Source organism: Myotis nattereri (genome assembly GCF_964212035.1).
Source record: "Myotis nattereri genome assembly, chromosome: 5".
Taxonomy (NCBI): domain Eukaryota; kingdom Metazoa; phylum Chordata; class Mammalia; order Chiroptera; family Vespertilionidae; genus Myotis; species Myotis nattereri.
Genome location: NC_138080.1, coordinates 25,098,900 through 25,358,144, shown reverse-complemented (window position 1 = coordinate 25,358,144; position 259,245 = coordinate 25,098,900). Strand labels below are relative to the sequence as shown.

The window sequence follows — 259,245 nt, the reverse complement described above, 5'->3', positions numbered from 1 at the left end:
CCGTGTCTGTCTCCTTGTCTGCTTCATGAGGGCTCAGGGCAGACACAGCAGGAGGCGTGGACTTGGGAACACCGCACGCCAGGCCATGTGGGGGCTGATTCCACACCAGAGCCAGTGGGAGCTGTAAGCCCAGAGACTCCAGGGCCTGTCTTGGTGGAAACATGGCTGCAATGATCCTTCCAAGTAAAGGCCCTGCCCAGCCGCCTGGAACCCAGTACCTGCCCTGGTGCCTGCCAGACCTGATTGGCGAGGCAGTTCCTCTCCAGGCTACGCACAGGTCTGACTCAGCTGGGCGGGGCTGGGGTGACCTCGACAGCTGCTCAAACAGAGGCCAAGCTCGGTGGGGACTTTGGCCTCCTTTGGCTGCTGTGGGAGGACAGATTGTGTGTGAGAGTGGGAACCTGCAGACCCAGGAGGAGGGGCTGCACTGGTCCAGGTGGGGGGCGCCTGGGCTCGGAGGGAGTGGGCCAAGAAGGTGGCCAGAAGTGGGTGGGTTTTGGAAGATCAACTTGCTGGTAAGTTGAACGTCTGTGTGGTCAATGGAGTGGAGCTGAAGACCATCTCCCTTCACACCAATGTTGTCCAACGCTGTTCCCTCCACCTAGAATGTTGTTCCACCCACTCCTCATCTGACGCCTTCTCCATCCATTAAGTCTCACCTTGGGTATCCCTGCCTCCCACAGCTGCCTGTGCATCCCCCATCACAGCCCCATCACACTGGGTTCAGGTGGCTAGGCAGAGCTCCCAGCACCTGGTACATAATTGGTGTCCATAATATCTATTTCTGGCCCCTCCTGTTTTCCTCATCTGTTACACAGTGCTTGCTCCAGGAACTCACAATTTCAATCAATGTAGCATTAAAATGTGCTTTTTCATCTTTCTGGGCGCGCACACACGCTGAGGGTAAGGGGGGTTGCAGCTACTTCCAGAACTTTGCACAGGCCGCGTGCCCTCTGCCTGGAGCACAGTTTCCCCTACTCTGCACCTGAAAGAACTTCTATTCATTCCTCAGGTTTCACGCCTCTCAGAAGCCTTCCTCAACGACCTCTCTCCCCTGCCCAAGCTGAGTCAGGGGCTCCCCTGGCCCCTCCCCCAAGCCCCTGGCTTTCCCGATCACAGCCCTGACCACCCTCAGTGGTCACCTCCTGCTCCTGAGGTGGTATCGTTATCCCACTCAAATGTCAACTCCATCAGGGCAAGGATTTTCTGTCTTATTCAATGCTGTGTCCCCAGCACTTAGCAGAGGGCTGTGCATACAGCAGGTACTCAATAATAGGACAAATGAGGCAGAGTGGGGCAGAAGTCCAATGGCCAGAGGACCCTGATGCCTTCCTCTCCCAGGGTGCCTCCCATTTCCACCTTCGGTGTGGTGGGAGGAGCCAGCCTGGTGGCAGAGGGACCAATTCCTCAGCTTCCCAAACTGAGGGGCACTGGTGGTAGGTGGCCAGGAAGATGGGGAGTGGGGGCGGAATAGGGGTGCTCCCTGCCACTTGGTGCCCACAGTGGGGATAGCAGGACCAGTCAACCCAGGGCACTTGTCCTGCCCCCAGCTCTCCTGCCCATGGGCACGGAACCCTCTAACCACAAGGTGAGGGGAGTGAGGAGAGTAAGAAGATAAGGTGGGGTGGGGGCAAAGGCTGCAAGACATCCATTCAACAAGCGTCTCGTGAGCCCCTGCTGTGGGCAGGCTCCGACTGGCCTCGGAGGTGGGCCATCACCCAGGCCCTCAACTTACAGACTCAGGAAACTGAGGCTAAGAGAGGAGCAGCCGCTGGCCCAAGATCACACATTGGAGTCACAGGACTTGAACTGGGTCTGCTGTGTTCAGGGCAACCTCTCTCCTGGTTCTTCAGATGCATTTTGACAACTTGGTGAATCACTTGATGAATGAATGAGTGAGTGAGTGAATGAGTGAGTGAATGAATGAGTGAGTGAATGAATGAGTGAGTGAGTGAGTGAATGAGTGAGTGAGTGAGTGAATGAGTGAGTGAGTGAGTGAATGAGTGAGTGAGTGAGTGAGTGAGTGAATGAGTGAGTGAATGAATGAGTGAGTGAATGAATGAGTGAGTGAGTGAATGAGTGAGTGAGTGAGTGAATGAGTGAGTGAATGAGTGAGTGAATGAATGAGTGAGTGAATGAGTGAGTGAGTGAATGAATGAGTGAGTGAGTGAATGAGTGAGTGAGTGAGTGAGTGAGTGAATGAGTGAGTGAGTGAATGAGTGAGTGAGTGAGTGAGTGAATGAGTGAGTGAGTGAATGAGTGAGTGAGTGAGTGAGTGAGTGAATGAATGAGTGAGTGAGTGAGTGAATGAGTGAGTGAGTGAATGAGTGAGTGAATGAATGAGTGAGTGAGTGAGTGAATGAGTGAGTGAGTGAGTGAATGAGTGAGTGAATGAATGAGTGAGTGAGTGAGTGAGTGAGTGAATGAGTGAGTGAGTGAGTGAGTGAATGAGTGAGTGAGTGAATGAGTGAGTGAGTGAGTGAGTGAGTGAATGAGTGAGTGAGTGAGTGAGTGAGTGAGTGAATGAGTGAGTGAGTGAGTGAGTGAGTGAATGAGTGAGTGAGTGAGTGAGTGAGTGAGTGAATGAGTGAGTGAGTGAATGAATGAGTGAGTGAATGAGTGAGTGAGTGAATGAGTGAGTGAGTGAGTGAGTGAGTGAGTGAGTGAATGAGTGAGTGAGTGAATGAGTGAGTGAGTGAGTGAGTGAGTGAATGAGTGAGTGAGTGAGTGAGTGAGTGAATGAGTGAGTGAGTGAATGAGTGAGTGAGTGAGTGAGTGAATGAGTGAGTGAGTGAATGAATGAGTGAGTGAATGAGTGAGTGAGTGAGTGAGTGAGTGAGTGAATGAGTGAGTGAGTGTCTCGCCCTCAGGGGTGAACTCAGAGTAGGAACAGTCATAAGCAGGACTTAGAGCTCAAAGAGTCCTCGATTGCAGGCTGGGTGACCTGGGGCCGTGTTGGGCCTCTGCTTCCTGCTCTGTGACGTTCGTGTGGTCCTCTCGGAGCTGGCCCTACGGGACGGTGATGGGGGCCCATGAGGTGCTGTCGGGAGAGCACAGAACCCAGGAGACACTGAGCACAGGAGGTGGGGAGATGCTGCCTGTCAGATTGTTTTTCCTGTGGCTTCCGGAGCCAGCTGGAGCCGGGGAAGGAAGCTGGAAGCAGCTGGGGGTGTCCTGCCTTTGGGAGTTTAAAGCACAAAGGCTGGGCCCAGACAGGCCAGAGGGGCAGGCCGCAGGCTTCCTGTTTGTCTTTGGACAGATGGCCGGCTGCCTGTCCCGTCTCTTGTCTGGATGCTCATGCGTTATCCCTGGAAATCATTCCTCTCCCTCTTGGTGACACCTCTGTCTGGTCTGCTCATTTTCCGGGTGTTCTCACCACATCCCAGCATTTGGAGAGTTTTCATCAAGGTCCCCAGATACCCAAGAGTCTGCAAATAGAATTCAGGGGGGCCATGAACTTGGAGGAGAAAAGCTAGCATCGCTCACGCTCACCCACCGGGCTTCTAATCACAGCAGTCATTAGACTTGCCGCTTTGCCTCACTATTTAGTGTGCTTAGAAAGATGCACACATTTCATCACAATTAAAACGCATTTCGATAACTGTATCCCAAGGTAATGGGCTTCTAATAGGTTTCCGTTACCATCGAGGTGCTGTATTTTATGTGATTACAAACTTTCACTGTTGAGGGCCCATGGCACCAAAAGGTGCCCCTGTAAATAAGAGGAATTTTCCCAACATCCTCTCCCCTGCTTAAGCCTGCTATGGGCCCTGACCGGTTTGGCTCAGTGGATAGAGCGTGGGCCTGCGGACTGAAGGGTCCCAGGTTCGATTCTGGTCAAGGGCATGTACCTTGGTTGCGGGCACATCCCTAGTAGGGGGTGTGTAGGAGGCAGCTGATCCCTCTCCCTTCCTCTCTGTAAAAAAAAAAAAAAAAAAAAGTCAATAAAATATATATATTAAAAAAAAAAGCCTGCTATGATTCCACATTGCCCCAAGAGGGAGACATGCCCTCCCTGTGGCCTACAGAACCCTCATCCGCCCCATAAGCCTGTCCCTTCCCCGTTCCCATTCATTCATTCATTCTACCAGCATTTATTGAGCACCTGCTGTATGCCAGGCATAGGGGCTTCTGGAAGGAGATGAGGCCTAAATTCAAGTGGGTGTCAACCAGGCAGAATCAAAAAGGGAGGAGTGTCCGATAGAGGGACCAACAAGGCAAAAATCGAGAGGAGAAGTCACCCACGTGGGGGTGGGGGTGGGGGGACAGGGAGGAGAGGGTGGGACTCAAGGGGGTGGGTTTTCAGGCCCAGGTCCCGCAAGGCCTCCCAGTAGGGGCCTGGGCATAGCCCTGCGAATAGTGGGGAGCAATGGAGGGGTGGTGGGCAAGGGCACCTTCTGGTTTGTTTCAGGAAGATACAGTTCTCACGTCCATCACGGGCAGAGCTGTCCTTAAGTAAATGTCAAATGGAGGACAAAGCAGCTGGATGTTTCAAAATTGCAAACTTACAAACCCTTGGTCCTAGCTGGTTTAGCTCAGTAGGTAGAGCGTCAGCCCTCGGGCTGAAGTGTCCCGGGTTCGATTCCAGTCAAGAGCACATACCTGGGTTGCAGGCTCGATCCCTGGCCCCAATCAGGGCACATGCAGGAAGCAGCCAATCGATGTGTCTCTCTCACATCAGGTAGGATTAACCAAAAAACAAACACACGAAAACCTATAAACCCTTGGACAGAGAATGTCCACTTCTAGAATTCTAGTCTTTTATAGAGCAAATGATGGGGACATTTGTGTTGGTGTTGACTAAACAGCTAAGAGGGGTAGTGACTATCCACGTGGGGCTGGCTGCACACTCTCTGCACCGTGGAATACTATGCAGCTGTGAAAAAGAACGAGAATTGTGTTTCTATAAAAGAAACAGCCCGGCCAGTATGGCTCAATGGTTGAGCATCCACCTATGAACCAGGAAGTCATGGTTCAACTCCCAGTCAGGGCACATGCCTGGGTTGCGGGCTCGATCCCCAGTGTGTGTGTGTGGGGGGGGGGGGGGGCGAGGGGGGAGGTGCAGGAGGCAGCCGATCAATTTGATGTTTCTATCTCTCTCTCCCTCTCCCTTCCTTTCTGAAATCAATTAAAAAATATGTTTTTTAAAAAACAATGAGAACGACCCTACCTGGTTTGGCTCAATGGATTGAGTGTCGGCCTGCAGACTGAAGAGTCCCGGGTTCGATTCCTGTCAAGGGCACATGCCTGGGTTGCAGGCTTGATCCCCAATGTGGGACGTGCAGGAGGCAGCCGATCAATGATTCTCTCTCATCATTGATGTTCCTATCTCTCTTTCCCTCTCCCTTCCTCTCTGAAACCAATAAACATATTTTAAAAAATGAGAATGATATCTATGCATGCAGTGCATGGAATGGGTAGGAATGAGAAAAACAGGGTGCAAAACAGGGTGTATAGAAAACTGTTTTTTGTGTATTTGGGAATTATGTATCTACCCATATTTACTTGATTTTCTAGGAATCCTCTTCAAAGAATTCCAAGAAAATAATGAGGTTGGGGTAAAGGGCAGGAAAGACGCTTTTCTTTCTTTTCTTTTTTAATGAATAGATGTGTTTTTAGAGATGTTTCCGTTCACAGAAAATTGAGCAGATAATACAGAAAGTTCCCATATGTTCCCTCACCCCCCCACCCACCCACATACAGTTTCCTCTATTATTAACATCTTGCTTGAGTGAGGTACATTTGTTACAACTGACGAAGCGAAATTGATATATTACTCATTAACATTGGCAGTCCGCATTAAGCTTCACCCTTGGTGTTGTACATTCCGTGGGTTTGGACAAATGTATAATGACATCTATCCACAGTGTCACAGAATACTTCCACCGCCCTAAAACTCCTCTGTGCTCCCCCACCAACGCCCCCAAGCCCTGGGACCACTGCCCCCCACAGTTGTGCCTTCTCCAGATGTGACATGGTTGGAATCGTACGATGTGCAGCCTTTTCAGACCGGCTTCTTTCACCCGGCAGCCTGCATGTAAGGTTCCCGCGTATCTTCTCCTCTCTTTTTCCAGGAAGGGACACTAATGCATCATCTCCGTCCTCACTCAGGCCGCAGTGTGGGTGCACAGTGTCCGTCCCTTTTGGTGGCTGGACGATCTGAGGCCACGGAGCTGCCCCCAGCCCCCAGAGTCCTCAGCCTCTCTGGCTCCCCCCGGACTGACCCCTACCATGACTGTGTCTCCGTCGGAGTTTCCCAGGCCAGCGGTCGCCTGGGGGTCCGGGGGGTCCGGGAGGTCCGGGAGGTTGGCAACCGCTGTCCCAGGCCACCTGTTCCACCACCGGAGCACAGTGCGAGTCGACTGCGAGGAGCTGAGGCGAACGTTACAGGAACTTTCTCACCGACTGGCCAGGGCTCCAGGGAACACCTTGACCTCACCTCTGGGCCGTGGGACTTCTGAGACCTGTTCACCTGCTGGGTCCCAGGGGACTCGAGCCACCCAGCTGGGGAGCAGCGGAGTTTGGGTTTGAACCAGAGCCACCTCTTGCACCAAAACCTTGCCCTCCTGCCCGTGGTGTTGCCGTTTTTTTTTTTTTAAACTAAATCTTTATTGTTGAAAGAGTTACCTAGGTTTCCCTCTTTCACCCAATGACCCCTTCTAGCCCCCCCAACCCCGCCCCAGGCCTTCGCCACCCTATTGTCTGTGTCCATGGGTTATGCATATATGCATACAAGTTCTTCCATTGATCACTTTCCACCCACCCACCCTCCCCCGCCTTCCCTCTGAGATTCCGCAGTCTGTTCCATGCGTCCCGTCTCTGGGTCTATTCTATTCATCAGCTTATTTTGTTCATTAGACTCCACATGTGAGTGAGATCATGTGACAGTTTTCTTGTTCTGACTCTGCCTGTGGCGTTTTCTCCTTAGCACAACCCTTTGGAGCAGGCAGCACCGATTTCAACAAAACTCCGCCTTCTGTGGACTGCATTTTCTCAGCTCAGCTACTTCCTTTTTTTTTCTCAAGGAAATTTTTATTCTGATTGCTGGCTATGAGCTGATTTTGAGATTTGTTTTTTGTTGTTGTTGTTGTTTTTTTTCAGTCCCAACATGGCTTCTTCTTTATTTTCTTAGTTATAGGACTTCTGTTTGTCTAGTTTTCAGATGGTTCTCCAGGTTGATTGTTCTATAATTTAGTTGTAATTTTGAAGTGATTGTAGGAGGAGGTGGGCAAAGCATACACCTACTCTGCCATCTTTTTTTTAAATATATTTTTATTGATCTCAGAGAGGAAGGGCGAGGGAAGAGAGATAGAAACATCAATGATGAGAGAGAGGATCATTGATTGGCTACCTCCTGCACGCCCAGACTGGGGATCGAACCCACAACCCGGGCATGTGCTCTTGACTGGAATCGAACCTGGGACCCTGCAGTCCGCAGGCTGACACTCTATCCACTGAGCCAACCAGCTAGGCCTTCTCTGCCATTTTGACCGGAACTCCGGTTACTGCCTTTGTTTCTAGAAGATGGCTCTGCCAAGACATAGAGGCAGCACCACGCAGTGGATAGACGCTCAGATGCTGGGGTTTGAATCCTGCCTTCAGCTCACAATGCCAGCCTTAAAGCACTTTCCTTTCACACCTGTCAGAATGGCTAAACTAAAAGTACTGACAACCTCAAGTGCTGGTGAGTCTGCAAAGAAACAGGACCCCTCCGATGCAACCACCATGTGACCCAGCAAGCCCACTGCGGTGGAGTTAGAAATGAAGATTTACAGTCTCATAAAAGCTGTGCATGGATGCTTATAGCAGCTTGATTCACAATCACCAATAACTGGAAACAACCCATTGTCCTTCACTGGGTGAATGCAAAACAAATTAGGGCCCTGACCGGTGTAGCTCAGTTGGTTGAGCGTCATCGCACGCCCCAAAGGTGGCGGGTTCGATTCCCAGGCAGGGCACATGCTCGGGTGACAGGCTCGATCCCTACCAGGGGGTGTGCGAGAGAAGCCAACCGATGTTTGTTTCCCTCTCTCCCTCTCCCTTCTTCTCTCCCTAAAATCAATAAAAACATAAAAAATTAGAGTCCATCTGCACAATAGGATATTCGTCAGTAACAAAATGGAACAAACTACTGATACAGGCAAGAAAGCTTTGTGCTCAAATGCTTTATGCTGCAGTGAAAGAAGCCAGGCTCCAAAGGCTACATTTTGTACGATGCCATTTAGATAACATTTTCAGGAGGACGGAGCTGGGGGGTGGGAGGGATCGGTGCTTGCTGGGATGGGGGAGGGGCTGACTCCATAGGGGCAGCATGGAGAGATTGGGAGTGTTTTACTTTTTTTTTTTTTAATTTCAGAGAGGATGGGAGAGGGAGAGAGAGTTAGAAACATCAATGATGAAAGAGAATCATTGATTGGCTGCCTCCTGCACGCCCCAACTGGGGATTGAGCCTGCAACCTGGGCATGTGCCCTGACTGGGAATCAAACTGTGACCTCCTGGTTCATAGGTCGATGCTCAACCACTGAACCGCACCGGCCGGGCCGAGAATGTTTTGGAGTTTTGGAGCTGACTGGCAGGACAGCAGATGGACGATAATCAGGGCTGTCATGGAGGAGCCCTGAGGCAATGGCTGACCCAGCCGAGGGCTTCTCAGAGGAGGCGCCATCTAAGCTAAGACCTGGAGGCTGCGCTGGATGGAGTCAGGGGATGCAGGACCTTCCAGGCAGAGGGAACAGCATGAGCGGAGGTCCGGAGGAGATGCATTCAGGAAAGCAGATGACCTTTATTTGACTGGAGTACATAGAGGCAGTGTGCATGCATGTGTACGTGTGTGCCTGTTTAATCCATTTTGGGGGTGAAAACTGGAGAGAAAGAAAACTGGAGAAGTTGGTGGGATCTAAGCAGACTTTAAGGGCACTGGGGAGGCTTGGGAGGATTTGGAACAGGCAAGGAAGGCAGCCAGACTTTAAATCTTGTTTTAGAAAGATTGGCTGGACCTACAGTGGGGAGTGATTTGAAACAGGACAGACTGGAGGTGAGAAGGACGAGATGGTGGCAGCCTGAAGGAACAAAGCCAGGGGCTGGCGGTGGAGAGAAGTGGGCAGAGGTGAGAGAGACTCAGAGGAAGAAAGGGGGGTGGGGGGCTTTGTTTAATCTAAAGTGCCCGCCAGCCCTGGCCGGTGTGGCTCAGTGGATAGAGCGGCTGCCTGCGAACTGAAAGGTCCCAGGTTCGATTCCTGCCAAGGGCACATGCCCGGGTTGTGGGCTCCATCCCCAGTGGGGGACTTGCAGGAGGCAGCCAATCTATGATTCTCTCTCATTATAGATGTTTTTATATCTTTCTCCCTCTCCTTTCCTCTCTGAAATCAATAAAAATATATATTTTTTAAACGTGCCCTCCAGTTGCCTGTTTCATGGGAGATAACATTTGCAAGGTCTGACACCAACCAAGGCGTGAGGGACTTCTGCAGATCAACAAGAACAAGACAGCCCCCACCTGAGACAGAAAATGTGTCAAGAACAGGAACAGGTAACTCCCAAAGGAGGATCCCACCAAACTCCTCTTACTGTATCCCTTGTACAGCTTTTTGTGTGTCAGCCGTACCTCAATGACGGGGGTTTAAAAAAAAAAAAGGAAGGCCAGAAGGTGCACCAACTTGCAAACAGATGCCCACATCACGATGATCAGAGACAGATTTTTTAAAAACATATTTTTTATTGATTTCAGAGAGGAAGAGAGAGAGAGAGATAGAAACATCCATGATGAGAGAGAATCATTGATCGGCTGCCTTCTGCACCCCCCACACTGGGGATCGAGCCCACAACCCACGTAGGTGCCCCGAAGGGGAATCGAACCGTGACTTCCTGGCTCACAGGTTGAGGCTCAGCCACCGAGCCACGCCGGCCGGGTGAGACAAGCAGATTTAACAAGAGGTCACGTTACAGCTACCAGGTTGGCCAAAATTAGCAGGATGAGGCCCTGCCTTGCCCTGCTCATGTGCTGGGAGAAAGCAAATGTTTGTGATAGTGTGCCGGAAAGCTCCCTTAGCCGGGAGGGGCGTGGGAAAGGGAAGCATAATTGATCATGTATGAGATACAGGCGGTGCCCCTGCCTCCCCACAGACAGCCCAGCGCTGAGCCTGTGGGCTCTGCCTTTGGAATCTAGCCAGAATCTAAACACTTCCCTCCTCCTCCTCAGCCTCCCACCCTCTCCGGTCCTTCCCTTGGACTTGTGGTCCCCTCTGCCCTGTCCCCTGGCTCCCCCAGCTCTCACCTCCCACACGCTATCCACCCTGCAGCAGCCAGAGGGCGCCGTGAGCACCTGAGTCAGAGCGCATCCCTCCTCTGCTAAGGCCCAAGTCCTCCCCATGGCCCACAAGGCCCTGTACCACCTGCCCTGCCACCTCCCTGCCCTCCCCGCCTCCCGCTCTCCCCTTGGCCCTTCAGCTCCAGCCACACCAGCCTCCTTGTTCCAAACACCATTCAGCCCAGGGCCTTTGCACGTGCTGTTCCCGCTGCCTGGAATGCTCTTCCCCAGGCACGCACAGGGCTCCTCCCTCACTTCTCTCTCGGGCTCTATTCAAAGGCCACGTCCCCAGAGGCACCTTCCCTGAGCCCCCAGGAGAACACGGCGCCCCTCTGCCCGGCTTCGTTTTTCTTCCCGGTGCATCTCTCCACTTGACATTTCACGTTTCACACATCTGTTTATCGTTGCCGCCCGCCCATCTCCCCCTCTCCACTCACCACCACAGCCATGAGGATGTCGGAAGGTGTGCTGTCTGCCTTGCTTACGTCTGTGTCCTGGAAGAGAGCTTCCACATAATAGCTGCTCAGTAAATCAATGTGGGGGTCAGAGAGGCGAGGTCACCTTTTCAAGACCACATAGCAGGTAAACGGCAGAGCTTGGATGGGAACCCAGCCCTGGGAACCCAGCCCGTGCGCGCCCAGCCCTGTGCTCATAACCATCCGGTTTGTGCCCCCCCCCCGCCCCCACTGGACCCCAAGGCAGAGAAGAGACCCTGCCCTGGGTGGAGGGGTCACCTGGGATCCCCCCCAGCTTTATTCTCTCCTTGGTCCCTGACTCCCATTTCACAGAGGAGAAGCCAAGACGCAGAGAAGTGGCCATTTATCCCCTGATGTGACCTTGGGGTAAATGTGGCTCAGGACTAAGTGCTCAGATGCAGGGACCAGACGGGCCTGGGTTTGATGAAGGAGAATAAAAAGGGTGGGGAAATCCAGGAAGGCTACCTGTGGAGGTGGCGCTGAAAGCTGAGGGATGAATAGAAGTTTGGCAGACCCAGACCTTGCCACGGAGGCCCTCACAGGCTCTACTCCAACATCCAGCCGCCTTTGTCAGATAGCTTTCTCTGGAGGCTGCTTGGGGGTGGTGGTGGGGGGGGGGGACGCTGAAAAATTAACGCCTCCTGGGAGCAGCCCTCAGTCGGTGGCTGATGGGCATGGGTGGTGGCTGTAGAATGGATCCCCAGCTCCCTACAGGCGCATTCCTGCAGGCTACCTCCCAGAGGTCCCAATGGCCCCAAAACTCCTTTCCTAGCTGCCTTTCCTTCCTGGGCTCACTTCCTTTTACTGACTGAATTGGAACCGCCCCCCCCCCCCCCCCCAATTCATATGGTAAAGCCCTACCCACCGGACCTCAGCCTGGGACTGTATTTGGAGACGGGGCCTTTAAAGAGGAAATTAAATAAAAATGAATCAAGTGAAGGCAAAGCCACTCGGGCACAGAAGGTGCATGAGCTGAAGCGGAGGGTCGCAGGGGACCGGGGTCCACAGGCCAGAGCCAGGGACGCAGGACAGACCTCAGGGCAGCAGAAACCACCGCTGGCTCCAAACCCTGGAGGGAAAACTTCCGATGCCACAGGAGAGCCCACAAAGGGAGCCTCCTCCCTGGCTTCGGGCCACAAAGTCGGGGCACAGCTCATTTCTTTAAGGCCACAAGGGAAATGGTTACTTGTTTGGGCTGAGTGACCTGACCTCAGCCTTCCGGGCTGGGCCTCTCCTCCCTCCTCCCCTCCTCCCTCCCCCCCTCCTCCCCTCCCCTCTCCTCCCTCCTCTTCCCTCCTCTCACCTCCCTCCTCCCTCCTCCCTCCTCCCTCCTCCCATCTCCCTCCCCCTCCTCCCCCTCCCTCCCTCCCCCCTCTTCCCCCCTCTCACCTCCCTCTTCCCTCCCCTCTCCTCCCTCCTCTTCCCTCCTCTCACCTCCCTCTTCCCTCCTCCCTCCTCCCTCCTCCCATCTCCCTCCCCCTCCTCCCCTCCTCCCTCCCCCCTCTTCCCTCCTCTCACCTCCCTCCTCCCTCCCCTCTCCTCCCTCCTCTTCCCTCCTCCCTCCTCCCCTCCTCCTCCCTCCTCCCCTCCTCCTCCCTCCTCCCCTCCTCCTCCCTCCTCCCCTCCTCCTCCCCTCCTCCCCTTCTCCCCTCCCCTCTCCTCCCCTCCTCCCACCTCCCTCCCCCCTCTTCCCTCCTCCTCCCCTTCTCCCCTCCCCTCTCCTCCCCTCCTCCCTCCTCCCTCCCCCCTTCCCTCCTCCTCTCCCCTATCCTCCCTCCTCCCCTACTTCTCCCTCCTCCCCTCCTTCTCCCCTCCTCCCCTCCTCCTCCCCTCCTCCCTCCCCCTCTCCTCCCTCCTCCTCTCCCCTACTCCTCCCTCCTCCCCTCCTCCCTCCCCCTCTCCTCCCTCCTCCTCTCCTCCCTCCTCCTCTCCCCTACTCCTCCCTCCTCCCCTCCTCCCCTCCCCTCTCCTCCCTCCTCTTCCCTCCTCTCACCTCCCTCCTCCCTCCTCCCTCCTCCCATCTCCCTCCCCCTCCTCCCCTCCTCCCTCCCCCCTCTTCCCTCCTCTCACCTCCCTCCTCCCTCCCCTCTCCTCCCTCCTCTTCCCTCCTCCCTCCTCCCCTCCTCCTCCCTCCTCCCCTCCTCCTCCCTCCTCCCCTCCTCCTCCCCTCCTCCCCTTCTCCCCTCCCCTCTCCTCCCCTCCTCCCACCTCCCTCCCCCCTCTTCCCTCCTCCTCCCCTTCTCCCCTCCCCTCTCCTCCCCTCCTCCCTCCTCCCTCCCCCCTCTTCCCTCCTCCTCTCCCCTATCCTCCCTCCTCCCCTACTCCTCCCTCCTCCCCTCCTTCTCCCCTCCTCCCCTCATCCTCCCCTCCTCCCTCCTCCCCTCCTCCTCCCCTCCTCCCTCCTCCCTCCTCCCTCCTCCCTCCTCCCTCCTCCGTCTTTCTCCTTTACTCCCAGGGACCTTGGGCCTCCCTCGGCCCGCAGCTTCTCCCCAACCCAGCTCAGATATAATTCATATACCATGCAATGCCCCATTTAAAGTGGACAAATCAATGGTTTTCAGTATATTCACAGACACATGCAGCCTTCAGCATTTTCATCATCTCAAAAAAACAAATAAAAAACCAACAGCAACCCTGCAGGCTTCCGCGCTCACTCTCCTGCCTCCTGTGCCTTGTGCCCGAGCCCTACGCAGCCAAGAACTCACTCTTCTGGGCTTTCCTGTGGCTGATGTAATTCAGTATGTGTGTCCTTTGCATCTGGCTCCTTCCACTGGGGAAACATGCTCAGGGCTCACCCCCGTGGTAACCTGCGTCAGAACGTCATTCCTGGTTGTGGCTGAATAACATTCCCTGTGTGGATAGGCCACACCTGATGGATCGGTTCTTCTGTAACGGGACTGGACGTGGGGCTGTTTCCACCTTTTGGCGGTTGTGACTGGTACCCTGAATAATCAAGTGCAAGGATTCGCAAGGATTCCCGGGGATGTGTGTTTTCATTCCTCCTGGGCGCAGGCCTCGAGGGCCATATGGTAATTCTATGCTTAACCTTCTGAGGGACTGCCAGACTGCTTTCCAAAGGGGCTGTCCCATTGTCCCGTCCCACCAGCAGCGAAGGCGGGTATCAGTTTCTCCACAGGTTTTTCATTTCATTGAAGCCTGAATAAAGAGTCCATGGGTCTTAATGAGCTCCTACTGTGTACCAGGTACTGTAGACACCCAGTGAACAGAGCAGACAGAAAGCCTTGAAATTGTGTGATATAATGAAGAAGGACGCGGATTGTTTAAAATAATAAGATAACCCTGGCCAGTGTGGCTCAGTTGGTTGGAGTGTCATCCCATACACCGAAGAGTCTCAGGTTTGATTCCGGTCAGGGCATATGCCCAGGTTGTGGGTTCGATACTAGTTGGGGTGCATGCTGAAGGCAGGTGGTCTCTCTCTCTCTCTCTCTCTCTCTCTCTCTCAAAACCCCTTCCTCTCTCTCCACAATCAATTAAAACTTTAAAAATAAATAAAATTAAAATGGTCAATTTTTTTAAAAAATAAAAGAGACCTTCCCTTTCCAGGTTGCTATCATTTTTATAATGCTTGGATGTTTTAAGACTTTTTGTGCTTTTAAAAATTGTGGTATCTATATATATAAAAGCCTCAGCAACCGTTTGACCTGTAGCTATGACATGCACTGGCCAACAGGGGATAGACGCTCAATGCAGGGGCAAGGAAACGTGAAACAGACTGATGAATCTCAGGAGGGGTGGGGGAGGGCGGGAAGAGATTAACTAAAGATTTTATATGCATACTAGAGGCGTGCACCAGTGGGGTCTCTCGGCCTGCCTGCAGGGATCAGGCCGAAACCGGCAATCTGACATCCCCCGAGGGATCCCGGATTATGAGAGGGAGCAGGCCAGGCCAAGGGACCCCACTGGTGCATGAATCCATGCACTGGGCCTCTAGTAATATATATAACATAAAAGTTGCCATTTTCACTGTTTTAAGTGTACAATTCAGGGGCATTAGTTAAAGTCACCATGCCTTGTGACCATCACCACTATCTATTTCCAAAAGTTTTCATCACCCCAAGCAGAAATTCTGTACTCATTTAGCAAGAATAACTTTCTCCCGCCACCCCCTGGTAACCTTTAGTTTACCTCTGTCTCTATGAGCTTACCTATTCTAGATATCTCATATAAGTGGAATCATAGCACAGGGTACTTTTATTATGAAAAATGGCCAGACTTCACTTTGTTTTTAAATAATGGAAGCTAGACCTTGATGCCAGCTGCTCCGTTTGTCCATATTAAACACATAAAAAGGGTCTGGGGATGCCTCGAGGGTCTCGGGTGCTCAAAGGGCCAAAGGTGAAGGGTCAGAGGCTACTGCCGGCCCAGGAAGGCTACTATATCTGTATGGCTGTCTCCGGAAGCCAGGCCCAGGAAGAGGAGACAGAGATACAGATCTAAGGCTGGACTTCCAAACGGGACAGCTGTGGGTGTGAAGTCCCCCTGGTCTCCCCGAGGCCTGAGCACTTCTAGCCCAAGAATGAACCACATGGCTTTTCAGGTAGTGAGATCCCTGTCCCCCAATGTTCTTAAAAAGAAGCTGGCCCCTAATGGAGGGGATGAGGACACATTTGTAATACCTTAACTAATAAAGAATTTTAAAAAAAAAATTTTAAAAAAAGAAGAAGCTGGCCCCAATAATTGCATTGTCTGCTCTCACATCTGGATGCAAACACTGTCTCTCTCATGTTTGGCACAGTGGTTGGCACACACTGGGCACTCAATGGATGCTCCCTGAATGAATTAGTGAATGGACAGACAACACCCACCAGGAAAAAGCCCTGACTTTGGACTCAGGAGACCAGGCTTCAAGTCTCAGCAGTGTGACTTGGGGCATGAGGTTCTCCTACTGTGCCTCTGGTTTTCCATCTGTAAATTGGGTGCAACCACCATACCTACCTCCAAGGATGGGAGGGGAGATTCCAGACTGTTTGTTAAGCGGCGTGGAGTAAAGGCTTCAAGAAATGTGTACACCATGACGCGAACCTTTTGAGCTCGACGTGTCAACATTTTGAAAAACCCTAACTTAACTCTGGTGCCGTGTCACATGTAGAAACTTTTTGATATTTGCAACCATAGTAAAACAAAGACTTATATTTTTGATATTTATTTTATATACTTAAATGCCATTTAACAAAGAAAAATCAACCAAAAAAATGAGTTTGCACGTCACCTCTGACACGCATGTCATAGGTTTGCCATCACTGGTGTACACCAACTCTTTCGGATCTTTTTTTTTATATATATAATATATTTTTTATTGATTTCAGAGAGGAAAGGAGAGACGGAGAGAGATAGAAACATCAATGATGAAAGGGAATCATTGACGGGCTGCCTCCTGCCGATCCCACAACCCAGGCATGTGCCCTGACTGGGAGTCGAACCATGACCTCCCGGTTCATAGGTTGACGCTCAGCCACTGAGCCACACCAGCCGGGCCCTGTCAGATCCTTTGAGAGAGAACCACAGAACAGTCTGCACGCGGCCTGCAGAGGAAATTCCTGTGCTGGGCGGATTGTTTTCCCTGACCCCCAAGGTCCTGGCTAAGTTTTGCGTCACAGTTGCTTTTGTTTCTGAAAATTCTTTCACTTGAGGTCCCGGCTTCTCGTATCCCGTATCCCGTGTCCCGCCAGGCTCAGCAAGGAGCATCCCCCGAGGTGGTGAGAAAACCCTGCCAAGGACGCAGAGGCCTTGGCGGAAGGCGGTCACTCAGCATCCTGGCTCCTCCAATCTCTGGTCTCCTTTTACAGAGTCATAACATCCCTCCCTGTTCTTAACAATCTTTCTTTTCTGTATGCCAAAGGAATTCATGTCATTGTAGAAGCTCCGTGACCATTTGCAGAAAGAATACATAAGAAAAGACAACGTTGCCCTAATGCCTCCAGTGCTGGTATTTTTGTAGATTCCTGCCGGGAGCCGGTCCATGCTTGCTGTTTCAAGGGACCTGGCATATATGGCATACTGTTCTTAATATGTTTGCTCACCTTCTTGGCACTATGTGTTTTAACCAAGGTCACCTCTCTGAGAAAGGTTGTTTCCCCAGGTAGGGATTTTCCCCTGAAGTTAGGGAGGGAATAAAAACCCCTTAACTAAGTGCCAGGCGGGTAATTAATCACTTTAACTACGAACAATCACGCTTAAGCTACATAATCTTTACTCCCTGGAATGGAGATAAGAAACGCCCTAACCTTTGGAATAGAGATTGATAGGATTGGAATCAACTGGTATAAATACAGATGTAACAAGACAACAGGACACAGAACCTAGACACAGAACCTACACAGAACCTAGAGACAGAAGAACTTCGCAGGAGAGAACATGGCAAAAGATCCTGGGCAGAAACTGGCAACAGAGCCTAGAGGCAGAACCTAGCGAGAGAACCTAGCTGAAGAACCTAGAGACAGAACCTGGCTACAGAACCTGGATAGAACATGGCAAGAGAACCTGACTAGAACCTGGTGACTGAACCTGGCTGGAGAACCTAGCAAGAGAACATGGACACAGAACCTGGCTGGAGATCCTAACCAGAACTTGGCTAGAGATCCTGGCTAGGCTGCTGATCAACTGAACGCTGTCTCCATGTCATTCCTTCTTCGCCAACTCCGTCCACACCTTTGGGGACCTCTGGACCTGCTGGGGTTGGACCCCAGCAGATTCCCTTCTGGTCATTTTTGTTTACAAAACAGGTATCAGGGCTAATTTTTCAAACTTGGGATTGTTCTGAATGCACAGCGTCGGAGCTGCAGCAATCTCTTAGCAACACCTTGGGATCATTTTTTCACACCATTGAACCGCCAAGGCCCGTTGGATTTAGGGCCCAAACCCACCCTAAATACAGATTAATTTCATCTCAAGATCCCTAATTGCATCCTCAATGATCCCATTTCCAAAAAAGGTCACATTCTGAGGCTCCTGAAGGACATGAATTTGGAGCTTGGGAGAGCACTGCAGCCCGAGGTGGTGGGCACTGGAGGTGACATTCCCCCGTAGCTGCAGGCATGGAGCTGTGCGCTCCACCCGCCCATCTCCCCCTCCCCCACTGGGAGGCCTCTATTCCTGGTGCACATAGAATTTACTACTTTTTAAATTAAAATATACAGGGTCCCCCCCCCCCAATGTATACACACACTGAATAATTATAGAGGCAAGTGTTTATTAAATACATTTCATTTTCAAAATTGAGCTATCAGCTGCTAAAGTGTATAACATTTTGGGGGGACACCCTTTAGTTAAGGTACAATATTGTATTAGTTTCAGGCATACAACATCATTATTCAACATTTATATACCCAATGAAGTGATCACCATGACAGATCTAGTAACCATCTGTTACTGGACATAGGTATCATGACATTATTAACTGTGTGGTACATTACATCCCCATGACCTATTTTACTTATTTTATTTTTTTATTTTAGAGAGAGGAAGAGATAGAAACACTGATTTGCTGTTCCCATTATTTATGCATTTATTGGCAATATGTGACTGAAAAGTCACAGTCACCACTACATCACATTTTAAAAATATATATATTTTTTTTATTGATTTCAGAGAGGAAGGGAGAGAGAGGGAGAGGCAGAAACATCAATGATGAGAGAGAATCATCGATCAGCCATCGCCTGCACGCCCCCTACTGGGGATCGAGCCCGCAACCCAGGCATGTGCCCTTGACGGAATCGAACCCAGGACCCTTCAGTCCACAGGCCGACACTCTATCCACTGAGCCAAACCAGCTAGGGCTGGCTGGCTCTTTTATGTGCCCTGACTGGGGGTAGAACCTATGACGTTGGTGTATCAGAACGACACTCTAACCAACTGAGCTTTGCTGCCAGGACCAGACTTATTAGTTTTATAAGTGGCAGATTGTATTTCTTAATCCCATCACTTTTTCCGCCCTTGCCATTTATTATCACCTTCTGGCAGGTAAGAAAATTGAGTGCCATGGCTTACGTTTCTTAGGAACTGAACAAACCAGTGTTGAGGCCCAACCCCCTGACAACATGGCTTCCGTCAGGCATCCACAACAAGCTCCGGTGTCTAAGGTTGTTTGGGAAACATCAAAATGCTTCTGCTTTTATGGGGGAGGTCAGGGTCAGATTTTTTTTTTTTATGAAGGTGAAAGTCACATACATGAAGTTAACCATTTTAAACCGTACAATTCAGTGGCATTTACTACAGTCATGATGTTGTGCAACTCCACCACTATCTAGTTCCAAAACATTTTTTTTAAATATATTTTTTTATTGATTTTTTACAGAGAGGAAGGGAGAGAGATAGAGAGCCAGAAACATTGATCAGCTGCCTCCTGCACATCTCCCACCGGGGATATGCCCGCAATCCAGGTACACGCCCTTGACCGGAATCGAACCTGGGACCTTTCAGTCCTCAGGCCGACGCTCTATCCACTGAGCCAAACCGGTTTCGGCTAGTTCTAAAACATTTTTAAAAAATATCTTTTATTGATTTCAGGGAGGAAGGGAGAGGGAGAGAGATAGAAACATCAGTGATGAGAGAATCATTGATTGGCTGCCCCCTGCATACCACACACTGGGGATGGAGCCCACGACCCGGGCATGTGCCCTGACCGGAATGGAACTGTGATCTCCTGGTTCATAGGTCGATGCTCAACCACTGAGCCACACCAGCCGGGCCCAAAACATCTCCATCGCTCCAAGAGCAAACTGTCCTTTTGAAGCAGTCAGTCCCCTGTCCCCCTCCCCAGCCGCTGGCAACAAAAATCTACTTTCTGCCTCTACCAATTTGCCAATTCTGGACATTTCATAGAAGTAGAATCACACAACATGTTGCGTTTCGAGTCCGGCTTCTTTCGGTCAGCATGAGTTCATCCACATCGTAGTGTGTGTCAGAGCTTCATTGCTTTCACAGCCGAATAATATTCCATCGTGTGGATGGCATCACAATTTGTTTATTCATTCATGTTTTCCATGCGTGTTTCCTGCACTTTCTTTCTTCTTTTGTTAATCCTCACCCAAGGATATTTTTCTATTGATTTTTTAGAGAGAGTGGAAGGGAGGGGGAGAGACAGAGAGAGAAACATCGATGTGAGAGAGACACATGGATTGGCTGCCTCTCCGACCAGGGCCAGAGCCAGCAACTGAGGTACGAGCCCTTGACCAGAACAGAACCTTCCAGTCCGAGGGCCGGGGTGTTATCCACTAAGCTAAACCGGCTAGAGCTACACCTTATTTCTTCACCTAAGACACTTACTGGGAAATCTTCCCACGCCGGTACCTAAGTACTTTTGGGACTCAGCACTCAGTTTCTCAGCTACAGAAATCCCTCGGGTCTGAATCAGCTTGGACCATTGGAACAAAACACCTCAGGCTGCCGGGTTAAACAGCAGACATTTATTTTCTGGTGGTTTTGGAAGCTGGGCTCCAAGACGAATGTGCCAGAGCTGATTTCCGCTGAGAGTCCTCCTCCCGGCCGGAGCCGCTGCCTTCTTGCCGTGTCCTCCCTCAGCACTTCCTCTGGCTTCTCTTCCTCTTTGTATGAGGACGCCAATCCTATTGGGTCAGGGGCCCACCCTTAGGACCTCATTTACTCTTAGTGAGCTCCCTAAAGGCCCTCCTCCGGGTATGGTCACTTGGGGCCCATTTGACTACATGAGTTTGTGGGGGGACACGGGTTAGTCCACAGCCCCTGCCTGTGGTGGGAGCCTGTCGTATTAACCAGTCCCCTCGTGAAGGGCATTCAGGTTGTTGGCATTCATTCACCAACTCAGACTAAACTTTAGCGGAGGTGTTGACAGAACCACATCCTGCCACCTGCTTTTGTAAACAACACTCTCTCTGTTGTTTACATCACGACACGGCCACGCCCATCTGTCTGCATTTATTTGCATGGCATTTATTTACATACTGTCTGTGCTCCAAGAGCAGAGTAGCAACAAAGATGGTGTGGTCTGCAAAGCCAAAAATATTTACCCTCTGGGTTTGCCAGCTCCTGGTTTATGTGCTTGAGTAAAAATCTACAGGAGAAATTTCTAGAAGGGGAAACACTCCTCACATGCTTCAGTGTTTTATTTTTTTGTTAGTCCTCACCTGAGGATATTGATTTTTAAAGAGAGTGGAAGGGAGGGGGAGAGACATAGAGAGAAACACTGATGTGAGAGAGACACATAGATTGGTTGCCTCCCACATGCGCCCTGACCAGGGCCAGGGATCTATCCTGCAACTTAGGTATGCAACTCAGGTACACGCCCTAAGCCAGCTGGGGCTCCTCACATACTTTAAGAGGTCCTGTTTGCAGTTGTTATGGGTCCCTTTGAGGCATTAGAGGTGCAGAATCTCTGAAAACTACTTAGGAACTTTTCAGTGGGATGGGGACAGTTTTGACTCCACAGGGACCAGCCACTGGGTTGGCTCAGTGGGTAGAGTGTCTGCCAACAGACTGAAGGATCCCGGGTTAGATTCTGGTCAAGGGCATATACCTCAGTTATGGGCTCCATCCATCCCCTGTCCTGGTCAGGGCGCATGCAGGAGGCAACCAATTGATCTCACTTCGATGTTTGCCACTCTCTCTGTGTGTCTCTTCCCCTCTCTTCGACTCTCTCTAAAAACTAATGGGAAAATATCTTTGGATGAGGATTAAAACAAAAACAAAACTGGAGCCCCCTTGAGGAATGTCACCTGCAGCCAGTGGTCTAGTAGCCACTCTGTCCGAACTCTCATTAGGACTCTCACCAGGCCCTCCCAGGCCTCCTGGTCCCACAGACCGAGACCTTTGCTCTGCCTGGCTCATTGCTGCCTGGGCAGTACTTTGTGGCTGAGTTTTTGTGTTTTGTTTTGTTTTTAATATTTCAAGAAAAACTATTTTAAGCATAATAATGCTACATGCAATAAAAATTAATATTTCAAGAAAAACTATTTTAAATATAATAATATTACCAAAACTGTACTAACATAGTATAATAATACAAAAGTTGTGGGAAATATTAAAAATCTGCAAATAACAGATCAAAATCTACTTCTATTATATTCTAAAATATTTTTTTCCTCTGGCTCTATTTTGGTTCATCAGTTTATGTTGCTCATTATATTCCACACATGAGTGAGATCATGTGGTATTTATCTTTCTCTGACTGGCTTATTGCACTTAGCATAATGCTCTCCAGGTCCATCCATGCTGTGGCAAATGGTAAGAATTCCTTCTTTTTTTTTACAGCAGGGTAGTATTCCATTGTGTAGAAGTGCCACAGTTTTTTAATTCACTCATCTGCTGATGGGCACTTAGGTTGTTTCCAGATCTTAGCTATGGGGAATTGTGCTGCTATGAACATAGGAGTGCATATATCCTTTCTGATTGGTGTTTCTGGTTTCTTGGGATATAGTCCTAGAAGTGAGATCACAGGGTCAAATGGGAGTTCCATTTTTAGTTTTTTGAGGAAACTTCATACTGTTTTCCACAGTGGCTGCACCAGTCTGCATTCCCACCAGCAGTGCACGAGGGTTCCTTTTTCTCCACATCCTCTCCAACACTTGTCGTTTGTTGATTTGTTGATGGTAGCCAGTCTGACAGGTGTGAGGTGGTACCTCATTGTCATTTTGATTTGCATCTCTCAGGTGATTGGTGACTTTGAGCATGTTTGCATATGTCTCTTGGCCTTCTGTAGGTCCTCTTTTGAAAACTGTCATTCAAGGTCCTTTGGCCATTTTTTGATTGGATTGTTGATCTTCCTTTTGCTAAGTTGTATGAGTTCCCTGTAAATTTTGGAGATTAAACCCTTATCAGAGATGACATTGGCAAATATGTTCTCCCATGCAGTGGACGTTCTTGTTGTTTGGTTGATGGTTTCTTTTGCTGTGCAGAAGCTTTTTATTTTGATGTAGTCCCATTTGCTTATTCTCTCCTTAGTTCTTGCTAAGATATTGCTATGACATATGTCTGATATTTTGCTGCCTATGGATTCTTCTTAGATTTTTATGATTTCACGTCTTACATTTAAGACTTTTATCCATTTTGAGTTTATTCTTGTGTATGGTGTAAGTTGGCGGTCTCGTTTCATTTTTTGTGTGTATCTGTCCAATTTTCCCAACACCATTTATTGAAGAGACTGTCTTGACTCCATTGTATGCTTTTGCCTCCTTGAGTTTTTGGGGTTTTTTAATCCTCACCAAAGGATATTTTTTTTCCTTTTTTTTAAGAGAGAGAGTAGAAAGGAGGGAGGGGGGTGAGAAAGAGAGAAACATCGATGCAAGAAAGACACATGGGCCTCGACGAGGGCTGGGGAATGAACCGCAACCCACGTACGTGCCCTTGACCAGGAACCGAACCCTCAGTGCAGGGGCCAGTGCTCTACTGCTGAGCCACAGCAGCCAGGGCTGTGGCTGAGTATTTTGAATATCATCCAAAATCTGTTGGTGTTCCTTAATTTACTCCCCTCTTTTCCTGAAGTTGAGTCTCTGCTGAGCTGAAGGGGTAGAAATTCCAGATTTATATGCAGACAGAAAGAGGAGAGGAGCGACTATCCCTACCAGACAGGGGCCTTCCTGTTGCCCCCTCCCCACCCCATCCAAGGCCCTCAGCACTCAGAGTACAAAGGCTCAAAAATAAGTCAGAAGCCCTGGTCGGTGGCTTAGTGGTTAGAGCTCTGGCCTGAGGATTGAAGGGTCTTGGGTTTGATTCCGGTCAAGGGCATATACCTTGGTTGCGGGCACATCCCCAGTAGGAGGTGTGCAGGAGGCAGCTGATCGATGTTTCTCTCTCATCAATGTTTCTAACTCTATCCCTCTCCCTTCCTCTCTGTAAAAATATCAATAAAACATATTTAAAAATTAACCAAACAACAACAAAAGGTCCCTCATGGTGGAAATGCTCTGCTTCTTGTTCAAGCGGCAGCCATGATGGTGACGAAGATTTCAGCCCACAATGTCACAACATCCCTGGCCCAGGCTGAGGTCTGTGGCCTGGGAACCCAGAGTGAGGGAATGACCAGCCTCAGCACGGACAGACACCTGCTGCCCTGAGCTCACTTTCCTGTTGGCTGGTAGATTGTGATTTGTCACCTCCTCCGCCACTGAGTGCTACTAAAATATCTTAAACCATAAAATGCCTTTTGTCAGGGGTGGATCCAGGTTGTGTGGGCCCTGAACACACAACTATATCAATGCTGCAAATTTTACATGTACAGTCGGCCGGGTGAACCTAACTCCTGAGAACTCTGTTGTTGGTGTTGATGACAAATCTATGAATGTAAGGATCGTTCATAGACTAACAAGGGCTATTGACATAAAATAGTGTGTGTGTGTGTGTGTGTGTGTGTGTGTGTGTGTTTATATTTAATAGACTCCCTTTTATTGGAAATGGTTCATTTAAGAAAAATATCCTGCCTGGCCAGCATGGCTCAGTGCTTGAGCATCGACCTATGACCCAGGAGGTCAGGGTTCCATCCCTGTGTGGGGCGTGCAGGAGGCAGTTGATTGATGATTCTCTCATCGTTGATGTTTTTGTTTTGTTTTGTTTTGTTTTAATATATTTTATTGATTTTTCACAGAGAGGAAGGGAGAGAGATAGAGAGTTAGAAACATCGATGAGCGAGAAACATCGATCAGCTGCCTCCCGCACATCTCCCACTGGGGATGTGCCCGCAACCCAGGTACATGCCCTTGACCGGAATCGAACCTGGGACCCTTCAGTCCGCAGGCCGACGCTCTATCCACTGAGCCAAACCAGTTTCGGCTCATCGTTGATGTTTATACCTCTCTCTCTCTCCCTCTCCCTTCCTCTCTGAAATAAAAATATACTGGAGAGAGAGAGAGAGAGAGAGAGAGAGAGAGAGAGAGAGAGAGAGAGAGAGAGAGAAACATCTCCTAATTATAAGGAAGGAGACCACGCATGTGGAGAAATAAACCAGGATTATGTCAATACAGTAAGCCCTGCTATTTAGGAACTATTGAAGTGGCTCTTGTGTTATTTCTACAGTGGTATTTGCATGTCCTCCTAATGGCTCTGTAGCACCACTTCACGAGGAGCTTTTCACTGTTTCTAGAACCTTTTAACCGTCACTGATAAATTTGTACTGGTTTCCTGCTTGCTTTTCTGTTTTAACCACGTGGCTTGCATTTGTAATTTGCCGGATGCCTGCACAATTCTGCCTATTCCCATCAATTCAATGGGCTTGTGATGGGGGAGCTTGGGGGTGGGAATTGTAGCTTCATTTTCTCACAAATGACACTCCTGGGACTTCATGGCACCCATGACACTCGCGGGCAGAGCGGCTGTTCTGGGGGACCCATCCGAGTCCGGACACACGCCGGGCCGCGCGTCCACGGACGGCCGACAGAGGGCGCGCCAGACCGGGGCCGGCCGCGGCCCTGCGGTGAGGCTGGGGGCGGGGCGCGGAGGGGTCCTGCCGCAGCGCACAGGGTCCTCCTTTCCCTCGGCCTGTCCCACCCCGGCTGCTCCCCTTCGACGGCAGGCGCCCCAACCTGCCCTTCCACCCACCCCAACCTCTGTCTCCCACCCACCCCGCCCTTATCCGCCCCTCATTTTCCCGCGCTTCTTGCGTCGCTGTTTGCACCCCCACCCTCTGATCCCCCTTTCTCCACCTTCCTTTGCACCTTCTATTTCCCCATGCCCCCTTCCACCCCCACGTTCTCGCCCGCCTTTGTGCCCCCGTTTTCGTGTCCTTAGCCCCTGGCTCTGAGGCTCCTTGTTTTTTTTTAAAAAAAAAAAACAACATTTAGGCCCTGGTCAGGTAGTTCAGTGGGTTAGAGGGTCCTGGGGATATGCCAAGGTTGCAGGTTCGATCCCTACTAAGGACACATACAAGAATCAACCAGTGAATGCATAACTACGTGGAATAATAAATCGACGCTTCTCTGTCTTCTTTCCTCTCTCTCAAATCAATTACATAATTTTTGTAAAAAGACCATTTAGAGACAGACGCGGAAGGACGTTCTCCTCGCTGTGAACATGGCCTGTGGGAGGAGACAGTTCCACTTCCATGCATATCGGCTTAGCTCTACCTGTTCTGAGAAGCAGGAAATTTGACGGACATTCGCTAGATTAATTCAAGTGTAAAGTATTTTCTTCCCTGGGGTCACAGAAGATTCTGAAAGTCCCGAGCCCTCCAGGACTGGACGCAGACAACTGCAGCCCAGGGCTGGACAGAGGGGGCACAGGGTTGGTGTGGCATGGACTTGGGGTCCGGGAGACAATGGGGGTGAGGGGCTGCAGGAGCGGGGCCTGTGGGCTCTTTGCCCACGTGCACATTTTTTTGCCCTGAAATGCCCTCTCGGCCTCTGTTATCAAGAAAGTCCCAGTGATCAGTGACTCATGGGCTCAAGGACAGCCGCTCCACCAGCTTTGGCTGACAAGCCTCAGATGGAGAAAGGCCGGGTTCCTGGGGAGGGGCCGCAGGTTCCCACCTTCATGGCACTCTTGGAGCTTCAAAGCCCAGCCTTGATCCTGCTTCCTGTGTGGCCTCAGGCAGTGATCTTGGCCTCTCTGAGCCCTGGGAGAAGGATGGTCCAAATTCGCTAATGTGTGGGCAGGAGCTTGGGACCCAGTGGCTTGTCGTTAGATTCCTGGGTCATAGTGCCTTTTTGTTGTTGTTAATCCTCACCCGAGGATATTTTTTTCCGTTGATTCTTAGGGAAAGTGGAAGAGAAAGGGAAAGACAGAAACATCGATGTGAGAGAAACACATGGTTTGGTTGTCTCCTGCACGAGCCCTGACCAGGGCCCGGGCCAGGGAGGAGCCTGCAACCGAGGTATGTGCCCTTGACTGAAATCGAATCCGGGGCCCTTTGGTCCTTGGGCCGACACCCTATCCACTGAGCCAAACCGGCCAGGGATAGTGCCTTTTGAATCATCCATTCCACACTGGTGTCTTGGAGCACCTGCTGTGTAGCAGGCTTTGGGAATGCAGCCATGAATGGGATAGTGGAACTTGCCCCCTTGGCCCCCCAGTCTAGCATCAACCACATAAGTGGTCAGTGCTGAGCACCCTACCCATGGCATCTGGGGGTACCAGGGTGGCACACCATTCCTTTTTTCCACGCCTCACGTGGCCTGGTTAGAAGAGCCGGCAGGAAGGACGTTTGGAGCACCTGTTCCAATTGTGATGTGATAAAGGCTGATGACTCAACCCCTCCCCTGCAGATGCTCAGGCAGTCAGGAGAGAGAGGAATAGAGCACGTCAGCTGTAGTGACCCCCGCCCCCCTCCCCCCAGCCCTCTACCATCTCAGGAAACAGTAGCCCAGAGGTGTAGGAAGGTGCTGACTTAATGTCCAGGGCGCCCAGCCTGCCAGCATGGCTGAAACGCACGCCCCCTATCATTCCTTGAAGAGACGGTTACTTTTCCTCAATGGTTTCATGGCTGTAAGTATGTCACAACCCAGGCCCCAGGCTTCGCGGCCCTTCCTCCACGGCTAACTCCCTCGAAGACAGAAATAAGTTGATCCAAATTCATTGGCATCCAGCTCTGTGGTCCCCAGGGAAGCGGGAGGAATGTAGGGCAGGCTGACGAGCGGCAGGACGTGCTGGGAACAGGGGTAGCCTCCACTGACCCAGAGCAGGTGGAAATCACAGACGGGTGTGATCTGGGAGCCCAGAGGCAGCGGAGGACCTCTTGGCTCTAAGTCAAATCGGGCAGAAAGCGAAGGTGTGTTGGGAGGGCGGGAGGGAGTGGTCATTTTCTGGTCCTTTAAATTTTTCAAAACACTGTTTTCTTACTATAAAAATAACTCAGCATGTGCATTATTCAAGAAGTGATTGTTCTTATAGTAGAGCAGGATAAGGACAGGCTGCCCAGAAAGAGAAAGATATTCAATATCACTCCTCCTCGTTACCTGTGCTGTGACATTTTGATGGGAATGAAAGGAGACACCACGTCGACCTATGAACCAGGAGGTTACAGTTCAATTCCTGGTCAGGGCACGTGCCCGGGTTATGGGCTCGATCCCCAGTGTGGGGTGTGCAGGAGGCAGCTGATCCATGATTCTCATCATTGATGATTCTATCTCTCCCTCTCCCGTCCTCTCTGAGATCAATAAAAATATATTTTAAAAAATGAAAAAATAAAAATAAAAAAAAGAAAAAGAAAAAGAAAGGAGACAGCCCATTAAAGGGGCTCATGCCTATCGTGGGAACATTGCTCAATAAAAACCATCAGCCCTGACCGGTGTGGCTCAGTGGATAGAGCGTCGGCCTGCGGACTGGAGGGTCCCAGGTTCGATTCCCGCCAGGGGCATGTGCCTTGGTTGCGGGCGCATCCCCGGTGGGGAGTGTGCAGGAGGCAACTGATTGATGTTTCTCTCTCATCGATGTTTCTAGCTCTCTATCCCTCTCCCTTCCTCTCTGTAAAAAACCAATAAAATATTTAAAAACAAAACAAAACAAACAAAAAAACCCATCACTCAGCTGGTTTGATTCCGGTCAGGGCCCATGCCCAGGTTGTGGGCTCGATTCCCCAGTGGGGGTTGTGCAGGATGATTCTCTCTCATCATTGATGTTTCTATCTCTCTCTTCCTTTCTGAAATTAATATAAGTTAAAATAAAAAAAATAAATAAAATAAAAACTTCCTAAGGCATTGAAAACATCTTTTTGTACTAATAAACGCTTTCCTACAATAGGGATCAGCACAGTACACCCAGATAGATGGATGGATGTATGGATGGATAGATAGATACATAAAAAATATTTGTAAATTTAAAAAATTGTTTACAAGTTAAATATGGCTGCTTTTGATGTACACCACCATAGCTGAGTGCTTTGCAAAGAGAATTTACAGCCCTGGCTGGCTGGCTGGCTCAGTTGGTTGGAGCATCCTCCCCATACACCAAAAGGTTGCAGGTTTGATTTCCGGTCAGGATACATACCTGGGTTGGTTTGATCCCTGGGCCAGACACATACAGGAGGCTTCCAGTCAATGCTTTCTCTCTCATGTTGATGTTTCTCTCTCTCTCTCCCATCCTGTCTCTCTAAAAATCTATATAAATATATCCTCAGGTAAGGATTAGATAAAAGTGAACTTATAGTCTACAGAGCTCATAATATCTGGGTATTTTCAGAAAAAAAAATTGCCACCCCCTGTCCTACAGTATCATTTAAAGTAACGGTGTGTGGTGCCACTGCATTGCCATGATTTACCTATCCGCTCTCTTATTGGTTGCTTCAGTGATTTTTTTAAAAATATATTTTATTGATTTTTTTACAGAGAGGAAGGGAAAAGGATAGAGAGTTAGAAACATCGATGAGAGAGAAACATCGATCAGCTGCCTCCTGCACATCTCCTACTGGGGATGTGCCCGCAACCCAGGTACATGCCCTTGACCGGAATCGAACCTGGGACCCTTCAGTCCACAGGCCGACGCTCTGTCCACTGAGCCAAACCGGTTTCGGCAGAGAGTTCCTTTTGTAAACAACGAACAGGCTGCCTTTCCATTTCTGATTCATGTTCTAAAGGTGTCTGGCGTGATCCTCATTGTCCTGGGCATCTACGTCAAGTTCAAAGGGGCCGTCCTCACAAAAGTCCTCGGGCTGTCGTCCGTGTACCTGTTCCACGTTAGCTACCTGTGTCTGGTGATGGGCTGCCTCACAGTGCTGCTGGGCTTCCCCGTGTGGTACGGCACAACCAAAGAAAGCAGAGAGATTCTCTTGTTTGTAAGTTGGGTCTGCAGGCAAACCCCAAAACTCTCCCTGCACGTACAAATCCTTTACTGTACACACTGCAAATCCCTCCTGCCCATTTGCAGTGTTCATGGTGTCTCATTTGATGGCATCAATGCATACATCTCTTCCTTTATGATGTGTCTCACTTACTAGTAGAACTCCTTTTCTACCCAAGGTCATGAATTATACTCTCCTAGCTTTTCTCCCCATGGCCTTCTGGAGTTTAACCATGTGTGTGGTGTGAGGTAGGGATCTGATTTATACTGCCCCCCTTACTGAGTGGCCCCTCTGGTCCTCCTCTGTCTACATGAGTTTCCATTGTGTTTGAGTCTGTTCTAGGCATGCTGTTCTTTCCATCCCACTAACACAATACTGTGAATCGTCATACATGAACAAGTACATGCTCAAGTACATGGGGTATGAACGTTTTGAGCATGACCATGCAGATAGCATGTCCCAGATTTTACATGCTTTATTTTCACACACAGCCTTGGCTAACCATCTCTTTAAAATCCAGCTCCCAGCATCCCCTTTCTCATTTCCCTTAGAATCTTGTTGGAGCGGATTATCCCACTTCATGTTTAATCTGTCTCCAGTGTGTTTGTTTTCCTTCCTCTACTGTGTTGCTACCAGTCTCTGGTTATTTCAATTTGGGGGTTTCAGGGAAATTCTTACTCTAGTTACCTCCTAGAGCACCCTGCCCCCACCCTCCTCCTCCCTGAAGTTCCATCATCTCAATTTCTTTTCTTAATTAGGTTCAGCAAACACTTCTTTTTAAAAAAATATATTTTATTAATTTTTTACAGAGAGGAAGGGAGAGGGATAGAGAGTTAGAAACATCGATCAGTTGCCTCCTGCACACCCTCTACTGGGGATATGCCTGCAACCAAGGTAGATGCCCTTATCCGGAATCAAACCTGGGACCCTTGAGTCTGCAGGTTGATGCTCTATCTACTGAGCCAAACCGGTTAGAGCTCAGCAAATATTTCTTAGCCACATCCTATGCCTACAATATTTCATTTTATCTTTAATGTGATATGGACACTATTTTAACCATAGTTTAACTTGGAGGAATCAGAGTCCTCCCTCTCACAACCCCTCTCACAACCTGTCTGCAAATCCGACCTGCTTTACCACCAGTCTCTGTCCCCCCAAAGCCTCTGAGACCTCACTCACAAAAGCAAAGTCTTTTTGATGGATTTGGGAGCCACACAAGGTTCTGAGCAGAGGAGGGACTTTGGGACGCAGGTACTCACAGGTGCTGGTGCTCATGGGCGCCCTCTGGTGTCCATGGGGGGGAGCAGTAGGGGGGCCCCACAGCAGAGGCACTGTGCTGGGCCAGGTGGGAATGGTGGAGGCTAGACCTGGTGGAGTTGTGGGAGGGGTGAGAAAGGGCAGGTTGGGGATAGATTCTGAAGATAGAGCTACTGGGACTTGCTGACGTCTGGTTATCTTAGTCACCCAGAGGCAGGGAGGGAGTGACATTGATATTAATATTAATTCTCATAATCTGTTACATGAGCCACTCATCTGGGGTCCTACACCTGCTAAGCCCTGCACCCACGTTTACCCCTGTGGGCTGTGGGGACCCCGGGGGTGTATCCACTGCACTTTCCTTCCTCTCTGTGTGAGGGCCAGATAAGCTAGGTGACTCAGCCTAAATCATCAAACAGGTCTTTAATAATCTATACTAATAAAAGGGTAATACGCTAATTAGATCAGACATCTTCTGGACGTCCTTCTGGACAAAGCTACAGTGGCAGGGGCCAAGGCAGAGGTGGTTAGGGGCGATCAGGCCGGCAGGGGAGAGCAGTTGGGGCGTGATCAGGCTAGCAGGGTAGAGCAGTTAGGGGGCAATCAGGCAGGCAGAGGCGGTTAGGGGCAATCAGGCAGGCAGGCAGGCAGGCATGCAAACGGTTAGAAGCCAGCAGTCCCAGATTGTGAGAGGGATGTCCAACTGTCGGTTTAGGCACGATCCGAGGGGTCCTGGATTGGAGAGGGTGCAGGCCAGGCTGAGGGACACCGCCCCACCATGCACGAATTTCATGCACTGGGCCTCTAGTAATAATAATAATAATAATAATAGGTACAAATGGAAATGTATGAAAGGAAAGCCAGGAGCTGACCTAACTTCGCTCCCATCTGGCCTCAAGCTCCACAGAATCCATTGAGACCCCTAGAGCTGGTCCCACCGCCATATTGTGCAGACGGGGAAACTGAGACACCGGCGGGAGGCGGCTTCTCCTTGATGGGTAACTTGAAGACCGCGCCTCTGCCTGCCAAATTTCCCATCGTTTCCCACTGTGCAAGTGAACTTATTGGAAACGTTAGGCAGCGAATGTTGATATTTTCTTCCTACACCCACCGACCTGTCCCCTGCCCCTCCCCTTCAGTTGTCAGCCTCTTCATGCATTAGCGGGTCTGAGGCTTCTCCCCTCCTCCTGCTTCTGTTCTGTCCTCCCCATCCCACCCCACTCACCCCACCCCGGTCCCTGCTATCTGCGACCTACAGCCTTTCCGACACCTGCCACATAAGCCCGTACAGTGCGGGGTGTGAAGTGAGGGTCCAGCTAGTTGGCTCCTAAGTCTACCCTGCAACCTGGACAAATAGGAAAGTGACACATGAAAGAAATAAAGGCCCCTACCCCGCTGGATGTCCGTTCTTTCAAGCCCGGGGCAGCCACGTGGCCAGGGGGTGGGCAGGGACACCCAGCAGCGCCCAGCTCCTGTCGCCCCTGCCGTGTCTTCCAGAGCCTCCTGTGGATGGTTGTCATCCTCACTGTGGAAATCACGGTCGCCACCTTGGTCCTTGCCTTCCTCCCAACTGTGAGTACAGCGCTGCTTCTCCCCTTCAGCGTTAGGAATAAACAGACCGGTTTGCCTCAGTGGATAGAGCGTCGGTCTGTGGACTGAAGGGTCCCAGGTTCGATTCCGGTCAGGGGCATGTACCTGGGTTGCGGGCTCGATCCCCAGTGGGGGGCGTGCAGGAGGCAGCCGACCAATGATTCTCTCTCATCATTGATGTTTCTATCTCTCTCTCCCTCTCCCTTCCTCTCTGAAATCAATAAAAAAAAATTTTTTTTTAAAGAAAGAAACAGACTCAACTGAAGCCCCCGACCCCACCCCACCCCACCCCAGGAGGGAGGCATGGAGGTCCCGAGGAGGGAGACTGAGCCTTAAAGATGCCTTGAGAAGCCGAAAACCTCAGGCCTCCCCCTCGAAGGCCCCAAGAAACTGGCCTAGTTCATCTGACCCCCTGTCCTGCTCTGGGTGGTGGGTGGTAAGGAGCAATGGGAAATGCCATACACATTGTTGGGCTTTGGAATATGTTGAAAACAGGGGGCTATTTGGCAAAATCCATCCAAATGACAAACAGATGCTTTGACCCCACCATCCCATTTTTACCCAAGGGCCTGTGTGTCCGTGGGCTGAACGACATGCATGTGGGGATGGCAAAACCCCCGGCCTAGGGAGCGTCACTGGAGGGGGCAGTTTATAACATCACAAGGCAGTCTGATGCCGGGGGAGGAAGGAAGGAGAAGGCCGTCCGTGAACAAGATGGTACTTGCTTCAGGAGACAGTGACGTCCTCATTTGTGTCCCCCCAGAGGCCAACTCGGAGACAAGAATGTGAAGGCTCCTGGTTTATTTGAGACGTGACCCCAAGAAGCACCTGTAGGGACAGGGAAGGGAGGCAGGGAAGGGCACGCAGTTGGTAAAAGGTGACATTGTGGGCAGCTGGGTTCAGCCCTGCCGGGGGCCCCGGGGACCCGGTGCAGGACACACAGCTGCTTCTCCACGCGAGGGCCCAGGAAGCTGCAGTACTGACCCCCACACCTCCCATCAGCCGCGTGCGTGCTGCTCCCTGGATGCCTGTGGCTGAGAGGCCACAGGCAGCCCTTGGTCGCAGGCACAGCGAGCACAGAAATGACAAAGGCCACCGGGACACAAGCGGGGGACCAAGAGCCACGGCCTCCCTGGTTAACGACCAGCCAGGTGCAGCCCGAGAGTCCTGTGAAGCCAGGAGGAAAGCCATCGGATGCACTTGCTCTGACACACATAGGATGTCTCTTCTGGGGACACAGGAAGCAGTGACAGTCTCTGTGGAGTGGGAGGAACTTGTTGGCTGGGAGAAAAAGGTGGGAGGAGACTTTTCATGGTCTACCCGTCTGTGCTTTGCGAATTTTGAACCATGTGGCTATGTCACCTCTTCAGGGGAAACGTTTAAAATTTAGACCTTTATTTAAACAGTAGAAAATTAAATGTGTTTCTTTTCTTGTGCACAGAGAGATGCAGTTGCGAGAGAGAGAGAGAGAGAGAGAGAGATTGATTCAGTAGCTAACGATGATATTCAAGTCTTTAATAGACTTTCAGCCAAATGGGGTGGGAGGGGGCAGATGTGTGGGCGATTGGAAAGAGCAGATGATTCAAACTGGTTTGTGATGGAGACGACCAGATGCGCTCCCCGGGCTGATGGGAGCCTGAAGGTGCCATCCGCCAGCGCAGACCCACGGCTAAGGGGAGGGACTGTGAAGGAAGCAGAAGGGAAGCCCCCACCCCCTGGCTCTGTCCCCAAGAAACCTCACCAAATGGGGCGCCTTGCTGTTTTGTGTATTCATGGCTCCCGTTTCCCCTTTGAGGCTCCGGAAGAATCCCTGGAATACAGCTTTGTGACCCTGAAGAAGAATTACAGGGGCTACAATGAGCCCGACGACTTCTCCATGGAATGGAACTTGGTCATGGAGAAGGTGAGAGTCCCATCTTTTTTTTAATGTGATAAAATATCTCTACATATAAAAGCCTAAGCTACCGTTAAGACTGGTCAACCGAATGACTGGTCGTTATGATGATGCACTGACCACTAGGGGGCAGATACTCAACGCCCCCTCCCCCCCCCCCCCCCCCCCCCGGTGGTCAGGATGCTCCCACAGCCAACCTCCCTCAGCTGGCCAATCTCCTGAGGTCCCTCCTCCTGGCTGGCTGGCCCCGATTGGCCCCAATCAGCCTCGATCGCCAGCCAGGCCAAGTGTCCCACTCCCCCCACCATGCACAAATTCGTGCACTGGGCCTCTAGTACATAACATAAAATTTACCATCTTAACCATTTTTAAGTGGCATTAAGCACACTCACATTGTTGTGCAGCCATCACCACCATCCAGCTCCAGAACTTTCTCATCTTCCCAAACTGAAACTCTGTCCCCATTAAACACTCACTTCCCATTCTCCCCTTCCCCAGCCCGGGCACCCACCATCTACTTTCTGTCTCTATTAATCTGACTCCTCATATAAGTGGAATCACACATGTTGTAGCAAGGGTCAGAATTTCCTTCCTTTTTAAGGCTGAAAAAGATTTCGTCGTATGGATACAGTACCTTTTGTTTACCCATCATCCATCAGTGGACACTTGAGCTGTCCCCACCTTTGGGGTGTTGTGAAAAATGCCACTATGAACATGGGTGCGCAAATCCTTCTTTGGTGTTTGAAAACCTCTTTCCATTATTTTTTAAAATATATGTTTATTTATTTTCCTCCTCAAAAGCTAGTGCTGTAGCCTGGCCGGCATGGCTCAGTGGTTAAGCATCAACCCATGAACTAGGTACAGTGGTCGGCAAACTGCGGCTCGCGAGCCACATGCGGCTCTTTGGCTCCTTGAGTGTGGCTCTTCCACAAAATACCACATGCGGGCGCGCACATACAGTGCAATTAAAACTTTGTGGCCCTTGCACAGGAGTCGGTTTTCGGCCTGAGCGAGTCTATTTTGAAGAAGCACTGTTGATATTTGGCTCCGTTGACTAATGAGTTTGCCGACCACTGGGATAGACGAAACAAGTATACGAGTGTGGATGGGAGAGTTGGAAGGAGGCGACCTCAGCGAACGTACCTCAATCAGATTGAGGACGTTTTTAGCCAAGGCCAGTTTAGGAGTACCCTAATTAAGTTAATAACAATGTACCGCCCCATATAGTTTAAGTTTAAAAAATTTGGCTCTCAAAAGACATTTCAATCGTCGTACTGCTGATATTTGGCTCTGTTGACCAATGAGTTTGCCGACCACTGAACTAGGAAATCACGGTTTGATTCTGTCAGGCACATGCCCGGCTTGCAACCTGGATCCCCAGGAGAGGGCGTGCAGGAGGCAGCCAATCAATGTTTCTCTCTCATCATTGATATTTCTCTCTCTCTCTCCTTCCTTCCTCTCTGAAATCAATAAAAAAATTAAAAAAAAGGAAAGAAAAACAGAAAAACAGTGTATTTAATTTTTTTTTTTTTTTAAAGGGAACAGCCTATCTAAAGGCCCCAAGGCTGGCACTTGCCAGGTGCGTTTGAGAAACATCAAGGAGACAGGGAGGCTAAAGCTGAGAACGTGAAAGGGAGGGTGGGCGGAGATGAGGGCCTGGGGGGGACAGGGCAGGTCTTGCAGGGCCTTGCGGGCCATGATGAGGACTTCAGCTTTTACCCCCAGTCAGATGAGAACCGTGAGTGCTCTGAGCCGTGATGGGGGTGGGGGTAAGGGAGGCACTAGGCTCTGGAATACTGTGACTGCTGTCTAGTAGCCATGGTGACTGTGACTTCTATTGTTTTCGTTATTTTAATATGTGAAAGGAAGTCTTCAAGTGTTTATTCTCCTCTCTGCAGCTGAAGTGCTGTGGCGTGAAGAACTACACAGATTTTTCTGGTTCCTCCTTTGAGAAGACGACTGGCTACACCTACCCCAGGAGCTGCTGCAAATCCATCGGGACTGCGGCCTGTACCGGGCACAACGTGTCCTCTGAAGTCATCCACCAGGCGGTAACTCCCGATTTTGTTGGCCACCACCATGGTAGATCCCGAGGGCTGGGGACTTTTATAAAAATTGCACATTTGCCCTGGCTGGTGTGACTCGGTTGGAGCGTTGTCCTATACCCAAAAGGTGGTGGGTTCGATTTCCGGTCAAGGCACGTTCCCAGGTTGCGGGTTTGATTCCCGGTGATTGGTGTTTCTCTCTCAGGTTGATGTTTCTCTCTCTGTCTCTCTATCTCTCTGCATGCCCCCTACCCAGGATCGAGCCCACAACCGGGACATGTGCCCTGACTGGGAATTGAAGCAGCAACCTTTTGGTGCCAGGATGATGCCCAATGAACTGAGCCACACTGGCCAGGGCTGGGCATTCACTTTAACTCAATCCCCATCACATCCCTCTAGGCCAGCCGTGGGCAAACTATGGCCCGCGGGCCGGATCCGACCCGTTTGAAATGAATAAAACTATTGAAAAAAAAAGACCGTACCCTTTTATGTAATGATGTTTACTTTGAATTTATATTAGTTCACACAAACACTCTATCCATGCTTTTGTTCCGGCCCTCCGGTCCAGTTTAAGAACCCATTGTGGCCCTCGAGTCAAAAAGTTTGCCCAACCCTGCTCTAGGCTCTTCTCCCACTTTACAGATGAGGAAACTGAGGCACAGAGAGCTTCCCATGGCCAGGGAGTAGTTGGCCTGGGCTTTAAACTCCACGGCCCAGCTTCCTCTTGACTTCTGTCATGAGTAAAGTAACACAGATCTTCTCTGAGGGAAGAAACAGGAATCATTCATTAATTCATTCATCACCCTGAACGGCTCCTGCTGGGAGCCGGACCCTGGGACTCAGAGATGAACACACTGGCCCCTTGGGCCCTGCACAACCACTTCTCCTCCGACTCACACGCTCACTCATCCTGCTGCAGCCACACCAGCCTCCTCGATGCAGCACAAACACATCAGGCGCCTGCCAGCCTCAGGGGCTTTGCAAAGGCTGTTCCTTCTGCCTGGAATTCTCTTCCCCTAAATGTCTTCCTACCTCACTTCCTTCTAGTCTGTGCTCCATTGGTGAGATATTCCTGACCCCTTCTCTATAATAGGATCTCCCCACAAATCACCATTACACTTCATCTCCTTATTCTACTTTAGTGTCTGCCTGGTGCTTAACCAGTACCTACTACAGAGGGGCCTTGACTTACGAGTTTAATTCGTTCGGAGACCGAGCTCGTTAAGGAGCTCATTAACTCAAATTACTCTCTCAACTCAATGCAAAAAATCAGCTGCGAGACAGCTGGTATCTCAAAAAACTCGTTAGTCGGGACACTCGTAAGTCAAGGCCCCACTGTACCTGTTTTCCCCACGCAAATGTCGGCTCCACCAAGGCAAGAATTTTGTCTGTTTTCACATTGCTGGGTTCCGGCGCCCACTGCCTGGCATACAATAGGCACTGAGTAAATACTCATTACGTGAAGGGGCTACTGAACTGCCAACAGTGAGCAACGAGGCAGCCCCAGCTTCCAAACACAGGAAGTGCTGGGGGCCCAGAAGGTGAGGGGCATCTCCGTGGCCACAGCAAGGGGAGTGGAGCCTGCTCTGCTCACCCACGGTGTCTGATCTCTTCACCTGTCTGAGCCCCAGTTTCTTCATTTATAAAACAAAGAGCCCAGCTGGTGTGACTCAATGGTTGAGCATCAACCTACCAACCAGGAGGTCACGGTTCGATTCCTGGTCAGGGCACATGCCCGAATTGTGGGCTCGATCCTCAGTGTGGGGCATGCAGGAGGCAGCTGATCAAAGATTCTCTCTTACCTTGGATGTTTCTATCCCTCTCTCCCTCACCCTTCCTCTCTGAAATCAATAAAAATATATTGGGGCGGGGGAAGAGAAAATAAAAACCTACCTTATGGGGTTGTTGTAGGAAATGAGTGAGAAGGTGCTAGAAACACGTACGTCCTTCTGTTCATATATAAAGAACACTCAGAAATAATGAATAGTTCCTGAACGCTGGCTCTGTGTCAGGCCACTGCTATGTACTTCCTGTAGAGTCTTTCTCTTAATCCAGTGGTTCTCAACTTTCTGGCCCTTTATTTTATTTATTTATTTTTTAATATATATTTTATTGATTTTTTTTACAGAGAGGAAGGGAGAGGGATAGAGAGCCAGGAACATCGACGAGAGAGAAACATCGATCAGCTGCCTCCTGCACACCCCCTACTGGGTATGTGCCTGCAACCAAGGTACATGCCCTTGTCCAGAATCGAACCCGGGACCCTTCAGTCCGAAGGCCGACGCTCCATCCACTGAACCAAACCGGTCAGGGCTCAACCTTCTGGCCCTTTAAATGCAGTTCCTCATGTTGTGACCCAACCAAAAAATTATTTTCGTGGCTACTTCATAACTGTAATGTCGCTACTGTTATGAATCGTCATGTAAATATCTGATAGGCAGGATGGTCTTAGGCGACCCCTGTGAAAGGGTCGTTCGACCGCCAAAGGGGTCGCGACCCACAGGCTGAGAACCGCTGTCTTAATCCACTCAAAAATCTTGTGAGGGGGACCCAGTTGGTCACATTTACAGCTGGGAAACTGAGGCGCAGAAAGGGGGTCCCACAGTTAGTGATGACTTGCCCACGTGGACACTGGGGGGTTCTCTGGGGGGGTGTGTGGAAGGAGGAGGAGGCTAGGGCAATGCTGGCATGTTGGGGGGCAGTCAAGTGAGAAGGAGCTGAGGTCCTGGCGCCCTGTCCCTTTCTCCTCCCTGAATCTGAGGGCAGTTTGAATGGCCGCAAAAGGGGTGGGTGGTGACAGGGCCTCAGAGTCTCCGAGCCCCTAACCAGGTCCCGCCTGCTTTGACATTTGTACCTGCAGGGCTGTTTTCCCAAGTTCCAGAAAATAGTCACGACTCAGAGCGTCAACCTGAGTATAGGCTCACTGGGGGCAGCCGTGATGCAGGTAAGCCTCGCTCCTCTGGGACGCACTACACTCTTTTATGGAGCACCAACTGTGTGCCAAGCACTGTCGGGGCACTGAGGACACAACAGTGATGAAAAAAGACAAAAATCCCTGCCAATGTGGCACTGACATTCAAGTGGGGGAGGCAGTAAAACATGGTGATGGAAAAAGGAGATTAGGGAGGGACTGTCTGAGGAGGTGACGGCTGACCAGTGACCTGAGGAAAAGCCGTGTGTGTATATGGGGGGAGGGCAGAGGGAACAGTTGGTGCAAAGGCCCTGAGGCTGGGAGAAGCTTGGCTTATTCAAGGACCAGCAGGGAGGCCCCTGTGGCGGAGCAGGATGGACAAGAAGGGTGAGATGAGGGCAGGTTGATGCGGGCAAGGTAATATAAGGCCTTGTGGGATACGGAGAGGGGTTGGCTTGATTCTGAGAATAACAGAAAGGCAGTAGAAAGGTTTAAAAAAATGCTTATTTTTAAAAAATATTTTTATTGAGTTTATTTCAGACAGGAAGGGAGAGGGAGAGAGAGAGAAACATCAATGATGAGAGAGAATCATTGATCAGCTGCCTCCTGCACACCCCACACTGGGGATAGAGCCCGAAACCTGGGCATATGCCCTGACTGGGAATCGAACCCGTGACCTCCAGGTTCATAGGTCGACGCTCAACCACTGAGCCACGCGGGCCAGGCAGTAGAAAGGTTTTTCACATCTTTTTTACTCCACGAACTTTATTGAGCACCTCCTAGGTCCAGTCAATATTATAGACACTAAGGATACAACTTAGAATTAAACACACAAAAACCTCTTCTGTCATGGAGCTGGCCTTCGAACCAGCGGGGATAGGTGAGAAACATGATTTTTAAACTGGAAAATGTGGCCCTGGCCAGGTAGCTCCGTTGGTTGGAGTTTTGTCCTGATATGCCAAGGTTACGGGTTTGATCCCCAGTCAGGGCACATACAAGAATCAACCAATGGACCTAGCTGGTTTGGCTCTGTGGATAGAGCGTTGGCCTGCAGACTGAAGTGTCCCGGGTTCGATTCTGGTCAAGGCATGTACCTCAGTTGCAGGCTTGAACCCCAGCCCCGGTCGGGGCACATGCAGGAGGCAACCAATCCATATGTCTCCCTCACATCGAAGTTTCTCACTCTCTCTAAAAATCAATGGAAAAATATTCTCAAGTGAGGATTAACAAAAGAAGGAGGAGGATGAGGATGAGGATGAGGATGAGGATGAGGAGGAGAGGAGGAGGAGGAGGAGAAGAAGAAAAGGAAAGAGAAGAAAAGAAGGGGTGAGGAAGGCATGTGGGTGATGCGGGATTCAAGTGAGAAACAACTTACCCTGGAGATGTGCCCTCTTCATCCAGCTAGTGAGTCTGGCCTACACTTCTCTGGTGGAAGGCCTGAGGGGCAAGGCCTGGGGCTCCAAACTCTGGTCCTAGTCGTGTCACTCACTGGCTGTCTGTGAGTTAGGACGACAGCCTCCCTCATTTGTAAAATGGGCTGCGCCATTGTTTGCTGTTAAGCACTGATGAGGTGGAGTGAGTCAGAGGCTTTGCACGATGCCCTATGACGCTAGGAAGTTATTGTCATCAGCCCGAGGGAGGTCTTATCCGAGGCAGGGATCACAGGGAGGCAGAGGCAGCGAGATGATGAGTTCTTCATGCACCACGAGAGATGCTCGAAGGCCACTCACCATGGAAACAGTGTGCACAGGAGCTATTCTCATCCCTGAGCCTGTCCAAGGAGCGGCTCTTTCCTCAGGGCCAAGTTCAGATAAGCCCCAGGGAGAGAAAAATATTTTTTGTTAAAACTTTTCTTCTCCTATCTCATATAAAGATAATTGCATAAAGCAATAACTATAAAACTGTGTTGATAGACTTTTGTTAAAATGTAATATACATGACAATAATAGCATGAACAAGGTTGGAGAAAACAGCTATACAGGAGCAAAGTTTTTGTAGGCTACTGAAGTTAACTTACTCTTAATCCAAGCAAGACTGTAAAAAGTAAAGATGTTCATTGTAATCCCCAGTTGATTGGGCCTCGTCCTGTGCACTGAAAGGCATCAGTCCCATTCCTGGTCAGGTCACACCTGGGTTTCAGGCTTGATCCCCACTAGGGAGCATGCTAGAGGCAGCCAATCAATGTTTTGCTCTCACATATATGTTTCTTTCTCTCTCCCTTCCTCTCTTTAAAAAAAATCAATGAAAAGATTTTTTGAAAATTAAAAATAGAACTGCTTTATGACCCAGTGACTCCACCTCTGGGATATATCTGAAGAAACCCAAAACACTAATTGGAAAGAATATATGTACCTTTTGTTCATTGCAGCATTATTTACAACTAGAGGCCCAGTGCACAAAATTCATGCATGGGGAGGGGGTCCCTCAGCCCAGCCTGCAATGACGCCAGTGTTCCTCGCCCTGGCCTCTGGCCCGAGGTCCCTCCCTCCCGATGCGCAGCCAGGGCGGGGACGCTGGGCTCGTGTTGCCAGGGCAATGCCACCAGCATCCTGCCCCAACCACTATGGGTGCCGCCATCTTTGCCGCAAAGTGATGGTTAATTTGCATATTACTCTTTTATTAGATAGGATAGCCAAGATATGGACACAACCCAAATGGCCATCAATAGATGAACAGATAAAAAATATGATGTTTCTATTTTTTTAATACAAATTAAAAGATTTTTTAAATTTATATTTTTATTGATTTCAAAGAGGAAGGGAGAGGGAGAGAGTGATAGAAACATCAAAGATGAGAGAGAATCATTGACCAGTTGCCTTCTGCACATCCCCTACTGGGGATAGAGCCCACAACCTGGGCATATGCCCTGACCCAGAATTGAACCACAACCACCTGGTTCATACAGGTCAGGCTCTCAGTGATGTTTCTATCTCTCTCTCTCCTCTCCCTTCCTTTCTCTGAAATCAATAACAACTTATTTTTTTAAAAAATATATGTATATTTTATTGATTTTTTACAGAGAGGAAGGGAGAGGGATAGAGAGTTAGAAACATCAATCAGCTGCCTCTTGCACACCCCCTACTGGGGATGTGCCCGCAACTAAGGTACATGCCCTTGACCGGAATCAAACCTGGGACCCTTCAGTCTGCAGGCCGACGCTCTATCCACTGAGCCAAACCGGCTAGGGCAATAACAACTTATTTTTTTAAAAAGAGATAATAAAATCATTTAAAAACAAAGAAGAAGTACAAATTGGTACAAATTGTTAGCCACAAAATAGTCATGGAGATGTAAAGTACAGCATAGGGAATATAGGCAATAATATTGTAAGGACTATATACAGTGCCAGGTGGGCCCCTGAAATATTGGGAGGACAACTTTGTAAAGTATATGATTATCTAACATTATGTTGTGCACTGGAAACTAATCTATACTAATAATAGAGGAATATGCAAATTGTCCGGCACACAGTCACAGTAACAGTAACGACCAAACATCAGGCTGCATGGGGTGACAAGGCTGGCAGGGGTGTTAGTGAGGGACGACCAAATGACTGAACAGCAGACTGTGTGGGGCGACCAGGCTGGCAGGCTGGGGCAGTTGGGGGTTACCAGACTGGTAGGGGGGCAGTTGGGGACAACCAGGCTGGTAGGGGTGGGCAGTTAGGGGTAATCAGGCTGGCAGGCAGAGGCGTTTAGGGGTGATCAAGCTGCAGGGAAGGGGGGGGGCGGGGCTCATTTAGGGGCAATCAGGCAGGCATGCAGGTGAACAGTTAGGAGCCAGCAGTCCTGGGTTGTGAGAGGGATGTCCCACTGCCGGTTTAGGCCTGATAAACTGGCAGTCGGACATTCCCCGAGGGGTCCAGGATTGGAGAGGGTGCAGGCTGGGCTGAGGGAACCCCCTCCCATGCATGAATTTCATGCACTGGGCCTCTAGTGCAAAATAATATTGTATGTAAACTGTCATTGAAAAAAAAAAAGATCAGAAAAGTAGCTTCCGGGGCCTCTGCAGAGGTGTGGGCAGAGTTCAGGAAAACGAGGGCTGTTGAGGCACTCAGGGGCTAGCAGCTCGGGGAGCTTTTACTTCTCCTAGTCCTGAAGCGCCGGGGCGAGCAGGCTTGGAGCGTTCAGGATGAGCAGAAGAGAGGAGGGAGTGGGAATACTTCAAACTTTCCCCCATTCTCCCATCTCTCATTGGTGCTTCCTATTGGCCAAATCTAACAGGAAGGAAGAAGGCAGGGGTTTCTGGGAAATGTAGTTTTCAGGACCCAGGGGAGAGCAGAGGGTGGAGATAAGACCTGGGGGAAGCAAAGGGAGAATGACTGCTGTGCATCCTGAAAGGCCTCCACCTTCTACCCTCCACCGAAACGATGTGAACAGGTCCAAATGACCTCCAACGTGGCCTGAGGACCCTGAGGCCATGTGTAAACCCTGCCCCTGCCGTTTCCGGAACACGATGCTACCCGTCTCTGGGTATCCAATTTGATTCCCGTTCCAGAAGCCCCTCAAAGTTGGTTCTATGTTTGTTTCTTCCATTTCAGCTGCCAGGAATTCTTACCACTTTGTTGCTGTTTGTGAAGCTGGGCTGACAGGACACCTGGGCACACCTGACTGTTGGAGATGTGTTCTCGTTTTACCTGGCTGTTGGAGATGTGGTCTCATTTTTGTTTCTCTGTGGAACTCACTGTTTTTTTGAAGGGAGATTGATAATAAAAGATTGGGGAAACTTCTGTCATCCCGACTCCTTTCTCCTTCGCTTTATTTAGTTATTTTTCTTTTGTTTTGTTTTTTCCTTCGCTTTATTTTTCATACTAGCTGGCAATGATTTTAGTTCACATGCAACTGTCTTGTTTGGTAAATTATTATGTGAAAAAAAATCAAAAATATTCACAAAAGCCCTGGCTGGTTTGGCTCAGTGGATAGAGCGTCGGCCTGCGGACTGAAGGGTCCCAGGTTCGATTCCGGTCAAGGGCATGTACCTTGGTTGCGGGCACATCCCCAGTGGGGGGTGTGCAGGAGGCAGCTGATCGATGTTTCTAACTCTCTATCCCTCTCCTTTCCTCTCTGTAAAAAATCAATAAAATATATTTTTTAAAAAACATTCACAAAAGATAACTTGTCCAAAGAAACCCCCATGTACTCCTAACCCAGACTCAGCAATCACCAAGAATTTGATATTATTTGTTTCATTATCCCTTTTTCTCTCTCTCTTTTTTTAAAATATGTTTTTGAGGAGAACCAAGCTGGCAGCACAGGTAAACACAGGTACTTGCCACCTTGCACAACCACATCAAAATGACAATACAATACAGAACAACCATCATTGAGAACTGCCTGAAAACTGGCTGAACAGAAGTCCTACAACTAGAGAAGTAACGAAGAAAGTACATCGGGACTAGTATGAGGGGCGGTGAGGAGGGAACCAGGTGAAGGGAGGCAATGGGGGAGAGAGGGGGGACATCTGTAATACTCTCAACAATAAAGGTTAAAATAAAATTTAAAAATGTATATATTTGTGTTCACAACCCTAATGCCATTATAACATCAGACTGAATACGGGAGTCTTCCCAAAATTTGTATGTTGAAACCTAATCTCCAAGGTGATGGTATTAGGAGGTGATTAGGTCATGAGTGTGGGGCCCTCATGAATGGGATTAGTGCCCTTGTAATAGAGACTCCAAAGAGCTCACTCACCCCTCCCTCCATGTGAGGACACAGTAATCTGCTGGCACCGTGTTCTTGAACTTCCCAGCCTCTAGAACTGTGAGAAATAAATGTTGCTTATAACCCACCAAGTCTGATATTCTGTTATAGCAGCTTGAATGGACTAAGACAACAGCTAAGACAATTAGCAGCCATTCTTTGGCATCACCAAACACACAGGCCATCATCGAATTCCTCTAATTGGCTACAAATGTCACTGTGCATTTGTTTTCTTTGAATTGGGATCCAAACAAGCTCCACATGTTATGTATGTCATGTCTTCTACGTCCCTTTTATTTGAACCCAGTAACCCTGAAATCAGAGCGCGCATTGCAAGCCTCTAGATCAGTGGTTCTCAACCTGTGGGTTGCGACCCCTTTGGGGGTCGACGACCCTTTCACAGGGGTCGCCTAAGACCATCGAAAAACACATATATAATTACATATTGTTTTTGTGATGAATCACTATGCTTTAATTATGTTCAATTTGTAACAATGAAAATACATCCTGCATATCAGATATTTACATTACGATTCATAACAGTAGCAAAATTGCAGTTATGAAGTAGCAACGAAAATAATTTAATGGTACATCTACACGGTGGAATACTATGCTGCTGTAAAAAAGAAGGAACTCTTACCATTTGCAACGGCATGGATGGAACTGGAAAGCATTATGCTAAGTGCAATAAGCCAGTCAATGAAGGAAAAATACCACATGATCTCACTCATTCATGGATAATAAAGACCATTATAAACTTATGAACAATAATAGATACAGAGGCAGAGCTGCCTCAAACAGATTGTCAAACTGCAGCGGGAAGGCGGGGGAGGGTTGGGGGAAAGGAGGGAGGGGGGGGTAAGAGATCAACCGAAGGACTTGTATGCATGCATATAAGCATAACCAATGGACATAAGACACTGGGGGGTAGGGGAGGCCAGGGGATTGTCAAGGGCGGGGGGGGGGGGCGGGAAAGGACACATATGTAATACCCTTTGTAATACTTTAAGCAATAATAATAATAAAAATTAGCTTTATTGTTAAAAAAAAAAGAAAAAGAAAATAATGTTATGGTTGGGGGTCACCACCACATGAGGAACTGTATTAAAGGGTCGCAGCATTGGGAAGGCTGAGAACCACTGCTCTAGAGGTTTTGTTAAAGTCCCAATCCCTCTGCCAGAGCTTCTGACTCAGGAGACCTTGAGGGCCCAGGGGTCTGCATTCCTAACACATTACCAGACAACGTTGTGGACACAGGAAACACACTTTGAGAAACCGCTGCCCTAGATTTCCTTCTTTTCCCCAACCCCACCTACCTTGGCTTTGTTGCAGGAAGAGTGTGGAATGCTGGGAATTCCACACCTCCTGGTTTTGCTACGTCTGCTCTGTGGTGCCTTTACCTTGTTCCTCTCTCCCCTGTATTTCCTATAAATCGCTTGTTCTCAGCCCTGGCTGTACACTGGAACCCCCTGGGAATTTAACAAAATACTCAAGCTTGGATCCCAGGATTACCAAGCAAGGCTTAATGGACACAGAAGCCAATACTATGGCACTAGATTCTTCTTTTTTCTTTTTAAAATATATTTGTATTGATTACAGGGAGAGAGATAGAAATATCAATGATGACAGAGAATCACTGATCAGCTGCCTCCTGCACGCTCCAGACTGGGGATGGAGCCTGCAACCCGGACATGTGACCTGGAATCAAACTGCGACCTCCTGGTTCATAGGTCAATGCTCAACCACTGAGCCATGCCGACCGGGGTATGGCACTAGCTTTTGAGGAGGAAAAAAAAAGCTTTTATCGTGAGGTCAACCTGCAAAGAGACAGGAGGCAAGGCTCAAGCCTGTCTTCTCCTTCCAGGGCTTGGGGCCAGGTAGCTTAGTTGGTTAGAGTGTCGTCCTGAGATACCAAGGTTATGGGTTCAATCAGGGCACATACAAGAATCAACCAATGAGTGCATAAATAAGTGGAACAACAAACTGGTGTTTCCCTCACTCTCTCTCCCTCTCTTTCTCTCCCTCTCTCTCTCTCTCTCTCTCTCTCTCTAAAAATCAATAAATAAAAACTAATAAATAATGCAAGGGGTTTCAACACCCGATCTTCCTGGACAACAGGCCCTTTGCTTCTGAAAGGGTTTCATCAGGTTCCGATCTTGTCCTGGTCCGTTGTTTCTGCGGGGGGAGCAGCGAAGGGTTCACAAGTACTACTCACAGGGGAATATCGAAGTTTAAACTTTGGTTCTGGGTCCTGTTGGTGCGAACCCTGAGAACAAAGATACCTACTGACAAGGGTTCCTGGTGGCTAACTGGGCTCAAGTTTTTATTTTATTTTATTTATTTATTTATTTATTTTTTTAATATATTTTATTGATTTTTCACAGAGAGGAAGAGAGAGAGATAGAGAGTTAGAAACATCGATGAGAGAGAAACATCGACCAGCTGCCTCTTGCACATCTCCCACTGGGGATGTGCCCGCAACCAAGGTACATGCCCTTGACCGGAATCGAACCCGGGACCTTTCAGTCCGCAGGCCGACGCTCTATCCACTGAGCCAAACCGGTTTTGGCACAAGTTTTTAAAAACAGAGCCTGGCAGCCATTTCTACACAGGGGCCTCACACAAACTGCACTCCAGGGAGACGTCTGCACTGAACTGCTTGCCTCTGCACTGACTCGCCTGCCTGTACTGCTCCTGCCACCTGAGCCAGCCCTGATGAAGGAGTGCCTGAAATCCTATTTCAACCCATAGGACTGAGGCTTTCCCCATCCAACCGGAGCTGCAAAGGTCCGGTCAACTGGAGCAGTTCTATTCTGACCAATTAGGACAGTGCCTTTTGGACCAATCAAACTGCCGAGGATGTGGAGCCCTCATTTGCATGAGGACACACCAATCAGGGACCAGGGGTGGGGACTTGTGTCTATATAAGCCAGCTCTCCTGCGGCTCTGGGAGCACTCTTCTTTCCACCTAAGGCTGAAAGGAGCAGAACAGGCCAGAAGGCAGTGAGCAGGTCACTGCAGCACAGAGGTGAGGACACAGCGGACCAGTGCAGACCAGCCAGGGGCGGAGCCGCCTAGTTGGAGGGTGGCCTGGCCCCAGGGCTGCCTCACAGCTGTGCTGTATCACAATCGAGGTGCTTTGCACTGTGTCATTTCATTCTTCACCACACCCCGACTGGGGATTCCTACTGTTGTTGAATCGACACCAACATCCATCAGTTGACATTAGAAACAGGATAGGACCCGTTTGAGCTGGTTCTGTGGTTACACCATCTCTCCATCTTCTGATTTAATTGGACTGGGCTGTGGCCTGGGTATGGGACTTATTACATTTACCCAATTAAGGGGTGGCCATGGACACTGCTGAGAATCAATAAAACCAGGGTTTCATCCAGTGACCATAGCAGACTGAATGGATTCTTCCACTAGGGGTTGCAAATGGTAATTTATCTAATGTTACCATCTTTCTTTTGGGGAAGATGATAAAATGGGCACAGTCCTATTTGCTATTGCTGCAATCAACTGCCACTCTCTAAAACACACCTAGCTTTCTTTGGAACCAGCCCACCTCTCAGATTTCTGTCCCTAAGTTAGGGGCGGGCAAATACTCCCAGCCAGCCAATCAGCACGTTTCATCTGTCTCGACCTCAGTCATTGGTTCAGGCATGGACTGGGACCCAGGTGGCCAAGAGACCTGGTTTGGGGAAGTTAACTAGGTTATCAGGAAAGAGCAGCTTCCACCATCCCCACAGCCCCCCACAACTCACATGGTTCAGAGGGGGCCACCTCACGGGGGCGAGGCTACAGAGAGAAGGCACAGAGAGCAGGGATGAGAATCCTGGTACCATATGCAAGGCTTTGGACCTAGCTCACTCCACTCTGCAGTTCATCCATTCACTGAACAAACATCTGTACGGTGCCTGCTGAATGTCAGAAACAAATTGCTTTTACTCACACTTCTGACACCAAATATGTGGGGATTTTCCATATGAAGCAAATCTGCAGGCATCAACCGGGTGTCCTACAGTTCAACTCAATTCTGAAACTAACTACCCAGAGCCCACATCAGAAGCCACAGGTTTAAGGGCTCAGTCCCACAGGGCTGCCGCCATCTCAGATGCCAGTGGCAAGAATCATGTCCCCAGGTGAGACACATTTCTGAGTTGATTACAGTCAGAGGTTTCCCGCCATCTTCCTTCCATTTCAGGTTTGATAACTAGAATGACTCACAAAACTCAGGAAAGCATTTGACCCGTTATTACATTTATTACAAAAGCTACAACTCGCCCTGACTGGTTTGGCTCAGTGGGTAGAGCGTCGGCCTGCGGACTGCAGGGTCCCAGGTTCGATTCCAGTCAAGGGCATGTGCCTTGGTTGCAGGCACATCCCTGGGGGGGTGGGGGGGGGCGGGGGCGGGGGCGGGGGCGGCGGGGTGTGCAGGAGGCGGCTGATCGGTGTTTCTCTCTCATCGATGTTTCTAGCTCTCTATCCCTCTCCCTTCCTCTCTGTAAAAAATCAATAAAATATATTTTTTTAAAAAGCTACAACTCAGAATAAAAACATATTTAAAAATATAAATAAAAGCTACAACTCAGGAACGGTGAGACAGAGGAGATGCACAGGATAAGGTATGGGGGAGGGGTGTGGGATTTCCATGCCTTCTCCGGGCGTACCACCCTCCCAGCATGGCCATGTGTTCTCCAACCCGGAAGCTCGTCCATAGTTTAGGGCAGTGGTTGGCAAACTCATTAATCAACAGAGCCAAATATCAACGGTACTTCTTCAAAATAGACTCGCCCAGGCCGGAAACCGACTTCTGCGCATGGGCCATGAAGTTTCAATCGCACTGTACATGCGCGCCCGCACGTGGTATTTTGTGGAAGAGCCACACTCAAGGGGCCAAAGAGCCGCATGTGGCTTGTGCGCGAGCCGCAGTTTGCCGACCACCGGTTTAGGGTTTTCATGGTGGTTTCCTTACAAAGACATGATTGATTAAATCGTTGGCCATTGGCAACTCACTCTATCTCCAGCCCCACTTCTCCCAGGTCAGGGGGCAGGACTGACCGTGCCAACACTCTAATCATGGCTTGGTCTTTCTGGAGACCAACTCCCATCCTGAAGCTACCAACCCCCTCCCCCAGTCCTCTGGGTAACATACAAAAGACACTTAGCCGTCCCTCGGGAGATAACGGTTTTAAGAGATGCGTGCTAGGAACCAGGGACAAAGACCAAGTATTTCTTTTTTATTGTAGCAGACAGGAACAGAGCTGGGGGTGGCAGTGAAATATTTTTAAATCCCTATGTTTAGCTGACACTATTGAAGGAGATACTTATTGAAGTTAAATGAGAAAATGAAATAGTATTTTATATTCTAGGGGCCATGGGAAGGAGGGGTTGCAGTACTAAAGTACTAAATTGTGAGGGAAGTAGGGGGAGGGGTGCAGAATGAGAAGGTGAAATTTGTGGAAAGACCTGAAAGAGGAAGTGAGAGAGGGGAGCTTTGTGACTACCTGGGGTAGGAGAGTTCCAGGCAGAGGGACAGCTAATGCAAGGGGCCTGAGGCAGGGGCCTGGTGTGTTCAAATAGCAGCTCGGAGGTCAATATGACCAGAGCAAAGCAAGTGTAGGGGGCAAGTGGGAAAAGTTGAGAGCAAGGAGGTGGCTGATGAGGTCAGGCAGTACCTTGTAGGACACAGGGAGACTTTGGCATTTACTCCCAGGCAGGTGGGAGCCATGGAGGGTTCAGAGGAGAGGGATGTGTGTGCTCACAGGCGCCCCTGGCGGCTGTGGTGGAGGACAGACCTTCCTAAATTAGTTGGAGCAACATTATCCTCTCTGCCCTCCAGGCAGAGGCAGTTTCCAGGGCCAAAGCGCTGGCCAGGAATTCCCGCTAGACAGCCCCAGGCCCGAGCCTCCCTGCACTCACACGGCATCTGCTACAACCCGCATGGCCCTCAACCCTCTGCTTGGCTGTGAGTCAACTGCCCTCTTCCTGGAAGTCGCATTTCACTAATGGAAATAAAAAAAACAACTGCATCTGGGCACAATGGCTTTAATTGTTTTTTCGTGTGGAGAAAAGTGCCACGTCTTTCCAATGGTCATCAAAGACTCGCTTGCGCAGGAGAGCCACATCCAGGGCAGAAATGAGCAGGCCGAGGGCTCTCTCCGTAGTGTTTTGGGATTATGGGGGAGAAGAAGCCAGTTAGCAGAATTAGCGCTTCCACACGGAGACCAAATTTCACCCTTTGCTTGTTTTTCTTAGTTGGAGAGAATGACACAAGAATATGACCCCCAGAGAAGCCAGGAAAAAGAAAGAAAGCAGAACCCTAAACCACAGCAATCATGGCAGTTTCCCACCGAACTGCCTGTGGAAAGGCAAGTAAAAGCAAATGGTAAGAAGGCACAGCACCCAGGCAGGACCCAGCCTCAGGCGAGGGCTCCAGGCCCGGCTCCCTGCAGCTGGGAGGTGGTTTTCCCACAGCCTTTGGTTTATTTTTGTTTTTAAACTCAACAAGCCTCCCTCCCCTAAGTGACCCGGGGGGACGTCAATTTCTGCTCCCCAGAGACTATCTTGAGCGAACCCTCCCCCCCAAACGTCATGAAATAAAAACTTGCATTATTTTTAGCAGAAACAAAAATACATATTCTGCTCCTACATGCGTCCCAGTCTTGAGAGAACCCAGCGGCAGCTGTCTCGGCTGTTACCTGAAGCTGAACGGTTGAAGAACTCTGTGCACACAGAAAGCTTAGACCGAGTCAGATGCACGATGCGGCCATCACTGCATCACACGGGCTGTGGCCATAGGCTGGTCCCTCTTGACCCACCGTTTTTTTCTGGCAGCAGCTCAGCGAGAATGGACTGGCCAGTGACATCTTGTCAACCCGTGGTGCAACTTAAGAAGACTTCTAACTAATTTAATGTCACTTTTATGTTAAAGCAATGAACATTTCTGGTTTCAGATCTTCTTTGTGTGTCCCCCAAAACTTGGTCCTTTCACCAGTCATTTAACTTGTTGTGTACAAAGATATCCTCACTCTGAAAGTCTCAGGGCAGACCCTGATACGGGGCACGTAGGGCCCTCTAGAAACGGGTTCTATCTAGAGTTTCCAGAAAGGCGGGAGCTAATCTTAAACTTGAACTAGGCCTTCCCCATACCACAGCGGAGGAGGTGGAGACCTTTAAGGCTATAGGCTGTCCTCACAGTGTCTATCAAGTTATGGGGTGTCGGTTGGTGTTCCAGGGCAGAAAGGGCCACTGAGCTGTACGGGGTGCATGTGAAGAGGGTAGATCCCCAAATTGCACATAACCTCCCACAGCAGGAGCCCGGGGCAGCTGGGAACCCAAGCCTCAAGCAGGGAGACTGACCCCAGCCCATCCCCCATCGGCCTGCCACTCCCAAGCTATATCATGAAGTGCAAGAGGCAGTAGCAGTTACACAACCCTACCCTCTCCCTCTTCCAGCCCAAACCCCAAACATTCCTGAGAGTGACTCCTCCATTAGCAAAAACAGGTCCCATCTCTGGGCCCCACCGATGACATGGCTCAGGACACGGACCCTGGGTCTTCCACCGTGCTCAGGTGAAAGACGCCCAAGTCCTAACAGCAGAAAGTCACCAGCAAGGGAGGGCCACGGGGACGTTGCTCAATTTCCTTCTCTAGCCGGATGTGAGATGTGGAAAGACTTTGCTTAAAACATCACCAAATGGGCCCAGGGAGGCAGGTTTGGGCAGGAGGGCCGGGGCTCCTGGCTCTGAGGTTAACTCCTGGCAAAAAGCCCCAAACGGTAAGGCCAGGGGGTTGGCGATTCTCTGCCTGGCCTAACACGGTGCCTCATTCCAGAATCCAATCCCGGATCAGGGGCACCATGGATCAGCCAAAAACAGTGGCAGGGTCGTGGTGATGCGGAATTCTGGGGAAACTCAGAAGGCACTTCGGGGTCCTCGAAGCCAGGGGGTTCTGACCCCCTATCCCTTCCCAACAGGTAAAGCTGCTTTAATACTGTTCTCACAGAGGATCTGCAGGCCAGACGGGAAGGGTCTACCAGGGCCAAAGTCACCTCCCCACCTTGGAGCCTTGAGATCAGAGACCGATGGGCAGGCTCGGGATCAGAGGAGGGGACCCTGAGCAAGAAGCCTCCTTCCCCATCTCCAAGGATGAACTCGGAGAAGCCGCATGGCGGGAGGAAGAAGGCTAACCCCCTTCAGCCAGCTCGTGAACTCCAGACAAGGCCCAGCACAGAACAGATGTGGACAATGGCTCGAACCAGAAGGCACTGTAGAAGCCCCACAGGCTGCCCATGTGCGCCCACTGAAACACCGGGAGGCAGCAAGCGCGTGCATGTCAACAGCCCCAGACCCTGCCTCTCAAGCAGAGTCCTGGGGTCTGGAGCTTGTGACAGGGGCTGCTTGGGCAGCTGGCGGCTATAGTGAGGAAATGAGCCATGCGGGCAGTGAGGGGCAGCTGACAGCTGACAGGAGGGAAGGGGGGGCCCTGAGCTTGAAAATAGCCCTTGTGGCTCACGCCTCAGTCACATTCCCTGCCTAGGCAGGAGGGGGTGGGAGGGGGTTGGGTACCCTCTCTAGCAGCTACAGCTGCTAGGCTGGGGGGGTGGGGCATCCCCCAAGGCGGGGCCTTTCCCATTGCTGCCCGGGCTGGAGCTGGGATCCAGGGACTCATTCATTTTCTCACAGATGACATCCACCAGGCGCTCGAAGACCTGCTTCACATTGATATTCTCCTTGGCACTGGCCTCAAAGAACTCGAAACCTGGATGAACATAAGTGGGGACACCTGTGAGACCCTGGGAGGCTCAGGCTGGGCTGTGGCATCATCCAAACCTGGGTTCCACGCCTACTTCTGTCTGTTATGCAGCTATGGGACCCTGGCTGAGTGCCTTAGTCTCTCTGAGCCTCAGTGGGCTTGTCTATAAAATGGGAACCATGTTAATAAAAACCTGTGATAGTCCTGGCTGGTTTGGCTCAGTGGGTAGAGTGTAGGCCTGTGGATTGAAGGGTCCCGGGTTCGATTCCCATCAGGGGCGCCTGCTCAGATTATAGGCTCAATCCCTAGTCGGGGGCATGCAGGAGGCAGCCGATCAATGATTCTCTCTCCCTCTCCCTTCCTCTCTGAAATAAAAAACAAACAAACAAAAAACCTGTGACAGAAGCCCTGCTCTGAACTACCCTAAGAATGAATCTCTTTGTCCCAGGGCAGTGGCTGCAAGAGTCCAGGTAGTAACATCTTGGTGCCTAGAGGGATGGGTACCCACGGGTGGCTTCGACTGACCTTCCATGCAAGTGTACTGCACAGGAAGGTACCGCAAGGCTGCCCACAAAAGTAGGCATTGATATGGACTTTGGAAATGTTCTGGGAAATGTGCTTCAGACCAAGGAAAACAGCTGAAGACGGGCTTCAGCCTGGGGGGCTACCAGTCTGCAGTCTCTGTCGGGTTCCCCACTGTTGGTGGAGAGTGTGTGATAAGTAGTTCCTGGCCTATAGAATGCACTAAAAATGGTAATGGTGATAATAATAATTAATAATAATAATAAGTGCTTATATCATGTTTACTATGTGTCAGGCACTTTTTTAAGCGCTTTACATAAATAAACATCTTTAATGATGCTCTGAGGTTCATCCTATTATAACCCATTTTATAGATGAGGAAACTGAGGCACAGAGAGGGAAAGTCACTCATTGAAAATTCACACAGGTAACACGTGGCAGGGCCAGGGTTCACACCCAGGCTGCCTTGCTTAACAACAGTTAATATTAAATAAATATTTTTTTCTCTGGCCCAATGAGTGGAGTTTGATAGTAATTCTTGCTACAAGTGAAAAATAAATAAATAAAATATTTTTAATATAAAGAAAGCCCTAACCGGTTTGGCTCAAAAAAGAAAGAATAATAAATATTCCTATTGTACCACCTTGGGTCTTGGCTGGCTGACTCCTGGGGTGGGAGGATGTGAGGTAGCTTTGAGTATATTCTTAGTGACCATCATAACTTGTTTGCCCTCCCAAAGGTGGGAGGTGAAACGAATGCTTTGCTTAAGGTCCCTCAGCTACAAAAAGTACCAGTCAACCTGAAAATAAGGGTGTACAAGACGATCCTTCCTGCACCCCTAAAAGTTTGGTTAACAATCTGCCTGCAGGGAACTATCCCTGAAAGGTCCCCGATGTGTCCCCACCTGCCCAGGTGGGCCAGGAATCCAAGCAAACACCCACCGCATTACACACAGCGCAGGGTAAGTGGGCCTCCGCCCTGGCACTTGTCATGCTGCTCTATAAAAATGTAATTGTAATTAAATAGTCAGGTGTGTGACTACAGGTTTCCTATCCGTCTCCACTACTAGACCACCAGCTCCAAGAGGGCAGGACTTCTGTCTGCCTTGTCCACTCCGCAGCCAGAGCCTGGCACAGAGCAGGCATTAGGGGAACTACTTGCTCAATGACTGGATGAATGGATGAATGATGAATGAATGCTAAAGGCAGGATATGAACTCAGACCTTCTACTCTGAACCTAGTGACCATCAATGGCACCCCACTGTCTTCCTGGGCAAACCTGGCATTTCCTTCAAATATGTGTGGCTTCTCTCAATCTGAGTTCTTTTTTTTATATATATCTTTTTTTCATCATAAATATTTGCTAGAAACTGCTGAAAAGTATCAAGACAAATATGAAAGCCATTTGTAGTTTCATCACCCAGAGACAATTACTATTGGTGTTTGATATGTAGCTTTCTACTTTTAAAAATACAAGTATAGCCCTAGCCGGTTTGGCTCAATGGATAGAGCATCAGACTGCAGACTCAAAGGGCCCAGGTCCAATTCCGGTCAAGGGCACATGCCTGGGTTGCAGGCTCGATCCCCAGTAGGAGTCCTGAAGGAGGCAGCCAATCAGTGATTCTCTCTCATCACTGATGTTTCTGTTTCTCTCTTCCTCTCGCGTCCTCTTTGAAGTCAATAAAAAAAATTGATTTAAAAAATACTAATTCATAATTGTTGGGTTTGGGTTTGTAGGTGGTAGGGGTGGGTTGTTTTTTTTTGCTGTTTTTTTTACAAAATTGAGATGAAATTCCATCTTCTGCTTTGTACTCTGGTATTTCAAACCTAATGACAGGGTGGGAAGTCTCCCCTCAGCCCTGTCACTAGATGTCTCTGCAAGAAGGGGTGGGCAATACCCACAAGTGCCCTAGCCCACGATGGGACTCCCCAGGGAGTGAGCCCCGGCTAGAGTTCCCAGAAAACACGAGGGACAGAGGAGCAGGTTAAGCGACACCACGAGGGAGCAAAGAGCCAGACCTCAAATGGAAGATGTTCCATAGAACAAACACCCGGTTTCTCCAACAAATTGATGGCAAGAAAAAAAGAGAAAGGGGACCATTACAGTCCAGGGGTCCTAGGACTTTTTCTGTAAAGGGCCAGAGAGTAAACATTTCCGACTTCGTGGGCCATCAGGTGCCTAGAGTTTTCTATGCAAGCATCAACAGTCGTTCACGCCACGCCAGCTAACACTCAGATGTGCCTATAACTGCTTCACATGGTGTAACTCACTGAGTCCTCACGATACCTCAGTGGGGTGGGACTGTTACTGTCTCCATTTGACACACAGGGAAGTGCAGACCCAGAGGGCTGGAGTCACCGGTACCAGATCACAAAGCGACTGAGAAATAATACAAGTTAATGTTCAACCGAGGCCAGCGTTTGCCTATTTAATCCTTCGAATAGCCTATGAAGTAGACACGGCTTCACCTGTTTCCTAGGTGAGCTGGGGAAGCACCGCGGGGAGGCCCTGTGCCCTCGGTCACACCGCAGTGGGTTGCAGACTGGGATTCTAGCTTGACTCTGGGTCCTTAACACGCCCTACCCTACAGTAGTTACACCATGTCCCTGTAAGCAAAGTCCTGGGAGAGTCTAGAATACTAGAATATTCCAGGACAAGGTTTTCATTGAGCTTAAGTTTTGAATAGATAACTCATTCATCACCTGCTCCAAAGAGATAAACTGAAGAGTCCCCCTCCCACCCTGGTTTCCAGCCACCCAGTGTTCAGACACAAAAGTCACGTCTGTGACTAGATCCTTCCGTATCCTCCCAGACTTCCTTTAGGCCAGTGGTTCTCAACCTTCTGGCCCTTTAAGTACAGTTCCTCATGTTGGGACTCAACCATAAAATTATTTTCATTGCTACTTCATAACTGTCATGTTGCTACTGTAATGAATCGTCATGTAAATATCTGATATGCAGGATGGTCTTTGGTGACCCCTGTGAAATGGTCGTTCGACTGCCCAAGGAGTCACGACCCACAGGTGGAGAACCGCTGCTTTAGGCAAACTGAAGTATACGTTCTTATTCTCATCCTTTTTATACACGAATGCCGGTGTTGGCCAACTTCAGAATGCAGGCCAAATCTGGCCCGTGGCCTGTTTTGTAAATAACGTTTTCCTGGCCGACATACTCATTCCTTGATGTATTGTCTACGGCTGCTTTCAGGCAGAATTGAATAGTTGTGAGAGGCCCGACGACCAAAAACATTTCCTCTCTGGCCCTTTAAGCAAATGTCTGCTGACCGCTGCCTGAACTGAAGGAAGCAGCCACAGCCACTGTTCTGCAGTTTGCTTTTACCTCTTAGCCACATAACCAGAAACCTTGCCATGTTCACGGCCGCACAGCATTTTGCCACGTGAATATGCTTTAGGTGCTGCTGCTTCCTCCACTGCGAGACGCCTGGGCGGCTGCCAAGGTGCCCCTGCCACTAGCAGAACTGCAAGCTGACACACGTGGGTGAGGATGTTTGTGGGATAAATGTCCAGAAACAGTTTTCTGAGTCTGGGTTTCTAGGGGGGCAGCGGTCAGGGAGAGGGATCAATGGGTGAACCCCCTGGAATTAAGTGGAGAAGGTGGCATACATGTGGGCATTTTTCTGGCCAGATCCTCAAAGAGCAAAGGGTTGGAGACTGCGGTTGGACCTGGGATCTGAGCGTGAGGACGGGGGCTTGTTCTGGGAAGTCCAGGGCCTATACAGCCCCGGCTGGGCACTAACCAAGGTCATCGGCGAGCCTCTGGCCATCCTCCGCAAGCACGACACGCTCATCCTCCAGGTCACACTTGTTCCCCACGAGGATGACCTGAGCGTTGTCCCAGGAGTAGGTCTTGATCTGGGTGGCCCTGTGGAGTTTGAGGGCTGTGAGGCCAGAGATTTGGGGTTAGGGGAGAGGGCAAAGGTCAGGGGATCAGTAGGCAGCAAGCACTCACCAGTCCTGCACGGCGGTAAAGGACTCCTGGTTGGCAACATCATACATGAGCAGGAAGCCCATGGCTCCCCGGTAGTAGGCTGTGGTGATCGTCCGGTAGCGTTCCTGCCCTGCCGTGTCCTGGGGAAACAGTGGGGTCAGCCGACTAGGGAAGGGTCACGGCACCCCTGCGGGCCCTGCCCCCACAGCCCCAGTCTGATGAGAGAAGCATGGGCCTGAGCTTGAGGAATTCCCAGTCGGAGGGGTCAGTGCCTCTCACAGACTTATAAGCCCCTTGGACCTCATCTCCAAGAACCCACGTAATGACCACAAACAGGAGCCACCTGGGCTAGAGGGGAACCCTCTTGATGCACACACCTGGTGCTCGTTACCCTGACATTGTTACCAACGGCTGCACCCGGGGAGGTGGAGTGGGGGGTGAGGATGGCTCTGACACCTGGCAGGCTCAGTGGGCTCACACCTGAGCCGTACCTAAATCCCTTTCCCATTAGTCACTAGGACTTCTAACTGCCTTGGGTTACTGCTGACTCCCCCTCAGACCTCACAGGGCAGGGCGCATCCTCTCGTCCTGATGAATTTGTCTCACAGATAATACCCCCTACTCTTCACACCTACTCCACGCCCCCTCCCCGACTCTGGGCTCCTCTCTCACTCGGGACCCCTTCCCACAGCCCTACACCTTCCCGTGGGCGTCCCACAGACCCAGGAACAGCGGCAGGGCCCACCCAGATCTGCAGCTTGATCCTCTTGTCGTGGCGGTAGACGGTCTTGACCTTGAAGTCAATGCCCACGGTGCTGACGAAGGCGGGGGTGAAGGAGTCGTCCGCGTAGCGGAACAGGAAGGACGTCTTGCCCACGCTGCTGTTGCCAATGAGCAGGAGCTTGAACATGTAGTCGAAGTTCTGGTCTGCGGCATCACGAGGGCTGGTGGGGGGGTCTCCAGCGGATGCCATCCTGGGGGGAAGCCTCCTGCAGAGAAACAAAAGACAAGTAGCCTGGGTTCAAATCCCGCTTCTGCCGCTTGGAGGCCAGGCGACTCAGGATGCATCAGTTGCTCTCTGCAGGACTCAGAAAAGGGGGATGTTTGGCAAATGCAAGGGCCCAGGTTGGGGGGCGCATGGGGGCCTCCTCTGGCGGCTGAGGAACCAGACCCTGCGAAGGTGCAGGTGTGGACTTTGCCCCCGGTGAGCAGCCAGTGTGGCCCAGGTGTGAGCTGGGGGAGGGGGCCTGCCAGCTGGATAGAGCCCCCCTCCCCCTGCAGGCTGGGTGTTGACTTTGGCAGGTGTCAGCCACCACCAGGGTGCCTGCCCTGCCCCCATCCAAGCTGAGCTTAACCCCTTCCCTGATCCCCAGGGGAGGGGATTTCAGTAGGTTCAGCCCAGCGATAAGCTGAGCTCCGCCCTGGCAGCGGGTACTGCTACCTCCTGTTTGTCAAAGGGGCCGGGCCCATTTCGTTCTGGATAGAGCTGACTCAGTCCAGCCCCAGCCCAGGGAGGCTGGGGTGATGGTCCTCAAATAGAAGGAAACCACCCCAGCCACCTAATAATCAGGAACCCTACTGCCAGGACCGCCACTCCTGGTCCTGTCTTCCCGGGCATTGTGTCCCCACAGCGGGGCGGCCTCACCTGGGCCCTGGACATCCCCTCAGCCCTCGGGGCCTCCCTAGATCTCAGCTGCCCCAGCTGTCTACCGCCGCCCCCTGAGCCACGCAGGGAGGTTCCAGAAGACCTGGGTGAGCGGGGGACACACCTCGCAAAGCTCTTTCTCAACTGCCTGTGGGGCTTCTTTCCATTTTAAAGGAGGACACAGCCGGCCCCCCTTTCTGCCCAGCCCTCAGCCCCACCCCATGTTCCGGGAGAACGAGTTTGAGGGGAAGACAAGAGACAGGAAGCCTTTCCCCAAGCTGGGCAGGGCTGCCAGGCTGGGGCCCCGTCCCCGCGCCACCCCCAGCCCACCTGTCAGCCGGCCCCATCCTCCCTCGCCCCGCACTGGGTAAGGGTCCCGGGAGCTGGCCCCTTCCCTCTCCGCGGGGTTTGGGGGGCCCCAGCCGGTGCAGGGTAGCTCGGGAGCGTCCTCCCATCACCATATGGTCCCATCTCTCGTCCCCAGCGGGGCTCTCGGAGCCGCCCGCGTCCCATTCGCGTCCTCGGAGGAGCCCAGCTGGGTGGGGGCGAGGGAAGAGGCGTCCCCCGCTGCCCGCCTCTGTTCCCCCGGGGCCTCCCCCAACCCCCTGGTCCCCCCAGACCTGACGGGACGCGGAGGTGCGGGGCGGGGTGCGCTCCCTCCGAGGGGGTCACCTCGAGTGGGTCGTTGCCCGCGGGGTTTCCGCCTCCGAACTCGCTGCGGCCTCGACCGCGACCGCGACCGCGACCCCGACCCCGCCGCCTCTGCCGCCGCCGCCGCAGCCCGCAGCCACCGGATCCCGCGCCGGCTCCGCCCAGGCGGGGAGGGAGGGCCGCTCCCGGGGGAGGGCGGGGCGGGGCGGGGCCGAGTCCGGGGCGGGACTTGTGGAAAGCGGGGATCGCGGCTGGAAGCGGCCCCGCGCGTGCAGAGGGCTGGAGCTCACCCCCCAACAATAAACTACTTACAGAACTCCTACTATGTGCAGAGCGATTGAGCGCGCGGATTCTGGCGCCAGGTTCGAATCCCAGCTCCTCCGCTTTCTATCCCTGTGACTTTGGAGAAGTTACTTAACCTCTCTGGGCCTCAGTTTCCCCAACAGTCAACTGGTTGATGACAAGAGGCTCCCCCTCACAGGGTTTTTTTGTATGGATTCTGGTCTGAATTAGTGTTTGTAATTGCAGCACGCCTGACCCTAAACTGGGCTCAATCCCTTGGCCAAATACTCTTAAGGGCCCTTGGAATTAATTTCCACTTTATGGATAAGGAAACTGAGTCTCAGAAAGGATCAGCTCCTTGGCGGAGGCCACACAGTATGGAAATGTGGCACATCCAGCCCTAACTGAGGTCCTAGAGTTTTCTTTATGCCAGCAGGCGAGGATCTGCGGATATAATAGTTTAAAAAGGCTTTACTGGTGTTCAACTTCCAACAACTCCACCTGAAGCCACTTGTTGAACATCTCTGAGTACCACTGCTTCATGAGAACAGCAGGTGCCTCAAAGGACTGCTAGGAGAATGAACAAAAATGACATGCATCAGTCAGGAAGGAGTGGCGTATGCTCAGTAACAAACAGCCCCGAAACTTCAATGGCACCCAACATTTGAGGTTTTCTTCTCACACTGGTCATTGTGGAGAAGGGAAAATGTGGCAAACCATGCACTGGCTTGTATAGTAGTCCTCCCTTACCCAGAGCTTCCTTTCTGTGGGTTCAGTTACCCACAGTCAACCACTGTTTGAAAATATCAAAAGGAAAATTCTGGGCTAAACAATTTCTAAGTTTAAAATTGTGTACCATTCTGAATAGCATGATAAAATCTTGCACTATCTTGTTCCATCCAACCTGGACGTGAATCAGCCATGTCCACCATATCCACGCTGTGAACACTCCCCACCCATTAGTCACTTAGGAGCCATCTCAGGTATTAGATCAAATGTCATGGTATCACAGTGCTTGTGTTCAAGTCACCCTTATTTTACTTAATAGTAACCCAGCCCCGCCACTGTTGTCCAGTGGTTGAGTGTCAACCCATGCACCAAGAGGTTGCCAGTTCAATTCCCGGTCAGGGCACATGCCCAGGCTGCAGGCTTGATCCCCAGTGGATGGCGTGCAGGAGGCAGCCAGTCCATGTTGATGTTTCTCTCTCATGAATGTTTCTATCTCCCTCTCCCTTCCTTTCTCTCTAAAAAAAAAAGAAATTAAAAAAAAAATTTAGCCCTAACTGGTTTGGCTCAGTGGATAGAGCATCAGCCTGCAGACTGAAGGGTCCCAGGTTTGATTCCAGTCAAGGGCATGTACCTTGGTTGCAGCCACATCCCCAGTGGGAGGTGTGCAGGAGGCAGCTGATCAATGTTTCTCTTTCATCAATGTTTCTCTTTCATCAATGTTTCTCTTTCATCAATGTTTCTAACTCTCTATCCCTCTCCCTTCCTCTCTGTAAAAAAATCAATAAAATATATATTTTTAAAAAATTTTAAAAACTAATAATGACCCAAAAGCACAAGAGTAGAGAAGCCATAAAATGCTTTAATTGAAAGTATGTGTGTACAGGAAAAAAACATAATATATATAGGATTTGGTACTATCGATAGTTTCAGGCAATCATGGGGTCTTGGAATGTATCCCCCATGGATAAGGAGGGGACCACTGTACCCTTCTCCCTCTTTTTTTTTTTTTTAATCCTCATCCGGGAATATTTTTCCATTGATGTTAAAAGAGAGTGGAAGGAAAGGAGGAGGGGAGAGAAAGAAACATCGACACATTAATTGGTTGCCTCCTGCATGCGTGCCCTGACCAGGGCTGGGGATCAAACCTGTAACCGAGGTACATGCCATTGACCAGGAATCGAACCCAAGATCCTTTGGTCCAAGGGCTGACGCTCTCCACACTGAGAAAAACGGGCTAGGGTGTACCCTGCTCTTTGGAAATGACTATTGGGGTCTGTTTACATTTCATTGGCCAAAGCAAGACACATGGCCACCCCCAATTCAATGGGGTTGGAAATATGCTTGTCCCCTAGGGATCAGAACCAGCTATTGTTACAATAATATATGGCACCAGTATGTGCAATGGTTAGCTCCATGCTTGGCACACAGTGGGTGCTCAATAAATGGGCACTGTTATAGGAAGAGCTTAGGGGCTGCAATAGCTGACACTGCAAATCATCACAGGGAGTATGAACGGAGAAACAGAGGCCCTCGCTTCCATTCTTGCCCACTTTTCCCCCTGCCTCCCAGTTGGAGAAAAAGCACAGCAGCCATTTCCAAAGATGGGTTTATTGAGATTTGGGGGCCAGCAGAGACAAAGAAGCAGTGGGTGCTACAGGCTCCTGAGATTCAGGGCAAGGCCAGCAAGACAAAGCCCGTTGCTCAGGAGGCAGCCCAGGTTGCAAATGGAGGACAGGCCATGGTAGCGGAAGAAGATCTGGCGGAGGGCACTGTACTTGGGATCCTGCTCCCGCAGCTGGCGGTAGAGGTCAGGGCCCTGGTGGCGGCCTGGTACCTCCCCACCCAAGCCCTGCTTCTTCTCCACGGTCTGCAGGGCCCACATGGCAGCTGTGGTGCGAGGCTCCAGCCAACGGGCATTGATGGTGGCAAGTGTGAGACTCAGGAACAACAGGCAGAGCTGTTGGAAGTAGTGGGAGGTGAGCCGTGCCGGGCAGGCAGGAGGGGCCCTGCAGAGGGTCCTTCTGCACCCTCAAAGTCCCGAGGGGCTGGGGGACAGCAGAGCGTCAAAGCCAGGCCTCCCCCTCCTCCCACAACCCAGATTAGGGCCCCCAACCAGAGCTCCAGCTCTAATAACCTGAAGCCGGCAGGAAAAGCTCCATATCAGCACCTGCTTTATCCCCCCCAAAACCTTCTGAGTCTCCTCTTCTCTGATATTCAGACTGGAAGTTTCCAGAACACAGCCTTTTCCCACAAACTGACCGAATCTCAGAGCAGAACCTCTCTTCCCCAAATTGGAACAGCACAATAACTGTCCCCTCGTTCCCCCAAAAGAGAGAGAGAGCCTAGCCTAAGACAGGGTCCATCTCCTCTGTGGCCCCAGCCCAGATCCCAGAAGCTGACACTGGGCCCACAGGGAGTGAATAAAAAGCCCTTAAAGTTCCAGTTACCCATAATACTCTCTGGTCTCTATGGGATTATTCTTGAAATCCCTGTCAGGCTTTACCTGCCCACATATGAGGGACACAATGAGGGCAGTGGGAGGGCGGGATAGAGAAATACGAGATGCAGAGATGGTCGCTTGCCTGGTAGTTGGGAAAATGTGTGGATGGGGGTGGGGGACTTTAAATTCCCAGTCTGGCTCGTTTTCTAAACAATGACCCGAGGTCAGTGCCCCAGCCCAGCTGAGTCACCACAGCTTGGCAGCAGGCCCAACCAGGAGGAGGAGAGGGAGCAGCAGCCAGCAGACAGACAGGGGGAATAGGGTAGACAGGGCTGCTGGGGATGGCTGTGCAGGCTGGGTACTGCGCAAGGGTATCCAGAGCCCAGCTTTGTATCCACCAGGAAGAAGGCACAGTTTTGTTGTTGTTCAATTCTCACAACGGAGGACCCCTAGGTGCTCAGTGGGGTACTGGGAATAAGTCTCCAGAGGGTAGTGAGGCCCAAGTCTGCATACCTGGCTGGTCTCCCAGAAGGTGAGCTGAGACCAGGGGTGTTGTGGAAACAAGATGCAGAAGTTGACGAAGGCACAGCCCATGGAGATGTGAAAGTAGAATGGGAAGAGTTTGCTCTGCACGAGGCCGAAGGTATGTCGCGGAAGGCCTCGGAAGAGCAGGAAGCCTGTGGAGTGCAGGGGACCACACATCCGTGAGGATACTCCAGGTCCCGCTCTCATTCCTGTCCCCACCCTGGGTATCCATGACGTCCAGAACGAGGGTCCCTACCTGAGACGAAGGTCACCCATATTTGCATGCCCCAGGCCCCGGACAAGACCAGCAGATGGACCACCTTAGTCAGGCTTGCTGGGTTCCCGCCTTCCTCCATCTTGCAGGCCTGGGAAGGAGGTACCGGGGGGCTCAGAGCTTTACCTTTGGCCTTCAGCCCCTGGGAGCCTGCGCAAGGCCGGGGTCACCGCCAATCCAGCAGATATGCAGGGATGGCAGCCCAGGAATAGGGGTCGGCCCTGCGACAACCCGACCCCATCTCTCTCAATGTCAGCCCTCAAGCTCTCAGACTCTCTGGACCCCAACATCCATGCCACCTGCGACACCCCCAAGTTTCAGCCCCACCAGCTCAAGTTCGTAGTCCAAGAGCTTCTGAGATCACCTCCGTGACTCTCAAATATCACCTCGGGGTTCCAGTTCTAACAGCAAAGACTCCTGCTCCCATAACAAGATCCAGATATCTATATGAAGGTCCCCAAAGCACCCCGGCTCCATCTAATGCTGGGAAACCCCCAAATCTCATCCCGAAGACACCATCCCGCCAGGAGGAATCGGACTTCAACCCGCAATACCCAGGCGTCCGAGACCAGAGGCGCCGAGGCCGATCTTGGGGGCCAGCGGGCTGGGCTCGGTACTGCACTCCCGGGATCCCCACCACCTCTCCTCGTGGGACCGAGAACTCGTCCCGCCTCCCAGCTGAACCCGAAGCCAATCTAATCGTAATCTGCTGCCTCCTGTACCGCCCCATTGGCTATGGACTAATCGATTAGCAGAAACCTGCCTGAAGCCCCGCCCCCTCTCCGGGATTTTACCCAATTACGCGGCGGCTCCCAAGATCTGCGGAAGCTGGAAGGCGCCAATGAGGCCTTGGGTTGCAACGGAGGGGGCGAGGCTAACGTGCCAGCCACGCCCCTCTCTGTGACTCCGCGTTTAGGCTCCGCGCGTTTTAAAGTGATGGTGTCCCCACAGGATCAAATTTCAGCGTCACAGCTGGGGACTGGCTTCGCGGTTCCTGATGGGAGAGCATGAGCAGGTGCTATGTGGTAGGTGTGGGTGGGAAGGGGTCGGAAGCCTGTGGGGCGCAGGATTCAAGGCCCGGGGGGCGGGGCCCAGGTTAATGACACCCCGCCCTCTCCCCAAGAATTCTCCCTGGAGGAACTTCGGGAGGAACGACTGATGTGGGAGGGGAAGGGGGTTCTGCTTGCAGGTGGCACTCAGAAACGGGTCTTCCCTCTCCCCCATCCTCTCAGGGCTCCTATATGATTCCCAGGTCCCAAGTTCTCAGTGTGGCATTCAAGGACATACACTGAGTTTCCCACTACTGTGTGCTCAGCACTGGCATGGATTAATCTACTAATCACAGCAACTCCATGATGTGGTAGTGATATCCCGTTTTTAGAGTTGGGGACACTAAGGCATGGGGAGGTTCAGTAACTCTTCCAACACCACACAGCTAGGAAGGGGCAGGGCTAGGACTTGAGCCCACACCATCCAGCCAGAGGGTGTTTACTGCCTCTTGTGTGAAGACCGAATGAGTGCTGATGGTGGTGCCCCGCGCTCAGTGAGGTACTGAGAAAATAGGAGCTTAAAAATGGATCAAGGGCCCTGGCCGGTGTGGCTCAGTTGGGCGGGCATCCTCCCGTGCACTGAAAGGTTGTGGCGTTTTCCCTGTCAGGCCACAGGCCCAGGTGGCAGGTTTTATCCCCAGTAGGGGTCATGCAGGAGGCAGCCGATCCATGTTCCTCTTTAACATCAGTGTTTCTCTCTCTCTCCCTTTTCCTTCCTCTCTCTCTAAAAATCGATTAAAAAGGATTAAGGGTCCTGGTCGGTGTGGCTCAGTGGGTTGAGCACATCCCATGCACTAGAAAGTCAGTGGTCCCCGTCAGGGCATGTGCGGGGTTGTGGGCTGGATCCCCACTAGGGGTCATGCAGGAGGCAGCTGGTCGATGCTTCTCTTTAACATTGGTGTTTCTCTCTCTCGCTCACCCTTCCTCTCTCTCTCAAATCAGTAAAGACATTTTTTTAAAAAAAACGGATTAAGGAAACTTTACAGAACAGATGCAAAATAGGGTTTTGAAAGGTGCACAGCAGTCTTCTAGGACTGGGCAGAGGAAGGACACTAGAGGACTCAGAAAGGCCTCTAGAGCATGGCCTTTCTGTCTGAGTGTGACCCAAGGCAAGATCCCCTGCACCTGGAAGTTTTTCCAGACAGCTCTGTCCCACATGACTCCATCCGTTCCCAGCCCCACTTAGCATGGGCCCGGGCCCCCATTCAGCTAATACTTACTAAATAGATGTGCCTTGCCTCTCCTGTTCACACACTATGGCTCCTATTTATCTGGGGAACCAAGTCCAAACTTCTCTGCTTGGCTTTCAATTCCTTGCTTGAGCTGCCCTGCTAATCTCCTACTGTTTCCTCTTGGACTCTGCCTCCAACCGGCCTGAATTTATCATCACAGAGCACATGGTTCCACACCTCCAAGCTTTGGTACATGCTCTTCCTTTTTCTTTTTTTTTAAAGAATAGTTTATTGATTTTTAAAAAATATTTTATAAATCTACTTTTTATTGATTTTTAGAGAGGGAGATGGAGAGGGAGAGAGAGATAAAAACATCCTTTATAATAAAGTGGTAATATGCAAATTGACCCTCACTCCATCATGCCATCACAAGATGGCTGCGCCCACAGTAGAGGCGGGGTTCCCATAACGAGCCATAATGAGTGATCAGCAGGGACCTGAGGCTGTGTGGCACCAGGCCGGGGCATGGGACCTGAGGCTGCGCCCCCCCACCTGGTGGGGCTTGACAGGGACCTCAGGCTGTGCCCCCTTGCCCAGTGGGGCTTGATGGGGGACCACAGGCTACACCCCCTGCCCGGCAGGGCTTGACCGGGGACCTCAGACCGCGCCCCTGGCTCCAGAGGGGCTTGAAGGGAAACCTCAGGCTGCGTCCCCCACCCAGCGGGGCTTGACAGGGACCTCAGGCTGCACCCCCTGTCCTGGCGCCAGGTCGGGGGATCTGAGGGAGAACTAGGGGATCTGAGGCTGCACCCCCCACCTGGCACCAGGCTGGGGGACCTGAGGCTGCACCCCTCACCCAGCGGGGCTTGACAGGGGACCTGAGGCTGTGCCCCCCATCTGGCAGGGCTTGACGGAGCCCTGAGGCTGCACCCCCTACCCGGCGGGGCTTGACAGGGGACCTGAGGCTGTGCCTCCCCATCTGGCAGGGCTTGACGGTGCCCTGAGGCTGCACCCCCTACCCGGCGGGGCTTGACAGGGGAACTGAGGCTGCATCCCCTGCCTGGCGGGGCTGGCCAGGTCTGGATCTCTTGCAATTTCAAGGTGCACACAGGTGGGCGGGGACTTGACTCTGGGTCCTGTGGTATGCCCCAGACTCTGACAGGAGTAAGGTTTTCATATACATTTTACTAATTTTCTTTCATCTCTGACACTTCTATTATAGAGAAAGGGCAAATAGCAATATTAAAATATTTCCTCTAATAATTCCCTTTAATGTGCACGAATTTTGTGCACCAAGCCACTAGTCAATGATAAGAGAGAATTGTTGATTGGCTGCCTCCTACATGCCCCAAACTGGGGATCTAGCCTGCAACCGGGGCATCTGCCCTGACCAGGAATCTAACCAGAAACCTTTTGGTGCAGGGACAATGCCCAACCAACTAAGCCACACGGGCTAGGGTTGCACATGCTGTTTCCTACCAGGACCCAATGTTAAGATTTTTTTTTTCTTTTAGACTCTTCTGAGACCTCACTTTCTCCTGTGGGGTCTTCTGGGTCCTTCTCACTGCCCATCCCAATCCCTGGGGCTGGGATCATCTTTTATCCTGTTCCTACCATAGTTGGAGGCCCTGTGTTCAGGGATGAGGCCTCTGGGAGGTGTCAGGGAGGGTCTGGCAGTGTCGGGACATGGGGGCTGGTCTCAGTGCAGCCCCCTGACCTGTCCTTCCTACTCGAAGCGACCCTGTTCTGGCCGGCCTGTCCCGGGACTCTGACTACTCTCTGCCCTGCTACTGCTCATCTCCGTCGCCCTCCAACTTGTGTTCGCTTGATCACAGCAAGTGTGACAAGTACTGGGGTTTGTTGAGGGGCTGCTCCAGAGCTGGGGAGCTGGGAGGGGCTGAGTGCTCGGGGCTGGCCCTCAGGAACCCCGCATTCACCCACCACCCCCAGGTACTTCCTCAGACAAGAACTTGGACTATACGACTCACTGGTCCAGCACTCCAGAACCAGAGACCTCGGGGCCAGCTGCTTCAGAGAACACAGTGACAATTACAGACTGGAAGCCAGGGAGGGACTCAGGGCCTCAGTCGCATGGGTCTCCCCACTCCCCCAGCTCAGACTCACAGGAATGCTGTAATGACCAGGAACTTGTGAAGAAGCATCCGAGTATCACTAAGGTTACCCACACCCTGGAACCCCCTCCCTGCTGCCCCACAATCTATTGCTGCAGGGCTTGGTGGGGGGAACAGGGAGGTCCTCAGCACCCAGAACACCTCCCAGTGCTCAGCAGGCCTGCAATGAATATGTCTTAATGGGCGAGGGAATGAATGGAATGGATGAGGGATTGTGTGTTTTAGTGGAGTCTTTCCTGTAATTGTCTCTGGGTATGACTGCCGGTGTGTCTGTGTCTGGTTATGTATCTGAGATGAGTGTGCATGGATGCCCTGCGTCTTATGACTTCGCGTGCGTGACTGTGTTTGAGTTTATGTAGCTGTGATTGTTCTGGGATTACGCATGGCTGTGTGTCTGTGCTATTGGTGCTTGCTGCCTGCAGACACTGTCAATGTCGTTTGCCCCTGAAGAGGAGGGCCATTTTCTGAGCCCAGTCCAGAGAGAGGACTTTGCAGGTGCATGCTGTCAGGGGCAGCCCAGAGGCCCACCCATGTAGGGTACAAGCCACAGAAGTGCACTTCTGAGCATGTGCGGATATGCCTGCACTCAGGGTCTGGGACACCCAGAACTCAGCAGATTCAACTCATGTCCAAACACTGGGTTGGGGGGAGCAAGGAGGCAGCCCAGGGATGAATTTCTACTGCCCTCATATTCCCCCATCCTAGAAACCATTGGAGACCAGCTCTTCCAAAATCAAAGGTGAGAGCCCTCCCTCCTAACAAGACTGTGTGTGCAAGACCTGCTGCTTCCTTCTTCCCCCCTCTGCCCCAGCCTCTGTGGAACCCTGCCATTGCTGCCGCTCAACCCTGCTCCAGCACAGCTGCCTCTTGCCCCTGACCTTGCCCTCTATCCCAGTCCCTGATCTTGACCCCTACTCCAGCCTCTACCTCAGGCTCTGTGATCCCTGCTCCCGACCTTGCCCCTGCCCCCACCCTTCCTAGCTTGGCTGACCCACACTTCTGCTCATAGGTAAGTCCCCCATGATGATTCCTGACACCCAGAAGCTCCTGCGATGCGAACTGGAGTCACTCAAGAACCAGCTACAGGCCCAGACTAAGGTGAGCCTCCTCAGCCAGCCCTGGGCCCAGCAACCTCTGTCCCTTTCTCTTCCCCACCCTGCCTCCAGGCATGACCTCTTCCCCGACAGGCTTTTGAGTTCCTCAATCACTCAGTGACCATGTTGGAGAAAGAGAGCTGCCTGCAGCAAATCAAGATCCAACAGCTTGAAGGTGAGGACTGGCCTGAGGTCAAGGTCAGGCCGGAGGCTGTCAGGGTCAGCTGGGTCAGAGTGAGAGAAGTGGGTGAGTCTGGATTCAGGCTTGGGATCCAGCCAGGCTAGGGCGAGTGGGTTCAAAGCTGCGCGTGGTGTGATTGGGCCTCAATCAAGCTCCCGCTGTTTCTGAAGAAGTCCTGAACCCCACGAGCCAGCAGACAGAGGGGAAAAAATGGGACATGGATCAGGGACAGCGGGAGCTGTATGGGGCCCTGGCGCAAGGCCTGAAGGGGCTCCAGAAGACTGTGCGAGAGAGTGAGGAGGTGCAGAAAACCCGCACTATCCGCTACCTGCAGCTGCTGGCCCAGGAGATCCGAGACAGGTGAGTGTGCCAAGGGGGGAGGCCTGGAGGCTGTGGGAGGGAAGGAAGCCCAAGATGGGGAGAATAGGGGAGGCCTGAGTAAGGATGATGGGGGGCCATGGAAGGCTTAGAGGACAAGAGGAGCGGATGATAGGGGCGAAGACAGGTGGCAGTGTTTGTGTGTGGGGAGACTGGGAGGCCAGAAGGCAGGGAAGACAGGAAGCTGGAGGTAGGATGGGAAGGAGGTCGGAGGATCAGGGAACTGGGGGGTGGAGAGGTTGATGGGGGCTGAGGCTGGGAAGATGGGAGGTCAGGGGTGAGGAAGGTAGAGAGATGGAGGCCAGGCAATAGGAAGCTGAGGGAATGGGAGGCTGGAGGTCAGGAGGAGAGGACAGGGACTGGGGGAGGAGAGGAGGGGTAGTTGGAGGGTAAAGGTGGGTGGGCAACTTGGGGAGGGGTGGAGCCTGGGGGAAATGGGTGGTTGAACAGATGGGAACATGGGAGGTGGCGGAGGTTTGGAGAGGCAGGTGGGCAAATTGTGAGACCAGGAGGCCAGGGACTGGGCACGGGCTGTGGGCCTAGGCTGCACTATCCCCTCAGCAAGAAATTCCTGTGGGAGGAGCTGGAGCTGGTTCGGGAGGAGGTGACCTTCATCTACCAGAAGCTCCGTGAGTGCCTGGAGCCCACGGGGGTGGGGGGAAGGGTGGGGGTGTCCTTCTGCTGCCTGGCCTCCCTGAGCCCCCTCCCCTCACAGAGGCACAGGAGGAAGAGATCACTGAGAACCTGGTGAACATCCAGAAGGTGCAGAAGACCCAGGCGAAGTGCCGTAAGGTGAGAGGGGAGGACAGGGACCCCACATGGGTTGGGGACATGGGGATTTCGGCCTCCACCATTGGACTGGAGCCAGAAGGCCTGGACATAAATCTCAGCTCTGCTACTTACTGCTGTGTGACTGTGGGCAAGTTTCTTCCCCTCTCTGGGCCTCATTTTGCTCTTCTGTGTAATGGATAAAACACACACGTCCCTACCTGAAGGGGTAGCTGCAGGAACGGAGGACAGCCTAGCATGTAATGGTCACCTTGCACCGTCGTTTTATTACTACTGCTCTTCTCTTTTCCCCCCTACCCCTGCCGGAGCCCCAGGTCTTGACCAAGATGAAACAACAGGGGTGTGAGACAACCAACTGGCTGGAGACAGAGGAGATGCCATCAGGAGGCAATGGCTCTTGGAGGAGTGACCTCCAGAAGGAGCTGAGTGACATATGGTGATGCCCAGCCCCCACTCTGACCTCTGACCCCTGACCCTCATCTGCCCTGCCCTGCCCCCAATCTGATCAAACAGTGACCACCAGAACCTAGAAGCCATCTGAGTCCAGACCTCCATCTCCAAGCAGGACTCCCTTCCTCCTCTGCCCCCCTACCAACCCTTGCCCCAGCCTCAGGCAGTCCAGAGTCACCTGGGGGCCCCAGCTCCCCATCTTCCTGCAGGTCCGCCGTGCATACGCTGCAGAACTCCTTTGATGGCCTCACCATGTCCTCGGGAATCCGTCCCAAGACTGGGAGCCTCCGGGGTGAGAGGGACTGAGCCATGCTCCAGGGTGGGTGGGGTCATTCTCCAGCTTCACACATGGAGGTCATGTTCAGAGGCCATATTTGGAGGTCACATCTGTTGGGTTTCATTATATATATATTTTATTGCTTTCAGAGGAAAGGAGAGGAAGAGAGAGATAGAAACATCAGTGATGAGAGAGAATCATTGATTGGCTGCCTCCCTCATGCCCCCTACTGGGGATTGAGCCAGCAACCCAGGAGAAACTGCCACCCTCCTGGTTCATAGGTTGACGCTCAACCACTGAGCCACACTAGCCGGGCCACATCTGTTGGATTTTAATCTGGGGTCACGTTAAGGAGTCCCTGGAGGTTTCATCTAGGGGTCACTCAGAGTCACCTGGATGTTTTTCAAGGATCATTGGTGTAAAATTTAAGTGTCACATTGGGTCACATTCAAGGGACATGATCAAGGGACCCTGGTTCAAGGATCACATTCAGGGTTCATGCATGGAGAGCCAGAATGGCACCTGTCCCTGCAGGCTACAAGGGGCACAGATGCCTGAGTCCTCCGCTTCACTCTTGGGACTCGGACTCGGACTCGGACCAGAACCCTTCCCAGCCACCCTTCAACAAAAGCCGCTCTTTCCCACCAGGTGTGGCTCCACCCCTGCTCCGCCCACCTTGCCCCTCCTGACCAGCCCTGGAATCCCACAGGATGGACCCTCCCAGCTCCCAACCTGGGCTCCTGCACCCTGACTGCCACCCCTGGGTCCCCTGGACCAGACCTGGCCCTTACCCATCCTGTCTCCCCACAGCTTGAGCAGCCGGGTTGCTCTCCACGAAGACCCCTCCAGAGAGAAAATAAACTAGCCGAGACCCTCCTCCACCTGTGGACTGTTGCTCCTGCTGCTTCCGTGCCTGAGAACGAGCCACCCCCATTTACTCGCCAGTGTTGGGGCGGCATGGAGATCCCAGGGGCTGTTGGGGATGTATGAACTTAGGGTCAGAGTACAGTGCGAGGCCAGATTAGTATATGACAAGTCCTGGGTTGCTCTGTCCAGATATGAGTGGCTAGGCAGGCGGTTTCACACTAGTCACCAGCCTTCCTTTCCAGGGGGCTTTGGCGATCTGGCCCTACTGCCCAAATGGGGAAACCGAGGCCCAGAGAGGGAGCGTGGTGGCCCAGGCCATGCTCTGACACTCCGCCCTCCTCTTCCGCTCAGCGCCTACCCTCACCCAGAGTCCTCCCTCTTTTTTTTCTTTTGTTTCCTGTACACTACAATTAAGGTACTTGTTCTTTTAAAAAAAATTTTTTTTTATTGATTTCAGAGAGGAAGGGAGAGGGAGAGAGAATCAGTGATCGGCTGCCTCCTGCCTGCCCTCACTGGGGACCGAGCCCGCAACCCGGGCATGTGCCCTTGACTTGAATCAAACCTGAGACCCTTCAGTCCGCAGGCAGATGCTCTATCCACTGAGCCAAACCGGCCAGGGCCAGGGTCCTCCCTCTTAACCTCCATCCTTCTTTCCCCCTCAATCTACTCTAACACGCCCCGCCCCGCCCCAAAGAACTACCGAGGCTCCGCCCAGATCATGCTAATAAGACGTCTCGATACCCCGCCCACTGTGTTATGCAAATAAGGCGCCCCGAGGCCACGCCCCTCGCTCCTTCGCGGAGTCTGCGCGGCGCAGAGCCGGGGCCGACAGCATCTCCATTTGTGCGTCCACCCGCCCGCCCGCCAGGCCAGCAATCGGTCCGTCCGGCCGCGCTGGTGACGTCTAGGCGGACCCCGAGCTCAGGTGGCAGAGCCTCTACCGGTGAGGGGGAGGGGCCTGAAGTGTCCCTTGTAGCCCTTCTTTCGGGCTTCGACCCTCGGTCTCTGTCTGGTCCGGGTTCGGATCCTGTGGGTCCGGTCCCCTGCGGGTCCAGCGTGGGAAGGGGGAGGGGAAGCGAGGAGCTTGGGGACCGGGCTGGGAGGGGGCATGGGAAGGGATCTGGGCTTGAGAAGCCAAGAGGTGGTGGTGAGGGTGACTGGGATTGTATGGCTGTAATGATTGTCAGTGTGTGGTTGTATAACTGTCATTTTGTGTCTGCATAGCTGTGATTGTGTGGCTTCTGAAGTGTGTGTGGTGTGTGTGTGACTGTCTCCTGCGGCTGTCATTGTGTGCTCTCATCGTGGCTATCACTGATGGTGTGTGTGTGGCTTTGTTGTGATGGCTGTCACTGTGATTGTGAGTCCGTGTGGTTGTGTGTATGTGACTGTCATTGTGTGTTCCTTTTAATGGAGTGGGGGGCATTTTTGCATTCTAATGTGTGGCTGTGATCGTGCATCTTTCTTGTGTGGCTGTGGCTCTGTGTGAGTCTGTCATGGTCCATGTATGTGCCCTGGTGTGGCCATGTGGCTGTGGCTGTGGATAGCACGGTATCTCCCATGACAGTCGACGTGGATGAGAAGTGTTCATGTGTGTGGTTGTCACTGAATTCCATGTAACTGGGGGTGTGACACTGACCGGTTCAGTGACCCCCCATTGTGTATGGTGACTCTCTTTTTGATGTTGCTCCTAAGTGTGTTGGCAACCCTGAGCCCACATCCCTGAGGGGCGAGTGCTCACGTGGGGCTGTGAGGGGCTGTGAGGCGTGTGGAGCCTCCTGTTGTGTCCCTGTGCCTGTGCTGGGGGGGAGTTGTTTGATCTGTGTGGGTGTCCGTGACAGGCTGTGTGCACATTGTGCCGTGTGCGTGTGTGGAGTGTGTGCATGAGTATGCAGTTATGTGTGTGGTGGGTTGTGGTGGGTGTTGGGCACCTGTCTGAATGAGTGGGCCTGTCTTGTTCACCACAAGGCTGGCACTCAGTACAGTGCCTGGAACGCAGCAGGCACTTGGTCCATGTTGGTGAGATGGGCGAATGCTGGGCCATGGTGTGTGGGGGTGCGGGGTGGGATGGAGGCTGTAGCTGAGTTGTGTACTCTGGGGGTGCGATGTGGTTGATTATGTCACTGGGAGGGTGAGGGGGCTGTGGCCAGAGAGACATCTGGGACCTCTAGCAACCTTCATCCCACATGTTACACTGAAGAGCAAGCCTTGTGGATGGAGCACTGGACCCAGAGTGCCTCCCCTCACCTGCCTGCGCCTCAGTTTCCACATCTGTGCAATGGGGGTGACCATCACTGCCCTGCTGGCTGCCAGGAACGGCTGTGAGTCCACGGACGTGGCAGCCACCTGTGGGAAGTCATAGGGCTCTTTCACAGGTGAGGCCTGCCTGGGAGAATGGGTCAAGCAGGTGTGACCCTGTTAGTGCTTCACTGCTCGGGGTAGTGGGAGCATGTGGTGGGAGATGGCGCCCTAATGATACAGGGAGGTAATGAGCTGGAAGAAAGTAGAGAGGGAGAGGCAACTGGGAGAGAAGTAGGGCCTGGCCATCAGCCACGAACCACAGGGACATGGGAGACGGGGCTCAGGAGAAGGGTCTGGCAGGAGTGAGGGACATGGAGCATGGGGTCCCCTGTAAAGCATGTGGGGAAAGAGGATGGGGTTCCCTAAAAACTGGTGGGTGTGAGAACCCTTCTAAATGGATCCTTCTCCATCGTGGAGGTATCCCTGTTAAGTTGGAGAATTCTCTTCTAAAGGCCAGGGGGTGGGGAGGTGTCCTGCTTAGTGAGGAGAGTCCCTCCTCAAAGGTATGGGGTCAGAATCTCCTATGTAGGTTATAGGGAGTGAGGACCACTAGAGGATCTCTGGGGTTCCCCTGCCAGCTGGCTGAGCTGAGCAGGTTATCAGAGGAGGCTAGTGTCTCCAATGGCAGGAGCAGGGCTGAGCCCTGGATATGCAGAGGCATGGCCAGGGGGCTCCAGGGCCTGTGACCTGAGCGTCCCCCTAGGCCCCACCCTGGCCACCCCATTTCCTCCCACCTCCACAGGCCCAGGCCTTCACCATGGCGGGAGGGAGACCTCAGCTCAAGAGGAGTTTCTCCATCATTCCCTGCTTTGTCTTCGTGGAGGTGAGGCGTCCAGTACCTCCTTCCTTCCCTCCGTGGGGAGGGGTTGTACCTGTCTTTCTGTCCCATCTCCTTGTCCCTCATCCTGGCCAGGTCCCTACCTGGCCCTGATTTTCCATCTACCTGGTTCCAGGCGGGGGACGGGAGTGGGGGCAGGGGGGGGGGGTGTTGAGAATACTATTCCCTTTCTCTTGAGAAGTGTTTATGGGCTTGGACTCAGAAGTAGCACTTCCAGGGTTCCAATCGCACTCTTCACATCCTTACTTTTGGACTCTGGGCATCTCGCATATCCTCCTGAGCCTCAATTTCCTCTTCTGTCAAATGGGCATATTTAGAAGGTAAAATGCATTCACTGACAGAAGAGTTATACCTGTGGTAGTTGCTAGTCCTACCCGTAGTACTAATTCTTCCCTGGTGATCTGTCTGTCACTCCCCACCCAGTCTCTGTATCTCTCTGGTCAGATTTTAGCCGTGTCCTCACTCTCTCTCCCAAATCCCATTCCCTCTTTTCTTCTCTCTCTAGTCTACTGTTCTAGTCCCTTCTCTTTTTCTTCTTTGCCTTCTCTCTTTCTCTTTCTCCTTCTCTTCCCTCTTCTCTCCTCTCCCCTCCATTTCTGACTTCTCTCTCTTTCTTTCTGTTTCCATCTCCATCTCTTTTCTCTGTCTCCCAAACCCTGACACTTCTCTGGCCCCATTCCCCACCTCTCTCTCTTTCACTCTTTCCATCTCCCTCATCTTGGTCACTCTCTGTCTCTCTCCCCCTTTTCTCGCTCTGTGTGTGTGTGTGTGTGTGTGTGTGTGTCTCCATGTCCCCAGTTCAGGCCTCACCTTCTCTCTTTTTCTCTCTGTCTCTCTCCGTCTCTCTCTCCGCTCTGGCTGGGTGGCAGTCTGTGCTGCTGGGCGTGGTGGTCCTGCTTGCGTACCGCCTGGAGTTCACGGACACCTTCCCTGTGCACACCCAGGGCTTCTTCTGCTATGACAGTACTTATGCCAAGCCCTACCCGGGGCCCGAGGCTGCCAGCCGGGCACCTCCTGCACTTATCTATGCTCTGGTCACCGCTGGGCCCACCCTCACGGTGAGACTGGGGGGGTAGCCTTGGTAGACTGTGGGAGGCCCTCCCAGGAGGCAGGAGGGTCAGGGGGAGGTGGCTTGGGCTGGGCTTGAAGGCCAGGAAGACCCTGTTTTGGTCTCACCCACAGATCTTGCTGGGGGAGCTGGCTCGTGCCTTTTTCCCCGCACCACCCTCAGCCGTCCCCATCATCGGGGAGAGCACCATCGTGTCTGGGGCCTGCTGCCGCTTCAGCCCCCCCCTGAGGAGGCTGGTCCGCTTCCTGGGTGAGTGACAGGGCCAGGGCCCAACCAGGCAAAGGGATATGGGCCAGGCTCAGCCATCATCAGGATTCCAGCGGGAAAGGGGCCTAGAACTGTCATGATGGTCAGAGGCAAAAGGCACTTGGGCCCAGGCCAGACATGATGGAGGTTTTAGGGACATGGATGGGGCCTAAGCCAATGGCGGCAACTGTAAGAGGGGGCCCCAAATTGCCACAGGGAGATTCTCAGTCAGAAAAGGGGGACACCATGGGGCCCCAGGGAGATGAGATCTCAGCTGTGCTGTAAATGTAGTCCCAGCCACAGTGGGTGGTTGTGGGGAGAGAGGCGGCATAGCTCGTCCATGACGGTGGTCCCCGTGGCAGAGGGCCGGGGGTTCAGCTCTGGCTCATTAAAGTGAGCAACTCGGTCACAGCGAGTCCAGGGCAGATATAAAGAGGCCCAGAAATGCCATCAGGAGGCTTCCAGGGGTCCCAGGCATGGGCCCAATGCTGATGTAATGCTGTTGAGGAAACCCAGGTCTAATGGGGTCCCAGGGGAGGCCCCCTGCTGCCATAGCGATAGTCCCAGAGGGACAGAGGCAGGAGGCCCGGAGTGCCATCGTGGTGGCCGGCTCTAATGGGGTATGCTATTAAGGGGATTAAATGGTGGTCACAGGAACAAGGAGCTAGGGGCCCAGATGAGTCCCAAGGAGGCTCACAGGGGAGCCTTAACAGTGCGGCATCAGGACCCTAACATTGAACCCTTTCCCACCCCATCCCCAGGGGTCTACTCCTTTGGCCTCTTCACCACGACCATCTTCGCCAACGCGGGGCAGGTGGTGACTGGCAACCCCACGCCGCACTTCCTGTCCGTGTGCCGCCCCAACTACACGGCCCTGGGCTGCCAGCCGCCCTCGCCGGACCGGCCAGGGCCCGACCGCTTTGTCACCGACCTGGGTGCCTGCGCTGGCAGCCCCAACCTGGTGGCCGCTGCACGCCGCGCGTTCCCCTGCAAGGATGCCGCCCTTTGCGCCTATGCCGTCACCTACACAGCGGTGAGCCCCGAAATGGGAGCTCGGCAGTGGAGGGCGGGGGGCGCCCAGCGGGCAGGGCCACCTGGGTTGGATCCTCTAATTCTCACCCAGGGGAAGCCACGCCCTGGCCCTGTTACCCCGCCCATAAGGCAGGGTCTACCCCGTGGAAGCTCTGACTGCTCCCCTTGGGCCCTAGTCTCGCCCCAATCTGCTGTTGTTGACTGGCTGCCTTTTGGTGCCTGGCCCTGCCTCCTGACCCGGTAATGCCACACCCGCTGGAAGCTGTTGGCTCCGCCCCGAGGGAGCAGGACACTGTGCCTGGAGCCCAGCCATGTCCCCAGGGTGCGGCAGGTCCTGGATATTGGCTGGGAGACCGGGCCTTCACCCCCTGGGGCCCTCGGTCCCTCCCCCTTTATTGCCTTGGTCTCTGCTAGGACTTGCTGACGCTCCCTTGCTTTTCCCTGGTCACACCCCATGTTGCTTTGACTCCTTTTCCTGGAGTTTGGGTCTCAGCTTCGACTCCGGTCAGTGATCCTCTGGCGTTTGGGGATTCCACCTCCTGGAGCTCCTGGACCTGCCCCTTAGGTCCTGATTCCGCGCTCTGGTTCTGTAGCCACGCCCTCGCCCAGCAAGGGCCTGTCTCCACCTGAGACTGGTCCGGGGAGACCCTGCCCCTGAGAGCGCGCCATCGCTCTTTGGTGGTCTGGCCACGCCCCACCCCAGCAAGGGCCCCCTGGGGTGCACGCCTCCCCCCCCTGCGCTCCTGTCTTCTGGCTCCTCCCTGCAGCCCCTGACCACCTCCCCCAGCCCCAGTGGGATTCTGGCCGTGCCCCCAGCCCCAAACGCAGCGGCCACTTGGGTTTGGCAGCCGCATTACCGGTGTCCCCTGACCGGTCGGGTTACCTTTCCGCAGATGTACGTCACACTGGTGTTCCGCGTAAAGGGCTCCCGCCTGGTCAAACCCTCGCTCTGCCTGGCCCTGCTGTGCCCCGCCTTCTTGGTGGGCGTGGTCCGCGTGGCGGAGTACCGCAACCACTGGTCAGACGTGCTGGCCGGCTTCCTGACCGGAGCGGCCATCGCCACCTTTCTGGTGAGCCCCCTGGGCACCCATTCTGGTATGGGAGACCCTCCATCGGCTCCTTGACCCGAAAGGGAGGGCTGCATGATTGTGAAGGGGATGGACTTGGAGGCCTGGGACCTGATCTTTGACCTCACCTTGCCGGGATGTGCATCTGTGAAATGGGATGGCAGGACCTGGATCAGGATGATGTGAGTGAGGTACTTGTTTTGAGTGCAAAATTTGAAGGGTGTTAAAACACTCAGTGATTCAGATAAATCAAATTTTAATGAAATATTTTTTAAAATAAAAAAATTAGTGCAAAAACGAAACGGAGCCTTACTTGCCTCCTCCTAGTCCCAGCCCTGTGGAGTTAATTATAATAGGTAGCAGCCTCTTAGTAAGGTGGCAAAGAACATAGTAAGCACCATAAAAATGTTAGCTGTCTTTGAAAACCTGACCCTCAGTTTCCTTATCTGAAAAACGGGGATGGCATTTACACCACTTTTAACTTATTAGCCTCAATACGCCTCTGTCCCAGGTCACCTGTGTCGTGCACAACTTCCAGAGCCGGCCACCCTCCGGCCGAAGGCTCTCCCCCTGGGAGAGCCTGGGCCAAGCCCCCACCATGGACAGTCCCCTCGAAAAGTTAAGTGTGGCCCAGGTAAGGGGGGCCGGGGACTGCTCCCGGCTGGAGAGGGTGGTGAGTGGAAGGGGGACCAAGGGTGCAAGGAGTCAGGCAACAGATCGGGGAGGGGGGTCCTCAGGGCCATGGGGATGTGGGGGGACGACTCATCTCTGTGAACATAAGACCTGGGGGGGACAGTCCCACAGAATAGAAGGGTGAGACCCTCTCTCCCTGCCAAGGGGACATGGTTAATCCTGATAACCTGGTTGTCTTTTCCACTGGGCTCTCTGCCCAATGAGGCCCTCATGCTGTGGCCCGCGGGGCTCAGGGGACCGCTAGCCCATCCCTCTGCCTCTTTGTCTCAGGAACCCGAGGCCTGCAGGCCGCATTCGACACCGGCACGGCTCACCCCATCCAGTGAGTGTCCGGGGGAACGGGGGGATAAATGAGGGGACTTCCAGATGGTGGTGACTGCCACAGAGGTCTTACCTCCTCCCAAGCTTTCTAACTCCATGACCTCTGACCCCCAGAGCCGCAGAACTGCGCCCGCCGTGGCCACCTGATCCCAAGCTGCGCGTCCTCCAGGGCTCCAGCCATGTGTTCATCACCCCGTGTGCCCCGCCCTCGATTGAGATCTGAGCCAACGCCCCTGCCTCTGCCCCTGCCCCTGCCAGCACCAACCCCCAGCCAGGGCCCCTCACCCTCCTCTCCTGGGCCTGGGGGGCCAGGAGGGGGCGGTGGACGTGGCCGGAAGCTGTTGTTGCCCACACCCCTGCTGCGGGACCTGTACACCCTTAGTGGACTCTATCCCTCCCCCTTCCATCGGGACAACTTCAGCCCTTACCTGTTTGCTAGCCGTGACCACCTGCTGTGAGGCCCAATCACTCACCCAGAATCTGCCAGTCCTCATTTCTTCCCTGCCACACGTGTGCGTGCGTGCGCCGTGTGAGTGCCAAAGCCCCCGGTCCCCAAACCAGCCAGGTCCAGACAGCAGAGGATGGCTGGAAGGACATTTGGGGGGCCCCCCTGCCTCTCTTGCCCTCTGGGACATCCAAGTGGGCATAACTGGGAGGTGGGCCCTTGCCCCCTAGGATTGCCCTTTTGAGGGCCAAATCCTGACCCCATTGGCTATTGCCAGCCAATGGGAGCCTCCAGTTATTTGAATTGTAACCAAAAGGAGTTTACTCCAGCCAATGGGAGCCTCCTCCTCACTTAGAATCCTCAGGCAAGAGGGCAACTCCAGCCAGTGTTCAGCAAATGAACCACCAATAGGAGCCCTTGTTTTCCAGAATTTCTAGGGTGGGTATGATTCCAGCCAATGGGGGACCGCCCATGTCTAAGTATGTGCAACATTGAGGAGGGAGATGGGACCATCCTTTGTAACTGGGTTCTCTCTCCTCAGGATCAGAATCCAACCCGAGGGTGGGGGCAGGTTCCCCCATGGCAGGGTCCTCGATTCACCCCTTCCCCGTTCAGACCCTCCACCATGTGCACCCTCCCGCCCAGACCCTCCTAACTCCCTACTTATGCAGGGCTTGTCCAGTTCAAAAGTTTTGTGGTTCAGGGTGCTGTCTCCCTTTGCCTGTGCCCAGGTCACCCCAAACCCTTCTGTTATTAGGGCTGTGGGAAAGGGCCTTTATTTTCCTTGGAACCCACTGTTCCCTGTTTTTCACACTGCCCCCATGCCTCAGCCTCATGAGGATGTGCCATCATGGGGGCATGGGTGGAGCAGAGAGGGCTCCCCATCCAGGAGGGCAGCCAAAGGCAGTGGGCAGAGGAGACACTGACTCCCTTTCCTGCCCCTCCCTCATCTTTAATAAAGACCTGTTTGTAACAGAAGTTTGGCCACATGCCTTCCTTCCCTGAGTATTGGAGTGTGGAGGACTTTTATTGTGGGTCTAGGTGTCAGTGAGGCTGGGTGTGGGTGTATTGTTAGTGTTTCTGAGGGCAATTGTGGAAAGACAGTGTGGGGCTGTGGGCCAGCAACTTGGGTTTAAATCTTGGCTCAGTGCTTCTTGGCCTCAGGAAAGTTAATTAACCTCTCTGTGCCCTTGTGTCTTCGTGTGAAATGCAGACCCGCAAACCCACAGTGAGGGGCCTCACATGCCTGTCTTCCCCGGGCAGCTGGCCTGTTTGTGTTTTGTTTTTACCATGGCCAGGGTATAGAAGGCACAGGAAATAGGGTGAGTGGATTCAGGGTCCTGATAGTGAAAGGGGATGCTGAGGACAGTAGGAACCTCAAAGCCAAACCCCTGGATGCACGGATGAAAGCAGGAGTTCTGATTGTGAGGTTGTGCTGAAGACCCAATGGAGACCAGGAAGTGTAGGAGGGGCAGGGAAACACACACACACACACACACACACACACACACACACACCGGCTCTGCAGGGCTTCAGACAGGCCATTCAGGGCATGGAGTCATCCAGGGACTAGGAAAAGGGAAGCTGCTTTCCCCTAACTCATCCTTTCATTCATTCATCAAACACTAGGGAGCACCTACTGCATGCCAAGTACTGTGTGATTAGACACAGGGGCTGTCACCGTTGACAGAACAGACACGAATTTCTGCCCTCATGGGGCTCACATTCTCAGACTTAAGAGACAATAAACAAGATGTATAAGCTATATACAGAACTACAATTGCAAATTTCAAAAATATCTGAAAACCAAAAAAAAATTTTTTTTCTTAATTCATCTGTGGCAAAAACCTGACCTGAACTGACATGAGGTTACTATAGCTTTCATTTATTTAACTTGGTGTGAATATTCTTATGTTTCATTGATGATAAAGTGTTTGATTTTGAGATGTTATCCCAGACTCCACCGGGGGTGTTATGCAACACACAGTATTTACACCAGAGTTATTTTCAAAAATCTGAAAAATTCTGAATTCCAAACTCTAGGACCACAGACTTAGGTCAGGGAGTGAGGCCTCTGATATGTTAGATATTAACAAGTGATCAGGAGAAAACTCAAACTAGGGAAGACAATAGGACAACTGTGGGATGGAGACACCGTTTGCAATTTCAAGTGGGTGGTCAGGAAACTTCTTTCTGAGGAGATGATGCTGGAGACGAGGTGCGAAGGAGAGGGGCGAGGGGTCCATTAACATACCAGGGCTGGTGGGAGGAGCACTCCAGGCAGAGGGAAGAGCAAGCACAAAGGCCCTGAGGTTGGAGGGTGCCCGTTACGTTCAGGGAACAATGTGGAGACCTGTGTGGCTGGAGCGGAATAAGTGAGGGGGAGGGGGTGGGCCTGTTGGGGACCACAGGGAATGAGATGGGAGCATGAAAGGGCTGAAATCAGAGGAGGTACAGAACCATGGACACCCCTGCTTCTCCGACCAGAGCTCCGGTCTCCAGGGCTCACACCTGTTGTTGCACAGCTGCCTTCACGCAGGACAGGAAGGAAGCAAGTTTTCAGCACGGTGGACAGCACCCCTACCAACCCAGTTGGTGCTGTCCACGGTTCTGATGTTGAGCACAACACAAGAAAGGTTAAAATGGGGCTGCAGGATACAAAGAAGTGTCTGGGCCGGCCAGAGAGGGTGGTGGCAGTAGCCTGAGCCTTGCCCACGTCCCCATCCCATGATGGATAGTCTTAGGTAAAGAACCCATACTGAGATGTACCCGCTTATTGAAGAGCTTTCTCGACGTCCTCCCGTGGGTCTCACAGCATCTCAAACTCAGCTCAACAAAAGGCAGAGCTGTGGTTTGGAATGTAAATGAGATCATATCCCTCCCCTGCCCAAACCCTCTTGTGGATCCCCATGGCACTCGATGTGAAAGCCAAAGTTCTTCCGATGCCTCAGAGCCTTTGCAGGTGCAGGTGCCTCCACCTGGAATGTCCTCTCCCCTTCCCCCCCATATTTGCATGATTCACCCCATTACCTCTTTCAAGCCTTTTCTCTACTGTCAACTTCTCATTGAGATCTTCCCCTACCACTCTATTGAGAACTGCAAAAACAGCCAAATAATCGGTCCTCCAAACTTTCCTTCCCTATGCAAACTTTTTTTGCATGAATTTAACATCTGCTCGTAGACTATTTAAATTCCTCAGCCTCCCTCACAAGGGATGTCAGCTCAGACAAAGATTTTGTCAACTGTTCACTACTGAGTTCCCAGTGCCCAAAACAGGGTCTGGCACACAGCAGGTGCTCAATAAATAGTTGTTACATAAATTAACTTGAGGGTGTTGATAAGTGAGGGAGAAACACAGACTGTCCACGTCCTCATCCCCTCACCCATCAGTCCTCCAGGTAGCTCCTCTATGTTAATTGTTCGTCTGTCAGAACAGGAAGATGGGATTCTAAGCAGTGAGAGAAAGAAGTACTGTGTGCATGAGAGGTATGCCAAACGTCTGCATCTCTACCAATGTACTCAGCCTACATTTATGAGCACCTACTGTGTGCTGACTGCTCACTAGTAGCTCTTCTAGATCCCCAGCAGTGAACAAAAAGAAAGACCCTACCTTGGTGGAGCTGAGCTTCTAGTGGGGAGAGAGGCAATAAAATAAGTACGTAATATTGGAAGTTATATGTTATTTGAAGATATATAAAGACGGATACGCAGTTAAAAAGTGAAGCATGGCCTGGCTAGTGTGGCTCAGTGCTTGAGCGGCAACCCATGAACCAAGAGGTCACTGGTTCGATTCCTGCTCAGGGCACATGCCTGGGTTGCGGGCTTGATCCCCAGTAGAGGGCATGCAGGAGGCAGCCAATCAATGATTCTCTCTCATCACTGATGTTTCTATCTCTCTCTCCCTCTCCCTTCTTCTCTCTCTAAAAAAATCAATAAAAACATATTTTAAAAAGAAAAACAATGAAGTGTGTGCAATCTTTCCCTGGTCATGGAAAGCCTGAGTGATATTTGAGCAGAGACCTGAATGGAGTAGAAAAATGAGTCACCGGGCTATCTGGAAGCTGGCTGCTCTAGGCAGGGGAACAGCAAATGCAAAAGACCTGAGGTGGGCTGTGTTCAGCATGCTTCCATGTATGCAGCTGTGTGATACAGTCGTCACTACTGGGTGCTTGTGCATTTGTAGTGTTGCAAAGTGAGGTGAATCATGGTTTGTTGTTGGGAGGGGCTGAGGTGGTGCTTTCGACAAGGCAGTGTAACAGTGTACCTCATCTCTGTGTGTGTATAGACAGAGCTGCAGGTACATCAGCTAAAAGGAAACGTGTCTGTGTGTGTGGTGGCAATGGTATGGTTGTATCAGTGTGTTCTGGTGTGTGTGCAAGGGAAGGGTGTGGGAGTGTGAAGGTAGGAGAGAGTGTGGATAGGATGCTTTGTGTCAGGATAGGGTAGGTCTGTGAGCATGTGGATGATGGGGATTCTGGAAGTGGAACATATGCAGAGATGCCATGGTGTGTGTTGGGGAGGTTTGGGGGTACCCGACTGTGTGAGTGGGTATATTGGGGGATGCTGTGGAACTGTGTTCTGGTCCCAGAGGGAGAGAGAAAGCCCCGGAAATCTCAGTTCCGCCCTACCCCTGGGTCTCCTGGCAACGGCACTACTTTGAAGTTACCAGGAGACAGAGTTGCTAGGGCAACAGGGCTGTGAGTGGCAGCTCTGGGGCAAAGTCTGGGTGAGGAGTCCCAGCCTGCGATCACTTGATCACTCACCTTGTTCCTCCTTCTCTCCCAGTTTCTCGTCAATCCTACCTTCCTTTTTTCATTCATTTATTTAACGAGCACACAGGGTGGGGCAAGAGTAGGTTTACAGTTGTCCGTATGGGAAATAATACAATAATTAATAAATGATAATACAAGTATAAACTGTCTCCTGTACTCACAAATGTAAGCCTACTTTTGCCCCATCCTATATACTGAGAATCTGCAATAAGCGAGTCACTGTTCTGGGCGCTGGAGTTACCGAGTGAACAAAGCTGCCTGCCCCCTACCCCCCTGCCTCTAGCAGGACCCAGGATCCCCCAGGCCGATGGGGAAGCAGTTGGAACTCCTCGCAGACCCTCGGGGACAGAGTCTGCGGTTTTGCACACAAATGTCCCTGAGTGTGCAGCCCCTGACAGACACTGGTGCCAGTACTCAGACCCAGAAAAAGAAGTACACAGCCTCTCCATCTCTCTGCTTCTCAACTGTCATCGGGTGACATCAGCAAAACCACAGACACATGCCCATAGCAATATTCCTCTGCGACACCATGGGTTCCATTTTACAGGTGAGCAAACAGACTAGGAGACCAGTGTGTCACCGATTCCGTAGGGTCTGCTCCCTTCAACTCTCAACCTTACATCTGTCTCTTTCGCTGATGGGCTCACAATAATAGTATTCGTGCTGCTCTCCTCAGCAGACTCAACCAAGGGAAGGGCCTTTCCCCCGCTCAAATGCCCCTAATTCCTCCCTCAACTAGGTTAATCATCCCTTCACCAGTGCTGGAGCTAGCAAAGGCGGCTCTAACCTTGATGGACAGATCCATAGACCAATGGGGAAGCGAAGTGCCCTGTAACCAAAGAGACCTCGGACTGGGCGGGACTAAGGGCAGGAAGGGGCCGCCGATTGGACAGAGAGGCACTTGTGGATGGCGGAGACGCTGAAGCGGGTGCTAAGCCCCGGTAGGGCGGCCGGGCCCCGGGAGGATATGGCCGCGGAGGTTGGGCCACCTTTGCTGTTGCTCGGCGGTCCAGGGTCCGGAAAGACAGCGCTGCTATTCGCGGCGGCCCTGGAGGCGGCAGGGGAGGGCCGAGGCCCCGTGCTCTTCCTGACGCGGAGGCCTCTGCAAAGCCTACCCCGCCGGACGCCGGCGGCGCTCGACCCCCTGCGGCTACAGGTACCAGGGAGACGGGACTTGAGACGGGCCAGCCAGTGGCAAGGCGGATCGAGGATTGAGTGACAACTAGACAGACCAATGAAGGGGACAAAGGAAGGACGAGCCAGAACGGCGGTTCTAGGGCGGAGTCACGAATGAGTCGGGGGCGGAGGGGGGAGGGACTTGTGAGGTTTGTTAAAATTGAGTGAGGGACTGTCCAATGAGGAGGCGGAGTTAGCGAAAGGCGGGGCCCAAAGGGTGGGATCAGGGCTGGTTAGGAGCGGGACTAACCCTGGTTGTTGTTAGGACACGAGTTGGTTCCCGGGAAGCCAGAGGCAAGGCTGGGGGTGGGTTTTGCGCAGAAAGATTGACCTCGAGATTTGGCAGGAAGACAATACCTTGCATTGAGGGCGTACGATCTCTTTTCACTGTGAGCTTGCCACTATCGCTCAAAAAAAAAAAAAAAAAAAAAAAAGATACACCCTGTTCTGAACTAATACCGAATGGTAACGAGTGATAAATAATTTTTTAAAAAGGCGGGGGGGGGGGGGCAATAGAAGAATATATTCGACCACTCTAAGCTGCGTCACTTTGGAATCAGCTGTCTTGGGAGTGGAGGGCCTCCTCCAGGAAAGGGTGCAGGGAAGCAGGCTGTGGAAGCGGAGCCTGGTGCTGTGCTGAATCTGGCCCTTGCCTTGTTTCCTTCCTCTAGAAGATCCGTTTCCAGTACCCGCCCTCAACCCATGACCTTCTTCAGCTCCTGTGCTCTGCCCATGAGGCCCGGGGGCCAGCCCCCTTCCTTCTGCTGCTTGATGGTCTGGAGGAGTACCTCGCTGAAGACCCGGAGCCCCAGGAAGCTGCCTACCTGGCTGCCCTGCTTCTGGACACAGCTGCCCACTTCAGCCACCAGGTTGGGCCTGGCCGAGGCTGCGGGCTCCTTGTGGCCCTGCAGACCCAGGAGGAAGGAGACAGTGGTGATCCCCTGCAGCTGTCGCTTCTCCAGAGGTATTTCCCTGCCCAGTGCTGGCTGCAGCCAGTGGCACCAGGCTCAGGACAGCGCTGCTTCAGAGCCTGCCTGGAGCCCGGCGGGCTGGGACCCAGGGCAGAGTGGCATGTGGCTTTCCAACCTGATGGAGAGATGACCGTCACCCCATGGCCTACCCAGGCCGGTGACCCCAGCTCAAACCAGGGTCCAAGCTCTGGAGGCCAGCCTTAAGCTTTGGTGTGTGACCACCTCTCTCTGCCTGTTTCACGGACACGTACAGATTTAAAAACCTAAAGAATGTAAAGTGCCTTTTCTCTTTTCAAAATAGCATTATCGTGGATGTATTGTACCCTGTCAACATATTGTTTAGTTTTGCTGTTTTTAACTTTATAAAAAGAGTTTTTTTAGAAATACAGTCTTTGAGACTTCTTCTCCCCCTCAACATTGTTGCTATGAATTGGCCACATTTTTAGTCCATTTCTTTTTTTTTTTTTTTAATTTTCACCCGATGATATTTTTCCCATTGATTTTCAGAGAGTGGGAGGGAGGGAGGGGGAGAGAGGGAGGAAGAGAGAAACATCTGTGTGAGAGAAACATATCGATTGGTCGCCTCCTACATGCACCCTGACCAGGGCCAGCCAGGGATTGAACCTGTAACCCAGGTACGTGCCCTTGATCAGAATCAAACTCGGGACTCCCTCAGTGGGCGGATTAACACTCTAACCACTGAACACACCGGCCAGGGCTTTAGTTAATTTCTTTTTCCCTACTGTATATAATTCCAATGTATCGATCAGATTGACTTATTCACTGCTATGAGCATTCTTGCACACAGGTCCTGGTGTATGTGTGAGGGTTTTTAGGCTCTATACCTAGAAATTGAATTGCTGCAGCAGAAGGTATGCATATGTCCAGCTTTCGTAAGTTATGCCAAACTTTTAAAAAATGGTTAAACTTGCCCTGGCCAGTGAGGCCCAGCTGGCTAGAGTATTTTCCTGTGCACCAAAGGGTCACAGTCAGGTTCAATTCTAGGTCAGGACAAATATCCAGGTTGTGGGTTTGATCCCTGGTCAGGGTGGGTACAGGAGGCAACTGATCAATGTTTCTCTCTCACATCAATGTAGCTCTTTCCCACTCCCCTCCTCTCTAAAATCGATGAAAAACATATCCTCGGGTGAGGATTAAAAATAATAATAATAATAATAATAAGTGTTTAAACTTGAACTCCCATTGAGCCCACTTCATAACATTTGTTGTCATCAGAATGCTTCCTTAGAATGGGGCCTGATATAGAATAAAGCCCTGTGAATTAATGTTGTTACTGTTACTGGTAGAGACAAGCTAGAGGCCCATTAAACAGCTTTCCTCTCTGTGGGTGCACAGCTAAATTACATTTTCCAGCCATCCATGGCTCTAGCTGAGGTCACGTGACCATTTCTGGCCACTGGAGCCCACTTCTAGGCTAGATCCTTAAAATGGCCCACAGAATCCTTTCTCTCCCTTTACTTGCTGGCTGGTTGGATGCTGAGGATCTATCTAAACACCCCAGGGTGACCCTGGATGGTGAAGCTAGAGATCAGAAGAGTCTCAGCTTCTGACTCATCCCAGGGATGGCTGCCCACCTGTTTGAATTGAAGTATGAGAGAAACTGTGTTAAGCCACTCAGATTTAGAAGTTGTTTGTTATGGCAGCTAGTGTAACTTACAGTGGTTAGTTCATTTTATTATGATTATTATTCAGACTTCCAAGTCCTGAATTTCAGACGGAGCTCACAGCCTTTTATACTGTTCCCCCTATAGCCCAAGCCATAAGAGCAGCAATATATCTATCTATATCTACATATCTATACATATATTTATAGATATAGATATATAAAACAAAAAAATACACCTGTACATTTAGAAATACTGCAAGGCTGTGCCTTCCTGAGGATGGATTAGGCTCAGAGCCAGGTCAGAAATGCCCCTGGTCCTGAGAGAGGCCTCACCAACCCTGCCAGATAGGCCTTGGCCCTAGACTAGCACTGAGGTCGTGCTGGGTCCCCCAGCATCTGAGGCCCAGAGTCCTAGGAGCAGGCCACATAGCTGGGAGGTGAAGGCTCGGGGGCTGGGACAAGGTTATTCTCATAAGGGTTGGAATAGGGGCCATTGGATGAGTCCCCCTTGACGCCCTGGGAGCCCCCTGAGCTGTAGTCAGTTGAGATGCCAGAGTCCGACACCACGAGGTACAGGTACTTTAGGTGGGGTGGGGTGGGGGGCAGCTCAGGGGGCAATGCCCTTGGGCGCAAGAGCTGGGAGCTGGGGTCCAGGATGGTGTACTCAAAGCTGGCCGGCGAGGCCCCCTCTGGTTTCAGGGCCAAAACCGATGAGCAGGAGGATGCTTCTGAGCCTTCATCCATAGCTGCTATGTCCAAACTGCCCCCAGACTGTGGGGGGTCCTCGCTGGGCGGGCTCCTGGGCAGCAGCCACTTGTCCAGCACCAGGTAGGTGTCCTGGGCATGCTCACGGCCCACTGGCTCCAGCAGGGGCCCCTCATCATCTGTCCCTGGCTCCACTGCTTGTGTCACCCCCCAGCAGCGTTCAGAAAGGACTTCCAGTGGGGTAGGTGGGTCCTCTGCGAAGGGGGTACAGGGGCTCCACCACAGACAGCCGTCATTCTGATACAGCCACAGCTGGGGAAGCAGTACCAGCCAGCTCAGAAACCTGGAGTTTGGCCACAGGAGCAGGGACGCCACAGGCGCTGAGGGGACAACCAGACCACCTACCTGGAAGTTACCCTTGTGGGTGGTGAAAAGGCCCTCAAATTCACTCTCGGGGCTTGGGATGCCAGGCCAGATCTTCTGCTTCAGAGCCCTGGTGAGACCAAAAGAAACAAGTACATGGGCATGTGTCGTTGAACACACCTATATCCCCTCCGTATCCAGTCGCAGGGGCACAGACACTCCTCGCTCCTGGTGATCCTGATGAAGGCAGAGGAGAGCACAGGGGTGGGGAGCAGGGGCTTTGGCTGAAGCATCTAGAGACAGGCAGACAGGAAGGCAACTGAAACAGAGTTTTGAAGGATGTGTAGGAGTTCAATACACAGTGCCCCATGCCCCTCTAAACCTGGCCCAGGCTTGCCTGGAGGTCCATCGTGTCACCGCTCTCACTCCTCCCCCTGGTTCCCCAATGCATTCAATCTCCTCCCTACAGCCCTGCAGGCAACCCTGCCTACTGTCACCCCTATTACTTCATTCCCCTCATCACCCACCACTCCCTCCTCACTCACTCCGTTCTAGCCATAGAGCTCTTGAAGGTGCTTCATTGTGCCAAGCTCATTCCCACCTCAGGGCCTTTGCACAAATGTTTCTTCTCCCTGCTTTTCATGGCTGCTTCCTTCCAACCTTCAGATTTCTACTCTAAGGTCACCTCCCAGAGGTCTTCCCTATCCATGCTGTCATGTCCCCATATCCCATTTCTGTGATATCACTCATCATAACTTATAATCAAATATCTGTTGGTTCCCTTGTTTGTTGTCTGACTCAACTATGAGATCCACCGGGTCAGGGACATGTCTGGCTTGGTCTCCACTCCTCTTCCCTGTGCCTAATACATAGTTGACACTCAGTATGTATTTTCTAACCAAATAAATGAACAGAGCCTTAAAAGACAACGAGGAGATTGCCAAGCAGACAAGGCAGGACTCGCATGTGCCAGAGCTTGGTGGTGTGAAACCACATGGTATGTGCTTAGAATTACAACAGCCCTCAGAGGAATGGTCATATCATAAAGCGTCTGGAGAGCTTAACGGAAGAGAAGAAACACAGGGCTTACCTCTTTCCCTTAAGCCCATCTCGTTGACTTTACAAAAGTAAAGGAATTTGCAAAGGAATCTAAAAGGGGAAAACCAGATGGCTGTCCCCCAGCATATTTTAACTAAAAGTCCGAGCCTGGTCTGGCTTGCATCCCAGCCCTGCCACTGACTCCTTACCGTTGACCTCGGGCAGGTGCCTGCCTCTCTGAGCCTAGGTTTCCACAAGGAAAGGGGGGACCTCGTGGGGAGGGGCCTGGATCAGGTGCCCGAACGGGGTGCTCACCGGCGGTGGGAGAGGAGGGCGAACACGACCAGCAGCAGCAGGATGAGCACGAGGATGAGGGAGAGCGTCAGGATGAGCGGGTCCAGGTCTGGAGAGCCAGGAATAGGTCAGGGCAGTGGGTTGGCCCCAAGCTCAGCCCCAACCCCCCTACACCCCTACCTGGGGCCTCACCACTAGCTGTCAGCAGCGACGCAGGCTCCGACCAAGCGCTCCAGAAGCCGTCGAAGCTCGGCTCCGCCATACGCGCGCGCACCGTGAAGGTGTACCGCGTTCCGCGCCGCAGGTTGCTCAGCACGCACTCGGTGCGGCCGTCCAGGATCTCCACCTGGCCGCGCGAACGGACACAGGCAGGTGGGGCGGACCAATCAGAGGAAGGAAGGACGGCGCCCGAGGAGCAATGAGAGTAGGAGGCGGGGCTCCAGGAGGGCTCGGGGCCAATCAGGATGGGGGCCGGTAAACAGGGGCCCAGAGCATGGAGGGGGCGGGCCCTGAAAGTGATCTAGGGTTTGGGACAGGGTTTAGGTGGGCTGGGGAGGCCTGGAGAAAGGGGTCTTGTGGGTGGGCGTGGAGCTGTCTGGGGCCCCAGGGCCATGAGATGTCGGGCGTCAGGGGCGGACCTGGAGGGGCGAGGCCGTGGTGACCGTCTGGGCGGGACTTAGAGGGGCTGGACCGTTGGGAGAGCTGGGGGTGGGCAGTAGGGGCGAGTCTCACTTTCTGCGCGCTCCCTGCGGCGCCGCCTGCGGAGATGTTCACCTCGTAGCGGATGAGGCTCGCCATGGGGGCCCCAGGAGGCGGGAGCCAGCGTAGTACCACGTGGCCGCCCTCGTCCGCCCGCCGCGCTTCTAGCTCCGCTGGGGGGTCCAGGAGCACTGCCGAGAAGGGCGGCTCCAGTGGGCGGAGACAGAGGCCTCCCTCCCTCCACTCGCCCATTGCCGGCGAACTTACCCACTTCGTTGATCTGGATGACCCGGCGGTAGCGTGGAGCACCGGACGAGGCCGCTGTGACGCGCAGCTCTAAGGGCACGAAGCTCGACGTGTCGGCCGTGGGCAGCGAGCACCAGAAGCGCACCGCTCCGCGCGCCGCGGGCGCCTGGTGCAGGCGGCACGGCTTCCACGGCTCACCCCTGAGCGAGGCGGGACCCGGGAGGGAAGGGAGCAAGTTGGGGGGTGTTGACCGGGCCGGGTTTATTCTGGTCACTACCACGAGGGGGCGTCCCAGACCCAGGTACGCGACACCTTGGACCTGGTGAGAGGCCGCTGTCCCAGCCCTGAGGTTTGGAGCCGCGCTCCACCGGTGATCACCGGAGTGTTCCAGCCCCGGCCACTAGGGGAGGTGTCCGTGCTGATACCCCGGGCTTCCCACCGGCAGGGGAGGTGCCAGCCCCGCCCGCCCCGCCACCCTTGGAGGCGTTCCGCCTGCCCGTCGGACTTACTCGAGCTGGTAGGAGAAGCTGTAGTTGTCGGGGCTGATCCCCGCGCTTGCCGCCTCCTCCCAGAAACACACCAAGTCTTCCAACCGCTCGGTGAAGCACAGGAGCTCTTTGTGCCCGTGGGCCACCAGCAGGGCCGCTGGGGGGGGGGGGGAGGGGTGTTGGGGGCAAGGGGAAGGGTCAGGCGAGCCGAGCCCAGTTTTCGGACCACAGCGCCCTCCCCCTCTTTCCCGTCGCCTGTGCGGACCGATAAGACAAAAGCCCCACCCAGCTCTCCACCCCAGCAGGGCCCTGGAGGGGGACGCAGAGGTGGTGCCTCCCGAACTCCCGGGCCCAGGATACTTGCCTTATTGTTGCCCCCACACATACCCATCCATCCCGCCACCCGCTGAACTGAGCGCAGCGTTCAAGGCCTCGGTCTCCCGCAGCCCACCCGCCGCCCCGGCCCAGGACCAGCCAGCCGGTGGGTGGGTACGGAGGAGGCGGGGCCCCCTATCGGACCCGGCAGGCTCCCGGCCTCCCGATAGCGCCAACCGTGCCCCCCGCCCCCTCCCTCAACCCAGCGTCGCAGGGGATCTGGTGCCCGCACGCAAGCCGTGTTTACAGTCGCCTGCGGCCCGGCCCCTGTGCCTCGGACCCGGGTTTTCCTCCCTCCCTCGCCGGAGGTCCGCTAGGTCCTCTCCCCCCAGGGACTCCAGACCGCGGAGCCCAGACCCATTAGGATGGAGCATGTCCCAGCTCCCTGAAAAGATAAAACAGGAGCCTTGCGTTTCTCTCCAGCGGTGCCCCCGAGAACCCAGCCCGGGGACTCAGACCCCGCAGGTCCCCGCAGAACCGCCCTGGGGCTTCAGACACCAGCTCGGTCCTCAGGACCGAGGCTGACAGTTCCGGCCCCTGCATTGCCCTCCAGGACCGTGTCGGGGCCCGTCCACAGCTCCATCCTTCCTTACCTTTGCTTTCAAACTTGGGGCCCGGGGAGTTAGGAGGGGGAGCCAAGGCGGCTCCAGTGAGCAGGAGCCAGAGGGAGCCGACTCCAGGCCAGAGGGGCGCCCCGAGGTGATCCATGTTGCAGCCCCCGCCGCGGGGGGCCCAGAGCTCCTTCTCCAAACTTCCTCCACCTCTGGCACAGTCCACAGCTGGGTCAGCAGTTGCCTCCACCGGACACAGCTGACCAGGCCCTTCCCGGCCAGACGCCTCCAAGTGGCAGCTTCCCCGAGGGGGCGGGACCAGCAGGCAGCCTGGACTGAGATAAGGGGAGGCGGCAGCCCCGCCAGGCCCCGCGGGAGGAGGCAGGGGCCCCCTCGCCCCGCTGCCGCTTGGGGGCAGGGGCGGGAACCCCTCGGGGTTTCTGTATCGGAAACACTTTCTTGCTGTGTGACCTTGGGCAGGTGCCGACCTTATCTGAGCGTCAGCATTTTCATCTGTAAGAATTGGCTTGGCGTATAGCAAACATTCCAAAACTGCAAGCTATTGATATTATCGCGTGAATTAACACATCCCGGTCTGGGTAGGAGTAAGTAATAAAATCGTCATAATGACTCGCTCTTGAGTGTTTGCACAATGCGAGGCAGTGCCGCCAGACAGTATGTATGAAATGACTCTGTACTGGTCAAATGGCGTATATTCTGGAGTGTGAGGTTTTGTGATTTTGCTTTTTGTAAAAAATGTACTGTTTACATCTGTATATTTGGCATTTTATAAGGAGTGTGCAGTTCTTTTAATAATGTGGCAAGTAATTCTAGAACAAACCATAAAAGCTATTTGCTTGGGCTGAGCTTAAACGGGGGTAAACACCCCACAAAGGCACATGCCTGGGGAGGGGTGATACCTACCTGATTGCTCCTGCCAGCCCCAGATTAGCCCATTAAACGCTCCCTTCCCCGGAGCACGGTGATTGGTTCAGGGCAGGCACGTGATCCAAATGCAATCGCTGAGCTCCCATCCTAGGACTTGACCGGGCCTTACTGGGAAAGGGGGTGCGGCTTTTTATTGGGCAACAAGGTGGTCAGATGGAGTAGCCAGGAACACCTTTGCCTGGAGGGAAGAAGTGGGCAGATGGTGAAGATAACATGGGCATTTGCACCAGCTGTTCCCTCTGCCTTGAAGGTTCTTCCTCTAAATATCAGGGATCACTCCTTCACTTTATCCAGGCCTCTGCCCACATGTCACCTTCTCAATGAAGTCCTCTCTGATCACCCTATTTAAAACAGCAGCCCTATCATCCCACACTCCCCATTGCCCTTAAGTGGCTTATTATTATTATTACTAGAGTCCCGGTGAACAAAATTCATGCATGGGTAGGGTCCCTAGGCCTGGCAGGTGATCAGGAACGATCGGGCCCTTCCTTCAGGCTGTCCCAGGGCCTTCTTTCATTCCGTGCTGCCCCTGGTGGTCAGTGCATGTCATAGCAAGCAATCAAACTCCTGGTCTCCTGGTCGAACTCCTGAGGGAACACTTTGCATATTAGCCTTTTATATATATGCTAGTGGCCCGGTGCACAAAATTCATGCATGGGGTGGGGTGTCCCTCAGCCCGGCCTGCACCCTCTCACAATCTGGGACTGCTGGCTCCTAACTGCTCACCTGCCTGCCTGCCTGATTGCCCCTAACCATTCTTCCTGCCAGCCTTCTCACCCCCAACTGCCCCCCCTTGCTGGCCTGATCGCCCCCAACTGCCCCCCCACTGACTTGATTGCCCCCAACGGTCCCCCCGGCCCCCCCACCAGCCTGCTCACCCCCCAACTGCCCTCCCCACTGGCCTGCTCACCCCAACTGCCCCCCCCACGCCAGCCTGATTGCCCCCAACGGTCCCCCACCAGCCCCCCCTACCAGCCTGCTCACCCCCAACTGCCCCCCCACCAGCCTGCTCGCCCCCAACTGCCCTCCCCTCCTGGCCTGATTGCCCCTAACTGCCTCGGCCTCACCACCATGGCTTTGTCTGGAAGGTCTCCTGGAAGGTCTCCCAGTCTAATTAGCACATTACCCTTTTATTAGTGTAGATTTTGCATCCTCTGTGGGTAATATCATCTAATGTGTAGGATGTTTTGTTATTGATTCACTGCCCTCAGTAGTCTGTTTTGTTCATTTTTGTGTTCCCAGCACATAGAACAAAGACTGGTACACAGAAGCTCAAGAAATATTTGTTGGGGGAGGGGCGGAATATTTGTGAAGCAAAGATTAGAGAAAAGCCCCACTAAGAGATGTAAAGATACAGATCTTGTTAGTTATGGGGTAGAGCTATGCCTGAGTACCCTGCACTTTTATTTTTTAATGTTTTTATTGATTTTAGAGAGAAAGGGCCAGAGGGAGATAGGGAGGGAGGGAGGGAGGGAGGAACATCAATGTGGTGATCAGTTGCCTCCCATACACACCTGGACTGCAGGACCAAGCCTGCAACCTGGGCATGTGCTCTGACCTGGGATCGAACTGGCACCCTTTTGGTGCAAGGGAAGACACTCAACCAACTGAGCCACACCGGCCAGGGCTACCTGTGCACTTTCAAAAAACAAAGTGATTCAGAGAATCTCTTCCTCAGGAAATTGGATTTGGACTGTGTGTGTAAGAAAGACAGAAACTGTAAACTGTGATTCTGAGAGGCTAACCAGCCAGTTGCTAAGTGCACATGTTCTAGCACATCGCACCCCAGCCTTGCCACCTACCCTGTCACCTTGGATAGTTTAACCCTCCCTAGTCCCAGTTGTTCATGTATACAATGGGTGAAATAATAGTGCCTACTCCACAGTGTTATTATGAGGATTAAATGAGATAGATTATTAGAACAGAGCCTGGTACATAGTAAGCACTCCATAAGAATAACAATTATTTTATTTTTATTGAGATAAAATGGACATATTACATTATATAGCAACTAGAGGCCAAGTGCATGAAATTCATGCACAGGTAGAATCCCTAGGCCTGGCTGGCAATCAGGGCTAATCAGGGCCTTCCTTCCGGCTGCCAGCTGGGGCCTTCCTTCATTCTGCGCTTCCCCCTGGTGGTCAGTGCACGTCATAGCGAGCAAACTCCCGGTCTCCCTGTCAAACTCCCGTGGGGACACTTTGCATGTTAGCCTTTTATATATATAGATTATTATTTGCTTAAGCTAGTTCAAGATATTGTTATTTACACCCAATTAGTACTAAGGTCTTAATACTCATAGTAACCCTTCCCCCTTAAAAAGCCTGTAGAGTAGCATGTTGTGTACTGTATTGATTTCAGGGAGGAAGGGAGAGCGAGATATAGAAATATCAATGATGAGAATCATTGATCGGCTGCCTCCTGCATGCCTTCTACTGGGGATTGAGCCCACAACCCGGGCATGTGCCTTGACCGAAACATGGATGATATGAGACACCAACCGAGGTACATGCCCTTAACCTAAATGGAACTCGGGACCCTTCTGTCTGAGGACTGATGCTCTATCCACTGAGCCAAACCGGCCAAAGCTGTAATCTTTTTTTTTTTTTTTTAGGAAGGTTGAGAACCACTGCTCTAATGGGACTTTTTTTTTTTTTAATATATTTTTATTGATTTTTTACAGAGAGGAAGGGAGAGAGATAGAGAGTTAGAAACATCGATGAGAGAGAAACATCGATCAGCTGCCTCCTGCACATCTCCCACTGGGGATATGCCCGCAGCCCAGGTACATGCCCTTGACCGGAATCGAACCTGGGACCCTTCAGTCCGCAGGCCGACGCTCTATCCACTGAGCCAAACCGGTTTCGGCCTTGGTTCTTTTCTTTTACATTTTTTAATCTTAATGAAGAATGAACATGAGGCACAGGCATCAAACAAAAAAGACTGACTCCTGTTTCATATCTTTGGTCACTGTTTTCATCTACTTCTGTCCATTGTGATGCATCTCCAACAGTTACAAGCTTTCTCTAGGGAAGGGTCTGACCCCCAGCATACAATAGAGCTCTCCACCAGCCACCCTGTGAGCTGAAGACTTTGGAATAGGGATCCAGTGCCAAGAGGGTCAGTGGGATGGGGCCCAGTGAAGTTGGGGGGAGGGGACCACAGGGTATGGAGCCACAGGTAATGGACTCTACTGGGGAATGGGAGCTCTCTGGGAGAGGAGTGCCCTTCCTGCCCCCATGGTGAGAGAAGCTGCCCATGGGACCTGTGTCCTGGAGGCAGGAGAGAGCCAGCTCAGGTCGGGGAGACTGAGGTTGTGTGCTGGGCCTCCTCCTTCTTCCGCCGCCGCAGCATGAAGTCTCCAGGGGCGGCTGGACTCATGGCGTAGAAGACATTGGCGTTGTCGGGAATCAGGAGCTCTGGCCAGGTGTGGACATAATCATGAAAGGTCCGCACAACCGCATACTTCCCCCACAAGGCACCTAGGTAACCTTCTGCCATTCACCCTGAGGCCTGAACAACCTTGGGTCCCTTCAGCCAGTGCTAAGCCAACCTCATTCTCCGCTCATTGGGAACCTGGACAACTTCCCACTCAAAGCCTGCACAACGTCACGTCTCCTCCCCACCACAAACCTGGGCAACTTCCCGCCACTTCCCCTGGAGTCTAGACAACCTGTACTACAAGCTTGGGCAAACTCAGGCCACCCATCCCTAACAACTTCCTTCCTACCCCACCCTCTCCTCATAGCCAATTCCCAGCCAAGGTCATGCTGCTATTACCATGAACTTGGATAACTCTGACTTCCTACTGCCAGCCTGCACAACCTATGGCCCTTGACAACTGAGCCTCATATATTCCTTTCTTCCTAACGTCCAGCCTACTTCATGTCGTGTTCTTTAATATAGCAACCTCTTCACTCTCCCTTGCAAAAATTGGACAACCTCCTACACTGAACAACCTCATGCTCCCTTACCCTGAATTTCAATACTTTTGGCCTTCTCCTGGGCCATGTTCAGACACCTTCAGATTCCCCAGGCTGAGCCTGGACAAACTCATTTCCCCTCAAATTAAAGCCCAGAGCCCCTTCAGTCTTGCACCCCACCACGTGAAGCCTGAGCAACCTCGTGATCCTATTCATTTAAGCCCAGACAAGCTTCTACAGTCCCTCTTGTCTAACCCTGGGCAATCTCATTTCCCCATAATCCCAGGTGCCCTCTTGCCTTGCACTGAGCCAGGATAACCACATGACTCATATAATTGAGGAACAAATATTTTACTGCCTCTTACCCCCACTCAGTTTTATCTTATTCCTGCCCTGTGCCTGTACCACCTCCTGGCCCTGTTAGGGCCATCTCCCAGCTGCCCCCCAACCAAGGCTCCGAGCTGTCCCTGCTCACCCTTTTCCCCCGGAAGGACTTGGAAGAGCTGGTAGTCACGGGCCCAGAACTGGGCCACATTGTGCTTCTGCAAGGCTCTCTGCACCACACTGGGGGCCTTGTCCTGACTCGTGAGCTGGGAAAAGAAAGCGGGAGGTCAGATGTGACCGTCTGAGCCCCGAGGGCAGGGCTGCCCTCAGCAGGTCCGCCCTCAGCAGGTCCCTGGCCCCGTTCCTCACCAGAATGCTCCGATACAGGTTCCCATGGTCATTGTCGATGCTGACTCGGATGACCCGGGCCTCTGAGCCCTGCTGCCCCACGTGGGGGATTCCAGGACAGCTCAGGGTCAAAGCCAGGGGCAGCTGTAAGCAGTGGGGGATGGGAGCTGAGCAGTGGGAGAACATTAGGCCCCTTCCTTATTAATGCATTCAACACATGCCCCTACACACCCAAAGCCAGGGGACACACAATTAGGGCACATACACACAAGTCCACATCTGTGCAATCCCATCACATACAAACCTTCATTTCCTGTTACACACATATACACGATTGATAAACACACACCCATGTTCAGACACAAAATATCCTATGTACACAGAACAGCGAGTACATACATATGCTCACAGTTGCTGCACACATATAAGTCCATATCCATGAACAGCCAGCACATGGGCCTGTGGATATGGTTGATATTCATGCCCAGATTTCCGCTTCAGGAATGCAAATTCCTGGAGACACACCAGTTCTAACAAAACGTGGGATTGCACCATGGGCGAGCAGACACACAGGTCCAGATTTTAGCACAAGCCAGATGGAGGGACAATTTCTCAATCAGGGCCATGAAAATGTACATGGTCCCTTGGACAGACACCCCCAGTGCTGAGCCAAGCGTGAGTACAGTCTCGTATGTTGGCCTCAAATCACACACGCGCGCACACACACACACACACACACAGCCCTGGGTGCCCACAGTCCCAAATGCACACACAGGCAGAACTGGTACCTTGGTGCTAGAGCCTTGGGGCCCTGGAGAGGCTGGGGGACTTCCAGGAGGAGGGTCCCTCATTCTAGGACTGGATGGGGGAGACCCTGGGGACAGACTGGGAGAGACACAGAGCCTGAGGTGGTGTGGCTACCCCGACCTCTGACCCTGCATCTCCAATTCCTTCACTAAACAGGATGCTCACCTGGAGGTGGGGGATGAGGGGTCCCCAGGACTCCCACCAGGAGAGGAGCCTCTCTCTCTGGACAGCTTCCTGAGGATGGTACAGGGGATGAGGATGAGGCCAAACTCAGAGCCAGAAGCAGCCCCCTGTCTCTGCCCATATCACCCCACCCACATTCCCAAGACTCACGCACTGAGACGCTTGGTGAGGCTGATTCGTCGCCGCACACGTGGGGAGCTGGGACAGGAGGCGGCTGGTGGTTCAATGACACGGGAGACACGGTAGCTGAGGGGTCAAGGTGCAGATGGGGGCATTGGGAGACGAGAGTTAGAATCAGTTGGGAGCTGGGTTTGGACATTGTGGGGAACAGCCAAGTACTGAGCACCAAATACCAGGGTCAGAGTAGTAAATGGGGTCATAAAGAAACTGGGTCTTATTCAGAATGAGATGGGATGGCTTGGCTGGCAGGTCACACAGGGATTCACGGGTGGGACTGAGGAGTCAAATTGGGTCAAGAATAGAATTCAAGGTCAGGTAATCAATCACTGGAGTCATGGATTCCCCAGAATGAAGGAAATAACTGGGATAGTTGAGTTGGACGGTCAAATATACATCAAAGTCAGAGTCAATTACTCAAAATTGCGGGTCAGTGATTGGGCTCGGAGTCAGATGGGGGTCATGAATGGGATCTCGGGTCAGATAAAGTCAGAGGTGGGAAGAAAACAGAAGGGATGGTTGAGTTGAAGTCAGAAAGTCAGATAGAGTCAAATTTAAGGTTGGAGGTCATTTGGGGCCCTCAGTTGGGCTGTAGATAATGCAAGGACACAGGTTGGGGGTCAAGGCTCAGGAGGCGGGTGGCCTTAGAAGGATGTGGAGAGGTGTACAAGGTAAGCAAATCAGGGTCAGTCGAGCTGGGGCTGGGCCAGGCCACAGCGTGGTCACCTCTGCTCCTCACTGAGCTGGCGCTGGGCTCGCAAGGCAGCCAGGATGGGCCGGCAGGGGCTCAGGCAGTAGCTCCGACAGCGCTTCTGCAACTGCTGGATTCGGGCCAGGATCTCCCACTCCTGAGGGTATGGTTTCTGAGACCTCATCCCTGCCCTGACCCCACCCTGGCCCCTCCCACACCCGCCCCAGTGCCCACTCACCTTCCTCCTCTTCTCAAAGTTGATGAGATCCCCCTGGGGGAAAACTTTGTCTGAATTGGAGTCTCCAGGATTAAGGACTGATGGAGGGTCAAGGTCAGGGTTGGGATGTCAGGAGCCCTACTGCACTAAGGGAGCTGGGGTTGGGTTTGCAGGAAGGGTCAAAGGTGGGATGTCAGGAGCCCACTGTGCTGAGGGCAAATGGTACTGGGGTCAAGGGTCAGGAGTCAGACCTCTAGCGTGTCCGGCAGGGCTGTGTCCAGCATAACCAGGTCCGTGAGAAAGGTGCCAAGGTAGGGAACCGGGCCTGGGGGCAGTTTCTGTGGCCCCCAGAGCTCCAGTCACTCTCCACCATCACAGACCCCATCACGCTCCATCCCCTTCCATGAGGGTCCTGCTTGTCCCCCACCCCAAACTACCACCACTCACTGAAGGCAGGCTCCCTGGGGGCGTATTCTCCTCTTGGGGTCCCTCAGTGGCCTCCTCCTGTGGGCAGGAGAAGAACTGAGCAGATCTGGGGTCTCTTGGACCTCTCCTTCAGGGAAGAAGCCTCAATACACACCCATTTTGCTTTTATTTTTATTTATTTATTTTTAAATATATATTTATTAATTTCAAAGAGGATGCGGGGGGGGGGGGTGCGGGGGGGGAGAGAAACATCAAGGATCATTGATTGGCTGCCTCCTGCATGCCCCACACTGGGGATCGAGCCCACAACCCTGGCATAAGCCCTGACCTGGAATTGAACCGTGACCTCCTGGCTCATAGGTAGATGCTCAACCACTGAGCCATGCAGGCCGGGCCCATTTTGCTTTTAGCAATTACAAACCAGTTGCAAAGGTCACGCTCCAAGGAAAGTGAACAGGGGAGGGGCGGGGGGGGGGGGGGAGGAAGGGAGCAGTGGCAGGGGGTAGTAGGCCCCACTGAGAATGACCCGAGGTGGGGCTTGAGGGTGCCATGGCCCCCGAGGACAGCCTCAGCACAGGTGAGAATCTTAGTCCTAGGTCTGAGGGACCAGGCCCTCAGGCAATCCCCTGGGAATGCCCTGAACTTGCCTTCATGGCATCGTTCTGCCTGGTTAATTATATCATTGCCCTGTGGGCCCCCCTGTCTGGGGCCTGATTACCCCCCACCCCCACCCCCAGGGCAGGAGCTGTGTCTCTCTAGTTCCTGGCCAAGCCTCCTGGCATAGTGCCTAGTACACAGTAGGTGCTTAACGCAGAGTTCCTTGTTGCTTAAGATATTCATTCCCTCACAGATATTAATTGAGAGCCTGCTCTGGGCCAGGCACTGCTCTGGCTCCTGGGGTAGCAGTAGTGAGTAAAACATACAAAAACACGCCTCATGGAGCAGACATCAGGGAGGAAGAGAGAGCAACAACCAAACTTAACATGTAATTAAGGATACTCAGAGATAAGAAAGGAACAATAGAGCCCAGCCCCATGGCTCAATGGTTGAGCAGTGACCTATGAACCAGGAGGTCACAGTTCGATTCCTGGTCAGGGCACATGCCCGGGTTGGGGGGCTTGATCCCCAGTGAGGGGCCTGCAGGAGGCAGCCAATTGATGATTTTCTCTCATCATTGATGTTTCTATCTCTCTCTCCCGCTCCCTTCTTCTTGGAAATCAACAAAATTATATTTTTTTTAAAAAAGAATGAGATGTGGGGGGCACAGGGAGGGCATCTCGGAGGGAACATCTGGGTAGGGACCTGCAGGAGGTGAATGTGAGGACTGTCCCATATTTTCTGGACTCACCCTAACAACCTAACTGCATTTAGAACCTCGATCTTGCCTACAGTAAGTCTGATCTGTGGGCACACGTTTGCTAGTTTTGCTTATTAAAGTCAATTTTTTTTTTTCACTCTTCGCTGTGATTCTAGCCTTGAGTGACCTTCTCCTTGTAACTTCTGGTATTTGTTGAATGAATAAATAAGGCGGTTAGCAAGTGTGAACTATCATGAGGGCAGCAGAGGCAGTAAAAACTCGGGCTGCCCACACACAAGGACAAGGTCATTTCTGGGGTGCAGGGAAGGACGCTGAACGTTAGGACAAGGACAGCCTCTGCCTTGCCTGCCCCAGGTCCCCCGGCAGGCCTCTGTACCTGGGAAAGAATCTCTCTGCTGCTGAGATGGTTGTTCTCATCCGAGAAAATCTGGGAAAGTTTCCTGAACGTGGATAACGGTTCCCTGTGGGGGACAGGAGAGGGTCAGGGCTGGGAGGGTCAGGGCTGGGAGGGTAGGGAGGTCTCGCCCAAGCTTCTCTCCCCATCCTTGCTCACCTGCTCACAGCGCCCCAGCTGCTCTTGAGCCGATATATGGGGTTAGACTGCAGGGCGGACAGGATGGCGCGCAGGGAGGAGAAGTTCCGCAGTTCCCTGCAGCGCTGGGGGGGGGGGGGGGGGGGCGCCGCTCAAACCCCAAGCCTGAGCAGCTATAATCCGCCTCCGATTGTCTCCTGACTTCTCACCCCAGGTCCGACCTCTACGACTGGCCCCACATCGGACAGGCAGGCTGCCAGGACCGTCTCTGCTCCGGAGTCCCTCCTGCTGCCCGGCCCCTCCCCCCGCAGCCCCTACTTCTGACCTTGGCTTCTGTCTCGGGCTCTAACTTCTCTGTGGGCACTAGAGGCGCCCGCGGCATCTCTCCGGAGCCCAGACCCCTAATCTCGGAACCCAAGTCTCAGGCCAGGTTCAACCTTTCCACTCCCTCTTCGGGCCACGCGCCCTCCCTCTCCAGGGCCCTCATTTCTGTCTCTTCCTCTCTGACCAGAGGTTCCTGCCCCGCCCCTACCTAGTCTTTATCGGGACCCCTGTCCCCTTCTCTGGGCTTTGGTCCCTCCTCCAGTCCCGTACCCGCCCGGTCACACCCATCCCATCCACTTATCCTAAGGCCTACCCGCTCCTCGGCGACCCCGGCCCCAGCCTGGCACAGCCTTGTCCTCGGCTTTTCCCTTGGCACCTTCCAGCTTCAATGCTGTCCACACCCCCAGACCCCAGGCTTGCGCCTTCCGCCCATGCCAGCCTCTCTTAGGTACCTGGGCCCCGCCCCCGAACAGGCACCTGGGCAATGCGGATCCACTTTTCCAGCCGCTGCGCCCTCTGCGGGGCAGCCAGCCCCGGCGCCCCGAGCACAGAGCCCAGCACGCAGCCGGTCACCAGGTTGAACTGAGTCACAGTGGCGCGCACAGTTGGGGCGATGCCGGCGGCCCCTGGCCGGTCCCGTTGGGACCACACGGAGCCCAGGCACTCGCAGGGCCGCACGCGGGAGAAGAGTTCCTGAAAGGGGGTGGGGGTAGGATCTGTGCTCAGCCGGACCTGCCCCTCCTCCCCACCCCCACGGCGCCCCTCCTGCATCCTCACCACGTCCATCAGAGTCAGCTGCTCGGCCACTTGGTCTGCACTGAAGTCCAGCAGCTCAGGGCCTTCTTGCACCAGCCCTTCCTCCTCTTCCAAGTAGCCTTCGGGGGAGTCTGGGCTGGGGGTCCGGGCAGTCCCAGGAGGCCCTAAGGGAACATTAGAGGGGGTTAAAACTCTCCAGGGTGAATGCCGGACTGGCTGTGGGACCCAGGGCAAGTCCCTAAGCGTTTCTGAGCCTCACTGTCCTCATCTGGGAAATGGAGACCTCCCTGAATGTCTGTAAGGACTTGAAGCAACAGTAACGTTCACTGAGCACGTAGTGTGGTTTAACCCGGTAATTTAGCACACTTACTAGTGAGCCAGGTACTACCTATTACCCACCTTCCTGGGGCAGGGAGGAGCAATTTGCCTTAAGTCAGTTCGGTAAATGACAGGGCAGGGATTTGAAGCCAGGTGCTCAAAGACTAGCGTAGAAAATAGAGCTTTGTGACTTTATTAAGAAAAAATCAGCCCTGGCCGGTTTGGCTCAGTGGATAGAGTGTCGGCCTGCGGACTCACGGGTCCCAGGTTCGATTCCGGTCAAGGGCATGTGCCTTGGTTGCGGGCACATCCCCAGTGGGGAGTGTGCGGGAGGCAGCTGATCCATGTTTCTCTCTCATCGAGGTTTCTGACTCTCTACTTCTCTCCCTTCCTCTCTGTAGAAATCAATAAAATATATTTAAAAAAAGAAAAAATCATATATATTCCTTTCAGAGAGGAAGGGAGGAGAGAATCACTGATCGGCTGCCTTCTGCAGGCCCCACACTGGGGCTGAGCCCTCAGCCTGGGCATGTGCCCTGGCCAGGAATCCAACCATGACCTCCTGCCTCCTAGGTTGAAGCTCACACCAGCCGCGCTTGCCCTTTTCTTTTGGTGAGAGATGGTATAACTTGGTGGTTGGGGAAGGTTATTGTCAGAAAATGCCAAGTTCAAATTCAAACTTGTCCACTGGGCTTGCTGTGGGAACTAAAACAAGCCTTTAAACTTCTCTGCGCTTTCTTTTCTTCATCTGCATTTCTTTTTATTTGACCCCCCCCCTCCCACATTACTTTTTAAAAAAATCAAATGAGACCATGCATACCAGGCTGCTATAAAGTACAGGGGACACCTTAGGAGCTGGACTCTCGCTGCATGTGGAGAACTGTGCCACCCAGCCTCCAAATGCCCCTCCGAGGCATTGCTGTCCTTGTTTCTCTTTTTTTTAATTTTATTTATTTTTATTTTTATTTATTTATTTATTTTATTGCTTAAAGTATTACAAAGGTATTACATATGTGTCCATTTTTTCCCCCCTTGTTTTTCTTTTTTGTCTATTCTACTTTTTCTTTTTGTCCATGTGTGTCCTTGAAAACCCTGTTTATAGTAATCTGCACCTTGCACCCAACTATCTTGCTCATAAACACTAATTATTTTGGCTCCAGGAATGCAAGGACTGTGAAAGCCCTAACTTTGTTTTGTTTGGAAATTGCAAGTGTTGCTCAGCATTTTGGGAACTGATGTCACAACATCTATGCTACTGCGTCCACGTGGCCAGTGCACTCTCCCGCATTAGCAGGTGTTTGTGCCTCACGTTCACCATGATCTTCCGACCGGCGAAATTCCAACATGACCTCTAGTGAGGCATGCCCAAGCACCAGCACAGCAATGGGCATAGTTCCTTGTGTAAATTGCTTTCGTTTTCTTTTTCCTTGGTATTACAGTTACAACATCATATTATTATTTTAAGATTATCTGAATAAGTCTGCTTACTTGTCTTTCATTTCAAATAAGGACAGGTGGCATTGCAAAATATTAGTTTAAAGAGTGGCATTGGGCCCTAACTGGTTTGGCTCAGTGGATAGAGCATCGGCCTGTGGACCAAAGGGCCCCGGGTTAGATTCTGGACAAGGGCATGTACCTTGGTTGCGGGCACATCCCCAGTAGGAGGTGTGCAGGAGGCAGCTGATCGATGTTTCTCTCTCAGTGATGTTCCTAACTCTCTATCCCTCTTCCCTCCTCTTTGTAAAAAAAAATCAATAAAATATATGTTTTTTAAAAAGTGGCACTGGGCCTGACTGGCGTGGCTCAGTGGTTGAGCGTCGACTTATGAACCAGGAGGTCATGTTTTGATTCCTGGTCAGGGCACATGCCTGGGTTTCCGGCTCACTCTGGCTGGGCTACATTTTTTTTTAAAGTGGCATTGGGCCCTAGCCGGTTTGTTTCAGTGGATAGAGCATTGGCCTGTGGACTGAAGGGTCCCAGGATCGACTCCAGTCAAGAACACATGTCCAGGTTTCAGGCTCGATTCCCAGTAACGGGCGTGCAGGAGGCAACCGATCAATGATTCTCTCTCATCATTGATGTTTCTATCTCTCTCTCCCTCTCTCTTCCTCTCTGAAATCAATACACACACACACACACACACACACACACATAAAAGCAAGAGTATGTATGTATATATATTTTAAGTGGCATTGGGGAAAAAATTGCAACTATATCTAATCAAACCTTCAGATCTTATAGCAAATATGGGGGATAGAGAAACATACCACATGTCACCATGAGAAAGCAAACAGGCAAATGCAGAAGAATGTGAGACACTGCTCAGGACAAATGACCCATTTTTTTCCTATTGTCATTACATGAAAGGCAAAGGGGACTGTCATAGACTAAAAGAGACCCAAGAAACACAACTGAATGCCTTAAATGGATCTTTGGGTTTTAAAGAAACAACTGTAAAAAAGACAATGTAGAGACAAATACGGGGATTTGACTAGAGACTGGCCATGTTTTGATATTAAGTAATTATTGCTGATTTTGTTGGAAATGATTGTGGGCATGAAGGTTATATATTTTTTATTTTTGTTAATCCTCACCTGAGGATATTTCTTCCATTGATTTTTAAAGAGAGAATGGAAGGGAGGGGGAGAGACAGAGAGAGAGAAACATCAATGTGAGAGAGACACATCGACCAGTCAACTCCCACAGGAGCCTCAACTCCTGACCCCCAATTCCCGAACTGGTTGGGGATTGAGCCTGCAACTGAGGCAATTGCCCTTAACTAGAATCAAACCCAGGACCCCTCAGTCCGAGGGCTGACACTCTATCAATTGAGCCAAACCGGCTAAGGCAGCTGGTGAAATCTTGAGAGCGGAGGAAGAAAAACACTTAATAACCAGAAGATGGAAGAATAAGATATACAGGGTATGGCAAAAGTAGGCTTACAGCTGTTCATATGGAAAATAATACAATAATTAATAACACAAGAATAATGAACTCACAGCTATAAACCTACTTTTGCCCAGCCCTGTATATAAATAACTGAGTGTTTCATCAGGTGGGAGAAGTGGCTGCTACTTTGTAAAGAGGAGAGAAATGCAGCCATTACCTGAGGATTACAGGATGGGGATTAGGGATACAGATGCTTTCGTGATAGGGCTCAGATGGAACACAGATGGGTGAAAGATGATACTTTATAAGCAGGATATATAATTATTCAGTTAACAAATCTGCATTGTTCCTGCCCCTGGGGACAGAGGTGGGGACAAAACCAATGAGCGCTATGCAGAAAAATAAGGCAGGTTCAAAGGGCACAGCGTGGGAGAATAAATTTGTTGGGAGGGGTTCAGAGAAGGCATGTCTGGAAAGGTGACAACTGAACAAAGACTTGAATGAAGTCTATGGATCTTTTTCCCTCCTGTCCCCAAAGCTCTCTACATCAGAAGTTGGTAGATTTTTCTATAAAAGACCAGACAGTTTGCTGACCCCTACTATACAAGAACATATCAGTATGGCTTCTCATACATATTTCATTACAAGTGGTACATTCTAATAAGAATCACTGATAACAATAACAATGAAAGTATTACTCTTTGCCAAGCCCTCGTTGTTTGTATGTTTACTTGTCTACTGATCGTCTTCCCCGGGGAACTGAGAGCTCCTGTCCGCTGTTATGTGCATGGAAGACAGTGGCTAAATATCAGCTAAATGAATGAAGAGGCAATCAGGTAAGTTCTGTTATCACCCCCGTTTCACAGGTAGGGAAACTGAGGTTCATAGAAGTGAAGTGACGTATCCAAGGTCACACAGTCAGCAAATGGCAGGACTGGGATTTGAATCCAGATTTCTGTGGCTCCTAAGGTAAGTAGTAATGGAATGATTCGTAGTTAAAATGCAGCGCATTCTGAACCAATGATGGAGCATCTTTGTAGTTAGGATAGAAGTGGGAGGGAGCTGCTAGATAAGTGCCAGTAGGTTAGACAAAGGGTATTTTCCTCATTGTATAGGTTAGAAAACTAAAGCTCAGACAAGATTAAGAACCTTGTTTAGCCCAGCCAGTGTGGCTCAGTGGTTGAGCATCAACCCATGAACCAAGAGTTCACAGTTGATTCCAGGCCAGTACACACACCCAGATTGTGCCCAGGTTGTGGGCTCAATCCCCAGTAGGGGCTGTGCAGGAGGCAGCCAACCGATGATTCTATCTCTCTATCCCTCTCCCTTCCCCTCTCTCTAAAAATCAATAAAAACATATTTTTTAAAAATAAAGAAAAAAAGCTTGGCTGGTGTTTCTCAGTGGTTGAGTGTCAACCTATGAACCAGGAGGTCATGGTTTGATTCCCAGTCAGGGCACATGCCTGGGTTGTGGGCTGAATCCCCAGTGGGGGGCATGCAGGAGGCAGCTGATCAATGATTCTCTCTCTTCCTCTCCCTTCCTCTCTGAAATCAATCCTACATAATAAAAGGGTAATATGCAAATAGACCAAAGGGGGACAACTGGTTGTGCAGGAGCTGCCCCCTGGTGGTCAGTGCACTCCCACCGCTCAGCCAGAAGCCAGATGGGGGCAGACCAGAGGAGCAGCCCGCCTCCCCAGCAGCGCTAAGGATGTCCAACTGTGGCTTAGGCCTGCATGTGGGCCTAAGGGGTCAGTTGGACATCCCCCGAGGGCTCCGGGACTGCTAAAGGGGGCAGGCCGAGCTAAGGGAGCCCTCCCCCCTTGCCCAAGTGCATGAATGTTGTGCACCGGGCCTCTAGTAAAAATATACTCTTTAAATAAAGAAAAAGAACCTTGCCTAAGATCTGTAGCTCCCTGAGGGGAGGAGCCCCCTGAGGGAGGCATGAATCAGGAAAGGCCTGCTCAGGACACTGTCATTGCCCCAAAGCCCTCACCTGCGGAAGCCTGGGGCTGCTCCTCCGCTTCCTGCTCTTGCTCAGCCTCCTCCAGGAAGTCTCTCAGCAGCTTCTCTGCTTCCAGGGCCTCAGCCCCCAGTGGGGCAGCCCAGCCCAGAAAGGTTCGGACTCTGCCCAGGTCCGAGTGGGCAGGGGGGTCCCAGAAGTCCTGAGGGTGGTCCCGCAGCCAGGAGCCCAGCACAGACACCACAGCCCTGGCCAGAGGGGCAAGGCCTCAGAGGCCAGCTGGGAGCTCTGCAGCCCCCACACCTCAGTCCAGCCTTTGACCTCTAGGACCTTCCACAGCTACCCACGTGGGAAACCAACCTCAGGTTCTTGTTGAAGCTCAGATCTTGTCCCTCTGTCTTCTTGATCTCTACCCTGGAAGGAGCCCCCCAGTCAGGTGAAGAAGGGTGTCCGGAAGAGGGGGGATGCTTAGGAGAAGGGTTCTGAGGTGGGGGGATTTCCTGATTCTAAACCCGAGGGAGGGCCCAGTGAGGGTCTGGGGTGGGAACGTGGAGGTTTCCCCATTGGTACTGACCAGGGGGGCAGGGGCGGCGGAGGTGGTGGCAGGAGAAGGCCCAAAACCCGAGCGGTGGGCACAAAGGCCTGGTGGGTGGCCAGGAAGGCAGGGACGAAGCCCGGGTCCTGCTCACGGTCCACAGACACCAGCTCCCGCACCAGCCGCTCCAGGTGCGCCGCCCTTAACACCCGCACCTTGCTGGTGCGGTAATGGAGGAAGGTGCTGGCATGGGGGCCGGGGGCCTGCGAGGCAGAGGGGTGATGATGCCTCAGAGGAGTGGCCCCTGGAGCACCCCTTTTCCAGCCACACCCGTTGCTAGCAGGGTTCTTGCATCTGACCCCGCCCACTCCTCGGAATCTGGCCCCCAGAGTTACCCTGCACCTCACACAAATGACCTGGACTCCGCTGGCCGCCCCGGCCCTGCCCGCTGCCCCGCCCCTAGGTTGCTCTCAGCTCTCCAGCTCCGCTTCACTGGCCGTCCCGGTCCCTGCCCTCCGCCCCACCCGCGTTCACCCGGCTGCTCCTAGAGACCAGCCCTTCCGCTCCAGCTCCGCCCCACTAACCCGGCTTACCTGGCCGCTGCCCGCAGGTCCCGCTCACGAAGCGGTCCGACCTGGCTCACCTCACTCATCTACCCACTCACCTGGCCGCCCACCCTACCTGGCCGCCCAGGCCCCGCCCGCCCCTGGGCCCCAGCGGGGCTCTCCACTCCACCCGACCGCCCCGGCCTCACCTGCCCCGCCCCGCCCTCCAGTCCCCGCTCACCTGGCCGTCGCCTGGCCCTTCCCTCGGGCTCAGGCGCTGACTGCGCTGCCGCCGTAGGGAGACGCTGTACACCGCTCCGTCCTCGGTCTCCTCGCCCCAGTCCTGCAGCGGCGCCTGGGCGCCGGAGGGGGGCTCAGGGCGCGCGGGAGGTCGGTCCCGGCCGGGCCCCCCTTTCCCGCTGGGGCTAGGCCGGGCCTCCCCGGAGTGTGTGTAACTCGGGCTGGGCAAGCCCCCCGGCGCTGCGAGCACCCCGCTCCCGGCCCTGGGAGGATGGGGTGGCCTGTGGGGGCGCCTCGGAGCCCAGCCTCCATCGCTCCGAGGAGCCACTTCACTGAACCGGGGGACGCGAGGCCCGAGGTAGGGAATCTCGAGCGAGTCCGAGGGTCCGGCTCGCCGAGAGAGAGGGTCCTGGGCACCGGCTCCTGGAGCCCGCATCGGGGGTCGCCAGGAATGGGGGTCCCGGGGCCCCTGGTCCCCTTACCAGGGCGAGCTCCTTCCCTGCCGTCCGCAGCATGGCCCGCGCCCGTCCGCTCCGCAGCGCGGCTGAGTGAGGCGGAAGGGCCGCCGGCGGCGGGCAGCGGCCGGGCACTTGGGGGCCGCGGGGCGGGGCGGACGGGCCGCTCGGGGGCGGGGCGGGAAGGGGCGGGGGACCCACGGCTCTCGGATGCCCCCAGCGGGACCCCAGCACCCATCCAGACCCGCGGGTGAGGCCCCGGTTCCCCTACAGGTGTGTGTGAACCTGTGCCCAGGGAAAGGCCCCTCTCCGGGGAGGCCCCTGGCGTGCGCCCAGGGGTGCGGGACTCCGGACGGCCAGGCGGGCGAGGGGCTGTGTGCCCGGCGGGGGGTCCTCCCGGTGTGGGCCAATCTCTGGGCCGTGTTCCCCGCTGATGGGAGGGGCAGAGCCTGTGGCCCCAGGTTGAGGAGCGGTGTCTTCGGGGAGGTGCAGGGTCAAGGAGAGGCGAATACCAGGAGGCTGGTCGGTGACCTTTATTTTGTGATTCCGAGGCCAGCGCGGCCGCCTGGGTATATTTATTCCGGGCGCCGATGGCCGGCTCGCTCCCGGTCGGGCCGCTCGGCCCTAGAGCGGCCCCGAGGGCCGGTGGCTGGGCCCAGAGGGCTTGGGAGCTCCGCGGGGCCCGGAGAGGCCAGGTGGGTACGAGGGCGAGTCTAGGACCTCCGAGAGCGGTTGCGCTTCTTGCTGCGAAAATCGATTAATTTCTGGGAGCGGATCTTGAGCTCCGTACGAGAAACCAGGTCGTTGTTATCGTCCTCGGTCTCCTCTTCGTCTGGGGGGCGGGAGAGGGGTCCAGGTTCCCAGCCCTGCTCAGATTTCCCTACCCAGCCTTTTAGACCCCACCTCCCCTCCCACAGCCCGTTGCTCTCTTGGGCCCCCGGACCTCCTCACCCCCCCCCCTTTTTCCCCCGCCCGTACTGACCAAAGAACTTGTCCTTGGGAACGGCAAGGGGGAAGGTGATGCGGGTGTTGTACGCGGGCAGCTTTCCCTCCAGGTTGGAGTAGAACTGGGGAGGAGGGGGACGGGATAGAAGACTGTGAGTGGGGCAGGGGCTACCGGGATATCCTGTTACCCCTCCCTCCCTCTCCATCCCAAGATATACCCTGGTTCCATACAGCCCCTCTGCCAACTCCTGTTTAACTTTACTCGGGCCCAGTCGTGGCCTTCCTTCTCAGCACTCACCCTGATGCAGTCCCACCTCCTGTCCTCCCGCCAGGCCCGCCCCTGGTCCCTGGGGCCCCGCCCCTTGGCGTCTCGAGGCTCCACCCCTGATGCCCACCCCACCCCACTCTGCCCTCTGACCTCCCAGTCCCATTCCTGGCCAGCGGCCTTCTCCGGGGTCTCCCTGGGGTTGCCGCGGCTCCCCGAAGTGCGCCCCCTCCCTGGGTACCTCGCGATTCGCGATGTGGCGAAGCATCTCCGGAATGTCCTGTCTGTCTAACTGCGCCTGCAGCGCCAGCAGCTTCTCCTCCACCAGGCCCAGCAGCTTGGGCAGGTAGTCGCTGGCCTTGGGATCCAGCTCTTTCATAGCGGAGCCGCTGGCCTCCTGCGGCGGGGGAGGAGCTGTGTCAGTTCGGAGGGGTCGGAGGGGTCGGGCCTCGGGCAGATTCCACCCAGAAAGGGCTTTTGCTTCCAGGGGTCAAGCCTTTGAAGGTGAGGGGCCACCCACAGGGGTGGTGCTATCATCTGTAGGGCCGGGCTGCCGCTGTCTAGGGCCTTGGAACTTCAGACGCTGGACAAGGGGTGGGGGAGGTCTTTTTTTGAGGGGAGAGGAAAATAACCAGAGAGAAGCCATTGCAGGGATGACCTGAAGCAATGGCACTCTGCTGCAGACAAGGGGGGGGGGCTTCTCCTGTCTCGGGGTGCTCCAGTATTGCAGCCGGGTCGCTGAGGTTTTGGCTTGGGGGACAAAGTGGGACTTTCCTCTGGGGGTGCTTCTTGAGGCAGCACAGCGTCTCTGAAGTCTTGGGCCACTTAGGAGTAAGGGGGTTACCCCAGGAACATGGGGTAAGGACTCCCTTCTAAGTGGCCTTCTGATGTCCTGGATGGGGCATGGAGGGGGGGTTCCTATCAATGGGGCTATGGGGCGGACCCCCCACCTGAGGGGCTAAGTCCTGGGTGGTTCTGGGTAGTTCTTCCTCAGAGCCCTGGCTGCCCATTATGAGGTGGTCCAGCTTCCCCGCCAGGTGCTCCAGGCCCTCCCTCAGGATTTGCATCGCCCATATGGCCTGCTTCAGCTCGGCCTGGGCCTTGGCCTTCCGCTGCTGCTCTGCATTGAGGCTACTCTGCAACACGGCCTGCAGCCTCTGTTCACTGCAGAGAATGGAGAGAGAGCTGTGGGAGTGCAGAGGACGCCGGGCCCTCACCCTCTCCCTCCGGCACTGGGACCTCACCTCACTAGCATGGCCTCCCCTGAGTACTTGTGGTCTTCGAGCTCCTGCTGCAGCTGCTCCTTCTCTTGCTTCAGTTTCAGCAGCAGCTCCATGTTCTCATTCTTGAGCATCTCCAACTGCGTGAAGGTGTCGCTCTGCGCCAGGAACCGCCGCACCACCGCCTAGGGCCCACCCAACCCCAGTCAGAGCAGGGGCCTGGACAGGTCCAGCTGCCACCCTCCTCCTTAACCCCAGGGCAAGAAGAGCAGGTGGCTGAGCTGACAGCTTCTGCACAGTGATGCGTAGGGACTCTGAATAGGGCTCAGGGCTGCCTCACAGGTGGGTAGCCTGGGACAAATAATATTTGCTGAGCCCTTCCCTCTCTATATCAGGAATTTGAATCAGCCAAAAATCAGCGTGTGAGGCAGGGTAGCAGTGACCATAGCTTCTTTCCAAAATCAAGGTGCCAGCAACATTCTGGGGAGTGGGGGGGAATCTCGCCCAATCCCATGAGGAAATACTGGCCCGCTCTGGTAGCAATCCTGCCACCAGGCCAATTTCTGAAAAGGAACTGGCCACAGTGCCTCAGATGACACCATAGAGCCAAGTCCTGGAACCCTCGGGGGTCATCCCATGGGAAGAATGGAGGGTTGGGGAGTACCCAAAGCGGGGGAAACAGACTGGGGTCCAGCAGGATCACTGTTTGCCAGCAGGGAACATAGAGTCTTAGAAAGTTTCAAGCAAGACATTGCAAAAAGGGGGACCAGGGCAGGGGTTTGGCTTGCCCAGGGCCTAGGGTGGCACTGGGCAGTTTGCTGGGCCCTAGACCGTGTTACAGGTGATGGAGACACAGGAGAGACAAAACTCCCAGCTTTCACAGGGCCTCCAGGCCAAAGAAGTCAGTGTCAAAGGTGTAAGACTGAACAGAAGGAGAGGAAATGTGAGTACAGACGGGTGTGCATGGTTCTGTTGTAAGGGGCAGCAGAGAAATGGAGCGGTAGCTGAAGGGTTGTCTTTTAAGGGAGCACGTTTGTGTGCTGAGGAGTTGATCCAGGGCACAGGGCTGCGGGCAGCACTCACGTGCGTTTCGGCCACGCCAGTGGCGTCCTTGACCTTGCCGAAGAGCATCTCCAACTGGTACATGCTCCAGCGCAGCTGCAGATCCTCCTCCTTGGCCTTCCGGTTGTCCTGGATCGTATCTTCGGACTGCAGCAGCACATGCTCTCGATGGGTCTGCTCCAGGTTGAGGTCAGGTCCAGGGTCAGGTTGTGGACAAGGGCTTAGGACAGAGGCCAAGAAAGGGTATCTGGACAGGGGTCAGGGAATAGGTGGGGTCCAGTCTGTGGTCCCGGGCAAAGGCTTAGGTCAGGTAAGGGCAGCCAAGCAGGGATCAGGAGTGCGGGACAGGCCCTTAGTCCTGGCACCCCCGGGTGCACCCACCTTGCGCTCCATGCGTTCGTTCTGCAGTTTCTTCTCGTCTGCGAGTTTCTTGAACTCGGTTACATAGTGCTCGCGGTTCTTGCGTTCTCGGAACACAGTCTCCTCCAGATACTGCAGCTGATTCTGGAGGGCAGGCAGGGGGACAGCAGGACCAGTTGGCATCTACCATGGCTCAGGGTCAGAGCCACAGGCCCAACTGAGCCAGGTTGCAGGGTCCTGAGAGACAAATAGGAGTGGCTCTGGGACAGCTGCGGTTCAGATGCTGGGGCCAGGAGACCATGGTGTCTGGGTAGGATTCCCAGGGACCAGTGAACTGGCACCTTGGCAATGTTCTGGGTGTTGAGTGCCTCCTGGTTCACCACGCGCATCTCCTCCAGTTCCTGTTTTGTCTTCACTACCTCAATCTCCATGGAGTCCAGACGGTTCTCAAAGTGAAGGCTCTCTTCCTGGGGTGTGAGGAGTGGGGCAGGCCTGTAACCACTGTCCCGGGCCAGGCTGGCCCTCCCACTTGCCTCCCCGTCCCCAGCCATTCTGGTCCCTACCTGTAGATAGGCCTTGAGCTGCAGGTACACATTGGTGATGTGTTCCGCCTCCTCCGCCTTCATCCGAGCCTTCTCCAGACGGTTCTCCAGGTTCCGCAAGGTCTAGAGGGAAAGAAGGCTGGGCTGAGTCCCCTCCACCCTTAGTTCCTCTTCCTCCCTAGATCAAGAGCCCCTTTTTACCTGTCCACCTCCCAGCCCTCCACACCTCACTGGCCGCACCTTAGCCATCTCAGTGTTGCTATCTTGCACCTCTTCCATCTCCAGCTCACGTAGGCTGTGCTGCAGCTGGAGCTCCTCCAGCCACTTCTGCCGCAATCCCATCTGGTGCCGCAGACCATTCCGTTGCTTCACCTTCTCACTCAGCCGGTGGTCCAGGAGCTCCAGGGCCTGCTGGAGGGAGCGAGAGCAGGGGTCTGAACCCCGCCAGGTCCTTCCTGCAGAGCTTCCTTCTTCCATGTTTTGGTTCCCATCTATCTCTCTTGTCTCTGAACAGCATCTGACCCTCCTCCTGCAGGTTTTCTATTTTGGTGGCTTCCAGAAGCCCATTCCCTGGTTTTCCACCCACCTCCCCGTCCTTTGCCTTTGGAGAGACAGCCCCAGGCTCTTCTCTCCTGTCTACACCCACCCCCATCATGATCTCTTGTCCAGTCTCAGGGCTTTAAAGGTCACCTGTACACTGAAGACACCCAAATTTAGCCTTCCCCTGACAGTCAGGCTCATGTGTCCATATCTACACTGCCTTCCAGATGTGTCCACAGGCACCTCACACCATTGTGACCAATTTGAGCACTTGATCTTTCTCCAAACCTGCCCTTCTGTCTTCCCATCTCCGCTCATGCTCGCTCTCCTTCCTTCCAAGTGCTCAAGTCCAAAACTGAAAACTGTCACCCCACTTCCTTTTCTCTTCCATCTACATACAAGTTGTCAGCAGCCATCTGTTCTCTTTCCAAGGTGGCCGCCGAGATTCTTTCTTCCTGTGTACAGCTTTCACCCTAGGGCATCCAACACCATCTTTCACCACAATGACTTCCTCCTGGCTTCCGCTCTCGCTCTCTCTCAGTCATTTCCCACTTACCTGAGCCTTAGCATATAAAATCCGCTCTCTTCATCATGGCCTGCTGCAAGATTCGGCTGCTGGTGACTTCCCTGACCCCGCTCCTACCAGGCTCCCCTCCCTCCCTCCCATCTAGCCACACTGGCCTCCAACATTCACACTTGTTCCTACCCCAGGGACTTGGCATTTGTTCCCTCTGCCTGGGGCATTCCCCTCCCTCCCCCCAGCCCCCTACCCCCAGATCATCTCCTGCCTGGCCCATTTTCAGCTCAAGCATCACATCGGAAAGAGAGGGGTCTTTGCTGACTCCCACCGCACGGTCAAAAGTGCAAATTCCTGTCCCAGTGGGGACTTGATCTGGTTTTTTTTCACTGCATGATCAACAATACCTAATACCATGCCAGGCACATGGCTGACATGTGATAAAAATTAACTGTGTGAATACATGAGTGGCGGATGGTAGGGAGAAAGGACTAGAGGGGGAGGGGGAGAAGGGAGGGAGTCCTGTGGGGAGGGGACCCAGGCTGGAAATGAAGGAGATTGTCAGTGGAGTAGGGGTGGGGCAAACCTGTCCTGTCCTGTTCTTCAGGTATGGCTTCTCTGACTTCCAGTCCTGAATCACTGCCTGGACCACTTTCTCTTCTCCCTGCAAGGAGAGGAACGCAGTCACCACTTACCCAGGCCACCTCTACCTGAGGCAGTGCCCTGTGCTGGGAGTGCTGGTGCTGCCCCTGGAACCTCTTTTCCCACTGCTGCACCCTCACCTGGAGCAGGTCCCTCAGCTGTAGCTGCAGCACCCTGTTATCCTCATGTAGCTGGTTCATGGTTTCCTGATTCTTCTTGATGTTCCACTGGGTGCTCTCATAAAAGGCCTTCCGATCACTCTCTGGGGTCAAGTGATGTGGGCAGGTACAAGCAGAGCATCATGGGGGTGGGAAAGGCTTCCCAGAGGGATAGCCTTTTTGCAGTCATCAATTTAATATTATAATAATACTTTGCTTGGAGCATTTATTATGTGTTGGATGCTGAACTAAGAACTTTCCAGGTATAAAATACAGTATGCCAATAGGTGCATATCCACATCATACCCATTTTATAGATGAGAAGACTGAGGCTCAGGCTTATTAGATTGTTCAAGGTCACAAACAGTCTGACTCTTGACCTTCAACCACTCTGCAAGATTTCCCCTATTAATAATAAAACAATAATGGTTTACACCAGGATTTCCCAACCTCAGCATGACTGATACTTGGGATGTACAGTTATTTACTGTGGTTAGTTGCTCTCTGCATTTTGGGATGTTGAGCAGCATTCCCGACCTCCACCCTCTAGATACCAGCAGCATCCTCCCACCCCTAATAAAGTGACAACTAAAAATGTCTTTAGCTCTGGCCAGTTAGCTTAGTTGGTTAGAGCATTGTCCTAATACACCACGGTTGTGGGTTTGATCCTCGGTCAGGGCACATCCAAGAATCAACCAACAAATGTATAAATAAGTGGAACAACAAATCGGTGTGATATCTATCTCTCTCTCTCTCTCTCTCTCTCTCTCTCTCTCTCTCTCTCTCTCTTTCTCAGTAAATAATTAATTATAAAAGCCTCCAGACTTTGCCAAATGTCCCCTGGGGAGCAAAATGGACCTCTTCCATTGAGAACCACTGGTTTGCAACTTATAGTGTGTTACTATGTGCCACTGCTCTAAGCACTTAACACATTTCAACTACCTATGGTGTTGTACTGTTATCCCCATTTTACAGAAGGAGAAACTGAGAGCAATTAGGTTACTCTTAGTGCCCAAGATCAAACCATTAGTATATGCAGAGCCAGGGTTTGAGCCCAGAATGTCTGTCCCTAGGATCTATGTTTTTCACCACTCCACACATGATAGAGAGCTGAAATTACACAAAAGTATGAAATACAATCCAGTTGACTCCCGAGTCCAGGAAAAGCTTTTGCTTTTGTTAATCTTCACCCAAGGAAATTTTTTCCATTGATTTTTAGAGAGAGTGGAAAGGACGGGGAGAGGCAGACAAAGAGAGAAACATGTGAGAGAGACACATTGATTGGTTGCCTCCCCCAAATGCCCCAACCCAGGCTGGGGATCCAGCCTGCAACTGAGGTACATGCTCTTGACCTGAATCAAACCCCGGGCCCATCAGTCGGAGGGCCAATGCTCTATCCACTGACCCAACCGGCCAGAGCCAGGAAGTCTTATGAGATGAGTTTTTACCGCCAGCACTGATCACCTGGATGAATGCTGTGAAGCACCCTTGCCACACCATGCCTGGTCAGAGGGCTGGGTGGACACTGCTGACTAGGGGCCATTTGATGCCCTTTGGAGCCCTCTTACCTAATGCTTGTATCTTCTTTTGTATCTCAGCCATCTGCATTTGGAGAGCGACCTTCCCGGGGCTGGCATAGATGGGTCCCTTGGAATGGACTGGAGGCCAGGCCTGCCCCGCGACCTTGCCTCTAGGGCGGCTTTTGGCCTGATCTTGACTGCGCTTGGACTTGGAAGAAGTCGGAATCTGGTCCTGAGAAGACACCGTGGCACTGGTGGCGGCCATCCAGCACAGGGGAGACGTCATGATTGGGTTGGGGACAAAGGCTCCAGGGGGCTGGGGGAGCGCCGGGGAATCGCCTCTCTCCGGGATCCGTCGGTTCGGGTTTCTGTGGCTGAAAAAGCACTTTCCTACCGTTTGGCTGGGCCGAGCAGCATCTCCGGATTGCTAGGTAACCTCCTCCCCGCCTTCCTATGCGCTCCCATGGAAACCGTCCGCGTTCGGCACCACTGCTCTCATTGGCTGGTGCTGCGGAGGGGCGGGCCCAACAGGGGGCGGAGCAGAGTCGCGCCGCCACACGGTGGGGGAGGGTTCTTTGGAGTCACGTGTTCGTCTTTTTTTTTTTTTTTTCCTCCCACCCCAAACCCACCGGGTGTTCGCGCGTTTTTCAGGAACTTTCTTTTGCGATTGCAGAACCCGCCACTCCCAAGATGGAGGCACCTTGCGCCGCCATTAAGCGCAAACCTTCAGAACTCTAAGGCTTCGTAGTCCTATCCAAGATGGCCGTCCGGGTTCCGGCATCTCACGTGCCACTCCCAACATGGCGTCTCCGAGCCGCCGTCCTGGCGCTCAGCGTGTCACAGGAAGTGACGCATCCACACACTTCCGCTTTTTTTCTGCTGGAAGAACTGTGGGCTGCTGGGCCGGGGGGGCGCGGTGAAGACTGACCTTTGCCCTTGCTTCGTGTAAGTGATGCATTAGCGGGTCGGTGGGAACCCCAATTTCCTGTTGAGGTACCTGAGGGTGTGCGTCGGCCGAGGGGGAGGCTCTTCACTCCTTCGGCCTATTGGCGGGAATCGGTTGGCTCGCTCTCCCCCCCTGGGGAGCGGAGGTTTCGAGATCCCACCATTGAGACGGGCCAGGTTGGAAAGGTATCGTCCGATATCTTTTCCCATGAGCCCCCATTGCCCGGAAGCGACGGAGGAATCCAATTGGCTGGAGGGAGCCCTCGGCCGCTGACCGGCAGCGCCCTCCTTGCAGCGCGTCTCCCCGCAGCCGCCTTCCTCCCCCGAGCCCGCTTCCGGCCCGCGAGCCTCTAGCGAGATGTTGCTGCTGGTGCTGCTGCTCCCCGCGTGCTGGGCCGTGGAGGTCCGGCGGCCCCGGGGCGTCTCCCTCACCAGTGAGTCCGCCGCCGCGTGGGGTCGGGTTGGAGGGGCCGCTGTGGCTCCTCGGGGAGGCCCAGCCTCTGGCCTCCGTGTCCCTGCCTCTGGGCGGGGAAGGTGGCAGCGCTCAGCAATGGATGGAAGCAGAGGTGCCCTTGGGTTGGGGGGCCTCTTCCTGCGCTGGGCTGAGTCTCTTGCCCCCCCCCCCCCCCCCAGACCATCACTTCTACGATGAGTCCAAGCCTTTCACTTGCCTGGACGGCTCGGTCACCATCCCTTTTGATCAGGTCAACGACGACTACTGTGACTGCAAGGACGGCTCGGATGAGCCGGGTGAGTTTTTCCCCATCCATCCATCCACCATCCATCCATTCATTGCACAGGTGTTGAGCGCCTGGGCAGTGCCAGGCCCTGTGTGGTGACGACGACAGGACTGCTCCCTGTTGACTTAATGGGGAAAGCAGGCACAGAAGCAAGTGGTCGTTGGTTTGGTGCTGAGAGCCACAGGCACAGTGGGAGCCCAGAGAGGCCCCCACCCGACCTGAGGGCTCGGCGGGGCCTCCTGCAGGGTGCTGCACGTGGAGAGGCCTGTGGGCGACAGGGACAGGTGAGGGCGGGGCCTGTGGGCGACAGGGACAGGTGAGGGCGGGGCCTGTGGGCCACAGGGACAGGTGAGGGCGGGGCCTGTGGGCCACAGGGACAGGTGAGGGCGGGGCCTGTGGGCCACAGGGACAGGTGAGGGCGGGGCCTGTGGGCCACAGGGACAGGTGAGGGCGGGGCCTGTGGGCCACAGGGACAGGTGAGGGCGGGGCCTGTGGGCCACAGGGACCGGTGAGGGCGGGGCCTGTGGGCCACAGGGACCGGTGAGGGCGGGGCCTGTGGGCCACAGGGACCGGTGAGGGCGGGGGAGGGGGAGTTGGTGGGCCTGTTCCGAGGGTCTTGGCGAAGAGAGTCAGGAGGGGGCCTGGGAGAATTTCGTCCCAGACCCTGAGTGTGCAGCTGTCTCTCTTCCCCTTACCCGGCACCGGTCTCCTTGTGCTCTGTGTGTGCGTGTGTCGGGCTTCTGTCGGGTGGATGTGAAGGGGCAAGGCCTGCGCACTCGGAAAACTCCCCTGCCTCTTCCCTCTTCCCCAAGGCACGGCTGCCTGCCCTAACGGCAGCTTCCACTGCACCAACACTGGCTACAAGCCCCTGTACATCTCCTCCAGATGGGTCAACGATGGAGTTTGTGGTAAGTGAGATCCCGCTGGGGCTGGGGAGGGGCGGGGCGGGGGGTGGAGGAGGAGGAGACACTGCTACGCCTGACGGCGCCCCCTCCTCTGCCCTAAGACTGCTGCGACGGGACGGACGAGTACAATAGTGGGGTCGTCTGTGAGAACACCTGCAGGTACGGGGGCGCCCCCCTCACCCCCCAGCCCCCAGGACCTTGCCCTGCCCGGTGAATCAGGCCCCCTCTCTTTTCTGTGTTTGAGCATCGAGCGCTCGGTCTGTGCCTTGTGAAGGCTCCCTCTGGCCGGGAAGCAGGGACAGTCGTGTGCATGTTCAACAGGTCGAAAAGCTCAAGTTTAGATGGAGAATGACTTCTTCAGGGTCACGTAGCTAGGAGATGGCAGAGCTGCTACTCGAACCCAGGACAGCCTGACTTGAGACTCCATGCTTTTCATTGCTGCACTGGAGCAGGACCTGGAAACTGAAGTGACAGGCAGGTCACTGAATGCCAGAAGCAGGCTGAGCATAAGGCGGCAGGAGTGGTGGGAACGGTGGCATCTAAAGGGGCAGCTGCCCTCGACTCCTGTCAGTGAGGGCAGGTGATAAGGGCCTGATTGGTTTTTCAACAAAACCGAATGTTTATGTATGTGAACTCTTCTGATTAAAGATCTTTTATGTAAGCAGAGGGTTGATCACACACAACATGCTTACGGCCAGACTTTCCGGGAGCCTGTGATTCTGTGCTTTTCTCTCCTTTCTCTCTCGGGAGCCAACTTCCAGCCTCACGTCCCAGCATTCCCTACTCCCTTTCCTGACCCTGAGGTGGGCGAATCCTGTCCACTGTGTCCTCCCAAGGACAAGGACTTGGGGCTCCGAGGCCAAGAGCGTCTGGGAGATGGAGGAGGAGGGTTCGCTCTCTTGTCTTTCCCAACATGGTGGCGGCAGGTGGGGTTGAGCCCAGTTGGAAGAGCAGATCTGATGGGTCCTAAGTGCCCCCTGGTGGTGCCTGTGTGTCCCCTATCGCCAGGGAGAAGGGCCGCAAGGAGAGAGAGACGCTGCAGCAGATGGCAGAGGTCACCCGCGAGGGCTTCCGCCTGAAGAAGATCCTCATCGAGGACTGGAAGAAGGCCCGGGAAGAGAAGCAGGTGAGGGGGGGCCCCGGGGCTGACCAGAGGCCGGGGGGCATGGTGTCCGGGGCCAGTTCCTGTCTGCGCCTTCGGTTTCTCGTTTGTCCACTTGGCGTGAAGCTGTTGGTTAGGTCGTTACCAGGTCCACCGTGGTGAGCACAGGCGTGGAGCGTCAGGTGGCAGCCTGAGGGGGGCTGGCAGAGTTCGCTGCCCCCCAGAACAGGAGGGGTGCCTCTGCACCCGGGTCTGTGGGTCTGTCGTCTGTAAAATGGGGCTGATGACTGATGACTGGGGAGGACTCAAGACGGTGTCAATCAGCCGCAGCTGGGCTGGTTCAGTAGGGTGTGTGCTTTGGGGGCCGGAGGAGGGTGTACCCCCAAGTGTGTGTCTCCCTCCCCTGCCTTCCATTCCCTTGGCTGTGTGATGGGTCAGAGTTCTCAGCACTGCTTCTGGGCTCCTGTTCGGCCCACTGAGCAAGGGTTCCGGCCCAGGGAAGGTTCCAGGTCTTTCTCCCCCATCCCCAGGGCCTGGCTACGGAGGACCCTGGGGCCGTGAGTACTAAGCTCGGGGTAGTGGGGGAACTATGTGGTGAGGGTGTCTCCAAGCGACCTTTGCCCTCGTGGCGAGTTGGGAGGATCAGAGCAGCAGCCCACGCTGAGGTGTCCGCCGAGGTCTCGGGAGACAGTGGTGCTGTGGGTACTCGGGCCAAGACCCTGCAGCTTGGGACCCAGTTCCTAGGCTGGAGCCCGTCCCGCACACTCAGTCCTTCTTGAAATATCCACAGAGGCCCAGGTGTGCTGGGCACTGGGCATGAGGCTGGAAGCTCACCAGGAACTGCCTCAAGGGTGCATTGTCCGGTGGGAGGGACAGACGGACAGAACATGGTGCCCAGGGTTGCTGGGCAAAAAGAAGACACTCTTGCCTGGCCCCTGGTCTTCGCGGCAGGAAGCCCGGAGACTTCCTGGGGGATGAGGTCTCCAAGCTGAAACCTGTAGGGGTTCAGGGCAGCCAGGGAGCGTGCTCCAGATGGAAGGGACGCACGTGTGAAGAACGAGGCAGAGAGCATTTCTGGTCTGAACGTTGGTTGTTAAGACAGTTTGAGCCTAGAGTTTAAAATTGCCCGGCTGGTGTGGCTCAGTGGTTGAGCGTTGACCTATGAACCGGGAGGTCATGGTTCAGTTCCCGGGCAGGGAACGTGCCCGGTTGCCAGCTCAGTCCCCAGTGAGGGGCGTGCAGGAGGCAGCCAATTGATGATTCTCTCTCATCATTGATATTTCTCTCTCCCTTCCTCTCTGAATCAATAAGAAATATGTATATTTAGAATAGCAAGAGGGCCCTGGCCACTGTTCCCACTGGTCAGAGCGTTGGCTCATGCAACGAAGTGTTATGGATCCGATTCCTGGGTTGTGGGTTTGATTCCCAGCTGCAGTCAGGACGCGTGCGGGAGGCAACCAGTTGCAGTGTCTCTCTTACTTCGACGTTTCTCTCTCTCTCCTTCCCTCTCTTTCACTGGCTCTAAAAATCAATGGGAAAAATATCCTTGGGTGAGAATTAACCAAAAAATGAAATTAAAAAAAGGTAGCATTGGGGCAGGTGGAGCTGGAGAGGCAGCCAGGGCCTGGTCACACGGGGCCTCGAAGCTGCATTAAGGTGAGTGGGCTGCAGGGAACCACAGCAGGCGGGGCACCCAGGAGGGTGTGAGTTTTGGAAGGATCCTGCAGTTGCCCCTGGAGTAGAGGCGGGGAGGTAGCAGTCTCTGAGGAAGAAGGTAGAACAGAAGGAAGAGCTGGCCCCTTGCCTTCTCCCCATCCAGCAAAAGCTCACTGAGCTACAGACCGGAAAGAAGTCCCTGGAGGACCAGGTGGAGATGCTGCGGACGGTGAAGGAGGAGGCTGAGAAGCCAGAGAAGGATGCCAAAGACCAGCACCAGAAGCTGTGGGAAGGTATGCCACAGGGTGGCCAGGACAAGCCGGGCCCGGGAGACTGGCTCCTCGTCCGTTTGTCTGTTTTTCCTGCTGACTGTCTTGATCACGGTGCCCCGGTTCCCCACGTGCCTAGTTATCTTCGACTGTGTGTTGGCCACTGTACTTGACAGTCATTTACAGGAATAATTTGTAGCCCAGGATGAGGAGTCCTTCTCCAGATAGAAGGGACTTTTCTTCCTGCCAGCCACGTGGGATTCCCAAATCCAGATTCAGGCTGGAGCTCAGATCTGAGCGAAGGCTGGGTGATTTCCCATCCAGCCTCCCCCCCACCCCCCCGAGTGGGCAGCCCCATGGCGGCCACAGTGGCGTGTCTGCTATTATGCTCCCCACCTTGGACTGTGATTTCCATCTCCTTGGCCCCACAAGTTCTCATCAAGACAGACACATCCAGAATTGGCAAGTCCTTTAGGGCGAAGTCAGCCTCCGCATCTCTGACCCTTCCAAGTGCTTCGTTGCCCTGGCAGTTCCTCCTGCCTTGGTTGGTTTTAAGATGTTTCTATGCTGTGTTCAGCATTTTCTTGCCATTGGCAGGTCATGTCACCCTTCCGGGAAATTGGAAGCCTTGGTCCTTGTTCTCAGTCAGCTCCATGGGGGACACACCGTGGAAGCAGCATAGGCGGGGGCGGTGGGACAGACTAGTCAAAGGACAGAGCACTGCTGCGAGGTTCGGAGGTGCGGCTCCAGCTGTTCGTATGCTGGTAGCCAGGAACTGGCAGCCCCCAAGCTGTTGATGTCCTCCATCTCCATCTCCCTGGGCATCTGCTGCATTCTTCCTTCCCCCCCTCTCAACCCTGATTTGTCATAATCAATAATTCAGTAGAGTGCCAGGCACAGCCCAGGTGCCAGCAGCGCCGCATTGAACAAGATGGAGGAGCCGCTGCCTGCAGGGGAGCAGGTGCAGAGGCCTGAGTGAGCGTGTCTGGTTTTTAAGGAGCAGCAGGCAGCCATGTGGCAGGAGGGAGAGACGGCGGGGACTGATGGGGCGGCAGTACAGGGCCTGAGGGACCGGGGAGAGGACTCGGGCTTTTACCCCAAGTGAGGTGGGAGCCAGGAAATCGGGGGAGCGCCTACAGAGGCCCCTGCCCGAGTCCCAGGGGCTTGTTGGGTGGAGACGCCTGCAGGGACTCCTCCTCCTCCTCTCCTCAGTGGAGGCGTGTCCCCACGCTCTGGCCTCCAGTCATCTCCTCTCCTGGGTGGTCTTTGGCTGACACCTTCCCTCTGCTTAGAAATATACCCAGACCTCTACTGCCCAAGCCCCTTCCCCTCCAGTGCCGGGAAGCCAGGCGGCTTCTCCCGCCCCGAGTGAACCTGGCTTCCTTACTCTGTCCTGGCTTTCCTGTTCCTTAAGTCTGTGCATCTTCCTCCTCCTCCTCCATGGCAGCCTCTGCTCCAGATGACGATTTTCCTGCTTTTTCCTGGCGGCCCACACACTCCTGCTCAGTGGGCCCAAGACCTGGTGCCTCTTCGGGGCTGGGACCCTGACCTCTGGCTTCTTCTCTCTTTGGTTCCCCAACCACAAACCCAGCTGTACCGGATGTAACTGCCCCTAGATGTCTCGGCCCCCAGACTCCCAGGTCACTACCCTTGCCTGGTCACACTCCCACCCCAGCCTCCACTCCCCACCCTCCATGTCGGAGAGAGAGCTTGGTGGCGTGCTTGGGTCTCTATCGCGGGGGCCTCCCAGACATGGCAAACCTGTGGCCTGGTCCCCAGCCGCCCCTCGCGTGGTCTCTGCAGCCCCTGCTTGTTTAGATCCGCGTCCCAGGGCTGTCCTGGGCTGCCCCCCACAGTGGCCTGGCTCGGCCCCAGGGCCCAGCATCGGGCCAGGCACACAGTCAGCTGCGTGGGGTGTGGGGGAGGGCAGGTTTCGGGGTTGGGGGAGCCATTGGGCAGAGTGGAGGGTGACAGCTGGCCCGTCCACAGAGCAGCAGGCCGCCTCCAAGGCCCAGCGGGAGCAGGAGCTGGCGGCCGGTGCCTTCCAGGAGCTGGACGACAACATGGACGGGGTGTGAGTGTCCCCGCCTGCCCCGGCCTGGGTCCCTCCCTCCCACCTGCCCTAGAAACCAGGCAGCCCCCCACCTCCTGGCCATGGGCCTGAGCTGGTCCCAGGCTCTCTCTGAATGAGCCCTCACTGACTTCCCAAGGAGCTGAGTGAGGTGACGAGCAATCCCACTATTTCCAGGCCTCCTCTGTGGTCAAAGGCAGACCCTTTGGACCCCGGCTGTGCCCTTGACCCCATACTAATGGCTCAGTGGAGGGTGGGCTGCCGGGAACCGGGAGGCTGGGCAGGTGCCCTGGTGAGGACAGGGGAGCAGAGTGGGCGGGCAAGCCCTTCCCTGGTTGGTAGTAGTGACGTGACTGTGGGGCCAGACTGGCCATCGTGGGTGCGGGCCCCTCGGGGTGAGGGCCCCGGGCGGAGGGCAGGTGGATGTGCTGGTGCTGAGGGTGGAAGGAATGGATGCTGCTGGTGGTGAGGAGAGGGTCTCAGGAGCCCCGGGTCCAGGTGTCTTAATCCCACCTCTGTCTCTGTCCCTCCTCGGAGCCTCTTCAACGTTGTAGAGACTTAAGGAAGGGATGGGACGCAGGGGAGATCCCAGGGGTGGGGGCTGGAGGGGTCCCCACCCTAGAGCTCACCTCCAGCTTCCTGCTGCTCACCGGCGGTCTCTGCCTGCACCCCTGCAGGGTATCGGTGGCTGAGCTGCAGACCCACCCAGAGCTGGACACAGATGGGGACGGGGTGCTATCCGAAGGGGAAGCCCAGGTACCCCCCTGCCCCCTGGCCTGGGACTCCTGGAGGGGATCGCCTCACGTGACGTGAGGGCCAGGGGCGGGGGCCAGGCTGGCTGTGGGCTGCTCCCACGGAAAGCTGCCCCCTGGCGCCAGGCCAGGACTGCGGACGCCTGGCCTCGGGTGGGAGCCAGGAAGGCAGCCGCCAGCGTCACTTCTCCCTGCCCTTTGGAGCCTGGGTCACGTGGGTGCCACCAGGTGTCCTGTTAGGTCAGAGCCAGCTTTCCCACCCACGTGGTCCCACTGGCTCCAAGTGTGTACCCAGTGTGCGCTCCTCACGTTCATGCTCTTGGCTCTGCACAGTGTGGACCCTGCTCCTCCGCCCTCTGTCCACCTCTGTCCCTGCTGGGTCCCTCTGTCCCTCATCGGCCTCGGCCTCTCCCTCTGAGGCCTGGCCCTCTCCTCACTCCCGAGTCCAGTAGGTACCTCTGGCCCTCCCCTGGTGATGGGTTCCTCTTCCCACCGGCCTGTGCTGCCCCCTTCTGGTGGCTGCACTGCACTCATCCTGGCCCAGGCCTGGCCTTGGCAGTCAGTTCGCCTGCCCCTGGCACTGCAGCCTGAGGTCCCCCTTTATCAGTGGCTGGGGCACAGGAGGGGCTCTGGAGGCCCCCATCTTGATGCCACCTCAACACACGCACACAGACCCTGCTCGGGGGAGACTCGCAGATGGACCCTACCTCCTTCCACGACCGCGTCTGGGCTGCCATCAGGGACAAGTACCGGTCTGAGGTCAGTGGGGGAGGGGATGCAGTCCTGCCCTCGCCCTCCCTCCCCAGCCCCCTGATGCCTCACAAAGGAACTGCCTCCAGTTCTGGCACTGGGCCACCTTGGCCAGCTGGCCACCCAACCCCCTCCCAGCTGTCTGTTCCTCTCTCCAGGCCCCTCAGGAGGGGGGGCACTGAAGCCACCCTTGGGGCAATGGTGTGAGTGTGGGCCCTGCCCAGGGGGATGGAGGGAGAACCCCAGTCCATAGCACCAAGCACCCTGCACACCCACAGGTTCTACCCACCACTCCACCAGCGCCTTCAGTGCCTGACCTCACGGAGCCCAAGGAGGAGCAGCCCCCGGTACCCTCACAGCCCACGGAGGAGGAGGAGGAGGAGGAGGAGGAGGGAGAAGGAGAGACGGAGGAGGAGGAGGAAGAGGAGGAGGAGGATTTCCAGGTGCAGGGGGAGCAGCCCAAGGTGTGTGTGTCGGGGAGAAGGGGTGGGGGACTGGAGGCAGGGCCACTCGCTGACCCCGCCCCTTCCCCAGGAGGCCCCACCCCCACTCGCGCCCCCCCAGCCAGCCAGCCCCACGGAGGACAAAATGCCGCCCTATGATGAGCAGACGCAGGCCTTGATTGACGGTGAGTGCTCACTGGGCCTGGGCAGGAGGGGATGCTGCCCATACCTGTTCCCCTAGCCTTCACCTGTAGACACCCAAGAACCAGGCCTGGAGGGGGCATCTGGGGCCTGGGGAGGCCAGTACCACCCCGGCCAGCCCCAGGGCCTCTCTGCCTCCTCACCGGGTGCTGCTTACTTGTGCCACCCTCATGGGTGGGGAGCCATTGGCACCCCAGGAGCCCTGGCCATGATCCCTTGGGAGCCACGAGCCTGGGCGCGGGGTGGGCTCTGCAGCTGGCGAGACCCGCAGGGCCTTCCTGGTGCGGTCTTCCCCAGAGCAGGCCTGGGGGCGGGGCAGCGGGCGTGTCCAGCCACCCCGCCCCCTCTTCCTGGATTTGGGCAGGGGCCCCTGACCTTACCCCCCTCTGCCCCCCCAGCTGCCCAGGAGGCCCGCAACAAGTTTGAGGAGGCCGAGCGGTCCTTGAGGGACATGGAGGAGGCCATCAGGTATGAGCGCAGGCTGGCTCCCCAGAGGTGGTGACGATAGGTGGTTGCCGAGGCAACTGCTGCTACCAGGCTGGTTGGCTCCTGAGGGGGGTCCCCAGGTGGCAGGGAGCCGGAGCCCAGCCCACACGGCCCTCCACTCATCATGGGGACGCCCAGCGCGGTCCTGAGTCGGTGTGGACACTGCTGCCCCTCACCACGTGGCCTTCCCTTGCAGGAACCTGGAGCAGGAGATTTCCTTTGACTTCGGCCCCAGCGGGGAGTTTGCCTACCTGTACAAGCAGTGCTACGAACTCACCACCAATGAGTGCGTCCCCCTTCCACCCCCAGGGCGGGCGGGTGGGCGGGCGGGTGGACTTGGAGGGTCTGAGCCTGAGCAAGGCCACAGGGGGGTGCACACCCTCCCCCACCCTGTGTGTGGGGTGTCAGGGGGGCTGGGGTCCTGTGTGCCCCACCCACCAGTCCTGTCCTATATGACAGGTATGTCTACCGACTCTGTCCCTTCAAGCATGTCTCACAACAACCCAAGCTCGGCGGCGGCTCTCCCACCAACCTCGGGTGAGTGGGCTTAGGCTGAGCCCCCTCCCCCTTGGCACCCCCAAACCCTAGCCAGCCCACCCTCAGCACCCACTCTCCGCAGCACCTGGGGCTCGTGGGCTGGCCCTGAACACGACAAGTTCAGCTCCATGAAGTACGAACAGGGCACTGGCTGCTGGCAGGGCCCCAACCGCTCCACCACTGTGAGTGGGTGGGGGAAGGTGGGAGATGGGGTGGGCGGTGTGGGGGACCCAGGCCTGGCTGAGCCCACCCGAGCCCCACCTGCCCGCCCCCCCAGGTGCGCCTGTTCTGTGGGAAGGAGACGATGGTGACCAGCACCACGGAGCCCAGTCGCTGCGAGTACCTCATGGAGCTGATGACGCCTGCTGCCTGCCAAGAGCCACCCCCTGAGCCACCTGCAGACAGCGACCACGATGAGCTCTAGCCCTGCCCCGCCAAGGTGGACGGGGGCGTGGGTCTGCCCGCCTGGACAGGGGTGGGGGGGTGCAGTGGGTCTAAGGAAGACAGATCTGCGTTGGCACCACCTCTGCCCACTTGTGTTCCATCGTCTCTTTCTCTGGCCCCAGAACCTCAAGGCATGGAACGAGCCTCAGTGGTGCCACCTACCCGCCCATCTGGACAAAGGCCTGCCCCTCTGAGTCTCCTTGCCCTCCCACAGGCAGGAACCGTGAGGGCCTCCCCCCCCCCCCCGCCCTGCTCTTGGGGGGTCAGGCTGGGCAGAGCATTTGCCCAGGCCTCAGTAGGCCTCCAAAATGAACTAAAGGAGTGCACCCTCCCCTGGCCATAGCCTGGTGACTCACTGCCTCCCCCCTCCTTTACCTCCCCCCCCCCGCCCTCCTCCCCCCCGTCCCCCCCACCCCACCCTCACCCCCACCCTCGTGCCCCTGCCCATGGTGTCTGCCTCCCCTGCTGGTGGGGACTGAATAGACTGTGACCTTGAACAATAAATGATTCCCCAACCCATGTGTGTCTCCTTTGCTTGGCTGGGCCAAGGGTGGGCACAGGGCAGAAGGCAGGGGCCACAGCTGTCTGCAGACCCATCAGGCTGGCTCCATGGGTGAGATGACCAAACCTGAGATGCACACAGACAGCAAAGTTGGGCACCGAGGGACAGACAGATGGACTGTGGGCCGTGTCCGTCGCATTTCTCCCCGAGCCGTCGCCCGCCCTCCAGAGTGTGTCTGCTGTGGGTCGGCCAAGGAGCTGAGATGCGACCCAGGCGCCCAGCCAGGGCCAACGGCACACAACGCTCCCGCCCACTGGCACATAGACACCCAGCCAAGGCTGTAAGATTCTGAACTTTTATTTTCTGGCATGAAAAGTACAAATAATTAAACAATTCCATGTAAAAGTCTGTTACCGCGGCCAGGCCTGTAATCCGGTAATAAATAGTCTAAATGCAACGCAAAGTGTTTTTTTGTCTTTTTTTTTTTTTTTTTTTGCAGTTCTTTATCATCTCCAACATACGGACTGTCATGATGTGAAACCTTCCGAATAAATAACAGGATGAAGGGAGGGCTTGCGGGGCTGAGCCCCTCCCCAAGGGCCCTGCCCCTGCCCCCCAGGGACATGGAAGACCCCAGGCTCCTCCCCTGGGCCAGCTTCCTGGTAGGGGCTGGCTGGGCTGAGTTCTGTGTTTTGGAAAAAGAAGTGCACTCCCAGTCTGGGGGTAGCAGGGGCCTAGGCCTCAGTGTGGGGGGTTTGTGTGGGGAGGTGCCCTCTCCAGAACCCAGCACCCCCAGGTGGGGGACAAACCCAGCCCTTATTGCTCACGGATGCCCCCGGCACGCTGCCCACGTGTGCACACGTGTCCCTGCGTGCAGGGAGGGCAGAGGGGAGAAAGCCCCAAGAAACAGAGGGAGAGGGAGGGACCCGCGGGGGGCCTGCCCTGCTGGAGGGGAGCAGGGAGATCAGGACTTAAAACCACAAGAATAAATAGGTTCGTGTATCAAGAACAAGCTAGGGTTTTCACCAGCTAAATAGGACTGAAAAAATTCTCAAGACGAGCAAAAAGAATCCCATTGAGACCGGACGTCGCTGGCCAAGTGGGGGCCGCCCTGGAGAGCGCACACGCCCCACCGCTGCCACCGCTGCCGTTACTGTTATTAATAATTATTACTTTAATGATTCCACTTCCCCTTTATAAATAAATTAGGCATAACCACGTCTCAGCAAAACTTAAAGAAACAAAGAGAACATCGTGGTTCCTTTAAACTTGCAAACTGGATGAAGGAACAGAAATATACACAAATGTCCTTACAGGGCAACAAGAATAAATAGTTAACATAGCAATAAGTTAAAACTACAAGAAGCTAAATTCGGCAAAAAAGTACAAGAAAGTTAACTGGTGCCAGTTTATGTCTTTTTTTTTTTTCTTTTTTTAAAATCTCTTCAGTGTTTTTTTTCTTCTTTTTTTTTGTTTTTTGTTTTTCTCTTCTGTTTGTATTTTTTTGTTGCTTTTTAAATTTTTTCTTTTTGTTCCTTGCAGCAGAAGCTCCACAGACGTTTAATAACAAACACCAGGGAGGGTGGGGAGAGAGAGCTGGGCAGTCAGATGGGGCCATGGCCAGACACCAAAGCAGGACACCGGAGAAAGGTCAACTGAATCTAAAATCGGGGTTTGCAATTTTCAGTTCTGACTGGGCCCACTGCGAGGCGTGGGGGCTGCAGGGGCTCCCGGGGGCTCCCGCCTTGGGCTTCTGTTGGAATTTTTTGTTACAAAGAATGAAAACTAGGGGGATGGAAAGTCCAGACAGAAGCCAGGGCTGGGACTTGGGATGGGAGCTGTGTCCACTGCCCTCACTCATCGGAAAGATGGAAAACCCCAACAAACTAAAAGGGGTGACGAGTGGGTGGGGAGGAAAAGCGGGGCTGGGCCCCTGGGCCTGTCCACACTGGGCCTGACGGGGAGGCCCTCGGTCGGGGGAGGCTCGGGGCCTGGCCTCGCCCTCGGCCTCATGAGCCAGGGCCTGGGCCGGGGGGAGGCTCAGCCCCAGAGACGGCTCAGCCCCAGGGACAAGGGGTCCTTTGGCCTCAATTATTGGGGGGTGCTGCCTCCAGCCCACCATGATGCCAAAAGTGAACGAGGTATCGTGTGTCTGGATGCAGGATGCTGTGTGCACGCCTGTGTTCACGGGCGGCACGGACCACTGATGAGCCAGAAGGGAGCTCTGCAGAGACCCTGGGGCAGGGGCGAGCGGGGCTGGGTGCCGGGAGGGCTGGGCGCCTGGGTCCGAGGGAACTGTGGGCGTGTCTGTGTGTTCCTGGGTGTTGTGTCTGCGACTGGGTGTCTGGATTTGTGTCTCCAAATGTATGTCTCCACTTTCACGGATTCACGTGAGCGCATGGAAATATTTGCACGTCCGCTGTCCACATTCACCTCTGTCCACGTCTGCCTGTGATACGTTTGTCCACGTCCGTGTCTGATCACATGGCTCCCACTCCGGTCTCCGTGCGTCTCCGTGTCTGAGTCGGCCAGTTCCTGTGTGTCAGGGTTGTCTTGCGTCTGTTAGTGCTGTGTGTTCCTGTGGGGCGTGTGTCTGTGTGGCCCCTGGGCCCCGGCCCCAAGCCCTGCTTCCCGTCTTTGCCCCAGTTGGTAAACATAACCTGTCAAAATATTTTCTTTTTTTTTTTTTGGTCTTTTTTTGTGTTTTTTTTTCAAGTTCAAGAATCCCCAGTAAAAATTCTCCACGAGGTCTTTTTCCCCTTTTTACAAAAATAGAGTTTTTCTCCCCCTCCCACCCACCCCCCTTTTTTTTCCATTTTGTTTGTTTCCAGCCCCTCACCCTGCTCCTCACAATGCACCGAGGGGGCCAGGATGCCCACACCCCTCATGTTTCGCTTTGTTGGGGATTTTTAAACCTGTCTCCTGCCCCCCTCAGGCTCACCTCAGCGTGGGGAGGCCTGGAGGGCACCCAGCACCCGCCCAAACCATCCTGTGCAGCTGGCTGGCGGTTGGGTGGGGGCACATCTCTGCTTTCTTTTCAGCCGAAAAAAGAAACAAAAACCATCTCCATGAACAAAACCAAGACGAGAGAGTGAACAGCCCAGCCTGGGGTAGGGGCAGGAGGACGGGGTGGGGGACCCCAGGCACCCCCCATTCCCTGCAGACCCTCCCAGCCCGAGTGCTCACCCTGAGGCTTCGCAGGGGTGTGGGCCTCGTGCCGTCCGTGGTCTGCCTGCGCTGTCTCTCTCGGGCCCCTTCTCCCTCTCTCTCTCTCTCTCTCTCTCTCTCTCTCTCTCTCTCTCAATCTGTCTCTCTCTCTCTCTCTCTCTCTCTCTCTCTCTCTCTCTCTCTGCTGCCCGGGGAGGTGGGGAGGGCGGAGGTGGCTCAGGCCTTGTGCTGTTTGCTGGTCTTGAAGGACACCTGCAGCACACGCTCGCCCAGGCGGTAGCCATTGAGGCTGGCGATGGCCATGGCCGCCTCGTCGTAGTTGGTCATGGTGACAAAGCCGAAGCCCTTACACTTGTTGGTGGTGAAGTCGCGGATGACCTTGACGTTGGTGACCGCCCCGAAGGGCCCGAACAGCTGCCACAGCACGCTCTCGTCCGCCTCCGGAGACAGGTTGTACACGAAGATGCACCAGCCGGCGCCCGCGGCGCCCCCCGACAGGCCCACGCCCGCCAGGCCGCTCATGCCGTCGATGGCGATGGGCGAGAACCTGGCGATGAGCGACAGGGGACTACTTTGGGGGTCACGCGGGCTCTGCCCTGACCCCCGGCATGCCCCCGACCCACGACCTCTGATGGGGCCTTGGCCCTGGGACTCCGGTGAGCCCTGCATTGTCCTGACCCTGCTGTGGCCTCCACCTGTAATCCCACCTTCAGCCCCATCCCCGTCTTCACCCTGACCTGTCCCTTCTCCTCACCTCTGGTCCTGCCCTGAGCCCTGAATCCTGACCCCATGACCTTTGGCCCTACTTGGTTCTTGGCTCTGTTGACCCTGACTACTTCCCCACACCCCTGGGCACATCTTCCCACCCAGCTCCTGCCCCGGCTCCCTCTCTGACCCCATCCCGACCCTGCCATGTTGTCCCATGTGTCCTGCTGGCCGCCCAGAAGGGCAGCGCCGGGAGCCCAGGTGTGATGTGGCCATTTAGGCGCCTGCCCCCTGCTATTCGGGGCTGAGCACACCGTCACCTCCTTCAGAGCCTCCTCTGAGCCATAAGGAGGCCACCTGCTCCCTGTCCCGCTCTGGCCGTTTCCTGGGTAAACTGTGTATTTGCTATCGGCTCCCTCTTCCCTAAAAGGTTTTGTTTTCTGTGGGGCACCCGCCCAGAACAGGGCCTCGGATACAGTGGGCACCTGGTTCCACTCGACCGGGCGGGGCCGGAGCCTGAGCCATCCACTCTGAGCTTTTGGAACTAACTGCTCCTCTCGCCCAGGCCTCGCCCGGGCCACTCCTGCTGCCAGGAACTCGGCTTCCCCGCTATTGCCTCCGATGGCTGGGGCCCCTCTGGGTCCCATCACCCCGTCTGCCCCCTCCACCTCCCTGGTCACTGTGCACCTGTCTCCTTTCCCACTAGACTAGATAATTAATAACAGTAACAATGATCTTCAGAGCAGCTACCTTTATTGAGCGCTCACTATGTGCCAAGCACTGTGCTCAATATCATTTCATCTCCATGGGGACCAAGTCTGGCGGGGCCACACCGGGGACCCAGCCGCCAGCCAGGGCCAGTCCTCAGCGTGCACTCAGCAGCTCATGATGCAATAAATGCAGGACGTTCGCAGGGTCAGGGATGTGGACAATGTCATGGGGGCCCTCCTTGACCACAGGGTAAAAGGGGCAGATGTGACCCTCAGCAAGGACCACCAACAGTGCAGGTGGAACTCCCGCTGGACGTGGGCACCAGGGGGCGTGGCTGTGACCCGGGCAGCACTGCCCACCCCTCACTGGGCTGGGGGGCCCTGGGCCCAGATTCTATAGTAGCTCTCTGTGGGCATTTACTGGGCTCCACAGCCCCCGCATCTCCTAATGGGCACGCTACTCCCCGACAGTGCAGACAGGACTAAACTGGCAGTCCTGGGGGGAGGTGGAGAGGTGTCCATCAGGGCAAGGGTCTGAGAGGGGACAGCGAGGGGTGGGGGCAGTGGGGTGGGGGCACTGTTACCTCTTGACTCCGTAGGCCATGTTGAGTAAGTTGTCCAGCCTGTGGAGCAGAAGGGGTGGTCACGGTGGCCTCCAGGCGCGTTCCCGGCTGTGATGCAGGCCGGCCAGCCTGCCCTCCCTGCCCCCACCCCGCAGGCCCACAGTGCCAGCCCTGCCCCCGCCGCCTGCCCGGCTGGACACCGCCTGGCACGGACCGTGGTCACTCCGGCACCGCCTCTTGCCTGCCCTGCCACATCCTCACCCTCCCTCTCTGCCGCCCGCCACACCCTGTAGGGCTCAGGTCCCCAGACATGAAGGTTTGATCCCTTCACCCCAGTGGCTGGGCTGGGCAGTGACCATGCCTCTCTGAACTTCAGGGCCCCATCCATCGCCTGGGACAAGACAGGCTGCATTCTCACGGGCTTGCTGCGCAGGACAAAGGCGTGGGCCTGGCCCGCAGTACGCACTCACGAAATGTGCATGAGGAAACGGAGGCAGACAGTGCGAGTCCTGTGCCAGAGGGGGCAGCTGGAGCTGGACCTGACCAGGTGACTCTAAACCTGCGCTCGCTGAGCACCTGCTGCATGTAAGGGCCTGGCCTCACACCTGCAGGTCCCCACGCTGCCCTTCTGCTGCCCTCAGGGGCCCCAGCATGTGGGCCTATGCTGGTGTCCCTCGCCCTGCAGGCCTGGGGGCCTGGGGTGCCCAGGACTGGGGGTGATAGGGGGCTCACCGGAAGCGTTGTGTCTGATGGTGCAGGGGGCCTGCATAGCGCCGGGCCGATGACTGGTAAAGGTGCGTGAGCAGGGCCTGCCCCGTCTTCTGACTTGGGTTGTTGGCAAACTTGACCGTGATGGGCTCGGCTGCACCCAGCGGCTTCTGCCCATTCAGTCCTTTGATGGCCTCCTCGGCCTCAATCCTCTTGTCAAAGCGGATGAACCCCACACCCCGAGACACACCTGCAGGAAGCCAGGGTGTCACGAGGACCCGGCCTCCTCCCAGGCGAGCCCCTCCTGCTCCCCCGACTCCCGCCCTGCCATTCCCCGTTTCACTGTTTTGGTCTCGCCTTGGTGCCTCCACCCAGCGCCCTCACCGGGTGCACCCTCCGCGGCGGCCTGACCTGTGACCTGGTCCACCAGGATCCGGGAAGTGATGATTCGACCATATTGGGAGAAGAGCTGCTCCATTTCCTTCTGGCTCATGGTCTTGGGGAGCCCGCTGACGTACAGGTTGGCATCCCGGATGGATGCAGAGCTGGGCCTGGCATAGGACACCTGGGGAGGGTCAGGCGACAGGTGTGAGGGGAAGACCCATTTCGCAGAAAGGGGGAGAGAGGCCCCGTCAGAACCACCACCGAGTCGCAGAAACGCCTCATCTGTTCACTCAACAAATATCTCTTAAGGAGTCACCGTGGTTGTGGCCACTGGGGCTTGGGGGGGAGGCCTGGCCATGGGCCTGTCTGCTTAGTGATGGGGGGACTTGACACCTGAGGTCAAAGGAGCCACACGCCTGGGGTCCCATCTCCCTCAAGACCTCAGGGACTCTTGCATCCCAGCTCATGCCCTCACGCTGAACACCCCATCGTCAGCAACAATGCCTCCCACTCCCTTGTAAAGTGAGCCTGGGGCACTGACCCGTTTTCCGGACTGCACTGGGCCCCTGAGTCACTCAGGACTTTAGCCACCACCTCAAACCTGACGACTCGCAAATGTCCATTCCCAGCACAAATCCGGCCCCTCCTGTCTACACCTGTGACTCCTGCCTCCAGGCTCCCGACTCCCCCCAACTGGCCTGACTCGATGGCAGCTCAGGACCCAGCCTCAGCCGTCTGTGATGCCTCTCTGACCTTCACACCCACATCTGACCCACCGTCAGTCCTGCTGACTTTACTTCTCATGATCCAGAATCTGCATACTTCCTCCTGCTTTTTTTTTTTTTTTTTTTAAATCCTCACCCGAGGACATGCTTTTTAACAATTGATCTTAGAGTCTGGTTGATGTGGCTCAGTGGTTGAGCGCCCACCTAGGAACCAAGAGGTCATGGTTCGATTCCGGTCAGGGCTCATCCCCAGTAGGGGACGTGCGATCAATGATTCTCTCTCATCATTGATGTTTCTATCTCTCTCTCCCTCTCCCTTCCTCTCTGAAATCAATAAACATAGATTTTTTTAAAAACTGATTTGAGAGAGAGGAAGAAACATCCACACGAGAGCGAAACGCCGACTGGCTGCCTTTTGCATGCAGCCCAACCGGGGGTCAAGCCGCCACTTTTCGGTGTGTGGGACGACACTCCAACTGAGCCACCCGCAGGGCCTTCCTCCCACTTGCATCTCCCCGCTTTGGACCGGTATCCACCACTGCTAACCCCACCAAGACGTAGTCTTCTGCCCTGTCCCCGCTCCGATCCCCACACAGCAGCCAGAGGGCACCGTGACCATCGGGGCCAGGTCACCTCACTCCTCAGCTCAGAACATCCATGGCTCCCTCGCTCTTCGGAGTTGAAGTCCGCCCCATGGTCCGCAAGGCCGTCTACCGCCTCGCCGCCAGCCTCATCTCCACCCGCTTCCCCCGTGTGTTCCAGTCACACAGGCCCCATCCTGTTCCCCAAACACCAGGCACGGTCCTGCCTCGCGGCCTTTGCATGGGCTGTTCCCTCTGCCTGGAACTCTTCCTTTGTCTTCTCTAGGTCTCCGTTGAAATGTCCTACCCAGGTTACTTCCTCTCACAGCACTTCTCTTGGCATTAGACACGTTGTAGTACAACCTCCTTGCGAATCAGACACACGTGAGCAGGATCCTTAGGTTCGTGTCACTAATGGGTCCGGCCCAACAATGAAACTCTCTGCAGCTGTTCAAAAAACGGGGGACGTGGATATTGATTTTCCTGAAACAGTGGTGAGTATTGTGAAGTGGAGGAAAGAAAAAGTCCATTTATAGAGCAGCGAGGATTGTGTGACCCCATCTCATTGTGTGTCTATCAATGTCCTGGGAACGTGGACCGGAGGGCCCACCCCCAGTGCTAACAGGGCGACCCATAGCTGGCGGGGGCAGGGAGTGCCGTGACTCCTCTCCCTTGATTTCTGCCGATATCTATATTTCTATTGCTTCTAAAATAACCTCAGGGAAGATAGGGGTCATTGTCAAGGGTCTGGTTTTTGTTTGAGGCTGTGAGTTGTGAGGGCTACTTCATTAGAAACAGCTAATTTAAAAACTAACAAAATGAATAAATTGGGCTGAGGGTGGATCAGGGTGAGGGTGCTCATGGGGTGGGGTGGGGGCATTCTAATTAATTGTGCACACCTGGGGTTCTCCAGAAAAAACCACCACAACAAAAAACAAACACATCAGCCCTGGCCAGTGTGGCTCAGTTGGTTGGGTGTCATCCCGTGCACCTAATGGTTGCATGGTTCGATCCCCAGTTGGGGGCGTGCAGGAGGCAGCCGATCAATGTTCCACTCTTGCATCACTGTTTCTCTCTCTCTCCCAAAAAAGGCAATCAAAAATCTTAAAAAAAAAAAGGAAACACATCCGCTGCTATTATTTCTGTAATGATAACTAAAAATCACGCCCGCCGTGTATTTTACAATTTTTACTCCCCCACCACAGGTCTGTGACCTTTGAGGGGTGAGGACTTGTTGATGGGTTGAAGTTGGGTTGACCAGAAGAGGGGTCTGAGCTCCTGGTCAGGTGTCATCTGAGGAACAGAGTAGGTCCTTCCATCATGTGAGCTAACCTGGGTCACCCCCCCACCACCACCACCACTAGGACGGTGCCTGGCACACAGTGGGGGGCTGGAATTATTTTGGGCAGAATCTGCTGGAACACATAGGCTGACCATACAACACAGCCATTCTGGCAGACAGACAGACAGAAACACACACACACACACACACACACACACACACACACACACGGCCAGTGTGCTAGCCAGTGCACAGGCAGAGGGTAACACAAGGCCTCGGCCACCTTCATGCAACGCTGAGGATCTTGGATAAGGATAGTAAGAGTTGCACACGCCTGTCATACCACCGCGCCAGCCTACAGCATCACACGTGTTCCACCCTGAGTGGGGCACCGGTAGCTATAACCACACTTCACTGTGACATACAAACACTCCATCACAGCCAGACACACCCATGAGGCCCCACCAGGCCACAGCCGGAGTGGCAGTGTGTGACAAAGTGCCTGTCAAATAGGAAACGTCCCACAGACACAGTAACACACCCGAAGTCTACAATAGCTGGGCCTATGTGACAACAGCCACTCACATCGCCACGGTGTCCAACAAACACCGTCTCATAGAGGGTCACACACACACAGGGTCTTACAGCTCATTATAGAGTCCACCCTCATGCTTGGGGGCTTCGGGGTCTAGTTGGCAGAGAGAGAGAGCCATTAGGTCACGACCTTGCCCCACCCCAGGGAGAGGAAGAGATTCCCACACCTCTGTTCCCATGGCGAACTGGGGGCCAGATGGGTGCCCCACCGGCCCGCCTTCCCCCAGGGTTCAGGAGCAGATTTGTGGGGTGGAGCCCAGACACTCCAGGCAACCTAAAGAGAGGAGTTTCCATGGCAACCCCCCCAGGGAACCTGGGCTCCCAGGGTCCCAGCTGCAGCTGCTGAGAGGGGAGGTCGTGGGGGGAGGGGCATTGCACAAAGGTGGGGGAGTGGCCCGCCCCTAATCCCGCCCTCCCAGACCCTAATTAGGCTCCAGATGGCAGATGGATCCCCACCCTTCCCCCATTTCCCTAACAAAGGCAGGGAGGGGGCTGCCCACTGGACCCCTGTCACTCTCTCCTAGTGCCAGTTGGAGGGCACCTCCGTGAACCCCCACAGAATATGGGGGCTAATATTCTCCCCATTGACACGCGAGGAGACTGAGGTTCAGAGAGGCAAAGGCATTGGGCCCCGGGCTGGCTAACCAGAAAGCCTTGGGGGAGATTAAACCCTTAGGGGGGTGAGCGGGGAGGATGGATGGATGGCAGTGACAGGGTGGTCCTGTGGGCAGTGGAAAGGGGACATGGGGCAGTTGGGATGGGCACTAACGGGATAGGGGGACAGGCGGCAAGGGGACAGGGCACCCACCTTGATGGTCTTTGTCTGTAGTTTGAGGCCGTTGAGGGTGTTGATGGCTTTGTCTGCGTCGTTGGGGTCAGAGTAGTTCACAAACCCGTAGCCGAGGCTCTGCCCTGTGTGCAGGACCAGGTCGATGACCCACCGCCCTGCACCTGCCAGGATCCTCCCTGACCCAGGTGTGAGAGGCCGACCACCCCCTCCTTGTCCCCACCTGGGGTCACACCTGGCTCCTAGCCACACCTCAGAAACCTCCAGAGCACCACCTGGCCCCATCACACCTGTCCTTGAAGCTACCACCTCCCCCGTCCACCTCCCCACCTGCCAGCAGCCACACCTGTGATCTTGTCCCGAACCAACTTGCAGGACTCAATGTCACCAATGCTGCCGAAGAGGCTCTTGAACTCATCCTGGGTCATGTTCTGGGGCAGGTAGTTGACGATGAGGTTGGTTTTGCTGTCATCAGTGGCTCCGTTTGTACCAAGGAGTGGCCCATTGGGCAGGGCCGGGCCGGCCGGGCCCCCTGCCACCTGAGACTCCATGGCCCCGAGTATCTGCTGGAGACAACAGGCCACACCCACTCACGGCCCAGTCCCCAGGAGACCGGGGGAGTGAGGAGGGGCTCGGAGGCGATGGATCACTCACGTCTGACATGGGCTTGAACATGGGGAGAGGGCGTCACATTATTCTAATAACCCCTTCCACTCCCTAAGCACTGAGCAAAGCACTTAACATATGGTTTTACTGTGAAAAAATTCCACATATAAATGCCATATATGGCTCTTTGTATATATGTTTCCCTGTTTGTCTAAAGCCAACCTATGTTTGAACACTTTTTTTAAAAATCCTCACCGGAGGATATTTTTCCATTGATTTTTAGAGAGAGTGGAAGAGAGAGGGAAAGGCAGCTCGAAATATCAATGTGAGAGAAACACATCGATTGGTTGCCTCCTGCATGTGCCCGGACCAAGGCCTGGGCTGGGGAGGAGCCTGCAACCGAGGTACATGGCCTTGACCGGAACCAAACCCCGGACCCTTCGGTCTGCAGGCCGAGGCTCTAGCCACTGACCCAAACTGGCTAGGCCTGTAATGAACACCTTTGTCTTCAGAATAAGAAATATAACATTTTTATTAGCTTTGCAGCCCTTTCTCACAAGTTTCTCCCTGCCCCTGTACTTTCCTTCTCCCACCAAAGGTAATTCCTATCCCAAATGTGTTGACATTTTGTGCATAAATTTCCTGCTAGGCATTTACACCCACAGTTTTTCCTCTTTTTTTTTAAAAAAAATACATTTTATTAATTTTAAAGAGAGGACGGAAGAGGGGGAGAGGGAGAGAGCGGGAGGAGAGAGAACATCGACGGGAGAGACAAACATTAATCCTCTGCCTCCTGCATCCTGCACCCTGACCAGCAAGGGGACCAGGGACCCTCCGATGCACTGAATGACACTGAGCCACACCAGCCAGAGCACCCCCAGGTTTTCCACTAAGCTTTAAATATATATAGACTGATTTCAGAGAGGAAGGGAGAGGGAGAAAGACAGAAACATGAATGATGAGAGAGAATCATTGATCGGCTGCCTCCTGCAGGTCCCCCTACTGGAGATGGAGCCTGCAACCTGGGCATGTGCCCTGACTGGGAATCCGTGACCTCCTAGTTCATAGGTCAGCGCTCAAACACTGAGCCATGCCAGCTGGGATAAGCTTTTTTTTTAAAAAAAGTATAAACTTAACACCCGCAAACAATGACAGTTTTATTTATCTCCAATCTCTGTTATTTATTTTTCTTGTCTTAGTGCAGGGGTTACAATGTGATAATATCTTCTTTATTTCTGATTTTAAAGGAAATGTTTTAAACATTTCACAGCTAAATATGACCTTTGCTGTAGTTCTTTTTTTTTGTTTTTTTGTTTTTGTTTTGTTTTTTGTAAATGGCCTTTATCAGGTTAAGGATCTTTAATTTAATTTATTTTTATTTTTTTTAATATATTTTATTGATTTTTTACAGAGAGGAAGGGAGAGAGATAGAGAGTTAGAAACACCAATGAGAGAGGAACATCGATCAGCTGCCTCCTGCACATCTCCTACTGGGGATGTGCCCGCAACACAGGTACATGCCCTTGACCGGAATCGAACCTGGGACCTTTCAGTCTGCAGGTCGACGCTCTATCCACTGAGCCAAACCGGTTTTGGCAAGGATCTTTAATTTTAAAAAATAAATGTTTAATTTTATTCCTAGTATTCAAACAATATATATTTTTAAATATAATGGATGTTAAATTTTACTGTTCTTTTCCTACATCTCTTTTTTTAAATTGAGATATAACTGACAGATAAAATTATATTAGTTTCAGACATACAACATAATGACTTAATATTTGTATATATTGCAACATGATCACCACAGTAAGTCCAGTTAACATCCACCACCATCCATAGCTACAAATTTTTTTGTGTGTGATGAGAACTTTTAATACCTACTCTCTTAACAACTTTAAAATATATTCTACATCTATGTTATATCTAAGGCCCACATCAAGAACTTTAAAGCCACATCTGGGCCCAGAAGGGAAGAGTGCTGGATTGACAGGTGCTGTCTGTGATGGGCACGGGAAGGTAAAGTGGCCAGCATTCCGTAGGTCTTCTCTTACCACGCGGTTGGTGAATAGGTTGCCCGCCCCTGAAAACTCAAATTGATTGGCAGGGTCTTGCTAGATGGATTCAGTCAGCAGGTACACATCATCTCAGTCATCCCTGACCCAAAATACAATACTGTAATTGTCCCCAAATAGCATTCCCTCTATGCCAGGCAAAAAGCAAAGCCCTCTACAGGCAGTTTTTCTTTTCCTATTCACAACTGCCCTAAAAAGAGGAGGGTTTTATTCCCTCTGCTTTACATGTTATGGATTAAATGCTGTGCCCGCCCCCCCCAATTCTATGTTGAAACCCTAACCCCCAAGGTGATATTTAGGGGTGGGGCCTTAGAGGTAATTAGGTCATGAAGATGGAGCCCGCATGCACGGGATTTGTGTGCTACACAAAGGGACAGGAGAGAGATGACTTCTCTCTACACCATGTGAGGACACAGCAAGACAGCTGTCTGCAAACCAGCAGGTGAGCTCTCACCAGGAACTGAATCCGCTGGCACCTTGAAATTGGACTACCCAGCCTCCAGAACTAGGAGAAATAAATGTTTGTGTTTAAGCCACACAGTTTATGCCATGTTTTTATAGCGATCTGAGCTAAGACAACAGATAAAGAAAGTGAGCATCGCCCTAGCCGGTTTGGCTCAGTGAATAGAGTGTTGGTCTGCGGACTAAAGGGTCCCGGGTTCGATTCCGGTCAAGGGCATATGCCCAGGTTGCGGGCTCGATCCCCAGTAGGGGGCATGCAGGAGGCAGCCAATCAATGATTCCCTCTCATCATTGATGTTTCTATCTCTCTCTTCCTCTCTGAAACCAATAAAAATATATTAAAAAGAAAGGAAGAAAGTGAGCATCAGTGATGTTTGGAAAATTACCAAAGACCATGCAGCCTATAAGTGATGGAGCAGGGAGGCGGGGTTTGCACATGAGCTTTTCTGATCCAGAGTCTGTGTTTCCAAATCCCACTGCCAACCTAGCGCTGCTCTAACATTTCCCAGCTGCGTCCTCAGGTATGCCACTATGGCTTCTGAGCCTCTTCTCTGCTTTGCCAAAAACTTCAAATGACTGTCCCAGCGGCTTGGGAAGGATCTAAGCTACATGTGGGTGCGGCTGGAAAGCATTCTGGGGCCAGTTAGCCATGTCTGCCACCCATGCCTCATGATCCTGCTATTAATAATCATCCCGCTCCACTGAGCATCTACCATGTGTTAAGCACTGTGTGATGCACTTCAAGGCATCATTTCATTTATTTCTCTCAACCATTCTTTTTCCCTTTATTGATTTTTAGAGAGAGAGGAAGGCAGAGGGAGAGAGACAGAGAAACATCGATCCCATAGACACAGACAATTAGGTGGTGAAAGCCTGGGACAGGGTGCGGGGATGGGCTGGAAGGGGTTAATGGCGGGGGGGGGGGGGGGTGTCGTATGTAATACTTTCAACAATAAAGATTTTTAAAAAAAGCCCTAACCGGTTTGGCTCAGTGGATGGAGCGTTGGTCTGTGGACTCAAGAGTCCCAGGTTCGATTCCGGTCAAGGGCATGTATCTTGGTTGCTGGCACATCCCCAGTAGGGGGTGTGCAGGAGGCGGCTGATCGATGTTTCTCTCTCATCGATGTTTCTGACTCTCTATCCCTCTCCCTTCCTCTCTGTGGAAAAATCAATAAAATATATATATAAAAAAAAGATTTAAAAAAAAAAGAAACATCGATTGGCTGCCTCCTGCACACCCCCTACTGGGGATCCAGCCTGCAACCCCTGCCCCCGCATGTGCCCGGACCTGGAATCAAACCAGTGACCTCCTGGTTCATGGGTCAACGCCCGACTGCTGAGCCAGGCTCTCAACAAGTTTGAAAGACAGCAACACATTCTCCATTTTACAAGCACGGAAGCTGAGCTCAGAGGTGTTGAGTGATATAAATGGGGGACTCCATTTCAAACTTCCTTGTGTCAGACTTCAGAGTGTTTTTTTAAAATGTATCTTTTTATTGATTTCAGAGAGGAATGGAGAGCAAGAGAGAGACAGAAACATCAGATGAGAGAGAGTCATAGATCAGCTGCCTCCTGCACATCTCACACTGGGGATTGAGCTGGCAACCCAGGCATGTGCCCTGGCCGGGAGTCAAACCCTAACCTCCTGGTTCATAGGTCGATGCTCAACCACTGGGCCACACCAGCCGGGCTTCAAAGCTGTTTTTAATGATTGTGGCCAATCCAGTGGGGCGGCTCTGCCACCTGGGAACTGTGTGTCCTCAGGGATCATCTTAGCTCTTCTTTGGGCCTCTCCTTCCTTTCCATTGATTCTTATTAAAAAAGGGTGGCACAGAAGATCGAGCCCTCTGAATCTCCAGGGGGCTGAGATTGGCTGCCTGGGGCTGCTGGGAGGATTATTCTGAAGCCACATCTGGGCTGAACAGGAACACATACTGGGGTGATTAGCAATGTCTGCCATAGGCACCGGGAGTAAACAGTGACACACACTCCATGGACCTGCATCCCGCTTCCTAACATTAACACTTTACGAATAACATGGCCATGTATCGAGTGCCTGTTATGTGCCAGACAAAATTCTTTGTGAGAATTTCCATGCAATTCTCCCAATGTTGAATGTTAGGGGACTCTTTCTTCATATAACAGATGAGGAAACAGCATCAGTGAAGGGATAGGACTTGTCCAAGGTTGGACAGCAGGCAAATGATGGACCAAGAATTCAAATCCAGGGTTTGAACTCCAGAGCCCACTTTCCTAATGAAAAGGCCAATAATAGTAAAAATAATAACGTAAAGTGAAGCTGAGCACCCACTCTCTGCCACGCCCGGGCATCACTTCATAGAAATCCGCTGTGTAGGCTGCGTTTACTACTCATTCAATTCAACAAATATTTACTGGGTGCCACCTGCTGGCCCCCCTCCTCACTGTGTGTCCTCTGACACTCACATTGCCTCTCTGGACCTCTGTCCCTCCACTAAAGGAACAGAGGTCCCCGTGTCTGGAGATAGATTCTGAATTTCTGCCCTGGCTCAGTGAGACAGGGTTCTGCAATCAGTTGATAATGCCTATGGGAGCCGGATGAGCATTCAGCAGTACACGGCCCTGTTTCAGGACATTCCAGGTTCCAGCTTTGGAAGCCCTACTATGTGTCTGACACTAAACAACTGCAAAGTTTTCACTGACTTCCCACAACCACACAGAAAGCAGGAGACATTGTCTCTACTCCTCAGATGGAAAAACAAGGGACAGAGGACCTGTGACTTGCCCAGGGTGACTGGGGGAGGTGGTGGTGACACCGTCACGATTTGACTCCTGACCAGATAACCCCAAAGCCTGCTGGGTTACAGATTCCCCCCCACCCCAAATGCTGTACTCAACTTGGAGGGGATTAAGAGGTGATTGGGGCCCTGGCCTGTGTGGCTCAGTTGGTTGGAGCGTCATCCTGTACTCCAAAAGGAGGCGGGTTTGACTCCTGGCAGGGAGCATACCCAGGTGGCAGGTTCGATCCCCAGTCAGGGTGCGTGCAGGAGGCAATGTTTCTCTCTCACATTAATGTCTCTCTCTAAAATCAATTTTAAAAAGAGGTGATTGGGCCGAAACCGGTTTGGCTCAGTGGATAGAGTGTCGGCCTGCAGACTGAAAGGTCCCAAGTTCGATTCCGGTCAAGGGCATGTACCTGGGTTTCGGGCACATCCCCAGTAGGAGGTGTGCAGGAGGCAGCTGATTGATGTTTCTCTCTCATTGATGTTTCTAACTCTCTATCTCTCTCTCTTCCTCTCTGTAAAAAATCAATAAAGTATATTTTTTTTTTAAAAAAAGAGGTGATTGGGTGATTTCTACTTTGGATCTTGAGCCTCAGCCTGTGAATCTCACCAGCACCACATCTCCCTCCCGTCTGTGCCCGAGCTTAGTGGGATCAGTGTCACCTGCGCTTCCTCCATGGCTGAGCCGGCTAAGCTGCTAATGGGGATCAGATTGGTGGAGGTCACACCCACCCTGCTCCAGTCCGCGGCAAATGTATGGTCTGATATGACATGGGGATCACAGGGACCTCGGAGGGCTGTTCCAGGTCAGGAAGTGGGGGTTAAAGAGGGGAGGGGGGCCTAGGATGGGGAGGCAGGTGCCCACTGGGAGCAATGGAACCTTCCTCTCTCCAGCTCTTCCTCTGGGGATCTCTTTCTCTTTTTCTCTCTCCTTTCCCACCCTCTGTTCACCTCTCCTCTCTGAACAACTCTGTCTCCCCATCCCTCTCTCTCAATCTTTCTCCAACTCTTTTGCACCCTTGCACATATATCTGACATACATATTACGCAGTGAACACACCTGCGGTCAGTTGCTGTGTAGACTCTCCAGTGTCTGACCCCCTTGGCCCCAGCTGCACCCCGGGGCCCCAGTCACAGTGACAGATGCTTGGAAACCGGTGACAATAGGGCATTGAGTAGCTATGCATGGTGAGGCTGAGCCACCACGTGGTGCTAACTGAGCCTCCCACTTCTGGGCCTTTCTCTCTCCATGCAGGGCCCTCACTGTCTCAATTTATCCCCTCACTTCCTGCCAGCCTGTCCCTACGGCGGGTCTCTGCCTGAGTGCCCTCTATTGGAGTAACCGAGCCTCCAAGGCCCTCCAGTGACCTCTGACCACACCCTCTCCTCTTTGTGCATGTTTCCCTTTTTCAAAAGAGGGGACAGATCAGAGGAGAATGGATGTAGGGGTTCTGAGGGTCCCCAGGAAGCCACATTCACTTTCCTGAACTTGGATGAGCAGTGCGAGGCCCAGAGAGGGGAAGGCGTTGGCTTGAGGTCACACAGCAGGAAAGTGTGGACTCTCCAGCCTTATTTTTCAGAGGCAGGTGGGCGGGCCCCAGGGCCCAGCGGGGAGTGCTGAGCATCCCGCTACCCACTGTGCTGGCCAGGACCGAAAGAGGCCCAGGCACATGCACACGCATGTGCACGGCACACACAGAACCGAGACTGGAAGGGCGGAAGAAGGCCAGGGCGCTGGGACCAGACAAAGGACGCGCGGCAGCACCGGGAGCACAGTGGCTCCACGGGGGCGGGGGTGGAGTCGGGGTTGGGCGAGAACTGGCCAGCCCCGCCCCGGGAGACGCCTGGGATGCCTACAGGAAATCCGAGGGCTCGGGCGAGGCCGGGCCCCCGGGGCCCTGGGGGCGGGGCATAGATGGGCGGGGCGGGGGCGGGGCCAGGTCGGGTGTGGTCGGGCGTGGTCGCGCGCTGGGGAGCTGACCAGCTCCTTGGCTGCTGAAAACACCGGGAGCCGGGCGAGCGGAGCGGGCGGGCGGGCGCGCTCAAGGTCACCCCGCGGCCCAGAGCCTTGGTGGGGTGCGGCGCCCGGCCCTGGTCTAGGGGGCCTGCCTACGTCCCCTACCCCATTCCGCGGGATAGAGGACCCAACAGCCGGGAAGCCCTCCCCGCGGGCCCTCCTCTCCCCTCCCCCTCCCACAGCCTGAAGCGCCCGCGCGATGCTCTGGCCCGCGAAGAAACGCCGAGAAACAAAGAGACGCGGCGGCGGCGGTGGCGGGCCCGCGGGGCCTCCGGGCGCGCCCCCTCCTCTCCCCTCCCCGCTTGCCGCAAGGTCGACGGGCTCGAGGACGAGATGCCCGGATCCCGGGCGCGGCCGAGGCCGGGGGCGCGCGATCCGACGCCACCACCTCCCAGGGCTCTCGGGGCTGCCTTGACGCCGTGTCCTGGCCCAGCATCCGTGACTGGGGCCCTGCGTTTGCCTGGGCGGCCTGCGGGGTCCAGGCCTGGATGGAGGAGGAATCCGCCACCGCGGCGGCCCCTCCCCCATCCGGCATGCTGGAGGGGGCAATCCCGCCCCCAGGGCGTCGTAGGATGCCCCGAATCGCAGCCTGGCTCCCCGAGGCCTCTCGGTCAGATTCTAAGCGCCCTCAGCACTCTGGGCGCGGCGCTGCCCACTCTCAGGCTCCGAGGACCGGTCCTACCCCCCCCCCCAACCGGGCCTAGCGAGGCCTGGTCCTACCCCCCCCCCCCCACCTCCATCTCCGCGGAGCCCGAGCCTAGCGCCTTCCCGACGAGGTTCCCTCTCGGCGACAGGGGATACCTACAGTGACCATTCTTGTGTGCCCGGCGGGCGCGGTCCGTGCTGGGGGCGGCTCCTGGGGTCGCGCACTCGTGGGGCGCTCGATGCTCACGCCCGGATCCTACCCGGGCGGCCTCAGGCGCGGCCGCTGCAGAGGTGTCGGTGAAGGCGGCGGCTCCCTCGAGGCCGGAGGCGGGCCCGAGCCCGGGGGCGCGCGCGCGGATAACCGAGCCCGGAGTGGTCTGCGGGCGGCAGAGGATGAAAAGAGGGAGCGGGCGCGGGATGAGAAGGTCCCCTGCACGGCCCCGCGGGGCCCGGGGAGTTTGCGCTTTCCAACAGAGATCGCGGCGCTCTGCCTTTCGCCGCTGCCCCTCAGCCCGGCCGGTCGGGTTCTGGGTGCTCAGTCCTCTCCCTCGCCCGCCCTCCCTCCCACCCTCCGGCCCGCGCTGCGCGCTCCGCGATCTGGGCCGCGCCGCCGCCGCCCCCAGCCCTTTATATCTGCAGCTGCCAGCGCCGGCGTCGCTCATTGGCTGCAGCAACCAAGCCCCACCTCCTCGCGGCGCCCGACGGCGCGGCAGGTGGAAGCGAGCGCGCGCTGGCCCGGACTCGCTTTCTGGGGACTCGTGTTGCCAGATTCCGGCTCTTTTGACTCCGCGAACCCTACTTCCTGCCCGAGCACCCCTTTTAGGAAGGGCTTTCTAACCGGAAGACAGGGCAGGCTCTCCTCTGTCCAGCACCTGGAGCTGGAGGAGCGAAGAGGGAGAGGAGGTATCTGTGGCCCATTGTACGACCTTCCCGAGGTGCTGTCCACAAGAAGACTGGAAAGGGACAAGGATCCAAGACTTCAATAGGCAAAGGCCTGGGTCCCCAGATTTGGAGGGACCAGGTGTAGCCTCTCAATGCCAAGGGAGGAAGGTGAGGATGGCTGGGGGTCCTAGTCTGCCTGCAGAAGGAACTGGGACCCTGTGGGTTAGGTGTCTCTAGGGTTCAAAGACTGTGGACTGGCACCCCACAATGCAGGGGCACTTGGCACTGCTGCAAAGTGGGGAACGAGGTTTGGGACTTAGGATTGAGGCAAACCTTGCTGGTGCCCTGCAGCAATGGGACAACATAAACTTGGGGTGGGATGATCTGCTAGGTGAATGTCCTGGCTTTCCGAGCTCACGATTGGTTCGCCCGCGGAGTCATCTCCCGCTCTGCTGGGGGAACCTGGACGCTACGAGGGCGATAGAAGGCGGCACATCACCTTTTGTGCATGTTTACGTCGGACGGCCTTCAGCACCACAGACAGCGGCCTGATGGCTCCAACCAGCGCTCTTGTGGGCTGGATAGCCACGACCCGCTAAACCAGAGTGGCAGCCCCCACCCTAATCTCGTCCCAGCACTTCCTTTTCGCCTCCAGACTGTCCCAGCGTGTCGTCAAACCCAGCGAGGAGAGCCCATTTTGACCAATCAGGGACGGCCCTCACAAGAACGAATTGCAGGAGGATACCCTCGAGGTTGAGCCAATGAGAACCCGAGCAGCAGAGCGCGAGGCCACGCTGATGGAGAGGGAAGCCAATCATAGTGGCCCGCACAGCCTGGGCGGTGGCGATGCGGGCCGAGTGGCCCTTCTAGGGTTTGGCAGGGCAATGTGGCTGCTGACTCTAGAGACCCCAAGCGATCATGGGCTTGTTCCCCACCCCATGATCCTCCCGACTCCAGTGAGATCAGAAGCTGGGCTTGGCCTGTAAGGGGCTACTCCTGGACCCGCAGACCCGACTGCGGTTCCCATGGAAACTGCTGGCTCCCGCTGTGCGGAGACAACTAAGAGGACTGAGCCTGGGGGGAGAGGGGACGCGCTCTTCCGCGCCGACACTTCTGTCCCTGGCTGGAGTAGACCCCAATGAGAAGTGTAAAATGAGGCTTTAGCTGCGGCCCAGCTCCAAGAACTGGTGAGGAGCTGGGGGGGGCTCCCCCAGGGCACTTTTCCTGCTCGCGGCTGTGGTCCCCCGGGTCACGTGGCTGCGGCCATACTGGCCCATGCAGCTTGTGCGCCACCTGGCGGCTGTGTAGCCTGATTTCACTCCCCACCCCTCTCCCTGGCAGTGCACGGGATGAGGAGGTGGCCTCAGTATCCTCCTCCAGGTAATGGGACCAAAGCAGCCGCCCTGCCCATGCCAACTCCCTTCCCCCGCGGCTTCCTGTTCTAGGAACACTCCGAGCCCATTCTACTTCGGGGTTTTGGCACCGGCTGTTCCTTCAGCCTGGGACTTGCCTTCCTCAGCTTTCTTCTGGGATAGAACCTTTTTGTCATTCTGATCTATGTTCAAATACCATCTGACCACTGACCTAAACAGCACCCCCAAAAACTAATATACTATTTTCTGCATGGTGCTTGTCTCAGCCATAGATGTCTTAAGGGTTTACTGAACATCTCCCCAACTGGTCCCTGACCTCCCTAGGGTGGGGAATGAGTGACCCATGAGAAATTAGCACTGAGTCAGGATCGAGTCCTGGGAGATGTCAAGTGGCTTCCCTGGGTTCCCAAACCCCCAGCCCTGACCCTGTGAGGAGGAAGTGTTCAGGGTTGCCCAGGCAACCGAGGCAGAGGGAAAGGTCCCTGGTCTGCCCGTATGACTTCCCCTACCTCCTACCCTCACCCAGGCCTTGCTCAGGAAGGGACCAGGTTGAAGAAGAGACCTCCCTCACCCCCAAATCATCCAGGTCTAGGGGGAGGGCATCTACTTTCTCACTCTTTAATCTCGCTCTGCTCTTGACACAGTTCCAGCAGTGCAGCCCCAATTGCCAGCTCCAGAGAAGGGGGGCGGGGGGGCGGGACCAGCCCTGGGGTGGGGCAGGGGCATCACCTTCCGGCCTGCGGGGTGGCCCCCATGGTAGTCCGGGCCCAGGAGGCCCAGGAGTGGCATCAGAGTGGACAAATAAATAGGGACGGTCAGTGGTAGGGTGGGTCAGGCGGGTTTGTGGTCTGGGTGGCTTTTGAGAGTGTGGAACTTGATGCTGTCCAACTTCTCGAAACGCTTCCCGCAGCGCTCGCACGTGAAATTGTACTGCACCTCTGCTGTGTGCTTCTTCATGTGCCAGTTGAGCGAAGCACGCTGCCGGCACTGGTAGCCGCAGATCTCGCACCTGCCAGGAGTCAGGGCACAGTCAGAGAGGGCAGGGCCGGTCCCAGAAAGGGCTGGCGCCATCTGGGACTGGAGTGCAGATGGAATTTGGTATGGCAACCCCAGGGTGGAGCTCGCCTGTGGGACCTGCTCTGTGCTGGTCCAGGCCTGGATCTCCACCCTCCTAGTACCCTCTTGGGACGCCTGTCACTCACTGCAGGGGTGTCTCCCCGGTGTGTGTGCGCCGGTGTACCTCCAGGTGGTTCTTCCTTTTGAAGGACTTGCCACAGGTCTCACAGGTGAATTCCCGGACACCTGGGGGAAACACAGGCTGAGGACTCCGCCCTTGGGGAGGGGGCTGTGGAGTGTCTCCGCTGCACTAGAGACCAGGGAGGGCGCAGATGAACCAACACCCCCCCCCCCTCCAGGCCTGAATGTCAAGTCTAATAACCAGAGGGACTAAGAAAGGGGAGGCTCATGGCCGTTGCCCAGGAATGCCCCAGGCAGAGATGGAATGTGAACTCCGGTTCCTGAGGAGCACAGGGTGCAGATGGGTTTGAATCTGACCCCAATATTTGGACTTTGGAGCAATTTCACATAAAAATCCAAAGTTCTGGTCTCAAAAAATCCAAATCCACGGCCTCCTGCTGGGCACAGGCACCAGCGCTGGCCGCTGTGTCGCAGCCCACACTCTGGGTCAAGGAGGTGTTTGGAGCAGAAGGAACAGAGGCCCTGTCCCTAGCCTGATGCCCCTGCAGGGTGGTTCAGCCCTGGAACTGCTCCAGCATGAGATCTGCTTGCAGGAGTCAGGCGGCCAATGGGCCTAGCTCCACATGAGCTGTGACAGTCCGTGTCACAGTGGCTTGTGCAGCTCACTCTTTAATCTCGCTCTGCTCTCTTGACAGTTCCAGCAGTGCAGCCTCAGGGAGGTGCCCGCGGGCTCCAGGTTAAGTGCTTTACTTCCACCATCTCAAGCGAGTCCATGTGGGGGACAGGTAGAAAACTGAGAAAGGCAGTCCTGTGCCCAGGCTTGACCCTGCCTGAACCCGCTCTGGCTCCAAGGCCCAGGCCCCTGTGCCCTCGGGCCTTACCTGAGTGGATGATCATGTGTCGCCTTAGGTGGTTGGATAAATAGAACTTTTTGCCACAGCCAGGGTGAGGGCACACTTTGGTCTTCCCTTTTCGATGCACAAGGTTGACATGGTTCTGGAGACGAGAGGGGCAGGAGTGGTGCTGAGGGTGCTATAGGGACAGGTGAGGGCTGCTGGGAGGCAGGCTGGGGCAACTTCACCGGAGGAGGGAAGAGGGGTGCCAGCTTCGAGTTGGAGTCCAGGGACGCTGGGATCAGTTTGACTGAGCACCTACTCCAGCCAGGCTCTGGGTTAGGGCATCAGTGAATCTTGTCATAACCCCGTGAGGGGCCCTGCCATTAGCCCAGTTTATGGATGGGGAAACCGAGTCTCCAGAGGCTCAGTAGTTTGCCTGGTGTCTCACAGCTGGGCAGTGGCAGGGCTGGGACTGGATTCTAGGGCTGTCAGTCCACAGCAGGCTCCTTTGCCACGGTGCTATACTGCTCCCAGGGCCTGGAGCAGAAAGCCCTCAATCACTCCTTCCTTTGTTTTTTTTAAATACGTTTTTATTGATTTCAGAGAGGAAGAGACAGAGAGAGATAGAAACATCAATGATGAGAACCATTGATCCCTGCACCCCCCACACTGGGGATCGCAACCCGGGCATGTGCCCTGACCGGGAATCTAACCGTGACCTCCTGGTTCATAGGTCGATGTTCAACCACTGAGCCACGCTGGCTGGGTCTTCGTTTGTTCTTTAGCTCACTAGTACACCTGTAGCTTCAGTGCCCAGCACCAGGCTTGGCAATGGTAGGTGTTCAATATGTGCTTAATGAAAACATGATTTGGCAAATTCAAGGACCAACTTGTGACACCTCCTTTGCCCAGAGTGGGGATATGATAAGGCCCTGTCTCTGCCCTTGGGGTTTCCCAGACCCAGTGGGCAACCTGCAGGTACGTCTTGATGGTACAGTGACCTGAGGCTTGCAGGCCCTAGCACCCTGGGAGACCAGGGTGGGCCTCCTGGTAGAAGGGCATTCTGAGCCAAGAGGGTGGTGTGGGCAGAGGTAGTAGGAGATTGGGAAGCTGGAAGAGCAAGAGTAGGGGGGCGCCTCCAGGCCAGGAGCAGGCAGCCACTGGGGATGCAGAGAGGCTGTGGCTGGTGAGGCAGGACAGGTATGCTGGAGGCGGGTGGGCATATGGGAGGCAGGCCTATGGCACCAGCTGGGGGCTGATGGGGCCCTCCACCAGCCACAGGCCGCTGAACACAGAAGCAGACCCTGCCCAGTTGTTTGGGGGGGTGGCCTCACCTGGAAACTACTGAGAGCCACATACACCTGGCTGCAGCCCTCGTAGGGACAGTGGAACATCTCGAGCAGGCCGTCGGCGTCCATCACCCGTGACCGCTTGCTCCTCCGCCTCCTGGAGAGGAAGGCCCATGGCATTAGGGCTCCCACACCAGCCAGTCCTCACCCCGCCCCGCCCACCTGACACCCACTTCTCAGGCTCCTTGGGGATCTCATAGATGATGGCTGACATGTCACTGCCGTCCAGCTCCTCCCCGTCTGCCTCTGCCTCTGGCTCTGCACTCTCAGGCACTGTCGCTGCCAGCTCTGCCAGCTCTGGAGCCACTGGCTCCTCCTTCTCCTCCTTCTTAAGCATGTACAGGTCCTCCTTCTCTACGGGGTGACACAGGGCAGGTGTCTGTGGGGGCTAAGGCTTTCGAGGAGCCCACTCTGGGGCCCCTCCTTACCCTCCCCCTCCCAGGTACTCCCAACACCCCCAGACTAGCATGGTCCCCCAGACCTTTCTTGGTCTCCATGCCTGCCATGGTGGTGGGGTCCATAGTGCTGGGCTGGCTGCCCTCAGGTTCCGTCTGTGTGTAGGCTGCCACACCCTCCATCATGGTGCAGGGCACCTCGTCACCCAGGGCCCCGCTGGGCGCACTGCTGCCTGCTGCCACGTTGAGGTGGATGCCCTCAGCCGTGAGGGCATCATAGCCTGGGCCTGCGATGATGATCACCTGAGAGCCAGGCACCATGCCTGGCATGGGACAGCTGGCTACCACCTCGCCCAGTGCCTCCTGGGGCATGTTCTCAAAAAGGGTGCCAGGGCCCGGGCCCACTTGCATGGGCACTGGCACACACACCACGGTCTCCAGGGCTTCCGGCCCGCTGCCTGCTGGGTTGGGGCACAGTGTCGTGCCCTGCTCAGCCAGGCTCTCCACGTGGTGGACGTCGAAAGGGATGTGCACACCCTCTTGCGTGATGAGCCCACTGCTGCCCGCTGGGCTGGTGGGGGTAACAGCAGCGGCTGCTACTGTCGCCTTGGCTGGCTGGCCTCCAGGGGGCTCCTCAGAGTCAGAGCCAGAGCAGGAGCTGGACGAGTTGGAGCTGCCGGCCCCCAGGCCGTTGTCCACTGTGGTGACAGAGGAAAGGGAGGGTTACAATAGTGGCAGCAGCAGCTGGTGTTGGTTGAGGGCTCACGAGGGGCTGGGTGCTGCGACTCCTCACTGGCATGAACTGTGGTCACTTCTCAGTCCCCATCCTCCTAATCACCCCCACTCCTCAAAGATGCTCTCCTCCCTTTGCCTCTGGCCCACTCCAGTCTCCTGACTCCTCCTTGGTGGCTCCTTTTCAGCCTCTTTTGCTCTTAAAGGTCTGGAAGCTTCTAGCTGGGGCCTCTCCTGAGTGCTCCGATCAGATCACCCCAGGGTTTCAGCCAGGCTGATGGTGTTAAATCCTGCCCTGGTTCTGACACCAGCCGGGTGTCCAACAGTTCAATACAATTTTCACACTACCCACTTGGAGTTAGCGTCAGACCCCAGAAGAATGACCCCACTTCAGATGCCAGCTGCAAGCCCCAGGCCACCTGTAAGTCCCAGGCCACTGGCACTCCTAGCTACTGACCGGGAGTTCCCACGACCCCATGTTCAGGTTTGATAATTTGCTAGAATGGCTCATAGGACTCAAGAAAATGCTTCACTTCCAATTACAGTTTTATTACAAAGGACAAAACTCAGCAACTGCCGGATGGGAGAGATGCACAGGGCAAGGTACAGGGGCGGGATCACGGAGCTGCCATGCCCTCTCCAGGTGTGCCACCCTCTCCATGCCTCCACACGTTCACCAACCCGGAAACTCTCTGAATCACACTGTTCAAGAGTTTCTAATAAGCCGGCCTTCAGGCCCTGTCCACAGCCCTGGGGATGGGGTGTGGGGCTGAGAGATACTGCTCCTGTAATCATGTGTTTGGTCTTTTTGGTGACCAGCCCTCCTCCTGAAGCTAACTACGGGTCCCTCCCTGAGTCACCTCATTAGCATAGAGCCCAGGTGTGTTTCAAAGGGGCTCCTTCCAAAATGGTACTCATGATAACGAAAAGCATTCCTCTCTCTCAGGGAATTCCAAGGGTTTTAGGAGCTCTGTGCCAGGAATCCAGAACCAAGATCAAGTATCTATTTTTATTGTGTTGCCACTGCCTTCTCTGCTGACCCACCCCCCATGGGATCTCACAGGCATCTCACACTCCTCTCAGCAACTCTGGGCTCTGAGCCCCATCAGGAAAAGCCTGCAGCATTCCTGGGTGTCCCCGTCCCCGAGAGAGCAGCTCTGTTCTAGTTGCCCAGGCCAAGTCCTGGGGCTATCCTTGACTTCTCCCTTTCTCACAGCTACTTCCAATCTGTCAGCAAAACCTATTGGTGCTGCATCCGAAATACATCCAAAAGCCAACAGCTTCTCCCACCTCCCCTGCACACGCCTGGTCATGGCCCCAGCATCCCCTGCCTGAACCATGCAGTCCCTTCTCCCTGGTCCCCCAGCTCCCACCCTCACCCCCCACACTCTGTCCTCCCTACAGTGGCCAGAGGGAGTTTGTGAACACCTGCTTAGGTCATATCCTTCTTTGAGAATATGCTCGTCACTTTCTGTGAAAGAGAGAGGCCAGATGTTCCCCAAACCTGAGTTTCTTTCTCCTGGCACCCAAGTGGACTACATTTCCTAGCATCCCTTGTGGCCATACGGCTGAGTCCCAGTGAAATGTGAGTGGTTCATGAACTTCCACCTCTGTTTCCACTAGCCAGCCAGAACTCAGTGGAGGCTGGAGCCACAGGACGGAAATAACCTGGGTCCTGGGATGGAAGGCAATTTGCAGGTTTGTATATTTCAGAAGCTGGCCTTACTTCAGGTAATACCCTTCCCAGTCCTAGCCAGTTTTGCTCAGTGGATAGAGCACTGGCCTGCAGACTGAAGGGTCCCGGGTTTGATTCTGGTCAAGGGCACATACCTAGGTTTCAGGCTCAATCCTCAGTAGGGGGCATGCAGGAGGCAGCCAATCAATGACTCTCACTCATCACTGATGTTTCCATCTCTCTCCCCCTCTCTGAAATCAATAAAAATATATTATTAAAAAAAAGAAAAAAAAAATGTCAAACTATCATACAATGCTTATCATTAAAAAAAAAGAAAATAACCTTCCCAATTCACTTGGCATAGCGCCAAAGCTCTTGCTGCAGCTAACAGGGCTTGCACCTCCTCTCCAGCCCCACTGACCTCCTCCCGTGCTCTGAGACACTAGACAGGTTTCTGCCTCAGGACCTTTGCACTTGCCACTTCCTACCTGAACCCTGTTCTCTCAGACACCTGTACGGGCTCCCTTCCTTATCGTCATCAGATCCTTCATCAATGGTGTTTTTTTCAGGGAGGCCTCTGACCACCTTATCTCAAATAGCACCCTTTTCTCTCTATTTCCCCCCCCCCCCAAATACTTCCCATATTCCAGTGTGCTCTGGATTTTACTTGTCTACCTAGTTTATTGTCTGCTTCCCCTCTAGACGTAAACTCCACAAGGACATGGGTCCCTGTGCACAGTCCCCAGTGCCCAGAGGCTATATGGTACACAATGAGCACATGTTTGCAAAATGAATGACTCTCAGCTCAAGGCTGTGATGAAGGCCAAGGGGGATAACATCTTACTCAAGCATTTGGTGCTAATGTACCCACACAGGGAGAAGCTGGGGACAGGAAAAATGAGTGACTGTCCCTTAGATTACACACTCGTGACCGCTGGGGCACACTGTCTGGGAACCACCCATTCTCTACCCCCAGAGGGTCGCAGGGAGCGTGCAGGCTCTGGAGCCAGACGGCAGCAGGGGGAGGGGTCTCAGTGCTTGCTCTTCCAGCTGTGTGGTCACAGGCGCCTTATGCAACCCATCTGGGCCTGGAGATACCTTGGCACCTACCTCAGGGAGTACTCTGGGTAGTTAATGAGTAAATACATGTAAAGGACTTAGGACAGTACCAGGCTTGGAGAAAGCACCCTACCAATGTTTTCCACTATCTTTAATACCCAATTGCCCCGTCCATGAGGCAGGCCCTGGGATGGCAACAGGAACAGTAGGGGATCAGCCCCTCCTTCCGACACCCTGTCATGGGATGAGCCCTGGCTGCACCCTGAAGGCGGGGCAACCACCTAATGAGTTGGGAGCATAGCTGGGTGTCTGGGTCCCTGAGTGCAGCACTGGCTGCTAAGGCTGACACTGGATCTTGCTCAAGACGACAATAACATTCACAACAGAAATGACCGTGCACGCCTGGCTTTCCACAGTCCCTTGGGGGTGGGGGGCCTTTTTACTGAGTGAGAGGTGGCAGGCTGCCCAGGCGCAGAGCAGGTAAGAGTGCTGCTTGAGGGAAGAGGGCAGGCCTGGGGCATAGCACTCTCTCGCCGGCCCCCAGCAACCACAGCAGACCGGGAACTGATCCCGTTGTTCATTCCCAAGGGCCCAGCCCCAGAAGCTGCTAGTGTAAAAGTTAGGTTGGGGTGCAAGGGACCTCCTCTGGGTGTCACCCCATCCAAGCTGGATCCATTACCAGATGGGCCAGTCACGTTACTCCCAAACCCTAGTTTCCTCGACTGCTCAGTGGGTCTAATGACAGGACTGTGGGGAGGACTCGGGGAGTTTTGGGGTGAGCCTGGAGCTGAGTACAGGACAGGGTGGCTGAGGGGCAGGTTCACACTGGGAACCTGACTGACACACAACGGGATGGCCATTGGCCAGGGTGCCCACCTGGAACACCTCTCGCCCACGGCTTCCCCTCACCAGCTGGGATGCCATCTGCTCCAAATGCCTGCCAGCTCGGACTCAGCCCTGGTGACTGACCTCACCCTCAGCCCTGGCAGGGCACCTGTCCACGGGCCTCACACTCCTTCTCACCACCCAGAGCATACCCTTACTCCTCCACCAGGTCTTCCTGGACCTTCGTAACTGAGTCCCTCCCAGTCCTGAGCTGGCAGCCAGTCCCTGGGTGTGACCAATGTGGAATGGCAGGAGAGGAGCAGGGACAGAGATGGGAAAGGCAGGGCAACAGAGGGTAGAGAATGAGAGATGCAAAGGGTGTGAGATGGAGGGGAGACAGAGAGAGACAATGTGGGGAGGCAAGGAAAGGAAGGAGACTGAAGACAGAGCAAGAGAGAGAGAGGACAAAACAGGGACAGGATGAGAGGGACAGAGAGCAAAGAACAGGAAGTGAGGAGAAGGAGAGCAGGATGGAGAGAGGGAAAGTGGATGAGACTGGTAGAGACAGACCTTGAACCCGAGAAAGGGCTGGAGAAAATAAAGGAGGAAGAGGCCAGGAGAGAAGAGCTGCCCTGGGGAGTCTGAGGCCCAGCACCCATCCCTCCCTCCCACTACTGAGCCGGGTTTCCTGGACCCCACGTCCAGCCCTGACTGAGCCTGGCCTTGGGCACAGGTGGGCAAACCGCCCTGTGCCTCAGCTGTCTCTGTAAAGCGGGAACTGTGTCTCAGGATCTGTAAGGACTCTGAGCTTGCAGGCTGCACTGAGTCTGCGCTCTGTCCCTGAAGCCAGCACCTGTGCCATCTAGTTACTGAGAAGTTTATGATACTGGCCTAAGGCTAGCAAGACCCAAGAGGGTGGGCAGTCCAGGGTGACTCTCCACGAGGAGCTGTGAACCCCCAGGCACCAGAGGCCACCATATGCCCTCACTCTGCGGACCCACCTTTGTCACTGTCGGGGTCTGAGTCGCTGAGTGGCTTCAGGGGTGAGTGCAGGTCTTGAAAGTAGCGGTGGCCGGCTTCACACTGCCACACGGCTGTGGTGTAGAGGCCGAAGGTGGGGTCCAGCTCGGCCAGGTGCGGCTCATACGGACAGCGGTGCTTGTGGTCCTCGTACCAGATCACCACATTCTTCAGGCAGTTCACGTTGCGCCGACGCCCTGTGCACACAGGGCCGGGTCAGGCGTGAGGAGTACGGCTGGGCCACTCAGGGCAGTGTGGCCCCTACAACCACCCGGGCCTCTGGCTCTTGGGGGCTGAGACAACGTCCTGAACCCTGTCCAGGCCTGTCCCGTTTATAGGTAAAGAAATTGAGGCACAGAGAGATGAGACACCCTGGAGATAACAGAGACTGTCCTCACTGGATGAACAGTCATGTCAACAGTGGGGCGTGGCCATAGCAGGTGCAGTCATTGTTAGCTGCTTCTTATTGTCACACTCAGTCCCCCGGCTGCCCCTGCGCCCACCCTGGCCTCCTACAGTCTCTTCCTTCCAGAGGCACCAGTGGACGCCTGTCAACACTTGAGTCAGGTCACATCCCTCCTCTGCTCAGAATTTTCCACAGCACCCACCTCACTGGGTGAAGTCACACTCCTCCCAGAGGTTTACACATTCTGCCCAGGCGCCTGTCCTCACCTCCTCACACGCTTCCTCTTGCTCACTCCCCTCGGGCCTCAGGGCCTTCTCCCTGGTCCAGCCGCAGGGCCCTTGCATTGGCTGTGTCCTCTGCCATCAGATAACGGCCCTGCCACCTCCACCTTCACTCAGGTCTTCCCTTGGTCAGCCATCCTCCCTTCCCTGTCCCTCTAGCGGACCTGACCTGCTTCCTTTCTCTCCAGGTAGCACTTAGATACTATCTATGCTTATTTGTTTTCATGTTTCTTGCTCATCTCCCACACCAGATGTCAGCTCCCTAAGGACAGGGCCACTTCTCTGTGTGGTTCCTTCTGCATATTCAGCACCTACATACAGTAGGTGCTAGGTGAGCGCATATTGTGTGTGTGTGGGGGGGGGGGGGAGGGGGAGGATAGTGGAGCCAAACCACCAGGGTTCAAATCCTGTCTCTACCACTCCCGGGGGCTCTGGGCAAGTGACTTGGCTTCTCTGAACCTCAGCTGACCCCTCTGGTCAGGGGAGAATAAGGGTCCCCATTTTCTGAAGGCTGACAGGGAGGAGGTTAGAGAGTGAAGACCTTGACAGGGCACAGAAAGGGGCTGTGAGTGCCTAAGAACTGGTACCAGCGATATGTGTGATGATCCTGGTCCCTCAAGCCAGTGGGAAGAAGGTGAGCCTCTGACCTTCCAGGCTAGATGAGGAGTGGGCCGGGGAAGGTCCTTGGGCCTCCAACACAGTGACAGCCATGAGGACACTGCCAGCAAGCCACCTCCTTAGCCTACCACTTGCCTCCTGATCTTCATCCCCACCCCTCTGGGATTTGGGGTCACAGTCTTAGCTCATATGGTGCCTGAGAACTGACAGTGGGAGGGGCTCACTGCCACCAGAAGGCTGTCCCTGGACAGCTGGCTCTCACCCTGTTGGACATGGCTCGAGACCCACAGCCCAGTGCTCAGGGGCAGGAGGGACATGCTCTGACTGCCCACGCCCAGCTCCCCTTGAGCCTGGCACATGATATGCCCTTTAGGCCCTGGCACAAGCTGTTCCCTCTGCTCTGCCTGGCTCTTCCCTGGCTGACTCCCACACACCAGCAGGAGAGCAGAGGAGCTCAGGGGACTACTTTGGAGACATGAGGACCTGAGCTTGCAGCCTGGCCCTGCCACTTGCCAGCTGTGCAGCCTGGGGCAGTGACTAGGTCTTCCTGGATTCTATATGTGTAAGATGGGGATGATGAGAGATGACGAGGGCACCCCTGCTGGGCACAGCACAGGTTCCTTCGGTGGGTCCCACCCCGGGCTGGGTGGGGCCCCTCCTCTGGGCCCCAGTGCCCTAATCCACCTCCCCCTTCCGTCACAGCCCTGCTCAGCCTGTCCCTTGTGTTTCCCAGGAGACTGTGGGCTCTGTGAGGGCAGGGCTGGGTCTGCCCTGTTCCACACAGTGCCTGGCACATGCAGGCTCTCCATAAATGGCCTCAGAGAATGAGGGAGCGAGGGAGGCAGGAAGGGAGGGAACAACAAAGCCAGGAACTCCCAACACCCACCCCTCCCCCCTGGCTGCAGCCCCACTTACTTTTCTTCCTCTTTGGCTTTTTGGGGACCTGCTCCCAAGGCTTCCTGTAACAGAGAGAGGCAGGGGGAGTGACGCAGTGCCTGACTGATGGTGAGATAATGACAGCTATCCTGCATCCTGCTTCTGTTCTCATGGCCCTTCACTTGGGTTCTCTCCCACATGGACAACAGCCCTTAGAGGGGAGTCTAGTATCCTCACCCACCTCACAGAGTGGGAAACTGAGGCTCAGAGAGGTGAGACCACAAGCCCAGGGTCCCATGGCCAGGGAGTGGAGAGGTCAGAAGAGGGTATAAAGTCAGTACCTCGTTCTGACCTCTCATGGCCCCATGGTCCCACCCGCTAGGATCACACACCCAGTATAACCCTCTCCCCACCAGTAGGGCACGCGTGTGAATATGAAGGGATACCATTCCCGTGGCTAGGTGACTGAATTAATCAAGAGGGAACTTACTGAGGTGGGCCTGATTTAATCAGAGAGCCCTTGCAAAGACCCAGCTGATGTCAAAAATCAGAGGCTGAGGATGTGAGGGGGTCTATGAGGGGCTGTGTAGCAAGGACCTGAGAACAAATGGCCTCCGGGAGCTGAGAGCAGTCCTGCCGACAGCCAGCAGGGCTGCAGGGACCCCAGTCCCACAACCACGAGCATGTGGCTTCTGCCAACACTGAGGGACTCTGGGAGACCCTTCCCTAGTTGAACCTCTAGATCGGGAGTGGGGAACCTTTTATCTGCCAAAGGCCATTTGGATATTTATAACATCACTCACAGGCCATACACAATTATCAACTTAAAAATTAGCCTGCTATATTTGGTCAAACATTTAATTAGCTCACCCCTAATGCCTTGGCAGGGCCAGGCCCAAAGCCCAGGCTCTCCTGGCCTCCCACACCGGGATGGCCATCAGATTGCTGGGTGGGTTCCTGACTCCACTCGGGCGGCGTGGCTATGGCCCAGCACTGGCTCGACCCAGACTGAGGGCAGGTCCATTGGCGCCATCTCTCTCAGACCTGGTAGGGGCTTCCCTCTGCCTTCCTGCCACCAGGCTTCCAGGTCTGCTCCCTTCACCCTGGCTGTTTCCTTTTCTTCTTCTAAACTGCAGCAGGAAGCTTTGTGACCCTGGGTGAGTGACCTTGCTGCCCCATGTCTCAGCTTCCCCATCTGGAGCATGGAATCATAACAGCAACTTCCTCGTGAGGTTGGTATGAGGTTATATGCATTGTAAAAAGCTTGGTGCAGCTCTGGCAATTAGTAATCATTCAGCAAATGGTGGCAATGATCATTATGACTATTAATATTATCACAGACCAGGCCCTGGAACACTGACCGCCCTGCTCTTACCACAAATATCCTGACAGCCAACCCAGGGTCTCTCCTCAGCTCCACTGCCCCTCCCCGCAGCCCCCTATCCAGCTTGATAACAATTCTCAGCCCCCACACCTCAAGTTTGGTCCCAGGACAGCTCCTCAGGGCTCCTTTGTCCTTCCTGCCCCAGGCTCTGACCTCTGCCCTGGGATCTGCTCCTCTGTCCCATCTGAGGGGCCTCTACCCCCTCTAAGGGACCAGGCTGCCAGATCCTTCCCCAAACCCAAGTCCAAAGAACCATGCCACCTACAATCACTCAAGGCCTTGCCATGACTGGGGTGCTGAGAATGCCAAGTGTTTGTGGTGGGAACAGGCTTGGCGTTGGTCAGATCCCAGTTCAAGTCGCATCTCTGTTATTGACTGGCTGTGTAATCCCAAGCAGTGTCATCCCCTCTGAGCCTCAGTTTCTCAATCTGTGAAGTGGGATAACAGCAGTGCCTCCCACACAGAGTTGCTGTGAGGATTACAGGAAGTCAGGCCACATTCTGACCTTAACACAGCGCTTTCTCCTTCAACCCAAACTACGTTCCCCCACTGCCTGCTTCTCCAAGTTCTACCATCTTCGTGACTCCCTGCAGTGGCCACCACCTGCACTTGAGGACAACAGTTGCTGAGGCTTTGCAGGGCCTGGCTGTACTTTCCTCTCAGTGGCCACAACCAAACGGTGGCCAGCAACAACAGTCCCTTGCTCTCCTCTGCCCTTCGATTTCACTTTTGACTTGATATTTCCACCAGCATCCAAACAAGCTGGTATTTCTAACATCTTGGGTTAAAATGACCTTGAGCCCCTTCACTACCAACTTCTGCCCCATTCCTTGACCACTCTTCGACTGAGTTGTCTACACTCTTGGTTTCCATGTCTGCTCCTTCATCTTCCACGAGCCCTTGGTCAGCATTTTCCCCACCATGCCACAAACGGCCCCCTTACAGCCACCAGGGATGGCACCTCGCTCAGCCCCCCAGTATTGGACCCTTAGCCTCCAGGACACCACCCCACCTGTTCCTACACCTGCCTCCCAGGCTGCTGCTTCTTCCTCATCTCCCTGGCTTCCGGAAGCACAGAGAATGGCAGTGGGCTCAGACCTGTGTGCTCGGTCCATGTGCATCCATCACCACCCTGGTGACTCCCACATTTGCATCTCCTGATTGGCTCTCTCCCCACCACAACAGCACCTCCACCGCCTTCCTGACACCCCATGTAGGGGTCTCACGTGCAAGCCGTCATTTTGTCCCCCAACAAAGTCCTTCTCAGTTAACAGCAACTGCAACTTTCCAGGTGCTCAGGCTCAAACCCGGGGCATCTTTCATATCCACACCCATCAGAGAACATTGCTGGTCCCAAGTTCAACCATTTCTCTCCATTTCCCTATGACCCTGCTTGGGGCCAGCCCCATCTTGGCTCACCTGGACCAGTGGAGTCATCTTCTTCCTCCTGCCCTCCCCTCCCACAGTCTCAACATAGGAGTCAGGATGATTCTTTTGATTTTCTTGGTAGGAGTTTAAGATGTGAAAAGAAAAATGCAAACACATACAAAGCTAGAGAGAAGAGGAGAGTGAACTTCCTTGAACCCATCACCAGCTTTAATAACTGTCAACTCTTGGCCAACCTTCTTTAAACTCATACCCCACCCATTCCTCCCACCACACACACCCTGAGGAGTGCTTCTTTAAACATCTAAGCCGGATACATGACTTCTCTGCACTTATAAAGGGAACTCAAATTCTGCACTTAACAAAGGCAAAAATAAATCCCACCAGAGCTCCCACTAGATTTTTTTCACTAGAAGAAAAAATCAGTCCTCCTTACACCTCCCTTCCTTCGTCTTCTCCCACTCCTCATTGTGCTGCAGCCACACGTTCCCCTCACCGTACCATGTACATATCAGGGCACCAGACAGGGCCTTTGCACTTGCTATTCCTTCTTCCAACACTCTTCCCCTGAACATCCACACGGCTCGCCCTGGCCTCCTTCAGCTGTATACTTAAATGCTATTTTCTCAAGGTGGCTCCACCCTAATACCCTATTTAAACTTCCAGCTCACACTCCTGATTCCTCTTCCCTTATTTCACTTTTGTTTTTTTCCATAGCTTCTATCAATCTCTCACATGCTCCATAATTTATTGTTTCTTATCTGCAGTAGACAAACCTTTACACACTAGAAAAGCCTCTACCCTCTGCCCTTTATGTCAGCTCCATGAGGCAGTTATCTTTGTTTTGTTCATTGCTGTACCCTGGCATTTAATGAGCACCTGGCACAGAGTAGGTGCTCATTAAATGTTCCTTAAACAAATGAAGAAACACTTAAAAATTCCACTCTGACCACTGTTTCCCTTTTCCCACTAGCTGCTAGAAGGCACCAAGGCAAATTCTATTCACCATTCCCACTTCATGCCTCTTGAACCCCTCTGGTCAGATTTCTATCTCATCCTGCCCTTGTCAAAACTGCCCCTGTCATGTCCCCTGTGACTTAATGCTTCAATCCAACAGCTCTGATCATGGCCTCACTGTGCCACTCATTTGTCTTTCTCTTTTCACCCCGATTTTAACTTCTGCTTTCGTGTTCATGTTTCACATCCCTTGAACTGAAATCCTTCCAGGTACAAGATAGGTTATAAATAATTGAACAACTGAAATAATTTGACCTCCTACTTCTGGTCATGGCTATTCCCTATAGGATATCCCTCACCCAGGTTAGTGTATTTTCCCAACTACCCATGGGTCCTGGGCCAAGTTTTTGCCACACACTGCCCGGGTTGTCTCAGTGCTCCTGCCCTAGTCCTGCACACACAGCTCCTGCTCAGCCAAACCAATTTTCGCAAATACCACTTTCAGCTTAGGGCTCCCTCTGGCCAGTGGTTCTCCAGCTGCACATCAAGTCTCCTTGGAAGCTTTGCATAAAAAACACAGGGTCTGCCGCTCCATCAGACTACCTGAATCAGAAATTCCAATAGTGGAACACTGGCTTGAGATTTTTTAAGCACCCAGCATTTCCTGCCTTGCTCTTGGGCACATAAACCAGCCTGCCACCCTAAGAAGAGGTGGGTACAATTTCAGCAGGAGGCAGGTTGTTTCTTGACCCTCAGAATCTCGCCTCCCCAGGAGAAACATGCAAACGCATGCAAATAAACACTGGGCAGAACAAGGATTTTGTCACAGAACTGCTTGTAATGCAGAACAAACATCATCCTAACAGGTAATAATACCTGGAACGCTAAGTGCCGGCACTGTCTTAAGGCCTTCGCTGTAGTTTAACTCATTTAATCATCACATCAACCTATAAGGCTGGAAGCGACAAATTCCACCAACACTGCTCACCTCAAAATTGAGATTGCAAAGGCCTCTGCCTGCACCTGTGTGGCTAACTCAGGGCTTCCTGTTCACCTGAGTCTCCCTGGGCTGACTGCTCCTTAGGAGCCAAGAGCTTTAGGAGAATGCGATCTGGATTGTGAGGGTCCTCAAGGTAGGTGGGGTCTAGGATTGTGGGATGGCACCACTCTGTCCCAGCTGGGGCGTCGGAGCCTCATGACAGGCAGGGCGGGTGGCCCAGGGTGTGCAGTCACGCAGTCCAGTCTCAGGCTACCTTGTAGGGGACGAGGCCTGGGAAACACCAGGGACAGTCGGGACCTCTGGCCACTGAGGCTCAGGAGGCGGGGCCGCCCCTCTAGGGACTGCACAGTTAGAACGCTTGGAGGTGGAGCCCGTACCAGGATTGGTCAGCCAGCGCTTAGAGGGCGGGGCCAAACGCCCAGGAGGCGGGTTGAGGCTGGACGCATCCTAGGATTGGGCGGTCAGAGCGACGGGAGGCGGGGCCGCGAGCGAGGCACGTCCCAGGACCGGTAGTCGGAGACCCAGGCCGGGCCGCTGGGCGGAGCTCGGAGGTGCCAGGGGCAGAGCCTGGGCGGAGGGGGCGGGACCAGGCTCAGCGGGGGTGGGGGCGTCTCCCTCCCTCCCGCCCTCTCTCCCTCGGGCTGAGGCCCCTCACCCGTGCCGACCGCTCCGCTGGCCGCGCTCCAGCGAGATGAGGTAGGCGGCGAGCTTGGCGTCGCTCCAGCCGCTGCGGCGCCGCAGGTCCACCCAGGGCCCGTGCGCCTCGCCCAGGTACACGCGCCTCACGTCGTACTTCTTCCGGGACTCGAGTCGCCGCCGGGCCCGGTCCGACTCCGTGAGTCGCGGCCGGCCCCGCGCCTTGCGGCCCGCCGCGCCCTCCTCGGCCGCTGCCTCCCCGCCTGCGCCCGCCTCAGCCTCCGCCTCCGCCTCGGGCGCCCGCTCCGCCATCCCCCCCTCCCTGGTTACCAGCCTCCCCCGTTGTTAGGAGCCCGGCCGGAAGTGGCGCGCATCTTCCGCGCCGCCGGGAAATTTCTCTTGGACTCACCGCCCCGCAGCGCCAGAGAGAGACAGAGGAAATTGCGCATGCGCCCAACAAGCATGCGCGACAACCTAATCTCTTTCTGTTCAACTTCTCACTTCATAGAGATGGAGGGAGGAGCTGAAGGTTTGAAGGCAGCCCCGCAAGAAAGAGGCTGATGACCCTGTAGACCTTGGGGGTGGGGCTTCTGCGTCTTGACCCTGAACGCCTGCCGGCGATGACAGGTGAAGGCAGAGGGGAGGCCAGGGATCTGACCTTTCTGTCAGTCCTGGACCCGGAGAGCCCTTGAGAAGCCCTGCCACCAGGCACTAAAAGGGCAGGAATGCCCCACCGCCGGATAGGAGGGAAGGCAGCCCTCAACCAGGAAACTTTTATTTGCTGTACATTCCAAGGTCATCTCATGCTTCCACACCAGTCCAGGCCCGCGCCCCGGAGCCCGCTCAGGCCTCAGCTCTGGCCCTGCTTTTGTCGCTGCGTATGGTCTTCCTCTTCTTCCTGCTCTTGGGGTGGTGGCGGGGAGGGCTCCTCCAGTCCTGAGGAGGACGCCAGGAGCTCCCCAGTGGACCCTGTCAGGCGGAAGATCACGGGGATCTGGGCCAGGGCGGGGTTGGTCTCCTGCAGGCCCTGGATCCACTTGGCCAGTGTAGCCTGGTCATGGGCACCTGCCATACACATGGCAAAGACGGGGCCTTCTTCCACTGTTGGGAGAGACAGGCCCTCAGTTTGTGCAGGGGGGACTGTAGCCCACACCCCTTCCAGGCCAAGGGCAGGGACTGGAAGCTCCCTGTTGGTTTTCTTGTGTATCCAAGTGTCCGCACAGGATATGCACTCTGCCTCAACCGCCCATCCCATGCGTCACCTGTGTGATGCCTCCTGGTTCTTCAAGATTCCACCGGAACGTCCTCCCGCTTCCCACCTGCTCCTCCCCAGAGTATAACTTGCCTGTTCCCCCTCTGGCCCTGCCCTGGTCACACTGGCTAACCAGCACAGAGGCGCTCCATGATGGAGAAATGACAGGCCCGGAGCCCCTCGGGTGTGTGTGTATTTGGGCACCTGCTAGGTCTGCCTCAACCCCATAGGCCACACCTCATCCCATGCTGTATCTGGAGTCCTGCTCATCCCAGTTTTTACCTTCATCGATGTCAAACTCGTAGTCATCCCAGCCGCCTCTCCCATACTTCAAGTCCAGCTGTATCGGGTAGTAGAGGTTCCATTCCTCTGGAATCTCCTCCACTTCCTACCCCAGGAAGGGGCGGGGGGTACAGACAGAGTCAGAGGCTCAGGATCTTGCAGCCTCCCCCCTACCATCAGCAGAAACTGTCACTCCCACCCCAATCTGTGAGCCCTTACTAGCCCTCAGGGCAGTGCCGCCCACCCTTCACCATTTGGGCCCTTACCCTCTCCTCAGGGGGCACCAAGTCTGCTCTGAGGATGTGGTAGTAGACACATTTGTCGCGAAGCCACAGGGAGAAGGGGCCCTCGACGAAGATAGGCCGGGCGGGGTTGTGGCGGGCCAGGGCAGCCTGCTGATCGGGACTCTGGATACCTGGTGTGGCAACACGCATACCCAAGGGGCCTTGGCTGAGTCCAAAGGCCCAGGGAGCCCACCCCGCAGGCCCAGTGAGAACCCAGCTGCTCTACACGCAGGGCCTTACCTACAATATGCTGCTCGGTGGGATCTGCTGTGCCTGTGGAGTCTTTGGATGAAGCCGTCTGCAAAAAAGAATAGGAGTGGAAGCTTTTGGGCTCCAGCCCCTACAGAGGAACTGGGGAGAAATGGGGAAGGGGGGTCCCCAGCGAATTCTGGGCCTCCTACAAGTCACTCAAGCCTAACCCCTCCTCACTTGTATCCAATTCAGCCACTAACATTTCAGATGCTCACACAGCCGGAACCCTGGAGGCCACCCACCTGCATTAAAATCTGGGCTCTGCCACGGGCTGTGTGACCATGGCCAACTTGCTGTACCTGTGCCTTAGTTTCTCCCATTCAAATAGGGGTAATAACAGCACTCACTTCAGATGGTTCTAAAACGCCAAGAGCAGCCCTAACTGGTTTGGCTTAGTGGATTGAGCATTAGCCTGTCTTCCGAAGAGTCCCGGTTTGATTCTGGTCAAGGGCACGTACCTTGGTTGCAAGCTCCTCCCCAGCCCAGGCCCTGGTCAGGAGTGTGCAGGAGGCAACCAATCAATGTGTGTCTCTGACATCAATGTTTCTCTCTGTCTTTACCCCTTCTTTCACTTTAAAATATCAATGGAAAAATATCCTCAGGTGAGGATAAACAAACCAAAAAAGGGCACATATGCTTTGACTAAAGTATCTGCGAGTAGACAACTGTTGGTACACATCATCCATCCCTTCAGGTTAAAAATTCATTGGATCCGTGGGCACAAACAGAAGAACCACCAAGCGTATTATTAAGTGAAATGGGCAAAAGGCAAGATGCAGAAAGTGTGTAATGCTCTGCCACTGGAGAAACACTTTCTTTTTTTATTTTATTTATCGAGTGACATTGATAAAATTATATAGGTTTCAAGTGTACAATTCTGTGATACATCATCTGTTTACTACCCAAAGTCCAATCTTTTGTCACCATATATTTGACCCCCTTTAGGAGAAATTTTTTTTAAGTTTATTTTATTTATTTACTTTTAGTTTTTAGTTTTAGAGGGAGTCAGGGAGAGAAACATTGGCTGCCTGGGAACTGAGCCTGCAAATCAGATATGTGCCCTGACTGGAAACTGAACCAGCAACCTCTTGGTGCATGGGTCGATGCTTAACTAACTGAGCTATACTCCTGGGCAGGAGAAATGCTTTTAAAAGTGTTTTTTGGGGGTGGAAAAAGTAAATGTTTTACTCTTGGGCCCTCTTACTGGACAACCTGGTTCTAGAACCAAGACCTTGGTGGGACCTTGGTTCTAGAACTGAATTCATTCCAGAAGGCTGTTTGAGAAGCTGTTGTTTGAAAATTGAATCAATCTGTTCCAGACCCCTAAATGATTCTGTTTTAACCTTTCTTGTATACAGTACATGTCTAACATACTGTTTAATCTATAAATAAACACTACTTTTCTTAAACTTATCGAGCCACTCCCTGCTAGGTTTAAAGGAGCCACTTTCAGCACCTGTTCCAGGGGTGTCTTTTAAGCAGTCAGCATGCAGCATCTTTGCTTGTTCATACATCACGGCCTCTGAAGTGCGGTGACTGCATATTGCTTTTTGGTTATCCAAATCAACAACAGTTTTCCTGTCTCTTCAGTTGCTTGTGATCCTTGTTTCTTTCTCACCCTTGGCAACATTAGCTCTCTTGATGGCCTCTTTTTTTTTTCTTTTTTTTTTTTTAAATATATTTTATTGATTTTTTACAGAGAGGAAGGGAGAGAGATAGAGAGTTAGAAACATCGATGAGAGAGAAACATCGATCAGCTGCCTCCTGCACATCTCCCACTGGGGATGTGCCCGCAACCCAGTTACATGCCCTTGACCGGAATCGAACCTGGGACCTTTCAGTCCGCAGGCCGACGCTCTATCCACTGAGCCAAACAGGTTTCGGCTCTTGATGGCCTCTTTATGTTTTAAAATTGTGCTAAAATTGTTGCATTCTCTCCTTTGTTTGTTGCCGAGAGATGCTTTTTGTCATGATGAGGTAATAGCATGAAGGGACTGTCAGGTCAAAAACCAAAGTTTGGTTCGAAGTTTCGTTCAACAATCGAGACTTTTATTCTATGAACAACTAGATTGAGAGTCAAATTGTTCGAGATGGGAGACATACAAGAAACAAGGTTTGACTGTATTTATACTGATTTTTCATTTTAAATTTAACGTCATGCCTGGCCAGGTAGCTCAGTTAGTTAGAGCTGTCTCAATACGCCAAGGTAAGGGGGTTTGATTCCCGGTGCGAGCATATATAAGACTCAACCAATGAATGCATAAATAAGTGGAACAGCAAATAGATGTTTCTCTCTCTTTTTCCCTCCCTCCCTCCCCCCCTCTAAAATCAATTTTAAAAGTTTTCAAAATTTAACACCATGGAGTTTTTTAAAAATAACATTTGATTATATATCTTTTTCTCTCATGCTAAAAATCTTTGTTCCTATCAGCAGTAATACATGCATTTATTTGACTTGCCCATCAATATATAGTGTTTTTTTTTTTACATAAATAGTTTTGACATTACTACTACCATAATGCTATGGGATCAAGTTCAGGATTTCTCTGCTGATCTTGTTTCTTAGAATACATGCCACTAAAGATGGACAGTCAGATGACAGTGACTGAGATTTTTTTTTCTCTTCTAAGTTATGCTATCCATTAGATATTTAGCTATATCCATTTTTGTTTCAAATTTTGGTAGTTTTTCCCCCCTTTTTAAATTTTATTTTTACACATTTGCATAGGTAAAAAGCCAATCCATATTAAATAGATCCACGTCTCTCTTCCATTCCAGTTCTCTCTACCCCATCTCCTCGCCTGCCCAGAGATTATCATTTCTACCCATTTCTGACTTATCTTTGTGAAAATAGGCAAATAGGTATATGCACTTTTATATCCCCTCTCTCTCACTGAAGATAGCTGACTATACCAGTGTGCATACTTCATCCTTTCATTTTGCCTTTTTCCCAAATCTTTGACTGAGGTGCCACAGTCTGCATGCACAATTTGCTCTTAATGGATACCTGGATCGTTTCCATTCTAAATCTGGGTAGTGTCAGTGATTTTATCATGCTTTCCACCTTTCTGTATGTATTTTTCATAATGAGGCAGGGGGAAATGGGATATTTATGTACACAGTTTATGCAAAAAGATATATCTGCTTGCAAACACACAGGATCTCTCTGGAAGGGGACATGGAAGTTAATTCCTCTGGGGGAGACGGGCTAAAGAGCAGGAAAGGAGAGATCTCTTCACTGTGTTCTTGTTTACTGTTTGGCTTTTTAAAAAATTAAGAAACGAGTTAAAAACTACCTCTGTCCTCTCTCACTTGGATGCTGCATCACCCACTATCCTACTCCCTTTGTCTTCTCCCCCCACTACCCAATTCCATCCACATGGCTACTAGAGGGCACTTTTGAAATTGCAACTCCTTCCAGAAACATGACATCCACACCATCCCTCCTCCAGGCTCTCTCCACACCAACAGGTTCAAAAACAAGCTCTTTAAGCCATCGTCCTCCTGGCCTCTTCTCCCCAACCCAGAGCCTCTGCACCAAAGGAAGACCTTTCAGCATCTCCCTGACCTTAAAGCCTGCCCCATGCTGCTCCCTCTGCCTGGAATACTCTCGCCTCTCCTGTCCTGCCTAAGCCAAGCTCACCTTCACCTCCTCCAAGAAGCCCTCCAGGTTCCCTGCCCCTTCTGGCTACCATGGCCCCCAGGGTTTCTCTATCTTAGAACCAGTGGCTCTGAGGGGAGCTGTTATCCAGGGTTGGCCTCCATGACCAGACCAATACTGTGAGGGGGCTCTCTTTAGGTCCCATGTGACCTAGCATGAGTGGGGCCCTCGGGACATGGGTGGGGATATAGAATATTTCATTCAGTCATTCAACAAACAACTGCTGAGCTTTGTGACAGACCCTGGGCTGGACCTTGGGAGACACAGGGGAAACTGAGTCAGCGATTGAGCAGCCAAACTCAGTACGACATGGTGGTCAGGAAGGGGACCCTGAGGAAGAGACAGTGCTGTTGAGACGGGAAGAATGTGAAGTCCCCAGGGAAGAGTGTTCCTGACCGAGCAAACGGCGAGTGTAAAGTGTAACAACTCAAGGAGGGAACAGGCAGGTTGCTCAAGGAACAGAAAGGAAGGCAGATGCCTGGATTATAGTGCATGTGGGGAGAGGAGTAGGAGCAGAGGTCAGAGTCAAGCTGCGGTAAGGAGTAAAGGGGGAGCGCAGCCCAGGGTGGAATGGACAGGGGTGAATACCTGGTAGATGGTGACCCTGGCGCTGAGGTCAGGCTCTATGTGTCGCAGGCCCAACACAGCCAGGTCCACAGGGTCCTTGGGCAGGTCCCGGGGCACAGGGAAGGGGTTGATGTTCTTGAAGCGGGAGAACCACAGCTTCATGCGCACGAACTTGAGCATGGGGTAGCTTTTGCGCCCAAATATCTGAATCAGCAGGAACTCGGTCTCCTTGTTGGGCATCACCCCTGTGCCAGGTGGATGGCAGCAGAGCCTCAGGGAGAGGGCAGAGAGGGGAGACATGGTGGGAGACAGAGGCCAGTAGAGGAGCCCGGGACCAAGAGGAAATTATGGCAAGGACCAGATGGAAAGAGCAAGAAATAGGGAGAATAGACGTCAGGGAATTGATGCCAGAGGACAGAATTTGAGAGAATTTAAAGGAAAAGTCAGAGGGAGAGAGGAAAGGGATGAGAGCCAAAGAGAGATTTGAGAGAGACGGGGGAGGGGAGCAGGCAGACAGGACACACATCAGAGCCACAGAGGGATGTAGGGGCCCAGACCCAGCAGTGGGAGGCAGCCACTCCCCCACCCTGGGCCTGCTGGCCTCACCATGGTTCTCCATCTGCTCCAGGACAGCAAGCCCGCACTCCTGCTGCCGTGGGTAGTGGACGAAGATTTTCTGGAAGACGTTGCGAGGCCGGAAGACCTCCTTGGGGAAGACGTCAAGCAGCAGGTTGTAGACAGCCAGGTCCTTTTCAACGCCGTAATCCCGCATCTTGCGCAGGGCAAGGTAGATGAAGTCGACGTGGCCCCGCTTGTGCACGTTGTGCTGCCCAAAGTTCTGCACAGCTCGCACAAAGCTGGCTTTGTCCCGGGCCCCATCTGGCGCCGGCCTAAACAGCTCTTCGTGGGGTGACAGGGGCTTGGCAGGCTGCCGCTGGGGCTCAGGTGGCCTCGGGACCAGAGATGAGTCAGAGCTGTGGGTGGCTACACTGCAGTGGAGGCCTCGAGGGACCTGGGAGGGTACCTAAGGACAGAGAACCACTGCTGGAATCTGCTACCTCCCAGTGCCCCTCGGGGAATGCCAGGCTTGCTCTTTCCTGGGGAAGATGCCAGTGGGCATCCCTAAAGGCTTCTGAGGAGGTAAGCTGTGGTTCCAAATCCAAGATCAACCACCATCACAGAGTATGAGAACACAATGGGAAAACCTCCTCGGAGACAATTTGACAATATTCACGAGGACAAACACACCCCTTCTGTCACAGCAATCCTGCACCTGCTATTTAAATCTGACATCTCTAAACACACCTGCACCACATGACTGTGCATCCGCCATGTCAGTGGAAATGGCCCCAGTGTGCATCAGCAAGGAAATGTTAAAGCAAATGGCTATGAACTTGGACAAGAAGCACATCTGCTGCTCTAAGACACGCTGAGGAGGTCTTGTGTTACTTGGATGATCTTCAAGGTATATCATTAAATTAAAAAAAGCAGAGTATGAAACTGGTTTAGAGTAGGTTCCCATATGCATAAAAAAAAAAAAAAAAAAAAAAAAGAATCCCTGCCCTAGCCAGTTTGGCTCAGTGGATAGAGCGTTGGCCTGCGGACTGAAGGGTCCCAGGTTCCATTCTGGCCAAGGGCACATGCCTGGGTTGCGGGTTTGATCCCCAGTAGGGGACATGCAGGATGCAGCCTATCAATGATTCTCTCTCATCATTGATGTTTCTATCTCTCCATCCCTCTCCCTTCCTCTCTAAAATCAATAAAAATATATATTAAAAAAAATCCCCAAACTTACATACAGTAGATCATCATTATTTGTGGATTCCATATTTCCGAATTTGCCTACTTGCTAAAATTGATGTGTAATCCCCAAGTCAGTACTCCCTCATGGCACTTTCCTGGTCTTTTGTGGACACATATGGCTGAGGTTGAACAAGATGATGCTCTGCCTTCTTGTCTTGGTTCTCATACTGTCACGAGTCCTTTCAGGGGCTTACTTAGTGCATGTTTCTCACATCTTTTTGTTGGTGATTTTGCTACTGAAAATGGTCCCCAAACGTGGCACAGAGTGCTGCTTAGCGCTCCTACATACAAGAAGGCTTTGCTGTTGCTTACAGAAAAAACACATGTGGTAGATAAGCTTCATTTAGGCATAAGTTATAGTGCTGTTGATTGTGAGTTCAATGTTAATTAATCAACAATATATATTAAATAAGGTCCCTTTAAACAGAAATATGCATACAATAAGGTTACGTAATGATTGGCTGAGGAAAATGTGACAAGAGGCTCACAGGAACCCTACCTCATACTTCACCTGGGAGCAAAGGTTTAGTAATCGCTAATTCAATGTATGCAGCAATTTTATAGACCATAATACTGTGAGTAATGAGAAGTAACTAAATGGATATACATACTTTGCATCTATGAAATATGTTTGGGAGGAAATATAATAAACACGTGAAATCTCTTGCCCCTAGAGCAGTGGTTCTCAACCTTCCTGATGCCGTGACCCTTTAATACAGTTCCTCATGTTGTGGTGACCCCCAACCATAAAATTATTTTCGTTGCTACTTCATAATTGTAATTTTGCTACTGTTATGAATCGTCATGTAAATATCTGATATGCAGGATGTATTTTCATTGTTACAAATTGAACATAATTAAAGCATAGTGATTAATCACAAAAACAATATGTAATTATATATGTGTTTTCCGATGGTCTTAGGCGACCCCTGTGAAAGGGTCGTTCAACCCAAGGGGTCGCGACCCACAGGTTGAGAACCGCTGCTCTAGAGCTAAGTGGTGGCCAGACAGGAAGACAGACCCTTGTCGTGATGCAGCCTCAGAACTTTTAGAATTTTGGGAGGAACCAAGATGGGGGCAAAGGTAAATGCTGGTACTCACTGCCTCCCACAACCACATCAAAATTACAACTAAAATACAGAACCATCATTCAGAACCGCCTGAAAGCTGGTTGAATGGAAGTCCTACAACTAGAGAGTAAAGAAGAAAGCACGTTGAGACTGGTAGGAGGGGTGGAGGTGTGGAATGGGCTGGTCCAACACCCACATGTGGCGTTTTTTAAATCCAGAGGGAGATCATCCCTGCAGAGGCCGCTGTGAGGAGCAAAGGGTCCCTGCTCAACACCACACCCCCCGACTCAGGGTCCCAGAGCTCGGAAGAGAAATCCCTGTAACTTTGAGCTGTAAAAACCAGCAGGGATTGTGGCTGAGGGACACGGAGGCTGCCGGAGACCCAGATGTCCCTCTTAAAGGGCCGGGCATGAACTTACTTGGACTCGATACCTCTGAGCTCCAGTGCCAGGAGGCTTTGGGGGACCCAGATATATAGGGGGAGGAACTGGATTGTCTGGCATCTTCTATCAGACGGAGGTGCTCACAGAGGTCATTATTCCTATGCCAAGATCTCCCCCGTCCCAGGGCTGACTGGCAACCATATATGAGTCCCCAACACTGTTTGCTTCACCCTGGTGATTCCCTGAGACCTGGCCCCATCCAATTGGCAGCCCTACCCAAGCCGTTGGCAGCAGCTTTTCCACATGAATGGCCTGTCCTGGCTCAAGCTTAAACTCTGCTGAAATATCTCAAACAAGCCACAGCTGGTGTCAGAGTGCCCCTTACCTATCAATAAAAGGCCCAAGCCTCAGCACCAGCACCAGTCTGCCTTGCTTCACAGCTGGGCCTCGCCTGGGCACTTGTAAACCCAAAACAAATAGGAGGAATCTGCAGATCTCTCTCTAGCTCCTGCCAGGTGGCCCCAGGCAGTGGCTGACCTCCTGGGAGGCCCCAAAGCCAGTGCACCCAGTAGACAGCTCTGACCATACAGATTACAACTCTACACATCCATAAGCGACACACTCAAGGGGCAGACTCAGTGAGCACCAAAGCCCCACTGAAGCAAGTCCTGCTCCACAGGGGTGTCTCCTGCACAGCAGCTCTCCCACTAAAGTCGCAGCTGGTCCCCACAGCCAATTGGCCTGGAGGTCAACTCCTCCCAGTGACGCCAACAGGAATCAAGGCTCAACTACAACAAGGCTATACACACAGCCCACACGGGCGCACCTAGATGACCAGATCAGGTCACTGGGGAGGCTAAGCCACTGGGTCCTATAGGACACCCACTACACAAGGCCACTCTACCAACTCCAGGAGACATAGCAGCTCTCCAAAATGAGAGACAAAGAAACATGTCACAAATGAAAGAAATGGAAGAAAGCAAACTACTGGATACAGAGTTCAAAACCATGGTTATAAGGTTACTCAAGGATCTTCATGAAACCTTCAAGGGACTTGGTGAAACTTTCAAGGATCTTAGTGAGAATGTCAAAGACATGGAAAAGGACCAGTCAGAAATTAAGCATACATTAACTGAAATAAAGAATAATTTACAGGGATTCAACAGTGGACAGCTGCCTACATTTGTCAGTAAAGTTTTATTGGAACACAGCCATGCTCATTCATTATGTCTGGCTTGTGACAGAGTTGAACAGCTGTGATGAAGCTTGTGTGTCCTGCAAAGCCAAAAATACTTAACTCTATGACCCTTTACAAAAAATTGTGCCGAACCCTGCTTTAGATGATAAACGACGAATTTCTTATTTTTACTTGAACTGAATGTTTACTGAGTATTCTTATGTTCCAGGCATTGTTGAGTACTGACTGCACCCTTTCACAGATGAGGAAGCTGAGGCCCAGGGGGGTGAAGTGGGATGCCTGGTGTCACACGGCTGCCGAGCAGCAGAGCTGGGCCTGGAGTCTCTTCTCTGCTGCCCCCACAGCCATCCTGAAGTCTTGCTTACATAAGGTGATGTAAAACAAATAGACAGACATTCATTTAAAGTGAAAGTGTAGGCAAACAGTACTACAAGTGGTGTGGCATAAGGAAAAAATCGAAAAGGAAGCTCTAGGATACCCAAAGGAGATCATCTAAATTAAATGCATAGCAAAGGGCCTGGCACGGAGAAGGGGCTCAGTAAGAGAGCTTTTAACAGTATCACCACCATCACCATTGTTGCTTCAGTCTATGGCCATTGATTGCCTTGGGTCATCACTTTGGATAAGGGATGGAAGTTCAATTTTCTGCCCACATCCTTATTGGTGGATGTAGGAGGTATCCAGAGTCACCACTCAAATCTGGTTGGCTCATACATCCTTATTTTCAAATTCCCCCTCATACCTGTGGGCACCAGCACTTTTTAAAATAAATAAGAAACATTCAATTGGCCCTCAGAGCAGACAGGCCAGCCCAGACACCACCACCACCACCCCCACCACCCCCCCCCCCGCCAGCTGCCTTCATTGGGTGGATTCTGAAGGGCTTGGGAGCAAATCCTCGGCCTGCCTGCCTCCATCCCTCCCTCCCTCCACCCTGATGACTACTTGGTTGGCAGTTACCTGAGAGAAGGGGGCTCCCGTGAGGGCAGCACCACAGATGCCTCTCCAGCCCCGAGAGAGGCCCCGAGCCAGCATGATGGCCTGGGCCCAGCTCATGCCTCTGCTTGTTGGACAGCCACCTGGACAAGGGAGAAGGGACAGCATCAGCTTGGCACCCCACCTGCTAATGGAGATGAGACCTCACTCTTGGCAGAGGCCACATTCCAGACTGCATAGCTAACTCACCAGCCCCACTGCTTCCTCATCCACAGGATGGAGCTTAAATGACTGTTACAATCAAGGGTCCTTGCTTCACTATCTAGAGAAATTTGCTGCAATGGTTCCCCACCCTCCCTCCCAGGTCTTTTTTATTAATTTTTTTTTAATCCTCTTCAGAGGATATGTTTTTATTGATTTTAGAGAGAGAGGGAGAAAAACATTGATGTAGGAGAAACATTGATCGGTTGCCTCTTGTACACGTCCCAACTGGGGATCGAACCTGCAATCTAGGTATGTGCCCTGACTAGAACCTGGGAAAGGCCCTATGAGGTCATTTCTTAACTTTAGTCACATACCATACAGTCCAACCTTTTAAAATATAAAGTTCTGGGGGGAAAAGGGGAACATATGTAAAACTTTCAACAGTAAAGTTTTAATTTTTAAAATAGTATAAAGTTCAATCTATTTTTTTTAAGTATATTCAGAGTTGTGCAATCAGCACTGTAATTTTAGAACATTTTTGTCACACTGAAAACAAAACCTAATGAAAACAAAAACATTAACTATCACTCTGATTTCCTTTCATCCTCAACCCTAGACAACCAATAATCTACCATCTCTATAAATGTGCCTACTCTGGGCATGTCATATAAATGGAATCATACGATATACGTATGTTCTTTTGTGGCTAGCCCCTTTCATTTAGCATGTGTCCAAGGTTTATCCATGTTGTAACATGTATCCGACTTCATCCCTTTTAGTTACCAAAACATTTCCATTGTCTAGATGTTTTATTTATCCCTTCATCAACGGCTGGACATTTGGCTTGTTCCCACTCTTTTACTGTAACGATTGCTGCTATGAACGCCCATGTAGAAGCCTTCGTGTGAACATGTGTTTACACTTCTCTTGGGTCTACCCTTAGAAGTCATGTTGCTGGGATATGTGGTAACTCTACTTAGCATTTTGAGGAGCCCCTGAAACTTTTCCAAAGTAGCTCCATTTTACATTCCCACCGGCACCGTGTAAGGGTCCCAGTGTCTCCACGTCCTGGCCAACACTTACTGTCTTTTTGACTAGACATCCTGGTGAGTGTGAAGTGGTAGCTCCTCGGGGTTTGGATTTGCATTTCCCTAATGATGAATGATGTTGAGCATCTTTTCACGTGCTTACTGGCCATTGTGTATCTTCATTGGAGAAATGTCTATTTAAATGCTTTGTCCATTTTTAAAAAATGGGTTCTCTTTTTCATTATTGAGTTGTAAGAGTTCTTTAAATATCCTGGATAACAGACCCTTATGATTTAAAAATAATTTCTCCCATTCTTTGGGTTTTCTTTGCACTTGTTATCATTGCAGCACAAGTTTTAAATTGTGATGAAGTCCAATTAACGTTTTTCTTTTATAGCTCTGCTTTTGATATTGTATCTTAAAAAACATGCCGAGCCAAGGTTATAAAGATTTACCTCTCTCTTTCTTCTAAGACTTTTAGCTCTTACATTTAGGTCTATGATCCACTTTGAATTTGTGTGAATTGTGTGGCAAAGGGGTTCACTTCATGTGGATATCCAGTTGTCCTAGGCCTGTTTGTTGAAGAGACTATTTTTCCTTCATTTTATTGTCTTAGCACTCTTGGTGAAAATCAATTGACCATAAATGTAAGGGTTTATTTCTGGGCTCTCAATTCTATCCCATTGATCCATGTTGAACCTTATACCAGTACTACAGTTTTGGTTATTATAGTTTTCTAACTCAGGAACTGTAAGTCCAACTTTGTCCTTCTTTTATAAGATTGTTTTGGTTATTCCTGGTTTTAGAATCAGCTGTCAATTTCTGTGAAAAGCCAGAGGGATTCTGATAGGGATGTACTGACTCTGTAGATTGATTTGGGGACTACTGTATCTGAATAATAATGTGAAGTCTCCTGATCCACACACATGGGCTATGTCTCTATTTATTTATTTATTTATTATCACCATTTATTTAGATCTTTAATTGCAACAATGTTTTATAGTTTTCAGTCTTTTATTTCTTTTGTTAAATTTATTTATATTTCATTCATTTTTTAAAATATGTATTTTTTTATTTTTAGAAAACATGGATGCGAGAGTGACACATCAGCTGCCTCCTGCACACCCCCTACTGGGGATCAAACCTGGGCGTGGGCCCTGACTGGAATGGAACCAGTGACCTCTTGGTTCACAGGTCACCACTCAACCTCTAAGTCACACCAGCTGGGCTTAATTTTGTTTCTGTACTGTTCATTGCTAGTATACAGAAATAGAATTTATTTATTTTTGTTAATCCTCACCCGAGGATATTTTTTACCATTGATTTTTAGAGAGTGGAAGGGAGGGGGAGAGAGAGAAACATCTATGTGAGAGATACATGGAGTGGTTGCCTCCTGCACACTCCCAGACCAGAGCCTGGTATCAAGCCTGCAACTGTGGTTCGTGCCCTTGATCGGAATCAACCCTGAGACTCTTCACTCCACGGGCTGATGCTCTGTATACTAGGCAAAACCAACTAGGGGGAAATGAAATTTACTTTTACTTTGATCTTGTATACTGCAACTTTGCACAACTCACTTATTAGCTCTAATAGCTTTCTATTGGATTCCTTAGGATTTTCTATATACAATATCATGTCTTCTGAAAATAGAAATAGATTTACTTCTTTCTTTCTAATCTGGATGTCTTTTATTTCCTTTTCCTGCCCAAGTGCCCTTGCTGGAACCTTCAGTACAATGTTGAATAGAAGTGGCAAGAGCCGCTTCCATGTGCTTCTCTTGATTTCAGGGGAAAGGCATCCAGTCTTTCATCAATGTGAGCTGTGGGTTTTTCACAGACGTCCTTTATCAGGTTGAGGAAATATTGAGTGTTATTATCAGAAAGGGTATTGGATTTTGTCAAATGCTTTTTGTTGCATCTATTAAAATAATCGTGTGACTTTTGTCTTTTATACATTAACTGATTTTCAGATTTTAAATTAACCTTGCATTTCTGGGATAAATTCCACATATAATCCTTTTTATGTGTTACTAAAATTTGGTTTGTTAGTATTCTGTTGAGGATTTTTGTGTCCATATTCATAAGAAATACTGGTCTGTAGTTTTCTTTTTGTGCTTGTTTGGTTTGGTATCAGGCAATGCTGGCCCCATAAAATGAACTGGGAAGTATTAGATCATCCTCAAAATTTTAAAATTTCATTAAAATTTCTCTAGCATCTCCCATCTTGACCTGAAGTCTCCCTCCAGCCTGTTTCACATCTCTGCTCCCTTTACAAAAAAGTTTTATCCTGAGAGGTGTCTACATACTATACTCCACTTATTCCAACCTGGCCGCTGCCCCCACCACTCCACTAACCCCACCCTTGATGGTTTATACTTACCAAAGCCAGTGATGACTTCTCAGAAGCGTGTGGCACTGGTGAGACCCTCCTCCCACCTGCTTGACACTGTTGATTTTCTTCCGAGCACCCAGGCCTGTTTCTCACTTAGTCAGCAAGACCCACTTCCTTCTCTAAAGTTTGCAATGTCTGAAAACGTGACTGGGCAGACAAATCACTGGGATCTTGTTAAAAGGCAGATTCTGAATCAGCAGCTCTGGGGGGGAGCCAGACTCCGGCTGCTTATCTAACAAGCTTCCCCAGAGATCCTGGTGCTGCCGGTCTGGAGACCACACTTTGAGTAACCGGGCTGCAGAATCCCACATTCCGATTTGTCTGTCTACTACCCTGAGGTGTCATTCAGCTTGCTCCTCTCCTCGCCTTTGTATTCCTGTAGGCAGCTCTAATGGTTCTCAAACTTTGTTCACATTAGAGTCATCTAGGAAGCTTTTAAAAATCCCCATGCCCAGATATATTAAATCAGAATACCTAGAGGCAGGGCCTAGGCACCAGCATTTTAGCACATTCCAATGACTCTCACACGCAGCTAAGATTAAGACCCTAATTTATTATTTTATTTTATTAAATATATTTTTATTGATTTCAGAGAGGAAGGGAGAGGGAGAGAGAGATAGAAACATCAATGATGAGAGAGAATCATTGATCGGTTGCCTCCTGCAAGCCCCACACTGGGGATCGAGCCCACAATCTGGGCACATGCCCTTGACCAGAATTGAACCCAGGACCCTTCAGGCCGACGCTCTATCCACTGAGCTAAACCAGCTAGGGCAAGAACCTAATATACAGGTTGGCCACTCAAAGTGTGTTTCAGGGATCAGCTGCATTGGTATCATCATCTGGGGGTTTACTAGAAATGCAGAATCTCAGCCCTAACCCAGACCTACTGAATCAGAGTCTGCATTTAACCAGTGTCCAAGTTTCTTTGTGTGTTAAACTCTGAGAAATGATGATCTACGTGCTGATGGATCCAAATGTTTATCGCCTAAGCTCCAGCTTTCATACCTAACTGCCACTCTGGCATATACCCAGATGTCTCAAACTTAATTTGCGCCAAGCTGATATCCCTGCTTAAACTTGTTTCCTCCCCATTCCTGGCCAATGACACCACCAATTCCTAGTCATTCAGGCCTAAAACCTAGGAGTCATTGCTGAATCCACTGTACCCCTCATGCCCCCATTTACTCCATTAGGTAATTCTGGTGACTACTTCCACACCGACCCCAAGTGCATACATTTCCCTCCATCTGCAGGCCAGCACCCCCACGACCTCTCTCCCAGCCTCCCATGTCTTCCCTTATGCGCCCCCAGTCAGTTCTCCCCACCTTGACCATAGGGAGCTTTAAAAAATGTGAACTAGCCTGGCCAGGGTAGCTCAGTGGCCTAGTATCGACCTGTGAACCAGGAGGTCACAGTTCGATTCCCAGTCAGGGCACAAGCCGGGGTTGTGGCCTTGATCCCCAGTGTGGGACGAGCAGGAGGTAGCTGATCAATGATTCTCTCTCATCATTGATGTTTCTATATCTTTCTCTCCCTTCCTCTCTAAAATCAATAAAACTATTAAAAAAAAAAAAAAAGTGCCGAAACCGGTTTGGCTCAGTGGATAGAGCGTCCGCCTGCGGACTGAAGGGTTCCGGGTTCGATTCCGGTCAAGGGCATGTACCTGTGTTGCGGGCACATCCCCAGTGGGGGATGTGCAGGAGGCAGCTGATCGATGTTTCTCTCTCATCGATGTTTCTGACTCTCTATCTCTCTCCCTTCCTCTCTGTAAAAACTCAATAAAATATATTTAAAAAATAAATAAAAATAAATAAATTAATTAAAAAAATAAAAAGTAAATAAAATAAAACGTGAACTGAATTCAGTGTTCTCTGCCTAAAATTAATGATACATCACATGTAAGATAAAATCTGCCAGGGACCACTCCTCCAAACTCAACTCTTACAACCCCAGCTACACTGTTTCTTTTCTTTTTTTAAAAAAATATATTTTATTGATTTTTTATAGAGAGGAAGGGAGAGGGATAGAGAGTCAGAAACATCGATGAGAGAGAAACATGGATCAGCTGCCTCCTGCACACCCCCCACTGGGGATGTGCCCGCAACCCAGGTACATGCCCTTGACCGGAATCGAACCTGGGACCTTTCAGTCCGCAGGCCGACGCTCTATCCACTGAGCCACACCGGTTTCGGCTACACTGTTTCTTAAACAAGGTAAATGTATCCTGGTCTCAGAACCTTCGCGCTTGCTTTTCCTTCTGTTTGGACATTTCTTCCCCCAGGTCAGGCCACAGCTCGCTGCGGTCATTCAGGCCTATGTTCTGAGAAAAGAAAGGCCTGTCCTGACAGCAGCCTCACTCCCTGTTCGAAGCCCCCGCACCCCGATGAATGCATTTTTAGCAACTACTGGCATCGGAAACCACCCGTTCATTTTTATTTGTGACTTGTGCCAGGTCTGGCTCCTACCCACCCTGCCCCCCAGGAGATGGAGGATTTGTCCTGCCTTCCTCATTGCTGCGGCTCCAGCACCGGGGACAACACCTGGTCTACGGCAGGTGCCTAACAAGGCCACCGGAACGGACAGAACCAAGTTTCCACAAACTCTAACCTATAAACCTGAAGCCCGCGGCGGGGTGTACCTACAGCAGCTCTGCGGCGGGCCGCCGGGAGCCGGGGGTCGCTGGGGGAGACAGGCGCACGCGGGCTCGAGTTCCGGCCGAGCGGCCCACCTGCGGCGTGCGCGCAGGAGACAGCCTCACCCTCTCGGAGCCTCGGCTGCCTCATCTGCAAAACGGCAAATTCAAGACCTGAGCAGGCAGCGCACGGAGAGCGAGCGGCCTTCCCCGGCGCGTCTCCGCCCGCCCTGCCTCGCAGAGGTCACGGTGCCCTGGCCCAGCCGCCGGGTCCCGCTGGCGCCGCCCTCCCGCGCCGCCGGCCCAGAACGGGCCGCTCCGGAGCCCCGCAGCTCGCGCTCGCCTCCCCACCCACAACTTACCTACGAACGCGGGCGGCCGCCGACTCTGAACCACGGCCATCTGGCCGCTGGGCGCCGCCATGTTGCCCAGAGAGCTTCCGGGTCACGGGCCGCCAGGAAGACAGCCAATCAAGAACGCGGGTTTAGGGAGGTCCCGCCCCAAAGGGAGGAGCACCAATAGGAAGGGAGGACGGCATGGGCGCTGCCTCATAATGAACCAGCCCCTGTCCCGTATAAGGCAAACCGCATCCCTGACCTGGGGCTTGGGAATGGCCCGGGGAGGAGCGACGGGGTCGTTCCTGGGCGGGGAGCCTGTTGATCCAGGTGGGAATGAAATAGTAAAGGTGGACGTCCTCCCAGTGTGAGAAATGCAGCGTCCGGGTCCCTGGATTCGTACCTTTCCCTTCTGCGCGGCAGGTTCATGATCCCGGGATCATCCCTTTGCCTCCGGGCATGGCGACAGCAGAGAGGGTGCAGCTGGCATCCACCCCGACGGCTGCAGGAGCTGGGCAGTCGGACAGAGGAGGTACCTGGGGCGGGGACATGGCTACAGAGCAATGACGCTCCCTGCTGGTCCCCGTGGTGCCCCCTCCCGCGGTTCTGCCTCCTGACTTCGTCTTGTGCCCGCTTCTGGCGCTCATCCAGCGCGCGCTCCACAGCCTCGAGCCGGCCTCGGGGCGCCTTGCACTCTCGCCTAGGCTTCCAGGTAGTGCGTAGCCCCTCTGCCCTCATTCAGACCCCACCTCCCTCTCCTGGTGCCTGTCCATCCTCCTCTCGCTGGCCATCAGCGCCCTCGGGCGGTACCGCCTGCTCTCCGTGAGTCAGCTGGGCCCAGGTGGCTATTCTCCACTTCACTCTCACCCTCCTCTGAGCTCCTGTGGGGGCGGGGACGGAGCCGGTGACAGGGGGAAGCGGGTGGACACTGCTGAAGGACTTCAGGTGAGTAAGGAGCCCCTCCGGGAAGACTCTCCGAGTAAGGATGGCACAGCTAAGGAGCCTCCTGGGCCAGCCTGCTTTCTCTCCTCACCCCAGCGCCGGGCAGAAGGTGACCCAGGGCCTTGACCCCTCCATGCCAGGCCCCCAGCTACCCTGTACAGGGAGGTCCAGAGTGTGGGGGTGGTCAGTGGGCTCCATGCTCCCTTCGACCCACAGACTGTGGCTGATGCCTCTGGTAACCTGCTCCATGGTAGATGGGGTCCAGCTGGGTGGGCCCTGGGTCACATTCACTCAATCCCCTGCCCACCTCCCTCCGCACCTGGTGACATCATTAGCTTTCACCACCTCCCTCAGATCCCTGGGACGCTGCCTCTCTCCCCCTCCCCACCACTGAACATCTCCTGTGCGCTGTTAATATTAGCTCCATGAGGAGAGGAAGATTTTGTTTGTTGTATATATTGTCCCTAGCATTGGGGACTGGGCCTGGTAGGTGCTCAATAGATGTTAGTTACAAAATGAATGAATGAATGTATGAATGAATGAATGTTCCTGATGCTCATCCCAATATTTAAACCCTAGAAACTGTCCTTGTGACGGCCTCATGTGACTGCCTTCCACACACCTGACTAATTACCCTACCTTTGCCCGCCCCCAATCTTTCCCCAGTCCCAGGGTAGGCTGCACTGCTACCTGAAGACCTTTATGCCAGTTTGTGTCTGCTCTCAGCCCTTTGCCAATTTTGGGTACTTGGGTCTGGAGACATGTGAGCATCTTCCTGCAATTCTCCTTTTCCTCCCTCACCCTGACTCCCACTCTCCTCTCCAAAATTGGTTGTTGAGTAAGCAAGCTGCCCCTGAAACTTGTTAGTGGCCTTACTGAGTGGTGTGCCCATGGTTGTAGTTGTACAGCTGGCATCACTGTGACGCTGTTTTAAAGTTTGAGGGGTTTTGGCTTTGGCTCTGCTGGACCTGGACATCCTCAATATTCTATGGGTGTACCGTGTCACGCTGTCCAGGGCGTGAGGTGGGGGAGCCTCACGCCCCAGAGCCGGTGGGAAGGGATTGAAGAGATGTGGAAGAGCTCCCCTAAACCCTGCTGCAGACTTGGACTCAGGCCCAAAGTGGTGGAGGTTGTGCAGAGGAGCCTGAGGCTGTGCCCATCCCACAGCCAGAAGGCTCATATTCACTCAACAAGCATTTTAAAAAAAAATTTTCTTATTGGTTTTAGAGAGGAAGGAAAAGGAAGAGAGAGATAGAAACATCTATGATGAGAGAGAATCATTGATTGGCTGCCTCCTGCACACCCCCCACTGGGGATCGAGCCTGCAAGCTGGGCATGTGCCCTTGACCAGAATTGAACCTGGGACCCTTCAGTCCGCAGGCTGACGCTCTATCCACTGAGCAAAACCAGCTAGGGCTCAGCAAGCATTTATTGAGTGCCTCCTTTGTACCTACCAGTCACTGTTCTAACCCTGGAGAAACAGCAGGGAGCAAAAAAAGATTCCTGACCTTGGGTAGCTTGCATTCTAGTGGGGCAGACAAAGACCCAAGTTCAATAGAAATATTTTACAACTATTTGTAGCTTATAAAAACTTAAGTGCAACGGTAAAACTGTTTGTCATCTTGTTAACCTTAATCTACTTTTGAACATTGAACATATTACTTTCTGTAATTAATAACATTTTTTAGTCCCTTTTGTGTAGAGCTTGATTCTCTGTGTTCTGTGTATTAATTTAGGGATTTTATTTATGTCTTCTGTCATCCTGCCTTCTCAAACAAAACATCAAAATACATTCATTAATTCAACAAATATTTATACATATTTTAAAACAACTACGGGTTTTATGCTAGATCCAAATGGAAGTATAAAATTAACTTGAAACAGGAAAATAAATTTAAGTTCATCAAGTGCTTAGAATTTGTTTTCAAATTCATGAAGTGAACATGTAAAATGTGACCAGCTGGTGTAGCTCAGTGGTTAAGCTTTGACCTATGAACCAGGAGGTCACAGTTCAGTTCCAGGTCAGGGCACATACCCTGGTTGTGGGCTCCATCCCCTCTCAGGATATGCAGGAAGCAGCTGATCAATGATTCTCATCAATGATGTTTCTATCTCTTCCTCTCCGTTCCTCTCAGTAAAAATATATTCGAAAAGAAATGTAAAATGCTACATGTGATTAACAAGATGGTTGATATTAATAGAATAGGAGTTTTTAAAAAGTAAATGTTTTATAGCTTGAGCTGCGTGGCAATTACATGTACATGTATATGTAAAAATTCATTGAGCTATCTATTAATAGTTGTGCATTTTACTTTAATATCTCAACTTAAAAGTTTTAAAAAGTGATAATTGATTCACTGATCTGTAATTTGTATACTTTTCTGTATGCATGATATACTTTAAAAGCCTGTTTAAATACTTCACACCCATTAGGATGGCGATTATAAAAAACAAACAGAACCTAACAAGTGCTAATGAGGGTGTGAAGAAAGTGGAACTCTTGTATACTGTTGGTGAAAATGTAAAATGGTGCAGCCACCATGTAAAACAGTATAGTGGCTTCTCAAAAAAATAAAAATAGAAATAGAGCAATGATTCAGCAATTCCATTTCCGGGTATTTACCCAGAAAAACTGAAAGCAGGGACTCAATCAGATAGTTACCCACCATATTCACAGCAGCGTGATTCACAATTGTGAAAGCAACTCAAGTGTCCATTGACAGATGAACTAATACACAACATGTGGTATGTACATACAATGGAATGTTATTCAGCCTTAGAAAGGAAGGAAATTCTATCATTTTGTGAATAAGCCAATCACAGAAGGACAAATACTGTATGATTATACTTACATGAGGACCCTAGAGTAGTCACATTATCAGACAAACAAAATTGAATGGTAGGTGCCAGGGACTGAGGGAGAGGGGATGGGGAATTAGTGTTTAATAGTGACAGTTTTGGCCTTAAAGGATGAAAAAAAGTCCTGGAGGTGGATGGTGGTATACAACAACATAATTGTACTTCATACCACAAATAAATATTTTATTTACTAGAGGCCCGGTGCACGAAATTCATGCACTGGGGGAGGTTCCTCAGCCCGGCCTGCACCCTCTTGCAGTCCGTGACCCCTCAGGGGATGTCTGACTACTGGCTTAGGTACCCCTCAGGGATCGGGCCTAAGCTGGCAGTCAGACATCCCTCTCACAGTCCAGGACCCCTCGGGGGATGTAGCAGTGAGCCAAGCAGCAGGCAGTCAGGGAGGAGCCTGAATTGAGGCTGGGTGCTGTGCCACCCACGCTCATCCGGCCCGTTGTGCCTGCTGCCGCCACTCAGTAGGGCTGTTGTGGCATCGGGAAAGGCTCCCGACACCATGGCAGCTGCGCTCACCAGCCGTGATCCTGGCTTCTGGCTAAGTAGCACTCCCCTGTGGGAGTGCACTGACCACCAGGGGGCAGCTCCTGCGTTAAGCGTCTGCCCCCTGGTGGTTAGTGCGCATCATAGTAACTGGATATTCCAGTTGTTTTGCCATAACGGTTGCTTAGGCTTTTATATATATAGATAGATTTTTGAGTAGTTTCTTTTTCTTTAAAAATATATTTTTATTGATTTCAGAAAGGAAGGGGAAGGGAGAGAGAGATAGAAACATCAATGAAGAGAGACATCAATGAAGAGAGAGAATCATTGATTGGCTGCCTCCTGTACACCCTACACTGGGGATTGAGCCTGCAACCCAGGCATGTGCCCTTGACTGGAATCAAACCTGGGACCCTTCAGTCTGCGGCTGATGCTCTATCCACTGAGCCATGCTGGTCGGGCACAAACCTATACATTTAAAATGGTAAATTTTGCCGAAACCGGTTTGGCTCAGTGGATAGAGCGTCGGCTTGCAGACTGAAAGGTCCCAGGTTCGATTCCGGTCAAGGGCATGTACCTGGGTTGCGGGCACATCCCCGGTAGGAGATGTGCAGGAGGCAGCTGATCGATGTTTCTCTCTCATCGATGTTTCTAACTCTCTATCTCTCTCCCTTCCTCTCTGTAAAAAATCAATAAAATATATTTTAAAAAAAATTTTTTTAAATGGTAAATTTTATGTTATATATTTTACTACAATTTTTTAAGTCTCCTAAAAAAAGATAAGGTTAGATTGGAGGGGGGCTCCTGAGCTCCCCAAGTAAGCTGTTAATAACCTGAGTGGGTTATTGCATAAAATGGGGACTTGGAAATGGCTCCAGGCGAGGATGGTTATTTCCCCCATAAAGCCATTTCTGCGGTCCCTTGGCCTCCATGACGCAGGGTGCTGACAAGGAGACACAGCCACCCTTGGGATGCTTCACAGACTCTGCAGCCACAGCAGATCTGTCCCATCAAGCTTCCTGTGATTGGCTGATCTGAGAAGCGCTGCAGCCAATCAGCTACTGGTCCAGGATGGCTTGCACACCCCCTTCCCAGCACGTTGATAGCCATTTGGGCAGCTGCTGGGGACACTACTGCCCTCTCCTGGGCACCCCTCGCTAAGTTGCAGGCACAGTTAGCTCTGCTCAGCTGGGACGTGGGTGAGGGCACATGTGGGCAGTGATGGGGCGGCTGATCTGAAAACCTGGCTTCAGAGCTTCCAGTGCCCATTTCCCTCTTGAGGCAGTTACAGCTCTTGTTTTCTTTTCCTTTTTAAATATGTTTTTATTTATTTCATAGAGGAAGGGAGCGAAAGAGAGAGAGAAACATCAGTGATGAGACAGAATCACCCATCGGCCGCCTCCCGCACGCCCCACACGGGAAACCCACAACCTGGGCACATGCCCTGACCTGGAGTTGAGCAGGGACCTCCCAGTTCATAGGTCAACACTCAACCACAGAGCCATGTTATTTACTTTGCAGAAGTACAAACACAAGCATTTACATATTTTTTTTGTATTTATTAACACAGAGCACAATGGTATGTGTAAACTATGTGGACTCTTTAACACGCAGTTCTCAAAACAACCCTATGGAAAACAGCAGCTTCACTGTGGAGGAGCCTGGCAGACACCACCTATCAAAGGGACCGAGGTTAACATCACCAGCGATGAGTCATAGTAACATCATAACCCCACCACCCTCCCCCCGCACGAGAACATCACCTCTCTGGTATCCTGGGATCCTTCCCAGTCATACCAAAACCTCAACCTAATCAAGACAAACCAAATTGAGAGACAATGTACACCATTACTGACCAGTACTTTACAGAAGTGTCAAGGTTATGAGAGATTGAGGGACTGTCACAGACTGGAGGAGTCTAAGGAGACATGAGTAAATGTGATGAGGGACCTTGGATTGCATCCTGGAACAGAAAGAGAACATGGATAGGAAAACAAGAAATCTGAATCAAGTCTGTAGTTTATTTACTTTTTATTTTATTTTATTTAGTATATTTGTATTGATTTCAGAGAGGAAGGGAGAAGGAGAAAGAGAAACATCAATGAGAGAGAATCACTGACCCGCTGCCTCCTGCACACCCTCTACTGGGGATGAAGCTCACAAGGTGGGCATATGCCCTTGACCAGAATTGAACCCGGGACCCACAGTCAGCAGGCCGCCACTCTAGACACGGGGCCAAACCAGCTAGGGCAAGTCTGTAGTTTATTAATAGTATCGTGCCAAGGTTAATTTCTTAGTTTTAATAAATTTACTATGGTTATATAAGATGTTAACAGTAGGGGTAACTGGGTGAGGGTGTATTAGAACTCTTGATGCTATTTTGCACCTTTTCTGTAAGACATAAAAACTTTTTTTTATTGATTTCAGAGAGGAAGGGAGAGAGAGAGACAGAAACATCAATGATGAGAGAGAATCATTGATCAGCTGCCCCCTGCACACCCCCTACTGGGGATCAAGCCTGCAACCCGGGCATATGCCCTGACCGGGAATTGAGCCATGACCTCCTGGTTCATAGGTCAATGTTCAATCACTGAGCCGTGCTGGCTGGGTGTGTAAGTCTTATCTCAAAATAAAAAGTAGTAATATAATAAATAAATAAAAACTATGAAGCAGGTACTATTAATATGCCCATTTTCCAGAGGAGAACATGAGGCACGGAGAGGTTAAGCCACCTGTACAGGGTCACACAGCCAGGAAGCAGCAGGGTATGTCTCAAACCCATGGAATATGGATCCAGAGCCCCTACCCTTAACCACAGCACCACAGTGCCTTTATTTAAATTAAACAAAACACTGCGTATTCTGCCTCATCTTTGTCTGTCTCAGTTGTTCCCTGACAGAGCTATAGGGCGACTTGTTATTAAAAAGGCACTGAAATCAGTGTTCTTGCACCTAGCTCATTCTTCATCCCGACACTTTACTTCTAAGGGCTATTCTAAAAAAAAAAGAAAAAAGCTGGTTCAGAAAGTGCACTAAATAGACAGGGTTCTCCAGAGAAATGGGACTAAATATGTATATAAATATATAACCTGGGACCCTTGGCATGATACTATTAATAAACTACAGACTTGCCCTAGCTGATTTGGCTCAGTGGCTAGAGCATCGGCTTGCTGACTGAAGGGTCCCAGGTTCTACACACACACACACACACACACACACACACACACACACACACACTAGTATACATACACACACATACATGCATGTATATATATATATATATATATATGTATATATATATATCTCATAGGGCAAAAGTAGGTTTACAGCTGTGAGTATGAGAAAGTTTATTCTTGTATTATTACTTATGAGTTACCATATTTTCCATATGAACAACTGTAAACTTACTTTTGCCCTATCCTGTATATATGATCCTATATAATAAAAGGCTAATATGCAAATTGATGCTATGACGCACACTGACCACCAGGGGGCAGGTGCTCAACGCAGGAGCTGCCTCCTGGTGGTCAGTGCGTTTACACAGGGGGAGCACCACTCAGCCAGAAGCTGGGCTCATGGCTGGCGAGTGCAGTGGTGGTGGGAGCCTCTCCCACCTCCGTGGCAGCGCTAAGGATGTCCAACTGCGGACTTAGTCAGACGTCCCCTGAGGGCTCCTGGACTGTGAGAGGGTGCAGGCCAGGCTGAGGGACCCCCTCCCCCAAGTGCACAAATTTTGTGCACTAGGCCTCTAGTTTATATATAATATAGAATATATATGATTTGTTATATATGATTATAACAAAATATATTTATTATAACAATGATTTATTCTAAGGAATTGAGTCACCTGCTTATGGGGGCTGAGAAGTCCAAGATCTGCAGTTGACAAGCTAAAGACCTAGGAGAGCCAATGGTATGAGCTCTGGTCTGGAAGCTGGCACAGGCCTGAGACCCAGGCACTGACGTTTCAGTTCTGGTGTGAAGGCGGAGAAGACCAGTGTCCCACTGAAGGCACTCAGGCAGGAGACATTCTTTCTCCCTGGGGCTCAGTCGTTTCGTTCTATTCAAGCCTCCAACTTGAATTGGAAGAGGAGGGCGTATTGAGGAGGGCAGCCTGCTTTCCTAAGTCTGCCAGTTTGAATGTTAATCTCATCCCAAAACACCCAGAATAATGTTTGACCAAATACCTGGACACCCTGTGTAGCCAGCCAAGTTGACACATAAATTAACCATCAGAAAAGATAAGGATACTTGTCATTTTGCCCTCTCTCATCCACAACGTTCCCACAGCCTCCCAGGCACTGTGGTCAAGTATTCCGATTTTTGCCAGTCTTATCATCTACCCACTGGTTTGAAAAAGTTCTCTTGATCTAGATGCTCTTCCTGCAAAACTTCTTGCAAAGTTCAAGGCTGGACCAGAGAATGGGCAGCTGCAGAATGGCCTGGAATAACTGAAGCCATAGCCTGTGAACCAACCTCCTCCCTGCCCTCCAGCTGGTCTTCTCAGGAGGGTTAGAATGCAAACACAAAGATGACCCCACCTCAACTGTCCTATGTCCAGGAGGTACTGGGAAATTGTGCCCGCCCTTGCCCGGCTGACGTGGCTCAGTGGTGGAGTGTCGACCTATGAACCAGGAGGTCAGGGTTCGATTCCGGGTCAGGACACATGCCTGGATTGCGGGCTCCATCCCAGTGTGGGGTGTGCAGGAGGCAGCTGATCAATGATTCTCTCATCACTGATGTTTCTCTCTCTCCTTCTCTGAAATCAATATATATAAATCTGTGCCAGTTCTTTGTGTGTAGTTAAGTAGCAACATTTCAGACAGACATGGGTTTGAGGGACCTGGCTCACTCACTCTAATTCTATTTACACACTGAGCATTTTTTGAGCACCTGCTATGGACAGGCACTGTACCGGGCACTGGGGATAGAGCAGTGAACAAGCAGACTCCCGCCCCATGGAGTTTCTTGCTGGATGAGATAATAAGCAAATAGGAGACTATAAGAAAAAGGAAGCAAGGAAAGGAACTAGAGGGGGGAGGTGCTTTAAGATCACTTGGTAAAATAAAAGTTTTTATGGAGGTAGACATTTTAATCCAGGTGCAAACACTTAAAGTGAACAGCCCCCCTCCCTGGTGCCCGCCCACTCACAGTCGGTCTGGTGGCAGGGGATGCTGTTACTTAGAGCACGTTGTCAGGGAGGGCCTCTCGGAAAAGGTGACGTTGGAGCAGAGGAAGCGAGGAAAGGCCACGTAGGCTTCTTGTGGACATGTGTCCAAGTGGAAGGGACTGCCAGTGCAAAGGTCCTGAGGTGGGAGCTCGCTTGGGCACTGAAGGGAGGCATGCGGGAGGATGGGGAGCTGTAGGAGCATCTGGCCGGTGGGGGAGTGGGGATAGAGCAGTGAACAAGCAGAGCCCCACCCCATGGAGTTTCTGAACCTCCAGTTTCCTTATCTATAAATGGGGCCTAAGAGTTTCCACCCTCAGAGGGTGGAGGTGAGGATTAGAGGAGGTTGTGCCTGGCATGGAATGAGCCCCCCAAAACGATAGCCATGATGGACAACAGCCTCTTCCTGTTTTCAGGAGGGGACGCTGGTGAGGAGGGGGCTGGCCAAGTGGGGCTGCCAGGATAGGCGGTTAAAGGGGGACAGGAGCTTTGGGTGGAATCTGGAGACAGGCGAGTGCAGAGGGTGTGAGTGTGCGTGTGCGTGTGTATGTGTGCGTGTGTGTGTTGAGTGTGCGTGTGTGTGCGTGTGTGAGTGTGCGCGCGCGTGAGTGTGTGTGAGTGAGTGTGCGTGCGTGTGTGTGTGAGTGTGTGTGTGTGTGTGTGTGTGTGTGCGCGCGCGCGCGCGCGCGCGCGCTGAGGTCGGAAGGTTTGCGGCTCCCTCGGGATGAGAAGTGCCAGGGCTTTGGCCTGAATGAGCCCTTTGGGAAACCCTGTTCCTTACACGATCGCATCTTCTCATTCGATGGGAAACGGAGGCACCGAGGCCGGGTCGGGAAGGCTCCCGAGGAGCGGAGTGATGGGGAGTTCCGAGGGGGGGGCTCTCTACTCCCACCGACCGGGCGGAGGCGTGGAGGGAGGGAGCGGAGACAGCGTGACCCAGAGACACAGGGACGGAGAGAGGAGAGAGGACACGAGGACAGAGGCAGAGGCAGGCGAACGCGCAGACCCCCGCCAGACAGGAAGGCTGGGCGGCGCGGACGGACGAGGAGCGACCTGGAGAGAGAAAGGAAGACACAGAGACGCGGGCCGGGATCGGAGGGCAGGGCCGGCCCGGAAAGGCCGCCCGCGGGGACCCCGGGCTGCCCGGTCGGCTGCGCCGAGGGCCCCGCCCCGCCCCGCCGTGCCTGGGCCGTGACCTCAGGGCCCGCGCCGAGGCTATAAATGGCCAGGCGGCCGCGCCGGGGGCGGGCGGTGAGTCAGCGCGCGCGTCACCGCCGCCGCGTCCCTGCCAGGCTCGCCGCGCCCGTCCCGGCCGCCAGGGGGCGCCGGCCGCCAGCGCCGCGGGGCGCGGGTCCTCGCATGCGCAGTAGCGACCTGTGGCCGGCCGAGGGCCGCTCTGCGCCGGCGGGATCCCGGCGTGACGTGTTCGAATCCTGACTCTGCCACCTCGTGCTGGGTGCCCCGGGCCGTCGGCTTCTCTTCTCGGTGCCTCCTCTCGACCCCACTTCGTCAGGCTGTTGTGAGGAATGAGTTAACAGATCCAATGCACTTAGTACGTACCAGGAGTTAATTGTTAGTTCATTCATGTATGTTAGTGTACCTCCCACATGCCACGACCTGTCCCTACTTGCCTTAGCCCAGCCGTTCTCAAACGGGGCAGATCTGTCCTCCCTCCCCCAGGATCATGTGTCCATGTCTGGAGACATTGCTGTTTGTCAAGACTAAGGGAGTGTTACTGGTATCTGGTAGCAGAAACCCGGGATGCTGCCCAGGATGCGCCCCACCAGGAAGAATTATCCAGCCTGATGACAACAGTGCCCGCCGAGGTTGAGAAACCAGCCTTTGCCTCTTAGCATTAAGGGCAGGGACCTGGGTTCAAATCCTGCTCTGCCATTGGCAAGCTGTGTGACACTGGGGAAGTGATTCTACACTCCGTGCCTCAGTTTCCCCATCTTTAGATTGTGTATAATAACAATGCCCACTCTGAGGGTGTTGTGAGCATTGAGTTGACACATGTACAGTGTGTGCAACAGGGCCTGACATAAGGACTGTTGTCTTATTAGTATATCACAGCTGTGCCTTTAGCATATGGCCAGCCAATGGGATGTCCTTAACATGGTACATTGCTGGCATGTCAGCCAGGTGTCACTAATCTGGCCTTGACATACGTGGCATGCTGTGGGCATGTCACCCTGTGGTCCAGGGGTGAGAGCTGGCTAGCTGGGGCTGCTTGCAGGAATTCCCTCCAGGTCATCGTGGCTGGGACAGGGATGTATGGGGATGTCCATGGCCAGAAACCTGCTAACACATTCAACCCAGATGGGGAGGGTGAGATCCAGGCTCTTGCTCCCCCCAGGGTCTTATGAGGGGCTGCGGAGACAGAGGTGGGCTGCCAGATTCTCAGCAGAAAGGACTGCCATTCCTTGAGCTCTCCCCTGTGCCAGGCACTGCACTGGTCACGGCAGAGGCCTTGCGTCTGCTGATTCTCACAAGGCAGGCATTGCCATTCGCCCATTTTACAGATGTGATAACAGAGGCTCAGAGAGAAGGGAGTTGTCTATAGTTAAGGGCTGTTGGTTTCTGGAGTTAAACCGAGGGCGGTTTCACTACCACGAGTGGCAGTTCTGCCTCAGGACTGGAGAGAGACACGGAGAGATGGCGTCAGAGATGCCAACAGCCTCTGAGACAGACACAGGGACTGGGAGACCCAGCCAGAGGCCCGGTGAACAGTGGGGGTTGGGGAGGAGTGGGGTAAGGTTGGCCTCTGTCTGGCTAAGCCCCCCACAAAAGAATAACCCAGGCCGCCCCCCTAGGTGGAAACAATGACACAATCAGCTCCCAATACCAAGGCCCTGACATCACGAAAGGGGGGTGGCCAAGGTGGGGGGGCGCCCCGCCCCTTGGCAGGCCCCTGTGGCCAATGGGAGGGCCTTGGAAGAGGCCCGGGCCGCCTCCGTAGCTTCAAAAACGTGTGAGGAGGGAAGAGGGTGCAGACAGAGCCTCAGCTGCTGCGGCGTCCTCAGAGCCACTGCCGCCACCACCACCACCGGCCAGCATGTCCTCTGCCCATTTCAACCGAGGCCCCGCCTACGGTCTGTCAGCCGAGGTCAAGAACAAGGTAGGGCTAAAGGGCCGCCCCTGGTCTGGCCTACACACCCTGCCAGGCCAGAGGGCCCGCTCTTGGGGTTCCCTGGACGCCCTCCTGCCTGTCCCATGTGACTTGGAACCTGAGAGGGAAGAGGGACAAGTATACCATAGAGGTTGCCTTCCTCCCCCTCTTGAGCATCCCAGAGCCCACAGCTGCTGCTGGGGGGAGGGGGGAGTGGGGGGCACGCCGGGAACCGCAGGCAAACAGAGCGGCCATCCCACTGTGAAGACCCCACTTCATCAGAGTCCCCCATGAACTCTTTGTTTTCCTGGGGGGCTGGGGGACACTTGCTGATCGTCCCCACCCCCCCAGGCTGACGAAGAAGTTGGGGAGCACTTGAGAGCTGGGGTTCCTGGGAGGTGAAGCCTAGAAAGTGAAGGGAGAGGAGGCAGCTGAGAAGGGCAGAGTGGGCATTAGGCACAGGCCAGGGGTCTCCTAATTTCGGCATTAGGAAGGCACTGAGACATGACCTTCATGCTATGGATGGGTAAACTGAGGTTCCAAGTGGAGAGGCAAGTAGCTAGGGTCCTACAAAAGGGAGGTGCAGAGCCATATGCCCTTGGCCTCGCCCCCCTTCTACACCAGGATGGGGTCAGCTTCTCCAAGGGAGCGAACTTGAAGTCTCCAGCCCACTGGAATGCCCCCATGAGGCCTGCCAGGGGAGGAGTCCCAGCCCCATTCCACAGAGGGGAACCCTGAGGCGGACGGCTTTTGCCAGGGAGCGAGGAAGTGCGGAGCTAGTATTGGAATCTCGGTTGGGGATCCTCGTGGCTGGAGAAGGGAGCAGGTGGGGGGGCGGGTGCTCATGTGGGAGACACATCCCAGTGCTCCCCGCCTCTGCCCCCCCTTCCAGCGCCGGCCCAGGAGCCCAGAGGAGCCGCCACGCCATATAAGGAGGCCTCAGGGAGCCCAGCCCCAGGGCCGTGCTATATAAGGGCCGGTTTGCTTTATAAAGCCAGGCTGGTGGGGAGGGGGGTGGCCGGGCCTGGGCCAGGTGAGGGGTCCACTCTCTTCCCCCGCCCCCGCCCCCAGGAGAAGGGGCCGTCAGGTCCCCCAGGGGCTGGGAGCCTGTCTGGGCTGGAGGCCGAGGATTCTAGAGAAACGGAGATTCTGGGAGCCCGAGACAGGAGAGAGACAGACGGGGGAGGGCGAGCCAGGGGTGAGATAAGACTGAGGGATGGAGGGGTAGAGCGGGGAGACAGACGAGCCCCACCCCCACCAGAGGCAGGGAACCTGAAGTCCGAAATGGAGAGTGATCCACAGATGGATGGTGGGCCCCACCCCCAGCCAGACTAGGAGAGATGGGGACAGGCTACAGGGCCAAGTAAAGACAGACACAGCTGGGGGGAGACGCAGGACCCCGGGAGGGGGAGAGACAGAGAAACAGACAGGGTGCGCGCTCAGAGCCAGAAGCAAGACCGAGACAAGGCCCGACCCTCTGCCAGAGCTGGAGCCCCAGATGACGACCTGGAGACAGACAGATGCAAGACAGAGCAGTCCCCTGCAAGGCAGCATTCAGGGCACCTCCTCAGGGCTCCTCCCCCTTCGCCAGAGGCTCCCAGTCTTCCAGGAAGGGGGGGGGGGCTAGGAGGGAGGGGGTGATGGAGAGGAGGCAGGGCCAGGGAAAGCAAAGCCCCAAGTTTGGCCTGGAGGGGAAACCGGGAGGCCAGGCACCACCCCCAACTCAGAGTATCCCCCTCTCCACCCACCCGTTTGAATTCTTGGTGCCAAACCTCAGAATGCCCGGAATGGCCCCCTGGGCAGGTGCCACCTCAGCCCTGGCCCTCCGCCCCCTAAGGCACCCCCCACCCCCACCCATGGACACTGGCAGAATTGCCTTAGTTGGGAAGGGATGGGGAAGGAGATCAGGCTTAGGGAGCCAAGCCTGCCCCCCAAATCCTCACCATCATCTCCGTGCCCCCCACCCCCAGCTGGCCCAGAAGTACGACCTCCAGCGGGAACAGGAGCTTCGAGAGTGGATCGAGGGGGTGACAGGACGCCGCATAGGCCCCAACTTCATGGACGGCCTCAAAGATGGCATCATTCTTTGCGAGTAAGTGGGGCACTGTTGGCCCAGACTCTGCCTCGGGCTCACCCCCAACCGGTATTCATTTCTCCGCCTCAACCCCTTCACCGACCATGAGCTGGGTTGAGCACTTTCTATCTCAGACCTTGAAACAGCCCTCCTCTTAGATGGCAAATAGTCATTGTGCCCATTGAACAGGAAAGAAAACGGAGCCTGAGTCAGGTAAAACCTCACCCACAGTCCCATGCACCTCCAACGGAAATGACTCCAGATTCTAGCATCTCAACCACCACGCGCACAGGCCCATCTATGGCCCCCAGCGTCCCAAGAAAGAGAGGTCACAGCTAAAAGACAACAGGCAACATCGCTGTCTTGGTGACAGAGGGATGTGCCACGGTAATTTAAGTAGGCTCTGATTTTCTACCCTTCTCAGAACTCAAATCACTGAGAAAGATGCAAACCTTAAAAAAAAAAAAAAATGCAAGCCCTCACAGCTCTCAAGCTGATTCCAGATGCAACAGCTCCAATGCTGGGCGGTCCTGTCTGCATCTCTGAGTCTGACCCAGGGCAGGCGACTGTGAGGACCAGCGTGTGCCCTTGGGAATGTTCCTGACCCAGCCCTAGTGCTGAAAAGGGGGCAGACAGGAGTCTCTCGCTCTACAGTATCCACTGGGGACAAGGAGTAGGGAGACAGCCTGGTGTCCCAGCTCAGTCAGGGCTGCTGGGCCTTAACGAGTGCAGAGCCGCCCTGGCTGGTGTGGCTACATGGTTAGAGCATCAGCCCTTGGACCGAAGGGTTGTGGGTTCAATTCCAGGTCAAAGGCATGTAACTGGGTTGCAGGTTTGATTCCCCGGCCCCGGATGGGAGGCGTGCGGGAGGCAAACCACCGATGTGTCTCTGTCACATTGATGTTTCTCTCTCCTCTCCCCTCCTTCCCTCCCTTCCCTCTTTCTAAAAATCAATGGAGAAAATATCCTCAGGTGAGGACTAACAAACAAAGAAACAAAGAAAGGAAGTGCAGAGCCACTCATCCACTCGGTCCCCGCTCACCGGCATTGATGGAGCCTCCGCTGTGTCAGGTCTAGGCCCTGGGACAGTGAACAAGGCAGCCTCGAGCGCACAGGGAGCTTTAGTCCTAGCGGGGAGATGGGTTCCACAATCCATGGGACAATCACATACTTGCTCATGGTGGGAAGTGACGTGGGAAGAGTCGTGGGGAGGATGGGGGCCGGGGCGGGTGAAGGCGGCTGCTTTGTGCAGAATGGTCTGAGAGGTCTTTGAGAGGTAACATTGCGCAGAACCCTGGGTGAGGTGAGGGAGGAGACCAGGCGGGTGTCTGAGGGAAGAGTGGGCCAGGCAAGGGGGCAGCCAGTGCAAAGGCCCTGAGGGGAGTGGCTGGCACAGGAGGATTGGGGGAGTGGAGGGGGTCGGTCGGGGGCCGGGTGACATGGGGCCTGGTAGTTATGCTGAGGAGTTAGGAAACCCTGGGAGCATCTTGAGGTGGGGAGTAACTGGAATTGTTTTTAAAAGGCCATTCTAGCTGCAAGAGGAAGGGTCTGTAGGGGATGAGGTGGAAGCTGGGAGCCCGCTGGGAGCCCACAGGGAGCCGCTGGGGACTCCGTGCAGGGCGGTGGGAAGCTGTGGCCTTGGGAAGGCAGAACCAGAGCCTTGCTAAGGGGCTGGGTGTGGGGGGACAGAAAGCAGAGGAGAGTCAAGGACAAGTCTGAGGGTGTTGCCTGTGCCCTGGGAGGGTGGGTTTCCTGAACTGGGAAGGAGAAAGTTCTGTGGGCAGAGGCGGGTGTCAGGGGTCCGGGGTGGGTGCGTTGATTTGACACATCTGTGTATGGAGCTGGGTTGGAGAGTGAGAGGCCGGGGCTCCAGGGAGATGCTGGGGAGTGGCTGGCATGTCAGTGGCATTTGAAGTCAAGAGACTGGATGAGGTCAAGGGGTGAGTGTTGGCAGAGAAGGTGAGGCCTGAGCTGCAGGCTCTCCTTGTGTACAGGAGTGAAGGAGACTGCACAGACCCAAGGAGTGGGGCGCACCAGGGGACCCCCACCTTCGACAAGGAGACTGACGGACAGTCTGCTCCTGTGCTTGGTTTCCCGTCACCCCCCCCCCCAATATTTTTATTGATTTCAGAAAGAAAGAGGGGGAAGAGATAGAAACATCAATGATGAGATTCATTATCGGCTGCCTCCGCACGCCCCACACTGGGGCTTGAGCCCACAACCCGGGCATGTGCCTGACCAGGAACCAAACCGTGACCTCCTGGTTCACAGGTCGATGCTCAACCACTGAGCCACACCAGCCAGGCTGGTTTCCCACCTTGGTCCTGCCTGTGTTTTGGGGGTGTATTTTGGTGAGGGATCCAGGTGAGGGTGACTGCAGTGGGAAACAGCAACATGAATGTCGCCTACGGACTGTCATCCTGGCCCCTTGTCCTGTTGGGTTGGGCATGGGGGGGGCAGCAGGGGTCACCTTGTCACTCCTCTCCCCTACTCCTTGTAGGTTCATCAATAAGCTCCAGCCAGGCTCCGTGAAGAAGGTCAATGAATCGACACAAAATTGGCACCAGGTGAGCCCAGACTCTTAACGCTTTCAACCCCTGCCACAGCCCCTCAGCACCACCCTCTGCCCCGCCCCTGCCTTGACTGTCCCCTGCCTCTCCAGCTGGAGAACATAGGAAACTTCATCAAAGCCATCACCAAGTACGGGGTGAGGCCCCACGACATCTTTGAGGCCAATGACCTGTTCGAGAACACCAACTACACCCAGGTGCAGTCCACCCTCCTGGCCCTGGCCAGCATGGTGAGTGTGGCTCCAAGGTGGGCATGGGCCAGGGGGCTGTGGGCGGTCTGGGCTGGAATTCAGGTGGGGCCACTCACGTCCCTGAGCCCAGCGTGGGTGGGAGGGGACCGTGCAGCCCGAGGCCCCCTCCTCAGTCCCTGCCCGCCCCCCGTCCCTTCCCCAGGCCAAGACGAAAGGGAACAAGGTGAATGTGGGTGTGAAGTATGCCGAGAAGCAGGAGCGGAAGTTTGAGCCGGAGAAGCTTCGAGAGGGGCGGAACATCATTGGGCTGCAGGTACTGCCCTTGCCCACCCGAGGCGCACTGCCCGGCTGGAGGTGGAGGCGGGACGGCATCCTGGTCCCTGCGGGCTTTGGGGACAGCGTATTTGGCCTTGATGCTCTAACTCTGCACCTGACCCACTCCCACGGCAGCTCTAGAAGGCAGGCTGTTACCGTCAGACCATTTATATGGAAACAGGCCTGGAGAAGCTGGCCCAGCCGTCAGGCTCTCCCGGGTGACGAGTGGCCACGCTGGGACGTGAAGCTGTCAGTCAGGCCCGGGTGCTCTGAGCCACTCACTGAGCTGACACTCTCTCTGGGCCTCGGCTTCCTGTCTGTAGCCTGAGTGGAAACAGTGCCTGGTTAGAGGCCCTGTGAGTGTCCATGGGCATCCGTGGTGAGGCTCTGTAACCTTGAAGTGCCTCTCCTTCTGGATCCTTAGATGGGCACCAACAAGTTTGCCAGTCAGCAGGGCATGACGGCCTATGGTACCCGGCGCCACCTCTACGACCCCAAGCTGGGCACGGACCAACCTCTGGACCAGGCCACCATCAGCCTGCAGATGGGCACCAACAAGGGAGCCAGCCAGGTGTGTGGGGGGCCATGGGGTGGGCTGGTGGGGCTCCTGCCCTTCGCCATGCCCACGGCCTGACTGCGCTGCCTCCGCAGGCCGGCATGACGGCTCCGGGGACCAAGCGGCAGATCTTCGAGCCGGGGCTGGGCATGGAGCACTGCGACAGTCTCAACGTCAGCCTGCAGATGGGCAGCAACAAGGGAGCCTCGCAGCGGGGCATGACGGTGTATGGGCTGCCGCGCCAGGTTTACGACCCCAAGTACTGCCTGACGACCGATTACCCCGAACTGGGCGAGCCTGCCCACAACCACCACCCACACAACTACTACAATTCTGCCTAGGGCCCTGGGCCTCCCGCCTTCCCCGCCCCCAGGGAGGCTGGCTGCTGCTCGGCAGGGCCTAGCCCGGCCCCGCTAACCCCTGCCCCCTGCATGGCGCCCTCCACCCTGGCACCTGCCTACAGGGTTAGCATTGGGGGGAGGAGCAGACTGGGGGATCTGTGGGGGGGGGGGGCTCTCCTCCCCGGAGCACTGCAGTGTCCAACATCGAGCCAGGTGTTCCCAACAGCATCCAAAGGACGCACTGAGCAAAGCTACCCCAGCTGCCCCCCACTCCCTCACAGGTGGGTTCCCCCCAGGACAAGAAGCCCCCCAAGCAAAGCCCCCAGAGCCCAGGCTCAGCCTGCCTCCACCCCATTCCCACAATGGGAGCCAACTGCATGCCCAGAGACCCAGCGGACACACGCGGTTTGGTTTGCAGCGACTGGCGTATGTGGATGTGACAGCGGTGTTTGTAATGCGAGCACTTTCTTTTTCTATTTCACTGGAGCACAATAAATGGCTATAAAATCATCTGAAGACTCAGGTTGCTCTGTCCTGGAGCCTGTATGGCTCTTGCATATGCACAAACAGCCTTGCTCAGATACCCTGCATTGACCAAACACACTTCTGCAAAGGCACACATACTCCCACACACTCTATACACACAGGCTCACAGCCACTCGGCTGGACCCGGACACACGGACATGTACTCACACACACACCTCTTGGTGGGTATGGTGTGCACACGCTTGCTGCAGCCTTAGAGGCACCTACAGATCCTCACACATGCAGTACACACTCCCATATAAAAAGACACGTCACAACGCACCCTCTCACATATGCACACAATACCCACACACACATGCTCAGTACCCATGTACTTTGCCAGGGGGCCTGAGTTGTGAGGAAAAACCCAGTGCTGGGATGGGCTAGACGGAACAGGTGACCTTGGGCAAGTCACTTCCCCTCCTCAGGTCTGTTTTTCCATCAGGAAAATGGGGACACAAGGCTCATGGGGAAGCTGAAATGACTATACCAAATAGTATGTTTGGCACCGACCAATGGACAAGCTGGGTCCTGGAGGCCCCTGTGGGCAGGGGGACCCCGTTAGTCCTGGATTGCAATGTGTGGAGGGTGAGAGGGGACAGGGCAGTGGGCAAGGATGGACATTTTGTGGGCCCAGGGCAATGGCCTTTTACTGACTGGCAGAGCAGTTGAGTAGCTGACCGAGGGCATGGCTGTCTTCTGCGCCAGGCTCACTCTGCCCTCTTCTTACGGCTGATCCCCCAGTCTCGCCTGCCATTCCAGGACCTTAGAAGTCTGTGGCCAGGCCCCCAACCTCCCTGTTTCAGAGGGGACCCTGTTCTGTGATGTCGGCCCCAGTCATCCCTCTTGCAAGCCACCAACTGTCAGGGTTCCAAGGAGGGGACGCAGCCATGCAGGGGTCACAGCACAGCCTTCTCTCCCCTCCCCAGGGCAGGGGATGAGGCTGGAACGTGGGGGATCTGCAGACAGACATCAGAAGACCTACATGCAGATGATTTAGCCCTTGGGGCCTTGTAAACTGGATTCCAGGCACTCTTGGCCTGGCTACTGTGAGTCCTGCTCCCCGAGGGCCAGCTCTAGAAGCTACGCTGAAGATCCACGCCTGGCTCTGGGCCCTGCCTCCTGTGGAAAACAGCACCATATTAGCACTTGGTCTGTGAGACTGGGGTGGGCGGGCCCTGGATGCCAGAGGACTGAGCCCCCCTTCCCTGGACCCCAGAGGCAATCCCACCCAGACCCGTCCACCACTTGGCCCATGACCACTGTCTCCTGTCTGGACCAAATCTTCCCTGGGGCCTTGGCGGGGAGGTGGGCGCACCAGGAAGGAGCATCTCAGGGCAGGGTGGACTTCAGGGGGCACATGCCAGACCCAGTAGCTGGGCCTGGGTGGTCAGGGCTTCCTGCCAGCTCAGCATTTGACTGTTCACATCCCTCAACATCCAGGGTGGATTCTAGTCGCTTAAACCAAACGAGGCACCTCCATCCACAGTGTGGCCCCTGGAGGAAGGCTCCATCATCCTTCCCATTGCACCAATGAGGAATCCAAAGGACAGGGCCCTGCTGCTCAGGCTCAGGAGGCAGAGCTGACCTGCCGCAGGCTACTGAGTCAGGACCTCACAACCGGGAGGCCATCCGAGGGCATTGTGCAGTGCCCAGGTGCTCACCATCAGCCGTGCTAAGATGTGTGCTTTCCCAACACCACCAAGCAAGGAACTCCGTTCCGACACTACCTGGAGATAGGATCAGATCCCACAGAATAAGGGCTCGGTCCTACAAGCTGGTCCTCCCCCACTTCAGCTGCCAATTGCAAGTCCAGGTGCTTGTGACCAACTGGCATAGATCGTTCAGTCCTCAGAGAAACAGGTCGCTTACAGGTTTATTATAAAAGGGCATAAGCCAGGAACAGCCTGATGGAAGAGCTGCACAGGGCAAGGCTGGGGAAGGAGAGCGGAGCTGCCATGCGCTCCATGCCCACCTTCCCAGCACCTCCCCAGTTCACCAACCTGGAAGCTCATCAAACCTTTTTATTTAAATTTTTAAATTGAATTTATTGGTTGATAAAATTACATAGGTTTCCCCATAGCCAGTTTGGCTCAGTGGATAGAGCGTTGGCCTGTGGACCAAAGGGTCCCAGGTTCAATTCCGGTCAAGGGCACATTCCTGGGTTATGGGCTTAGTCCAAAGAGCAGGAAGAAGCCAATCAATGATTCCCTCTCATCAATGATGTTTCTCTCTCTCTCTTCCTCTCTGAAATCAATAAAAAATATATTTAAAAAAGTTAAAGAGATCAACTGAAGGACTTATATGCATGCATATAAGCATAACCAATGGACATAAGACACTGGGGGGTAGGGGAGGCCAGGGGATTGTCAAGGGCGGGAGAAAAAAGGAGACATATGCAATACCCTTTGTAATACTTTAAGCAATAAAAAATAAAAATAAAAATAAAAAATTATATAGGTTTCAACTGTTCACCAAATTTTATTGGAAGATTTAGAGAGCTTAACCTGTAGTCTCTCCCTGACCCTTCCCAGAGGTGGCTGGGAGTTCCCCTCAGTAATCACCTGATCTTTCTGGTGACCAGCCCCATCTTGGGTGATCACACTGGAAATTCCAAGAGTTTTAGTAGCTCTGAGCCATGAACAGGGACAAAGATCAATACATATTGGATCATACCCGTGCATCTGGCTGGTACCTCCAGCCTTCGAGACTCCTCACCAGCCTGGGACAAGGCTCCCTTTAGGACCCTTACTCTTCTCCAGAGCTCCCCAGCCCCACAAAACCACGAGCTGTCCTCTCAGCCTGCACCCTGGGTGGTGAAGCCAGATGTCCTGCGTTTAAGGGCCAGCTGTGCTGCTTTCTGGCTGAGGGACCTTGGGCCAGTGACCTCCCATCTCTGGCCTGTTTCCTCACCTGCAAGCCTGGGGCACCTGCCTCACGGGGTGGCTGTCGGGACAAGGGGTGAGGCAGGCAAGCCTGAGAGAAGCCACTGCAGAGGGTGGCTCTTGAGTGACCTCCGTCAGCCACGAAGCCTTCCCTGACCCCCTGCTCCACGCACCCCAGCTCTGTTGCCCTATTTCTCACTGAACTAAATTCTTGCCCACGTCTGTGGGGTCATCGGAGTTCCTTGTGCCCAGCACTGCCATGGCTTTACCCTGGATGCTTGTCTAGTGGACACATGTTGGACAGTTGGAAGGACTGACCATACCCCATTTCCAATGACGTGCCAGGCCTCCCTCTCCCCGCTCCCTGGGCCCGGGGGGCTGACCAGAACCCAAGAAATCGGACAGGAGTCTGTGTCGACTGCTTTATTTAAGGACTGGTGACTAACAGTCCCCAACCCAGCCCCTCCCTCCTCTATAAAAGCAACTACACATGAACCGGGGCCCCCCTGCCAGGGCCCAGCCAGGGGGCCAGTGGTGCTGAATCTCAGGCCACAGTCCTTGGAAGGCAGAGGAGGCGTGCGGTCCAGTTCACACGGGCAAGGTGCTGGCGAGGTGGGTGAGGAGGCGGAGAGTCCTGAGGCTGTCTCTGCTGGGCTTGCTCTCACCCAGGATGTCAGGACACTGGCCCCCAGAGAAGCCAGGGCTCCAGAGCCAGGGGATCAGGGGCCAAAAGAGGGAGCAAGTCAAAGGGCTTTTGGAGCCAAGGGAGGCAGTTCAGACCCCCGGAACCCCCTGCCCATGAGCACACCTCCATGGCCACACTTAGGGTCACACATTCACATCCACATTCACTCCATACACAGGCAGGGGCTGCGAAGGCCCTGGACCCACACCCTGGACCTCAGGAATGTCTCTGGATTGGTACCCAGCGGGCTGGTCCTCGGCAGCGAGTCTGCAGAGGGGGTGGGTCCTCTGTTTTGCTACTGATTGGCGGCCTCACAGGCATCTATCCAATCACTATACACGTCCACTGGTTCTGATAGATCTGAGCCGTTGGAGTCAAGGGCAACTGCCGGCATCCGACACCTCCCCTTTCCCGTATACACCTCTGTTGCTCACGCTGATGTCAGCCAGACCCCTACCCTGCGCACTATCACCCGCTTAAGCAAGCAGGTAGCACCCATTCCTCTGGGTGGCCAAGGCCCTGCACAGGATACACAACAAGGCCCGAGATGCAAGGGCTTATTCTACCCCTTGCCCTTGGTGAGGAGTCCGTGAGCAGCTCACCCTGGGCAGGGCAGCCCTGACCACCCCATCCCCACCCACTGGATAAAGCCCATTTTCCCAAGGATACACGTGATGGGTGTCTGGAATTCCTCTAGGCACACGGTACAAGAGATGACTCCGGTGTTACGGGCACGGTCCCTGGAATGGGAGGAGATGGAGGGACTGATAAGCAAAGAGGCCTGTATCTAAGGGGGAGCCAATTCCCACCTGAGGGCGGGGGAGGCCCCGTGAGGCAGGATTCCTGGCCCCCACCCCACGCTCACATTTTCACGTCACAAGATTTCTCGTGGTTGCAGAAGGGGCAGGTGAACTGGGTCTCTAGAGTGCCTGTCATCTTCTTCTTGGGGGGTGGCTTTCGTTTTGACTTTCTGCGCCCCATGTCTGCAGGAGGGTGAACCTGTGGGGGGAGGAGGACAGATGTCAACGACTCACGGGACCCAGGAGGCCCTGCAGTGGCTGGCCCACAGTGAAAGGAGGACTTGCACAGTGGCTCTCTCTGAGGACATCAGACAATTCCAGTGCACTCTGGGTAGAGGGGGTGAGAGCAGGTTCTAGATTCTAAGCCTGCCCCAACCCCACTTACTACATGACCTCAAGTAGGTCACTTAATCTCCCTGTGCCTCAGTTTCCTTATTTATAAGATAGAGATGAGGTTGCTGCCTCAGAGGGGCTCACAGACTGCACTGTGTATGGCCCATCCATCGTTGGCACCTACACAGGAGGCCACTGTTCCCCGTGAGGGTAACACGAGTGACTGACAGGCCAGGTGTCCAGGGCTGGGCAGAGCTGAAGTGCTCTGGAGCCCATGATTTTAGGAGCAGCTGCTCCTCTTATCAAAGGACATGCAAGGACCGCCCAGGGGGAATGACACTCAGGGGATTTGACAGAGCCTCCGACAGGCTCCCTGGGCAGAAGAGGGAGCTACTGGACAGAGAAGTCTACCCACAGAAGAGGGGCTACTGGACAGAGAAGTGTTTCAAGCGGAGAAATGCCACGTAGGAGGCTGAGGGGCAGGTATCTGAGTGCTGGGCTAGCGGCTGGGGACCAGGCAAGTGGGGGAGGGGCAGGCTGAGGAGGGAACAGACGGGAAAGTTTCAAGTGTTTAGCTGGATCCCGCCAGGGAGAGAAACAACAGCCTCACCCTGTGCTTTTAAGGGACTGAGGAATACGGGTCAAACGTCTGGACAAAGATGGAAGTCAGAACTGGGACAGGGCTGTTTGGGGAGGAGAGAGCAGCTGGCAAGACTGAAGAGACAAATCAGTGCAATGAGTGGGTATGCGAGAGACGGAAGAGTCCAGAAGGACCGCCAAGGTTGTGATGGGCGGGGTTGTGTCGAACACAAAAGAACAGTGTTGTTAAAAATGAGTCAGGTGCCACTGGGACATACGTCTTGGAGGCAGAGACCACTGAACGAATCTCCATGCCAGGCGCTGGGCTCAGGGCTCCGCATTCACCATTCCCGAGCCTTCCAAGGAGCTCCCCCTCCCTCCCAATCACACTCTTTCTCTCTCTCTCCACTGCTGGTTCTAGGATCATTCCTCCGTGACAGGGGAGGTCGACAATCTGCCAGAAGAAAGACCAGAGTTTCATTCATATTTAGCAATCACTTTCTATGTAACATCCTCTCCACTTTTAAAAATATATATTTTATTGATTTTTTACAGAGAGGGACAGAGAGTTAGAAACATCAATGAGAGAGAAACATCGATCAGCTGCCTCCTGCACACCCCCTACTGGGGATGTGCCCGCAACCAAGGTACATGCCCTTGACCAGAATCGAACCTGGGACCCTTCAGTCAGCAGGCCGATGCTCTATCCACTGAGCCAAAATGGTTAGGGCACATCCCCATTCATTTAAAAAAAGTTTAAAGCCTGGCCAGCGTGGCTCAGTGGTTGAGTGTCAACCTACGCATCAGGAGGTCACTGTTCGATTCTTGGTCAGGGCACATGCCCAGGGTGCAGGAGGCAGACAATCAATGATTCTCTCTCATCACTGATGTCTCTATCTCTCCCTCTCCCTTCCTCTCTGAAATCAATAAAAATATATTTAAAAAAATTTTTTTAACTTTTCATTACAGTTTACATTCAACATTTTGTATTAGTTTCAGGTGTACAATATAGTGGTTAGACCAGCCGTGGGCAAACTACGGCCCGAAGGCCGGATCCAGCCCGTTTGAAATTAATAAAACTATTGGAAAAAAAAAGACCGCTGAAACCGGTTTGGCTCAGTGGATAGAGCGTCAGCCTGCGGACTGAAGGGTCCCAGGTTCGATTCCGGTCAAGGGCATGTACCTGGGTTGCGGGCACATCCCCAGTGGGAGATGTGCAGGAGGCAGCTGATCGATGTTTCTCTCCCATCGATGTTTCCAACTCTCTATCTCTCTCCCTTCCTCTCTGTAAAAAATCAATAAAATATATTTTTAAAAAAAAAAAAAGAAAAAAAAAAAGACCGTCCCCTTTTCTGTAATGATGTTTACTTTGAATTTATATTAGTTCACACAAACACTCCATCCATGCTTTTGTTCTCGCCCTATGGTCCAGTTTAAGAACCCATTGTGGCCCTTGAGTCAAAAAGTTTGCCCACCCCTGGGTTAGACAATCATATACTCTACAAAGTCTTCCCGATATTCCAGTGCCCACCTGGCACCATACAGTATTACTGACTGTATTTCCTAGGCTGTACTTTACATCCCCATGAGTATTTTGTAACTCCCAATTTATATTTCTCAATTCCTTCACCATTTTCACCGAGCCCCAATCCCCCTCCCCTCTGGCAACCATCAGTCTGTCCTCTGCATTTATGAGTCTGTTTCTGTTTTGTTTGCTTGTTTATCTTGTTCTTTATATTCCACATATAAGTAAAATCATATGGTATCTGTCTTTCTCTGACTTATTTCACTTGGTATAATACCCTCTAGGTCAGTGGTTCTCAACCTTCCTAATGCCGCGACCCTTTAATACAGTTCCTCATGTTGTGGTGACCCCCAACCATAAAATTATTTTTGTTGCTACTTCATAACTGTAATTTTGCTATGGTAATGAATTGTAATGTAAATATCTGACATGCAAAATGTATTTTCATTGTTACAAATTAAAGCATAGTGATTAATCACAAAAACAATATGTAATATATGTGTTTTCCGATGGTCTTAGGCGACCCCGTGAAAGGGTTGTTCAACCCCCAAAGGGGTCGCGACCCACAGGTTGAGAACTGCTGCTCTAGGTCCATCCACACTGTGGCAACATCCTCAATCTTAACTGAGGATGTGTCCAAGTCACTGAGTAAACAAAAACAGCTGGCAGAGAACACCAGCAAGCCCCCAGGACCACCCATGCGGCTTCCCTCCTTTGCCTAGGTCCACAAAAAAACAATTTGTGTCTCTACTAGATCATTAACAAACACACGCCCATCATTAAAAAACAAACAAACCACCACAAAACAAAACACCTCCTTCTCTGCGGGCGTTTCTAGTAGAGCTGTCTGTTTCCCTCCCATTCTCTCTCTACCACCTGCCTCCCGCTGGGGCAGTCCCCACCCCTCAGGGCACTGGACAAACTGGTTTTCTCTTTCTGCCCTTCCCATGGGACCCTCAGAACCTCACTCTTACACCCCTGATTCCCTGGCAGTTCCTTTCACCCTCAGCTGCTGCTGACCTCCCTCACCCCCAATTCTCTAATGAGGAGCCCACCAGCTCCATCTTTGGCCCCCTCCCTCTGCCGACACTTACCTCCATGGCGATCTCACCCAGCCTCAAGGCTTCAGATGCCCCTTCTACACGGATGCCACCTGCCTCTCTGGCCTTGCTGTGTCCTTTGACCCACAGACTCGCCCCTCTACCTGTCTTGGTCACACCTCCATCTGATGCTAACAAACATTTAAAAGCAACCTGTCAAAAACTGAGCTCCCGACACCTCAACCTGCTCTCTCCCAGTCTTTCCCATCTCCGCAGACAGCAAATCCATCTTTCCAAAAACCCCGGACTCACCCTCGATCCCCCCCTCTCTCTCTTACACCCAGCTCTTATCTGATCCTGTTGCTGCTGCTCCTCTAAAACACATTCAGAACCTGACCGCCTCTCACCACCTCCAGGGCCACTGTCCTGGTCTGAGTCCAGAGTCCCGGTCACCTCTGGCCTGGATGATCACAACAGCCTCCTACTGGTCTCCCTGCATCTCCACATGCAAATCCCACGAGGGCAGGGACTTTTGGCTTTTCTTCGTATCCTCAGAGCTGAGAACTGTTCATGGCACAGAGCTGGCGCTCAACAGATACTTACTGAGCCAATGAATGAACAAACGAATGCCAGGCCCGACACCACACCACACAACGCTGCAATCAAGGCAGGCAAGGTTTCTGCTCTTGTGAAACTTCTATGGTCGTGGACGAAGACAGACCCTGAACAAGTTAACTAATGAGGGAAATGACTCCAAATATTGTTAAGCCCTGCAAGGTTAACCCCAGGGCAGGTGAAACACTCCCGGAACCGGGGCTGCTTCAGATAAGGGCAGAGTGGGAAGGACCCGCCGGGTAGGTCACTTCCGATGAGACCTGGATGACCAGAAGGCACCACACAAGGCAGTCCAGGCAGAGGGAGCAGCAACTGCAAAGGCTGCGAGGCAGACGCTTTGAGAGAGAGAGAGAGAGAGAGAGAGAGAGAGAGAAAGAGGCTGGTACAGCTGAAGCTCGGCGGACAACGGGGAGATGCGGGGAGATGGGTACGAGATGCGACAGAAGCGGAAGAGCAGCAGCCAGACCCCACGAGGCCCTGCAGACTTCAGGAAGGTGCGGTCGGTTCTGCAGCCCAAGCTCTCACCTACCAGGGCCGTTTCCCCCAAAGTCCAGCCCTGGGTACCACCTGCAACAGAACCACCCGGGCGCCCTCAGAAAAGGCTGATTTCTGGGCCTCGCCCAGATCCACCCGCGCTAGGATGTCAGTTCTGGGGGGGCCGGGCCGTAATCTGCCCGCTGCTGAAGCCCAGCAGGCGCAGTGACCGGTGCGCATTAAGCGCTCAGTAACAACGTGTTGGATGAATAAATGAGTCTCCCGAATCAGAAGCTACAGATGTTCCCCCGCCCCCCCCCCCCCCCGCATCTCATTTTACCCGGTGACTACAGTAACCCACCCACCCCACCACAGAACAGGGGGCAGAACTGCCGGAGCCCCAGGGGTCTCGGCCGATCCTTCGGTGACGACGACCAAACGCGCCGACGGAGGGATGGGGTGGGGGGTGGGGAGTCGGCCTCCGATCCCGCCGAGACTCTAGAGGCGGAGGGTGGGCGGTCCCTCCAGGCTTACCCAGGCTTCGGCGGCGCCTCCGAGCAGCGCGCTCAGCCGGCTGGGACCCGGGGGACTCAAGCTCCCTGACGGGCCACGCTCCCACCCCCGGGCCCTCGGCGCCTCCTCCGGTACCCCGTGAGCGGCCCCGAGTCGAAGAGCACCCTGCCCGCCCGGCTCCAACGCCCTCCCGCGAGAACCGTCACCTGCACGAGCCTTCCCTCCTTGCGACAGCCTCGTTCACCCGGGAGACAGTGACTTCCGTCTCTCAGCGGAAGCGGAACCTCTTATCCCCTCACGTCCCGCCCACCCGCAGCGGGATAGCCCAATAAGCAGGACCCGCCTCCTCCTCCAACATCTCTGTGCGCATGCGTACTCTCATGGGGAGGGGAGGGGAGGGGAGGGGAACCCACGGGAGTTCCGCAGTGCGCCTGCGCGTGGGTTCGAGCGCGAGCGAGTACTACTTCTCTGCCTTTCCGGCGTTTCGGGGGCGTTGGGGCCGGCTGGCCCTGAGCTGGAAAGGTCTCCGGTCCTCGGTCGCAGTATCTTCCTGGGGGTGTCTCGCTTGCCTTTCCCGATTCAAGCCCCAGCCCCTCGCAGCCCACCCAGCTCTCCCCACGTGGGACACATTAAACTATCCCGGTGCTGGGGACTCTTTCCCCCTCCCCACGTGGGAGTCTATGCTTCAATCAATTTCCACCTTTGCTATAAAAAATAAAACAAAATAAAATATCCCGGAGCTAAGGAATTGCAAATACTGGCATGGCTGGATCAGGGGGACGGGGGAGCTTGTAAGACGCTGTTCTCCAACTTTAACAAGAACCTTTGGATCTTGCTACAGTTCTGCGTTTGATGTTTAATCATCGGTGACCTTGATAAGGACTGTTTCATTGGAGTGTTCAGGAAAATAACTTGCAATATGTATGTCAAATGGACCTATCTCCAAGGTTTCCACGAGGGGGCAGTGTTACCCCGGGAAGTGCCTTTCTGGAAGCCCCCTTCTCAGTGCAGGTTACAAACCTGAACACACACAGGTGGGGTCCTACAATGACCCGCTGCCTTGCAACTTGCTATTTCCACTGAATGGTCAGTACACATACAAATAGCGCTTGTTTTCAGTAGCTACATAATTCGTGGTGCCACTCGCCATGGCATATGGACAATGCTCTATATGCGGAAGGGTAGTTTTTCCCTGCCTCCTTCCCTTCCTTCACAGCTTTATTGAGATACCAGAGGCCCTGTGCACGAATTCGTGCACAGGTGGGGTCAGGTGGATGGGGCTGGGGGTGGGAGGGCCTGCCAGCCCCTATGGGGTGGGTGGGGGGCTGATCTGGAGCAGGGCTGTCTGGGGGGAGAGGCTGCAGGCAGTTGGCTGGATGGCCCCGCCCCCTGGCCGAACTCCCCATGGAGGGGACAATTTGCATATTAGCCTTTTATTATATAGGATAATCGACAGACCATAAGCTGCATGTATTTAAACTGACATTTTATGTCTTGACATATGCATATACACGTGAAACTATACAATCAAGATAGTGAGCCCTAACTGGTTTGGCTCAGTGGGTGGAGCGTTGGCCTGCGGACTAAAAGGTCCCAGGTTCGATTCTGGTCAAGGGCATGTACCTTGGTTGCGGGCACATCCCCAGTAGGAGGTGTGCAGGAGGCAGCTGATCAATGTTTCTCTCTCATCGATGTTTCTGACTCTCTGTCCCTCTCTCTTCCTCTCTGTAAAAAATCAATAAAATATATTTTTTAAAAAAAGATAGTGAACGTTTCTATCACCCCAAGAAGTTTCCTCCTGTTTCCTTGTAGTCAGTTCCTTCCCTGCCCCTAGACCAGGGGGGGGCAAACTTTTTGACTCAAGGGCCACAATGGGTTCTTAAACTGGACCGGAGGGCCGGAACAAAAGCATGGATGGAGTGTTTGTGTGAACTAATATAAATTCAAAGTAAACATCATTACATAAAAGGGTACAGTCTTTTTTTTTTTAGTTTTATTCATTTCAAACGGGCCGGATCCGGCCCGCGGGCCGTAGTTTGCCCACGGCTGCCCTAGCCCCTGGCACCAACTGATCTGTTTTTATTTCCTATAGCTTTATGTTATTTCAGAAAGTCACATAAACAGAATACTACAATACGTAGCCTTTTGATTTGGCTTCTTTTACTCAGTTTACTACCTTCGAGTCTATGTTGTATCTATCAGCAGTTTGTTCCTTTCTATGTTGAGTTGTATTCCCTTATGAAGATACTAGAGGCCTGGTGCACGAAATTCGTGCGCTGGGGGCGGGGGGGGGGGTGTCCCTCAGCCCAGCCTGCACCCTCTCCAATCTGGGACCCCTCGGGGGATGTCGGACATCCCTCTCACAATCCAGGACTGCTGGCTCCCACCCGCTCGCCTGCCTGCCTGCCTGATCACCCCCTAACCACTCCCCTGCCAGCCCGATCACCCCCAACTGCCCTCCCCTGCTGGCCCAATTGCCCCCAACTGCCCTCTCCTGCTGGCCTGGTCGCCCCCAACTGCCCTCCCCTGCTGACCATCTTGTGATGACATGAGGGCAGCCATCTTGTGACCACATGGGGGTGGCCACCTTGTGCGAGAGTGTGACGGTGAATTTGCATATTATCTCTTTATTATATAGGATACCAGACTGTTTATCCTTTCAACTACTGCTGGACATTTGGGATGTTTCCAATTTTGGAACAATGATGAATAGAACTACTATGAATCGTCTCATTCAGATCTTTGTGGGGATATTCATTTTCATCTTCTACTCTTTTATTTTTACACTGAAATATGTGATCCCTCTGGCATTTATTCTAGTATATGGTTGGAAGTAGGGTTCAGGCTCTGTCTTCTGGGCAAATCAACAAGGCAAATTATACATTTTCTGTAAAGTAGCAATACCACCTTTTTGTGTGTTCTTGGAATTTCTGGATTCCCTCTGGACATTTTCCTGAAGCCAATGTCAGGCTGGTTTTTATATTTTTTAATATTTTTAAAATATGTATTTTTTATTTTTAGAGAGAGAGGGCGAGGGAGAGAGGAACATCATTGATCGAGTGCCTCCTGCACATACCCTTGCTGGGGATCGAGCCCGAAACCCGGGCATGTGCCCTGACCTGGAATCAAACCAATTGAACTGGTAAACTCCTGGTTTCTGGGTCAACACTCAACTGCGGAGCCACACCACCTGAGAACTGTGCTTAATTTTAGCAGGGCAGTGTTGTGCTGTTTTGATGACGGTGCGTTTTGCTGTGTGGCCAGGCAGGTCTCTCACCTTCTGATTCATGATTCTTGGAAGCTGGGGAGGGGGTGGGTGTGGCCTGGCTCTCTGGAGACAACCTGTTGCTGCTTGAGGGTGATGGTGCCCGTTCTGGCACTCTGCGTGCGGAGCGGAGAGGGGCCTGAGAATATCCGGGATGACTGAATCAGAAGTGGTTGCTTAGGAAGAGTGAAAAGAGTAGTTTCTGCAACTGCCCTTGGAGCTCTGTCATCTTAATCCTTGCAGATGAGAAGGCATCTTTCTAACCATGGCTGTGTGCTGACTGGCATTGCTCCCGGAGCCGGACCGAAGCTCCCTGAGCGTGACTGTCTGCCCTGCCTTGTTCTTTTGGGTGCTCCGGTGCCCCCAGCTCTCTGCAGAGGGCTCGGTCTTGGCGCTCGGTAGAAGGACTTGGCTGTTGTGGAGGAGGGGGCCCCCCACACCCCTGCCACTCACTCCCTGTGTCAGCTTTGATGTGTCACTTCTCCTTTCCAAGCTCTGGGCCCTGTGAACCAGGACACCGGGCTAATTCCACGCTTCAGGCCCTGCCAACAGGACACTGGGCTGACCTCTGATTCAGACCCCTTCCTGCCCAGAGCCTCTGAGTCAGTGGAAGAGGCAGGTGGCTGTGAGCTGCCCGGACTGTCGCGGTTACGATTGAGAGTCTGCCAACTCCTAGGCATGACCTTGGGCATGTAATCCGTTCAGTTTCTGTAATGTCCTCTGAGAAGCAAGGTTGATTATGGCCCTTCCCTCGCAGGTCAGGATTGGAAGTGATTTTTTTTTTTTTTTTTTGGCATAAAGCTTGTCTGGTAATAATGCCAGCTGGGTAAACTCAGTTGGGAAGTACTTAGGGCTGGTCTTTGGGTAAGGTCGCTTTGCTTAATTTTTTCAGTAACACGTGTACCTTGTAACAAATTCAACACTATGGACAACTCTTAAGTAGCCCATGGGAGGTGCCCCTTCCCCGAGGTCCTCTCCCAGCAGTGACCTCAGTTACCTTTTTTCTAGGGCCAGTGGTTCTCAACCTGTGGGTCGCGACCCCTTTGGCGGTCGAACGACCCTTTCACAGGGGTCGCCTAAGACCATCCTGCATATCAGATATTTACATTATGATTCATAACAGTAGCAACATTACAGTTATGAAGTAGCAATGAAAATAATTTTATGGTTGGGTCACAACATGAGGAACTGTATTTAAAGGGCCAGAAGGTTGAGAACCACTGGAGGCTGTTGGCGTCCCTGCCCTGTAGTCGCTGAAGCAGCAGTTGAGGGCGGACCAAAGCAGTTTCGGTGACTGGCCTGGAGCTGGATGGCTCCGGCTGTCTCTGGGTGGCTGTTACTCAACTCTCCCCAAAGGGGAACTGGGCTTCTCTGCAGCCTTCAGCTTTCAGCACTCACCATAAGAAACAGGCCTGAGCCCTGCCGGGTAGCTCAATGGCTAGTGTCGTCCTAAGATACCAGTGTTGTGGGTTCGATCTCAGGGCAGGGCATACAAGAAGCAACCAGTGACTGCATAGATGACTGGAACAACAAATTGATGTCTCTCTCGCCTTCCTTCCCTCCCACTCTCTCTCTCTCTCCCTAAAACCAATCAATCAATCAATGAAAAATGTTTTTTAAATCCTCTTTTTTTATATATATATTTTATTGATTTTTTACAGAGAGGAAGGGAGAGAGATAGTGAGTTAGAAACATCGATGAGAGAGAAACATCGATCAGCTGCCTCCTGCACATCTCCCACTGGGGATGTGCCCGCAACCCAGGTACATGCCCTTGACTGGAATCGAACCTGGGACCCTTGAGTCTGCAGGCCGACGCTCTACCCACTGAGCCAAACCGGCTTCGGCTAAATCCTCTTTAAAAAGAAAAAGAAACAGGCCCTCAAACAATTCCACTTCTGAACTTTTTTTTTACATACATATTTGCACAGATCTACAAAAGCCTGGGTCCAGGAATGCATACAGTTCCACAGCTAGGTTGGTAAAAGGAAAAGATTGGAGATTTCACCGGGACCCCAGCAAGGAACCGGTGACCTAAGTGGAAGCTCCATGCCTGTTAAAAGGAACAGCAGCAGAAAAAGAAAAAGAACAAACAAAGAAAGAACAGCAGCCCTGCTCTTCGGAATGTGTCTTGTTTATTCTACAAACATATCTGCTCATGCAGGAAACAGGGGCAGGGTCATTGCGTTGTTCGAGGAGAGCAATTGGATGTGATCCCGGCAACCCTTAGCTTAGGAGATGGCTGGTCAGATAGGCAGTGGATCAGGCACACAGTTGGGCCTCCGTAGCCACAGAAAGAGCCGGAAGCCACGGAGAGCAGATAGGCAGATCTCCAGGTGTAACAGGCAGGGACACGAAAGTGCAGAGAAAACCTTTGGGATATGGGACATGCTTATTCCTGTATCTAAATTGTGGTAGGTGTTTATGGTATTGTATGCTTTAATTTGGTTTTTTTAGAGAGAGGAAGGGAGAGGGATAGAGAGACAGAAATATCGATGAGATCCTGCCTCCTGCAGGCCCCCTACCGGGGATCGAGCCCCAAACCCAGGCATGTGCCCTGACTCGGAAACCGATAACCTCTTTATTTCTTGGGCGGATGCTCAACCACTGAGCGACACCAGCCCGACTGGAACTGTATGCTTTTAAATGTGTCAATTCCACCTAAATAAAGTTGGTTTGAAAAAAAAAAAAAAAACACACAAAACAGCCAGGTGCAGATCAGTGAGAAGGGAGACAAAAACATTCACATTTGCCTTTATTTGCATAGAGACATACGGAAGGAAACAAAGCCTTTATAAAAAGTTGTTTCTTTCTAGGAGAGGGGGCAGGAAAGACAGGGAGGAGGGTGGGCGACTTCTCCTTGCTGTACACTTTAGGTTTTAGAGGCATATGACCTTATTAGCAGTTTCATGTTGAAAGGAACAAAATGAGCGTTCTGTTACGGACAGTTGAATTGTGGTTAAGTAGAAAGAAGAGTCGTGGTTAACTAGAAAGCGGTGCAGAACTGTGTGGGCACGGTGTTGTCTTGCATAAAGAGGGAGGTTTTGCTGCTGGAGGCACCAGTGACGGGGGTGGCTGTCCCTAGGGAGGTGGCTGGGAGAGGAAGGCTTGTTTTGTACCATTTTTTTCCCCGTTTGGTCTTTTTTTTGTGCAGCAAAGCAAGCAAGAATTTATTGACCGCAGCAAAAGCACACCCAGGACAGTGAAACAAGGAGGGGCTCGAGGAGGCACTTTTGCAAGGCTCACTGGGAAGGCAGAGAAAAGGGGACTGAGACAGGTGTAGGGGCTTAGCCTGGGACGAGCTGCTGCTAGTTGCTCCCCTGGTTGCAAGTCCTGTGGGGTCCCTTAGAGTTTAGGAGAAGCCTATCTGTGGAGAAGAGGAGGAAGGGAATGGTGCGCCCTGTTCAGTCCTTCCTTAAAATCATATCCATGTAGGGGGCCAGCTGGCTGTGGATGGGGTTGAGAGATGGAGTTACAGGCCAGCAAGGGGTGGGGAGCAGACACTCTAGAACCCAGGTGATGCAACTCGCCAGGGTCAGGAAAGGGACATTTGCAGTCTTGCATCTTTTTTTTTTAATGTTTTTATTGGTAACATTTTTTTTCTTTTAGAGAAAGAGGAAGGGAGAGGAAGGGAGTGGGGGGAAGGAAGTGAGAGAGAGGGAAACATTGATGAGAGATAAATATTCATCGGCTGCCCCCTGCATGCTCCCCCACCAGGACAGGCAACCCCCGGCGTGGGCCCTAACCAGGAACGGAGCTGGCGACCTTTTGGTGCGTGGGACGACGCTCAACCAACTGAGCCACACCGGCCAGGGCACGTCTATTCTTTTATTGAATATTTGGCAGTGACGGAAGGATGTCAAGTTCAAGAGCGTGGTTCCCGCTCAGCAGAACCACAGGCCCCTGAGAAGTCCTGCCCAGGGGCGGGGGTCCCAGGGGGGCTCGCCACCCCCCAGGCAGGGAGGTCTCTCTGCCTCCGGCCCCTCACGAGTGCTCGCGCCGGGCTTGCCTGGGCAGTTTGGTCTTGAAGAGGGACTTGCCCGAGGCCTCAATGTAGGTGATGCTCATCTCTTTGGGGCTGATCTCCACGTAGGTGAAGCCGCCCAGGGAGTCCTCCATCCCATAGTGGAAGCGCAGGTAGCCGCTGGGAACCTTGCGAAAGTGCCTCTTCGAGGGGTCCATGAAGTTGCCAGCCCCGCTCAGTATGTAGCCGATGCCGTTCTCATCCTCAAGGTACTGTGGATGGAGGACTCGGGGTCAGGGGAGCCCCCAGCCCCTCAGTGAGGCCGACCACGGGCTTTGTGCCCACCGCTCTTGAGTCCAGGGTCTCCAGTCACTTTGGGCAAGCAACATAACCCCCTTGTGGGCCTCAATTTCCCCACCTGTAGGAGTGTACTGATCTTACTTCACAAGTCTGCACTGAGTAAGCGACTGGCAACTGGTAGCTATTATGATAGCTTTTGGGGAACTGTGGGCTGTTTCCCTGGTTAAAGACCATAGAGTTTGAGGGAGAGTGACATTTGGGAGAACCCCAAACAGCAGGAGGGTCCCAATGTGCCATGTGGCACATCCACTGGGGAGGTGGCCCCTGACCTGGCTCCCCACCCGACCCCACCTGCAGGTCCCTCACCTGTAGGTTGTGGTCGTGGCCACTCAGGTAGGCGGTGACCTTGTACGTGGCCAGCAGTGGCTGCAGCTGACGGACCAGGCAGTGGGTGGGCCCGTGCTCAGCAATGGACCAGACCGGGTAGTGGCCGGCCACCAGCACGTAGTCCTCCTTGGCCGCTGCCAGCTGCTTCTTGAGCCAGGACAGCTGCGTGCGGGCCATCTGTGGGTCACGGGGCCTCTGCGGCTGCTGGCTGAGGAAGTCGTCCGAGTTGCCGCACAGCGTCACGGTGTCCAGCATGAAGATGGCCACGGTCACATTGGACCGTGGGATCTTGAAGCGCAGGCGGTAGTAAGGGCTGGGGAAGTTCCTGCGGAGGGCACAGGGGTGGGGTGCACACACGTTGGGTGGAGAGGCCCCAGGGTCCGTCAGGCCAGTGGGCCCCTCCGTGCCCCTGAGCGAGGCTTGGGGGATGGGTGGGGAGCAGGCTCACCAGCGCTTGGAGATCCTGGAGTAGGCGATTTGTGCCGAGACGTTGCCCAGATGGTCATGGTTGCCAGCCAGCACGTACCAGGGCACATTGCGGAGGGAGGGATCAGAGAACACATCCTCAAAGGTCTCCTGCAGCAGACAGAAAGGGCACCCCCACCCCGGGGTCAAGCAGCCACCCCAATGCCCCCCACCAACTCAGGAGCCGAGGATAAGAGAGACCCCGAGAGCGCTAGGTCCCCACAGGTGTCGGCTTCCCTCTGCCTCCTTCAGAGTTGAAAAGTTGACCACGCCTTCTCCACGTGCCCCCCGCCCCCACTCCAGTGCCACACACCTGGAACCGCTTGTCGTAGGCATCATGCACGCCGGTGAAGTAGAAATTGTCCCCCAGCGACAGGATGAAGTCTGTGCCTAGGATCTTCGCCGTCCTGGCCATCTCCTTGGCGTTGGCCGTTTCCCGGGCTGTGTAGAACGGGGCATTGGGGACCCCGCCCCAGTCACCCACAGCCACAAAGCGCAGGATGGGGGCAGTGCCATCAGCCAGGGGCAGCACCAGCAAGGCTTGCAGGACGAGCAGCACCGTCCTTGTGTCCATCTGGGAGGCGAGAGACAGGTGTCTGGGGACCTGGGCTGAGGCGTGGGCAGTAGGCTCTTGAGACACCCCCTTGCCCTGCTGTGGCCCAGCGGGAACCCCCCGGGTGCCCTAGTTCCCTGGACTTCAGGGCAAAGTTGGCTGGGAGGGTGAGCGGGTAGGTGGCGTCCGGCCAGGGGCCGGGAGGGGTGGCCACGCAGGCCCATTCTGCCCTCCCTCATCCGGGACCCAGCACTCACCCTGGCGGAGGCACTGGCCAGCCACTTGGCACAGTCCAAGGGGCAGTTGCGTGACAGGGCAGGACTGGCCAGGCCACCGAGCCTTTATTCTCTGGGGCGGAAACGGATCATTCGCGAGGATGAGGCAGTTTCTCCAGGCTGTTCCAGAAGCCCTCCCCTTGGGTCATGTGAGCCTTGGAGTTCCCCAGCCACGGGCGGTGGATGGGTGGGGGTCTGGCACACAGCGTAGCCCCACCTACCACCGGCGTCACGGCCTCGGACCCGGGAGCTTGTCTGTGCTGTGGGCCCGAGGTGCCGCTACTGCCCGCTGTGTGCCCCAGCCAGACACCTCTGGGTGTCCGCGTCCTGCCCTGTCTGGATGTCCGCGTCCTGCCCTGTCTGGGTGTCCGCCTCCTGCCCTGTCTGGGTGCGTCTGAGCTGCCGAGGTCACACGTCTGCCCTGTGCCTGGAGTCCCGTGTCCCCCAGCAGGCGAGGCCCAGGTGTCTGTGAGGTGCCAGAAGCTGTGGGGGGATGGCTTGGGAGTCCCTGTTTTGTGCCTGGGTGGTGGTGTGTGCCTGCACTGTGTCTCTAACGTGAGTTGTGTGTGTGGTGTGTGTGGTGTGTTTGATAACATCTGAGTGTGTGTCCCAGGGTCACCCCCCTTTGCCCCCCAACAGCAGGGTCGCCCTTTTCCAGGAAGTCCTGCCCACACCTTCCTCCCCTCCCCTCCCCTCCCCGCCCCGCCCCCATTCCTGCAGGAGGAACCCAGGCGGAGGCAGCTGATGGCGCTGCATGTGACCTCGGGCGCCTAACCCTCACCCCCGCAGCCGGGCCGGGCCGGGAGGCTCTCCCAGCAACCCCAGCCCCTGGGACAGGCGCCGGGACCCCTGCACGTGTGGCCGGGCTGACTTACCCTCACTCCCGGCCTCCCTCTTCTGGCCGGATCTGCACCTGCACACTCGGGCTGCTGCTGGCAGCCCCGCAGGGTGCACAGGGCCCCTGGGTCACCCCGCGCGGCTGGCCGTCCCCGCCGCAGCCCAGGGCAACAGGAAGTGGGTCACCAGGACCCGGGGAGACCCCTCCCAGGGGAGTCGGCCGGCACGTCCACACCTGCAGGGCGGGTCTCACCTGTGGTTGGCTGGGCCCGGGTCAAGGTCAACGCCAGGCGCCGGGGGAGCCGCGCTGCAGAAGTGGGGCGCTCGCCGTGGGGTGCTGCCCCGCGTTCAGGGGGCGGCGGCCCAGCCTCCCGGCCACCCGGCCCGCGGCCCCGGGCGGGCCCAGGTGTCGTCTGGGGCCCCGCGCTCGCACCTGGCCCGGGGAGCCCCGCCCGGAATCCTGCCCGGCCGCCCCGCGCACGGCGCTGGCAGCGCAAACACGACGGGGGCCGGACGGCGCTGGCGGGCCCGGCTTCCTCCCCGCTCCCCCACCTGCCTTCACACTTGGGGCGCCACAGCGCTGGGTGGGGCCTCGGCCTGGGCTGGGCCACCGTCTAGTAAGGAAGTCTCCACCCTCAGTCTTCTGGTCTTTAAAATGGGCGTGAGGGCAAATGAGTCAAATCTTCCGTAGAAAGAATTCCAGGTCATGTCAGTCAAAGGCCCCTCCGGGAGCCAGAACTCAGTCCTTCCAGCCTCCTTTTGTTTAAAATATATTTTTGTTGATTTCAGAGAGGAACGGAGAGGGAGAGAGCGATAGAAACATCAATGAGGAGAGAGAATCCTTGATCGGCTGCCTCCTGCGCGCCCCCCACTGGGGATCGAGCCCACAACCCAGGCATGTGCCCTTGGCTGGAATCGAACCTGGGACTCTTCAGTCTGTAGGCCGTTGCTCTATCCACTGAGCCAAACCTGCCAGGGCCCAGCCTCTTTTTAAAAAAAATATTTTTATTGATTTCAGAGAGGAAGGGAGAGGGAGAGATAGAAACATCAATGAGTAGAATCATTGATCGGCGGCCTTATGCACGCTCTTCCCCCCCTTCCCCCCCCAGTGGAGATCCAGGCGGCAACCCGGGCATGTGCTCTTGACCAGAATGGGACTCCGGACCCTTCAGTCCAAAGTCTGGTGCTCTATCCACTGAGCCAAACCAGCCAGGGCTCAGCCTCCTTTTGAGTGTGGACAGGGCTCGAAAGTTATTGACTCTCATCCAGTGACTAAAGCATGGAAAAGCAAAGCTGGGACTGCACAGTGGAGACACCCCGCGGACACCACCTTAACCAGAAGGCCCTGGCCAACTCCGAGCCCCAAGCGCTGATATCACGGCCCTGATAGGATGGAGCGGGGAGGGCGCCCCACCGCTGGGGTTTCTTCCCGCAGCCCGTGGCCTCGGGCTAATGATGAGCACAATACCAGATACCTTCGATGGAGGGACTTTCCACAGAAGAATCCGGGCTCTGCAAACATGTCCCAGTCATGAAAATGATAAAGGTCTGAGATGTGTCCAGACTGGATGAGACCCCACAGGCGTGAGGACACAATGATATGTGGGATCCTGGGCCAGAAAGGGGGCATTGGTGCAAAAACTGGTGACACCCAACCAAAGCCTGCAGGTTTGTGAATTGTAACACAACCAAGAAACACAATTTCTTAGTAGTTACAGGTGGTTATGGCTACAGGGGGAACAGTGAGGAACATAGTGAAGCCTTGCTTGGCATTAGATTCTACAACTCTTCTATAAATCTAAACTATTCCAAATTAAAATAGTTTACTTTGAAAATGGGTATAATCCAAGAAACCTAAGAATGTTTTCAACATGTATTAAGCACCCACTGTTTGCCCAGTACCAGCTGACACAGCAGTGAGAGCACAGGCAGGAAAACCCACCCTGCTGGGGCTGACATGCTGGAGAAACTTACTTCTAGCCATTAATGGCTCTCCTTTCTTTGGGAGTGGGCGTTCTCTTTCCATTTTATGATTTACTAGAGGCCCGGTGCATGAAATTCGTGCATGGGGGTGGGGGTCCCTCAGCCCGGCCTGCACCCTCTCCAACCCAGGACTCCTCAGGGAATGTCCGACTGCCTCTCGGGATACCTAACCGCTTCTGCCTTGCCCTGCACCCGGGACCCGGGCTTCCCGCCGTCTGGCTGGCCGCAGGCACCCAGGACCCGGGCCGGCTGCAGCCGCAGGGGACTGTGGGCAGGTGGCTTTGCCCAGGCCACAGCCACAGGCGCCCAGGACCGCGGGGCAGGCAGCTTGTCCCTCTCCTGGGCCGCAGCCTGGCTGGCCCCCATTCCTCTCTCCCCAGTGTTGAGTGTCTGAGCCTTCACGGTGTGATGGCGTGAGGGCATGATGACCATTTGCTTATTAGCTCTTTATTATATAGGATGTACTGTATGGAGTGTTGCTTTAAAAGCCCTGTTAATTATTTTGCCCGCAGAACACACACAGACTTCCTCTTAACATATCTGTGGTCAAATGGAAACGCAGGAAACGGACCTCACTCCGGGTCAGGGCAGGGGCTGTTTTCTGGGGAGACAGGCAGGGGAGTGGAATCGGGTGGGGGGACAAAGAGGTTGGGCAGAGGCTTCAACTCCATCCCTACTGTTTCTTTGTGTGGTTTTTGGTTTGTTTGTTTGTTTTCACAAAAAAGGAAAAAAGAAATGATCAGAACCAATTAGGACCAAATGTTAACATTTGCTTCTTCACATGGTACACAAGTGTTTTAGGAGTAATCTATGCTTTCTGTATCTTTTTTTAACACCACGCAAATTTATATTTTTTAGCCCTAACTGGTTTGGCTCAGTGGATAGAGCGTCAGCCTGCGGACTGAAGGGTCTTGGGTTTGATTCTGGTCATGAGCACATGCCTGGGTTGTGGGCTCGATCCCCAGCAGGAGGCGTGCGTGAGGCAGCCAACCAGTGATTCTCTCATCATTGATGTTTCTATCCCTCTCTCCCTTCCTCTCTGATATCAATAAAATATATTTTAAGAAATATTTTTTAAAATGTATATATTTTTTATCTTACTGTAAGATGTGGTCTTTATAGAAAAATTGGACAATACTGAAAAGCACAAAGAAAACAATGACACTCTCCAGTAATCTCTCTGCCTGGAGAGTCACTATTCATTCATTTTTCTATGCCTACATTTGTCTTCAGAAAGATGGGATGGCCCTGCCAGTTCGGCTCAGTGGAGAGAGCATCAGCCCGAGACTGAAGGGTCCCAAGTTCGATCCCAGTCCAGGGCACTTACCTTGGTTGCAGGCTTGATCCCTGGCGGCCCTGATCGGAGCACATGCAGGAGGCAACCAGCTGATGTCTCTCTCTCACATCAGTGGTTCTCTCTCTGTGTCTCTCCCCCTCCCTCCCACTCTCTCTAAAAATGAATGGAAAAATATCCTCAGGTGAGAATGAACAAAAAACAGGACACAGAAAAATGGGATGCTAGTGATACTATTTTATAAAGTCTTAAAGTGTTAACATTTTATGTATTTTTTTAATTAAAAAGTATGCAAAAGCTTGTGCATGTGACTGAAACAAATCAGACTTTGTGCAACGTGTGTAGTGAAACTTGTGGATTCTTGGCTGTCGCTCCGTCATCTCCCGGGTTCTGCATACGCTGTTCTCCCTCCGTTTGCCAGGGGTCCCTGCTCTGCTGCTTTTCTGTGAGGGTGGGTCAGGGTTGGGCTCAGAGCCTCCCTCCCCCTCCAGTCCTGCCTGGTGTCCCAACAGCCATGTCAGGTCCGTGGCTGAGTTCCTCCTTTGGCACCTCTGTGCCCTGCCCACTCCTCCCCTCTCCCTTGCTCTTCTCTGGCCTTTCTACCCTCCTGGAACAGGGCCACACTCTGACCTCAGGGCCTTGGCACGTGCTGTTCCACTTGCCTAGAAGGCTCTTCCCTCTCCAGATCACCCTCCCCTCCCCCCTCCTTTCCCATTGTATTCAAGTTTCTGTATGTAAAATGCACCCTCCACCCCCATCTGGCTCCCTTCCTGCGGCATTTTCCTCTGTCACCCTTATCATGACCTGACAAGCCACACATCTTGCTTTTGGTCTGTCTCCCCACCAGAGAGATCTCTTCTGGGATAAGAACGTCTTGGTCTGGTTCCCTGTTGTGTTTCCCTGGCATCTGGAATCCAGGCGCACAAAGGCGGTTGCTCCTTTGGGGAGTGGTGGAGCAAAGGAGTGCCCTTCAGGACCCCACTTCCCTCTGGTTTGAATGTGCAGCCTCCCGGACGCCCCTCCTGGCTTCATGCCTTGAGTGGGTTCCACCAACTCCGTTCCGGCTGCTTCGGTTCTAATGTCAGTGGTGTTGTGGTCGGTAATCTGCCCCGGAGTATCTCAGAGATACCTCAGTGACCCTGATTAGATTTGGCCTCTCCCTCACGTCCTGGTCACGGCGCTCAGGTCACACGAGGACTTGTATGCATGTATGTAAGAATAACCAATGGACACAAGACACTGGAGGGTAGGGGTGGCCGGGGGAATGTCACGGGGGGTGGGGGGAAGGAGACATGTGTAATACTCTTTGTAATACTCTAAGAAATAAAACAAAATTAAATTTAAAAAAATATATTTTATTGATTTTTTTACAGAGAGGAAGGGATAGGGATAGAGAGTTAGAAACATCGATCAGCTGCCTCCTCCACACCCGCCACTGGGGATGTGCCCGCAACCAAGGTACATGCCCTCGACCAGAATCGAACCTGGGACTCTTCAGTCCACAGGCCGACGCTCTATCCACTCTGCCAAACCGGTCAGGGCAGTCACACTATATCTTGATACAAAACTGCACGTACTCAGTCCTACACACCAAGAAGAAATTCTAGTGCCAACAGGAACCAAATGAAGAGTGGTATCCTTTGGGGAGAGCTGATATAGGACATTATTAATTTCTACTTTATTAATTTCTTTACTTAATTCCTCTTTAAACATTGTAAGCTGGTGATATATATTTTAAAAATATTTTTACTGATTTCAGAGAGGAAGGGAGAGATAGATAGAAATATCAACGATGAGAGAGAATCATTGATCGGCTGCCTCCTTCAGCCCTCTCCTGGGGATGGAGCCTGCAACCTGGGCATGCACCCCAACTGGGAACAGGACCGTGACCTTCTGGTTCATAGGTCAACGCTCAACCACTGAGCCATGCCAGCCGGGCTGGTAATATTTTTGTAACCAGGAAAACAATATTTACCTAAATAGTCAGGCTGACGAAAGCGTGGACGATTGCTGAGGGAGATGAGCCTGCGGTCGGGGAGACCCAGCGTTGGCGCTCTGGACAGCTGCTCAAAGTGGCCAGGCCTGGGTGCTCGAAGTCTGCCTGCGTCCACGCTCCAGCCCCTTGATGGTATTCGCCTGTAGGACTGTTGGCTGGAGACTGTACTTTCCTGTGCCTCATTTCTTCATCTTTAACATGGATGATGTTACAGTCACTCCATTCAGGATGTTGTGTGGACCAAACGACCTGCCACAGATGGAACATTCGAATGACACTTTGCCTAGAGCACTCACTCACTATAAGCCAGCTGCCACTGCTTAATATTATTACCACCACTATTATGTGTATTATTATTATTGTTAATCCTCACCCGGAGATATTTTTCCCATTGATTTTTAGAGAGTGTTGAAGGGAAGGAGGGAGGGAGAGGGACACACACACACACACACACACACACACACATACATCGATCGGTTGCCTCCTGCAGGCATCCTGCGGGCTGAACCTGCAACCAAGGCATGTACCCTTGATCTGGAATGGAACCCACAACCATTGGGTGCACGGGCCGATGCTCTAACCACTGATCACGCTGGCCAGGGCTATTATGTGTATTAAGTTGAAGCCCCCTCCCCTAATCTCAATTTTAAAAATCCCAAATAGTTCACAGTGAGAAGCCTACTCTGGTCCCCCAGCCACCACTTTGGAGGGAACAAGCTTACCAGGTTTTTGTGGCTCCTTCCAGAGACGACTAATTGATTTCAGGCTGATAAGTTCAAGTTGAAGAGTATGTGATAATTTGAGTTTAGGAGCAGTACAGAATGTTTAAGATAACACATGGCCCCCTATCAATATGTTTAATTTTCAAATTTATAATAACTGCTAAGGACCTCAGAAGGGCTTGCTTGGTGGTGGCATTCAGCAGATTAAAAAATAAAATGTATCACTTTAATAAAGGCCATCTAAAATGTTTAAGCGAGACTACGTCAAAATAAAAAGCCCTGTACAGCAAAAGAAACCATCAACAAAACAACAAGAAAGCCCACTGCATGGGAGAACGTATTTGCCAATGTTATCTCCGATAAGGGTTTAATGTCCAAAATTTATAGGGAACTCACACAACTTAACAAAAGGAAGATAAGCAATCCAATAAAAAATGGGCAAAGGACCTAAATAGACACTTTTTGAAAGAGGACATTCAGAAAGCCAAGAGACATATGAAAACATGCTCAAAGTCACTAATCATCTGAGAGATGACAACGAGGTACCATCTCACACCTGTGAGAATGGCTATCATCAACAAAGAACCGTAGAGAACATAGCCACCGTCCAAAAGTCCTGGGGATGCTTTCTGAACCATGAAGACTTCCAGGAATTACTGTTATGTCAGTTGAGGCAGCAGCTTCGACAAGTGCTGGAGAGGATGCGGAGAAAAAGGAACCCTCGTGCACTGGTGGTGGGAATGCAGACTGGTGCAGCCACTGTGGAAAACCATATGGGATTTCCTCAAAAAATTAAAAATGAAACTCCCATTTGACCCAATAATCCCACTTCTAGGAATATATCCCAAGGAAGCAGAAACACCAATCAAGAAGGATATATGTACCCCTATGTTCATAGCAGCACAATTTACCATAGTTAAGATCTGGAAACAGCCTAAGTGCCCATCAACAGATGAATGGATTAGAAAACTGTGGTACATCTACACAATGGAATACTACACTGCTCTAAAAAAGAAGGAACTCTTACCATTTGCAACAGCATGGATGGAACTGGAGAGCATTATGCTAAGTGAAATAAGCCAGTCAGGGAAAGATAAATATCACATGATCTCACTGATTTGTGGAATATAATGAACAACATAAACTGGTGAACAAACATAGAACCAGAGGAAAAAATGTTTTAGAATATAATAGAAGTAATCCTGTTATTTGCAGATTTTTAATATTTCCTACAACTTCTGTGATATCATGCTATGTTAGCACAGTTTTGGTAATATTATACTTAAAATCCTTTTATTCTTGAAATATTAATGTTTGTTGCATGTAACATTATTTTTAAAATAATTTTTCTTGAGATATTAAACAATAAAAATAAAGTGTTTCAGTGCTCATACTAAAAGGGAAAAATAAAATAAAATGTTTAACCCACTGCATTTCTACATCGACCCAAATACGGACCCAATGGCCTGTTGGAAAGCGATGGTCCACGTGGCCAGGTGTAAAAGCCACAGAACAGCTGCAGCTGGAACCACAGGGAAGGGAAACCGTGTTTCTCAGGGTATCGTTTAAGCGGATTCCACATTAACAAAGTAACTACAGAGATGGATTATTCGAGGCACCAAAGCTGACCCCAAACCCAGACACTAATGAGTTTGTTTGCTTTTAGGAACCGGAAGGCTAGCGTGGCTGGAGCAGCGGGAGCAAGGGGGGCAGTGGGAGGACAGGAAGGCGGGGAGGCGAGAGAGGCGGGGGGGGGGGGGGGGGGGGCAGATCGCGAGGGGCTGCGGGGGCCGGAGGAGGAGCTTTTATCCCCAGTGAGGTGGGCTCAGTGGAGAACTCCTAGAGCAGGGACTGATCTAATTTAGGTTTTGTATAACTTCCACTTGCTGTTGCACGGAGGGGCACCGCCACTGGGTGCCTGGAGCGGAAGGAAAACACTGGGTCGTTGGGTTATACCCCTTTTACTCATTAAAAAAAAAAAAAAAAAAAAAGGAGCGGAACGCCGGAGCCTGAATACCTTTCGGATCCTTGACCTGTTCATTGCTGCCCTCGTGTGGCTACAGCCTGAACTGCAGCGACATGGGCTGACCGCTCGTCCTTTTTGGTGAGCAAAGGCGTCTTCCCAGCCCTTCGTGCGCCGCGCAGAGGGCCCCGCAATGGTTCGGCCAAGGCCTGTCCTCGAGACTCTCCCAGAGGAGCGCAGAGTGAATGTGTGGGGAGTCAGATGTTTGCCGGGTAACCCGAGGAACCCCGCTCTTCTCAGGAAAGTGCAGATGGCCTTGGCTTCTAGAGAGAGGTTTTCGGAGGAGGGGGCTTTGGTCCGCGCTCAAGGACCAGTAGGAGTTTTCAGGAAAGTACCGTGAGAAAAGCCATCTACTGGCCGGTTCGGCTCAGTGGATAGAGCGTGGCCTGCGGACCGAAGGGTCCCAGGTTCGGTTCCCGTCAAGGGCTCATACCTTGGCTGCAGGCTCCTCCCCGGCCAGGGCTCTTGTCAGGACTCACGCAACCAATCCACGTGTTTCTCTCACATCGATATTTCTGTCTTTCCCTCTCTCTTCCACTCTCTCTAAAAGATCAATGGAAAAGTATCTTCAGGTGAGAACCAAAAAAAAAAAAAAAAGAAGGAAAGAAAAGTCATCCTGGGCAGAAAGAAAGGGATTTTTTTGCCATTTATTTACAAAGCTAGGTCAAAACTGAACTCCTGACATACTCCTTATCCCCTAAACTGCTCCTCCCAACCTGGGTCCTGGGGTTACCACGCCTATACTTGTCCTGAACACCTCTCTGCCTCTCAGGCCTGCCATCCCCATGGCCACCGCCCAGGGCCAGACACCCATCACCCGGCCTTTAATTCCATCCCGGTCTCAAGGTTCTCTTTCCCTGCCTCTCCCCTGCCCGCACTTCTCCCATGGCTCCGGGCTCCGGAGGGAAGCCCAAGCCCGTCAGCCTGCCACCTGCCGTCGTGGAGGACCTGGCCCTGCCTACCCCGCAGTGTCACTGCATGAACAACTGCACAAGCAGTAACAGCACCTGCCCTTCTTACTGAGGGCTCCCCGGGTGCCAGTCCGTGTGTCATGCAGTTTGAAGGTGGCGTCACCACAGCCTTATCATTTTACAGAAGAGCAAACAGGGTCAGAGAGCTCAGGTGGCTTGTCCAAGGTGAACTCACTTCTTTCCAACTCCAAGGCTCAGGCTTAACCCCAGCACCCTGTCGCCTCTGGGACACATTTCGGAAGTGACGGGTTTAATTCTTTGCTATCGTTCTTAGTCAGCTCAGGAGTCTAAACACAGACAAGGTGGCTTGAGTGACAGACATTTATTGCTCACAGTTCTGGAGACTGGGAAGTCCAAGATCAAGGTGCCAGCCAGTTCAGTTCCTGGTGAGGGCTCCCTTCCTGGCTTACAGACAGCAACCTCTTGCTATGTCCTCACATGTCTATAGTTTTGTCATTTTCCCCCCTATTCTTTTTAAATCCTCACCCAAGGATATTTTTCCATTTATTTTTAGAGAGAGTGGAAGAGAGAGGGAAAGACAGAGAGAAACATTGATGTGAGAGAAACACACCAATTTGTTGCCTCCTGCACGCACTCTGTCCAGGGCTCTGGCTGGGGAGGAGCCTGCAACAAAGGTATGTACCCTTGACCAGAATCAAACCCGGGACTCTTTGGTCCGCAGGCTGACGCTCTATCTACTGAGCCAAACCAGCTAGGACTACAGTTTTGCCATTTTAAGAATGTCACATAGTGTATCGTACAATGAAATGTTACTCAGCAATAAAAAGAAATGCAATACTGATACATGCTGCAACATAGGTGAAGCTTGAAAATATACTAAGTGGAAGAATCCTACATAGTGTAAAAGTCCATTTATATGGAATACCTAGAATGGGCAAATTTATTAGAAAGTATTTTAGTGATGCCTAAAGCTATTTGGTGGGTGGGACAGAGGTACTAGGGCCGGGGTGGGCAATCCCTGGCACGCGTGCCAAACATGGCATGCCAGTAACTTTTGCTGGCACGCGAAACCCTCTCTTATAATCTTCCATTTACAATTTTTTTTAATATTGACTTTTTTATTTTTCAGATAAATTCCATGTAGGTGCATCTTGGATAAATAAATAATTTTACATAACAAGTTATCTTAAAGACCATAGACATAGATTGACGAGAGAGGGGAAGAGCAATTTCAATAGTGTCGAAAACGAACTATTGAGGACTTGGAATGCCATTCCAGAAAATTTTTCTGTTTAAAAAACTTTGCAACAGCGTTACTCTCCATGTTTTCATCCACATGCACTTGTGAATCTTTGTTCTCAGTGATGAATTTTGTTACGTCTCGTAATAGGAGTAGCCTGACGGATGAAAGTAGTAGTAGCTCGTGCATATCTCTGAAGGTCACGAAATATAAACCTGATGTAAAATCTCTGTCATCAGTGATACAGCAGCAGAAGTTCCACTGATAATATCAGAGTCATAAAGTTTTCTGTCGGACTATCAGTGTACATGTACACATTAAAAAATAAATGTAGCCGAAACTGAAACCGGTTTGGCTCAGTGGATAGAGCGTCGGCCTGCGGACTGAAAGGTCTCAGGTTCGATTCCGGTCAAGGGCATGTACCTGGGTTGCGGGCACATCCCCAGTAGGAGATGTGCAGGAGGCGGCTAATCGATGTTTCTCTCCCATCGATGTTTCTAACTCTCTATCTCTCTCCCTTCCTCTCTGTAAAAAAAATCAATAAAATATATATTTAAAAAAAATGTATTTTTCATCATCATATACTGTGTTTTTGTCGCTTGAATGAATTTTATTATGTCTTCAAGGTTCTTCACATACATACACCTTAAGAGATATCAAGTAGGTGTAACATGTTCTCAAAAAATTAGGGTTGGCAAGCAGAAGAATTTTGAGTCAGAGATTTTGCTGGTTTTGGCACGCACTCACAAAAAGGTTGCCCACCCCTGTACTAGGGTATGATAGTTAAAGGATGCAACCAATTGATGTGTTGTTTCTCTCACATCACTATTTCTCTCTGTCTTTCCCTCTCTCTTCCACTCTCTCTAAAATATCAATGGAAAAATATCCTCAGGTAAGAATTAACCATTTGTTTATTTTTGCTTTTTTTTTTTTTGCCATTTATTTATTTACATTCCCATTCTGCTTTCCTTTTTGGCAACCATCAGCTTGTTCTCTATATTTATGGGTCTATTTATGTGTTTTTTTTTTCATTTTTTCTGCTTTTTAAGATTCCACATATAAGTGAAATCATACAGTATTTATCTTTCTCTGACTTGTTTCATTTAGCATAATACCCTCTAGGTCCATCCATGTTGTTGCAAATTGCAAGATTTCATTTTTTAAAAAAATATTTTTATTGATTTCAGAGAGGAAGGGAGAGGGAGAGATAGAAACATCAATGATGAGAGAGAATCATTGATTGGCTGCCTCCTGCACACCCCCTACTGGAGACCAAGCCCTCAACCCATGCATGTGCCCTTGACCAGAATCAAACCTGGGGCCCTTCAGTCCTCAGGCCGACACTCTATCCACTGAACCAAACCAGCAATGGATTCATTCTTTTTTTTTTTTTTTTAATAAATTGCTGAATAATATTTTATTGTGTCTATATCTATATATCTATATATCTAAAATCACATATTCTTTATCCATTTGTCTATTGTTGGACACCTAGGTTGAAAATCGTGGCCATTGTGAATATTGCTGCAATGAACACAGGAGTGTATATATCTTTTCAAATTAGTGTTTTTGTTTTCTCCAGATAAACACCAGCATTTATCTCATCTTAAGGGCTGGATCATACGGCAGATATAGTTCTAAAATGTTGAGGAACCTCCATGCTGTTTTCCACAGAGGCTGCACCAGTCTGCATTCCCACCAACAGTGAATGAGGGGCCCTTTTTCTCCAGTCTCACTAGCACTTATTTATTTATTGAGGATAGCCATTCTGATAGGTGTGAAGTGATAGCTCATTGTGGTATTAATTTGCATTTCTCTCATGTTAGTGATGTGGGGCATCTTTTCATATGTCCGTTGGCCATCTGTATGTCTACTTTGGAAAAATGTCTATTCAGGTCATCTGCCCATTTAAAAAAAAATGCTTTTTATTGACTTCAGAGAGAGGAAGGGAGAGGGAGAGAGAGAGAGAAACATCGATAAGAAACACTAATTGGCTGCCCCTTGCAAGCTCCCCACTGGGGATCGAGCCAGCAACCTGGGCATGTGCCCTGACCTGGAATAGAACCAGTGACCTTCGGGTGCAGGGATGACCCCCAAACAACGAGCCACGCCGCCTGGGCCTCTGCCCAATTTTTTTGTTTGTTTGTTAATCCTCACCCGAGGATATTTTCTCTTGACCTTTTTAGAGAGAGTGGAAGAGAGAGGGATAGACGGAAACATCAATCTGAGAGAAACACATCGATTGGTTGCTCCTGCATGCTCCCGACCACCGCCCGGGCCTGGGAGGAGCCTGCAACCAAGGTACACTTGACCAGAATCGAACCGGAACCCTTTGGTCTGCAAGCAGACACGCTATCCACTGAGCCAAACCGGCTAAGGCTGCCCACCTTTTCATTGTATTTTTTGTGTGTTTTTAAAAAGTTGCATGAGTTCTTTAGATATTTTGACTACTAACTCCCTTATTGAACATATGATTTGCAAATATTTTACCCCATTCGGTAGGTTGGCTAATAATTTTGTTGATGATTCATTTTCTTCACTGCAATTGAGAGTGTCTCGTCGGCGGCTTCAAGTTCTAGACCTGGAGTAATAAAATAGCTGGGTTCCAGTCCCGGCTCTGCCCCTTACCAGCGCATGATCTCGATTGGTTTCTCAAACTCTCCTAATGCCAGGCTACTCCAGATAGGTAGGGTTTCCTAGCTGGGACTGACCGTTTTCCTCTCTCTGTTTCCTGATCAGAGGGGCGTGAAGGCCTTCGGGGATCCTCCGTCCCAGCAGCCGCTCCGGTGCCATACGAGCCTGGAGGAGAAGGAGGCCTGCGGAAGGAAGTAGGGCGGGCCTGGAATTCCCGCCTCCGGAGCGTGCGCGCTCACGCAGGCACGCAGGCACGCAGGCACGCAGGCACGCAGGCACGCAGGCACGCACACGCACAGCACGCTGCGGAAGCGCGTACGCAGGCCCAGCCCTCGTCGCCGCCGCCATTTTACCTCCTGGTTCCGGCCGCACCATGTAGGCTGTTGTAGCGGGAGGGGTGGGGGCCCTCCAGAGGTAAGTAGCTGCGGTCGACTGCGCCGACCGGCTTCTCTTTTTCACTTCCTTCGCAATCGCACGCTCGAAGATGTCCAAGCGGCACCGGTTAGACCTGGGGGAGGATTACCCCTCCGGCAAGAAGCGTGCGGGGACCGATGGAAAGGATCAAGATCGTGACCGGGATCCGGAAGTTCGGTCTAAAAGATCGGGACCGAGAACGTGATAGAGGAGATAGAGAGCGGGAGAGGGAGAAAGAAAAAGAGAAGGAATTGCGAGCTTCCACTAATGCTATGCTTATCAGTGCTGGATTACCATCTCTAAAAGCTCCCCATTCAGCTCACTCAACCCACTCAGCACATTCATCACACGCCGGACATGCAGGACACACGTCACTTCCACAGTGCATTCATCCATTTACCAATTTGCCCCATACTTCTCGATTCTATGATATTTTAAAGAAACGGCTTCAGCTCCCTGTTTGGGAATACAAGGATAGGCTTACAGATATTCTGGTTAGACATCAGTCCTTTGTACTGGTTGGTGAAACTGGGCCTGGTAAAACAACACAGATTCCACAGTGGTGTGTGGGGTACATGCGATCATTACCAGGACCCAAGAGAGGAGTTGCCTGTACCCAACCCAGGAGAGTGGCTGCAATGAGTGTGGCTCAGAAAGTTGCTGACGAAATGGATGTGATGTTGGGCCAGGAAGTTGGTTACTCCGTTCGATTTGAAGACTGAAGTAGTGCAAAAACCATTCTTAAATACATGACTGATGGGATGTTACTTCGCGAAGCTATGAATGATCCCCTTCTGGAGCATTATGATGTAATAATTCTCGATGAGGCGCATGGAAGAGCATTGGCTACAGATATTCTCATGGGTGTTCTGAAGCAAGTTGTAAGATAGAGATCAGATTTAAAGGTTATAACTAAAGGTTATAGTTATGAGTGCTACTCTAGATGCAGGAAAATTCCAGATTTATTTTAATAACTGTCCTCTCTTAACTATTCCTGGACGTATGCATCCTGTTGAGATCTTTTATACTCCTGAACCAGAGACAGATTACCTTGAAGCAGCAATTCGAACAGTGATCCAAATTCATATGTGTGAAGAAGAGGAGGGAGATCTACTTTTCTTAACTGATCAAGAGGAAATTGATGAAGCCTGCAAGAGAATAAAACGTGAGGTTGATGATTTGGGCCCTGAAGTTGGTGACATTAAAATCATTCCATTGTACTCTACACTCCCACCTCAGCAGCAGCAACGCATTTTTGAACCTCTGCCTCCAAAAAACCAGAATGGAGCAATTGGAAGAAAGGAAGTTGTGTCAACTAACATTGCAGAGACATCTTTGACAATAGATGGTGTGGTATTTGTGATTGATCCTGGATTTGCAAAACAAAAGGTGTACAATCCACGAATCAGAGTTGAATCCCTTTTGGTGACAGCTATTAGTAAAGCTTCAGCCCAACAAAGGGCTGGTCGTGCTGGATGTACCAGACCTGGGAAATGCTTCGGACTTTACACAGAGAAAGCTTATAAAACAGAAATGCAGGATAATACCTATCCTGAGATTTTGTGTTCTAATTTAGGATCAGTTGTGTTACAGTTGAAGAAACTTGGTATTGATAATTTGGTGCATTTTGATCTTATGGATCCACCATCTCCTGAAACTCTGATGAGAGCCCTAGAACTTTTGAATTGTCTGGCTGCTTTAAATGATGATGGAGATCTGACTGAATTGGGATCCATGATGGCAGAGTTTCCTCTAGATCCACAGCTCGCTAAAATGGTTATTGCAAGTTGTGACTACAATTCTAATGAGGTCCTATCTATTACTGCTATGTTGTCAGTCCCACAGTGTTTTGTTCACCCCACGGAGGCCAAGAAAGCTGCGGATGAGGCCAAGATGAGATTTGCCCACATAGATGGAGATCATCTGACACTGCTTAATGTATACCACGCTTTTAAACAAAATCATGAATCGGTTCAGTGGTGTTATGACAACTTCATTAACTACAGGTCCCTGATGTCAGCAGACAATGTTCGCCAGCAGCTATCTTGAATTATGGACAGATTTAATTTGCCTTGTCGAAGTACTGACTTTACAAGCAGGGACTATTATATTAATACTAGAGGCCTGGTGCATGAAATTCATGCATGGGGGAGGGGAAGGGTCCCTCAGCTCAGCCTGCACCCTCTCGCAATCCAGGACTGCTGGCTCCTAACTGCTCACCTGCCTGCCTGCCTGCCTGATTGGCCCTAACCACTCGCCTGCCTGCCTGATCACCCCTAACCACTCTGCCTGCCTGCCTGATGGCCCCTAACTGCTCACCTGCCTGCCTGATCACCCTTAACTGCCTCTGCCTCGGCCCCCACCACTGTGGCTTAGTCCGCAAGGATGTCCGGAATGACGTCTGGAATGACGTCCAGAATGATGTCCAGAAGGTCATTCGGCTGTCTGGTCTAATTAGCATCTTACGCTTTTATTATTATAGATAAGAAAAGCTTTGGTTACTGGTTATTTTACGCAGGTGGCACATTTAGAACGAACAGGGTATTACTTAACTGTGAAAGATAACCAGGTGGTTCAGTTGCATCCCTCTACTGTTCTTGACCACAAGCCTGAATGGGTGCTTTTTAATGAGTTTGTTCTTACAACAATGAATTATATTCGGACGTGTACAGATAGCAAGCCAGAATGGTTGGTGAAAATTGCCCCTCAATATTATGACATGAGCAATTTCCCACAGTGTGAAGCAAAGAGACAGTTGGACCGCATCATTGCAAAACTTCAATCCAAGGAATATTCACAGTACTGAATTCAATGCTTAGAACTGAAGTTATTCAGAGGACAGCTTTAAAAGATGAATGAACTGAAAAGTTCAAGTTGTGCTCTTCACGTTGGTTCAATAATGGCCTTTATTTGAAAGCTTTTTAATTTTTCTTTAAAGTAAATATTCCATTCTGATCTCATAAACATTTATGCTTCCCTTTTGTGTTGACACTGTAGCTCATACTGGAAAAGTCAATGTTTTGCAGTTTATTGAAGGTAGTTCTATATATACCAATGTTATAAGCATTTCTTTAGAAATGGTTGAAAATGCTTCTAAAATGTGATTATCGACCATGGTATGCATGATCGTTGTAATTGTTGGCATTCCTTTTTAGAAGTTGTGAAATGTTACAACTTGTGCTTATGTAGATACAATCTTCTGTCTCAGTACAGAGGCACTGACTTCAATAAAGTCTATTTATACTTAAAAAAAATAATTTTGTTGATGGTTTCTTCATTGTACAAAACCTTTTTAGTTTGATGTACTCCCATTTGTTTATGCTTTGCTTTTACTTTTGTTACCTTTGCTTTTGTTCAGATTCAGAAAATCCTATCAGGACCTACATCAAGGGACTTATGGACTATGTTTTTTCTAAAAGTTTTATGGTTTCAGGTCTTACTTTTATATTTTATTTCAGAGATGAAGTGAGAGGGAAGAGATAGAAACATTCATGATGAGAATCATTGATCGGCTGCTTCCTGCACACCTGCTACTGGGGATCGAGCCCAGAAGCCAGGCACATGCCCTTGACATGAATCAAACCTGGGACCCTTCAGTCTGCAGGCCGACACCCTATTCACTGAGCCAAACCAGCTAGGGCTCAGGTCTTACATTTAAGTCTTTAATCCATTTTTAAAATATTTTATTTAAAAAATGTATTTGTATTGATTTCAGAGAGGAAGGAAGAGGGAGAAATAGAAACATCAGTGATGAGAAACATTGATTGGTTGCCTCTGGTATGCCCCCAACTGGGAATCAAAGCATGACCTCCTGGTTCATAGGTTGATGCTAAACCATTGAGCCACACTGGCTGGGCTAACCCATTTTTTTTTTTAAAGAATGAGAAAGTTTTTTTTAAAATGTGTTTTTATTGACTTATAGAGAGGTAGGGAAAGGGATAGAGAGATAGAAACATCAATGAGAGAAACATCATTGATCACTGCCTCCTGCATGCCCCCTACTGGGCATAGAGCCCGAAACCTTGGGCATGTACCTTGACTGGGACTGGGGATGGAGCCTGCAACCCAGGTACATGCCCTTGACTGGGAATCCACCTGGTGACCCTTTGGTGCATGGCCTGACACTCTAACTACTGAACACTCCAGCCAGGGCAGGAAGGGTTTCTGAAATCAGGAAACTTTGATCTTCTTTCTCAGGATTGATTTGGCTACTCAGGGTCTTTCTGGTTCCATATAAATTTTAGGATTACTTTTACTTCTGTAAAAAAATGCCATTTTTGGAATTTTAATAGGGATTGCATTGAATCTTTAGATGGCTTTGGGTTGTATGAACATTTTAACAGTATTCTTCCAGTACATGAACAATGGATACCCTTTCATTTACTTGTGTTTTTCAGTTTCATGAATGTCTTGTGGTTTTCAGTATACATCTCTTTCTCATCCTTGGTTAAATTTGTTCCTAAGTATTTTGTTATATATAATGTATTTTTAAAATATATTTCTTTATTGATTTCAGAGAGGAAGGGAGGAGAGATAGAAACATCAATGATGAGAATCATTGATCAGCTGTCTCCTGCACACCCCCTCCTCGGGATTGAGCCCGCAACCCAGGCATATGCCCTTGGCCGGAATTGAACCTGGGACCCCTCAGTCCACAGGCTGACACTCTATCCACTGAGCCAAGCCAGCTAGGGCAGTTTAATGTATTTTAATAGCAAACTTAGGAACAGCACAGAAGATAACATTAAAAACATGTTCTGGCCTGGCTGGTGTGGCGCAATGGTTGAATGTAGTCTCATGCACCAAATAATCACCAGTTCTATTTCTGGGCAGGGCACATGCCTGGGTTGCAGGCTTAATCCTCAGTAGGAGGCAGCTGATAGATGAATGATGTTTCTATTTCTCTATCCCTCTCCCTTCCTCTCTAAAAAAAGTCAATAAAAATGTTTAAAAAAGAAAAAAATAGTTGGAGGTGGCTAATGGCCCTTTCCCCAGGTCAGATAAGGCTTTGGCAAATAAATTTTCTTTGAGGGATGGCATAGGGTACAGAGAACAGAATGTTTCAAGATGTTTTTCTCCTTTGACTGTATTAAGCATGAGGCTTTGGGTCATTGAGTTAAACTTTAAGAGGGGGTACCCTATGACGGGGCCCCAGAATATTCTCAAGCTAGTCCATACTGTGTCTCCAGCAGTTCATCTATTCCTGTTACCACAGTTTGCTGGCTCCGGTAGCTGGTGCTCCCAGTCAGTGTCCATTCTCGATATTCTCTTGTCCCACCAGTTTTCAGGGCAGTGGTTTAGCCTATAAATTCAAATCTCTGATGAATTTTTAGTTCATTCAGCTTTTTTCTTGTAAGAACAGAAGCAGCTCATTTATTTCCATTGCTGTGTTTCTCCCAGATGCCCTAATAGCTCACATTATTTTTTTAAATATATATTTTTATTGATTTCAGAGAGGAAAGAAGAGGGAGGGAGAGATAGAAACATCAATGATGAGAATCATTGACTGGCTGCCTCCTGCACACCCCACACTGGGGATCGAGCCCACAACCTGAGCATGTTCCCTGATTGGGAATCAAACCATAACCGCCTGGTTCATGGGTCGATGTTCAACCACAGAGCCTCGCCAGCTGGGCTCACATTTTTTATATTCTACCCAAGCCCTTATATTCATCTTCTAAACCAAACTGTTACCATTTGTTAACCATCTCCCTTCTCTCACAAAAATATGAGCACCAGGACTGCAAGACATTTGTTTCATGCCCCAAGACCCACAGTGCCTTGATGAGCAGTGCTAAACTAGGTATGTTTTGAATCTAGATGAGGCATGTTAAGAAATTAGCATCAAGAGTATGATCTCTAGTAACAAAGGCTTGATTGGAATAGTGGTCATGTCTTTCTCCCTTACTAGGTTTGTGTTCTTTCACTAGTTACCTAAACATATAGGACTCATTTGAGTTATAAAGGAGACAAAAACTTTTATGTACTTTACTAAGGGAATTTATATATTTTCACTGATGTACTTTATAATAAACAGTGTCTGTCTAATACACTGTAGGAAATATGTCAGTATTTAGATCATGAGTAGGGAAGGTGTTCCAATGGACTGGGAGCTGGCCTTGCAATCTCTAATTGTGTTGAGATTAAAATGTCAATCACTTCCATCATCAGACAAAGCTATTCAGTGACCATGATGAATCAAGACAAAATTAAGGGTCTTTTGTAACCATCTCTCTAAAACTGGTAAGAGAACAATTTCAAATCATATCGATCCCATGTCGTCATTTGACTCCTTCGATTCCTCCTTCTCCTCTTTCTTCTCCTCAGCTGCAGCTTACATGGAACCATAAAAGATACAGATTCTAGAAATTGTCACATTACCCAGTGCCAAACACAATTTAGGAGAGTCATCTCCAATTCTATATTTTATTGTCCAATAACAGATCTGTCTTAATGCAAGGTCTATTATTTAAGTCCTAGCCTGACGAATGACAAACAGCAATGTAGGGTTGGCCGCTGAACAACATGGGTTTGAACTCTGTAGATCCACTTATTCATGGATTTTTTTTTCCCAATTGACCTACACAGTCCAAACATCAGCTCCAAGGCTGTAGAGGGCTGACTGTAGTTATACTCAGATCTTCAACTATGTGGGAGGTCAGCACCTGTTAACACCTGCATTGTTCAAGGATCAACTGTCACTCACATGAGACTGTATTCTATGATAAACTTGGCAATATTTATAATTTATGCCACCTTTTATTAGCAAGGAAAATGGAATAAGGGTCTTCTGGCCAAAACAAAGAGAGTAGCTTTCTCATAAGAAAGATGGAATATGTAAGGGGCAAGGAATATCCAGTACTTGGCACAGGAGGCCAGTAGGTAAATCCCAACAAATACCAAAATATCATTTATTAATTGCTCATTTACAAAACAATGGAAACAAAAATTAAGCTTACCTGTATATTAGAAATACACTTCAATTTAACCATAGATCAAATAGTCTCCAAAATGGTAAGAGAAAAATGTTAACTGATTTAAGGAGGAAATACCTATTAATCTTATGTAGTATTGCTTGAAGAGTATTGCCTCAGTATTCATTTTTGCAAGCACTAAATCTCCATACTTCAGAGGTCCACTTTAAAAATGAGGCCCTGATAAAGACAATACATTTATAACTTCTATAATAATTCTTTCACATTACAGTGTTCCAGAACATTATGTATGGATTAATTTACATCAGGCTTTCTCACATTACTAATATTTACAGGGTTTCATTCCAGTGGGAGTTTTCACATGTAAGGATGAAGGCCAACTGATGTCTTTGTCCACATTGCTACGTTCAAGAAGTTTCTATTTAGTATGAGATCTTTCATGCCTTCTAAAGGAACTGGGACGACTAAAGGCTTTCCCACATGTTTTACATTGGTATGGTTTCTCACCAGTGTGCATTCTCACATGTCCTCGAAAGGTAGTACGGTAAATGAAGGCTTTTCCACATTCTTTACATTCATAGGGTTTTTCTCCAGTATGAGTATTTTCATGTGTTCGAAATGATGTGTAACAACTGAAGGCTCTACCACATTCTTTACATTCATAGGGCTTCTCTCCAGTGTGAGTTCTTTCATGTACCCTAAATGAACTAGGAAAATTGAAGGCTTTCCCACATACCTTACATTTGTAAGGCCCATCTCCAGTGTGCATTATCATGTGTGTTCGAACACTTGAAGAAGAAATGAAGGCTTTCCCACATTCTTTACATTTGTAGGGTTTCTCTCCTGTATGCTTTCTCATGTGTCCTTGAAAGGTTGTGCGGTAAATGAAGGTCTTTCCACATTCTGTACATTCATAGGGTTTCTCTCCAGTGTGTGTTCTTTCATGTATTCGGAAGGAACTGGGCCAACTGAAGGTTTTACCACACTGTTTACATTCATATGGTTTTGCTCCAGTGTGAGTCCTTTCATGTGATCGAAAAGAACTGGGACAAACAAATGCCTTCCCACATTCTTTACATTTATAAGGTTCTTCTCCTGTGTGTGTTATCATGTGTGTTCGAATGCTTGAGAGAGAAATGAAAGCTTTACCACATTCTTTACATTCATAGGGCTTCTTTCCAGCGTGAATTCTTTCATGTATTCGTAAACCTAGAGGAGAACTGAAGGCATTGTCACAATGTTCACATTCATATTTTTTCTCTGCAGTGTGAGTCCTTTCATGTCTTCGAAAAGAACTGGGGCAACTGAGGGCTTTACCACATTGCTTACATTCATAGGGTTTTTCTCCAGTGTGATTTCGTTCATGTATCCGCAAACCTAGAAGAGATCTCAGGGATTTACCACACAGTGTACATTCATAGGGTTTCTCGCCAGTGTGCATTCTTTCATGTGCTCGAAATGAAGCCGAAGAACTAAAGGCTTTCCCACATGCCTTACATTTAAAAGGAGCATCTCCAGTGTGTGTTATCATGTGTGTTTGAAAGGTTGGGAGCCACATGAAGGCTTTCCCGCATTCCTTACATTCATAGGGTTTCTCTCCAGTGTGAGTCCTTTCATGTCTGTGAACAGATTTCTGGTAACTGAAGGCTTTCCCACATTCCTTACATTTATATGGCTTATCTTCATGTTTGTGATACTCATAAGGTTTATGTCCAGTGTGAGATCTGATGTGTATATTCAGGGATGAATGGCGCACAAAGTCTTTTCCACACACCCTACATTTAAGTGATTGTCCTCCAGAAGTAGTTCTCTTGTTCAGATCAGGATTTGGAATTTGGCTGATGGTTTCTCCACACTGACTACCTCCTTTGCTTTCATGGAGTTTTTCTACCATATAACTTCTGTAAAAAATGAGAAGCATTATTAGTGATTTCTTCGTTAATTTCCTATTTATTAGTAGGGTATTGGATTACATTTTTATAATTTATAACAAAAGTGAAGGTTTTCTGTCTTTTCTGAATTGTTTCAATATACTGAATGCTCTGTAAAAGGACTAGACCTTGGTTATTATGAAAACAGTGATATTAATATATGAGGTTAATGGTAAATAAATTGAAGTAGAAATTGTTTCATTTGCTTGTTTTTAAAAATCCATGACAGCCCTAGCTGGTTTGGCTCAGTGGATAGAGTGTCGGCCTGTGGACTGAAGGGTCCCAGGTTCAATTTCAATCAAGGGCACATGCCTGGGTTACGGGCTCGATCCCCAGTATAGGGCATGCAGGAGGCAGCCAATGCAAGATTCTCTCTCATCATTGATGTTTCTACCTCTCTCTCTCTCTCCCTTCCTCTCTGAAATCAATAAAAATATATAATAAAAAATAAACATAAAAAATTAAAATAAATATAAATCCATGACATACTAGAATTCTTTTTTTTAAAATATATTTTATTGATTTTTTACAGAGAGGAAGGGAGAAAGAGAGGGATAGAGAGGTAGAAACATCAATGAGAGAAACATCGATTCAGCTGCCTCCTGCACACTCCCCACTGGGGATGCACCCGCAACCAAGGTACATGCCCTTGATGGGAATCAAACCCGGGACCTTCAGTCCGCAGGCTGACGCTCTATCCACTGAGCCAAACCGATCAGAGCCATACTAGAATTCTTATGTAGAACAATGCTGTTTATTGAGTGACTCACCGTAGTTTTCTCCCCTGGATTTTGTACTGATATTCAATGTTATGATCTTCCCATTTTTTCTCTAAATGCATACCTAGAAAAAACAATTCCAAATTATTAGAAGTTAGAGAAAAATTATTAGATTCTAAGTCCATGATGAGTTGTTACCATGCTTAGTTTATTTACTAATATACTCATTTTTCCACATCTTGAAACAACATTGATATGCAAGAAATACTTGTTCTTGGTCAGAAGAATGGCAGTGTGAGAGGTCTCCTTGTTTTTCCCCTTAAAGTTTCCACAATTTGAACAGCTATCATTCAACAAAGGACTCCCTGCTCAATGCATAAACATGTCTGAGAGATCAAACAATGAAACATATGAAGGTGGGGAAAAGGGAGCAAACTGGAAAGGTGGGAAGAAACAAGAGCTGAGATGGTGCCAGAGACAGAGCCTGGAGCTCACAGCCTGAAGCCCACTGCAGGTCTCAGCCCAGAGAGGGGAGGAATCAAGTGGCCACAGACATTCCCTTCAGCAGAGAGGAGCAGAGAGATACAATGAGCATTCCTGCAGTAGTGGTCAGTGTGTGCTGTGGCTGAAGCTAGTGACCTGTGCAAGGACATAGCACAGAGGTATGGCCACAGTTGTCTGGTAATCAGCAATTTCTCAAGAGAGAGAAATTACCAGCCAAGAATAATATATCCAGCAAAGTTATCCTTTAGATATGAAGGAGAAATAAAGACTTTTCCAGACACATACAGAAGCTGAGGGAATAAACCACAAGAAGACCCGTGTTATAGGAAATACTCAAGGGGTTATAATACCTGAAACAAAGAACAAAAGGTCACAAAACTATGAGTAAGATCACCAACAGGCACACAGAAGCAGGATATTACAACCCTTTTTCAGAATAGGATATTATACACTTAAATGTCACATAAAGGTTAAAGGAAGAAATAACATTGAAATAGAGAAAGAAGGCAATATCTACTGCAATTCAGAAATGAACTCACAGAGCAAATAGGGATAATTTGTGACAAAGGGGTATGGTAAGGTCTGAATTTGCAAAGAGGGTGGAGATTAGATGCATTCAGAAGAGAAAGGGCTACTATATATATGAAACATTCTTTTGCATATACCTAATTGTGACCACACCAAAAAGCAAAAAACAAAACTGAGACACATAACTTAAAAAAAGAGGAAACAGAAAAAATATATAAAATACCACCGAACAAAAACAACAGAGAAACACAAAGGAAAAGAACCAATGGAAAAAGAGGACACATGTAATACTTTCAACAATAAAGAATAAAAAAAGTAAAAAGAACCCATGGAGGCACAGAGCTACCTGAAAACAGGATAAAATGGCTACAGGAAAACCAAAGACAATAAATAATTACCCTACATGTCAATGGACTGAACTCACCAATTAAGAGGCACAGAGTAGCGGAGGATCAAAAAACAAATCCCAACCTTATACTACCTTTAGGAGACACATCTAAGCTGCAAAGACAAACACAGACTCATAGTAAAAGGGTGTAAAATGATTCTCTAAGCAAACGGCATCCACAGAAAAGCAGATGTAGCCATACTTATATCGTACAAAATAGATTTCAAGATAAGAAAGGCAATGAGTTGCCGAAACCGGTTTGGCTCAGTGGATAGAGCGTCGGCCTGCAGACTGAAGGGTCCCGGGTTCGATTCTGGTCAAGGGCATGTACCTGGATTGCGGGCACATCCCCAGTGGGAGATGTGCAGGAGGCAGCTGGTCGATGTTTCTCTCTCATTGATGTTTCTAACTCTCTATCTCTCTCCCTTCCTCTCTGTAAAAAATCAATAAAATATATTTAAAAAAAAAAAAGAAAGGCAATGAGTGACAAAGATGGACATTTTATAACGATACTAGTGGCCCCGTGCATAAATTCGTGCACATTGAAAGGAAATTAATTAGAAGAACTGCAGCTCGGCAGTAAACCAGATTCAATAACCCATGGCCAAAGGTGGAATCATGCAGCCCCGTGAGGAATCAGGCTCCCTTCTCTCTGGTTCCAGGGTTCGTCACTTGAGAACCGCCACTGCCAAGTCATCACAGCTTGGCAGCTCCTGCGTTGAGCGTCTGCCCCCTGGTGGTCAGTGCACATCATATGTACTGGCCGGTCGGCCGGTCACTTAGCCTTTTATATATATAGAAAGGGGAAACTACCTGAAGAATATATAACACTTCTTGCTCTGGCTGGTTTTGCTAAGTGGTTAGAGCACCAGCCTGTGGGCCCAAGGGTTGTGGGTTCAATTCCTGGTCAAGGACACCTACCTTGGATGCACGTTCCCCAGCACCAATAAGGGTGCATGCAGGAGGCAACCAACTGATGTCTCTCTCTCATGTCCATGTTTTTCTCCCTATCTCCTCCCTCCCTTCACTCTCTCTAGAAACCAATGAAAAAAATATCCTTGGGTGAGGATTAAAAAAAATAAAAATAAGTAAATAAATGAAATTTTAAAAGAGGAGATACAATACTTTTCAATATATATGCACCCAATTAGGGAAGCACCAAAATATAAAGGAACTACTAAGAGAACTAAAAGGAGAAACTGTAAAAAACACAATTATAGCCTGACCGATGTGGCTCAGTGGTTGAGTGTTGACTTATGAACCAGGAGGTCAGGGCACATGCCTGGGTTGTGGGCCAATCCCCAGTAGGGGGCGTGCAGGAGGCACTCAATCAACGATTCTCTCTCATCACTGATGTTTCTCCTTGAAATCAATAAAAATTATAGGTAGATCATCCAAACAGAAAATCAATAAAGAAATATCAGCCTTAAATGACATGGACATAATTGACATTTCCAGAGCCTTTCATCCCAGGACATCAGCTTATACATTCTTCTCCAGTGCACATGGAAGAATCTCAAGGATAGACCATGCCCTAACTGGTTTGGCTCAATGGATAGAGTGTCGGCCTGAGGACTGAAGGGTCCCAGGTTCGATTCCAGTCAAGGGCATGTACCTTGGTTGCGGCACACTCCCAGTAGGGGGTGTGCATGAGGCAGCTGATCAATGTTTCTCTCTCACTGATGTTTCTAACTATCCCTCTCCCTTCCCCTCGGTAAAAAAATCAATAAAATATATTAAAAAAGAAAAGAAAAGGATAGACCATATGTTGAGTCACAAAACTAGCCTCAACAAATTTAAGAAGATTAAACTCGCCCCAGCCAATGTGGCTCAGTTGATTAGGCGTTGTCCCATGCACGGAAAGGATGCTGGCTCAATTCCTGGTTGGGGGAAATGCCCAGGTTTTGGCTCAATCCCCAGTTGGGGGTGGGCAGGAGGCAGCCAATTGATATTTTGCTTTCACATCAATGTTTGTCCCTTTCTCCCTTTCTTCTCTCTAAAAATCAATACAAAACCTTAAAAAAAAAAAAAAAGAGACTGAACTCATACCAACATATTCTTCAACCACAATGCTTTAAAATTAGTGATCAACTGCAAAAAGAAAGCAAGAAAACCTACCCCACAAATATGTGGAGATTAAACAACATGCTGCTAAAAAATTGACACGGTCAAAGAATAAAAGGTGAGATCAAAAGATAGAGACAAATGAGAATGACAATATGACATGTCAAAACTTCTGGGATGCAGTAAAAGCAAAAAAAAAAAAGAAAAACAACAAACTTGATCTCTGACAAATTAAGTAACAAAGTCATTCTTACCTATGGAGGCCAGGTTCCTGAAGGTTTCCCTCATCACATCTCTGTAGAGTTTCTTCTGGGAAGGATCCAGTAAAGACCACTCCTCCAGGGTGAAGTTCACAGCCACATCCTCAAAGGTCACTGAATCCTAAAACATTGCAAATATCTATATAGTAGGTTGCATCAATCTGACAGCACTGGGCATTTACACTCAATTTATAGAAGGGTTACATAGGTTTCTGTGGTTTCTCAACATTTATTTATGTCTTGGTGAACAGAAACACTCTGTCCATACTTATTTCCTCATAAATTTAACAGCATTATGCAGTACTTGCATCCTCACACAAAATTACAACTGACCTACAGAACAACCATCATTTAGAACCACCTGATATCTAGCTGTACAGAAGTCCAACAACTAAGGATATACAGAAGGTGTTGGGGGCCAGATGTAAGCTGGCAAGGTCCTTGCACCTGAAGGGGCTAGCAAGGCTGGGACCCTTACCCACACAGTTTTCCCAGACTTGTGTGGATGGCGATTATCAGTAGAATGGGAGTAACATTTGTAGAATGAGAACAGCCTTTCATAGCTTGCCCAGAAGTCTGTAATTATTTACTGAGATATGCTGTACTGAGAACTTGTCCTTCTGCTGTATCTCTCCCTTAGAGATTAAGAGGAACAAAGAATACATTCCTCTTGACAGACCTCCTATTCAGTGTGTTGTGTATAAATAGGATTGTATAGTTAATAAACTCGCTTCAGTTCATCAAGAGAACTGGGGTCCTCCCGACCCCGCTTTCCTGTCTTTCTTTCTTTTCTCAATTCCCACCTCCCTGCCTCAGCCCGGCTCAACCCTGTCAGGCTGGCCCTGACAGATCTGGCGCCCGAGCTAAGGGACTGAGGAACTGGGGAAAAGACGGTGAGGAACTCCGTCGGGCCTGGAGAGACGACGTGAGGATCTCCTCCGGATAAAGAGTGCACTCGTTAAGGTAACGGAGGAGCAATTTTTTGATAATCGGGAGTAAAGCATGGGGCAATTAGAATCTAGAGAAAATGCCCTTTATGGGCAAATGTTAAAGTTTATGTTCAATAGTAGAGGAACTAAGGTTAATGACAAGCAAGTAGAAAATTTTTTAAAATTCATTCAGGAGGTCTGCATTTCCTTATCAAATTTAATACGGGATTATTTAGATCCCAGGCATGACCATAATCAACCGTCTCTTAAGCCAGAAAAAAAGGAGAAGCAACGTGATAGCACAAAACAGGTGTCTAAAAAAGACAGTATATTAAAAAGAAATAATGTAACTTTTAAAGACAATTTAACTCCTCAAGATGAGGAGGATTTTGAGGAAGCTGCTGCTCTTTGTCATGATGATAATACAGGTATTGTTCAGGCAAAAGAGGAGGAAGAATGTTTTTCTGCTGGAACTGAAGAGGGTAGTGATATAGAAGATGTGTTGGAATGCTTTTTAGAAACATTAAAGCTTGTTGGCAAGAAAAAGAGAAGCCGCGGGGGCCGTTCCCGCCGCTCTCCGCTGCCTTGTGCAGCACCAGTTCCACTTTCCCCTCTCCAGATGGCCTTGCAGGAGGCACGAAAGTGTGGTGAGGAATTGGGCATTCATGCCTTCCCTGTTATGGAACAGGTGAACCCTCACATGGGACAGCGTGAGCGTGCTTATGACCCGCTTCCTTTTAAAACCTTAAAAGAGTTAAAAACAGCCTGTGCTCAGTATGGGCCCACTTCCCCTTATACTTTAACCATCTTGGAAACGATGGCCTCAGAGGCTCTCCCACCTAATGATTGGAGAGCTATTGCCAAGGCTTGTCTATCAGGAGGGGATTATCTCTTGTGGAAATCAGAATATGATGAAAAGGCTAAGGAACAAGCTTCTCGTAATCGAGCGGCCCAGATTAATATTTCTTATGAAATGCTGGTAGGGGAAGGAGTCTATGCTGATACCCACAATCAAATTCAATACCCCCAGGAAGCTTATGGACAGATTCATGGAGCTGGGGTCAGAGCCTGGAAAAAGTTACCCACCTCTGGTCAGAAAACAGAGGAGCTCTCAAAAATTATTCAAGGGCCAGATGAAAAGTACCAGGATTTTGTCTCTCGGCTATTACAGGCTGTTGGCCGAGTAGTGGTGGATGGAGAGGCTGGCATGTTAATAGTTAAACAGTTGGCATATGAAAACGCCAACACTGCCTGCCAAGCTGCACTGCGGCCCTATCAAAGACAGGGGACTCTCTCAGATTATATCCGCATCTGCGCAGATATTGGTCCCTCATATATACAAGGAGTTGCCATTGCGGCTGCATTAAAGGGAACCACCATTGAAGGAATTCTTCAGCAACAATTTAGCACAGGGAAAAGTCAAACATACAAGTGTTACACTTGTGGAGGAACAGGGCACATAGCAACACAGTGTCCTTCTAATAAAGGGGTTAATAAAGGAAATGGCAAAGGTCCCAAACAACCTGGACTATGCCCTAAATGTAAAAAAGGAAAACATTGGGCAAATGAGTGTAAATCTAAAACAGATATCCAGGGAAATTCTTTGCCTCAACACCAGTCGGGAAACTACCAAAAGGGGCCAGCCCAGCCACGGCAAATAACAGGGGCATTGTCTATTTACCCTCCTGTCCCTGTGCCGTCTCAAGGTCAGCAGGCTGCACAGCACCCAGCCCGCCCCAGAGAGCAAAATAGATACAAGAGCTATTCCGAGCAACCCCCGGAAGTGCCGGGCTGGGCCTTGGATCCATAGAAATAAGACATTCTGTCTGCCCTGGGTGCTGCCCTTGCCTTCTGAAATAAACAAAATATCATTAGATTTAAAACCTCCCACATAGAGAAGAAATGATGATTTCCTTGCATTTCTGATACAGCTACAGCAAATGCCACCGGATCTGAAATTTAAAAATACATCTGGGATTTCTGTACACGTGTAAAGAGAAAACTGGCTTGAAACTAAGGCGCGCATTGTCCGATTTTGGACATTTAGATAGAGTTTCAAGCTAAAATCTCTTTACAAATATACAAAATAAAACCCAAGACTGATTATTTCCTAAGAAAGATGGCAAAATTTAACCCAAAGAAAAAAGATGCTGGCTAGATTCTAGCAGCAGGATTGGCATTTCCATGATAAAGAACAGTTTTTAAATACTAATAAAGAATATTAAAAGGTTAATTTCAAGGCCAAAAAGGAAAGTTAGTAAAATTGTCTCTATTAAAAGAATTTACTAAAGAATATGCCTTAAAATAATAAATTGAATTTAAATCTCAAGAATTATTAAAATATATTAATTATAAAAATCTAAGTAGCCCAGGTAAAAGACGGCTACGCCCTTTAATTAAGGCTGGCTTCCCAAAGCAGTTTCTAATAGAGGAAGGGCTAGCCTCCCTTCCCCCAACAGAGCAGGTAGGCCAAAAATTTCCTGCCTGTGACAACTTTAAAAAAGAGGCTTGCTTCCCAGTTTCCCATCCTTGGTAGAAAGAATGTAACTAATTTGCATTTTAATGGTTACCTGTTTTCAGTGACTGGCACCCCAAGGCTTAGGAGTTTACTAAATTAAATTAAATATTATGAAATAACAAAATGCTATAATATTAATCTAAATGTCCCTCACAAAAAATCTAGAGGACAGAATTAAATCTATTTGATTATGTCATGTATTTTTGAAGTTTATTCTTAAAAATGTTACTGATTAAGAAATACTAAATATTTAACTTGCCAGCTAAGAGTCTAAAGTTCTGGTTACATAAATTGGGAGAAATCATATAATTATAATAAAATTTCAACATTTATCTAATTGAAAAAAGAGAATAAATTCTATAATCCCAACCAAAATTTTTAAATACAAAGATCAGTTTTAATTTAATTGATATCTCTTAATAATTATAAAAGGTATATAATCTTTAAATTATAAATACAGATATATATTTAATAGTTTTTTAAGTTAGATTTCAAAAATATAATCAAGGAATGACTTTAGGACATTTCATGGGCCCTAGAATGTTTTCAAAAGTTTATTCTCTTTTCTTGAATGATTTTTTAATAAAGACAATTTAATATACTTAAAATCACATAGAAAGCTTTATCAGATAAATATTAATAAATATATATTTTAAGTTTTTGCCTCTAAGAAAGGGCAAAACAAGTTATCTTATTTAATATTTCTTAAAATACAGCAGTAGAATTTTAAGATATAATTTAAAATAACAAAAGCTCATTAATAATTTTTAATATTTTACAACAGCATATTAACATTTATTCCAAACAAGCTTACAAACTAATTGTTTGGCAGGAATTTAATGAAAACATAAAAGGATTTTATCCCTTCCACTGTGTGGAAGGCCGCCTGGGAAGGCACTTAAGCATTCTATATTGACCTCTCTTGCCCTTTTTGCCAAGGGGGTCCCTCTTCCAATTGTCCACAGCTGTTACCTAAGCTCTCTGTTCATACTGAGGTTGAAGCCTCATGGTGGCTGGTACCATGGATCTGTCTCTTGCCCAATGGCGTAAGCTGGGCCCTCTCTAGAGAAGAAACCTGGGTTCCCCATGATCAATGCCGGGGCCCCGCCAGCAGGCGAGGGGATCCAAAGGCAGTTACTGGGCATGGAGGCCACAGGGGCATACGCTACCAAGGAGACAAAACTAAACCTCACATCACCCTGCTTGGCCCCGGAGGATGGCTGGTTAGTCAACGACGGGTAAGACCCCTCTGGGAGGGGCAACCTAAGACAGGCACAGTCGCAGGGGGCCTCAGGGGAGAACTTGGGGGTCAACAGAGGTGGGGCAGAGATCCTCACCACCCCAACTATGCAGGGGCTTGAACACTTGCCCCTTCTGAGGGAGGTCTCCTGCCCCCATGGCTGCTGCGCTTCCCATGCCCAGCTCAGATCGGGACCCAGGTAACAGAAAGAGACTTAGCCCAGCCGAGATCAATACCCAGATAACAGAGACTTAGCTAACAGCAGCTACCCTATATATAAATCTAGCTTAACACCAGGAATGCTCAGAGCCTTTTCAAGGATGCAAAATAATCCTTTCCATTAATATTTACAGTGTAAACTAAGATTGTTATTAGATTATTAAATTTAACAGTAAAATAGTAGTCAAGTTTTCAGATTAATTAAATTTTACTAATTAATATAAGTAATTATTCAAAAAGTATTAACCAAAATTTTCATTTCATGGACAAATTGCTTAACTTACTATAAACCTAAAGCAGTCATATTTTTATACAAAAATTAAAATTTAAAGTTATCTAGACTACATTATATAATTTCCAAAAACCTCCTAATATTAAAAAATAAAAAAGGAGGGATAGTGGAATAATAACCTGTTAAGTAAATGAAAACCTGTTAAGTAAATGCCTTAATTGCTTTAATATTTTTACTTGAAAATTAATTTTTTCATTTATAATGCTAATAGCAAGACACCCATGAAAAACATACGTGGTGTCAAAATAGCCAAAGGATAATCGTTCGGACAAAAATTAAAAGAATCCCAAGTCTAAATTATAGATATGATTCCTTTATTAACCTTTGGTCGAGAATACATTTGTATATTTTCAGAAAACAACTCCAAGACCATGTGGATTCCTGCAACAGAGAGGAATTATCAGGACTGCTCCAGCCACAGAATAGCAGTGGCCCCGTGAGACAACGAGAAGAGAAGCAGTCCAGAAATAAAGATGGTGAAGACGCCTTATCATGCTAGCAGTCAGCAGCTGTGCATCGCTGCAAGTTGCCCAGGACCAAACCAGAGAGGATCGGACCTGCATTGCCACCATTTGTCCACCATCCAGAACTGAAATATTACTGCTGACATGTACACATAAAAAACTGTCAGACACTAAAACATGAACTTCGCCTAAAAAACAAAGAAGGGGGATCTGTTGGGGGCCAGATGTAAGCTGGCAAGGTCCTTGCACCTGAAGGGGCTAGCAAGGCTGGGACCCTTACCCACACAGTTTTCCCAGACTTGTGTGGATGGCGATTATCAGTAGAATGGGAGTAACATTTGTAGAATGAGAACAGCCTTTCATAGCTTGCCCAGAAGTCTGTAATTATTTACTGAGATATGCTGTACTGAGAACTTGTCCTTCTGCTGTATCTCTCCCTTAGAGATTAAGAGGAACAAAGAATACATTCCTCTTGACAGACCTCCTATTCAGTGTGTTGTGTATAAATAGGATTGTATAGCTAATAGACTCGCTTCAGTTCATCAAGAGAACTGGGGTCCTCCCGACCCCGCTTTCCTGTCTTTCTTT

The 259,245-nt window shown here is 52.3% G+C and overlaps 16 protein-coding genes and 1 pseudogene across 43 annotated transcripts; 7 read left to right on the top strand and 10 right to left on the bottom strand.

The window, feature by feature from the left end:
• Positions 1 to 27,118: 27,118 nt before the first annotated feature.
• Positions 27,119 to 46,118, top strand: TSPAN16 (tetraspanin 16; the record flags this gene model as incomplete). Its single annotated transcript, XM_081092708.1, has 6 exons — positions 27,119 to 27,187; positions 29,214 to 29,471; positions 34,120 to 34,227; positions 36,117 to 36,269; positions 39,124 to 39,207; positions 43,715 to 46,118. 6 exons carry the CDS (start codon positions 27,119 to 27,121, stop codon positions 43,760 to 43,762), a joined length of 720 nt encoding a protein of 239 aa, XP_080948834.1. The 3' UTR covers positions 43,763 to 46,118.
• Positions 46,119 to 50,912: 4,794 nt separating this feature from the next.
• RAB3D (RAB3D, member RAS oncogene family) lies at positions 50,913 to 60,528 on the bottom strand. Its single transcript, XM_081090739.1, has 5 exons — positions 60,425 to 60,528; positions 58,853 to 59,096; positions 58,129 to 58,247; positions 57,917 to 58,041; positions 50,913 to 53,642 (listed from the first exon to the last, which is right to left on the bottom strand). The coding sequence occupies exons 2-5, from the start codon at positions 59,078 to 59,080 to the stop codon at positions 53,455 to 53,457; spliced, it is 660 nt and encodes a 219-aa protein (XP_080946865.1). The 5' UTR covers positions 59,081 to 59,096; positions 60,425 to 60,528; the 3' UTR covers positions 50,913 to 53,454.
• A 1,726-nt stretch (positions 60,529 to 62,254) lies between these two features.
• TMEM205 (transmembrane protein 205) lies at positions 62,255 to 65,318 on the bottom strand. Its single transcript, XM_081093406.1, has 4 exons — positions 65,208 to 65,318; positions 64,636 to 64,744; positions 64,368 to 64,531; positions 62,255 to 63,371 (listed from the first exon to the last, which is right to left on the bottom strand). The coding sequence occupies exons 2-4, from the start codon at positions 64,733 to 64,735 to the stop codon at positions 63,066 to 63,068; spliced, it is 570 nt and encodes a 189-aa protein (XP_080949532.1). The 5' UTR covers positions 64,736 to 64,744; positions 65,208 to 65,318; the 3' UTR covers positions 62,255 to 63,065.
• A 249-nt stretch (positions 65,319 to 65,567) lies between these two features.
• CCDC159 (coiled-coil domain containing 159) lies at positions 65,568 to 73,471 on the top strand. 10 transcript variants are annotated; one of them, XM_081093396.1, is made up of 13 exons: positions 65,575 to 65,668; positions 68,611 to 68,729; positions 68,825 to 69,051; positions 69,712 to 69,745; positions 70,016 to 70,104; positions 70,194 to 70,275; positions 70,452 to 70,641; positions 71,221 to 71,288; positions 71,375 to 71,451; positions 71,763 to 71,884; positions 72,108 to 72,190; positions 72,710 to 72,823; positions 72,986 to 73,471. In XM_081093396.1, the coding sequence occupies exons 1-13, from the start codon at positions 65,661 to 65,663 to the stop codon at positions 72,988 to 72,990; spliced, it is 1,218 nt and encodes a 405-aa protein (XP_080949522.1). In that variant the 5' UTR covers positions 65,575 to 65,660; the 3' UTR covers positions 72,991 to 73,471. The 10 variants fall into 10 exon arrangements, with proteins under 10 accessions (XP_080949528.1, XP_080949521.1, XP_080949529.1 ...); XM_081093397.1 differs by having other exon boundaries at positions 65,577 to 65,678; XM_081093394.1 differs by having other exon boundaries at positions 65,577 to 65,678; positions 70,434 to 70,641.
• Positions 73,472 to 73,841: 370 nt separating this feature from the next.
• Positions 73,842 to 82,029, top strand: PLPPR2 (phospholipid phosphatase related 2). 4 transcript variants are annotated; one of them, XR_013996110.1, is made up of 11 exons: positions 73,842 to 73,985; positions 75,240 to 75,414; positions 76,083 to 76,163; positions 77,048 to 77,236; positions 77,361 to 77,496; positions 78,255 to 78,526; positions 79,419 to 79,595; positions 80,104 to 80,210; positions 80,556 to 80,607; positions 80,721 to 81,327; positions 81,381 to 82,029. XR_013996110.1 is itself a non-coding variant. In XM_081093392.1 (10 exons), the coding sequence occupies exons 3-10, from the start codon at positions 76,098 to 76,100 to the stop codon at positions 80,751 to 80,753; spliced, it is 1,032 nt and encodes a 343-aa protein (XP_080949518.1). In that variant the 5' UTR covers positions 73,842 to 73,985; positions 75,240 to 75,414; positions 76,083 to 76,097; the 3' UTR covers positions 80,754 to 82,029. The 4 variants fall into 4 exon arrangements, 2 of the variants coding, with proteins under 2 accessions (XP_080949518.1, XP_080949517.1); XR_013996111.1 differs by having other exon boundaries at positions 80,104 to 80,226; XM_081093392.1 differs by having other exon boundaries at positions 80,721 to 82,029.
• A 4,699-nt stretch (positions 82,030 to 86,728) lies between these two features.
• Positions 86,729 to 88,351, top strand: SWSAP1 (SWIM-type zinc finger 7 associated protein 1). The gene is made up of 2 exons (XM_081093393.1): positions 86,729 to 86,979; positions 87,671 to 88,351. Exons 1-2 carry the CDS (start codon positions 86,731 to 86,733, stop codon positions 88,172 to 88,174), a joined length of 753 nt encoding a protein of 250 aa, XP_080949519.1. The 5' UTR covers positions 86,729 to 86,730; the 3' UTR covers positions 88,175 to 88,351.
• Positions 88,352 to 89,647: 1,296 nt separating this feature from the next.
• EPOR (erythropoietin receptor) lies at positions 89,648 to 94,513 on the bottom strand (the record flags this gene model as incomplete). Its single annotated transcript, XM_081093390.1, has 7 exons — positions 89,648 to 90,795; positions 92,019 to 92,106; positions 92,190 to 92,343; positions 92,730 to 92,887; positions 92,964 to 93,142; positions 93,452 to 93,587; positions 94,399 to 94,513. 7 exons carry the CDS (start codon positions 94,511 to 94,513, stop codon positions 90,009 to 90,011), a joined length of 1,617 nt encoding a protein of 538 aa, XP_080949516.1. The 3' UTR covers positions 89,648 to 90,008.
• A 3,403-nt stretch (positions 94,514 to 97,916) lies between these two features.
• On the bottom strand, positions 97,917 to 112,335 carry RGL3 (ral guanine nucleotide dissociation stimulator like 3; the record flags this gene model as incomplete). Its single annotated transcript, XM_081092707.1, has 19 exons — positions 97,917 to 98,723; positions 99,703 to 99,817; positions 99,921 to 100,043; positions 100,688 to 100,784; positions 100,872 to 100,940; positions 101,040 to 101,135; positions 101,793 to 101,914; positions 101,996 to 102,028; positions 102,226 to 102,312; positions 102,422 to 102,478; positions 104,095 to 104,179; positions 104,272 to 104,375; positions 105,052 to 105,267; positions 105,352 to 105,494; positions 110,534 to 110,748; positions 110,861 to 110,914; positions 111,075 to 111,298; positions 111,822 to 111,935; positions 112,303 to 112,335. 19 exons carry the CDS (start codon positions 112,333 to 112,335, stop codon positions 98,599 to 98,601), a joined length of 2,112 nt encoding a protein of 703 aa, XP_080948833.1. The 3' UTR covers positions 97,917 to 98,598.
• Positions 112,336 to 112,792: 457 nt separating this feature from the next.
• Positions 112,793 to 121,051, bottom strand: ODAD3 (outer dynein arm docking complex subunit 3). Its single transcript, XM_081092473.1, has 13 exons — positions 120,095 to 121,051; positions 118,509 to 118,630; positions 118,313 to 118,390; positions 116,910 to 117,080; positions 116,691 to 116,792; positions 116,469 to 116,594; positions 116,149 to 116,271; positions 115,789 to 115,941; positions 114,730 to 114,890; positions 114,436 to 114,649; positions 113,727 to 113,882; positions 113,258 to 113,342; positions 112,793 to 113,107 (listed from the first exon to the last, which is right to left on the bottom strand). The coding sequence occupies exons 1-13, from the start codon at positions 120,330 to 120,332 to the stop codon at positions 112,989 to 112,991; spliced, it is 1,848 nt and encodes a 615-aa protein (XP_080948599.1). The 5' UTR covers positions 120,333 to 121,051; the 3' UTR covers positions 112,793 to 112,988.
• On the top strand, positions 120,928 to 132,304 carry PRKCSH (PRKCSH beta subunit of glucosidase II). Of its 2 annotated transcripts, none has more exons than XM_081092475.1 (18): positions 120,928 to 120,991; positions 121,287 to 121,425; positions 121,625 to 121,741; positions 122,544 to 122,639; positions 122,738 to 122,795; positions 123,645 to 123,762; positions 125,558 to 125,687; positions 127,653 to 127,737; positions 128,412 to 128,490; positions 129,159 to 129,245; positions 129,515 to 129,679; positions 129,771 to 129,864; positions 130,279 to 130,348; positions 130,563 to 130,652; positions 130,826 to 130,903; positions 130,986 to 131,085; positions 131,181 to 131,342; positions 131,470 to 132,304. In XM_081092475.1, the coding sequence occupies exons 2-17, from the start codon at positions 121,350 to 121,352 to the stop codon at positions 131,325 to 131,327; spliced, it is 1,590 nt and encodes a 529-aa protein (XP_080948601.1). In that variant the 5' UTR covers positions 120,928 to 120,991; positions 121,287 to 121,349; the 3' UTR covers positions 131,328 to 131,342; positions 131,470 to 132,304. The 2 variants fall into 2 exon arrangements, with proteins under 2 accessions (XP_080948601.1, XP_080948600.1); XM_081092474.1 differs by having other exon boundaries at positions 120,938 to 120,991; positions 129,515 to 129,700.
• A 2,181-nt stretch (positions 132,305 to 134,485) lies between these two features.
• ELAVL3 (ELAV like RNA binding protein 3) lies at positions 134,486 to 151,227 on the bottom strand. 4 transcript variants are annotated; one of them, XM_081092476.1, is made up of 7 exons: positions 150,784 to 151,227; positions 142,403 to 142,622; positions 142,078 to 142,181; positions 138,115 to 138,268; positions 137,728 to 137,953; positions 137,017 to 137,055; positions 134,486 to 135,585 (listed from the first exon to the last, which is right to left on the bottom strand). In XM_081092476.1, exons 1-7 carry the CDS (start codon positions 150,790 to 150,792, stop codon positions 135,234 to 135,236), a joined length of 1,104 nt encoding a protein of 367 aa, XP_080948602.1. In that variant the 5' UTR covers positions 150,793 to 151,227; the 3' UTR covers positions 134,486 to 135,233. The 4 variants fall into 4 exon arrangements, with proteins under 4 accessions (XP_080948602.1, XP_080948604.1, XP_080948603.1 ...); XM_081092478.1 differs by having other exon boundaries at positions 134,486 to 135,564; XM_081092477.1 differs by having other exon boundaries at positions 142,403 to 142,619.
• Positions 151,228 to 153,482: 2,255 nt separating this feature from the next.
• On the bottom strand, positions 153,483 to 169,822 carry ZNF653 (zinc finger protein 653; the record flags this gene model as incomplete). 3 transcript variants are annotated; one of them, XM_081092469.1, is made up of 9 exons in its annotated part: positions 153,483 to 153,887; positions 154,081 to 154,180; positions 154,957 to 155,071; positions 156,246 to 156,357; positions 156,434 to 156,614; positions 156,742 to 157,353; positions 161,948 to 162,163; positions 164,187 to 164,230; positions 169,530 to 169,822. In XM_081092469.1, the coding sequence occupies 9 exons, from the start codon at positions 169,820 to 169,822 to the stop codon at positions 153,710 to 153,712; spliced, it is 1,851 nt and encodes a 616-aa protein (XP_080948595.1). In that variant the 3' UTR covers positions 153,483 to 153,709. The 3 variants fall into 3 exon arrangements, with proteins under 3 accessions (XP_080948595.1, XP_080948596.1, XP_080948597.1); XM_081092470.1 differs by lacking the exon at positions 154,957 to 155,071; XM_081092471.1 differs by lacking the exons at positions 153,483 to 153,887; positions 154,081 to 154,180; positions 154,957 to 155,071 and adding an exon at positions 155,492 to 155,763.
• Positions 169,823 to 170,269: 447 nt separating this feature from the next.
• On the bottom strand, positions 170,270 to 188,666 carry ECSIT (ECSIT signaling integrator). 5 transcript variants are annotated; one of them, XM_081092465.1, is made up of 9 exons: positions 188,195 to 188,666; positions 187,467 to 187,607; positions 181,223 to 181,341; positions 176,415 to 176,832; positions 175,830 to 176,053; positions 171,569 to 171,626; positions 171,311 to 171,459; positions 171,045 to 171,150; positions 170,270 to 170,611 (listed from the first exon to the last, which is right to left on the bottom strand). In XM_081092465.1, exons 3-9 carry the CDS (start codon positions 181,316 to 181,318, stop codon positions 170,361 to 170,363), a joined length of 1,302 nt encoding a protein of 433 aa, XP_080948591.1. In that variant the 5' UTR covers positions 181,319 to 181,341; positions 187,467 to 187,607; positions 188,195 to 188,666; the 3' UTR covers positions 170,270 to 170,360. The 5 variants fall into 5 exon arrangements, 4 of the variants coding, with proteins under 4 accessions (XP_080948591.1, XP_080948590.1, XP_080948589.1 ...); XM_081092464.1 differs by lacking the exon at positions 188,195 to 188,666 and adding an exon at positions 187,819 to 187,897; XM_081092463.1 differs by lacking the exons at positions 187,467 to 187,607; positions 188,195 to 188,666 and adding an exon at positions 187,819 to 187,880.
• Positions 188,056 to 206,919, top strand: CNN1 (calponin 1). Of its 2 annotated transcripts, none has more exons than XM_081092467.1 (7): positions 188,056 to 188,503; positions 202,333 to 202,454; positions 204,937 to 205,003; positions 205,099 to 205,236; positions 205,400 to 205,510; positions 205,937 to 206,083; positions 206,164 to 206,919. In XM_081092467.1, the coding sequence occupies exons 1-7, from the start codon at positions 188,219 to 188,221 to the stop codon at positions 206,407 to 206,409; spliced, it is 1,116 nt and encodes a 371-aa protein (XP_080948593.1). In that variant the 5' UTR covers positions 188,056 to 188,218; the 3' UTR covers positions 206,410 to 206,919. The 2 variants fall into 2 exon arrangements, with proteins under 2 accessions (XP_080948593.1, XP_080948594.1); XM_081092468.1 differs by lacking the exon at positions 188,056 to 188,503 and adding an exon at positions 198,939 to 200,371 and having other exon boundaries at positions 206,164 to 206,918.
• Positions 206,920 to 210,227: 3,308 nt separating this feature from the next.
• Positions 210,228 to 216,665, bottom strand: ELOF1 (elongation factor 1). 2 transcript variants are annotated; one of them, XM_081093201.1, is made up of 4 exons: positions 216,590 to 216,665; positions 211,370 to 211,503; positions 211,174 to 211,244; positions 210,228 to 210,864 (listed from the first exon to the last, which is right to left on the bottom strand). In XM_081093201.1, the coding sequence occupies exons 2-4, from the start codon at positions 211,483 to 211,485 to the stop codon at positions 210,800 to 210,802; spliced, it is 252 nt and encodes an 83-aa protein (XP_080949327.1). In that variant the 5' UTR covers positions 211,486 to 211,503; positions 216,590 to 216,665; the 3' UTR covers positions 210,228 to 210,799. The 2 variants fall into 2 exon arrangements, with proteins under 2 accessions (XP_080949327.1, XP_080949326.1); XM_081093200.1 differs by having other exon boundaries at positions 216,405 to 216,622.
• Positions 216,666 to 223,234: 6,569 nt separating this feature from the next.
• On the bottom strand, positions 223,235 to 226,868 carry ACP5 (acid phosphatase 5, tartrate resistant). Of its 3 annotated transcripts, XM_081093026.1 has the most exons (6): positions 226,682 to 226,868; positions 225,574 to 225,664; positions 225,077 to 225,337; positions 224,747 to 224,874; positions 224,278 to 224,623; positions 223,235 to 223,883 (listed from the first exon to the last, which is right to left on the bottom strand). In XM_081093026.1, exons 3-6 carry the CDS (start codon positions 225,335 to 225,337, stop codon positions 223,632 to 223,634), a joined length of 987 nt encoding a protein of 328 aa, XP_080949152.1. In that variant the 5' UTR covers positions 225,574 to 225,664; positions 226,682 to 226,868; the 3' UTR covers positions 223,235 to 223,631. The 3 variants fall into 3 exon arrangements, with proteins under 3 accessions (XP_080949152.1, XP_080949154.1, XP_080949153.1); XM_081093028.1 differs by lacking the exon at positions 225,574 to 225,664 and having other exon boundaries at positions 226,682 to 226,843; XM_081093027.1 differs by lacking the exon at positions 226,682 to 226,868 and having other exon boundaries at positions 225,574 to 225,742.
• Positions 226,869 to 239,736: 12,868 nt separating this feature from the next.
• Positions 239,737 to 242,491, top strand: LOC308520038 (ATP-dependent RNA helicase DHX15-like; annotated as a pseudogene). Its single transcript has 2 exons — positions 239,737 to 241,781; positions 242,149 to 242,491. The product of its transcript is annotated as an ATP-dependent RNA helicase DHX15-like (transcript).
• Positions 242,492 to 259,245: the final 16,754 nt, after the last annotated feature.

Excerpts from the sequence above, each read along its gene's own strand:
- RAB3D (XM_081090739.1), bottom strand. The coding sequence starts at position 59,080 with ATGGCATCCGCTGGAGACCCCCCCACCAGCCCTCGTGATGCCGCAGAC. Across the intron at positions 58,042-58,128 it reads TTTACCGCCGTGCAGGACTG|GGCCACCCAGATCAAGACCT; the intron begins GTGAGTGCTTGC and ends CAAACTCCACAG. Across the intron at positions 53,643-57,916 it reads GAGGCTCGCCGATGACCTTG|GTTTCGAGTTCTTTGAGGCC; the intron begins GTTAGTGCCCAG and ends ATGTTCATCCAG.
- TMEM205 (XM_081093406.1), bottom strand. The coding sequence starts at position 64,735 with ATGGAGGAAGGCGGGAACCCAGCAAGCCTGACTAAGGTGGTCCATCTG. Across the intron at positions 64,532-64,635 it reads ATGGGTGACCTTCGTCTCAG|GCTTCCTGCTCTTCCGAGGC; the intron begins GTAGGGACCCTC and ends TGCACTCCACAG. Across the intron at positions 63,372-64,367 it reads CCTTCTGGGAGACCAGCCAG|CTCTGCCTGTTGTTCCTGAG; the intron begins GTATGCAGACTT and ends TACTTCCAACAG.
- CCDC159 (XM_081093394.1), top strand. Across the intron at positions 71,289-71,374 it reads CTTCATCTACCAGAAGCTCC|AGGCACAGGAGGAAGAGATC; the intron begins GTGAGTGCCTGG and ends CTCCCCTCACAG. Across the intron at positions 71,452-71,762 it reads CCCAGGCGAAGTGCCGTAAG|GTCTTGACCAAGATGAAACA; the intron begins GTGAGAGGGGAG and ends CCGGAGCCCCAG.
- PLPPR2 (XM_081093391.1), top strand. The coding sequence starts at position 76,098 with ATGGCGGGAGGGAGACCTCAGCTCAAGAGGAGTTTCTCCATCATTCCC. Across the intron at positions 77,237-77,360 it reads CCGCTGGGCCCACCCTCACG|ATCTTGCTGGGGGAGCTGGC; the intron begins GTGAGACTGGGG and ends TCTCACCCACAG. Across the intron at positions 77,497-78,254 it reads GAGGCTGGTCCGCTTCCTGG|GGGTCTACTCCTTTGGCCTC; the intron begins GTGAGTGACAGG and ends CCCCATCCCCAG.
- SWSAP1 (XM_081093393.1), top strand. The coding sequence starts at position 86,731 with ATGGCGGAGACGCTGAAGCGGGTGCTAAGCCCCGGTAGGGCGGCCGGG. Across the intron at positions 86,980-87,670 it reads TCGACCCCCTGCGGCTACAG|AAGATCCGTTTCCAGTACCC; the intron begins GTACCAGGGAGA and ends TCCTTCCTCTAG.
- ODAD3 (XM_081092473.1), bottom strand. The coding sequence starts at position 120,332 with ATGACGTCTCCCCTGTGCTGGATGGCCGCCACCAGTGCCACGGTGTCT. Across the intron at positions 117,081-118,312 it reads TGAAGAACAGGACAGGACAG|CAGGCCCTGGAGCTCCTGGA; the intron begins GTTTGCCCCACC and ends CGCTCCCTCCAG. Across the intron at positions 115,942-116,148 it reads ACGAACGCATGGAGCGCAAG|ACCCATCGAGAGCATGTGCT; the intron begins GTGGGTGCACCC and ends AACCTGGAGCAG.
- PRKCSH (XM_081092474.1), top strand. The coding sequence starts at position 121,350 with ATGTTGCTGCTGGTGCTGCTGCTCCCCGCGTGCTGGGCCGTGGAGGTC. Across the intron at positions 121,742-122,543 it reads GGACGGCTCGGATGAGCCGG|GCACGGCTGCCTGCCCTAAC; the intron begins GTGAGTTTTTCC and ends CTCTTCCCCAAG. Across the intron at positions 122,640-122,737 it reads GGTCAACGATGGAGTTTGTG|ACTGCTGCGACGGGACGGAC; the intron begins GTAAGTGAGATC and ends CTCTGCCCTAAG.
- ELAVL3 (XM_081092476.1), bottom strand. Across the intron at positions 142,182-142,402 it reads GGTTCGGGACAAGATCACAG|GGCAGAGCCTCGGCTACGGG; the intron begins GTGTGGCTGCTG and ends TCCTGCACACAG. Across the intron at positions 135,586-137,016 it reads ATGGCCTACGGAGTCAAGAG|TCCCCTGTCGCTCATCGCCA; the intron begins GTAACAGTGCCC and ends CCCCCAAAGTAG.
- ECSIT (XM_081092463.1), bottom strand. The coding sequence starts at position 187,879 with ATGGCGGCGCCCAGCGGCCAGATGGCCGTGGTTCAGAGTCGGCGGCCG. Across the intron at positions 176,054-176,414 it reads GGAGCAGATGGAGAACCATG|GGGTGATGCCCAACAAGGAG; the intron begins GTGAGGCCAGCA and ends CACCTGGCACAG. Across the intron at positions 171,460-171,568 it reads CACCGAGCAGCATATTGTAG|GTATCCAGAGTCCCGATCAG; the intron begins GTAAGGCCCTGC and ends TTGCCACACCAG.
- CNN1 (XM_081092467.1), top strand. The coding sequence starts at position 188,219 with ATGATCCCGGGATCATCCCTTTGCCTCCGGGCATGGCGACAGCAGAGA. Across the intron at positions 202,455-204,936 it reads GATGGCATCATTCTTTGCGA|GTTCATCAATAAGCTCCAGC; the intron begins GTAAGTGGGGCA and ends TACTCCTTGTAG. Across the intron at positions 205,004-205,098 it reads CGACACAAAATTGGCACCAG|CTGGAGAACATAGGAAACTT; the intron begins GTGAGCCCAGAC and ends CTGCCTCTCCAG.
- ELOF1 (XM_081093201.1), bottom strand. The coding sequence starts at position 211,485 with ATGGGGCGCAGAAAGTCAAAACGAAAGCCACCCCCCAAGAAGAAGATG. Across the intron at positions 211,245-211,369 it reads AAATCTTGTGACGTGAAAAT|GGACCGTGCCCGTAACACCG; the intron begins GTGAGCGTGGGG and ends CTCCCATTCCAG. Across the intron at positions 210,865-211,173 it reads ATTCCAGACACCCATCACGT|ATCTATCAGAACCAGTGGAC; the intron begins GTATCCTTGGGA and ends CCAACGGCTCAG.
- ACP5 (XM_081093026.1), bottom strand. The coding sequence starts at position 225,337 with ATGGACACAAGGACGGTGCTGCTCGTCCTGCAAGCCTTGCTGGTGCTG. Across the intron at positions 224,624-224,746 it reads TCCAGGATCTCCAAGCGCTG|GAACTTCCCCAGCCCTTACT; the intron begins GTGAGCCTGCTC and ends TGCCCTCCGCAG. Across the intron at positions 223,884-224,277 it reads GCCACGACCACAACCTACAG|TACCTTGAGGATGAGAACGG; the intron begins GTGAGGGACCTG and ends CTCCATCCACAG.